Consider the following 288,358-nt stretch of genomic DNA (forward strand, 5'->3'; position numbering starts at 1 on the left):
TTACAAGCCTGTACCAGCTGCTAGAGCCTGGCTGAAGCGGCTGTTTGTAATGCACCTATCAATGTATTGCCTGTGCAGGTCGCTGAGGCCCATATAACTTGTTTTTGTTTATTATGTACTGTTTATCTTTTTTTTTAAATCAATGTATTGCCCCCCCCCCCCCCCCGCGTAAGTGGGGCCTTACAGGAGGGATTGACACGAAACTGCTGCCCCACTATTGACGATCGTTCAGTAAGCGCCCAAATATTTTTTGTTGTAACTTCCTTCGCTATGTCAAATCCCGCGTTGCAACTGGGACCAACAGTGGGGATTTGACACGATAGGTTTGCCCTATTATGGGGCAATTGACATTCGGCTGTGTCAAATCCCCATATATGCCCGAGGGGGGTAGTGGAGCAATACATTGATAGGTGCATAATCCGCATGGGCAGGTATGTTACAAGGCCAATTTTGGAAATTATTGGACAGCCTAAAAATTGCCAATTTTGGCTACTTCTTACAAACAAAAGTTACCACTTTTGGCAACTTTATAAAGCAGTGTAATGCAAAGCTATAGGACTGCTAAGAATTTGCCAGTTTTGGTAACTAAGTTTCTATCTAACTTTGGCAACTTTTGGAAACCATCAAAAAGTTGCCAAGCCTGAAACTGCTGATGGTTTCCAAATTTGGCAGTTTAAGATGGTGCTCAAAACTACCAATTCTGACAATAAAAAATGTACTCTTTTTTATGAAGACCAATGAATAAATCAATTGTGGGATCTAGTTTGCAAAAATGGCAAAATTTGATGCCCACTATTGGACTGTTCATGCATACTAAAATTACCACTTCTGGCAATTTCTTGCAAATAAAAGTTTCCACATTTGGCAACTTTAAAAGTTGCAAAACTATTGTATTGCTTACAAATTGCCAGTTTCGGCAATTTTCTGAGGTTTCTACTTTAGGCTACTTTTGGAAGCAAGCCAAAAGTTGCCCCAAAACTGAAAACTATAGTCCAAATTTGGTAGCTTGATCATCCACAAACTGTGCTTGTACCTATCCATTCTGCATTCCGGCAATACAACTCAATTTTAACTAAGATAATTGAGAACTTGGACTTAATTGGCAACTGGATTAGCAGATTTTGTGATCTAGTTCACCAAAAAGATGGTGAAAGGTTTGACTCAATATTGCCAAATTTGGCAGCAAAATATACATAACACAAATTTAGAATACCCTATTCTGCATTATAATTATTGTAGTTTATGCCTGCTAGCTCAATGTATATCTAAACCGTACGATATATATGGTGATTACTGCTGCAATGCACTGTTCTACAATTTACGTATCTTTAAGATTCAACAGAAATATTATTTACAACTACAGTTGATGTACATTTTCCAAACAGAATTATAATTAATGTTGTCCATATCTAATGTGTTTTTTAATGGTCCTCTTACATTTACGTTTGGCCAACGGTGTGAAAGCCTCTTGAGGAACTTCTTCTTGGGGATTTGTAGCTATATAGCATGATTTGTAGCAAGATATTCTTTTGACTTTGTCCATTTTATCGCATTTTGGTCAATTCACATTCAAATCATAAGTTTGCTACATAGCTATATTCCTACTGCTGCTTTTAAAGTGAATGTATAGCTAGCTACCTGGCATCCACTGATAATATTGCTAGTAATCATATTTAAATACTTTCAGGCATCATTATAACAGTTCCTCTAAAGTAGGCATAGTTAAGTTAGCAGCTTTGTGAACTTTAACACTGTAATGCTCACTTTCATGCTTAATACTGGTAAACTGTAAGTGTCAAAGTTTCCAAAACTGGCAACTTTTAGACTGTTGTTATAATTGCCAAAAACAGCAGCTACTGCACACGCTTTTATAAAATTGCCATTTTTGGCAATTCTAAGAATTTGTCACACAAAATTACCAATTGTGGATAACCGAATCCCACAATCAAATTCTCTATCATCTTTTATAAAAGAAAGTACATTTATTGCCAAGTTTGGATACTTTTAAGCGTCATTTGTGGTTACTCAAAGAAACACAAAAGTTGCCAATATTGGCAATTTTGGGTTGCCTGAAGTTGCCAATATAGTCAACTTTGGGCGGCCTGAAGTTGCCAATATTGGCAACTTTGGGTTGTCGAAGTTGGCAACTTTGGGTGGCCTGAAGTTGCCCAATTTTGGCAACTTTTAGGCTGTCCAATTGTTGCCATAAACAGCTTGTAACATACCTCGCATGGGGCGAGGCGGCTTTATGGGCAGTTCTATTCACTACCAAACAACGATGCGAACTGCAGGGGATATACCTTACGAGTAAAACAAATTTATACCACTACCATCGCTTTGTTTACAATTATCCCACTACAAGTTCGCCATTTCGTGGCGCGATGTAATAAAACGCAAAAATTATCAAGTCATGAACATATGTGAAATTAGCACTAGTATGGCTTGGCGTATACTGTCCCTAAGCACTGCGTAAAAGTTCGCAATTTGAAATGCCACAAAATTTTACATCACAAATGTATAGCTGATTCCACACTTTTTAAAGCAGTTATTTTCTGAGGTACATGATTATCACTCACATAAACTAAAATCTACTCTTTTGTTGAATAAAAAGTATCTATTACTGTGTAGATCTCACAGAATAAGCATAAAAGTACAGATAACTCGAGTAGCTATGTGGGAAAAGGAAAGCTATCATGCAGTTAAATCTCCTTTAATACAAGCACTGAATGAGTTACTCGGAGCACTTAATTTAGCTTCTTATTAGTGGTATTTAGTAAACTGTAGCTAATGGACTTTGCTCCTGAAAATTTGGACTTGTATACTAAAATTGTGGATAGGGACCCGTCGATTTCGCCGGCAAAATTTTTGGTATAATGGGTGGGTGAAAGCAATGAGCAAAATGCTGGCATAATAGGAGCAATTTTTGTGAAGTGGACATAAAAATTGCACAAAAGATCGAGATACTCAGACATGCTAAAATATCGACAATGCAACAATGCATAGCTAATTGTTACAGGAACAACAAGTGACAATCGAGATACCCTAATAAAACAGTCACACATGTTAAGCAATATTAGCTAGCTTCTTGCTTTACATGTTAGAAGTAATTGCTGATCGAGATACTCTAATAGAACCGTCACTTTAAGGCGAAACTGTAGCTTTGCACTTAGAAATATTCAATTAACAAAGATCACTGCTGAGCAAAATTTATAACTCTTGGGCAAAATATGGAGCATTATAGGTGAAAAATAAAAGAATTGCTGGAAAGAAAAATAGGTAGAAAAAAAAGCAAAATAGACTGGTCCCTAATTGTGGACCTTTTTTCCAAGAGGGCGGTTCTTTCAGAACCCCCCGTGCTACAGGCCTGATGGAGTAAATGAATCTGAAAGGAACATGTATATATTATTATATACACAAAAAATTTTAGTAGGACTGAATAGGATAAACCCGTTGTAAATTACCACTCTGGTGACTCCACCCAAATAGCATGCAGGTTATGTTTTAATGTCTGTTGGTCCAAACATTTGACTAATGATGAATGCAAGCATAATTATGCTTATATATAACATTCAGATGGAAGGGAGGACCAAGAGAATGTTGCACCCCTTATAACTGGAAGAATTATAAGTCGTGAGTACGAATGCTTTTTTTAAAATTATATTCTAAATTTGTGCATATCATGATCAGCAAACAACATGCAGGAACCAATAGTTGGTAATAAATCAATTCTAGCCAGCTAAATGGCCAGTTCCAAATATGGCTATATAGACATACATCTTTACAACAGGTTGATGAATATGCATGGTAATTAATTTGAAAATTTTGATTATTATTAATTGTGATTATATTTGTTACTGTACAGAAATCAAAAAGATTGTCGTGCACAGGTGTGATCATAATGAATGTTCGGGTTGGTACAAAACTCATCTAAGGTAGGGGAGTGAATTACAAAGGGGGTGTTCCAGAGTCTGATTGAAAAGGAAAATTTATAAGAGTCAATCAGTGTCAAGCTGTTTATAATATCCTTCCCTTGATGGACGATGATTAGGTATAAAATCATTTGTAGGCATATTTAGATTGCCATTGATTATTTTATACATTGCAGTTATCTTAGACTTGTTTCTTCTTTTTTCGAGGGTATAGGTAAATTTAATGATGACATCATTCTTGTTACACTACTAAATCTAGAAAATTGTTGTAGTAAAATCTGGCTGTTCTCCTTTGGATGAAGTCAAGTTGGTTTATGTTGGTGTGGGTGTGAGGGGCCCAGACAGAGGATGCATATTCAACAATGGGGTGGACCATCATCTTATAACAATTGTTCTTAACAGAAACAGGGCATTGGTGAAGATTACGACGCAAGAATCCATTAACCTGGTTTGCTTTGCTAGCGACTCTTTGTGATAGTTTCTGGTCAATGGTGACCCCAAGATATTTGTGTGAGGAACCTCAGAGACATAGGCGGCAGAAAGGGGGGGGGGGCTAGGGGGCTAAAGCCCCCCCCTCGGTCTGCTGAGGGGGGCTTAGCCCCCCTTCATGCCGAACTGAGTTATCCTTCTTGGAGTGGGGCTGAAAACTGCGATAAAGATCGAGATACTCTAATAGTAGACATTCCAGCCCAATTTTTTAATTTTGGAAAAATGGGCTTTTTATATGTTCAATGGATAGAGTATTGATTGCTGATCTCAGAAATATATAGTTTGTTGGGTTGGAATTAGCTACTTTGGCATGCACAGTGCTTAAAAATTGAAAAAAGGTACATTTTTTTCCAAGGCTCCCCATACATTTTAAAGGGAAAAATGGCACAATTGAATCAGGAAGCCATCTAGCAATCTGGACTATCTTGAAACTGCAGTTGCTTCTAGCTGTAAGTTTGTACATGTAATGAGAGTAACTTCAGAACTTATTGGATCTCAGCGATCTTTCTATGCTTTGTGGTGAGCAAATATGTTTCACCTACTGCACACTTCTCAATGCAATGGTGTATACCCTTAGGCAAGTGGCTAACTCAAGTAACTAAAAACATCAAGGTAACAACTTATAAAGGTAAACAACTAAAGTGAAGGTGCCACAATGATGCAACAATACCTAAAGTGGAGTTGTGGTTTCAATCATGGCATTGTTATGCCGACTTTGAAGTGGTTTATACTTCTGAGCTGATGACACAGCCATCAGAAAATTGCTCTGGAGCTGAAAATCGCTAACCCGAGCGAAGTAAATATGCACTTTAAAGTAAGCACCAGTGACTGCCTTCCACCCGACAGTACGTTTTTAAAAGTTTTAAAGTGTTCTACATAGATTGCATGGCTTGAAAAGATTACAAAACAACACAAAACTTACTTATATGTAACGCGCACGATAAAACTAAGATTTTCATGATGATCAGCGTGTGGACAAACCCCACAGTGATTTTCAACCTCATTGGAGCTCCGACGACGGAGCAATCCCAAGTTAAACATGACTTGTTAATTTGTGCCAGGATTCTATTGGGGAATATACGGAGAGTTTTTTTATTAAAAAATCTCGGATACTGGAATGCCTACTAATAGAGCAGTCACTCTAATAAAGCAGTCACAGTATTAGAGCAGTGTGTAGCGAGCTATGTAAGAATTTTTATGTAGTTTATCAGCTATTAATGCGTAGCTGGTGAGGTGGGCAGCTATTATCAGCTGGTTGCGACCTTTTTTTTTTTTTTTTGTCCCACCATACCAAACCAGAGACTAAGTCTGGGTCAGCCCAGCCCCCCTCATATTAACTACTTCCTCCGCCCCTGCTCAGAGATGATAGAATTCTCCAGATGATAGCTACGAATAATACTTATTTCCACTATATACAACAAACATATGTATAATCACATAAACACTGTTGATTTACACTTCTTACAGGTTTCTTGCAGAAAAAACGCATTGCTGGCTACACTCCACTCCACATTAGGACACTGTACCATCTTTCTATACCAACTTCATTGATGAAGCCAGTAGTACACTATTTTGTGGCACATTATAACTATGTGTATATTCTGAGTCACCGCAATCACTCACTTTAATACACCATCGAAAATTAGGATTTTCAATCATGGCATGTACATTCACCACCTGTGTAAAGAGATCATACGTTTCTTTGCTCAAGTGTGACTAAACCACTGAACATTTGTAGATACTCAATAGTTTCTGATGACATATCTGGCTCATCACACACTGGATAATTGAAATGGTTAATACTTTTCTCCCCGACCATTAAATTAAAATGACCACTAAAACAATCCTACACACAGCATGAACCATGTTGACCATCTAAACATTAGTAGCATAACAAGAACATTTTACTTAGATATTAACTTCATCTCATGTAAACTGTTCAAGACCAATAGGGTTAACAGCTCTGAGTCAGGACCCTTACAGCTATTTCAATATCATCATTAGTCATAGCCAGATCAAGACAAGCTCTCAGTGTTAGTTTACCACGGCTCGAAATAACGTTCGACAGTCAGCCAATTTCTGGTCAATATTGTGCAATGACTGGTTAATTTTATTGCTGTCTGGACATTGTGGCTAGATAATTCACTACTGGAGAGCAGCCTTACAAAGGCAGCAATATTTAATTAAGCTGTTTGTTTATGGCTTGTGGCCACAAGCTTTACTCAAGCCAAAAATGGTGATGTTTGAACACCAACCTACTTGTACTTCTCAGCTACACATGAATGTGCAAAATGTATTTAAAGCCATGTTATCCAGTGTTACCTTTGACTTGTGGGATGCATGAAGTTTCATTTAGGAGCTAAAAGACTGTTGTACTGGACTAGATACAGTGATTTATGACATGGTTACATTACTTTTGGCATGACTACATCTTTATTACTGAAAGCTTAACACTGGGTACCAGTACATTTTTATGTTTTGACAGGACAAAATCTGTGTTGTACTGGCAGTTGGACAGTACACTCAAAAAAATTACCGGGAGCCCTGTTTACACTCCCTCACCAGATGAACTAATACTTCACAATGATTAGTAGTAGGCAACTTGTATTCAGCCATTAGTAGTTGGTGAAGATACTGAATGAAACATAAAGATATAAAATCATACAATGAAAGGAATACACATGCAAATAGCACAAAATATTAGAAAAATTCCTATTCTCTGTTACAATTTCAGGTTTGCATTGTATACTATTAAATGTTTTAGGCTCATCAATGAAATGTCTTAAGTGTGACAAATATTTGTGTACACTAGATTTAAAAAAATGAAAAATTAGAAAGAATACATAAACTGAAGCACATTTTAAAATAATACTGTAACCTTACAAGCACAAAACAAGAAAGGATCGCTGGATTGGTAATGTAAACAACAATCCCTATTTTTGACACCATCTGAGCTATTCAATAAAAAGTAATCTTTAGTTTGCTAGGATACCAAGTTGTGTATACTTAAATCACACCTGCAATGTTTTTTGTTTTTTATTATTATTACTTTACAGCGACCAGCACTGAAGGTCTGACAGCAACATGTGCTGCAGCCTTAGGATTACCTAACCTAATTACGAGGACTTAGACTTCAATGACTTATAGCTAATAAGGTGTAACAGAAAAGGGGCCAAAGTAAGGAAAAAAATCCCTCCAACCCCAGGATTAGAACTGCAGGTCACCCAATGTCTAGTCGAGGCCACACTCAGTCTTCCTCCAGGAGGGATGGATATTCTTCCTTATACCCAAAGTATTTATTATTAACATTTTACAGTGACCAATTATTAACACTTTACAGTGACTGGTGAGATAATACCAGGTGGTGTGCAACTCTACAGAAAAATTGTTTCAATCATTTAAGAGATCACAGAGATACATTATATGTGAATATTGCATTTGTTTCTTCCTGTCAATATACTCACAGTGTGGCTGCAACAGCTCCTTGGGCCACACGACATCCTTCGGCTTAGCAGTGCCATCCTTTGCATTAGAGGCAGCAATTCTTCACTTGGAAGGCCAATGCATCAGGATAATGTCTCTAGATCTCTCTTGCCATAGCTAAAGGGGTGCTAGTAACAGCTGGACACTTTTTCAAAAAAATAATGTATCTTGTTATTATTAAAAATTAATAATAAACTTTGATAAAAAAAGGTTCAATCCAGTAGTCCAGTCCACAATTAGACACTATTGACAAAATGTCAAACTACAGATATTGTCAGTGTTTCAGCCTTTAGGCAAGGTTAGTTATATCATTGTAATGCTTGTTCAAAATTCAATGGTTAAGTGTGGGAAGATGTCTATCATACAGTATGCCCAATGTCAGTCTGGCTAAACAAGATCAGTTAGCAAAACAGTGTGTTAATATACCGCTCTGCTAAGGTGTGGAAATATCAAACCTATATTGCTTGTCTTCATTATACTTTCATGCACTCTATTGTTTTACTATTCCATTGTTTGGGTAGTAGCCTGAATCATCATCTGAAGGGATCATGTAACCGCCAACATAATAAGACCATTACAAATTATGATTGAAAATACAATGTCTCTACAGTTATACCTTAATTTAAGAACCTGTCTGTTTCTCCTATAAAGTTAATAATCTAATAAATAAATTTTCCTTTGTTTAATCGCTTTATTCTTTGTAGGGGAAGCTCTTCTTTGATTACCTGGAATGAGATGGTATAGTATGACAAACTGACACATCAAACTTTCATATTATATAATTTATAGTTATAACACACTTATGGGGGATATGACTAAAATATATGCACAATCTCCCAAGAACACACAGTGCTTCAGGGAGAGTGCATATATTGTGTTATAACTGTTATATTCTACACCCCATGCAGTCAGTAGATGAAATGATTACAGATAGCAATTTATAGTGAAACAGCACCTGTTGGAGAATGAAATCAGTAGAAATCCAGATGTTTCAGAGTCTATGATCAGTGCCACACCCATCTACTCTCGTGATTACTGAGTTATCCATGAAGGAGACAACAGTTCATCAAAATCCTTTTACTTATTCAGGTGAGTAATTGTTGACTGATTGAGGTACTTGTTATTAGAGGCTCGTTTACCATTTAGATAAGCATTTCATGAAATTACGCCATATCAAGTAAGCGTAGCCACAGAGCGTGATATATCACTTATATACTACAGTTTGCCATGGTATATCAGTTATATGCCAGTGTGATGCTTTTGATCTCCACCACAGGTGTAGTATATATATAACACTTTTAATCTCCACCACAGATGATAGTATATAGTATCACGACTCACGGTAGTGAGGCGCACAGCCAAGAAACTACGAAGCGCAGGCTCAGTTAAAATACATGCGGCCACTACTGTGAGTTATTTAGGCCATACCTATTTGAAAAGTTGTTGCTCAGATTTATTTTGCAACAAACTGGGTCGGTCAGTAGGCAAAAAAACAGCTGGCTAGCTATGTTTATCTTTTTAAAATATATACTTTCTAGTTACAAGCTATGTAGCTAGCTATTGTAAAGGAAAATGTAGCTAGTAGCTCAATGAGTCATAGACGGTACCAAAATAAATTTCTTAGCTAAGAAGTAGAGGTATATATAGCTAGCTACACTGGTCTTTAGTGATTAGGTTTAAGAAAACTATACCTATAAAGATAATGTTACCTTTTGAGAGTAAAATTTTACATACTGACTGTTCTATTAGAGTATCTTGATCATTTTGCACTAATTACAAATTAATTTCTAGGTGTCATGTGATCTTGATTTTTTTTCCTAATTAAAATGTGTAAAATTGGGTTGGTCGGGTCTGAGCAACAACTTTTCAATAGGTATGGCCTTACATGTAGGAACAGTTTCACACTGTTACACCTTTTCAGCTATAAGCCACTAAGTCTAAGTCCTTGCAATTAGGTTAGGTAATCCTAAGGCTGCAACACATGTTGCTGTCAGACCTTCAGTGCTGGTCACTGTAAAGTGCTAATAACAATAATATTAGCCCTGGATTATGCAACATCTCTCAATGGACTTGTATTGCGTTACATAATAAAAAAAATTTTAGTTGTCATAGTTTTCTTGCGGCCTCGCTAAAAAAACAAAAAAAAAAACAGCCGTATTCAATTTTAGACATATTTCACTTGTTTCTCTAGCTACCTTGTGTGTTACACTTACCGTCACGTTATACCAGTCAACATACCCGTGTTTGTACTAGCCATCTAGCACTGACATTATCTAATTCTGGTTTGCCCCTACACATATTTTTTGTTTAACCTAATCCAGACAATAACTTTTAAAGACAGGATGTGCCACACAAGCCCTAATGTCAAGGTGTGAAAGCATGAAAAACGTACAGAAGACACTAGGGAAAGTGTTTGAAATCGTTATTCAAGACTCCATTTAGTGCCATGCACCATGCAAGAAATATTTTGAAAGTTGTGTGGAATGACTAAAACTCATGTACACAAAGTCACAAACCTGAGCCACATTCCAGACAAAACTTTGTTGCCCTACAGTACATACATAATGAAAGCCACAATGCAAGCTCCACCTTAATTAATGCTTTGTGGAAGTGTGAAACTGCCGTGGAAGTGTGAAGCTGCAGTGACAGCTACAAACAAAACAAATGAGGCAATTCTAATTGCGGCTGCGAAATCCATGAAAGTTTCTTGCCTTAGGGTAAACATATAACAATCAGTGCTATTACAACATGTAACACAAATTTAATACACATCACATCAAATAGTTTAGCCGGCACTAAAAGTGATGATTTCTTGGATGTCTACATGATGACACAAGATTAAGTGAGCCCTATAAAAGAACAAGCAGGTGCTGAATTAAACATACAAAAATTTCATTATTGCTGTTATCAATTACATGCACACATATTTTGATGCTGAGAAGGCTGGCTATTATTTTACAGCACAGAAAATGTCACTTGCACTTCAGAAACAGTGGTAAAATGTAACCACTAGTTCTTGAGAGGCTTTAGCTAACCTTTATAGTAACAGACAGCTTGATTTGGAGTATTTTCTGTAATAATGAATAATGAAAAATGACCTCCCGCCCACATAGAAATGCAATTTTTGTGGATGAAAAACAAGTAATCAAGTTTGCCTGGCTAATTGGTACAATACAGCACGTGGCAGCACTTTTATCCTCTCATGCAAAGTACAATAAGTATAGTTATACCACAGGTACAAGTGCTTTGCCTGATATATACGCACGTGCCCAAGGGCCACAGACCCGAGGGCAAGTGCGTATATATCAGGCAAAGCACTCATGCCCGTGGTATAACTAATATGTTCTACTTTGGCATGCAGGCTTACCTAATTGGCAAAATTTCTAGTTGTTATACCCTTCTCTTATATTAGGCTTGAGCCTATTATGTTCAAAATATTACCTATTAACCCTATTCTTTCCAGAATTTCCCAAAATTTTCTCCTATTATTCTTTTTTTATTCTTGTATCTAGCCTATTACTCCAAACTAATTCTCATTTAGTTTCTGTAGCTAGTCATGATCTGACTGCTCTATTAGAGTATTTGAGCGTTCTATTAGAGTATATCGATCTTTTAAAGGCTTTCAGCTCCTTTTCAGCCAGCACTCATATAATTACGTCAGCTATATATCACTCTTAGTAGCTTAACTCTTTCTTCTAGCTAATCAAGAATAGACATGCCCTTTAATTCCACCGATTATTTCTGTGGACATCCAATAATTCTAAAATTATGCCTTTAATCATCCTATTATTCCGGAATTATTCTCACGAAATTGGTGACCTATTATTCTCAAAATTATGCTGGCATAATAGACACAAGCCTATCTTATATAGGGAACCAAGTAGGCTGTGATTGTGGGATTGAATTTTTCCAAACAAGCTGTGATTGTGGGATTCAATTTTAATACATCAAACAGTAGTTTGATTTTACTTTTGTTAACATGGTACTTTTAAAAGATTAACGTTGATTATGTTTCTTTAATTTTTACAAAAGTAAAAAAACAACAAACAAAAAAAAAGCTACAGTTGATATATTAAAATTGAATTCCATTATCACAGCTTGTTTGGAAAAATTCAATCCCACAATCACAGCTTGCTTGATTTCCTATGTAAGAGAAGAGAGTAACAGTATAACATCAAAGAAATCTAATGATTTGATCTCTGGATATAGTGTGCACTCCTATTAGGTATGCAATGTCTCGAGTTAATGAGATACATGCACTTTAGCAATGCGTATATCTTGTTAAGGCAATGTTTAACAAGATATATGTAGTGGTAGTAGTGCGTATATCTCATTAAGGCAGTGCATATATGTAGTGGTAGTAGTGCGTATATCTCATTAACATTTTGAGTCAATGCAATATGTGATATATATATACCACTTTAGCGTGGGCATTCAAAGGCACCTCTCAGTATTAAACTTGCATATTGCCCAGGCAATATCATGGGAAAGTGGTTTGCCAATAACTTTGATACCCAGCCAGTTCAAAGAATCGATGCACTTTGACTCGTTATATTGAGCAACATAGAGCTTTGTATTGTGGGACTCATTTTTGTAGTGGTTGCTAAGTTTAGTACATTTGCTAAGATAGACTAGTTGGTTGTTACTAAAGGATAATGAAGGCACAAAATAATTGTTTGGATGCGTATTTCTACCCACCGCATATCAGCCTTTGAACAGGCTAGGGATGCGGCGATTATGCTGGCATAATTTTGGGCATAATAGGTATGTGTGGGAGCCAGGAATTATGCTAGCATTTTGAGGTGATTATAAAGCATTAACGGTAGGAAAATCTGCAGATTGCACAATTCCATTAAAAAGATCGAGATACTCTAATAGAGCAGTCTTGCATATTATTTTACTCTAATAAAAGTCACATTGAAATGAAATACTCTAATACAGCAACCGGCTAAAGAATTCAAGACTATTTAAAGCCTAAACATCTATGAAAATGGCCTGATACAACAATAAACTGGAATTATTAGCCAATTATAGTGGCATAATTTTGGGAATAATGGGCAATTCTCAAAAGTATAATAGGTGATTTTTTGAGCACTGCTCAAAAGCACAATGCTCAATTTTTGGAGCATAATAGCCTCATGCCTAGAACAGACCACGGAACAGCAAAACTACTACTGCTACGTTGAAATAGGTTAGTAACTTACAGTCCTAAGTACTTAACTTAATATAATATAATAACTTACTTATTCTCTCAATAGCGAAGTTAGTTGGCTTAACTTAGTACAAAAATGATAGCAATATGAACTCCATCCTACAATTGCAAGTTTTCTAACATTGCATGTTGAAGCATAGTAATGTATTAATGACATTTTAATGTATGGACAATGTTTTGATGGCTTTTAGCCCACGCTACTAAAACCACAATCAATCTTCAGATGCTACTGTATAAAACAAACGGGATGAGTTCTCATTAGTTCTTTCACCTATTAGGTGAGTGCGCCCCAAGTGATATATATATATATATATATATATATCACTTACACCACAACTGCTTGGGATTTTGCTGACATATACACCCACAGCCCTTGGGCCTGCAGCCCTTAAGCTTTGGGTATATATATCAGCAAAATATGCACTGGCTTTCCTTTGATCTAAGGTGTGAAAGTAGTACATAAATATATATACTACACCTGTGGTGGGGATCAAAAGCGTTATGCTGTGGAATATCTACCGTATTTACTTGGTTAAATGCCGCGGCTACTATTAGCCCAAGCTCCAAAATTGATGCGGCTACTATTCAAGGGCGGCTACTATTCGAGGGCGGCGTTTATTGTACTTGAGCACTTATTATATGCGGCTACTATCAATCCAAGGCCAAATTCGAAGTACTTTGCCATGTGTTCAGCAAATTGTCTTCAGCGCCTACAGTGTGATTTATGGTAAGTTATGCCATACAGTGCAAATGTACTCGAGGGCGTGCACGAGGCGTGCATTAAAAGAATTTACGAAGGTGGAATGATGGGAGATGCTGTCACTTATGAATGTTTCATTGAATTTGTTGTTAGAGGACACCATGTTTATAAAACTATATGGAATCCTGTTATAGGTGAAGTGTTGGTATGTGAACAAGAGACTGACAATGACGAAGATTCATGTGCAGTAGCAGTCAAGCTGGACGATATTATTGTTGGACATGTCCCACGAGAGATTTCAAGAATATGTTGGTATTTTTTAGAAAGGCGTGGGGCAATACTGTGTGAAATTACTGGGCACAGACAATACTCTAGAGACTTAGTTCAAGGAGGTTTAGATGTACCATGTATTTTCCACTTTTGGCACCAAGAAAGTGGTACAATAGACAAATTGGAAATATTATTGCACAGAGCAATAGGGAAAATTGATTGAAATAATTGTAAATACAGAAATGATAAATTGTACAGTCATTCGTGTGAGTTAATATACAATGAAATCACTGTTAATGTACCAGCTAGTCTTCGTCAGATAACTCGCTATCAGTCTCACAATCAGTGTCACCTCCATCAATTACTGCTTCATTGTTTTCTAATTCCTCCTCATCTTCTACCGGTATGTCTATTTCATCAAATGGATCCTCTGTTTCTGTATTTGGTTCTAGAAGCTGCCTTGTACAGTCTTCAACCTGGGCTCCTGCAGCAGAGGCAACACCATCATCCTGCATGCAATGTATCTGACTATCCTGTGAGCCACCTATTGGGACGGATATTCCACAAGCAAGGAATGAATTCTTAATAAGATCTTCACTTAGGCTATCCCAGGCTTCCTTCACCCACTGCACACAAAGAAGTTTGCTTGGAGCTCTCATGTTGCCGGCTGGAGTAAATGACATTTCACCAGACAAAAGCCACTCCTCATATTTACTCCTGTATGCCTCCTTGAATGGTTTGTTCCAAGAAACATCGGCAGGTTGAAGATGCTTTGTTAAACCACCAGGCACAACAACCACATCTGATCTTGCTTGTTTCACCTTTGCTTCCACTGAGTCAGTGAGATGACATTTGTATGCATCCCACACCAGCATTCTTCTGTGAAATGACAGTGTTCCCCAAACTTTGTCTACCCAGATTTCTGTTAACTTCTCATTCATCCAGCCATTTTTACTGTACTCTACAACAACTCCTGGAAATCTGAGCAGTTGGGGATCCCTTCTGACCCCTTTGAACACAACGAAAGGCTTTAATTGATTGCCGTTTGCCATTCCTGTTAAACACACAGTAAACCTGGCTTTGTCATGACCAGTGGTGAAAATTGGAACTGATTGTGCTCCAGTTTGAGTTACGGTAGTGTTACCAGCCATGTCCATCCAGCATGGTGTCTCATCCATGTTACCAATGGCTAATAGTTCATAATTGTACTTAAAGCGGAGCTTTCTAGCCTTCATAATAAAACTTACTACCTTGTCAGTCAGCTGAGGTGGTAGCCTTTGTCCTACTGTTGTTCTTCTTCGCAATGAAAACCCGCAACGCTTCATGAAATTGCAGGTTTCGTGACCTCAAACCTTCAATGTATGAAGCCAGTGCTTCTTCAATATCTGGATACTTCGCCTTACGTCCTCCACCAACCAGCCTCCTCTTCTTCGAGTCGGTATCTTCAAGACGGTCCTTCTGCAATTTCCATTCTCGCACTCTCTTTTCGTCCACTCCAAATTTCCTGCTAGCTTCCCTATTGGTTGTGCCTTCTGCACTCTCAACAACCTGTAACTTAAATGCAACACTGTAATTTCTTTTCCTTTTGGCAGAGCTGCTTGCTGCCATTGCCAGACACGTGAAACTTGAATAATAGGCGTTTATTCAAGGGCGGCATCTATACTCAAAATTGATACATTCATTGCGGCCACTATTCAAATGCGACGACTATTTGAGGTGCGGCGTTTAATCAAGTTAATACGGTATATATAAAGCTGTCTGTCTGCATTCTTTCCTCATGACACCGCTAACTCGGCAACCAAAGCAAGTATCGACACAGGAATTTAACAAAAATAAGTACTCATCATCTGGCAACTCCAAGTCTGTTGTTACAAATTACTGTGCTTTCGTTCCCTCACTATGTCAGAGCATTGAAGACAGTGGTGTAGAGGAAAAATTGAGCTATATTCCTGTCAAAACCACAAAAAAAAACAGCCAAAGTGTTAGCACATAGAACTGTTACCCCAAAGGTCCGGGGTTTCAATTCCTGCCCATGACAACTTTTTTTCTTCTTAGTGTCACTTTTTGTGATATACTTTTTCAAATGTCAGCTATTGACAACACTTACTTGGCAATCTGTGCATGTATCAACATGATTCACATGCGAAATGAAAGACTCACCATCTGGCCATGTCGCAAAGTTTATTTCAAGCTTCTACATGCATTCCTTCATTTGCTACAGCACATCAAAGGCCACAATGTAGAAAAAACTTCAGCTAGATTTCATTGCTAACCGCACAATAAACAGCTCAGCTGGTAAATGAAGTTGTTGCAATTACTGCTGTGTAGGGTGAGGGCTCAAATCCCACCAGTGACAATACTTTTTATACACCTTTTGGTGCATACTTTTTCTAACTCAACTCTTCTTCTCATAGTAAATTTATAGCATCCTGGTATTGCTTCACAGCATATGGACTGTTGGAAAAGTATATAGTAGCATATTTGATAGGTATAGGGCAGGCATAGACAGACCAATTGGGTGCATGTTCATTTGTGTGTTTGTCCCATGTGTTCTATTAGAGTAAGTGCCTTCTCTGTGTAACTCCAATTCTTTACAATGTTAACTAATTATAAAAACATTTAGCCATGAAGAGTGCATCTGTGTGTTAAGTTGGTTTTGCTCAAACCTTTGTTTGCAGTATATAGCTATAACAAACAGTACTGTTTTAAACACTCTTTGTTGACTATGTAATTACAGTGCCTACATGATAATACAGCACTACATAATTTCTAAATTATTGGGTTAGCTTACATGCAATTCTGCTGTTTAGTTAACCTGCATGTTCACATCATTTAAACTATTATTAGGCTTGCATGATGGTGGAATAAATTCCATGCAAAAGCATGCTCCTTTAGGGCATGATCTTTAATGCCTCATTCCCAATGCACTGATTCATGTTATTGTGGTTAATGTGGAATGTGAAATGGTCCCACACGTAGGGCAGGTACCAATGCTAGTAACTGATATACCACAGCAAACCATGGTGTATAAGTGATGTACCATGCTTTGTGGCTTCACACATTCCGTGAAATCCTTATCTAAAAGGTAAACAAGTCTCTAATAACAAGTTCCTCAATCAATCAACAATTATTCGCCTGAGTACCATGGGTGGTGGAGAAGGGGGGGCAAGGGAACTATAACCCCTGTCTAAACGATTATGGAGGGGATTGGCCCCCTTAAAATTATGTATAGCTGTCATTGAACAATTGTGTTGATTGTATTACACCAAATAACTAACTATACAAATGCTTAGCTACCTGCAATTCCAGTGAATCAACTGGATTCTATATAAGTCAAGATTGATATACCCTAATAGAGCAGTCACCCTAATACAACAGTCAACAAAACAAATATTAATGGACTAATGAATGCTAAAATCACTTTCAGATTCAATTTTGAGAGTCTAAATCTCAAAACATTTTGTGTAGGAAGGACGGTATGTCACCAGATCCCTTTCTAGGTCCACTGGATACTAATATAAATGCCTCAAGATCGAGATACCCTAATAGAGCAGTCACCCTAAATACAACAGTCAATTAATAGTATTCTCATAAACTGCTAAAATTGTTCCCAGATTCAATCTCAGAGAGCCTAATTTTCAAAATTTCCTGGGGGTATGCCACCAGGCCCTTTGGATCAGCATGCTTCACATGCTTTGCACACTAAGACATGTCATCTCTAGCTACACTCCAGCCCCCCCCCCCCCCCCCCCAAGGTGTCTCCTCCTGCCTGAGTAAAGGTTTTTGATGAACTCTTGTCTCCTTTGTGGATAACTCAGTAATCATGAGTAGAAGGGCATGGCACTGCTAAAAACTCTGAAACATCTGATTGATCAAGATTTCTACTGGTTTCGATCTCCAACAGGTACAACACATTCCAAATTAAAAGAAATCAAAATTTTGGAGTAAAGTGCTGAAAGGAATTTTATACTTGTGTAGGAAGCACAGTTCCTACATGTGTAGAGCTTTATTGAGAATTTTTGCAGAATTTTGTAGGAAATAATTCCCACACAGTTGAATTTTGTAAGAACGATTCCTACACATGGCACAAAGTGTAAGACATCTTCTTGCAGAGTAGGAATCATTCCTACACATTATATCATGTGTAGAAATCTTTCTTACAAAATTCAACAGTGTGGGAATATTTCCTACAAAATTTCTTAATGTTGCCCTACACGTGTAGGAACCATGCTTCTTACACAAGGGTAAATATTGGTACATTACATAAAATTTGAGAAAAAACTTTCCACAACTTTAAAGTTTTGGCTTCTTATTTAGTTTGGAACATGTTGTACTGTTTCACTATAAATTGCTATGTATAATTGTTTCATCTACTGGGGTGTAGAATATAACAGTTATAACACGATTACTCGAGATATCACTAAACAATACACATTCTCCCTCAAGCTCTGCGTACTCTTGGTAGGTTGTGCATATATTTTAGCCATATCCCTTGTAAAATTATAAAATATACCTGTCTCAGTCGTTCACAGTATTGTTCTTCTGTTTCACCAGCTTGTTGGTCAGGAACCCTTTTCTCATCTCTCCTCAATAAGCGTTGTAATAGACCAGGTTCACGCCACAACGGTAGAGGATCAATATGGTTCTGATTGATCTTGTACACCAAATACTCCTTGTAGTGTTTCCTGATTAACAATCCATATAATTATGTATCTGTACACAGCTATAAATCTACTACTACTAGTGTAAAAATAATTTTTTTAAATGAGTAGCTAGATTGCTGAAAAACAAAAGAAACAAGAGTCAAAACAAGCCAGCACGTTAAACACATACAGATCTCTATTCAGACTCAATGCATGCATATAATAGAAACTAATTCAGGGACAGATGAACTCAAAGAGAGCTTCAATTTTTATTAATTTTGAGTCCAAATAAAGATCTGTGTATGTTTAACATGATGGTTTGTTTTAACTCCTGTCTCTAGTGTTTTCTTTAGCAATCTCTATTCCCATAATTATTATTTTTTTGTATGCATATACAGTGTACACATCACTGTGCCATTGCCACACCATTGATGTACCAGCACTTAGCTACTGGTGGCCTCTAGTTACGATGCCACTATCCCTTGTTTTTCTACTTTTCTTTTATATGATTAGGCCCTAATTGAACTTAAAATTCCTAATTTTTCCTTATACTTGTTGAACATAGCTGTACGACACCTTAACTTATCTTTCCCTTAGTTTGTTTACTTTTTATAAATCCATTTATGGATAGCTACCATGATAATAAGAGTTGCTTGACATTACATAGTACTATACATGTATATCAAGTTAGTCATCATAGCTGTTAAATAGTCAGCTAGTATTATCAGAGTCAACAAACACCAGTGTACTGTTTCTTTATACAACTGAATGTACTTTGATATGTCCAAGTGTATAGCATGTTGCAGCTAGCAATAATATAGGTTCATATGTACCATGAACCCACCCAACTTCTTTTTGGCAGAAATTTTCATGTTTGGGATGTGTTTTTAGAAAATAATGAATAATGAATAACCGCCTGCCCACATCAAATTTTCAAAAATCTGAGCGAGAAACTGGTAATCAAGTTTCATTGGCCTTATCATCTGACCAATTTCTTACTCTAAGTACATATTACAACCAAAACAAACTGCCATCCACTTGTCAGTTAGCCAATTCCCTGTCTCAAATATGATGCTGTCATTAAATAACTACATAAGTTACGATACTCTGCATGACTGCATCATAGGTGAACAACTACTCCGGGTCAAAATTTGAGGAGATATATAAAACAAGTTTCATGCAGCAGTGCAATAGGCTACCAGTAACAGTGCATGGAACTTGTACCACAAGCACATTCTGCACTTTGCTACCTTAAATTAAATGGTTGTATTCTTCATGCCAGGAAGGTGACACTTTTCCATATTGATACTTTCCTTGAAGGAGTGCATTTAGATGAAACAAAATTATTTGAGGCACTTAGCAGACTGTGGTATCCCTGGTAGTATCAGGTAGCAGCTACGTAATATAAAATGATTGCAATGGGCCATGCCCCCCCCCCCCCCCGGAAACAATCATAACACCCCACGACACCTCTTGCTAAGGCCACACTCCTCAATGACCTAGTTCTGTAGAAAACAAGGTATTGTTCCATGCCCCCAGCTTAATTTACTGCATAGCTGAGTAAAAAGATCAAGATACTCTAATACAGCAGTCACAGCAACAGTATGTATATTTACAGTGTATAGCTATGTTCCTACAAGAAAAGTTAACAAACTTGTGCAATGAAAATAATGAAGTACGGTTTCAGCAATAAAAATTAGTGAAACAAAAGATGATGGTAACTATGAGGGAAAATCCCTACTTGGCATTGTAGTAATGCCCTACTTTGGTATTTAAAAGATGGTATCAATTTAGCAGGAATTTTCCCACACAATGCCAAGTAGGGATCTCCCTCATAGTTACTATCTCTTGTTTCACTACTTTTTATCACTGGAACCTTACTTCATCATACAGTACTATCTTATCGTACTGTATAGTAGGGACCACAAAGGAGTAGGCGTGGCCCATGAAATAACATCACCAAAAACCAGCCTCAATTTTCCCTACTGCAAATTACTGAAAGTTCGCATGTTACTCACTCGCACAATCCAGCATGACCACTTTGTACTGGTTTACCACATTCCTCATCTATTAAAGCACCTGCACGATTTTCCCTGCATAACATCACACTGCACTCCAACTGAACTTCACCACCTGGATTTCATAGAAGTAACATAATCATACAGTATGATAGTAGAGACCACAAAGGTTTGGGCTTGGCACAAGAGAAACATCACCCAAAAACCAGTCTCACTTTTCCCTGCCAACGATGAGGCAGTACTGGTTAGGTAAAACTAAGCCCAAACAAGCCTTCAGATTGACCTGAAATGCTTTCAACAAGTTGCTACAGATTTTTTTTTTAATTATTAAATTGAATTTCTACTGATCGACTGACTGACTGAGTAACTGACTGACTGATGTCTTCAGAAAAGAGTAACTCAAGTAAAGCTAAGGCTATGGGCTGGATTTTTTTTTTTTTGTTTGTTTGACGTTGCTTCAGCTGGACACAGCATACCGCAGTACATGCAATGCATTCTTCATGGACTCACCAGTGTCCTCCTTTGTGTTCCATTCATTTTTGCTGACAGTGAAAGGTATCGATTTGGCGGTAGTGCATTTTGGCTTCCCTTTGTAATGGAAATTGTCCATATTTTTCATAGTGGCTTACTTTGATTGCAGAGGTGCTTTTCGAACAGTTCTTGGTTCATAATACTGTGTAACAGGTTGAACATAGCCGATAACGAAGCGTAATGGATACTTCACTTTTCAGACGATAATTGCTAGCTGGGGCAAGCAGCAACTTTTCTTCTTTCTTTCAATGCAGTATGTGTGGATTCACCAGTCATGACAGGAGCTCATCAAATCCTATCCATAGGATTTGATGCACTCCTGGTCATAATAATAATTTTATTTTATTTAACAAAAAAGTTAACGAACAAGTACACACAAAAAATGGAATTTTATACTAGAGTAGAGATCATAGCACATCGATAAAAAGTACTGAAACAAGCTGGAGTAGTGCACGATATTAAATCACAGTAAAACAATAAGAAGTGTTACATCCTTACTGTGCATTTCGATTATGGTATCTTGAGCACAGTAGGAATATAATACTTCTTATTATTTTACTGTGATTTAATATCGTGCACTAATCCAACTTGTTTCAGTACTTTTTATCGATGTGCTATGGTCCCTACTCTAGTTGAAAATTCCAATTTTTTGTGTATTTGTTATAATAGCTGCAATGTATTTAAGGATAACAAGCACAGATGTGATATGCTACATGTATCCTGAGACTTCCAATCTATACTGAACAGCTCATTTAGTTCAGACAAGTGAAGGTGTATAAATTCCATATAGCAGAATGCATTAACAAGAAATGGAGGTAGTATATCAAATAGCACAGTAAGTAGGGATTGCCCCAATAATGAACGGCACCTGCCAAAATATTGCCTCTAAAAGCCTCCGTAGAAACATCTTACAGGATAAACAGTACCTTTACAGTCTTAGTGTATCTATCTAAAGTCAAATAATTATGTGACCAGATTGCACAAAACCGATTCACAAAACCGATTCAAATTGCACATACGTAGGTAAAATCAAACTAACACCACCAGTAGATAGCTACGTACACTATCGTACTACTAGTTTTGACCCTCAGTACTACTCAAACTATCGAGGATGGTTTTAACTGACGTCTTTTCTGGGTAGTGTGGAGAGCTTGAATCGCGGTTTCTGGCCTTGTGAAGGGCCTGGCTTGGCAAGAAATAATGGTTTACTGGTGGATGGCCTGGCTAAATGTTTTTCTGTTGATTTTGCTGCACATCAGCCACTAAGAAGCCAACAAAGTTCTGTAATCTCGTGTCTGGACTTCAACCATGGTCTGCCTTCATTTTGAAGTCTATCTCTTGACCACCCCACCCTCCACTCCTTTTGTGAGTACTCGTGATACTACTTTGTTCATCCAACTACTTAGATTTTCTATTATATTTGGTGGAACACTCTACAAGTACTACAAGTGATCTGAAATGTAATGGATTGATACATCTCCTGTGTAAATTTCATGTGTGCTTGCTATCCTTAGCAAGTTATGCTGACTTGAATTCCATTAATCTCGACACTTCTAATCACCAGTGGCATGTGCCTTTTGGTGTTCCAACGAGTGCTTGCCCTCTGCACCTTGCATTTCCTTTTACTTTCAATCTGGTGGTCATCTTCTTTATGCTAGGAAACCATATCAAGGTGCTAATTTTCCATATCAACACTTATATAGACATCATAGATCATACAGTATGATAGTAACTGTATAGTAGGAACCACAAAGGAGTAGGCGTGGCCCACAAAATAACATCACCCAAAAACCAACCTATTTTCCCTGATGACGATGAGGCAGTATTGGTGAGGTAAAAGTAAGTCCAAACAAGCTTTCAGATCGACCCAAAACACTTGCAATAAGTTGCACCGGAATTTAAATTTTTTTTATTCGACAGAATTTTCTACTGACTGAGTAAGTAACTGACTGACTGATGCCTTTAGACAAGCATAACTCAATAACAGCTAAGGCTACGGGTTTGATTTTTTCACTGTTCAATGTTGCTTCGGCCCAACAGGTGCCTTTTGACATATCGCAGTACATACAATGCATTCTTCATGGACACTTACCAGTGTCAACCTTTGTGTCCCATTCATCTTTTGCTGACAGGGAAAGGTGTCGATTTGGCGCGAGCATGTGATGGCTTCCCTTCGAAACGGAAATCGTTCATATTTTTCAAAGTGGCTATTTTGATTTCAGAGGTGCTTGTCAAACAATTCTTGATTCGAATTACTGTGTAATGGATTGAACATAGCCGACAGTGAAGCATAATAGATACTTCACTTTTCAAATAACAATTAATAAAATTGGGGCGTGGCACCATTTCTTTTGCTATGCATAGATTGTAGAGGTGCTTCCGGAAAAGATCTTGATTCGAAATGCTGTGTAATGGGTTAAACATAGCTGACAACCAAACGTAATGGAGACTTCACTTTTCAGATGATAATTGATATAGCTGGGGCACGTGGCACTATTTCAGATGTGGTATGCATGGGTTCACCAGTCATAAAAAAATTATTTACAAAAAAAGGTAACAAACAAGTACACGAAAAAATTTGGAGTTTTTAACTAGAATAGGGACCATAGCACATCGATAAAAAGTACTGAAACAAGCTGGAGTAGTCCATGATATTAAAACAATAAGAAGTGTTATATCCCTACTGTGCATTTCTGTTATGGTATCTTGAGCACAGTAGGGATATAACACTTCTTATTGTTTTACTGTGATTTAATATCATGGACTACTCCAACTTGTTTCAGTACTTTTTTATCGATGTGCTATGGTCCCTACTCTAGTTGAAAATTCCAAAAGTTTTTGTGTACTTGTGTGTTAACTTTTTTTGTAAATAATTTTATTTATGACTGGTGAACCCACGCATACCGCATCTAAAATGGCGCCGCATGCCCCAGCTATATCAATTATCGTCTGAAAACTGAAGTATACATTACGCTTATGTTCAACCCGTTACACAGCAATACGAATCAAGAACTGTTTGAAAAGCACCTTTGCAATCAAAATAGCCACTATGAAAAATACGGACGATTTCCATTTCAAAGGGAAGCCATCACGTGCTCGCGCCAAATCGACACCTTTCCCTGTCAGCAAAGACGAATGGGACACAAAGGAGGACACCGGTAAGTCCATGAAGAATGCATTGTACATACTGCGGTATGCCAAAAGGCACATGTCGGGCCAAAGTGACATCAAACAGTGAAAAAATCAAGCCAGTAGCCTTAGCCATTATTGAGTTATGCTTGTCTGAAGGCATCAGTCAGTCAGTCAGTTACTTACTTACTTACTCAGTCAGTTAGTAGAGAATTCCGTCAAATTAAATTTTTTTTAAAAATTCTGTAGCAACTTGTTGAAAGCGTTTCGGGTCGATCTGAAAGCTTGTTTGGGTTTAGTTTTACCTCACCAATACTGCCTCATTGTCATCAGGGAAAATTGAGGCTGGTTTTTGGGTGATTTCATTTCGTGGGCTTTTGTCGTCCCTACTATACAGTTACTATCGTACTGTATGATATTTCCAGTAGACAGTAGAGCAAGCAGCTAAGCAACAAATTTTGATGAAATTAGTTTGTGATAAAAGCACCAAATTTTCTGTGTAATTTGAGTGAGATATACCAAATCATTCGAAATATGGTACCATGTCGTCAAAATCATTGTCTTAGGGAGTGTTTGGAAGCTTTAAACTAGCCATTTATAGCTTGTCAGGAAACCACACAAGCACATTCGAAATCTCCATTTTGTTTAAATAGCAAGAATGTATTTCAAATTTAATGGGAAGATGTTTCAAAATGTGGCAAAAGAAACTATTTTTAAACAATATTTCAGTACAAAAAGTACAGGCTCAATCCAATAGAAATAATATACTGCACATCTATAGCTTTGTATACCTTTATCCTCCATGTTTCTTAACACTATGATCTGGATGGACACCTCCCTTGAAAAACTTCTGGGCTTGCTTGTCTATACATATATGTACAATTTCAGTATAGTTACTATTGAGTACTTTTGTGGCTTCCCAATACATTATTCTATTGGTTTATTTGTCAGGTTATTTGAAGATTGGTAGGCACCGTATCTAATATGAAATAGTATGAATCAAGCAAATATTGTACCAAGTTTGGCGCTTTTGTTAAACCAGGCGTGTGCCTGGCTTACTGAAATTGTTTTTGTAAAAGTGTGTGTGTGTGTACCTATCTACCTATGTTTGTCCGTACACACCCACATGAGCAAAATCTTTAAATAATGGTAAAAGCAGCTTTTACGTAAGAAGTAAAAGTGAAATGAAGTCTGTATTAAACTTCTGCACAGGTGAACTTTGGTCTGAGGTGGTTTCTTTTCAGTGGACTGAAATACAGGTATGGCAACTTTCCTCAGACTACCTTCCCCTTGAGGTTTTCAGGCATTTAGCAACTGAAAAACAACGGTGCAGACGTTGTACACTACCAGGAATAGCTATCACTTCGAGTTGAAAGGAGGCGTATCCCTTACATACGCGAAGAAAAATGAAGAGCAGCTTTGAGGCTTTGTCAAGAGAATTCGTGGGAAAAAACACATTAGTCACACTATAAAACAGTTTAGAAGATACTTCTGTGCGTAATATGTTGGTAAAAGTAGTTTGTTTAACAAATGCTTCCTTAGCAGTGCATAGCAACATAACTGAACGAATTACGAAAATTTCATGAGTTACGAAATACAAAAATTAGCTAATAATATTATTGCACAATCCTAAACTACTCTATCGTAAAATAGTAATACATAGTTGGTTAATTCATAGTAGCATATACTGTCTATAGTTAATTCCAGATGAGTTAGCTAGCTGCATGGCGCCTGGTTTTTAGAAGTAGCACAACATCAACTTGTTTATAAAGCAAACAAATTTTTGCTTAGCTGCTCTCGACAGTAGGTAGACACTGTACCTGAACAATAGAACCCTTTACAAACTAATCTACCTTTTTACGATCTAGTACAGCTGGACAAATAATGATTGAGGGATACACCTCTTAATGATCTTAAGCAATTGACGACTACATGCACTCATTTTATTGGAAGAAGGGTGAAACACAAGGCATGTAATGACCACGCCCTTAAACACCATGTGTAGTTCAGTTAGCTGAGGATACTCTAATAAAGCAGTCACCCTAATACAACAGCCACGTTTGATATTCTAATAAAACAGTCACACGTGCATATTACAGCTATAACAACAAAAAAAACTAAACAATCTAGTATAATAATTTTAAAATGAAGTAGGTATCTAAGCAATAAAAACTAATGAGACAAGAGATGAATGATGGTGTTACAACATACACGTGTAGCTCTGTGCACTTTGTCATTGAACAAAATTGTTATAACTTGCCAATGTAGCACAAAACTATGTTGTAACACTATCACTCACTCTTGTGTCTCACTAGTTTTATCATTTAGATCCCTACATCAGCTTTAAATCAAGTATATATCTCTCTTAAATGGCAAATTTCTTTGATGAAACTGTGGTATCTCCACTGCTCTAATATAGTGACACATCACAGGATCGATTGTGGGTTACAGTTCTGTAAAGCCAAGCCAAAGTTAATGTGTAGGCTTGGGAAAAAAAGATAGTTTGTAGCTTTACTGAATGAAGGTCACAGGTTAGTGTTTTGATTGATTATAGACACCTGGCATGATGACACTTATAGCAATCAGTGTGGAACTTCACTGATTTGGCTATTAGAATTGTAACATATTTACTACTTTAGCTTTTTACATTTTTAGCTAGTAAAGTAAGTACTTTAGTGGACTTAAACCATCATTTATGGGCTAGCGGTTCAGCTTAGTTTCTGCATATCCACAATCAAAGCTATCTGCATGCTCGTGCCAATACACTTATGTTTAGTGTCTGGCTGTTGTTCTTAAGTATGTTATCCACAATCAAAATTCACATGGTCCCATATAAATACACATTCCTGAAGTTTCCCACACTTGCAGGCGAGTCACCCAAGTGGAATATAGTAGCTGTAACATGGGAATTATTTTGTGATTTGCCTGAAATATATGCACTTGCACACGGGTCTAGTGCCCATGTTACACCTATTACATTTGTATTTTGATTACTCTACATGGGTTGACCAAATGTTCAAAGATACGTACTTGTGTAAACATATAAAAGGTGTTTGAATAACTGAGGTTCCACTTTACATAACAGTCATTCAGGTTATAGTTGTAACACACCCATGAGCTTTGTATTTGATTTGTAAACATGACATCTGAGGTCCACAGGCCCAAGGGTGGAGTTGTTTACAAATCAGATACAAACCAAATGGGTGTGATATAACTGATTGTGATATGGGGCATGTGCAGATCAAAGGCATCCATTTGTAACACAGAAGAAGGCAAGGCTAATATTGGCTACCACTAAACGCTGTATACAAGGAACAATTTACTGTCTAGATGGTTAATCCATTCATTGTTAGCTACTTTATTAATTGGTAGCATATTTCCCATGTGCCTATCACTCCAGCCATTGTACCACTTCACATCATTTAGATAGGTGTACAAGTGCAGTTGAAGTGTCTGATATTCATTGTTGAGTGGTGCAGTACAATAAAAGAGACTTGGTTAGTTTAATTTATTGGTGAACGAGAGTGTGTAATAAATAGATACCAACTCAGCCCAGTGGTTGTACTGCTTCCCATTCTATTCATTCAGACACGTGCAGTGCTGTGTGTTTATTCATCCAGAGCAATTCATCTCCTTAATGTATTAGCCAAAATGCATTGCTTTGTATTGTGACTTCCGGCGTTTGGTTTCATTTGGTGTCTTTGAAATTATTGGCTTGTGTGACCAAAAGGAGAAAGTGATTTGTAACACTGGTGGCAGCCTTTGATCTGCCCATACACCATACTACAATATAAAATTGTGTCAAGATAACAATTTTCAAGGGATATAAATTTGTAGATTCCCTATTGCATTGTTGTCCACACAAATTTCATCCCCAAAAACTGGTACAGATATACTCTAAGCTAAATGATAGGCAAGCTGTGTGCAAAACAAGTGATTCATACCAGGGCCGCTCAGAGAAATTAAGGGGCCCAGGGCAAAGAGTTAAAGTGGGGCCCCAGAGGCAAGGAGGTTTCCATTCTAAATCACAACTTGGATTTGAAGACCAAAACAAAAAAAAGGTCACAACCTGCTGACAATGACAATAACTACCCATCACCAACCATATCTCCTTATCTATAAGCTTGCTACACTGCTGCTCTGAAGAATACTGTGACTGCTCTATTAGAGTATTTAGATCTGACTGCTCTATTAGAGTATATCAATCTTTTAAACAGGTATTTAAGGGGCCCTTCATGGGGCCTCCTGGGGCCCCTTTCAGGCTGGGGCCTGGGGAAAAATGCCCCAGTTGACCCCCCCAGTGGGTGGCCCTGATTCATACAAAAAATAAAAACATGAAAATCCTAATTTCTTAAAATTACATGTATACCTTGACATATTTTACATATACAGTAAGTCCTTAACTACTGTTTTGGCTCACTTGTTGAAGCCTGAGTAGTGTCCATTGCTTGTCCTTTGGGTGGTTCAGTGTCAAACTGTACATTATTATCATTGAGTAGTTTCTGAAGGTCATCAACACTTTCATCACAAAGGTAGAACAAGCAGTCACGAGGATGATGAGCATGAAGCCCTCTTGCACGACATGACTCGTATTTGACACAATCCTAGTGATCCATAAAATGTATCACAGTAATTTAATAAATTGAAATAGTTTGAGACTTCTTGGAAATAATAATAATAGCTATCCATTGTTAGATCTAGACATTTACAAAAGGGTTTCCATAGTAACTAGCTACAGCCTAAACCTTAGCTGGCTAGCTATGGTATGTGGTAGTAATTATAAAATTGAGCTTATAATCAGGACTTTTGCAGAAAATGTAAATTTGTAACCAGCAATTACAGTAACTCACCCATAAAACAACTTTATTATTGAATGCACAGTGTGTAGTAATGATTTGAGTGGGCTGGCCATTAAAAGTTATACAGTACGATAGTAACTGTATAGTAGGGACCACAAAGCAGTAGGCGTGGCCCACGAAATAAAATCACCCAAAAACCAGCCTCAATTTTCCCTGACGACGATGAGGCAGTATTGGTGAGGCCCAAACAAGCTTTCAGATCGACCCGAAATGCTTTCAACAAGTTGCCACGGAATTTTAAAATTTTTTTATTCGAAGGAATTTTCTACTGACTAAGTAAGTAAGTAACTGACTGATGCCTTCAGACAAGTGTAACTCGATAACGGCTAAAGCTACGGGCTTGATTTTTTTCACTGTTCAACATCGCTTCGGCCCGACAGGTGCCTTTTGGCATACCGCAGTACGTACAATGCATTCTTCATGGACTTACCACTGTCCTCCTTTGTGTCCCATTCATCTTTGCTGACAAGGAAAGGTGTCGATTTGGCACAAGCACGTGATGGCTTCCCTTCGAAACGGAAATCATCCGTATTCTTCATAGTGGCTATTTTGATTGCAAAGGCACTTTTCAAGCAGTTCTTGATTCGTATTGCTGTGTAACGGGTTGAACATAGCCGACAGCGAAGCGTAACGGATACTTCACTTTTCAGACAATAGTTAATAAAATTGGGGCGCGGCACCATTTATTTTGGTATGCGTAGATTGTAGAGGTTCTTCCGGAAAAGTTCTTGACTCGTATTGCTGTATAACGAGTTGAACATAGCTGACAACGAAGCATAATGGATACTTCACTTTTCAGACGATAATTGATATAGCTGGGGCGTGCGGCGCCCATTTCAGATGTGGTATGCGTGGGTTCACCAGTCATAATAAAATTATTTACAAAAAAAAGTTAACAAACAAGTACACGAAAAAATTTGGAATTTTCAACTAGAGTAGGGACCATAGCACATCGATAAAAAGTACTGAAACAAGTTGAAGTAGTCCATGATAGTAAAACAATAAAAAGTGTTATATCCCTACTGTGCTCAAGATACCATAACGGAAATGCACAGTAGGGATATAACACTTCTTATTGTTTTGCTGTGATTTAATATCATGGACTACTTCAACTTGTTTCAGTACTTTTTATCGATGTGCTATGGTCCCTACTCTAGTTGAAAATTCCAGATTTTTTCGTATACTTGTTTTAATTTTTTTACATCATACAGTAAGCATTCCCTTTAGTACATGATACACCACTCTGCATCACGAAAATATTGAACTAAAAGTGCTCAAGGAGAGGTTCTATGAAGCCCTTGTTCCTCCTTATCTTCCAGTAATCAAAAACACATGGTAGTGTATTGTGTAACCTAACAGTCAGTGTGAATACAGGGTAGGAAAAGCATATTATACTACCAATTCCCCAAAATTGACCAAGTTATCAGTATTGTTTACTCTGTTTTTTTGTTTTATTTTGCAACTTTTTGACGTGGTACACTTCTGACATAGCAGTACATGGAATTATATAGGGGAAAATAAAGTTTATAAGAATAGAGTGTTTACAAAACACGAACACCTTTCAACAGAAAAAATAAAATATGGGAAATTGCTGAAAAATAAAAGAATCAAGGGTCAAATAAGTCAGCACGCCAAACTATTCTAGAACTACAATGGGGTGTGTCAAAGCCAGCACCTGAAATTGTCACACACAGATCTCTCTACTCAGACCCAATGGATATGGTACATACCCTCTCTAATGGTGGGAAACATATATACCGCATGGACTCTTTTTATTAGGCCTTTGCTTATGCTTGATAAGGCCATTAATCATATGTATCTGGTTACCTTCCTGGTAGTTATTGTTATCTAATCCAAAACAGCCAAGCTGTAAAAAAAGTGTGCGGCCCTCAGAAAGGCTATGGTGAAAAAAGATGTGAAATCCAAGGTGGCGGCCAAGAAATGGCTGTGATGGTAGGTTAATGGTAAAAATTTTAATAATGACAATTCAGGTAAATTTTGTGAAGCGGCACAAAAATTCACCTGAATTGTCGTTATTAAAATTTTTACCATTAACCTACCATCACAGCCATTTCTTGGCCGCCACCTTGGATTTCACATCTTTTTTCACCATAGCCTTTCTGAGGGCCGCACACTTTTTTTACAGCTTGGCTGTTTTGGATTAGATTTCATTTCTTTTTGTATTTGTATACCCCAAAGCCGGCCTATGGCCAGCTTTGGGACTTTTTTAACCTATGTTTTTTTTCTTTACTACAGGAAGAAGAAAAGATGAAGTAGATGTACTTTAAATATTTTATCAGTAAATGTACAAATTATATATATAATACATATGTGACTGGATTTGTGAAAAGGGGCCTTCCACACACAATTTGCCAACTTTGACAATTGATAACTTCAGATTGGAAAGAGCTATTGCCTTGAAATTTGGGCAGTGGTGATTTCTTTGTAGCTGAACACTCTACATGATGGTTTCTTTGTAGCTGAACTCTCTACAAGGTAATTTCTTCTAGCTGATCTCTCTAAAGGGAGATTTGTTTGTAGTTGAACTATCTACAAGGTAACTTCTTCTAGCTGATCTCTCTACAGGGTGATTTGTTTGTAGCTGAACTATCTACAAGGTAACTTCTTCTAGCTGATCTCTCTACGGGTGATTTGTTTGCAGCTGAGTTCTTTACAGAATGGTTTCTTTGTAGCTGAACTCTCTAAAAGGTAACTTCTTCTAACTGATCTTTCTACAGGGCAATTTGTTTGTGGCAGAATTTTATACAGGGTGATTTCTTTGCAGCTGAACTCTCTACATGGTGGTTTCTTTGTAGCTGAACTCTCTACAAGGTATATAACTTGTTCTAGCTGATCTCTCTACAGGTTGATTTGTTTGTAGCTGAACTATCTACAAGGTAACTTCTTCTAGCTGATCTCTCTACAGGGTGATTTGTTTGTAGCTGAACGATCTACAAGGTAACTTCTTCTAGCTGATCTCTCTACAGGGTGGTTTCTTTGTAGCTGAACTCTCTAAAAGGTAACTTCTTCTAACTGATCTTTCTACAGGGTAATTTGTTTGTGGCTGCATTTTCTACAGGGTGATTTCTTTGCAGCTGAACTCTCTACAAAGTAATTTCTTCTAGCTGATCTCTCTACAGGGTGATTTGTTCGTAGCTGAATTCTGTACAGGTGATTTGTTTCTTTGTAGCTGAACTCTCTACAAGGTAACTTCTTCTAACTGATCTTTCTACAGGGCAATTTCTTTGTGGCAGAATTTTATACAGGGTGATTTCTTTGCAGCTGAACTCTCTACATGGTGGTTTCTTTGTAGCTGAACTCTCTACAAGGTAACTTCTTCTAGCTGATCTCTCTACAGGGTGATTTTGTTTGTAGCTGAATTCTGTACAGGTGATTTGTTTGCAGCTGAGCTCTTTACAGTATGGTTTCTTTGTAGCTGGCCTCTCAACAAGGTAATTTCTTCTAGCTGATCTCTCTACAGGGAGATCTGTTTGTAGCTGAACTATCTACAAGGTAACTTCTTCTAACTGATCTTTCTACAGGGCAATTTGTTTCTGGCAGAATTTTATACAGGGTGATTTCTTTGCAGCTGAACTCTCTACATGGTGGTTTCTTTGTAGCTGAACTCTCTACAAAGTAATTTCTTCTAGCTGATCTCTCTACAGGGTGATTTGTTTGTAGCTGAACGATCTACAAGGTAACTTCTTCTAGCTGATCTCTCTACAGGATGATTTGTTTGTAGCTGAACTCTCTGCAAGGTAACTTCTTCTAGCTGATCTCTCTACAGTGTGATTTGTTTGTAGCTGAACGATCTACAAGGTAGCCGATCTCTCTACAGGGTGATTTGTTTGTAGCTGAATTCTGTACAGGTGATTTGTTTGCAGCTAAGCTCTTTACAGAATGGTTTCTTTGTAGCTGAACTCTCTAAAAGGTAACTTCTTCTAACTGATCTTTCTACAGGGCAATTTGTTTGTGGCTGAATTTTCTACAGGGTGATTTCTTTGCAGCTGAACTCTCTACTTGGTGGTTTCTTTGTAGCTGAACTATGTACAAGGTAATTTCTTCTAGCTGATCTCTCTACAGGGTGACTTGTGTGTAGCTGATCTCTATACAGGTTTCTTATTTCTAGCTGATCTCTTGAATTCTCTTCAGGGTGACTGCTCTATTAGGATGACTGCTCTATTAGAGTATCTCGATCTCGCACTTGCTGCACCAAGTTGGATTTCGTGTTATAACTCCGTGGCTTTAACTCTGATTCTTCTGCACCATTGATGAGCCTTTCTAAGATGATTACTCCATCTGTACAATGATTTTCAAAGCATTACCCCAAGCGGTTTATCTGGTAGGCGTGGCAAGCAGTCGTTTTTTTATTAGCTAATCTCGATTGCGTAATTGTTACACACTGTTGGTTTTTTTGTTGTATCTTCCTGTTTTTTAGCTCGATTTCTTTCAAACCACAAAAGGTTTGAGGTTCAATAGTTAACCTATTCACCCACCGATTTTCAGCTTCTTCCCATACGCGGTTTACCCTGTAGGCGTGACAACATATTGGTGTTATTTTTCGTGAATAATCGCTCATAACTCTTTGCCTGTTTATCGTATTCCAGCCAAAGTTGGTACAGAGATGCGCCTTTATATCCCCCTTCTGTGTACCAATTTTCAAGGCAATCGGATATGGCGTTCGAGTTTTATAGCAGTTTTTGTAAGTGTGCGACAAGAAAAAGAAAAATAAGAAGAAGAAGAAGAAGAAGAAGAAAAAAAACGAAGAAACTGAGCCAATTTTTGAAGTCGCATATCTCGGGAACGCGCGAAGCGATTTCGCTCAAATTTGGAATGTGGAGTGCTGCAGTTGGGGGGCATGTCCACAGCAAAAATCGTCTTGTTTCATCAAGGAAGCACAGAGCTACGGAGGTGCGAAAATTGCGTTTTCTTTCTTCCTGTCAATATACTCACGGGTGTTACGCGCCAGCTTCTTGGGCCGCACGACACACTACCGTGTGTCTTGATTAACACTCTACAGTGACCAGCACTGAAGGTCTGACAGCAACATGTGCTGCAGCCTTAGGATTACTTAACCTAATTTCAAGGACTTAGACTTAGTGACTTATAGCTGAAAAGGTGTAACAGAAAAGGGGCCAAAGTAAGGAAAAAAAATCCCTTCAGCCCCAGGATTCGAACTGCAGGTCACCCAATGTCTAGTCGGGGCCACACTCAGTCTCTTCCAGGAGGGATGGATTTTCTCCCTTAAACCTAAAGTATTTATTGCTATTAGTGCTTTACAGTGACCAGCACTGAAGGTCTGACAGCAACATGTGCTGCAGCCTTAGGATTACCTAACCTAATTTCAAGGACTTAGACTTAGTGACTTATAGCTGAAAAGGTGTAACAGTTTTAATTATTATTTTTATTGCTACATTATGCATGCACAAAAATAATATGTAGACAAGAACAGCCCAACTGTCAAAAGTATATTCTTCAGAAAATGGTATGTGCTAATAATATTATTATTATAGAGGCCAAGGAAATGCTGCAAAAATGAAATAAAGGTTCAGTTGTGTCTTATTGACATTAATATCAGCCAATATTTTGCAACCAATTTTGGTATCACAACTTCTTCATAACACTTGCCATTTATTTGAAAGGTTACACAGTACACACTTTATATGTAGTTTCCCATATTTAGCTTTAGCCAATACCTGTTTAAATAATCCACCACAACCACTACAGAATTCAGCAGGACATTGAGTACACCTGAAATGCATACATCCTCCTTTAGCTAGAGCATACTTGAACTTACAAGATGGACACTCTGTTGTTGTAACGATAAATTAAAGATCAACAAAGCATAGTTCATGATAGCTGCTACTAACCAATTCCCTCCTCATTGAGATAAGCAGCCAGTCCCTGTGCTTGTAGTTCAGGATCATTGTCTATCTTCCACTGAGCAAATTGTTCACAAGACAAGCCATTGTGTGCTTGTTCCCACTGTGTACAACAAACATATGTATAATCACTTTGATGTGCACTTCTTACAGGTTTCTTGCAGTGAAAACACATCTGCTGGCCACATTCCACATTAGGACACTGTACTATCTTCCTACCATCTTCATTGATGAAGCCAGTACAACACTATTACGTAGCACATTATAACTATGTACACATCCTGAGTCATTGCAATCACTCACTTTAATACACCATCGGAAATTATCTTTCTTTGTCATGGCTTGTTCATTCACCTTCCGTGTGAACATATCATAAATTTCTATACTCAAGTGTGCCTGTACTAAGCCACTGAATAACTGCAGGTACAGGTCCATATCAATAGTCTCTGATGACATGTCTGGTTCTGCACACAACATGCAGTTGAAGTATTTGATACTCTTCTCTCCGATCATTATATTAAAATGGCCAATAAAACAATCCTTACACACAGCATGATCACAATGAACCATGCTGACCATCTAAACAATAGCAATAACAACAACATTTTACTTGTATCTACTAACTTCATTTCTTATATACTGTTCCCAGCAAATAGGACATTCCTGAGTGAGGAGCCTCTTGGCTGTTTCAATATCATCATTAGTCATGGCCACATCAAGACAAGCTTCCAGTGTTAGGTTACACTCCCTCACCAGATGAACTAATACTTCACAATGATTAGTAGTAGGTAACTTGTATTCAGCCATTAGTAGTTGATGAAGATACTGAATGAAATATGAAGATACAAAATCATACAATAAAAGAATACACATGAAAATAAATGTAAATAAGGCAAATTACCAATTCCTACTCTCTGTTACAATTTCAGGTTTGCATTTTATACTATTACAAATTGTAATTGTTTCAATGTTTTAGAAGCTCATCTTTACAGTGTTTTCAGTGTGACAAATATTTAAGCACAATAGATTTTTAAAAATAGAAAAAATAAAAGGAATATGATGTATTTTAAAATATAATACCACAAGCATAAAAGCCACAAAACAAGAAGGGATCACTGGGACGGTAATGTAAACAGCAAATCCCTATTTTTGACAAGGTCTGAACCATTCAATAAAGAGTAATCTTTAGTTTGCTAGGGTACCGTATACTTAAGTCATACCAGTAAACATTAATCTAAACCAAAACAGCCAAGCTGTAAAAAGGGTGTGGCCCCCAAAAAAGCCAAGGTGGAAAAAGTTCTGAAATTAAAAGTGGCAGCCAAAAAATAGCTGTGATGGTATATAGTTTCATAGCAAAAATTTTAATAACAACAATTCAGGTGTTGTCTCCTCCAAGAGATTTGGCCCAAAATTCACCTGTGATTAAATTTTCTGCCATTAACCCACCATCACAGCCATTTCTTAGCTGCCACTTCTGATTTCACAACTTTTTTCATCTTGGCCATATTGGAGGACTGCACCCTTTTACAGTTTGGCTGTTTGGTTTAGATGTCACTTCCTTTTGTATTGCAAGCCACAAATCCAGCCATTAGCTGGCTTTGGGGCTTCTTTTTAGCTTGATTATTTTTTAATTGTCAAGTAAGACATGTGTACAGTAGGACCTCCATTATCCGAACACCTGTGTGCCAGCTGAATCACAAAAGTGTTCAGATAAGTGAATTTGTTTGGATAAATGAAGCCCATTGATTTATATACAGAGCTCCGTTGAACTACTCTAATAGAACATACACCTGTGACAGAATACTCTAATGGAACACACACCACTACTGTTCAGATAATCGAGGGTTGGATAATCAAGGTCCTACTGTATTTGTGTGAATAGCCTTGTATCTAATTTAATATTTAAAACTTAATAAAATGACTATGATGTATGTAGATAATGAGCCTTACCCGAAATCACATCACAGACATAAAATGGCCGCTGTAGTGTCGGGATGTTCGTAAAATTTGTATGGGTGACTATAGGGAGAAAAATTTTGAACAGCAATATCTCAGCGAAGACAGAAGATATCGAGCTCTAACCAGCAGGTATGGTGATAAATAAGCTGAAAGAATAGGAATCTAGCGTTGTTTTGAAAATCAACCAAAACTCGCTTTTACGTACTTATTGTAATGTCTTATAGCTATAGAGTTCACTATCTTCCTTCTAGGCTGAGATACTGTAGTAAAATTTTCTTCCCATAGTCGCCCATACAAATTTTACAAGCGCCCCCCACACTATAGCAGCAATTTTTATGTCTGTGACGTAATTTCAGATAAAACTCATAAGGTGACTTCAACAGAACTGCACCTGAGCTCTCTTTGCTTATACGTAGCTGAACTCACTACAGGGTGACATGTATGTAACTGAACTTTTTACAGGGTGACCTTTTTCTAGCTGATCTCCCTACAGGGTGACTTGTTTCTAGTTGAACTACTCCCCACAGGGTGACTTGTAACATAACTGAACTCACTACACTCTATACAAGGTGAATAATATCAATTTTTGCAGTTGAACTCTCTACAGGATGCTATGTAACTGAATTACTACAAGGTGATTTATTTTTTCTACTCCACAAGGAGACTTCTTTGTAGCCAAACTCTCTACACGCCTAGCTGAACCCCCTACAGGATGACTTGCGACTTACCAAATGTTCTATAGGGTGACTGCCTTATTAGAGTATCTTGATCAAGCTTTTGTAACACTTAATTGGTTTCCACAATATGACTCAGTGTGTTTTATTGAGCTAAACCACTGAAAGGTATTCTATGATGATTGATCCACCTATACACCAATTTTCAACTCATTCCTATAAAAGGTTTACCTAGTAAGTGTGGCAATTAAATGTGTTTTATTAACAAATCTCGATTAATTGTTATACACACTGTTGGTTTTATGTTGTATCTTGGTGGTCGTAATCTTGATTTCTTTCAATCCAACAAAAAACACTCCTACAATGGTTACTCTAACTAAAGACCAATTTTAAACTAATTTCTTACCCTGTAGGAGTGACAGGAGTTTGATCTTATTTTACATGAATAATTGGTCATAACTAAGTACATGCTACTCGGATTCTCACTAAAACTGGTAGTGAAATTTGCTATAATAAATGCTATAAGTGTGCCAAATTAGTTTGGTTGGAGTATGTGCTTGTGTTTTATGGCAGATTTTGCAAAGTATGCAAATACAAGAAAATAAAACAAAACTTGGGCCATTCGTATCTCAGAATGACTGGGGTGATTCGAACTCCCCTACCTGATGGGCAAGTCCACAGTTTCAATCTGTTATGGGATCATGGAGCTACATATGTGTGAATATTGCATTTTCTTTTGTCCTGTCAATATACTCACAGTGTGGCCCATTGGCTTCTTTGGCCGCATGACATACCGTGTGTCTTGATACACATATGTTATGAGTAAAACTGCTCAGCCTATGGTTCAACATACAATTAACCCTTAAACCAATATCAAGACACACGGTAGTGTGTCATGCAGCCCAAGAAGCCGGCGCACAACACCCATGAGTATATTGACAGGAAGAAAGAAAACGCAGTTTTCGCACCTTCGTAGCTCTGTGCTGCCTTGATGAAACAAGACGATTTTTGCTGTGGACACTCCCTCCAACTTCAGTACTCCACATTCCAAATTTCAGCAAAATCGCTTCAGGCGTTCCCGAGATATGCGACTTCAAAAATTGGCTTAGTTTCTTTGGGTTTTTTTTCTTATTTTTCTTCCTCTTTTCGCACACTTACAAAAACTGTTATAAAATGCAAACACCTTATCCAATTGCCTTGAAATTTGGCACACAGAAGGGGGATATAAAGGCGCATCTCTGTACCAACTTTGGCTGGAATACCATAAACAGGCAAAGAATTATGAGCGATTATTCACGAAAAATAACACCAATATGTTGTCACGCCTACAGGGTAAACCACGTATGGGAAGAAGCTGAAAATCGGTGGGTGAATAGGTTAACTATTGAACCTCAAACCTTTTGTGGTTTGAAAGAAATCGAGCTAAAAACCAGGAAGATACAACGAAAAAACCAACAGTGTATAACAATTACGCAACCGAGATTAGCTAATAAAAAAATGACTACTTGCCACGCCTACCAGATAAACCGCTTGGGGTAATGCTTTGAAAATCGCTGTACAGATGGAGTAATCATCTTAGAAAGGCTCTTCAATGGTGTAGAAGAATCAGACTTAAAGCCACGGAGTTATAACAAGAAATCCAACTTGGTGTAGCAAGTGCGAGATCGAGATACTCTAATAGAGCAGTCATCCTAATAGAGCAGTCACCCTGAAGAGAATTCAAGAGATCAGCTAGAAACAAATAACCTGTATAGAGTTCAGCTACATGCAATCACCCTGTAGAGAGTTCAGCTAAAACAAATCACCCTGCAGAGAGTTCAGCTACAAACAATTCACCCTGTAGAGAGATCAGCTAGAAGAAGTTACTTTGTAGGGAGTTCAACTACGGAAAGAGATAGTTCAGCTAGAAGAAATCACCTTGTAGAGTTCAGCTACAAAGAAACCACCATGTAGAGAGTTCAGCTACAAACAATTTGCCCTGTAAAGAGATCAGCTAGAAGAAGTTACCTTGTAGAGAGTTTAGCTACAAAGAAACCATCGTGTAGAGAATTCAGCTGCAAACAAATCACTTGTAGAGAGTTCAGCTATAATCAAACCTCCCTGTAGAGAGATCAGCTACAAGAAGTTTCCTTGTAGAGAGTTCAGCTATAAACAAATCACCCTGTAGAAAGATCAGCTAGAAGAAATCACCTTGTAGAGAGTTCAGCTTCAAAGAAACAATCATGTGAGAGTTCAGCTGCAAACAAATTGCCCTGTAGAGAGATCAGCTAGAAGAAGTTACCTTGTAGAGAGTTCAGCTACAAAGAAACCATCATGTAGAGAGTTAAGCTACAAACAAATCACCCTGTAGAAAGATCAGCTATAGAAGAAATCACCTTGTAGAGAGTTCAGCTACAAAGAAACCATCATGTAGAGAGTTCAGCTGGAAACAAATCACCTGTAGAGAGTTCAGTTACAAACAAATCACCCTGTAGAAAGATCAGCTAGAAGAAGTTACCTTGTAGATAGTTCAGTTACAAAGAAACCACCATGTAGAGAATTCAGCTACAAACTAGTGACCCTGTAGATACATCAGCTAGAAGAAGTTACCTTGTAGAGAGTTCAGCTACAAAGAAACCATTCTGTAAAGAGCTCAGCTGCGAACAAATTACCTATACAGAATTCAGCTAAAAACAAATCACCCTGTAGAGAGATCAGCTAGAAGAAGTTACCTTGTAGATAGTTCAGCCACAAACAAATCATCCTGTAGAGAGATCAGCTAGAAGAAGTTACCTTGTAGATAGTTCAACTAAAAACAATTCACCCTGTACAGAGCTCAGTTAGAAGAGGTTTCCTTGTAGAGAGTTCAGCTACAAACAAATCACCCTAGAGAGATCAGCTACCTTGTAGAGCGTTCAGTTACAAAGAAATCACCATGGAGAGTTCTGTAATAAATATATGTATTACATACATAAAATGTACATTTACTGATAAAATCAGAAATATTTAAAGTATTCAACATTTGTTTCAACTTTTCTTCTTCCTGTGGTAAAGAAAAAAAGATAGGTTAAAAAACCTCAAAGCCGGCCATTGGCCGGCTTTGGGATATACAAATACAAAAAGAAGTGAAATCTAATCCAAAACAGCCAAACTGTAAAAAAAGAGTGCGGCCCCCAAAAAGGCTATGGTGAAAAAAGATGTGAAATCCAAGGTGGTGGCCAAGAAATGGCTGTGATGGTAGGTTAATGGTAAAAATTTTAATAACGACAATTCAGGTGAATTTTGTACCAAGACCAAGCGGCACCAAAATTCACCTGAGATGTATCTTGAGCACAGTAGGGATATAACACTTCTTATTGTTTTACTGTGATTTAATATCGTGCACTACTCCAGCTTGTTTCAGTACTTCTTATTGATGTGCTATGGTCCCTACTCTATAGTATGTTCACATTGAGCTGAACCCTGAAAAACAGCTAAAAATTAAAAGTGGATTTTTCTCAACAGAATTAACATTTCTGCCAACCAGATGATTATTGGTAACAGCAAAGGTGTCAACAACAGACATGATCGGTGTGACGCCATTACAAGTTCAGGAAAGGGCTCTAATGGACACTGTACTTATATGGCTTCTCCATAGGGAAATGTATTGTGAAAAATTTTGATTGGCCGTAAATATTATGTCAAACATTTGAACAACAAGATTTTGAAATAATTATAGCGGATCAAGCAGTACTACAAATGAGCCAAATTTCAAGATCGTGTGTAATTGCATCCATGAGTTATTAAATGTTTTTGAGGATTCAGCTCAATGCGAACATACTATAGTTGAAAATTCCAAATTTTTCTTTGTATAGGCTTATTTTAATTACACAGTTATCATATCTTGGCTTGAGACTAATGTATGTACTTTCAAGTACCATGATAATTAACTCTGAATCCTGTACATGATTATCAGTTGACCTAAAGCAAAGTGCTATAACTCTCACAATGTTTACCCTACAAATTGTGCTTGTGTATTTGTGATGTAATTTAATATATTAGATATGTAGGGGTTTACCCTATGGCAAACATATGGGGCCACACTTGCTGTGGAAACAAGGTATAAGCAGGTAAAGCAGCACACACAGACACTATGCATATGTTCAGTGATATTTCTTTCCCAGTTCATTGTTTTGAGCTGCATTTATCAAACAGTACAGTAGTACTGTTTAAGTAGGGATTGCCATGAAAATTTTGCGTGCCATCCAAAATTCTGCCTTTAAAAATCATCCTAGAGACATTTTACGTGACGAAAATCACCTTTATGGAACAGTACTAGTATATATGTAGTAGTTGTAACATGGGCACGAGTGATTTGCCTGAAATATACTCACAAGCACGAGGGCGCAGCCTGAGTGCAAGTGCATATATTTCAGGCAAATCACAAGTGCCCATGTTACAACTAATATATTTCACTTGAGTGACTCACCTGCAAGTGTGGGGAAACTGCAGGAATGCTTTGTGAGTGTATTTATATGGGACCATGTGAATTTCGATTGTGGATAACATCATAAGAGCAACAAGGCGCTGCTAAGAGGCCGAACGTAAGTGTATCGTCACAAGCATGCAGATTACTTTGATTGTGGGTACGCAATTAAACATAGGAAGCCCAAATACGAGCTGAACAACTCATAATGAAGCTTAAGTGACGCTATAAAGTACTTACTATACTAGCCATGAATAAACTTAAAACAGTGAATATGTTTACAGTGCTATAATGGCCTAGTCAATTAAGCGACACGTCCAGTCACTATGCATGTGTGACATTGCGCCAGATGACAAAACAGCAATACAGTAGACCCTTGGTTATCCGGCCCTCGCTTATCCGGAACCTCGATTATCCGGAATTGAAAATGACTGTTTTATTAGAGTATTTGAGTATAGGTGTGCATTCTATTAGAGTATTTCAACCTAGCTCTGTATATATGGGCTTCAATTATCTGAACTATTCACTTTTCCGAACACTTTTATCATTGCCTGAGAACAAAGGGGTTCGGATAACCGAGGGTCTACTGTATAAAGACAATTCAAGTGCACTAAATTACTAGCCACGAATAAACTAAAGTAGTGAATACTATTAACACTAATGGCCAAATCAATTAAGCACTATGCCCAGTGTCTGGACATGCCACGTAACTATTGAATGCAACATGATCAATATAAACTAACCTGTGACCTTCTTCATTCAGTAAAACAACGACCTATCTTCTTCCCCAAGTCCATGATCTATGCTTTGGCTCACTTTATAAAACTAAAACCCACTATCGATCCTGTGAAGTGCCACTATATTAATACAGAGGAGATCACACACTCTCATCAAAGAAATCAGATGATTTCTGAGAATGCTTGGAATGCATTAATGAGAATAGGAGGTAGTATATACAAGTTATATCCCTCCTAGGCATTCAATCAATCAAACATAAGTGTCAAGTGCAGGCAATCCTCCTGGGGCAGGACTAGCAACAGTTATATCGTGTCTCACACAGCACAGCACAGCACAGCACAGCACAGCACAGCACAGCACACACACACACAAATAATATACTTACAATATCCCCAAGTAACTTGTTTTTAATGATATGAGTGACTTTGTCATTCTTTTCCTGTCGATTTCTTCCAGTTACCCATTCTTGCTGTTGATTAAATCCTATTCCATACCTGAAAAAATGTACAGTGCATCAAAACCTCAGTTATCCAAGTTAAAGGTGGACCGATACCGATACCAATATCGGTATCAATGCCGATACCAGTGGTATCGGTATCGGATCGGTATCGGTAATACAAGGTACAGATACCACAGTAGACACTCACCACTTTTATTAAACCATCTCTAGCTAAGTTTCCAGTAGCTAAAAACTTAGTTGAGCTAACAAAGTAGTGAAACAAAGCCTTTGTTACCCTTTTCCAAGTATTGCTGCAATTGCTCCGTGTGTATTCTAATATATTAGAGCATGTGAATCGTTTGTAATTAAATGGTAATGCAGTTGTTCCTCAAGAAATAAGTTTATGACTACTTGGCTTGCTTTTTCATGAAAAGTTTTGTTTGAAACTATAACAAACATTGTACAATTATCAGCCACCCACGCAATTAATTGCCTTATCAAAAAGCATATAAGAAAACTACCTCAAATCAAGAAATTAGTGATCCACCATGATGTTTATCATGTTTAGCTGTTACACAATGAATATTTTAAAACTTGATTGAACTGAGATCAATCAATTTTAATAGCTAGCTATGCAACAATGAAATTTCTATAATAAACTTGTCTAGGCTTCAATGTATAGTATCGGTATTGGCAAATAATTTCAGTACAAATACTCATATCGGAAATATTGGTAAAAAGTGGTATCGGTCCATCTCTAATCCAAGTACCTGAAATATCTAAAGACCAGAAGTGACAGTTTTATTAGAGTATTTTGCACTGTTGTATACTGCTTAAGTAAATGTGTGTTCTATTAGAGTAATTGAATGAGCTCTGTATGAAATAAATCAATGGGCTTCAGTTATCTGTACAAATTCACTTATCTGAACACTTTTGTCTAACTCTCGCTAGGAACAAAGTTGTTCGTGTGACTTAGAATCAACTGTACATAAACAAAACACAATAGTTCATACTTGGATGGCATCACTGGCATGGCATTAAATTCTCTCTGTTCAACAGCTCTTTCCATCGGTGGCCTCACAGGTATGGCATAAAATTTTCTCTGTTCAACGGCTTTTTTCTGTGTTAAGCTGTTTTCTTTTGCAACTTGTTCAAACTAAACAACAATGACAGACATCCACATAATTATAAGAATCATGTTACGCTTCACTACAATGCTTTAAAATGAATCTACGGTATGCAGTGGAACTTGTATAGTAAGGACACCTTGGGACCAACCAAATGATTACCACGGTGTCCTGATTTCCAGGCATCAGTTTACATGCTTTAGGACCATTATCAAGTGTCCAAATTATTTCCTGGTTAACAGGTCCCATGCACTTGATATGTTTTTGTGAGGATGTCAATACTGAGTAAAAGAATTATCAGCTGCAGGATCTAAATGCAGCATTTTTAATATCCAGTACAAATACAATAGATTCATAATCACAATCTGAAGCCTTTGCAGTGAATTTAGACTAAAATATTCTAACTCACGGATGAATCTATGGAATTACAAAAGAACGTTTAATTGATTGAGCATAGAATCACAAGGAGAACATATAGGACTCCCCAGATACTTTAGCCTTGTTAATATTTTTGCAACATGTCAACCCAAACATCAATTTCCTACAGCTAAAGCTGAGAATAGTTACTAAGGAAATGATTTAAAACACTTTGTTTAGTATGGATCAGTACATGGAAAGGTATCATACAAAACGGCAGTACTATAGCACCACAAAGCAAAAAATTTTCATGGATTTCACGGACATCTAGCTTATCCTCGAAATTAAATATTTTCACAACTTGTATATATATATATGGAGATTGATGTCTCAACAATAAAAACTTGTTACACAAAAATTACTAATTTCACTACATTTTGGCAATCTACGAAACTTTAATACCAGCCCTATGGTCTATGATGCATGCTCCTCACTGTTTGATGTTGCTATGGCCCAACACATACCTTTGCAGCAGCTACAACTACAGCGCATGCATCATAGACTTTCCTTTGTCCTTCTTTGTGCCCCATTTCTTTCTCTACTACCACATAGGTGCAGATTTGTGGTATCATGTGTCACGGCTTCAGTACAGACTATATCATAAGTCATAATTCTATAATTTCCTCAGTGGCTGGACTGATTGCAGAGATGATTCTTGCACTATTCTACTGTATAACATAAAACACAAATTTTGGTGAGAAAAAAAGTTGATGATCCACACTTCACAAAATAAATTCATTATAAAGGCACTTGTCAAAGTTTGACAAAACAAATTTCTATAATTCATCAAAATATTCTTTAACAAAATTTCCAGTATGGGTTAAACGTAGCTGAAAACTAAGCCAAATTATAGCCACTTCGCTTTTCGGTGTAATTGATGGCCGAGGCACGCATTAATGTGCTGGTTCACCATACTGTAATTATGTTACAAGAAAGTAAGTACCACAAGTGTAAGGCAAATGAGTAAGAATGATAGAAAATGTATGAAACAAGTTATATTATCTGCAACTACATTTAATCCATACTTTAACCATGGCTATTATATTGATAGGCTATATATGACGTAAAGTAGATATCCATTAGTATATCTGCAAGTGCAGATAACATCTCTTGTTTCATGGCTTTTTATTTCTATTACCCCTACTTGAATGTATCTATTTTTCCTTACACTTACATATAGGACGTTCAGTACAGTGGTAAGATCAACAGGTAGCACAGATAGAGGCCAAGAAAGGGTTCAGTGGTGACGTGCTGGTCTTTTTCTTACATGTAGTTTACTAGATTAGTGAAATTCTTTGAATGTTCTATTAGAGTAATTGAAGAGTATTTTGATATCTACTCTCTCATTGTTTTATTTTGCTTCTAGGGTTTTTAGGTATAATTCAAATACCAAAATACTTGTAAAAGAATTTGGGCATTAGGATGGCTACATCACATGATCCATTATTTACAAACTCAAATGACATATTCATCACAAGGATTATAATATGGATACAAGAATATATATGCACTCCTGTATCCATAAAATAATACCTTCAAATACTGAAAAATTAGCGCCGTGTTATTTATTTGCTGTAATACCTGATCCATAGCTTGTGACATTTGGTCTTGTGCTGATAAAACCTTCTGTATGTAAAACTAATACTGCTCTCGGCCTTTTTTAAACTGATTGACGACTGCTTCATTGAATTTTTCAGCCATCGAAGCAAACGATTCTAGTTGTCGCTCATTTTCATAAATACGCTGTTGTAAAAAGTTGTTTTGTTGCTGTAGTTGGCTCCTTAACTGTGACAGTTGGGTTGTTTGCTGATGTTGTTGTTCCAATTGGTATTTTAATTGGTGTATTTGTCGCTCTGCATTACCAATATTTGACCTGATCTCTACTTGTAAACTATTAATCTCTAATTTTTGTTGTCATACAGCATCAAACAGTTCAATAGTGCTTGCCATGGCAAAAGGAACCTGCTTGTTAATAGAATCCTTGAACTTCTTCAGCTCCACACATACAGTAGAGACAGGAGGACGCCGATCTGGTTGATTGTGTAAACATATTTCCAATAATGGCTTTAAACCTGAAGGTGGAGCACACCAATGGAGATACTGTTCTCGTCTCTCTACTTCTGTGAGAGCATTCATTTTGTATGTTACTGGATCTTGTTCTGCCACATCTTTTGGCTCAGGCCACTGGTGAGACATCATATGCAGTGCAATACAAGCTAGTGAGAACACATCAACTGGCTTGCCATATCGTGGTCTGACTGAGAGAGCTTCAGGTGGCATGAAATGAAGTGTACCAGGTGTCTGTGTGTGTGTCTTCATCCGATTGTGTTCAATGACTTTAGCCACTCCAAGATCAGCAATTTTTGCTACAAAATGTTTTGTCAAAAGAACATTATTGGAGGAGAGGTCTCTGTGGACAATATCCTGACCATGAAGGAACTCCAGTCCTTGAGAAACATCAACCAGGATGGATAACTTGAAGTGAAGAGGCACCTTGTCTCTGGCATACTTTTCCAAGAATATTCTTAAGCTAGTTTCCATCATTTCCATCACAAGCCATGGTAGTTTAGCCTGACGGGTAGGATAGTAAACACCCAACACCTGCACCACGTTAGGATGAAGTATCCTACTAGCATTAACACATTCTGTGAGAAACGATTGCTTCGTCACTTCAAATTCTCTAGGCGTGACATGATCCACCAAAATGTTGTGAACTTCCTTAGCGGCACACAACGTTCCGTGTACGTATACTTCAATAACCCTCCCATATGCTCCTTTACCGATTACTTTACCCGTGGTTGTGACGTTTGTAAGTCTTAGTCGCTCCAGTAAAGACTCCTCGGAAAGACCAAAAGAAGCCATTTTTGTTCGCGAGCCAGGCCCAGCTTGCTCACGAGTATCAGGGTGCTTATCACGTGGTGCTTATGCGCATGCTCCACACGAGTGGATTGTGAAACGCGATGGAGGTGACGGAGAAGAGTTGTGAGGACAAAGACGTTATATTACCAGCTACTAAGAGGCAAAAACACTCCCTGGAGACTCGCCTAACTGATATATTATGCTGCGTCGTGTGCTTGGACCTCCCAGCTTCGTCCGTTATGCAGGTGTTAAAATTCTGATAACGTGTGTGTCATCCTCGCGTATTTCTTAGTGTCCCAATGGGCACCTGATGTGTTCTTCATGTCACGAACACGTATTGGCGGACGCGATGCTGAAGGACAGCACAGCATCCTGCCCTAGTTGTAGGGTCGACCTTAACCGCCACTCGTGTACGCGCAATTTGGCGGTAGAGAAAGCAGTGGCGGAACTACTAACGCTTTGCTCGGCCTGTAACCAGGAAATGGCAAGAAGTGATTTGATAGAACATCAAAAGAAAGATTGTGTTAAAAGGTATGCTGATATAATTGTAGTTGCCATGACAAGTAATTGTGACACAATTCATCACAACGTGTTAATAGAACATGCAAGTGTAGATGTGAACCAATTGGTTGTGACTGGCAAGGATGTTGGAGCAAGCTGCAACAACATGAAACAACCTGCGAGTTTCTCAACAAATCCCCTGATAACATAATACAATGTTTAGAAACAAGAAAAGCAGCCCAAGTACCAGATGACCTTGAACAAGCCAAACTACTTGACCTCTTGAATGCAGAAGTTGTCACCTACATGGGTAAAGTTAATTGTCAGATTTTAAGTAGTTTCACATACATTTTCTCTTCATAGATGTTCACTTACGAGCTTCATACACAGAAGATAGCCCTCCAAAATTGTTTTATGAAAGTGGACGGTTTAATACTCACTCCATCACATGGATATTGAAGTTGTTTACAAAGGAAGATAAGGAAAATGCTTCTAGGACCCTCTGCTACCAGCTAGTGTGCAAGCAAAGATTGCCCAATAATTTGCTGACAAAATTTGCAATCGTTTCTGGTCCCCTAAACAAATCCCTCATCAATATTAAAGTGAATACATTTGAATTCAAAACTAATGAACTCGAATCTTCTGAGTACATGTTGCCCTTGGCTGCGGCGTCCGACTGTAACCGATTTTTGACAAGCAAGATTATCAGCCTTAGATTGATCATGACTTCAAGAGAGAGCAACAAAACTTAACTGGATACTGCAAATTGGACTGTATATATGTCACAACACAAATTTTTAATTCTCCTGTAAAACAAGTTTTATCACTGTCTTGCTATTTAGTAGAGGAACAAAATTTTAATTTCAGTGAGAAACTATTATTCTTTATATAATATAGAGAAAGATGTACAATAATTCTATTGTTATAACAACACCTAATAAGGAAGTTTTTCAACTTGACGATTCTGTTTTATCCTTGTTCTTTCGGTTTCTGGGGCTCTTGTGAGAAGGACTTTTCTCTACAAAATAAGGAATTTTTAAGTGTAACAAGTCCATTACAATCTCTCTGTGTGTCATGTACTTACTTGGGGTTGACACAGTTCCTGGGGGTAGCCAATCGTAATCAACACCAGTCTTGTTTTGTGTTCCTGTTTCTATGGGCGCTCTCTTCGCTGGCTTCATCGGCTAAAATTTTGTAAAACAAAAGAAAACATACAGTACAAATTACAGTTATTGCTTAGCAACATAGAAACCCTTACCATGCCACCTAATTGTTTGCTACATAACAACTAATGGTAACCATGTTAAACTGGTTTGTCTAGTACAACGATAGACAGATGATGCAATAGTGACCTCCAAACCTTGTACTATAATACACAAAGATGATGTAATACTAGTTGCTATATTCAAACCTTAGTGTGAAATTTATTGAATATTACCAAAAAAGTCAAATATTAATGAATGGAGGTTGTTGCATCATAACTAATTGTGACCATCTCAGTGAAAACCCATCTAGTTCGAACAAGCATGCATTTTTTAAAAAACGAAATTTTTTAAAAAACGGTGAAATTATGGATGTTACAAAGAAAATTTACGCAAGATTTAATCAATCCATTACTCAGGAAAGGAAGTCTTACATCGATTAAACCTATACGCCATCTTATTTGCCTACTCATGGGGAGTTCAAAAATCTTTGTTTCATTTCTGTAGCCCCAATGGTTTGCGTGTCACGTGCATTTGTTTACAATGTGGCAGACGTAAACAAAATCGTTGCCGTTTCTTCAACAAAACTGCCTTCATACGCCTATGCACAAGTGACTGCAAGGCTAAAAAAACTTTACCTTGGTGCATGTTGCACATTTAAGCCAAATTCCAACTTTGTAGACTAATCCAAACGGAAGTTATGGCTGCAAATGTAAGCACCTGTAGTTTATTTTTAGTATAGTCACTGTACAAATCGATTTCCTTGTTCTTCCTACTTTCTAGCCCTGTAATTCCAAAACTACTCACCATAATCGACTGAAACTTTGAAAAACCATTCTTTGGACAATGCAGAGAATTTTTTTAAAAATTGGGAGGTTGTGCAAACTAGACTGGTTTTCGCTGAGATGGTCACAATTAATTTCGTAACACAGTTTCTCTCTGCTGATAAAGCACACAAAAGCAATAGCAATTAAGTCACTGATTTTGCAGATACCTGTGTGTTCATCAACACTGTATCACTTACAAGAGTACTAACTACATCCAAAATAAATTTATCCACACTATCATTTTGTAATGGTTTAAATCATTCCCATTAAATGACAAACATTTACAATAAGGTGCATGACTTTGATAGTTTGTTCAAGCAAACCATCAAGTGTTACAGCATAGAGTAGCAATATTACATCACACACACAAGGTATTACATCACACACACATGTGGTATCACACCACTTGACTACTCACCCTTCTCACTACAGTAGTATACACATAGTTGATGATGAACATTAAGAGGGATAGACCAGTGATCATGAAGACATACATGAAGAAACTATAGGGAGAACATAACAATGTAACAATGGCATCTTCCATCAGACACTTCTTGTCAACATTTATAAACCAACACAGTTCAAGCACAAACTCCCCAAAAATTGACAATTTTATTATACATTTTTTTTTTTTGCCATGTACACAAACACCTTTCAAAAACACCATCCCCTGTCAAGCAGGTCCTAGACAGGTGTACTTATCACCTTGTTAATAAGACTACTTGTTATATTCCCAAAGATGGCCCAACTAATAATGTTATTATACAATGTATCTTTTGGCTTGTACACTATTATCTGCAGGACAGTTACTTGATTGTCCTAATGACAAAACTGAGTGTTCTATTAGAGTATTTGTTACAGGTGTGCCTTCTATTAGAGTAAATGTGTAGAGTGAGGACTATGGACTTCATTTTATCTTATAGTGTTAGCCATATGCAGATAATATCCAGTGTGTACACACACAAGACTAACGTGTAGTGGTCAAACCCCTCATCAATTTCAACAATATTCACTGTATCATTGAATACAGCATCCATGTACTCGTTTCCTTCCTATAATAAGAAACAAAGGGATTATTTATGGTAAGACTGGTAGATGCATACCACATCCTTGTAGTAGATATTAAGGGTGAACCCAAACGCTCTTGAGTTGAACATCTCACTCGGCATAAAGGGGTAGACAAAAGACGCTTGTGCATCACCATCAATATACTGGTTGTAGTATTGTGCGGTAAACTAAAACATAACAAGAATGAATTAAACCATCTACTACAAATATCATTTCCATACTCTAAGCATAAGTAACAATGCGTGCATAGCATGAGTAATGAATGAAGAAAGGCTAGCAAGACATGTGTTCGCCCCTAAGATATTGTTGATAGTAACATGGGTCAAGTATACTGATGAACATGTTCTACTGCAGTATTTCTTATTTCAGGCTCCATGTATATACTGCACCAATTATTTGGTGCATACACTTTTAGGGGATATTTCCAGCCAACCTTCTAAAAACAGCATCATCTATGTCACTTTACAAGAGGGCTGGGGGGATTTAAAGAATTAGTCGCCATGGCAGGTTGTTGACAATCAATAGAATGCACTATTATGCTTTGAGGGGGGATTGCATAATACTAAACCTGTTATTATCCCTAGGTAACCCTTAAAATATTCACATTCTTAAAAAGGAAAGTGTTTGTGATAACAGAGGTGGCCTCATCATCGTGTTCATTTTCATCATATACGATGAGTCAGTATCAGGTAAAGCACATTTTTAAATCATTGACCACCTGTGAGTGGGTGCGTGCATGTGACATAGTACAGCTTCTACTAGCCCTACCCCAGGAGTGCACTGATTCTTAGCACCACAGGTGGTTCACTGGGTAGTAGCATGGTATCCAAAGCCTTTGCTTTGTGTGTGTGTGCGTGTGTGTGTGTATGTGTATGTGTGAGTGTGCACGCACACATGCATGTTGGTACCCACACATGCATTTCTCTCTAAAATGTATCCAGGTACACAGTGTGTTGTGTCCCTTAACATAAATACAACCATGCACTCACATTCTGCACATGATAAGTGTAGTCTTGAGGATATCTACATAGAAAGAACAACACCAAACACTAAATATCGTAACACACAACTGTAATTGTAAGTACATTCATCTCAAGTTGTACACAGCTCCATGTACAGTAATATACCAAGCACAAATCACATGCCAACATTGCATTGCACACAACACAACACAATAGACACTAAACATTGGTTTCTGACTCCCACACAAGACTCGCTTTATCCCACTCAACACAGACATGTACTGTACCTCAAAGAGCCTTCAATTTGTGTGATGATGAACTCTCCTTCACCTTTGTTTTGAAATCCAATCAGAGAATCAATAATCTCACCAGCCGGGAACCCTAACGTAATAGTAACAAATTGTAAACTTGTGCATCACTGAACAATACTAGTAACACGTTTATTAATACATGTGATAAACATGACGCAATTTATTACACAACACTAATGAGTTTAAACTTCAGGTAGTATCGTCCATACAGCCACAGAGTGAAACAGGACACCAAATCTCTCAACATATTTGTAAACAATCACCAATTGAATTCAGGATTCTAAATGTGTGTACACTAACACAAATGGGACCATGAATTGGTATTATCATTGCCTTTCTCCTTGAGGGAAACCTTAGCCTACCAGAATTCTCCCTCCCCCACAAACTGTGTGACACAACATTATACAGTTGCTGCTCACTGAGGTCTTCATGTGAGGTGAAGATGGCTGTGGTGGTCGCATTGGAGGATGGTTTTAATCCTTCATCTTCCTCCTCCTCATCCTCTTCATCCTAAAGTAGTAATAATTGAGTCTAAATATAGCAACACAGGTCCTCACATAGCAATAGTAAGCTCCTAATTAAGCAACAATCATACCAATATATATATGAGTGAAACAGTTTGAAGTCTTTGCCTTCATGGCCATCCTATTAGAATATCAACAACTACCATTAAAAATTCCTGACTGCTCTATTAGAGTATTTCAGTTCACTGGAGAAGATACACCCATAAACTTCTCAAATATCAGCAGACTTTCACTTTATGTACAGTACAAGCATAAACTTACAGCAGAATAATGTATACATTAAATTTAAAACTACATGACAGCCAAAAAAAAAAGGGTGGTCTTCTAGTTGTCAATTCAAGTGACTTTACAAGCATCAGTCCACTGGCTATTCACAAAAATCATTAAAAATTTCCCCTTAATACTATACCATACAGTATGTCATGTTAATAAAAAGACTATCACAGATTGTTGGTACCAGTGAATACAGTGTTGTTTGGCTTCTCCCTCTTATTTATTATTTTTTTGTTCTGACTTCAATTTTTGTGGTTTAAAAAAAACTTCATGCCTATATATATGGTACCTAAAAAATGGACACCATGCAATTCCATAGTTGTAAGATGGCAAGATCGGCATCAGATGGCAACATTTTTGAAATGTTGTCACCTAACATTCCTTCCTCCACTAACACCTACCTCATCAGTAGGAGTGACACTGCCATCAGGAGGTGCTTGAACTGTCTCCCCACTTTTCTCTTCCTCTTCATCCTCAACCTAACAAGAACAACAAATAGTAAAATTATTTCCCACACCAACCACCAATAACAAAAACAGTTCAACAAACCCTCCAAACTAGAGACACACAAAAAAAAACTTCCATTATAAAAACAATCCCAACAACTTTGGGTCCACACTATTTTTATCTCTGAAAGAGGAAGAAAACTAGTCTCGTCCCCAGTCGCCCACGTGTTTGATCACGCGAAGGTCGTCTGGTGACATTAGTCCAACTTCTTGGCCCAGGAAGTGCACATTAATACAGTATACACCTGAAAAACTAGCTTAGTAGCTGTCTAAAGGTCTTCTTCACCATTGATTATTGTTCTACGTCGAATGCTAAGAAAGTTTTTGCACATCAAATTTTAATCGGCATTTAATTATTCTATATAGTCACTCCAGCGATTTTTATAAAGTAATACACCGGAGCGGATGAACAGTCTATTCATTTGAATGCAAGCATGAATGATCACAAACAAGATTCCACTAAGGCCAACTAAGTGGACCAAAGTCACCAGATGACCTTCGCGTGATCAAGCACGTGGGCAGCTGGGGACGAGACTAGAAGAAAACCTTTCGACTCTTTTTATCTCAATGATAGCCTCAGGGGGTGGGCAATGAACAACCAAACAAACTTGATTAGTGCACTCTAAAATGTCATGTTATAATCCTCTGCTTGTGTTGAGCGAGATATGTAGTGTACGTGGTTTCTAGTGGGTGGATGAGTTAGAGAAACCAACACATAATTTTGAATTATTTACAACCATACAAACTCATAACACAACCAGCATACTCAACACGTCAGCCATACCACGTGCACTTATACGTCACGTCACATGATTTTTCTTCTCAAGTATTTAGTGTACACTTTCGGGACAGAATACAAAAATATTTATCTTACAAGTGAGCCATTGATAACCTAGTACCATAGTACTGAATAGTAGGGATTATCCCAATAATGAACAATGCTCACTAAAATGCTGCCTCTAAAAACCACCCCAGAAATGTCTTAAGTAGCAAAAAGTACCTGGATGGAATAGTCCCGGTTACATTACCTTAGAGCATTAAAGTCATTTACTTGGCTTAAATAACGTGTGTATACATGTAATTCCACAATGAAATTATTCCAAGTCATTGTAGCAGGCTATATGGAAGTGAGAATTGTTGTAACAAACACAATCGCTCAGTAATTACGTAAAACTGCATCAACTGGTGGAGCTACAGTCACTATAGTGGATAATGATGGACTGAACTGATCAAACAGACACGCATGGTTGCTATTGAATTGTCACACTTGTATAGTTTCAGTACTAGTATGGCTTGATGTACTCCTCATTCAAAAATTATCAAAACCCAATCTTTGGTCTGCCTGTCTTCCTGCCTGACCACAGCTGCAAGACTAGAGGCCACAACACTTAACACGTGGTGGCATGTGCCTTTTGGAGTTCCAATGAGTGTCTGCCCTCTGCTCTTTGTTTCCTTCAATCACGCTTCAATCTTCAATCACGCTGGTTGTCTTGCTCTTATGAAACGAAACAGGTGTTAATTTTCTGTATTGACATCTTCTGTATTAGACACCACAAAATTATTTAAGCGACGTTCACACTCTTTTAATAGGTATTACTGGTAGACAGTTAGTAGGCACTATAACTGTACAATAGCACTTTATACACATTTATGGTCTAGTTGGATCAATAACAATTGAGGGACACGCCCCCTGAAATGCAAATTATTGGCAACATGATGAAATGCATACTATGACCACGCCCCTTAAATATTGCGTATAGTCCAGTTAGCTGAGGCCCACTCAAGATACTCTAATAAAGCAGTCACCCTAATACAGCCGTTTTAGCACTTCTTGCACTTTTTTGTATGAAAGACGCACATGCATGTATGCAGTTGGATGTTTTCAAAGCCAAACAACCTGTGCTACAACCCTGCCAAAGGAAATTACTGTGTATACAGGGGTACCCACCAAAGTTATAGTGTCGCCTTTAAAAGTATCCATGTGTCTGCAGCCACTCACTCAAATTACAAGAAGTGCTGGAACCTCTGTACAACAGCCATGTTCGATATTTTAATAAAACAATCACATGAGCAAATCATAGCTGTAGCTATAACAGAATCGCTGTGTATATAGCAGTTTCAAACTAATTAATTCAAAAGGGATCCAAGTGACAAAACTAGTGAGACAAGATTATATGAATGATAGTACTACAACATAGCTCTGTGGGAAATCCCCACTTTGACATTGAACAATACACCAATGTAGGGATTTTCCAACAGAGCTATGTTGTAATACCATCATTCATTATAATCTTGTCTCACTAGCACTAGTTTTTATCGCTTAGATCCCTACTTAATTTTTTCTAAGCAGGGGCTTCCCTAAAGAGCAATAGAGCAGAGCAGTGCAGAACTGTTCTACTTTACTCAAAATTCTTTTGATGTGGTAAAAGGAATGTATGTAATTAACAAATTGATTTTGATAATCAAGACTCACAGTAGTGAGTCGCGCGGCCAGTAAAGCAGAAACGCGCGCCGCAGACAATAATTGAGTTTTACCACACTGCTGGGGAAGCTCTTGAAAGTTTTTGATCAATAACACACATATGTAGTCTTTTAAAACTGTTGTGATTGACAGCTAGAGCTAGTTAACATGTCTCTAGTAGTTACTACACAGTGGAGATATCCCCTACAGAAATTAAGAAGAGGTGGGCGACACCATTATAAAGCCAAATAGACATCGCGGGTCCAATAACCAAAGCAGATTACGAATTATGCATATTACAATCAGTTAGCTTACAAAATAATGCCACATATTATCACATATTCAAAAAATTCTAGACCACATGCTCATGATCAATAATTCATATTGTTACCATATATACATGTACCAACATTGATCACTACAATATAAACCAGTAATGGGAAATCCACAGACCCCATAGACATAATACCATTGATGTATCATACTACTAGCAGACGTAAGCCAATTGAAATGTTTGTAAACAATCTACAGCCAGCCAGTAAACACAGAAAAGCATAGACTAGTGCATATGATCTAAATGTCTGTGAAAATAAGCTGTAGTAGTATATAGTAGGTATCCTTACTGACAATACCTTTAGGGTGAGGTGAGAGAGTATTTAATGGTAATCCCCCCCCACCATCAGGGTACTCAAGTCTCCTCCTTGTATTGTCGATTAACAAGGGCAACCATTAGCTTTAGTTTGTTGTAATCTGCCATAATGTGCCTGAGGAGCCAGGGAAGTCTTATGCTTTCTCTGCAATTGGTGTTTTGATCACGGTTTATTCAGCTAGCACTTTTTACTGGGATGGTGGCAAGGGGTGCAGGAAATATATACATACAAAAAAAAAAGTAGGAGCTACTGAACAATCACGATGGTCTACAAACCATAACTTAATTACCATCACATCATCCTCCTCCTCTTCATCTTCCGTCATGTCCTCAGCAATTTCAACATCTTCTTTATCACCTGCTGCTGTACCAGTATCATCACCTAAAGTGAACAAGATATGCTTTCATTCTTTCCTTGTACACTTTACGTAAGGCCTCAGTAGTAGCTAGTTGAAATCATTCTCAGGGGAGCACTGTGTTGTGAGCACATGCGCGGTCTACGGTAACAAGAACTGTTACCAAATCGACGCACACATGCACACACAACGGCCACCCCTGACTGTCAGCCCAAATGCCAATCTACTCATCACAGGCCCGTAATACATTTCGATTGTGGATGTTACAAACACACAGGTACCAACACTAAACAATCTTGATATTTAAAACAGCATACACATTATTATAGACACGAGGTTCTTACCACCGTTTGCTCGAATTATCGGAGTCGCCAATAAAAGCAGCGTGCCAAGAAGAAACAAAGTCCGTAACAGCGTTCTCATTATTACGAATACAAAAGACTATTCTTTAACTACAAGTTACCGTAATCAGAATAGCAAAAATATTAAAATCTACTAGAGATTGACAATGATACAAAAAACCTATCACAAAACCACCATACCAAGTAAACAAAAGAAACTTTTATACCGATAGCCGACACAAATTTGTACGGGCCATCGATGGGTGTTGGAAACATGATAAAATGATCTCACACGAGCAATTGCAATGGCCAGGAAGGACCTCAAAGAATATTCTTGGGAAGAAATAGCTACTCATAATACGGAGTCGTCTTGTTGGATGGTTCTACACAATAAAGTGTTCGATATCACTTCGTTTATGACAAAGGTATGAATATTCTTGGGAAGAAATAGCTACTCATAATACGGCTGTACACCAACTGTTCACTGTCATAGACGAGGTCATAGAATAATCTACACTGAATATTAAGCTTGTATGATGGGGGAAAATGTAGAATAGATCGGCGAAAAACCGATTTTCCGCGGAGTTTCAGGATACTATATACTAAATTTGACATAATTTATGCAGATGGGAATGCAAGGGGGTGTCATGTCGGCGCATACTGTAGGTAGATCTGCGACCGTGGTCAAAGTCTTGACCGGAGAAAATTTCACCTTGACCCTTGACTTGCAGCGTTTATCGTCTTTGACCTGTGACTTGAGCGTTTCTTGTCGAACTTTTGACCTACACTTATTTCTCTATTTTCCTATACGCACCTGCACTTGTAACATTTTCTTAATGTGTGCTACCAGCAGCTGGGAGAGAAAAATCATTATAATTACGACGAAATGCCTGTTGAAGCTTTAAAACGTCTTCATAGAGATCCTTATTTCTTGTGAGTTACGTATAATCCCGTAAACTTGATAATAGCTACATATAGTTTTCGATTGTGGGTTTTGGACCTTCCATATCGTCTTGACCCACTGTAAGAGCTATTTAGTGGCCTTGACCGTTGACTTAGAGTTTGACCGGTCGCAGATCTACCTACAGCAAGAGCCTGAGTGACACCCCCTTGGAATGGCTAAATCGAGTTTGATAAATCAATTTTCACAAAGCGTATTTACAGTGTAAGGCCAATATATTGATGTCTTTCACCAATATTTAAAGTAGCAATAATGCAGATGGGTGAATTTTATATCTTTCGATGGTTGATCAAGGGGGTGTCATGTTGGCTCATGCTGTAGGTAGATCTGCGACCGCGGTCAAAGTCTTAACCGGGGAAAATTTCACCTTGACCCTTGACTTGCAGCGTTTATCGTCTTTGACCTGTGACTTGAGCGTTTCTTGTTGAACTTTTGACCTCCACTTATTTCTCTATTTTCCTATACACACCTATGCTTGTAATCTAGTATAATATTTTCTTAGTGCGTGCTACCATCAGCTGGGAGAGAAAAATTATAATTATGGCGAAATTCCTGTTGGAGCTTTAAACCATCTTGAAGATCCTTACTTCTTGTGAGTTACGTATAATTCCATAAACTTGATAATAGCTATTTATAGTTTTCGATTGTGGGTTTCAAACCTTCCATATCGTCTTGATCCACTGTAAGAGCTATTTTGTGGTCTTGACCATTGACTTAGAGTTTGACTGCGGTCGTAGATCGACCTACAGCAAGAGCCTGAGTGACACCCCCTTGTTGATGGCTACATAACATGGTTCAAAGTGTACTAAAGGTGTTGTTTTAAAGCTGTTTTCGGTAACCAATTGATATCAAAAGCCATTGATGTGACGAAAAATTGCAAGCAATTAGCAACTGAAGAGTTAGCAGAAGTTTGCCTATGGCTAAACACGACGCTCTGTACAGCATCAAATGACAATGTTTTTGTAGCAATGTAAATGATGTTATAACTAAAGCCATCTCTGGGATTTAGCCCATTTTCTTGGAAATGGGGTGGGGCTACTCCGGGCTAAACCCATTGGACCAAATCTTTGCCCTCAATATGGAGCTGTTGCGATTGTGAATGGGACGTTAAGGACAGCTTTAGAATTGTTTGGACAATGTGTGGCAAAACTGGACATGAATGACTATACAGCAAACAAACTAGCATGTAGGAAATCTCAACCATAACTCACTTTTCTCTTAGTAATTTTCTGCTGCCAGTTCCTATCACTTGTGATGGTGTACTACATATCTGACTTCTAGAAGCTGTCTTGTATGAATACAGTGCTATGAATTTGGTGTATTTGTGTTACATTGTTACTACTGTTGTTTTTACCATAGCATCCTGGTGGTAACAAAGTATTGCTAAATACTGCTGGTGAGTGAGAGTGTCTGTGTGTCACATGTGAATAAATTATTTGTCTATGTATTAATGCTAGATAACAGTTCTTTAATGATGCTGAGGTGATATATGTAAAAAACTTCATTGCATACTGTGTACTATCCATTTTATATACTCTGCTATCTATAAAAATCAACTAGGAATTATCCTTAATATAATTGTTATAGCCGCTTATTTTTGCAGAGATACAAGTTAAATTTATTCAATAGATAAATAAGAAAATAGTTTTTATGGAAAATATTTGGGACACTGCACATGTGCACATGTCTGTTAATCATGAAAAACTACTTCAGCGAAAAAACAGCCAGCTTGAAATGTATTGAAAAGCTCCATGAAAATAGTGTGAAGTTGTAACATTCTGATACTCTGCTTCAGTCTGTCATGCCCAAGGTATAAATCGTTGCCTTCTACAAATCCATGCCAGTTAAATTTTTCAAATTTTGAAAGACTGTTTCTTAGACCAAGTCACATATATTGTCTTGTGTTGTACATTAAACAAGTACACAGGATTTTCAACCAGCATAGCACATCGATAAAAAGTACTGAAACAAGCTGGAGTAGTACACAATATTAAATCACAGTAAAATGATAAGAAGTGTTATATCCCTTCTGTGCTCAAGGTACCATAATGGAAATGCACAGTAGGGATATAACACTTCTTATTGCTTTACTGTGATTTAATAGCGTGTACTTGTCTGAGTACTTTTTATCGATGTGCTATAGTCCCTACTCTAGTTGAAATTTCCAATTTTTTGTGTTCTTGTTTAACTTTTTTGTACAATAAAATCATGGCTGGTGATATGATGCCGCATGCCCAGCTATCAATTGTTATCTGAAAAGTGAAGTATCCATTACACTTCGTTGTCAGCTATGTTCAACCTGTTATTCAGCATTATGAATCAAGAACTGTTTAAAAAACAGCTCTGCAATCAAAGTAGCCACTATGAAAACTATGGACAATTCTGTTATGAAGAGAAGCCATCACATGCTACCACTAAATCGACACCTTTCACTGATGTTTCTCACTACTGAATTTGTACATGTGGTAGAATCTGTTTATGTGAACATTCAAATATGAGGACACCAGTATCCCCCTTGCTTTCAACACTCTCGACTATCACATATTCCATCTTGAGAAGTCTCTTCCCTATGGTACTGTATACTGTTCTTTGGGAGTGGCCGAGAATGAGGGCTGTATTATTGTTTTCACCTTCAATATAAGCAACGTTTTATAAAGGCCCAAACTATAGACCTATATAGAAAAACTAGGGTGCTTTCATTTTTTCCCAAGGTGTCGGTTCCACTGTATGATCATGGATCATTTTATTTTTCCTTCAGGTAAAGATGGCACTGAAGGATTTGAGCGTGCCTTTCACTCACCAAAGGCACGGGCCATGCTACAAGACTACCTTATTGGCAGATTGTCCGCCAGCAAATCTGCCAGCTTAATGGTGATGCCAGGCATGGGACGAAATTTCCAAAAAACAGGTTACCCTCGTTTACAATAACAACATTCCTGGCGGTCACCGAAATTACAACAAACCAGTCATGGACTATGTAAACCCATTGTATTAATTTATTGTATTATTTATTTATGGAAATTCTATCAATGATTGTTTATTTTTCTAACTTGATGGATGTTATAAATATTTTATGGTTTCTTGACCACAATTTGTGTAGTATTAAGTATCAGGTTCATGAGTGTAGCCACTTGCTGTTCCTGATCTTCCTTCGACTGCCTTGCTGACCGGTGTTTTACCGAGCTGCTGTTCCAGGCCCTGCCAGCTACGGAACTGCAAGTACTCAGCTGCAAAGAAAGGGGTGTGGCTGTATTTAGTGCAGCTACAGTTCTGTCTACTTTCTAACCTGCAGTACTATATGATGTCAGCTGTAGCTGTTCAGATCTTTTAACAATCTGTCCTTCCACGGTGCTTTCAACTAGTTGTAAAGAAACTGATTCAAGTGTGGTCATTCACACAATACAAGCATGCATGGATGATGTATACATGTGTAGGGCTTTCTTTTTATCTAGGAAAGCCACAATTTTTGGGGTGGCTAAAAGCAGGTTTGAAGATTCTGGAACACATGTGGTATTGGTATACTATTCACGCATTGGGAATTACTACATATACAGTTTTTCTTTGAGATCATAAGGTGTCTGAATGTATATGACCAAACTTATTCACTAATATTTCATAGCCTTACTTGTTGCTGCATTGCTAGATTGCATATGGCCTGTTATGAAAGAAAATTCTGGTATGTCATTATCCTAAAACAGTCGCAATGTCATTTCACAGCAACTTTTCTTCACATGTCCTGACCTGTTTGGTTATGTCCTTCAGTAGCTCATGTGATGCACCACCTGTTGCCATGACAACAACTCATGTTAGACAAGCTAACAGGTTACCTGGCAACAGTTCTTGATAATCAGTGAAGTAGCAGGCACCCCATTCCGTGGACCTGTAAATTCAGTTGTCATTTTGATGGTCCATTTTTTGTACGTGCAAAAAGGACCCCTTGGACTGTCCCTTACACATTTAGACATCTGAAATAAGGACACCTCAACAATAAAGGATGTCCCTTGACAATAAGGTCATTTGCCATTTGTACCCCAGAAAACAGGACACCTCTCTAAATAAGAACATGAGCATATCAGAGCATTTGGGCACTTACTTAGAACAAGCAAGTTCCATTTCATATGGAGTGACAACAGGCTTGTAGAACTCCTGCAGAAATAGCAACCAAAAAGCATAAGAGGTTTCAGTACTGTAGCACACAAGTCTTCAGAATTAAAATCCTTTCATTGTCTCACACTGAAACAACTTCCATTTGCATATAAGGCAATCACTCTATATCTACTGCAGCATGTAAACTGAGTTACCTGATTATCAATAAGGCTGCTTTCAGGACAAGCCACAAGAACATATACGTCCATTTCCATAAAGTTTGCCAGTTTGGCAACATTCAGCTTACCCACCACTATCACATAATACTACAGAATTGAAAAGGAAACATTAGCATATTGCAGGACAAACACTATACACAATTTAAATACTTTTTTCCCTACTGAAGAAAGAAGCGATTTCAGCCGATCAATTATCTCTCTGTACCCAGCTAATAACAAGGGGCACGTCATAATTTTAACAATGTCATTTCTTTGTCACCTGTTGCTAAGGTTCCAGCAAGTATCCCAACTGTCCTAGCAGCCCTGGCTTTTTGCATTAAATAATATCTGTAGGAAAAAGTTACATAGCAAGCAAAGGTTTGAAATACAAGAAACAGGAATTCAGTAGCTACATATTTGAACCAGTTAATACAGAATTCTTACAAGTGTAGAATTCTCACAAGTGTTATGGCACAAAGATCTAATCTCATGACTAACCTCCTTCCTAATGTCTTGTTGATAAATGTAGACTCCTTCCTGTACATGTTAGTAGATGGGTTATAGGAACAGCACTGAATGAGGAAACATGTAATAATTGTGATGTCATTAAAGTAGGTCATGTGTTTGTAGTATCGTGTGTAGTGTGCATGTCTGCATGTGTATGGGTGCAGCATGGTGTATGCATGCGTACGTGGCATGTGTGTGTGTGTGTGTGTGTGTGTGTGTGTGTGTGTGTGTGTGTGTGTGTGTGTACATGAGCGACTCTGTGTTGTACACACACACGAGTGAGTTATATAGTGTTCATGCATGTGTAAATGTGCAGTGAGATTCCTTACCTTACAAGTGTGGTAGTTAATAATGATATTACTCAGTGCTCTGCCTTCACTTCCAATATAAAATATACTATACTCCTCAATAGGAGCAGACAGTGTATAACATCTTCCTAATTTACACTGTTCTTTACTATCCATGCTTTGACCACACTGACAAGAAGGAGTGATGGAATCTTTTCCATGTGAGGTATCATTTTCTTGCATGTCAGAAGACACACAATCACCACAGTCCTCTGTACAGCTTCTACCAGTCTGATGGCAGCCACAACAAAGTGTGGGAATATTTAGTGAAGTCACTGTCAAGTTTGTGTAGTCATTCCTCAGAGCTTCACACAAAGACTCTAAAAATATTTTGTCAATTGTACCAACTAGCTAACCCACTAACATAACTCACATATGCATAATTACTACAGCTTACACACAATTAATTAAATGTTTTGGTAATCACACTAACTACAAATAATTAGCCTCACTGAATAAGATATAATCCATATAATTACACATATAACTACCCACACTATCAATATACACACAGGACTTCCTCAAATAAAATATCCCACACGTAGCACTGTGTTATGTGTATATGAATGTCACTTGTTGTAATGATGTAATATTACATCACAATTAACTACTGGACCCTGGCTGTATGTAATGAGCTTTTTATATCTTTTGTATACTGATAGCAATTTTTCGAGGAGGAAAAATATTGCGGATTGGCATGAAAATTTTGCCCCTTGAAATTCAGAACTTGATTAAAATGGCATTGTTGAAGTATTAACAAGACCATTTGGACGGTGTTGTCGAAAGTAAACGGTACGTTGATCCGTAGATCTTCAGTAATTGTAATTTGCAGCACACCAGACAGGTGTAAATAGAGTGGTGAAAGTGATGAAATTACAAACCGTTGTAAAATGTGTATACTACCATAGATAATATATACTATGATACTACATCTCATTGAGCAAAACAAAAAAATTTCCAAAGCTAACAAGAGTCAATATTGAATTTCATTTAATATGACAATACAGGAAATAAATACAAACCAAAAAAACAGGACTATGAAATGTGTTCCCTTGAAAGGTCTGCCATATCTACTAACGTAAATTATCAAAGTTTGGAGTGAATAAAGTTTGGTGAATTTGAGGAAACGAGGAAATTCGCCAACCAATCAGCTATTCAGTATATAGTTCCATATTAGCTACATGGTAAATTCACCAAACTTTTGTCCGCCAACCTACTTCACATGCTGATTTGCCAAACTTTAGTTACTTACAGTCTGCTATATGAATAGTATAGTGGTTTCTGAAAGCACTGCATCTATGAGCACAGTACCCTCAACTAATAAATAATATGGTTACACAATGATCAGAATATGAAAAAGAATTTGTAAATGTCATTGTGTATGTGAGGACGTAAACTAAGCAGATATATCCCTACCCACGTATGTTAAACCCATTTTACTAGTATTGATATGGTACATCTCCTAAGAAGAAAAGTTGGAGCATGTGGTTAAGTTATTTTACAGTTTAACAAAGTCCACAATCACATATAGCTACAAAATAGTTATAATTTAGCAAATAGCAATAGTTCTAAGAAACTATTTTATTTACTAAAATACACAAATACAATAATTATTGACCTCACCAATTACATGAGAATATCTGACATCATACATCACAAGGATATGACTGAGCTGGTCAGAGAACAACTCCTTAAAAGCTGATATGCATTTCTCAGGGTCAATAACTTCCCTGCCAAATATGTAGAGAACTGGAATCCTCTTAGTGCTAAATGTAATAAAGAGAACTGTGTCTGATGACCATGACTAAAGGATAATTATAATACACAAATAAACAGTAACATGTGTAGGGTCTTCCTTTCTTAGCATCAGTGTATGTACATTGAGGTTAAACTTTTAGCTCCAAGATGTTTAGAAGATATCACTGAAACCAAGAGTTCATAATATATAGAAGAGTTCCTTGACTTCTTTCTATATATTATGAACTCTTGTTGTACTTACGCAGTTAGACAGGCATGCCCAAAGTGAATTATACCATCTGCACCAATGTGTTCTGCAGCAACCTCGTCCACACAACAGCTGTAGTGGATAACAACCAGAATTCATAATCAAGGATTTCAAGACAATACCTTCCATATGAGGTGTCTCCCAATACATAGATTTTACACTGGTTGTTTTGCTGGCTCAAAGTGGTGGCAATTTGCACCGAATGTGTTAATAAATGGTCCGGAAATTGGAGTGCAACCTGTTAAAAATATATGCGTGATGGGATGGAACAGACGTGCGCGTGTAATTAAACACATGCCATACCGCAATATAAGCTCAGATATGGTATTAGCGCCCACCTTTGTAAAACGCCCTAGTTTAATCCATTCACTACATCTAGACAGCTCGTAATAAGATGAAATATCTTCCGCAAAGCTTCCTCTCTCTGCCTCCAACTCAACCTCTCTATCAAGTGCAGCGGCAGCATCACTACTAAATTGGCTCACCATTGTGACGTCACTACACAGCTTCACGTGCAACCGCAACAGTCATAACTTGACATTTTTGTGGTGACGTTCCATGCATTTTAAGAATTGTGCGGGTTGTGTTTATTTATGTAACCATAGAGGATTGTGATTAAAGACATTAAACGTAGCGAAGTCAGGCAGTCAGATCTATACAGGCTGTCAACCTAATTCAGTATTGTAGTAGAAATGTCGGACAAAGGAAACAGTATATCTCTACCAGTACAATTTGTGGACGATGTAGACCCGTTCAACGTTCTAGCCAATATTAAACATGCCGAGCCAACAAAGCCGAAGAATTTTCCCTTCATAAGAAACATCCCGCTAGCCGATCAGATGCAAGACTTGAAAAAGTTGCTAAGGGCACCACACAAGGTAAGAACTCTTTACTGTACTTAAAGAGACCACATTTACGCACCTACCCGAGGTGGTATATTGTCACCTTTCGTCCTCAAAGAGACGTGTGGAGGGTCCACACAACTTAGCTTCGTATTTTTTTTTAGGATAATGTGTTAGAGTTGTGTTAATGTTGTTTTCGTAGCTTGTCTCGGTATGAAAATTTATGACCAGTCGAGACGGCTGTTTAACATGCAATGTGAACAGCTTACAATGTGTTTGCACACTATTAAAGGTCTTCCCGTGTTGGCTAATCGCGTTAACCACGCTTTGAGTCTAGTGGCATTTCTCAAACGGCAGTGGGCATTTAGCAGATGTCGCTGAAATTAACACAAAAATGTGTGTATCACCTAGTAGCAATCTCTCACACCCAAGCTCTCCATTTGTTGTTGGAATGCATTATAAATTTGTGTCTACTTTAATTTTAATCCCACTCAAAGGGAGCTACTTTTATGGCAAAATATCTAGTCACCGTTTTGATTGTATTAGCTACCTTTTGGCTTCACTCATGCAAAGATTGTTTTACCTGCGTTACTTGTAAAGTTTACAGCCATCTCCAATACTCCATGAAGACTTCAACAAAATTTCTGCTGTTTGTTTCAGTCAGTTGTCATGTACAGAATTAATTTTGTTGAGGGTGTGAGTAGCTGTTTGGATAATATGAAATAGCAGCCAGCCAATGGTGCATTAGTACTATAACAAATATGAATATCTTTTATGGTTGTACACATCCTCTTCTGTTTGTAGAGGAGGCTATAGCAGAGGCTGTGAATAACAAACCAGACCATGGACAGTTGCCATTTCTCCATTGAATCACTGATGCTTGTAGAACTGTGTGATTTTCATTTATAGATGTGTCAGAAATTTGGTTTGTGTGCAACTCATGAAATGTGTTGTGTTTGGGAGTCTTTTTGTAAGAAATATTATTTTGTGTGGAGGTGTTCATGTGTGTGCCGACCTCCTCGTGGTGAGCCTGGTAACGTATCACTTTTTGTAGTGTGGCTAATGGCTTGTCTGTACTGTGTAGTTGTGTAGTGACTAAGTATAAAATACCAAGACAACAACCGAAAAGGTAGGGCAGCTTTCTCACTGCTTGACCGCATCACTTGTCTATTGCTATGGACTATTTTATTGTTTTGTAACACTTTGTACCTTTGACATTATATGTGCTAACAGAACTAATGTGTACACTGTATATTCTTTCTTAGATTGACGAGGCCACATTGTTTATCAACAAACAAGGAGCAAAGACTTCAGTTCAGTATTACCTGGATTTGGATAGCACTGTTACTGAAGCATTCCAGGATTGTGGAGTCGAGATGGATGGGTGAGTATGATAAATACAATGAGTGATTGTTGTAATAAGTGATTGTAGTTTTGTGATTAATGTGCTATGACATTAATTGAATTTTTTATCATAGACAAAAATTTGTAGTTTGTGGTTGAAAGATATCCTAAATTTATTTTAGGAGGACATGGGGGACAGTTATATGGATGGTGTTTCATTAGTTTGTGTGTACATTAATGTGCATCAAAAAATGTACAGGTGTAGCATGTGCATGCATAGCGCATGTAGTATGTGTGTGCGTGCGTGCGTGCGTGCGTGTGTGTGTGTGTGTGTGTGCACCCAAGTGCAGCGTGTGTCTGTTAGTGTAGTGTATATGTGTGTGTATAGCATACATGTGTAAGCATATTGTGTGTGTGTGTGTGCATATGTGTTGTGCACACATGCATGTGTGCACGTCTCTCTATATATATACACAACTCTTACTGTATGTTTAACACTGTCTGTGTGTCCTCCATTACCTGTAGGTCAGCAATTGTCATCATGAGGACAAAGCTATCCATCCGAGTACACACAATAATTGGTAAGCATATTAATATTATAATACTCCACCATTGTGCAACATTCTTGGCAACAACAACACATACTTGTTACCACCACAACTGAATGGTTTGTGTACCCAGGTGTGGGTAGGTTGGTATCTGATTACACCTTGTGGTCAATCGTCCTCTTTGCTATCATAGCCATTAGGCATGCTCAGTTTTAAGTCATCCCTTAATCCCATTCATAGACAACATATGATACTTACTGTTATAAAATTCATGACATTACTTTGTTGAACTGTGTCTGGCTATAAACAAATTTTTTTAATGTAAAAAAAATATTCCAGTGGTTTAAATGGTTTGTTTTTTTTGTGTTCTGTACAGAGACTTTACTAAACGCACAGGATAGAAAGCTCCGGAACAGTCTTTTCTCTCTAAAGCGAACACTACATGTAAGTTGTACTGATGGCAATATGTGTTGCTAATAGTTTTTAAATTGGAACCCGGACACTGTGCCTGAAACTTATTATTTTGGGGACCTAAATAATTATAAAATGGCTGATAACTTAGATGTCTATTTTTTTGAAGGTGTCCTTTCTAAGGGTTCCACTAGTTTTTGTTGTCAAGATTTTGTTTTGTTGTTTTGTTGCCACACACCTTGTATTGTACACAGCCCACTAGATAGTGGGAAGCTTGTAGTGTGGCTTGTTATGTGATTTGTTGTGCTCATTGAGGCAGGGAAATAACTTGCTAACATTTACAAGCATAGTGTGTTCTTTGCTGTTAGTTGGAACTATGTGATGTATGTCAAATATTTTATGGTATATGTATTTTGTAAGTGTGTTAACACTTACAAACATTCTGTTATTGAATAAGGCTGTGTGTGTATGCATGTACATAGTGTTCGTGCGTGCGTGTGTTTCCATTGCGGATGTGGTTTAGTTTTGTGGGGTACTAGTCCTGAGGACTTATCATTCAACAACTGACATGCATGACCATGTTTGCTTTGTGAATGTACACGTGTGTGGACATATAACTGGTACTGTGTGGACATATAACTGGTACGTATGAGCAGCCATGCACATAAAAGCATAAACATGACCTCCAGTCCCTACTTATATGAACATTTCTCACAATTGAACAGAGAAAGAAATTGATCATTTTTGATTAAATTTCTCTCACAAGTCCACCTAATATTGTACTCTCTTAATATATAGCTAATCTTCTCTTTCATATTGTAGTTCCTTTTTTCTTTTGTTTCATTATGCAACGCACACGCTCACACACATGTGAGGCTACTCAGCACACTTGTCCTCAGCTAGTCAGTTGTTGAATCATTTGTTGGCTCAACCCAACCCAGTGAAATTGGCGGTGTGTATCCTGTTGTCTTCATACTGCTTCTTCCATGACATGAGACACTCTCACTACACCAACACACACTGCTAACTCTGTTATGCATCAATGACTGCACTGTATGGCTCTCTAATAATATGATTGAGTTGCCAGACTAATACTACTGAATGGTATGCACTCACTGCTTGAGGTACGTGTACGTGGATATGCAAGTTATCATTCTATTCTTGGTGAAAATCGATGTGTTTAGTTATAATTTTACTACCACAAATAACTACACCACTTATTAATACATAGGTGTGTGTTTGTGTGTTTGTGTCTTGCAACTGACCGAGTGAAAAAAAAGTCAGCTTGTTTGCATAAACACTGAAATACATTGGGTAAAAACTGCCTACTGCATGTTACAAAAAATAATTCTCTTTTATGAAATTGAGGCAAAAGTAGAACAAGTAAATGAGAATATAACCATCGATTGGATCAGTTATTGGTATATATTACTCTTTCAATATCACAAGATCTCTTACTAACTAGAGATGTGCTATGTACAGCTTGTAAAGAGATGATCTTTTACTATCTTAACAGGGGGATGAAGATCTTGTGTCGGAGTTTGTAGCCAACGAAGGGTTGGGATGTCTACTGGACATTGGACAGAAATGTGATCAATCCTGCCAGCAGTACATCTTGAAAGGTAACTGCATATTATACTAGCATTTCTGGAGTTCTGTAGTAGAGACCAGCTCGTTTTCACTGTTGCATAGGTTGTTCTCTTTCAATGTATTGACTCCCATTATAATGACAGGAACCTGTAATGACAGTAACCTGTAAGTACCACAATTTGTGCTTTACGGCACTTGCGGGCTTCTGATAATAATATGGGGGTATTTATGCCATTATATGGGGCCATTTTGTGTGGCAGGTTTCTTGTTGCATCCATGATTCAGAGAGTCACAAATTATTTGCACACTATATATACAATTTATTTAGCAGCAGTTTTAACTTGACAAGCAAATATATACACCATACATGAATGTATAGTGGATCTGTGTGCTAAACTAACCGTGATATGGATTGTAGTAATACCATGACAGCATTCTGTTTACAATTCTCTATAAGAGCTCTCAGTGGTATATTGTTACTGGCATCCTTTGATTCTGTAATTTGGTTAAGTTACTTGTATGTCTAGAAGGGAAGTTGTCAACAGGTTGAGCTTCTTTAACATGATTCAGTGGTTGTGACTAGTTGTGTTGTTTGTTTGGCAGCTCTTGGTGAGATCCTGGTGTATGTGGATGGTATGAATGCTGTACTGGCCTACAATGATGTGATACAATGGCTTTATACATTGCTAGAGTCTAAGGTGTGTGTGTGTGTTTGCTTGCTGTGTACGTGCATGCGTGTGTGTGTGTTTGTTGTGTACGTGCATGTGTGTGTGTGTGTGTGTGTGTTTGTTGTGTACGTGCATGTGTGTGTGTGTGTTTGTTGTGTACGTGTGTGTGTGTGTTTGTTGTGTACGTGCATGCGTGTGTGTGTTTGTGTTTGTTGTGTACGTGCATGCGTGTGTGTGTTTGTTGTGTACGTGCATGCGTGTATGTGTGTGTGAGGGGGGGTGTGCTTGAGTGCTTGGCTGTGTAGAGTATATTATACATAAAATATACTCACAGATCAAGGGAGTATACTTATCAGTGTAATGCGTGTGCGTCTGGCACCTTTATGCTTCAAAGTGTGATATGGATAATGAACTAGTCACAATCATACACACATGTTATGATGTTCCCATGCATCACCAATGTCACAAATGATGATCAATACTAAACTAACTGGTGTTGGGATATCACATTATGACATCTCCCACATTATAAAGTAATGGTCTCCATGTGTATGTGTCTGTGTGAAGTATAATACATGTACTCAAGCCTTGTGCTGGCAAATCCCCACTAGTAACCCTGTCCATATCTCAACTACATGCTCACACAAGTCACAACTACAGGTTGCGCCCAATGCTTTTAACTGTATACACTATCCATTAATCAATAAGCTTTGAGCAATGCCAACAGGCACGGTTCTAAGCTGGTTTCACTGGTTTCCAGAAACCAATCAGCTTTTTGAGATTAAAAAAAAATTAACACTCAACAAACTTTAAGCCTAAAATAACACATTTAACTACTAAAATAGTTTATTAAGGGATTACTCTCTCCACCACAAAATGATCTGAAATGCTTCTTTTGCACCTTCAAGAGCATTAAGCTCCTCTAAAAATAATTATCGGTCTTGATTTCAAAACTTCTGAAACTGCTGGAAAAGGTATTAAATCTAGGCTTAGAATGAGCAGATTCTACATTTTAGGGTGATCTTCACTTGTAGTTAACTAGATAAACTATATGGTAGGTTCTAATTGTTTGTATCTCTAGATCAGACATGACTAAAAACACGGAACAGACTGGGAAAACGGACTCATAAACGGACTGGAAGGAACTTTCCTGAAAACGTTTTTTTGCCATAGAAACTCACTAAATCGCTGCTACAAAGAATAACATGTAACAACAACAGCCTTAAACAAACCTCTAAACGTGTGCTTGAGCCACCATTAAATCCTTGAATAATTTACAAAGCGCCAGTCTGCCAGTCTGCCAGTGTGAGCACCTGTGACAGCGAAGTTGTCGGTTAGCTACAGTTTAAACAAACAAAATAACAGACTGTATTTGTAGTAGCCAGTGCCTTGCCAGCTGATTAAATACAAGCATACCTGTCACGAGCTGTCACCTGTAAAACTGAAGATCAGCCATCAAACTAATTGCAGTAATTAACCAGATCACGAATTCTAAAAGGCTTAAAGCTGGTGTCTTGTCTTGTTTACACGTGCGAACAGAAAGTGCGCTTTTAATTAAGCACATAATGAATTTAATTTCAGACTATCTTTAACTTAATTAACCCTTTCATGGCTGTAACCGAATTTATCCAGCACGATGGTATGAAATTTAAACATGCGCTGAGTGCAATTGCAACACGCTAGCGCTTCTATTGTGCGTTTCATAGTACGATGCACTAACCCTGAAGTGAGCACGCCCACAGAGGTCCCGTTTCTGGGATAACCTGATATTTCGCGCACTATTGCGGGTTTATTACATAACCCGGTAAAACTTTTCTCTTGAAAATAGGGCTATTTCGTTTATATTTGAGTTGATAGTAATGTTTAGAACAAAAGTACATCGTTATAGATAGGCTAAGACAACCGGCAAGTAGCTGTGGATGGTTTTTCAGACGTGTGGCATGATTCAATCGTGTGTGTATACACATGCGTGACACTGGATTTTGATAAAACTCGAAGAAACCAGCCATGAAGATGATGATTCAGTAAGGAAACAATATAAAATAGTTTCTTACACTGTAACACTTATTTGTAGATAGTTTATCAGTGGCCGCCTGTTTCTCAAGGCTGCTTTTAGCGTATTTTGTAGTTTTGTTGTCTTATAATTACTTTGTGGTTTTATTTACGTAAATAAAAACAACCCAGTCGAGATTGTTAGTCCACAGCGTTTATGTAGAGGTATAGTAGCCAAGTGGTTTAGTGTACAGTGAGGCTTATACAGCATGATTCGGTGTGCCTTGTAAAGTGTGCCGGGAAATTCAGCCATGAAAAGGGTTAAGCACAGGACTTAATATCGGCTTGAGCACACTTCAACATCATGTTCAGAGCAGTTCAGAGGTTTGTTTCAGGTTGTTGTTGCATGTTATATTCTTTCTAGCAGCTATACAATGAATTTCTGTGGCCAAAAAACATTTTCAGGAAAGTTTTTCCCAGTCCGTTCCGTGTTTTAGTCATGTCCCTCTAGATCTGATACACTAACAGGGAATTGGCATTCAGGGGCGGTTCTAGAAAAACTGCTGACTGGTTTCCAACTTTAGGGTAGGGGCGGGGTCCATAACTGTTTGATTGGTGATGATGGTAAATTATTAATGACAATGTTTAACCCGTTACTGGCAGCAAGCAAGCCAAAACCTACTGTAGATATATAGGGAATTATCGTTCACTTATAAAGGTGAATGAAACTCTCTAATAGAACATTCGCTTATATTACCAGCACTGCACAACAATCTTAGGCTTAATTGTCATGACTACAGATGGCCAATGTTTACCAGAGTCTGCCTGATACAGTATTGTGACCGTCTCAACAAAAACCTGACTAGTTTTCTCACAAGCATACATTTTGAGAAAAACAAAATTTAAAAATACTGGTGAAATTACACATGCTAAATTTTAATAAGGCCATTACTCAGGGAAGCCAGTCTCAAATCAATTAAACCTATACACCATTTTATTCACCTGCTTATGGGGAGTTCAAAAATCTTTGTCTCGTTTCTGTCTTGATCCCAATGGTATGTGTGTGTCACGTGCATTTGTTTACGATGTGGTAGACGTAAACAAGATCATCATCATCATTGCTTCAATAAAACCACTTTCATAGTTTCATACATGTTTGCGCAAGTGACTACAGGGCTAAAAGTTGACTTACCAATCCGTGGTGAACATTTTAACCTTTTAATGGCCAAAGTCCAATATATCGGACGCAAACATGTAGGCCTGTATAAACTCCCACAGTAGAAAGATTTCACTAACACCTCGATACTCGCCATGAAATTTCTGATGAAGTCATACCAAGCATTGCTTCGTTCGAAGAAAATCTCTGCTGCTAGGCCATCAAAAAAAAGTAGCTCTTCCATTATCATCTGCCATTATCTGGTACTTCATCCCAGCCCATTAAACTAAATGCCATTAGACTCAGCACGTGATGGCGATTTGATGGTATACAAAAGATCACGTGACTACCTCATGAATTCACGATAAAGAAGAAACGAAGAGAACGCTTAGTGGAAACGATATTGCCCGTTCATCGATTCATATCACAAGTACTGTTTTATGTAGAACAAAACTGTTAACTGTTTTGATGTTATTGTAGTGTATGAAATTGCCATTAAGTTTATGCCAAACATTAATCCATCTTCGCTTCACAGAAGACCACTGCTTTCCTTATAACACAAAGTTACTCATTCCGCCATACTTGAAAATTAATTTGGTCCTTGAAGGGATTATTAAGCCAAATATAAATGCTGTAGACTAATGCAAACAGAAGTTATGGCTGCAAATGTACACACCTGTGGTTTACTGTAAGTATAGTCATGTACAAATTGATTTCCTTGCTCTTCCTACTGTCTAGTACTATCATTCCAAAACTACTCACCACAATAAGGTGATCCATTCCTTGGACACTGTAGACCATTCCTTGGACACTGTAGATAATGCTGAGAAAGTAAAAGGAAATTCAGGAAAGTAATTTAAACTAGCCAGGTTTTTGCTGAGATGGTCATGTATTACTGGTCTGTGTATCAAAAAAAAAATTGATGAGTACCATAATATAAATTATCCTTGCCTATGTTTACTGTTTATAATATTGATGACATCATAACATGTTATGATGTAATTAAATCAGTCCTGTGTTACATTTATCAGCCTTGAGCTATAAATTTTTTTTTTTTTTTGCTAAACTATTTTGTGGCTTTGCACAACTAATGTATAGCTACATTGGTTTTTGACTGGCTGAGCCAAAAACCTGCCATTTTTATATTTGCTCCTCTAGCTGTTATCTAGAGGAGTGAACTGCTTTTTATGATGAATAGTCTTAAAGTTACAGCGTTAAACAGTTGGAATAGCAAGAAATTTGATTTGTACAGCAACAATACCCAATTAAATTACAGGTACTTTGTTAATCGATCATAACTCACAATTGAAACGAGCTATGAAGACAGGAGTTGGCTCAATCTGTTCACTATGAACAGACTTATCATCAAGGAATAGTGTTTTTTCTGCACGTGCACAAAGAAATGACAATGGTAAACTTTGTTTCTTCTACATTGTAAATAAGTGCCCAAAGCTCATGTGCCCTTTACTGTGTGATCACAAAACAGAAGATTTTCTTACTTTCCACAAACAGGCAAATCTGATATTGGATAAGTTTTATTGATTTGACCCTCGTTTTACTGTGTTTAAAATATGCATAAAACCTTAAATTGGCTTTCTATTTCTGTAAATGTTCTACTCCAGAACTGAGGCTGTCCTGATATGTGATGGGATGTAGTTTGTGCAGTTTTTTTTGTCATAAAGTGTGTTTTGGTGAAGACAGCTAAATTCAGCTGTGCACACTGTATTGTACTTTTCTTGCCCATTCACATAGATGTAATGAGACACATACACACCTGTACATATCGACAAGCTGGCATGAAATTCCTGTAAGCAATGTCAGGACACCTATATATAATAGAGAAGTATCCTACAATCAGATCACATGATCTTTAGTACTAATAGGGTAGGGATACTATGCAATCTTGTTTTGTTTTGTTTTTTAACCATCTTGCATAGCTTTGGGGGGTTGGAAGGATGGGGTAGGATTAGACACTACTTACTGTAGAGTGTTCGTCTGATTGGAGGTGTTTTGTGTTGTGTTCTTTAGCTATTCCCTTCATGACAATCCACTGCTGACGCCAGTAGAATAATTAACTATGAGGCTGTAATAAATAAGTGTGCGTGCGCGCGCGCACACACACACACACACACACACACACACACACACACACACACACACACACACACACACACACACACAAACCATACATAACTACGTATGAGTGTGCGAATGATGAAGGTATGGATTTTTTGTCTTTGTGTATTGTCTCTGTATACTTGTGTGTGATGTCCCAACACACATGACATGAACATCAAGTACGATACACAACTGATAACACTTCTCATCCTCTTTTAACAGTACCATACAATAGTGAAGGGAGCTCTGGACCTTCTAATAGTGTTTGTGAGTTATTCAGAGATGGCAGACTACCCCACCCCTCGATCCAGCCCTCGAGCTACCCCAGACCACACCCTCGATGGACAGATGTCCACAGCCAAGACCTTCAAAAATGCTGTAGAAACTGTAGCCAGCAAAGAAGGTATGGAATATTACACACACCAAGTTTCAGACTACACGTGTACCCTACTGTAAACTGACGACTGAATTATGTGTACCAATTTTGGCTGATGTTTTTTTTCTTGGCAAAATATTGACATAGGGCACGCTATCAAACATACTGTTAAATTACAACCATAGATTTCGTAATTACGATTAGTTTGTGAATCACCTTCTTTCTTTGTGAAACAAAAATTTTTTGTGAAGTTTTTGCCGTTTTCTTTTTCAGACGTACAGTTAAAAGCCAAGCCTAGCTGTTCTCTAGTGTTCTTGTAAGGGTCATTTATTAACAAGTATATTATTTTACTACTCTAATAGAGCAGTCATGTGAACTACTCTAATAAAACATACAAATGATCCTATCTTCTGTTTTAGTTGGTTTGATAGTTTCTGGGTGGTATAAATGTGCTGTCTAAACAGTGTTAGTAATAGTATGTGATTTGCATGTAGTGAGTTCACACCAAGATGGCGTCCAATGGTGTTGGTTGAAGCCACTTCGTAGAATCTCCTTACTAAATTTCTTAGAATTTCACCGTCGCAAGCATTGACTAGTTCACTTCAAGCTATTGTGTATGGTAGCGTTATGATACTCATTGAAAAGCTTTGTTTGATTTTTCTAAGAGTCCACACTAATGATAAAACACTCTAATAGAGCAGTCACTTTGATTTTCAGTAATATGACATTCTTAGTTGTGACCATTACAAGCACCACACAAGCTTTGCTAAATTTCTACTCTAGCTCCATACATATACACCTGTAGGTATACAGTGCTCACAATGGGATTACTACTGTGTTGTGTGTGTGCTGTATTAGGTAAGAAGCCATGGGGTCTACTGTTAGACATGCTCGGAGAACAGTCATTATCTGATACAGCTATACAGGTGGAGGCTATGAGTCTTGTCAATAGGGTGAGCATTATATGGAGTGTGGATTGTGTGAGCTCTATGTGATGTCACTGGTATAGACACTGGCAAATTTCTCTGATCTTGATGATTATTATGATGTGGTAGATTGTCTGGAGGATCAAGGAATGGAACGAATCATGAATGTATGTTTGTATGTGTGTATTTAAAACCTTTTTGTGTGTACTGTGTGTGCATGGGTGTTTAAAATGGCTGCACTGTATACATGCAGTTTGATTCTTATGTAGTTTCATCAAGGCAAAGAAGGAAAAGCTGCTAAGAAAGATTTAGTCAAAGAGTTCAAGACTTATGAGGTACATTCCATTCCTTTTACTTGCATTTAGATTTAGGTCTCCCTCAGAATTCAGTGGCAAGAGAGTATGACATGGATTACATTGGAGAACCCGGCAGTGGGTATGTGCAGTAGTTGTAGACAAGCAGTACATGTCTAGTTGTGTGTGCATGAGGAGAGGAGAGGAGTGATAATTTGCAGTGTTTTCCCCCATTTTCCAAATGTTCCTAATAAAAATGCTGTGTCAACAGTATACTTTTCTGCCACATATCCAAGAACATTTGTGTAAATGCCTTACATTTTCTGTGACCTGCAACAGAATATATATCATATGTGTTCGCTGAGCAACAACCCAACTAGTTTACATTTTTCTCGAAATTCATTTATGACTTCTTTGTTGTCTAGAGGGAAAAGCTAATGGGCTGTTAAAGTTTCAGCCATACTTTTGGAGTTATAGCGATAGACAGGAAGAAGAGCAAAGCAATAGAAAACAAATTACAGGTGCTCATTTAATCGATCATAAGTCAAGAGTGCAACAAGCTACCGAGTTCATAGAGAGGCAAATCAGTGGTGCATTAGATTTTTCAATTCAAGTCTTCTTTCACTGTTTACTGAAGTGATTAAATGTGCATGCGTTTTTACCCAATGTATTTCAATAGCATGTATCTTGAAAATAGAATTATGCAGGTTTCGCTCAGTGGGGATCACACATGTGAATACAATGGAACCTCTCCATAGTGGTCGCTATTACCCAGAATTTAGGCCTATATTTGCTGTAATACAGAGATTTTCCTCCTTCAGAGATAAAATATATGGAGGTACCAACTCTTTGCCCTTATTATGTATGGAGGCTTTTCTATTGTGTCCTTAATTCAGGGAATTTGTTAAGAGAAGCTCCTTTGTGGTTACCACTGAAATTTGGCTGCAAAAAATGTGAACGTTTATTTCATGATATCCTTCAGATCACACAATTTAAGTTGCACGAATGCTTCTTATTTTTATGGTATGAAAGTGGACACACAGCTTACTGATGTATGTTATAAAAGAGTACCTTTAGTACGAATGAATGAATAGCTACTGTCTTAGTTGTCATTGTTTTATAGACAAACAAATTATTATTGTTGTAGGTCAAAGTTAAGAATACGTCGACTCACCAGTCCTTACCCAAGGCCTCTCAGTCCTCAAGGACACAGGTAAGAAATTTGGCGACTCTTCTATTAGAGTATATTCTTAACTGTACAAGTTGAAGCTTTTATTCAGTCACTTGTAACTGTATTAGTCCAACTTCATGAGCTAAACAGAATCCACGATAAAATACTTCTGAAATTTCATCTCAAATCAAGTGTTTATAGAAAGCCTGACAAAGAATTACAACTGTAAAATGAAAACCAACTGGCTTTGAATTCACAAACCAGATAAGCAGGAAGCCATAATTTCAAGCATGACAGCTTTACGTACATTCTTCTAAGAAATGAATCGTCAATTGCAAAACACGCAAGCTGCTGAATAAATATATGTTTTAGTTAAAGCTACTTTATATTTTATAATTTAAAGTGTTATCTCTTTTTTATCCTAGCCCCAAGAGAAGTGCCTCAGTTATAGCTTCTAATAGTCCAATGCTTACTGTGCCTAATGGTGATGGTGAAATTAAGCCGAGCAAATTGAGCAGAAAATCATTCAGTGTAGCTAATTCTTCTAAGGACAAATACAGTACTCCTGATGAAAGTGCTCGTGTACCAAATGGTAAGATTTGACTGTGTTATATAATTTAATTTAAGTCTAAGAATAGAAGAACAGAAACTTATAAAATGTTTTGTGAATTTTTAAATATCAAGTTATCTGGTACTTACTACACATACACACAGGCTGCATTGAAACATCTCTAATGAGTACTTTAAAGCTAACTTGTAGACTGCATATACACACTTGTACAGCAGTACATACCAATACACATTTCTTTGTAATGAAGACATTCCCCTCATGTATGAAACATCTGTTGCCTTTTTCATTTGATTCCTTAATCAGAAATTCCACAGTATGCACAACGTTAATTTTTTTTATTTTAATTGCTGCTTTAATGCAGTGCCTGCATGTTCATTACAACTGATTGCTTTATTAGGAAGTGTTTGTAGGCTATAGTTCTTATTTTGTATTACCGTGCGTTGTTTACAATCACCAGATGCACAGTATTAAATGTTCTTTGATGTTTCATAGGGTTTACGTCACCAGAAGATGTACAAGTTTCTAATTCTGCTAGTGGCAGCACACCGTATAGACGTCGCAGTGCTGATACGGGTTCTAACTTACGCAGAAAACTCTCTGTCGAGAAGGGACCCAAAGACTCCCTAAGCTCTATCAATGAACTGAACACAAAAAACAAGAAAAGTGACATTGACACAACCAGCAACAGTAGCAGAACAGGTGACACCAGTAGCAGTAGTAGTAGTATTAGTAATAAAAATGATACAGAAAACAGCACATATTCTAAAAAAGATGTAGAAAAGATTAAGAATGATACAGAAAAAAGCACGTCTAAAAAGGATATGATAGAAAAGACAACTTTATCTAAAAATGATACTCCGCAAGTTGAGATTACTACACCAACTAAGAAATACACATTGGACACAAAAGTTAGCACAAAATCACCCACAGTGTCAACAACAGCAGCACAAGATAAAGTCTCCACCAAGAACCCCAGCCTGGGAAGGCAAGAAGGAAGTAGTAACATCGCAGGAATCAAAAAATCATTGGTTAATGGTGACGTAAAGGTAACTATTAAAGAAGAAGCTAAACCAGTCACTGCTAAAACTACTACACCATCTAACAAGTTCTCACAGCAAACAGTAACTAAAGAGCCGGTAGTCACTTCTAAGCCACCAACTGCACAACAGACCAGGGACATAAACAGAGACAAGTCAAACAGTTTAAAGAAGAGTTCTGACAACAAAGAAGAGAAGGTTACAGCGGTGTCTGCCGTCAAGGAAGCTTCCAAAGAGCAGTCATTACCTAGTCCAGCCAGCAGAAGGATTAGCCAGTACAGACTAAGTGGGTCTGAGGCACTTCACATTTTCCATCCAACACGACGCAGCACTACCCCAAAGAGTGGTGACTACAGTGACACAAGTTCTGAGATAAAAGAGGATGAAGATAGACCGAGATCACCAAACCTCCCTAAGTCTCCTGTTCCTGACAAGAGAGGGTCTAGTTTGAAACGAGCAAGCAATCTCATGATAAGTACATCAGATGATACTAGCCAGCAGCAACCTTCACCTACTCCCCCAAGGTCCCCCAAATCACCAGTACCAACATCAGTTACCGGTACAAGACGTCCGGGAGTTGTTGAGAGTAAGACAAAGAAGATGCTTGCTCTAATGGGGAAAGAAGCATCAGTGGATTTGGATCGGCCAGCAGACATTCCTCGCAGTACACCAGTAAGTTGATATCACTATCACCAATAGATTCATTGCATGTGAAGCCTCACATTTTTGGCTGGTAACATTCTTGATGTGTTACTGGTGGGCAGACAGCCACATGCATCCGGTGGTGGCTGATAAGTGATCTATCTATCGGATGACTGTTGCATCTACACATGTGGGCACACACAATGTGCACCCTAAATGGGTTTTACTAGTGTTTGTGTATACATATATTATATGTTACACAAGTCAATGGGACCATGTATTCCATAGGCTCCTCCGAAAGTGGAAGAAATAGAGATGCCTCCTCCAGAGCCTGAAGTTGTCGAAGAGATTGATGAATCACTTGGTTGGGCTATACCACCTGCTGATATACGTCAGTTACCATTGACTGTCAACAATCTTGACTTCACCGATCTGACATTGCGGGACGATGTTGATGTTCTAGCACCTGTCACTGATGTCACAGATTCAGCAGGGCCTCCTCCACCACCACCACTCCCTGGTATGGCACCGCCACCACCCCCTCCCCCACCTGGTGGAGGCCCTCCCCCTCCTCCACCACCCCCAGGGGGAGTCCCTCCACCGCCTCCACCTCCAGGGGGAGCCCCTCCCCCACCCCCACCACTTGGGGGTACCCCTAGTATGAAACGTGTGCAACTAAAACATCTTCACTGGAAGAAGAAAATGTTGAACTCAGGCAGAGTAGAAAAATTTGGTAGCATATGGAAAGAACTAGAAAATGTTGAAGTACCAAAAGAGAAATTTGAGTCACTGTTTGCAATGAAGACAGTTGAAGTAAAGCCAGAGGTGAGCACTGTTAAAGTGTAATATAACTGCATACATTGCCCATGCAGAGTCCTGATATGAAAAAGAAGAAAAAAGAATTGACTGTTCTTGATCAACGAAGAGCTAACAATGTTTTGATTGAGATCAAAAGATTACCAGCACCTCGACATCTGAAGGCTGCCCTTCTCAACATGGACGACACTCACTTTAACAAAGAAATGGTTGAGGTAAGAAGTTCCGGTTTGAAGTGTGTCTGTGTGTGTGCGTGCATGCATGTGTCTAGTGTGTGTGTTTATATGTATGCGTTTTGTTTAGTGATGCGTAATTATTTTGCTATAGAAAATACTGTCAAATCTAATGCCAACTGAAGATGAAACACAAGCAATCATTGAAGCTCGCAAGAGTGAACCAGACATCCCACTGGGAGCGGCCGAAGAATTTTTATACATCATGTCCAGCGTACCGCAACTTGAGTCACGTCTCAAACTATGGAAATTCAATTACTCTTTCAAAGTATTCGAAGAGGTAAGAGAGACATACATCTCATTGGGAGGGACTATGGTTAACGTAAGGACATGAATGGTTTGTGCGCTTGTGAATGAAGCACTAAAAATTGCTTTGTTGAAATACTTATGTCACATGTCTAAACCAGTATAACAAATTATATTATAATCTTGATGATTTAATTCACATTAACACCAAGCTGTAGTCAGCAATTACTTGTACTATTCACCATAACCAATCTGTTTCCCTTAACTACTAATTGATGTTGTTACTCGTGTTCTCTCTCACGCAGGAGTTTGCTGATGCCATGATGGAGGTGAAGAGAGCTGTGGATGAAGTAAAAGATTCCTTGACATTGAAGAGAATACTCGGCTGTCTGTTGGCTACTGGAAACTTCTTAAATGGAAAAACAGTAAGCAATGTGGTTGTGTGTATGCTTGTACATCTGTCTGTCTGTCTGTATGTATGTATATATGAACGTATGTATGTATATCATATATGTGTACAGCTGTGTGTGCATGTGTGTTACCAAATGTATGATGTAAGTTGTTCATGTGTAAACGTTACTGTTTGACTAGATGTGTAAGTGACAGTACAAAGTACACTACACCATAAAACAGTTATATGCATACACACAGCAGCAGTCTCAGTTCAGTCAAGTCACACTACATTGTCTCCCAGTGGGATACCTGGCCTGTGGTACTACTCAAATTCTGGGAACTTAGTGGCTTCTTGAGCAGCAGAACTAGCAGAAAAGACTGTAACAAGTCTACGGCTTACTTTGGACGTCATACCTGCTCTACCCAAGACAAGGATGGATATGTACTACACTCCATACACTAACCCTTGAAACTGATTTATATTTACCGTACAGTACTGTATGTTAGGGATCATGGAGATTTGGGTTTTCCTAGCCAATAAAAAATCACCCAAAAAACCAAAATTTCTATAGCTGCACATGTGGGACACATAATTTGTCACACTTCAGGGTTGATATCAGATATAATCCAACCAACTATAATAGATGCCAACTGAGTGCCTACATTAAACTGCTGATATAAAAGTTATGGTTGCTTATTAATTTAAACTAATGTATTGTTTAATAACTGGTAAATCATGATATGTTGAGTGACTATGATTTAACATGAAACTGTCGATTTTGTGTCTCTAGTGTGAAGCATTTGATATTCAATATCTCCCACAATTGACTGAGGTAAAGGACAACGTCACTAAGTTGACTCTTTTGGAGCATCTTATTGGAATAATGATGGAGAGGTACTCAGATGGGACTGATCTTCATGGTGAATTGAATGGAGTACACCGAGTAGCAAAGGTGTGTTTGTTTGTGTGTGTGTTTGTGTGTGTCTGTGTCTGTGTGTGTACATGTGTGTTTGTTTGTTTGTGTGTATAATGTGTGTGCACACATGTTAGTTTGCATGCGTACATATGTGCGCACCCATGTGTCCGTGCATGGCTCTGTGTGTACAGTACAATAACAAATCTGCAAGACCTTGACTGTGGGCAAGTGAAGAATTCGAATTATCACAACATACAAATCCCGCTTGTAACATCACAATGAACCTTAATCGTTAACTACTAATTGAGAGCATGTTGCAACCCCCCACACACTACAATACTCCATACAGGAAGTGACTTCATGTATGTACTTAATTGTGCCCACATGTCAGGTCTACCTTTGTTAGCACAGCAACTTGAAAAGTGTGTGTGAGTTTACACACCAACTAACTTGCTATAAATCACATCAAATTCACATCAGCTATGTATATAAAATTTATTTGTGGTATTGATATTCATGATATCCTGTTCTGGTCTATCACTTTGTGTTGTGGTCATTGGTTAGGTTGATTTGTCAGAGTTGTCCGAAGGCCTTGAAAAGACCACCAAGGAGCTTGCCGACAGCTGGAAACACTTGAGAGCCATTGCTAAACATGAAACATCCACAAATACAGTCAGCATGGAAGTTAAGATGAAGTGAGTCACTCTGGAGTCCTAGCTGACCTTGCACAAAAGATTTCCTAAACCACCAAATTAATGGGACACAATAGAATTAGTATGGACAAATTGGTGACCCATTGTTCAGTGATGTTTGATTTGTAACTGTAGAATAGCATCAAAAAAAATAGCTACTCCTTGACAGAGTATCCAATATATTCCACTGTACTTGTAGTTAGTTCTTCTACTAATTTAACTGAGCTAATATAGTGAGGTGTTGTAGTGAGGTGTTTAAGCTGAAAGTCACACTTTGTTGCATGTGTCTGCTGCTAACTCAATAGCTGTGTACTCAACATGACTAACTACACTGTTTTGTCGGGCTGCTACAAATTCTCTGTATGATCTTTTAACAACATTTTGAATATTCCATACAGACAGTATATGCATCAATAGATAGAGTAATAAGTGTTGTAACACACACTACACATTGTTATCTTTACAGGTCTGCCCAGTTCTTGACCGAAGCAACCGAACGCCTTAGGGTGCTACAAATTGTTCATCGAAGAGTTGTGAACAGGTAAGGAGAGAAGACAAGATACTCATTGTGGGGGTATTCACTTTCATCGAGTTCGGAATCACACCTAGTTCTTGTGGTCTGGTGTAGTCCCAACAATGAATTAGTATTATTCTATTTCTCCTGAATGACATGTGTATGTTACTGGGTTTTGGGCCTATCGGATGACCAATAGTGAAAATTCATAATCCTATTAGTACACCACATCTGTATGATATAGTAATTGTCAGGGATATGGTCTAGAGTGTCTGTCTCTGTGCTCTCAGCAACAAATTATATTAGCAATTGTATGGATGCTGCAGTTGACCTTGTATGGTATCATCTTACCTTCCTACTCCATAGGTTTAACAAGTTGTTTCTCTACCTCGGGTTTATGCCTTCAGATGTTCCCAATATAAAGGTATGGAATACTTATAATAATTTATATATGTCTCTATGTTTGGCAATTGTTTTATTTTGTTGTAGATTCATTCGTTCTGTAAGATGTTGAGTGACTTTTCGCTGGAGTATCGTACGCTTTACTCCAAGATGCTACAAAGAAATGAGAAGCGTAAACGAAAGACTGGTGTGCTAATACCAACTGTAAGTTGCATCACACATTAATATACCACCTAACCACAAGATACATGTAAGAATTCAGTCATTAACTCCACAAAGAATTAGGCTGATCGAATTATTCCCAATATATTTTGATGCTATTCCATGCACAAAGAAATTCTCTACTTGATTACAATCTCTATTCATGTTGTGTAGAGAATTATGGTAGAGCTATAGCCCACATTAGGATCATATTTCCTAGCTGAAGTTAATACCAAATAAAGCTACCAGTTCCCATTGAGAACTAGCACCTATTGACACCTGAAATATGTTTTTGGTTTTAGATTTGTTTATTAACACGATTCCTGTTAATACTTTTGTGCTTCACAGCAGTAGGAAGAGTGTTTTATGTGTTCCAATGTGATGGCGTTGTGAGGGCATGATATCATGTACAACACAGATTTCATCAACATTACTATCTTGTTAATCTACAAATTGTGTTTGATGTAATTACAATGAAGCTCAGTGGTAGCTAACAAAAATGGTACCATGACATTTCTTTGCTTCCTACTGACTTTTTGTTTTGTATTATTTTAATGTGTGCCAAGCTAGTTGTTGGTATTGATTTCAGTGTTGGATTTGTCACTATGTTCTGTAGGCCAGAAGACTTTCGATCACTGACATTCCTGACTTGAATGGTGTCAAGGATGATGGTAAAGACGCTGGCAGTAAAACACCACCAAAGAAGAAAGACAAGCCAGTTAGATCAAAGAAAGGTGGTAAAGAAGAAGACAAATCTGAGGAAGAAAACGAAGATAGTTTGCTTCAAGCAGTCGTCAATCAACAACTTGGATCAGGAGTGAGATATAGGAAGAAAGCAGCAGCTAAGAAACACGCGGCTAAAAGAAAATCAAGTAAGTACATCAACGGCACTCAACAATTTAACGAAAGCTGGCCAACTAATATGTAGGGATATTTTATGATTCCTGCTCAGAACAAAGAAAATAAAATTAAGACTAGCTTCTTTAGGAATTTGATTATCAGTATAACCATCTGTTAATGTTGTCACAATCTCCTGGCCAAGTTATTCATTATTGTAGGGCATTGTACTATCACCAATTAATTGTCATAACATGGTTAAATGTGGCGATTGTACATTTCACCACTGAGGCTTTTTACTGTTATGTCTCCATTTTACAGTTCGACGGACGCTTGGGAAGAAGTCAGATTTTGATGAAGTAACTGAAGCACTGAAAGCCAACGAGAACAAGGAGAGCGATGTATAATAATAACAGATTATATCTATAGCAAAACAACAACAATATTTCATAGAAATATTTCTGTATAATTTTTAAACTTGTATAAACTCTATTCTACCTGTTGTATATTGTGATGTTTGTACCTGGCAGCATTCTCTGTTGTATGGAAGATGTACACATTCTCTTAACCATTAAATATTTCTGTAAACTCCACACAGATCATCCACAATAGTTATATAGCTATATAACACACACAGATCGGAAGCATACATGTGGATTTATTCATGAGAGATCTCAAAGTTCTCTAGAGTAGCATTGAGATTTTTCTGCTTAAGAGTTAAGCAGTATTACTTCTAGTCTAAGAATGCAATACGGGTTACTACAACTATTTAACCATGCTTGTGGATTTAAAAAAAGGCAAACCTGAGGGATTTTATACATACCACTCTTCTAAGGCTAGCTAGATAGGTAACAAAACTTAACATGTGAAATTTTCTGATGTCATAACTTGACCATGCCATTGTTCAAGAAAGATGCACACTAAAATGTATTAGAGTATTACAGAAATTCACAAGCGTGTGCAAACTTGTGGTCTACACCACTTCCTACTTATCACATTAATGGTTACATAATAATCACCATCACCCACTAATTCTCAACCACAGTTCACACAATGAATTATATTTTTATCAGCTCTTGTTTACACAGCTACATGACATACAGGGTACACTCATATAGATTATATTATTGTACAAAGTACAGAAAACAAAAGCTCTCTTTGAATAAGAAAATAATATAATTTATTAGTATAATTTTATAAATTTCTCATAGTATTTGCTAGGGCTAGATTAAATGATAGAGTGAGTCATTTAGTCTGCAATGTCTTCCTCTGTTCCTGACATGTTGCAATCGTCGAATACTGATAATTCTAGGTCAACATCTTTGTCTTGGATACTTGGGAGGCTGACGGAATCTTCTATATCATCTCGTAGACTTCCCTGTGATTCAAGAGCTGTACTTGTGCTACAGTGTGTTGGTCTCCAAGTGTTCAACTCATCTACAAGTTCTCTGAAAGTTGGTCTCCGATGTGGTTCCATCTGCCAGCAGCTGCGCATTATTTCATAGATGGTACTTGGACAATCGTCAGGGTGTGACAGCGTGTGGCCTCGCCGTACTTCGTTCATCACTTGGTCATTCATCTTGCCATAGTAGGGCTGCATTGCAAATGAAAAAACTTCCCACATTACTACTCCAAATGACCACACGTCTCCTTCAGATGAAAATCGGCCATAAATGAATGCTTCCGGTGCCATCCATCTTACAGGCAAAGCTTGCTCCCCTCTCTGCTTATAGTAATCAGAATGGTATAAGGTCTGGCTCATACCGAAATCCCCAATTTTTACAACAAGCCCGGTAGCAACTAGACAATTCCTGGTAGCTAGATCACGATGGACATGATTCAGTGACGCAAAGTACTCCATCCCCAGAGCAATTTGATGACAGATGCTTACTAGTTGTTGAACGTTCAACCGAGGAGGATTATTAGATAGACTGGACTCAGTTCTAGATCGTGATGTGCTATCTAGCGGGTTCATGATGTGTCGTTGTGTACTACTAGCACTTCCTCGAAGGTACTCGTTTAGATCACCCAAGTCCATGTACTCAAACACTAAACAGTAGAAGCCCTCAGACATACAGATCCCATGTAGCTTGATAATATTGTCATGGTCAAACTGGCAGGCTAGTTTTGCTTCGTGAAGGAAATTCTTCATACCCTCTGCAGAGCTACCTTCCCGGAGAGTCTTGATAGCAGCCATTGTGAATTCCTCTCCTTCAATAATCTTCTCCACTTTGCCCTGGTAGACTAGGCCAAAATTACCGGATCCTAGGTCACGAATGTAGTGTATTTGTGTCTTTGAGATTGGACGCAAACTCTTGTCAGCAAAAGCACTGGTGCTCTCGAATGAACTCTTGGAATAATCTGGGTTACTGACATACTTGAATTTCATTGTAGCAAAGACTGGGTTCTCCAGAGGATTAGGGATTGGTTTGATAAGTGCATTGCGATTTGGCTCAACACCACAGTAGCAACAGCAACAATAGCCAATAATTATTCCAGCAATTGTGAGGACACTGACCAGACAAACGGCAGCCGCAACAAAAATGGATAGAGCCAAATGAACTTGCTTGTCATCACCATCTACAACAAAAAGAGACACAAGTTAAGACATGCATAAAAAACAATGAGACAAGCCTGGGAGACATGGGGGCTGCTATCCTATGGTATCTCAATATACACAAAATTGTGCTGGAATAACCTGTACAAGTTGCCAACAATGTGACCAGAAACCATTATGTGTTAACCCCAAATCACAAAACAAGCCACAAAGTACCACAAAACTGCAGTAAAGCCTTACAATGTGTGTGACTTACTGTCTGTTGTCACAAGTTCTCCATCAGTAGTTGAAGGTAATATGAGTTCTACAGGAGAAAGAAGGAGTTAAAAGAGATGCAATATTCTAACACACGCACGCACGCGCGCGCGCACACACACACACACACACTACTCCACACACCCAGACAAACACACACACACTATATACATCACATACCTGCTGTAATACAATTTTCCTTTGGTAGGCCAGAGCAGTTTTCTGGTAGCTGATGAACAAGCGAGGACATATCACAATCATGTGGCATGGGACAAGATCCCTCATCATTGGTAACTTTTTTTATCCTCTCACAGTAAGCTTTACACAATGGACGAGCAGAGTGCATCTGATTAATTGATGTGCTTTCAACACAGTTAGGAAATGCAAGGTGACAGGCAATGTTCTTCCAGATATCATAGCAAGCGGTGGTAGTGCTGTCTGGGGTACAATCATCTAATGCATCACTTTGTTGTTGCCGTCCATTATTCCCAATAAAGACACTGGTAGATCTGCTATAACCTTGTACATTTCTACACTCATCTGGCACTGGTTCACATGATGCTAGAAACAAGATGGAACTTGGTAAAAGGTAACAGTTAAAAAAGAAAACATCAACAATGCAAACTGTGGGCCAACATAGTAACAGATGAAGCCCAACCAGCCTATATTACTGTGTTGTATTAGCTGATACCTTATCATATCAAGAGGAATTTCAGACCATTCACCACATGAAGGAATTGAATACTACTAGTGTAAAATTATCCTAACATTATTTAGACTTTCACTAATCTAATATCTATTCACTATTCCACAAGTGGGATTACTAAAACACTTTCTATTGAACACTTAGTCATAGCTCTGATGGCATAAAGGCACATTTGTGATAGCAACACCATTCTGTTTATCTGTAAGTGGAATTACTTCAAAGAGATTTAGTTTATAGCATACTTACGACATTGTGGTATATCGCAGTATTCCCATCTGACTGGAGCATTGTCGGTAAGGTTGACGTAACACCATGGTCTCTTGCCAGCTCCGCCAGGATTGCGGCATGATGCTGTAGCATTCCATAACTCCGGGAATATAAAAGGGTGATAAAAATCTTGTTGGCTCCAAGATCTACAAGAACGTCCTGATGCCGTAACATTGATGGGACCAGTGTAGTTTTGTCCTTTCCCAACCAAACAGGAGCCTAAAATGAACATACAATGTAACTCCAGTCTGGATTAACACTTGTGATCTAACATATCACCAAGGTTACAATTCCTGCTAATGGATATGATATTATCAATTATCACAAGTAGCCAGCTAGGCTGTCAAAAACCACAGGATGGAACAGTTGGGTGGAACAGCTATTTACTAATGATTTTGTGGATTAATAAACAACACCACACTCTAACTAATGCTTCTTGTTCTCTTACCATCTGTAAAATTTTCTCCATCTTTTTGGGATGTTAAGAGAATGCATTCTGGTGCATCACCAGCTTCTGTATCAACCAGGTTGAAACAATTTCCAGAAGCATCAGAGCCTGGTGGTAGTTGGCTCTGTATATTTTGGAACGTCCTGCCTCCACATTGCATGGCCTCCATACAACTCTGACGACAAATACTTCTTCGCATGCCCTCTGAAGGACAATGTGGAAATAAGGAGTGACAAACGAATTCCCTCATTAAGCTTTGGCAGTTGTCATTGCTATCTACTATTTCAGCAAACATAACTGATGCTTCCTCTTCAAGATCACTAATGTTTGAAGTAATATTAACAAAAATGTCCCGTGGAATGTACTGACTGCAGACCCCATGAAGTAGTGAAGATGGTTCACATCTAGAGCGCAAATAAAAATAATCAATGATAATACAATTGTTGTTTGTGACAACATACACAGTCTCACAAACCTTGACTCTGGCATTGGTGGGTTAGAAATAACTTCAGGCTCTTCAACTACAAAAAACACACACAATTTACAAACTTCCATTTTGGAAACACAAAGCAACTTACCACGGTAGCTTACAAACACAGAAGGACGAACGGCCATATGTGGCGCATTCACATGTACACTTGAAGCAATGCAGGTGAATGCTGAATGATCATCTATTCCCCGTAAAACTTGTAGCAATGGCTCTGGTTCACCAGTAACTACACAAGGGCTATCACCAGCTGGTATAACCTGTCCTTCACGAGGATAAGATATGCTCGGTAAACCTGTACAATGAACATAACACAATAATTCTTCCACGTCTACACAATAAATTTTAACTAACTTTTGCTGCCAAAGTAGTGGAGATATGATCCATAGAAATCTGTGCCCAAGACAGTCTCAGTCTCCTTCTTCACAGTTTTGTTTACTTTTATTTGAAACTTGTAGAACACACTGTTGGACACATTAATGTTCAAGAAGGTTCTGTTCTTGTAACAATCAGCAGTCGGTATTTCAAAGGTGCTTTGCACTTTGGTAGCATCATCAACAAAAGATTGATTCCAGATGTGACTATAATCTTTGTGCAATTCACTGTCGTGTTTCCATGTCAAAACTTGTACACCCCATTTGTATTTGCCTCTACAGAAATCCCGCTCTTCATTTCGTTGTGTCCTTTCCCAGCTAATCAAAACACTATTATTGACCAACTCGACAGAAATGTTAAGCATAAGACGGAAATCAAGTTTTAGTGTATATGGACCTGGAGGAGGTTCAGACGGTCTAGGGTCAGGAGGCGGTACTAAAGAATTACATTATAATACTACATCAGATACACGCGTATCGCTTACCGTGTGTCAACTCCACCTCCCTTTGGTCAAAGGCTGAATAGTCCCCGTTGATCAGCATACAAAAGTACAGCCCCTCATAGAACTTGCTAAATCTATCAATGGTAAGTGACGACTCTACTCGACCTTCTTCACCAACGTTTGATTGGATTATGTAATGATAATCAAAGGACCAATACTCGTGAATAGGCGCTGGCTTTAGACAACCGGATTCGTTCTTATAACGATACCAGATTATCTTTCCGTGAGGAAAGGCGTAACCACTGCAATTTAACAAGAGGCTAAGTCCATCCAGCTTCTCTATCTCAGTCTTATTCGAGTCAACTTTCAGGTTAACAAATCCTAGGCAAAGAATAGTTGCCTTTAACGCAATACTTGGTGGTACGTTGTCAATACTCACCAGTTTCTGATTTCGGTTTGGCTGCCGGACTGGTCTGCAAGCAGGTATCCAAGGCTATCACAGAGCTGAAACACCATAGTATCGGTAGTAACGCCGTCAGCATCAAGTGTACACGGTTCATTTCACACTTGTGATTGATACTTGCCTATAATGATAAACACAACTCGAAGTGTCACATTTAATACTCGCTAACCGTACCTACGTAACCGGTGGGATTACTATGGCTGCGCGCTGTAATATCACGTGACGCATGCATTAACGGCATTAATTGATTTCATCGTGTTATCATTGGCTTCTAAACATTGTTCTGTTGCAATGTCATCTATTTCATCTTCCTGGGGCTTTGTAATGTCTTCAGTGTCCTCGCCATGCCCGCTAATTGTGGCCAGAGATTGTTCATCGTCCACATCCATCCCTATTAATAAACAACACAAGATAATGGTAGCGGTCAAGACCACAAATAGCCGGCACGATTGCGGCCGCCAGCCAAGCTGACAAGGATATTGGATGTTGTAATATTCCAGGCCTGAGGTAGAGAATTGGCATGAGTGTTCCCTATTTTTTTAAAATGCTTACATTGTCTCTTCTGATTGACTGGTGCTATGTATGAAAAAGATTGATTTTGTGGGTGCGTGTGTGTTTCACATATTATCACCTAGGCCACTTGCGAAGTCATTGAGCAGTTGTGACAAGCTGGTTAGAAGTGAGTTTGGCTCCTGTAACAGTGTCTTAACATCACTGGCTGATATGCTTACTAATCGCCGTGATAAAAATGGAAGCACAGTTGCAGTACCCTACATGACAGAAAACAAGCACAACTCACAATAATGATCCAAACAACAATCACCTCCTGTGAAAATCTGAATGGACAAGCAACGACTGAGAGTTCTAATCCCATGCAGTGTTTATTATCTGGAAGGGAAAGTAATGAACTGACAAGTACACAGAATGAACACACGCCCGCGCACGCATGCAACCTTGTGGCAGATTGCTCTGTATACAAAATTACATATTCAGGTTTTGATAACGTAACGCCTTGTGACATAAATACTCATGATGCTACCATATATACTTGAGTAAATCAGATAAGTAGGTGCAGTAAGATGGTTACTTTTGGGCCAAAATTTCTTGGCTCAATAAGCAGTCACACACCTTTACACTGCTACCATTTCTAACAACTAATTCTTGAGATGTCAGGTATACATTTCTCTCCTTTCCAGATTCAGTTCTAGTGAGAAGCTGTCCAACTGGAACATCCTTCTGAAAGCCATAGTATTCCCTATTGGATATAGCACCATTAAATCGTACAACAACTCTAATTGACTTCTCACATAATCAATTTCCGATCAGGGGACAGAAAGACATACGGATCTTCTTTAAAACAGCCACGCTGCCTTCGCTTGTGGTACCTGTAACCAACATGTTAAAATTGTGGCTTGAATATTATGTTAATAACATTACTACATACAAGCACAGACAGAGTTACACCAGCTAAACATGTGTCCCTGACTTCAATGGTTGACTTAGCAAACTACACACTACAAACTAGTACTAACCACAACACATAACATCTTGTAGTACAAGTACAAGTTTATTAAACATCACTGACTTACAGGTTGTATGCAGCTGGTGGCTTAACCACCAAGCCAATACTGCTGCTGGCCTTTTCAGGATCAGTTCCTTCAGGTAACTCAGTTGGGCTGCTATGTCCTTGTAAAGTTGGCAAGGTCATTTGTAATTGCTCTTCTTGTGTTCCTGTCTCTGTCTGTTGTTCTTGTAGCTGTATTTGTTCATGAGCTTGTAACTCTTGTGCTTGCAGTTGCTCCTCTTTCATTTGTGTCAAGTCCTCTTGTATCTGTGTCTGTTGTGTTTGTTCTACCATAGATCTATTATCTATGGTTCTACTGTTTGCTGCTCTTGTAACTGTGTTTGTTCATAACTCTGTTCCTCTTTTATCTCCTTCCTTTGTTTCTATTTGTTCTTCAGAATTTTGCCTTGCCAGTTCTTCCTTCATCTGCTGTTGTTGTCCCATCACTTGATGTGGGTTGGTCAGTTTGAGTGTCCATTGTTGGCTTCACTGATGGATTAGTTTGTGAAACTTTCTTGTCCTACCATGGCAAAATGTCACTCTTTTCTAATACTGCTACAAAATAATCCTCCAGTGTCTTGATGGTGTGGTAATATTCTGATACTACATGGTATGAAATTAACTCTGTGTGTGCGTGCGTGTGTGTGAGTGAGTGAGTGTGTGAATAATTGTGAATGTGTGTTGTGTCTGTACGTGTGGATGTGGATGCAATGCATGGTGCCATGTACACACCAAGTTTCTAATCCCATCAATTGTGCTTCTTCTACAACAAGTGGAAACATTGTCTCCACCAGAGGACGAGGCAACAACGAATCCGTACCATCACTCCAATCCACCCATTCGCCACCTTTATCCAGAACCTTATCAAATCAAACCAGGCACAATGCCACGATAATCAGATAATACACACCAATTATCTCCCACATATTTTAACCTACTCACTTTCCATGTGTTCATGCCAGGGATATGCCTGAGGCCATTCAGCCAACCAGAAACTTCAACTAAGTGTACAGCACCTGAAAAATAAAAGAAAGAAAAATTCAAACATGTGATGTTGTGTAAAGATGAAAGTATGTGTAAGGATGGCTGCAGGTTCGAGGCTACCTAGGTCCAGTCATCTCCTTTCTCCAACTTTTCAAACACACCTTATGTAGCTAAAGTCTTTGAGCAGGCTGTAGGACCAGGTGTCCTACAGACCTTCAGCACTTGTGCTGTAAAGCATTAATAAATAAATAAATAAATATGTATTACAGCAAAACAAATTAAGTCACCTAGCGCCTCTTAAACAAGACCATCTCATTTAACCAATTCCAAACAATGCTAAGTTGTGTACATCATTCTGCAATTTATTTTTGATCCCAAAGGTAGCCTCCCATTTGAAGAGTTCTACTGACTGACCCTTGCATTGTTTCAACACAGCTGCGACTATCGCTTCATTTTGAATGAGCATGTCGAGTATACCAGTCTGCCATTGACAGCCAACAACTCCAAACCTCTGGTGAGAATCCTCAGTTGAAGCCTGTAGGGGTAAATAAGAGAACCACTAATAAAATTAAGTCACCAGTTGTGCAAACTAACACTCTATAAATCTCTTTGTTATACCAGTAACTAAATTTGCGGCTGGAGGTTTGTAACCATGTGTGTGTTGTGTGTTGTGCAATCTCTACACTATACCCCCTCTTCTTTACCCTAGTAACACAGAAGAATGGGACACAAAAGTTTTTCATCCAAGGATATATTCTGCCTTAACAAATGTTTCTCCCTCTAAATTACAGCAGTTTTCTTGCATTCAGTGTGTTCCATTTGCTCTCAAGCAGGATTTTAAAACCACTAAAACTGAATTGTCAGGCTGCTCCATTCTGTGGTTCAACACACCCAATATATACTATGTACTGATACACTCCTGTGACCAAAGGACCATTCCAAGAAGAAGCACTTACAAATATATCAGGCAATGGAGCATATCAACACATAGTATACAACATTGGTTTTTAATACATGCTAAGATATTATGAGGTTGGAAATATTTGTGATTGGTTGGGCTTAATCAGCTTTGCTGTCTGCCCTTTTCCCCCAAATAATTATACAACCAAGTACTAAGAATAATACGAAACGCGGTTAAAATTACGTCATAAATAAATAAATAATTAAATAATTAATAATTAATGTTTGAGAAAACTACGAGGCCTAGAGACATGAACTAACCGGGGATAGATTCGCCTGTGAATGAAGGCACAAACGTATAATCATCGCTCCTGTTTGTGCTGATGACTTGACCATACGTGTAATTCTATATAACGCCCAGTACCACACCCTTGGTTAATTACTTACATATTGCGCGAAGAAGATTAGTGATGCCCGTGCAGGAGAGCCAGAAGCCACTTGTGTAAACAAGAAGATTACAAGTAAGTTTTTATGTTTGTAACATCTCAAGTCTCCATGCCAGCTGCCAGTGGATTCATTCACGTAAGGCCACACCAAGTCAAACCTTAGTTTCTGGTCACCCGCCCGCATGGAAAACTGGAACCCCAGTTTATGAGGACTATTATTAATATTACAGGCGCTTAAGTGTACGTGACCAAGGACAGTGATTTTTAAACACTGCAAAAGATCGAGATACTCTAATAGAGCAGTCACACTACCCTTAACTTTAATACTAGAATAGACAGATACTACTATAATGTTTTTGACTTGTCCTTGATTAGCCATATAACTATTAGTAATGCTTCTGTTGCCAGTAAGTAACTTCAGTACAGTATGTATGTAGCATTGATCACTAGCCTAATGATCAGATATACCATAGCTTAAACTTTCCTAACAATTCAGATGTGGTCCTCTAATGATTAATCTAGTAACTCTTCTAGTGGATCTAAACTTGGACTTCCTTATCACTGATCACTGATATACTGACTAGAAATCCGGTAACATTTGGTGAGCTCAAACTTCAACTTTTCCATGATTAAATAATTGCAAGTATGGTCCTAAATTAACAAGTGCATGGCATCCCTTAGTTAAAACATTAACTTAGCTTTCCCACATGATCACTGAAAAACACTAGCCTGGAGCACTCAACAACTCAACTCAAAACTTTGACAGCTACTTTACTGAAGGTTTACTGTGTAGAAGGCTGGAAACACATGCATATATAGTTGACTAAGACTTCACATTTGAAAGAGTTTCTGGTGTGTTAATATAGTTTTGGATTATTATTAGCTAGCTAATAAATAATAATTTCCTGACATAGCTAATGAAACATTTCATTTGTAAAGCAAAAGTAGCTACATGAGCAGACCCTTCCTTAGTGTTAGCTACACATTGTTGTGCTCAGCAGTGTAGCTAGCCATCAACAATTTTCCTGGTGCACTTTGCAGAAGCATAATTAACTACTTATGCTATAAGAATGTTGGTTAAGCTTGGTTGTAAACTCAATATGAAATGGGTAAATTGAGCAAAATTAATAACATTACAGTATTACTGGTGTATATGTAAGAGTCTATGATAGTCCTGAAGTCCTGATCATCCGCCCGCCCGCATCCTTTTGTTGGCTAGGGAGTGACCAGAAACTAAGGTATGACTTGGAGTGGCCTAAATAAACAATACAAGAAAACATTAAACTGACATATGCCACGCTCTTTTCAATAAGCTTACAGTTACATATAAAATACAAGTAAACAATTTTGTCTTGTGCAGCTGGCATGGCAAACTTTCTTTGTGTTGGTGTCAGGCAATTCAATACATGCTTAATCTTTTTTGCCTTCACCTGGCGTAGCATATCAAAACTAGTGTCAAATTTTATAAGTTACGGATTCTTGTCAGTGCAGCTGCCCATACATTTTACACGGAAAATGGCATTTTTAAAGGTTCAAACGTCCACACTCTTCGCCTCGTGAAAATTTCCCAAATAAAACGCCTTAAAAACGCTAAAGCAGAACCTACTCTACACAATCATACCAATCTTACAGTAAAAACGTACCGAATAGTTGATGCTCTGTCCCGAAATGCATCTGCCTGTCAAATACTTTCTAGTACATTGCGTATTGGAGAATTATTGTTATTACAAATACCCACGTGTTTTAATCAGTAAGGAAGGGGATTTCCCAAAAAAACGGGCGGAATTAAATAGAGCATTCCAGCTGCTATCGTTTGATGTGTGTTTCGTGGAAATTGGAGTACGGGAACCCACTGCTCTGATGTCTCAAAGTTATATGATTAATAAGTAAGTTTCAGAAGCATGAAATGTGTACTTAGTGTCTTGGATAAAATGGTTACAGTTATAAAGTGCTACTTTTATTTGTAGTTTTTATTTGTGGAGTATATCACACCCTGGAAAGAATGGTATGCCAACATTTGACTTAGCAAATGATGAACAGTGTTCTACTATTGATTCAACATGCTTCACTCCTCTTCAGCTAAGATATGAAAGGGTTATTGTGAAAACTTTTTTGCACTATTCTATTCCATTGGATATAACAGATGCTATCAGACAGGTTTTTAAATCAAAGTTGAAAAGAATGGGAATACAACTTAAAGGATGTGGTAGTAAGAGTCGTATGAATAAGCTGAGTAAATGGAAAGATGGAACAGAATCAACATGGTATTTCACTTTTGACAAATCTAGATCTATAGTAAACCAACAACTGTTAAAGCAAAAGCTAGAAGTAGAAGCCAAGCTGAATGAGGAAATTGTCAAAAGGAAAAGATGTGAAGAAGAGATTCTTAAACTAGAGAAAAGAAATGAACAGCAGTTGGCTAAAAAACACCATGTTCGAAAACCTCTTGCTGAAGTCAGCAGGCAACAGCAATACAATAGAAAAAAAAAGGTAGTCAGTTCAGTCCAAAATTCTTTAAAGTGTAGTGAAATGGAAGACTTTCAACCTTGTTTGCTTGAGCTGAAGGAAAATTATAGTGGCGATAGCGTGATCGTAGATGTTCATACTGGGACCTTTACTCCCAAACTTGATAAAGTTGATACTACCATTGCAAGCAGAACTCATTCTACATTGTATGTAAAGGACAAATATGCAATTTCGAATGATGCATACCATGAATTGAGTGTGATCTCTGATTTGCCAACTTTCCATGAAATCAGAAAGTTGAGCACCTCGTTGAATTCAAAATGCGAAATTAGAACCTGCCCTAATGGTGTATGTGGTGTTCAACAAAGCATTAAAAAAAGACTTGTACAATGTCTCACAACGTTTGTACAAATTGCAAATCAAGAGGGTATTCTTGTTCCGTCAACACTGAGAATTAAGCTAACAGGTGACGGTACAAGAATAGCTAGATGTTACAACATTGTAAACATTGCATTCACAATCCTTGATGAGGGGAATAAGGCATATTCTGTATTGGGAAACTACACTGTTGCTATTTTAAGAACATCAGAAGAGTATGATAAACTAGTACTGGGACTAGAAGACATCTGTAACGAAGCCAAGGACATTGAAATGCTCACAATTGAAGGCACTGTTTACAGAATTTTGTTCTTCTTAGGTGGAGATATGAAATTTTTAGCCACCGTTTGTGGCATTGAACAAGCAAACGCAAAATATTCCTGCATTTGGTGCAAATGTCCAACTGAAAAGAGATCAGACATGTCGTTGGAGTGGTCGATAACTGACCCAGAAAAGGGGGCAAGAACCATTGAAGAAATTCAGACAAAATCTAAACTGGGTAAGCGAAACAAAGACAGATTCAGTTGCTGTCAAAGTCCCATTTTCCCATTTATCCCTATTGAACGAGTTGTGATTGATTCATTGCACTTATTCTTGAGAATAGGAGATGTTTTGATTAATCTGTTGATAAGGGATCTTAATATTAGAGATGGAATCACCAAAGCAACAATAGAAATACCAATCAACAGTTATACAAAGCTATATGAAATTTTTTTATATGATAAATGTAACATTCGGTTTAGGTGGAACATCGGCCGAGAGTCCAAGCAAATTAAATACAGAGACTTAACAGGTCCAGAAAAAGTAAGGCTTTTTACCAACATGAATATTGCTGAAGTATTTCCAACACTAAAGAAGGCCAAAGAGACTGGAGAATTATGGAAAAAAATTTTTTCATTGGTGTCAGATATCAACAAAGAGAAATGCAATGCAGATGAACTGCATATAAATATCACACTTTGGGTCGAACTGTTTCTTCGGGTCTATCAAACCAAGGATACTACTCCTTACATACATGCTTTCTCAAAACACGTACCACAATTCATTCAACTTCATGGCAACCTGATTTCGTTTACACAACAGGGCTTAGAGAAGCTCAATGACGTCAGTACCAAAGAGTTCCAGAGAGCATCTAACCACCGTAGTATCGAAGCTTTAAGACAGATGTTAGAAAAAAGGAACCGACTAGAAACTTTGGAAGATGAAGGTCATGCACGAATTAAAAATTCACAGAAATGTAGCAAATGTAAAAAGAGCGGACACAACAAAAGGTCATGCAAGGATGAATTTGATTGTCAGTGTTAGACTTCCATGTTTCATTAACAGTTAAGAGACGCTAATTGTTTAACAATGCTTGTGTACAGTAACAAAAGTTATTTGTAAAATATTGTTTCATCTTTACCAAATGTGGCTAATGTGCCATAATCGTACACAAAAGAAAATGTTAAGGAGTACCCTGTATCTAATGGTTTAGCCATTAGGATGTTGTCCTCATCGTACATATATTCAACAATTCGCCTGCTCCTCCGTATGTAGAACATTACCGTTTCTAACACAGCATAGCCATAATCAGCATTAGCATTGATTGCCCGGAAATGCCAATTGTCTCCCAACAAGTGGTTGAGGTCTTTGTAATTCTGGATTTTGTACTGTTGGGTTCCTCCAACTACCTTTCCAGGAGTTCCAGCAGCCTTTAGCCCACCATTGAACAACAGAAGATCAAAAGGCATTGTAATTTTTATGCATGGTGATCCTTTCCTATTGCAGGTAAGACTTCTCTTGATACGATAACTTAAATCCTTATACAGGGAATAAGGCTCAACCACCTCGGGCTTGGGATTCTTCGCAACTGGGGGGAGGACTGTTCTTCATCTAACTCTTCTAATTCTTCTTCGTCTTTCCATTCATCATAGGACTCCTCATATCCAACATAGTGAATCTTCACACGTCCGCTTTTCCTCTCCACGATTTCTACTGGGTAAAGTTCCTCTCTCTTTCTCTTAATGAAACTCTGACGGCTACGACAATCTACTTTGCAGTGCGAGTTCACAAGCTCTTTATAGTTTGCTGCATCCCACTTCAAATGTCTTGTACGGCGAGTCTCCATCACAACAGCCTGTATAAATTTAAAAAAACGTATACGGAAGAATGCGTAATCGCACTTGAAAGGATTCATTTGACACTTTGTACAGACTAGTTTTGATATGGCTACTAGGCTCTAGTGGCTTGGCTGTCTTCCTTTATCTGGTTCATCTGGCTTGCATACGCCTACAGCATTGTGTAGCTATCTCCTGAAAGTTGTGTATGCATAACTATAGTGTGTCACCCATCACTGTGCCATTGCTACATCACTGATGAACCTTACTTAGCTCTAGTTGATGTTGATATGCATTGCTGTATATTGGCTAATAATTTTTATCTGCATGGTGATGTTGCCTATAATGTATTGCTGCATACAATACTGCAATAATGTATAATTCTCTCCTGTATGTTTTGTATACATATACTTTGTACACATCACTGTGCCATTACCACACCAATGATTTACTGGCACTTAGCTACTGGTGGCCTTTAGTTACGATGCCACTATTGTGTTATATCTGTCACTACTGTGACATATTGAGTTGATTTGGAGATAATGCATTCACCACCTAATAGCCTCACGGGGGGGCCTGTCACGTTGGTGTATGTACTTGGTTGTATGTGACGCGGTCCTAGTAATAATAATAATAATAATAATATTTACAGTCAGTGGGGAGGGGACCTCTCATGAGTACATACATGTACTAATATTAGTATGCAATTAAAGGAACAATAACAAAAATATATAACTACTAGAGCTGAAACAATGATGGTTTTTAGTATTCGAGTACTCCTAGAGTTAACATCAAGTACTAGTTGCATGTACATGTAGTCATACCCATTTGATATGTTTTGTACCAAATTTAAACATCATGTGAGCTGGGTCATGTGATCCTAATGAGTACATGAGTACCAATTTTACTATCCAATCCTTGACGAGTACTTGTTGAGTATTAGTATTTGTTTCAGCCCTAATAATCACTTATTCAAACTGTACAGTACCGTTGCTATACCATCGGAATATCTCAAGCTCACTGCATATATACATCGGAATAACTCAAACAACAGACATACAAATTTTCAAGGTTTTCACAGATTGACATACGTATTTCAGGATTTCTGCGGCTTTATTTTCAAGGATCACTTGTATTTTACTGAGGCTACCTATTAGAAAGCATAGAGACAATCATTAACTTTTGAGGATGAAAATTTCACAGAAGCCAAGCAACTGCAAAATCCATGAAAATTACGTCCTTCGAAATGCATACATATATGGTAAACCTCCTCAATTATAAAAGATATATTGGCTGCATGAATGGTCTTGATTCTTTACCAAAAGAGGAAAACATTAATGGAGAATTTTTGCTTCCTAGAAAAGACCAGGGATCACAACAAGGTCACCCCTCAAAAGCAGCCAACTTTGTACACCTGCTTAGATTGTAATACAGGCAACTATTGTCTAAATTCAGGTCAGGTTTACAGTACCTGTCTAGTGCAGCCACCTACTTATTAAGGACAAGAACCCTAGTTTAAGAGATGGCTACAGCTTTTGCTATACCATCAAGAGTTCATAATCTGGTGTACTTACTTGTGCGGACCAGTGCTGAGGTTGGAGCTCAATGTTTTCCAGATCATGGGATTCTTCTGCATAGTGCCATCACCACTATATAACTACACACTTTGTCATGTACACACTACAGACCACACCTGCAGGGAACGTCACAGAGTATCCGATAATACGAGAGTGCAACACGAGTTCCACAATCCTAAATAAGTTAAAATCAGTGTAAAACATATCATATCACCACACTCTGTGTGTGTACACAAGAAAATAATGCAAACCAGTCAGTCAGTCAGTCATATTGTGTGTGCATTTGCTGGTTGTGTGACACACAAGAACGAGTACCTGGGTGATGCACAGGTATAGTCTGCCAAACAGCAATAGCCTTTGCTCTGTGTATGTTGGTACGCATATAACATTATGTATGTATGTGTGTAGTGTAGTGTACCACGCATTGTATGACAATACTACAAGACGTGTTAAGTTAGTGTAGTGTTTATTAACTCACAACTAATTATTGTGCACACACAATTCATTTACAATGTAACCTGAAGCCACAAACCTGCAGGCAATATCCATAAACTATTATTTCAGGCTATCAACAATTTACAACTTTATGGGCACAAAATTTCAGTTTTCTTTGTTCTTTCACCGGTGGACAGCAGCACCCACCTCAAAATAGAAGTAATCTGCAACTCTCATTTATATTCAATAGTTAATGTACTAGCTTGTAAATTTAGATTGTACATTTAATGTAATATTAAATAGCACTTCTATAACGGCACTCCTATTCTCTCCAAACTCACTAACAAATTTGGGCCCAAAAGATAAGCACTCATACAACCTTACTGTGTAGACCAACAAAGAACCTATCATATGAGTAACAGCACTTCACTACAGGAACAGTGCTCCATCTTTAAAGCCTGGCTTCAGATCATCACATCACCTGGCTAACACACACAAACAGGCTGGCTAGACAAAGCACAGCAAATGATCCTGACAACATAACAAGTTGCTTATGGCTATCCTTTTACCATCAGTTAGTAGTACTGTGAAGCCCTTTAAATACCAGAACTGTTTACGAGGCTTTAAAATATCACCATACATTTTTAGTACAGACAATTGACACACAAACATGTTTACACCACATGAGAACATAGCTACTTGTTCCAGTACAAAACTATTGGGACTGGACACAAGTTTAGTGTTTTTGGTGAAGGCTCAGGTGAACGTGATCCAGTATTTTAAAAAATAATTATACTACATACATTTTTGGCAATACTACTATTAAGCGCAAATATTTAGAATCAAGCATTTTGACAAGAAAAAATTTTTTCACCACTGTGTTGAAGAATACACTAAAGGCAAAAGTTTGACGAATTACAATGGAAATTATCAAAGTTACCAATTCCTATTAATTTTTGTGCTATACAGTACCTTATGGCAATATTACAGAGCGGTGCCCTAAGTACATCCATGAAGAAAAAAAACAAAATGTTGTGAATATTTCTGCTAACAATTACTCCCCCACAAATCTTCTCCAAAATAGCACTTAGTTTATAGCACGGGGCTTATTGAATCTACCTATGTAGGTATGCTGTGTGTTATATTAGAAAAAAGTCATAAACAGTTGCAAGGTATATAGCTACTGTGACTATATGTATTATTATCATAATCAGAAAAAAATACCACAATGTGAGCCTTATTTAGAAGTCTGGATTAATTAGAATATTGTTATACTAAACTAGCTGATTATCCCATTAACTGAATGGAATGAAATTCCATTACAGTACCTAAAAATAATTCCAATACAATACCTAAAAATAACCAGTTTATGTAGTATAAATGTACAGGTTACACTAAAATAATAATAGGTAAGTACTTGGTGACCTGATCAACGTGATGTCACCTTGAGAGTTGAATGAAAGCATTAGAGGTTGATTAGCCAGTTACACTTACTAAACAACTATCAGGGGCAGATCCAGACTTTTAAAAAGGGGGGTTCCACTTTGGAATTGCAACTTCAGCCTAGCTGTATAAATTGAAGACCAAAAAAAAAAGGTCATCACCTGCTGACAACAGCTGCCACCTCACCGACTATATTTCCTTCCTTATTTATAACTAGATATATAGCTTGCTACACTGCTCCTCAAAGACCACTGTGACTGCTCTATTAGAGTATCTCAAGTGAGAAGGCTTTTCAAAGGGGGGTTCCATGGAACCCTTGGAACCCCCCCTGGATCTGCCCCTGACTATGTTAACTGGATAACAGTCTACCCTCCAGCTGCTTATTACAGTTTAATCATTTACTGTTTATTTTATCATCTCAACTGATAGGAGCCTATCAGATAACAAAATAATTTTTAGATGGTGATTACCATGGAAACAAGACTGTATTTCAAATAATTCTAAGAATTTCTGTAAAGCAAAGAACTGTATGTTGTCTACCTCATCCATTGTGATATTTGATTTGAATTTTCAGTTATTTTTGATGTTCAAATTCATCTTCTAAGAGGTGTAGCTGTTCAACTACTTACGATAAGTGATCTGGTAGAAACATTACTGTAGGGAGTTCATCTTGGACTAAACAATAAGTAATGAATTGATATTAATATTCACCAGTCTTGGTAAAACTTTATCTATTGCATTACTAGTAATTTAAATGACTCCACCAATAAATAACCACGAAAAAGTTTTACATTACAAGAGGCAATATACAAGAAAGATGCTTTGTTATATAAATCCCTAAATACATGATCACAGATCGTGCCAGGAGATTTGTTTTTGGTTTTCAACAGACTTTAGTTCTGTTACCCTTATAAAGACAAAACTCACTTCTTAATGTTCTACAAGATGCCATTGTACAACACATGGACTAGCTTCCCTAATAGTACAATCATGCACTTCTTCATATGCATGAGCTAAAATGGCGATCGATTAAAGCACTCCATGATACAGCCTCACTTGAAGGACCCTCCAAATAACACACTGAACACACTTAACCTCTCTGTACACTTTATAGTTGTAACATGTCTGCCTGATGTGTCCACCATCAGCCCTCGTGCTTCAGATGGACATATCAGACAGATGTGTGTATATCAGGAAGACCACGAGTGCCCGTGTTACAACTATTATGTAACACTTCTATTGCAAGCTAATAGCCTGCCAGGTGAATAATCAATCACCCATGCCAATACAAGTGAAACCACTGGATTCATTTTATATACATGCCTGAATGATTTGATTGTAGCTAGGCAACAGGTAACATTGCAGCTACATTTGTTATAATAAATGGACAAGTCCTAAAGATATCATGGAAAAGTTGAGCTTTTGCAAATCGCGGGGAATTTACAAGTGTTTTAATGCTATCAAGTTGTTTAAAGACTAATTACAACATAGAGTTAACTAATACTAAAGATCTAAAGGGGTAAGCTTCATTGTACAACTCATGTTATTTGTAATGTAGGTATGGTCCCTATTCAAAAATATGCCGAAATGTTTGTGTATGCATAATAAGATTACTTCTCATCTTCAAGTACTGTTTCCCTACTTCTAGCTATAGATGACAAGGATACTGAAATGCCTCCATCTGAGTGCTTCTTGTGGCCAAACTTGAACTCATGATAATAGTCATGTGAGCATTAATGTATTCCCATAATCTATTTCAGTCTGAGCTTTTATAAAACAAATTGGGCAGTATCGTTGCCTCGTGAGTAAGAGGGCAACCACAGGGTAATATCAGATACGTATACGCAAAAATTCCTTTGATCTGCCCACGCAGTGTTACATTTTCTGATGTAAATTGCAGTACACACCTCTACTAGTACAATGTCACCTTTGAGGCAACCTTCTCAAAATCAGCTTGCCACACACTTTTTTCCACTACAGTAACGTTTACCATCACCCATTAATTGTCAACCACAGTTCACACAATGAATTATATATTTTTATCAGCTCTTGTTTACACAGCTACATGACATACAGGGTACACTCATATAGATTATATTATTGTACAAAGTACAGAAAACAAAAGCTCTCTTTGTATAAGAAAATAATATAATTTATTATTAATTTTAAGTTTCTCATAGTATTTGCTAGGGCTAGATTAAATGATAGAGTGAGTCATTTAGTCTGCAATGTCTTCCTCTGTTCCTGACATGTTGCATTCGTCGAATACTGATAATTCTAGGTCAACATCTTTGTCTTGGATACTTGGGAGGCTGACGGAATCTTCTATATCATCTCGTAGACTTCCCTGTGATTCAAGAGCTGTACTTGTGCTACAGTGTGTTGGTCTCCAAGTGTTCAACTCATCTACAAGTTCACTGAAAGTTGGTCTCTGATGTGATTCCATCTGCCAGCAGCTGCGCATTATTTCATAGATGGTACTTGGACAATCGTCAGGTTGTGACAGTGTGTGGCCTCGCCGTACTTTGTTCATCACTTGGTCATTCATCTTGCCATAGTAGGGCTGCATTGCAAATGAAAAAACTTCCCACATTACTACTCCAAATGACCACACATCTCCTTCAGATGAAAATCGGCCATAAATGAATGCTTCTGGTGCCATCCATCTTACAGGTAAAGCTTGTTCCCCTCTCTGCTTATAGTAATCAGAATGGTATAAGGTCTGGCTCATACCGAAATCCCCAATCTTTATAACAAGCCCAGTAGCAACTAGACAATTCCTGGTAGCTAGATCACGATGGACATGATTCAGTGACGCAAAGTACTCCATCCCCAGAGCAATTTGATGACAGATGCTTACTAGTTGTTGAACGTTCAACCGAGGAGGATTATTAGATAGACTGGACTCAGTTCTAGATCGTGATGTGCTATCCAGCGGGTTCATGATGCGTCGTTGTGTACTACTAGCACTGCCTCGAAGGTACTCGTTTAGATCACCCAAGTCCATGTACTCAAACACTAAACAGTAGAAGCCCTCAGACATACAGATCCCATATAACTTGATAATATTGTCATGGTCAAACTGGCAGGCTAGTTTTGCTTCATGAAGGAAATTCTTCATACCCTCTGCAGAGCTACCTTCCCGGAGAGTCTTGATAGCAGCCATTGTGAATTCCTCTCCTTCAATAATATTCTCCACTTTACCCTGGTAGACGAGACCAAAATTACCGGATCCTAGGTCACGGATGTAGTGTATTTGTGTCTTTGAGATTGGACGCAAACTCTTGTCAGCAAAAGCACTGGTGCTCTCGAATGAACTCTTGGAATAATCTGGGTTACTGACATACTTGAATTTCATTGTAGCAAAGACTGGGTTCTCCAGAGGATTAGGGATTGGTTTGATAAGTGCACTGCGATTTGGCTCAGCACCACAGTAGCAACAGCAACAGTAGCCAATAATTATTCCAGCAATTGTGAGGACACCGACCAGACAAATGGCAGCCGCAACAAAAATGGATAGAGCCAAATGAACTTGCTTGTCATCACCATCTACAACAAAAAGAGACACAAGTTAAGACATGCATAAAAAACAATGAGATAAGCCTGGGAGACATGGGGGCTGCTATTCTATGGTATCTCAATATACACAAAATTGTGCTGGAATAACCTGTACAAGTTGCCAACAATGTGACCAGAAACCATTACGTGTTAACCCCAAACCACAAAACAAGCCACAAAGTACCACAAAACTGCAGTAAAGCCTTACAATGTGTGTGTGTGTGTGTGTGTGTGTGTGTGTGTGTGTGTGTGTGTGTGTGTGTGTGTGTGTGTGTGTGTGTGTGTGTGTGTGTGTGTGTGTGTGTGTGTGTGTGTGTGTGTGTGTGTGTGTGTGTGTGTGTGTGTGTGTGTGTGTGTGTGTGTGTGTGTGTGTGTGTGTGTGTGTGTGTGTGTGTGTGTGTGTGTGTGTGTGTGTGTGTGTGTGTGTGTGTGACTTACTGTCTGTTGTCACAAGTTCTCCATCAGTAGTTGAAGGGAGTTCTACAGGAGAAAGAAGGAGTTAAAAGAGATGCAACATTCTAACACACACACACACACACACACACACACACACACACACACACACACACACACACACACACACACACACACACACACACACACACACACACACACACACACACACACACTACTCCACACACCCAGACAAACACACACACACTATATACATCACATACCTGCTGTAATACAATTTTCCTCTGGTAGGCCAGAGCAGTTTTCTGGTAGCTGATGAACAAGCGAGGACATATCACAATCATGTGGCATGGGACAAGATCCCTCATCATTGGTAACTTCTTTTATCCTCTCACAGTAAGCTTTACACAATGGACGAGCAGAGTGCATCTGATTTATTGACGTGCTTTCAACACAGTTAGGAAATGCAAGGTGGCAGGCAATGTTCTTCCAGATATCATAGCAAGCGGTGGTAGTGCTGTCTGGGGTACATTCATCTAATGCATCCAATTGTTGTTGCCATCCATTATTTCCAATAAAGACACTGGTAGATCTGCTATAACCTTGTACATTTCTACACTCATCTGGCACTGGTTCACATGATGCTAGAAACAAGATGGAACTTGGTAAAAGGTAACAGTTAAAAAAGAAAACATCAACAATGCAAACTGTGGGCCAACATAGTAACAGATGAAGCCCAACCAGCCTATATTACAGTGTTGTATTTGCTGATACCTTATCATATCAAGAGGAATTTCAGACCATTCACCACATGAAGGAATTGGATACTGCTTAGTGTAAAATTATCCTAACATTATTTAGACTTTCACTAATCTAATATCTATTCACTATTCCACAAGTGGGATTACTAAAACACTTTCTATTGAACACTTAGTCATAGCTCTGATGGCATAAAGGCACATTTGTGATAGCAACACCATTCTGTTTATCTGTAGGTGGAATTACTTCAAAGGGATTTAGTTTATAGCAAACTTACGACATTTTGGTATATCACAGTATTCCCATCTGACTGGAGCATTGTCGGTAAGGTTAACGTAACACCATGGTCTCTTGCCAGCTCTGCCAGGATTGCGGCATGATGCTCCAGCCTTATGTAACTCCGGGAACCTAGAAGAGTAGTAAATATCTTGTTGATTCCAAAATCTACAAGGACGTCCTGATGCCGTCACGCTGATGGGACCAGTGTAGTTTTGTCCTTTCCCAACCAAACAAGAACCTAAAATGACCAAACAATGTAACTCCAGTAGGGATTAACACTTGTGATTTAACATGTCACAAAGGTTACAATTCCTGCTAATGGATATGATATTATCAATTATCACAAGTAGCCAGCTAGGCTGTCAAAAACCACAGGATGGAACAGTTGGGTGGAACAACTATTTACTAATGGTTTTGTGGATTAATAAACAACACCACATTCCTAACTAATGCTTCTTGTTCTCTCACCATCTGTAAAATTTTCTTCATCTTTCTGGGATGTTAAGAGAATGCATTCTGGTCCATCACCAGCTTCTGTATCAACCAGGTTGAAACAATTTCCAGAAGCATCAGATCCTGATGGTAGTTGGCTCTGTATAGTTTGCAATGTCTTGCCTCCGCATTGCATGGCCTCCATACAACTCTGATGACAAATACTTCTTCGCATGCCCTCTGAAGGACAATGTGGAAATAAAGAGTGACAAATGAATTCCCTCATTAAGCTTTGGCAGCTTTCATTGCTATCTACTATTTCAGCAAAAATAACTGATGCTCGTTCCTCAAGATCACTAATGTTTGAAGTAATATTAACAAAAATGCCCCATGGAATGTATGGACTGCAGACCCCATTAAATTCTGTATATGGCTCACATCTAGAGTACAAATAATAATAATAAATGATAATACAATTAATCAATCACTGTTTGTGACAACATAAATAGTAACTACTCTCTCACAAACCTTGACTCTGGTATTGGTGGATCAGAAATAACTTCAGGCTCTTCAACTACAAAAAAACAATAACAAAAAACAATGATTTTGAAATTTCCATTTTGGAAACACAAAGCAACTTACCACGGTAGCTTACAAATGCAGAATGACGGCTGGCTCTGTGTGGAGCATTCACATGTACACTTGAAGCAATGCAGGTGAATGCTAAAGGATCGTCTAGTCTCCGTAACACTTGAACTAATGGCTCTGGTTCACCGGTAGCTACACAATGGTTATCACCAGCTGGTACAACCTGTCTTTCACGAGGATAAGATATGCCTGGTAAACCTACAATGAAGAACGTAACACAATAATTCTGTCATGTCTACACAATAAATTTAACTAACTTTTGCTGCTAAAGTAGTGGAGATATGATCCATAGTAGTCTGTGCCAAAGACAGTCTTAATCTTATTCTCAACAGTTTGGTCTACTTTTATTTGAAACTTGTAGAACACACTGTTGGACACATTAATGTTCAAGAAGGTTCTGTCCTTGTAACAATCAGCAGTCGGTATTAGAAAGGTGCTTTGCACTTTGGTAGCATCATCAACAAAAGATTGATTCCAGATGTGACTATAATCTTTGTGTAATTCAATGTCGTGTTTCCATGTCAAAACTTGTACACCCCATTTGTATCTGCCTTTACAGAAATCCTTCCCTTTATTTCGTTGTGTCCTTTCCCAGCTAATCAAAACACTATTATTGACCAACTCGACAGAAATGTTAAGCATAAGACGGAAATCACGTTTTGGTGTATCTGGAGCTTCAGACGGTCTAGGGTCAGGAGGCGGTACTAAAGAATTACATTATAATACTACATCACATACACGCGTATCACTTACCGTGTGTCAACTTCATCTCCCGTTGGTCAAAGGCTGAATAGTCCCCGTTGATCAGCACACAAGAGTACAGCCCCTCATAGAACTTGCTAAATCTATCGATGGTAAGTGATGACTCTACTCGCCCTCCGTCAACAACGTTTGATCGGACTATGTAATGATAATCAAAGGACCAATACTCGTGAATAGGCACTGGCTTTAGACATCCAGATTCGTTCTTATAACGATACCAGATTATCTTTCCGTGAGGAAAGGCGTAACCACTGCAATACAACAACAGGCTACCTCCTTCCAGCGCTTTTATCTCAGTCTTATTCGAGGTCCCATTATAACCTCTCAGCTCAACAAATCCTAGGCAAAGAATAGTTGCCTTTAATGCAATACTTGGTGGTACGCTGTCAATACTCACCAGTTTCTGATTTCGGTTTGCTGGTCTGCAAGCAGGTATCCGAGGCTATCACAGAGCTGAAATACCATAGTATCGGTAGTAACGCCGTCAACATCAAGTGAACACGGCTCATTTCACACTTGTGATTGATACTTGCCTATAATGATAAACACAACTCGAAGTGTCACATTTAATACTCGTTAACCGCACCTACGTAACCGGTGGGATTACTATGGCTGCGCACTGTAATATCACGTGACGCATGCATTAGTGGCATAATTAATCGATTTCATCATTGCATCAAGAAACTCATGTGTTATCATGGCTTCTAAACATTGTTCTGTTGCAATGTCATCTATTTCATCTTCCTGAAACTTCATTTTGTCTTCAGTGTCTTTGCCATGCCCACTGATTGTGGTGAGAGATTGTTCATCGTCCACATCCATCCCCACGATCCCTAGTAACACAAGATAATGGTAGCGATCAGGACGTCCCACAAATAGCTGGCATGATTTGGCTGCCAGCCAAGCTGACAAGATTATTGGATGTTATAATATTCCAGCCCTGAGGTAGAGAATTGGCATGAGTGTTCCCTTAGTTTTTGTAAAAAAAAATATGCTTACATTGTCTCTTCTGATTGGCTGGTGCTGGGATAGTACCCCAAAATAACTGGTCCCACACCTATGTATGAAAAAGATTGATTTTGTGTGCGTGTGTGTGTTTCACATGTTTTTTAACTAGGCCACTTCCGGAGTCGAGTCATTGAGCAGTTGTGACAAGCTGGTTAGAAGTGAGTTTGGCTCCTGTAACGATATGCTTACTAGCTAATTGCCGTGACAAAAATGGATGCACAGTCGTAGTACCTACATGACAGAAGACAAGCACAACTCACGAAGTGACCCCAAACAATAATCACCTCCTAGCTGTGAAAATCTGAATGGACAAGATGCTTTATTGAGTGGACAACGACTGAGAGCTCTAATCCCAGTGTTTATTATCTGGAAGGGAAAGTAATGAACTGACAAGTACACAGAATGAACACACACGTGCACGTATGCACACAGTCACCAGTGTTGGGAGTAACGCGCTACTTATGTAACGCGTTATGTAATATTATTACTTTTGTGGTAACAAAGTAATATAACGAAATACGCTATAAAAACAGGTAATATAACTCAAGTTACTTTACTTGCAAATGTAACGCGTTACCTAAGTAATATAGTTACTGTAACGAATCTAATATTACGTAATATTATTACTAAAAGTAACGAAGTTACTAAACTCGTTAGTAACCCACTGAGTAACACCTAGCCACAACGAAGTAATGAAGCCTACTAAGTGAGGCTTATTCACCAACTACTTACTTATATCAAGACTTGCACATTGTCCAACAACGCAATCGTGTCACGTGATAAGGTGGTAGTTTCACACGTGACAGCTTAAGGCTATGGACACAAAGTAATATAATATGTAATATTATTACAGTTACTTTATTTTATGGGTAATATGTAACTGTAACTAAATAGTTCAGCTGCAAGTAATATGTAATATGTAACTAGTTACTTTTAAAAAGTAACTTGCCCAACACTGACAGTCACACACCTTTACACTGCTACTGTTCTATACCATATGCGTATTTTGTACCATACGCGTATGGTACATACCATATGCGTATACGCGTACGGTACAACCATACGCGTTAGTCTCGCGCAGCCAGACCACTATTTCTCCCCACGGCGCTTATCGATTAGAGATTATAAGTGCCTGCTCGAAATTAGTCTCGTGCCCAGCCGGGCTCGCGCTAATGCGCATTAGCGCGAGCCCGGCTGGGCACGAGACTAGCTCGAAATAGGGTGAATTCGCATTGCATGCTGGTTCTTTTTTATTTAAATTTTAAGGGTGCATTATCAACACCTATAAATTTTATTTATTTATTTTTATTTTAATACTTTTTAATGCAGTTCAGGACTGCATTCAGCATTAAAGGTCCTGAACTGCATTAAACACTGGGATTAGAGCTCTCAGTCGTTGTCCACTCAATAAAGCATCTTGTCCATTCAGATTTTCGAGGTGCTGTGCTTTTTAATCGAGGTGCTGTCACAACTGGCCTATTGGAAGCGTACCAGACCCTATTTCGAGCAGGCGCTTATAATCTCTAATCGATAAGCGCCATGGGGAGAAATAGTGGTCTGGCTGCGCGAGACTACATACGCGTATGGTACGGGAAATCGTACCATCTGAGTATAGCTAACATAATATCAAGCAGAAGGTTTTGCACTGCCGTACCTATTGACTACGCCTGATGGCACTCTACTTTCATTTCTGTTGGGGAGGGGGGAGGAGCTAGTCTTTCTGTTCAGTGAAGATCGAGATACTCTAATAGAGCAATCATATATTTTATTATTATTATAATTGCAAGACCTCGCACAGCGAGTATAAATACAATATAAATCAAAATAATATCAAGACACACGATAGTGTGTTGTGCGGCCCAAGAAGCCGGCGCGCCACACCGTGAGTATATTGACAGGAAGAAAGAAAACGTCATTTTTACACATTTGTATCTCAGTGATACCTCATCCGGTTGGAACCAAATTTGCTGCAGAGTTGCCCGCCAGCTAGGGGGGTCTACATTCCAAATTTGAAGGACATCACTCAAGCCATTTCCGAGATACGAGTGGCCAAAGTTTCCTTTTTTTTCTTCGTTTTTTTTTTCTTCGTCTTTTCGCACACTTGCAAAAATTGTTATAAAACGCAAACGCGTACTCCGATCACCTTGAAATTTGGCACACAGAAGGGGAGTACAAAGGCGAATCCTAGCATCACATTTGGTGCAAATCCGGTGAATGATTCAGGAGTTATGACCGATTATTCGCGTAAAACAAGATCGATTTGTTGTCACGCCTACAGGGTAAACCGCTACATGGAATGAGTTGAAAATTGCTATGTAGATGGAGTAACCATCGTAGGAGTGCCTTTTGGTGGTTTGAAAGGAATCGAGATAAAGACCACGGAGATATGACACAAAACCCAACCTGTGTCACAATTACGCGATCGATTTTTAGGAATAAAAAAGTATTAGTTTTCACGCCTACTAGGCAAACCGCTTAGAGCAATGAGCTGAAAATCGGTGTATAGCTGGAATAATCTTCATTGAAAGTCCTTGCAGTAGTATAGAAGAATTGGATTACAAACCACTGAGTTATGATTCGAAAGCCAACTCCGTGTAGCAAATGCGAGATCGAGATACTCTAATAGAACAGTCACCCTAATAGAGCATTCAGCTAATTTATTTACTCCATTATAGAATTCTATTACATTACAGGTTATTCTGTAGGGAGTTCAGCTGCAAACAGTTAATCTTATGGACAGTTCAGCAAGAAGCAAGTCACCCTATAGTGAGTTCAGCTACAAATATATCGCTGTAGTGATTCATAACATTACAAGTCACACTGAAGATAGTTCAGCTATAAACAAGTCATGCACCCTGTAGAGAGTTCGGCTACACTCTCTAGAGAATTCAGCTACAAACAAGTCACTGTGGAGAGAGTTCAGCTACAAAGAAACTATCCTGTAAAGAGTTCATCTATACAAACAAGTTACCCTATAGAGATCACCTGCAAACAAGTAACCCTGAAGAGAGTTCAGCTACAGACAAGTCACTTTATAGTTTATACAGTGTTCAGCTACAAGTAAGTCACTCTGTAGAGAATTCAGCTACAAATAAGTCACTCTGTAGAGAATTCAGCTACCACCAAGTCACTCTGAAAAGAATTTTGTTACAAACAAGTCACCGTGTAGAGAGTTCAGCAACAAAAATACTACTCTGTAAAGAGTTCAGCTATACAAACAAGTTACTTTGTAGAGAGATCAGCTAGAAACAAGAGAGAGTTCAGCTAGAAGAAGTCACCCTGTAGAGAACTCAGCTGCAAAGAAACCCTGTAGAGAGATCAACTACAAACAAATCACCCTGCAGAGCATTCAGCTATAAACAAATCGCCCTGTAGAAAGTTCAGGTACAAACAAATTACCCTATATACAGTTCAGCTACAAAAAAATCACTCTGTAGAGAGTTCAGCTACAAAGAAGTTATGCTACAGTGAGATCAGTTTGAAACAAGAGATTTCAGCTACAAACAAATTAACCTGTAGAGAGTTCAACTATGAACAGATCATCCTGTAGATAGTTCAGCTAGATACTAGGGATGAGCGATACTACGGTTTTAGCGATATATCGCGATATTTTGTTATTAACTATCGTGATACCATGCCTGTACATTACTGTCATTAAAAACCATTTGTTATGCAGTACTAGGCTAAGAATCCTTATAAATGATAAAGTCCACCCATCTGGTTTCCCCTGCAGAGAGGTGTGAATACCATAACAACCTCAAAGCATGTGTTACAATCACTGTTACACAGCTTCTAATAGTTCTTGCGTGACAACAAAAACAAGCGAAATCACGTGCATAGGATTTCGACCAATAAAATCGATTCATTTTTGAACTTCAAACTATAATTACCACACGTGACTTCCGCTTTAAATTTGTCGACGCGCAAGAACTATTAGAACCTGTGTACTGTAAACAAGGATGATAATGGCTAGTTTGCTATCACCTATAAGGACTTCCTTCAGGAATGCTGAGCAATACACTATGTAGCACCAGCTATGATTGACTTATTTGTAAGTATCGTGAACTATTCAGTATCGTGAATAGTGGCTTTAGTATCGATCGTGATACTAAAATGGTAGTATCGCTCAGCCCTACTAGATACAAGTCACCCTATAGAGAGATCAGCTAGAGGAAGTCACCTTGTAGAGAGATAAGCTAGAAAAAGTTGCCTTGTAGAAAGTTCAGTAACAAAAAAACCATCCTGTAGAGAGTTCAGCTACAAACAAATCACTCTGTAGAGAGTTCAGCTGCAAACAAATCACCCTGTAGAGAGTTCAGCTACAAATAAATCAACCTGTAGAGAGATCAGCTCGAGGAAGTCACCTTGTAGAGGGATCAGCTAGAAACAAGTCACCTTGTAGAGTTCAGGTACAAAGAAACCACCATGTACACAGTTCAGCTGCAAACATATCGCCTTGTTACGACGCCAAAATATGCGTGTTGGAGAGGACACGAGGCACCGACCGAATCCTTATTATAGCACACTATAGATCTGATTATTACTAACACGCATGCGCACATAAGTACAACACTTAGTAACACACCCCTCCTACAAAAAGAAAGTCAGTTATGGCTTTCTGCAAATCAATGTATGTACAAAAATCATAGGGGTGACCAAAAATCAATAATACAACAAATGTCAGTCATACTAGTTCAAAGAAAGGAATCATCCAGTTCTTGACAAGGCATCTGCAATTATATTGTCTCGGCCCCGTATGTGCTGTATATCTAAGCAGTACTGCTGTAAAAGAAGACTCCACCGCATAAGCCGTTGATTCTTATTCTTGACTTTGTGTAGAAACGTCAGCGGATTGTGGTCAGTGAAAATAACAATGGGCCCTTTAGCTGCAGTGATATATATTTCAAAATATTGCAGAGCCAAAATTAAAGCGAGAAGTTCCTTCTCAGTTGTGCAATATCTCTTCTGGGTGTCTGTAAGCTTCTTGGAAAAATAACATAATGGATGCTCAATCCCTCTATCATCTTCTTGAAATAGAACTGCTCCTGCTCCCACATCACTAGCATCTACAGCTAGCTTGAATTCCTTAGTGAAATTAGGTGCTGCTAGGACTGGACAGTGAGTAAGGACACCTTTAACTTTCTCAAACGCAGCTTGGCACTCTTCAGACCATGTGAACTCTCTTCGTTTGTGCAGTAGGTTAGTCAGTGGTTCAACAATAACAGAGAAGTTCTTGCAAAAACGGCGATAATAGCCAGCCATCCCTAAATATCGCATTAGCTCTTTCTTATTCCTTGGAATGGGAAACTGTGATATGGCTTTAACCTTGGCGTCTATTGGCTTCACTTCTCCTTGCCCCACAATGTGGCCTAAATAACTGACTTGTGCACAACCGAATTCACTCTTCGCAAGGTTAACAGTCAACTTTGCTTCCTTGAGTTTGTTGAAGAAGGTCCTCAGTTGTTTAACATGGTCACTCCAATTGTCACTGTAAATAATTACATCGTCAATATAGGCTTCACACCCCTCTACCTCAGCTGTCACTTGATTAATGAAACGTTGAAATGTCGCAGGTGCATTTCTCATGCCAAATGGCATCACCTTATATTGGAATAGTCCATCAGGTGTTACGAATGCTGATATCTCCTTTGCTCTTCCGCTCAGTGGTACCTGCCAATAGCCTTTCAGCATATTGAATTTGCTGACATACTTTGAGTAACCAATTCGATCAATACAATCCTCGACGCGAGGAAGGGGATATGAATCTGGTTTAGTCAGTGCGTTGACTTTACGGAAGTCAGTGCAGAATCTAAATGTCTTGTCCGTCTTCGGTACCAAAATACATGGAGAACTCCAAGCACTGTAACTCCGTTCAATTAAATCGTTCTTCAGCATGTACTCTACCTCCTGTCTAAGTAATCTGCGTTTCTCAGGGTTTACTCTATAAGGATGCTGTTTAATAGGGTCCGCATTTCCCACATCTACGTAATGACACACAACATCTGTCCATGAAGGGACATCGGGGAACAGCACAAGGCTTCTTTGTATCAGGGTCTCCAGTTCAGCAGCCTGTGAATGACTGAGATGGCCCAACTTGGACTTGAGATTGGAAATAATCTGGGAGTTGTTCAGTCTAATCCCAAAGTCGTCAAACAGGTTTTCCTCATCCTCCTTCAAACTTGCACTCTTATCAGTTGATAACAAAGCGACTGGGGCTACTGACTTGCTAGCAGAACTATCGTCTTTCGTATGATATTCCTTGAGCATATTAATGTGACACAGCTGTCTCTCTTTCCTTCTATCAGGAGTGCTCACCACATAGTCCACATCATTAACACGACGCTCAACCGTGTATGGACCATGATATCTAGCTTGCAAGGGGTTACCAACAATGGGCAGCAAAACCAGTACCTTGTCACCAACATCAAATACACACTCTCTAGCCTTTCGATCATACCAAACTTTCATCCGCATTTGTACCCTGCTCAGGTTCTTCTTAGCCAACTCGCCTGCTTCGAATAGACGAGTTTTGAAAGTGGTTACATACTCTAAAAGATTCACGGGGTCACCGTCTACCGCTAACCAACTCTCTTTCAGAATCTTCAGTGGTCCTCGGACCACATGTCCAAAGACTAGTTCAAATGGGCTGAAGCCTAACGTCTCTTGAACAGACTCTCTAGCTGCAAACACTAGGAGGTGAATGCCCTCATCCCAATCCTTCTGGTTATCAAAACAGTAGCTATGCATCATGGTTTTGAGTGTTTGATGAAAACGTTCGATGGCACCTTGGGATTGGGGGTGGTAAGCTGAAGACCTGTGCTGAGTGATATTCAGTTGGTGCATTACCTGTTGAAATACTGTCGACATAAAATTAGACCCTTGGTCGGATTGAATGTGTTTAGGCAGACCCACAAGTGTGAAAAATCTTATAAGAGCTTTGATTATCGTATGGGCTTTAATATTCCGAAGGGGAATAGCCTCAGGAAATCTGGTGGTAACACACATAATCGTAAGCAGATAGCTGTTTCCTGATTTGGTCTTCGGTAATGGTCCAACACAATCGACCAGCACTCTACTAAACGGTTCCTCTACCGTTGGAATTGGTCTCAAAGGAGCTACAGGGGGTTTTTGGTTGGGTTTTCCAACCACTTGACAGGTGTGGCAAGACCTGCAGAATTTTACCACATCCTTATGAAGACCCGGCCAGTAAAAATTTGACAAAACTTTCTGATACGTTTTGTTAATGCCCAAGTGTCCTGCCAAGGGCGACTCGTGTGCTAGACTCAAAATATCTTCACGATAACAATTAGGTACAACAATTTGATGACTCACTAGCCACTCTGCATCAGCCGCAGCTGTGGGTGGTCTCCACTTACGCATCAACACACCAGACCTTATATAAAAACAAACAGGTACCTTAGCGGCTTCCGATTCGCACAATGCATCTTGCACCAGTGGGATCAGTTCGGGATCTGACTGCTGACGCTCTATTAATTGGTTGGTAGGAACAGGACAATTCATGTTCGCATCATCTTCGGGGTCATCAGTAGAACAGTTATCGTATAAATCATTGTCATTAGCAAGAAAAGTATCAGATAAGTCAACAATCTGGCTTTTGACTGGATCATTTGCCAACAATGAAGACTTTTTATCAGCCTGTTTGGCCATTGCACGAGTAACCGCGCAAGCAGGGAATAAGCCAGGGATTTCCCATGAAGTTTCATTAGTGCTATCAGACACAAAAGGAAGACTACATAAACATGGATCAACCATAACTTTGGCACCAGCTAAATCATTACCCAGGAGCAAGCTCACTCCTTCCACAGGCAATGTTGATTGAACACCAACAATAATAGGGCCAGACACAAGATCAGACTTTAAGAATACTCTGTGGAGAGGGACACAAGCAAAGCCTAGTTCAACTCCATGGATTAGAACAGTTTCTCCCGTAGCGGATTGTTCAGAGAGTGCAAGAACTCCTTCAGCTAGCAACGATTGAGATGCTCCTGTATCACGAAGGATCTGTATCGACTTCCCTACACCATTCTCCTCAATAGAGACAGACCCTTGTGATAGAAATGGCTTAAATGTATCAGGGGTCTTAGCTGCAACCTTTCTGGAGGAATGGCCACTAGTAGTCACCAAGGCGTTGCCTTTCTTCTTATCCTTCCTCTCCAAAGCCCAACATTCAGACAACAGGTGTCCTCGGCGCTTACAATACGCACAAAGAAGACCAGACCGCAATGTCATACCTCTGTTATGCCCTGACTGGTCTTGATCTCGGGGGTGATGATTCCTATCCCCAGTTCTCGGAGGAACAGCTGTAGTGCCCTTAAACTTAGGGGTAGTATCACTCTTGTGTTCAAGTGCTGAACTTGTACTCTGATGGGTGAGTTTGTAGTCATCCGCTAAGGTTGCTGCCCTTTGTAATTCTTCCACTTTTTGCTCTTCTAGGTAGGTCTTAACTTTAACAGGAACACAACCTTTAAACTCTTCTAAAAGGACTAACTGTTTGAGCTTGTCAAAACTATTTCCTACTTGTTGAGAAGTACACCATCTGTTAAAAAATGCCTCTTTCTGTCAAGCAAATTCCATGTAGGTTTGGCCCTCATTACACTTCAAGTCACGAAACTGTTGGCGATAAGCCTCTGGTACTAACTCGTATGTCTTCAAAATTTCCCTCTTCACTATCTCATAATCTGCACTCTGTTCCACGGAAAGTGCAGAGTATACTTCACGCGCTTTACCAACCAGAACGCTCTGCAATAACATTGTGCGTGATTCAGATGGCCAGTGGAGGCTGGTAGCGACTTTCTCGAAATGGAGGAAAAACTTATCCACTTCTTGTTCTTGAAACTGTGGGACCAATCGCACTTGTCGGCTGACATCAAAGGATGGAGTGGTACTGGCAGTAGTAGGTACAGATTCTGATGTACTAGGTTTCTTAAGCTCTAACTCTTTCAACTTTATCTGTAACTGTATTTCCCTATCCTTTATCTATAGTTCCTTCTCTCTTAGTTCTAGCTCTTTTAGCTTAAGGCGACATTCCTGTTCCAACTTTTGTTCATGTGCTTTATGTTCTAGTTCAAGTCGCTTGATTTCCAGTTCATTGCTGCTTGTTGACGGATGCTCTTCAGGAATGAGGTCTTCCTCAATAAAATAGTCCAGCAAAGCCCGTCGCAACTCAGCTTTCTTGGCATTTGTGTCACATTCTATACCAACCTTATCTACAACCTGTTTTAGTTGAGGTTTAGTTAGACTACACAAAACCGTCCTTGACGGGTCAGCAACAAATGTGTCAACATCAAACGACATTGTATAGCTCACTAAAGTCCCGAAGAGGTAGCTAGCGATAAATTCCAAATGGTGCTCAGCATTAGCCTTCAGCAGACATACCAAGTCTCACGCAATAGGCGTGAGTCTCACACATTTGGACATGATCTCACGTTCACACGCATGCAGCAGAGAATCTCACTCATATGAAAACAATCAGTAACATCATCCACCAGTCCTTACTCCGACCACATAGCTCACAGTATAACTAGAAGCTAAAGTATGATCAGATCAAGGATCGCATCCACTGATCCAACTTGGAAAAATAATTCTTGACACGTTTATAACTTGGGGACAAAAATAGTACCATTGGGCGCCCCAAATATGATTAAATTTCAATGGCTTTCATAGGCTATTTTATCGTGCGGGAGCCTACCAATTGCGCGGGAATATCGCAGCGTGTTGTGGATTGTTCGTTGTGTAGCAGTATAAATACAGCCACGAATCTTGCCATGGAGGATGGTGCGGACCAGAATGATTCAGATTGTGTGATTCAAAGTGACGCAGAGAGTGATTCTGATAGTGAAGACCGTGAGTTTGGAACTCCCCCCAAGGAAAAGAGACCCAGAGCAATGTGTGGTGCAGCTGTTTACGGAACTAAGTACAACTGTGACTGGGAATCCAATTTCCCATTTATATCACGTGGGAAGCATGATAAAACTTATAGTTTTTATTGCAAAGTATGCCACAAGGATGTAAGCTGTAGACACCAGGGTATTTCTGATGTCAAGAGGCACGAGAAGAGCAGTAATCATGTTACTAGTGTGAAATCACTGGAAGGAAGTAGTAGGTTGGACAGTATGGGATTTGTTCCACTGCGTTCTGCAATAAGCACACAGGTGCGCTGTACCTATAGCTATTGCATTATTATAACACTTGTCTTTACAGATAAAGCGAGCAGAAGTGAAAACAGCTGTTTTCATAGCTCATCATAATATTCCTCTGAGTGCAATGGATCATCTTTCTCCACTTTTTCGAGATATATTTCCGGACTCTGATATTGCTAAAGGATTCTCCTCGGCTAGAACAAAAACGATGTGCATTCTCAACAAAGCCTTACAGCCACACTTTGAAAGCTTATTGGTGGCGCAGATGAAGAATGAGCCATTTTCATTGGCAGTAGATGGATCGAATGACACTGGGTTGCACAAGATGAATCCGGTCACTGTGCGGACATATGATTCTATCACCGGCTTTGTGACTACCAGGCTACTGGATATGTGTTTAACATCAGGAACCAGCTCTGGAACTGCAGCCAACATTTTTAGTGCAATGGACTCAGCACTTGTTTCACGTGGAATCGTTTGGTCCAATTGTATTTGCGTGTCTGTTGACAATACATCAGTGAATATGGGAAGGCACAACAGTATTAGTACAAGGGCGACTGCAAAATATCCTAAGGTGTATATGATGGGCTGTCCATGTCACATTATTCACAATACAGCACAAAAGGCTAGCCAAATATTTGCGGAGGTATGATTATACATTGGTAATGCAAAAATAATATAATATGTATAGGGTGTTGGATTTAATGTTGATGATTTTTTGGTTGATCTGTTTTACTACTTTGACCACAGTACAAAGAGGAAGGCTGAACTTGCAGGTATTTATAATTATATCCTACTAATTTGTGCAAAATTGTATTGATTTATCAACCTGTGTATATATAGATTTTGTGGAGTTTTGCAATGTGGCATACAGGAAAGCTATTAAACACATTAGTGTGAGATGGCTTAGTTTACAGACAGCTGTGGAAAGAGCGCTTCTACAATATTCTGCATTGAAGTCTTATTTTCTTTCCAAAGGTACGTACAATGAACATGCAATTTTGACTTTAATCAAATAATATTTTATAGATGAGAGTTCTGCACGGTTTAAACGGCTGCAAAAAGCATTTAGTGATGAAATGACTGAAGTTTACCTATTCTTTTACAACCACGTACTGGAATATTTTGGAAGATTAAACCGTCTACTTCAACGTGATGATCCAATTATTGTGATTGCACACGATAAGGTAGAAATGATTCCTTTTAGTATTGTTGCGAGTGGTGTTTTTAGATGAAAGAGTTTGTTCTGCTGCTAATGTCAAAATTTGTGAAAGTGCTGGCTTTAAAGGATAAAAGGCTGAATGAAGTAAACTTTACAAATTTCACTAATCAACTAGAAGGTGTGAATTTTATTTGTCTACAATATGTGTGGCCAACCAAATGTGGCTTTCGCTTTTTGTATAGATTCCGACTTACAGATTGGGTATGTGACTCACCGGAAAGTTAAGCAGCTCATTGATAATGGATCCATCCCTGAGACAACTCGTAGAAAATTCTACACAGCAGTAAGGCAGTTTTTCAAAAGAGCAGTAGCTTATAGTCTTGAACATCTTCCACTTGATGATGAATTACTTAAGAGTGCTTCATTTGTAAATTTTGAGAAAAGGCTCGAATCCAATCCAATTCAAGCTGAATATTTTGTGACTAGGTATGACATATATTGACATAGCAGAATGTTTTAATACTGGAAAATTTTAGGTATGATAACCTTTTACCATTTTCAACACCCACACAAATATCAAGGCTTGGGGAAGAATTTGTACAGTACCAGCTGTTGAATCCAGAAGACATCCCACAGATAGTTTGGCAGAAAGCACTGATAGTAAACGATGATGAAGAAGAGCACAGGCATTACCGTATGGATGTAATATGGCATCATATTGCTACAATTAAATCTGCAGATGGTCACTTGAAATTCAACATGCTATCCAAAATTGCCAAACTGGTATTGTGTATTGCACATTCAAATGCTGGAGAGGAAAGGGTGTTTTCAATGATAAGGAAAAACAAGACACCTTTTCGACCAAACCTTGCTCTAGACAAAACATTACCAAGCTTGCTTTCTGTAAAGTTGGCAACAGATGAGCCTTGTCACAGGTATAATCCTCCAGCTTCTGTTGTTCAAAGAGCAGGAAAGGTGACGTGGGAGTATAACAAAGAGCATACCAGACCTAAGTGACAAATTTAGCTTGGATTCAGTGTTAACGACATACAATTAGCTCACAACAGGAAGTAGCTAATATTGATTTATTTTCAGTGTATTTGAGTAATGTATAAAATGCACACATCGTACAGGGTTGATACAGATCCCACCTATTTATAATGTGTGGACTTGTGTATCACTGTCACTGTCGCTAATGCATGATTGCAGCAGCACTGAGGTATATACATCTATGTAGATACTAGTAGATACCCAGTGATTGTCTCACTCCTAGGCTTCATCAAACCTTGGCATCTCTGCTTCAGGGTGGTGAAAAAAAAGAGCTACAAGAGGATAAACAGCACGGAGAACAACAGCGAGATATTAGTCACGAGCGTCACCTTTACGGGTGCCTCTAACCGGCACCAGGGAACCAGTTCGGTCTTCTCTTTAGTATTGGCGGCGTTGCGTGGCTCGCACACGCCCTTTGTATCCTCTTCGAATCAGTCTTCTTTTCGTCTCTCTCCCGGACAAGCCCCCAGTTTCTGTTACGACGCTGAAATATGCGTGTTGGAGAGGACACGAGGCATCGACCGAATCCTTATTATAGCACACTATAGATCTGATTATTACTAACACGCATGCGCACATAAGTACAACACTTAGTAACAGCCTGTAGAGAGTTCACACAGCTAGAAACAAATCACCCTGTGGAGAGATCAGCTAGAAGAGGTCACCTTGTAGAGAGTTCAGCTACAAAGAAACCATCATGTAGAGAGTTCAGCTGCAAACAAATCACCCTGTAGAGAGTTCAGCTACAAAAAGATCACCCTGTAGAGAGATCAGCTAGAAGAGGTCACCTTGTAGAGAGTTCAGCTACAAAGAAACCATCATGTAGAGAGTTCAGCTACAAAGAAATCACCTTGTAGAGAGTTCAGCTAGAAGAAGTCACCTTGTAAAGAGTTCAGCTACAAAGAAACCACTATGTAGAGAGTTTAACTGCAACAAATCACCAATAGAGAGTTCAGCTAGAAACACATCACCCTGGAGAGAGATCAGCTAGAAGAGGTCATCTTGTAGTGAGTTCAGCTACAAAGAAACCACCACATAAAGAGGTCAGCTGCAAATAAATCACTTGTTGAGAGTTCAGCTACAAACAAATCCCCCTGTAGAGGGATCAGCTAGAAGAAGTCACCTTGTAGAGAGTTCAGCTACAAAGAAACCATCATATAGAGAGTTCAGCTACAAAGAAATCACCCTGTAGAGAGTTCAGCTAGAAGAAGTCACCTTGTAGAGAGTTCAGCTACAAAGAAACCATCATGTAAAGAGTTCAGCTGCAAACAAATCACCCTGTAGAGAGTTCAGCTACAAAAATATCACCCTGTAGAGAGTTCAGCTAGAAGAAGTCACCTTGTAGAGAGTTCAGCTACAAAGAAACCATCATATAGAGAGTTCAGCTACAAAGAAATCACCCTGTAGAAAGATCAGCTAGAAGAAGTCACCTTGTAGAGAGTTCAGCTACAAAGAAACTATCATGTAGACTCTGAGAGTTAAGCTGTAAACAAATCACTCTGTAGAGAGTTCAGCTAGAAGAAGTCACCTTGTAGAGAGTTCAGCTACAAAGAAACCATCGTGTCAGTAGAGAGTTCAGCTACAAAGAAACCACCATGTAGACAGTTTAGCTGCAAACAAATCACCTGTAGAGAGTTCATCTAGAAACAAATCACCCTGTAGAGAGATCAGCTAGAAGAGGTCACCTTATAGATAGTTCAGCTACATTTCAAGTCACCCAGTAGAGAGATCAGCTGCAAAATAATATCCTGTGGGGAATAATGGGCATGTAATAAATATATGTATATAATTTGTATAATTACTAATAAAATCAAAAATAATTGAAGTATTAAAAAAATCTTCTTTAAGTTCTTTTCTTCTTCCTGTGGTAAAGTAAAAAGCACATGGGTTAAAAAAAACCCAAAGCCAGCCAATGGCCGACTTTGCAGTATACAAATACAAAAAGAAGTGATATCTAATCAAAAACAGCCAAGCTGTAAAAAAAAGGTGCGGCCCCCAAAAAGGCCATGGTGAAAAAAGATATGAAATCCAAGGTGGCGGCCAAGAAATGGCTGTGATGGTAGGTTAATGGTAAAATTTTAATAACAACAATTCAGGTGAATTTTGTGCCGCTTGGTCTTGGCACAAAATTCACCTGAATTGTCGTTATTAAAATTTTTACCATTAACCTACCATCACAGCCATTTCTTGGCTGCCACCTTGGATTTCACATCTTTTTTCACCATGGCCTTTTTGGGGGCCGCACCTTTTTTTACAGCTTAGCTGTTTTTGATTAGATATATATATAGCTACAGCTAACTAATTACAATTTTACAGTTCATTCAAAGAAGAGAGCTATAATGATGTATAAAATTATTAATGATCTTATTGATATCCCCAAAGAGTACTTTACCCCTAATGATTCGCGATTAAGAAAAGGATACTACAGGCAACTGATGACAAACATTGACTCGTATAAATTTTCCTTTTCCCCCCTGCAATTAAACTTTGGAACCCCCTTCCCCCTATATAATTAATTCCCCTTCCCTGGATAATTTTTGTAACAACTTAAGTAATTATATCTGTGCGTTATAATCATTTGTGATTTCTGCACAGTAAAAACAAATAATAATAATAATAGGTTGTTAAACACGGTGATAGATGAAGTTTCAACAGTCTCTGGTTGCAAGTTGTTCCATATAGCAGTGGAAGGAAAGAAGCTGAATTTATATGTATCAATTCTAATGAATTGCAGGGTAAGTTGATCTGATTATAGCTATTCTATTCTCTAGAGCTAAGATCAATTTAGCTTTACTGCGATTAAGATATAATTAGCTTTACTGCGATTAAGATATAATTTGCTTTACTGCATGATGCAAACCTATTTAAAATAAAGCATTCCTTAAAATAAAAGAATATAGCATGATATCTCGCATGACTATATATATAAGTGATGAAACTGACATCTTGATGTAGGACAATATATGATAAAAACAATCATGAATTCATCACACTGTTGGCAGATCCAGTCTTGAATTGTGTTAAGTCCTGCTGATCTGGTAGGATCTGATGGAATTCTACATTGTCAAAACTAATAAATATAATAATTATGTCTTGATTTATACATAGTCATTGGTGTATAATCTATAACAATGTATCTCGTTGTCTGTTTAACGTTAACATTTCATTTCATCAAAGCATCTGACAGTTCCACAAAATACATGCAATAGAGCCATCACCCATATAATTATGATGGCTTATGTAAGCACCTGTGAATTATTTTCTTGATGTCTTCTGACTTTTATACAAATTGATTTATTGCCTCGTCCTGCTTTCTACTGCCTTATTTGTCATGGATTTCCATCTTGCATTTTTATAATAAATGACTTCATTTCTCCACAGTGTAATTGATTTGAAAGTACACAAGCTGGTGTACTGTATACGTTCTTTAGAATGTAGTTGAGTTAAAATGACCAGATTTGTGAAAAGGTACCTTTTCCACACATTTTACATACCAGCAACAAAATGGTGTAACACCTGACTCCTTACACTGATAAACTTGCTCTTAGTATCAAAATGCAGATAGATACTAGTAGCTACTGTACACTCATGGATAATTGCATGCAGGGAATTATAAGGTATATGTTCAAAAACTTATGAAACCCCGAAGTTCAAAATATGCATGGGTCAAATTTTGTCTGTGAAAAAGGTACCTTTTTGCAAATCCGGTCACAAATTATCTAGCTGTTGCATAGCAACTGCACACACTGACAACGTATGGCAAATTTTAATTTTTGTTTCTTCTTCCACACAGTACATTGTGGCTGCAATTGCTACACATATGTTCCTTCTTATTGGATTCATGATCCATTGTTTAATTGATACAATGAAAATTCAAAAACTAGGCCATTATTATAGCTACATAATGCTACTCCTCCTTCATATCTATAATAGAGTTAATGATGTAATGTAATGATGTGACATGATGTAATTTATGCATACCTGTAACATTAATATTGTGTACTGTAGTTGTAAGAGTTAGTTGTTATTGTGTACTTTCAGTTATTGATTAATAATATTATACACAGTAGTCTGTTTTGCCTATAAATGATCTGCCTACACTTCCCTACAATTAGAACAATACCCACACATAATATTTATGTGTTTACAAATACTCGTGAAGATAGTCAAAGATTAGTACAATAATTAAAAGTTATATAGAGCGATATTACCCAAAACTCTACTAGGGGTTTCATACTTGTATAAATGAACTTTGTAAAAATGTGTTTGGGTTTAAAGGTGCCCAATTATCCCTTCAACATAAAACAAGAGCAGTATGCTCCTTGTCTTACTCAGAAACTGAAATTTGAAGTTTGATCTTCTAAAGCATTATTTAGGACAAAAGACATTGATTTCTTTCAGGCTGTAGAATTGTGCCAGCATATTGATATTCACGATTTTTCAATGAATATAACTGGAATGCATAGTGATATAAATGCTAAGCCAGTAGAGGTAGCATTGTAGCTAAATATATATATTTTTTCATTAAATATTTTATTCTATTGTTGCTACATATAATCTATTGTTTACCTTTAATTTGTTAGTACATTATAGCTTCCACTTAATGGATATTTATGCCTGGTGGCACTAAAGGTGTGTTGAGCAGACAATTTTAATCAGATGAGCTTGAGAAGTACAATGTAATGATTGCTCTAACAGAGGAAGACCTGGAGAATGCTGATACAATAACATTGAGGGAGGTATAGCAAAGAGATATAACTGTAGAGAAAGTAATGTTTTTAGTTTGCAAATTAATGTAAATCTGCATGGCTGTAGCTTATAGCAATATTAGACATGCTATACTCTAAGACTGATGTGCATAGTAATTAATTGTACAATAAATTTTTTTTAACTGTAGTTCGCTGAATCTTTGCTATTGAATGAGGCATGTGCATTGCCTGCTGAGATGAAGTAGGAAAACATAACATGGCAGAGATTTATGGTGAGTTTATGAGTTCTAATGTATAGTTCAGTAATGAATGTATATTACGTAGCATTGTTTAATTGTTAAGTGTGTTGTATAGCTACTCGCTACTTACTGTCATACTTGTGGATGGGAAGACAATGTGTTTAGCTACTCTTATCTGAATGTACTCTTTAAAGTTAACAACATCCACATTAATTTGTGCTGTAGGTCCAGTGTGATGAATATACTATTTACAGTATGTACGTATAAACAAGAAAAGTACGTAAACAAGAAATTGGATCCTCAAAAGAAGAAGAGTGTACATAGTATATAAAAATACAAATACAGTGAGGAGCCATGTTGCACAACTGATGACACTTATAATTACGAAGTTCATTTTTCCAGTTATTCATAACTTTGCACAAGCAGTATATGTATAATTCAGTTAGAACTTACTAGCTACCATGCATGTTGTAATTGTTCTCCTTGCTTATTTACCCAATTCTGTTGTAAATTGTCAGTTATCCACACTTATAATTGAGTATATAAGACCATCTGCATGCTTCTGATAGCTATAAAGTAGCATACATGCACAGTACCATTTATGTGAAGTTCTGCAGACAAAGTGAGATCATGTATATAAGATTTAGGTACATCAGTATAGGACTATAGTGGGAAATGCATGGGCATGGCAAGGATAAAATGCATGTGTGTGCTGATGAATAAATTTATAGTTACAGCTCAGTAGTAAGCAGATTATTGTGTTGTGTTCTAAGTTAGCTCAGCTAGAAATGCTTGTAAAGACAGCCTATTGTAGCTAGGTGATGGCAAGGCTAGAAGACACTGCATAATACGCATATGGTACGTACCATACGCGTATGTCTATACCGTACGCGTATGGTATGGAATGGACATGTATGGTACGCGTATAGTATGTACCATACACGTATGGTACATACCATACGCATACGGTACAAAATACGCATATGGTATAGAACACTACCACTTCTAACAACTAACTCTTTGACCAATGGAGACGTCAGGTAGACATGTCTCTTCTTTCCAAATCCAGTTCTAGTAAGAAGCTATCCAACTGGAAATCTTTTTGAAAGCCATAGTACTCCCTATTGGATATAGCACCATTAAATCGTACAACAACTCTAATTGACTTCTCACATAATCAATTTCCAATCAGGGGACAGAAAGACATACGGATCTTCTTTAAAACAGCCACGCTGCCTTCGCTTGTGGTATCTGTAACCAACATGTTAAAATTGTGACTTGAATATTATGTTAATAACTACCAGTGTTGGCAAGTTACTTTGTAAAAGTAACTAGTTACATATTACATATTACTTGCAACTGAACTATTTAGTTACAGTTACATATTACTCATAAAACAAAAATAACTATAATAACATTACATCATACAGTACGATAGTACTGTATCAGGGGCGGATCCAGGGGGGGTTCCAAGGGTTCCATGGAACCCCTCTTTTGAAAAGCCTCTCTCACTCGAGATACTCTAATAGAGCAGTCAAATCGAGATACTCTAATAGAGCAGTCACAGTAGTCTTTTGAGGAGCAGTGTAGCAAGCTATATATCTAGTCATAAAATATAGTTGGTGAGGTGGTAGCTATTGTCAGCAGGTGATGACTTTTTTTTTTTTTTTTTGGTCTTCAACTTATACAGCTAGGCTGAAGTTGCAATTTCAAAGTGGAACCCCCCTTTTTAAAAGTCTGGATCCGCCCCTGTGTATGGTAGGGACGACGAAGATGTGGGCGTGGTCTACGAAGATAAATCAAGCCAAAATTATCTTTGCAAACCCTTCACGGTCACTTGACAGTATTGGTCAGGTATAACCAAGCCCAAACATGCCTTCAGAACGACCAGAAGCATTTTCGATTAGGTGCTACGAAATTTAAAAATATATATTTTTTCGCGAATTTTCTACTGCCTTACTGCCTGCCCGCCCGCCCGCCTGCCTGCCTGCCTGCCTGATGCGTTCAGTCAAGCGTAGCGGAAAATTGGCTACAGCTACAGCCTTACTTCTTTGGCGGAAATGCTTCAAATTTGAAACTTTTAGTATTTTAAATATCCTACAATGTATGCGCTATTGCTTACTGATTTTCCTTTGATCCTTCTTTATCGTGGCCATTTCTCATCAGTAGGGCTTCCATAATCATTGTGAATACACGTGTTATCGCACCAAACTTTTAGAATACGTTTGTGATTGGACGTTTGGTTTATACAGGACCTATCGTACGTCGTCGACAAGATACATGCGTAAAGACATCTTGTTTAGTATTAGTGTGTTTGTTGTTTAGCAGCTAGGTTTAACTGCTTGCGTTTCTAAACGCATTTCTTTGCGACTAGCTAACACATTCTTCGCTATTACAGTATTAACACTTCTTTATGTATCCTTGCATGTGCTTACTATTGTCTACACAAGTCAGCAAAACCATATACATACATGATTGGAATAGTCAAATAACTATCTAAAGCTGTTAACACTATTAAGTGTAAAATGCATATACAAAGCTTCTAATTCAATGCATGAATAATGTATTAAGTGCATGACCTCCTGCATATTATGTTTTGTCACAATTCCTTGTCAGTTGTCAGTCGCTCCAGCAGCATCATCCTTATGTGCAACAATTACTTATTGTGTTCCACCATATTCCCACTACAATGATCAATGTGTACTGTATAGCTAACCTATGACAGGTACAAAGAAGGCATAGCTTATTTGGTAACATCATTGTTAACAAAGTTATAGCTAACGAATGTGTAAAAGGTAGAGTAGGGCTTATCATACAGTACGATAGTAACTGTATAGTAGGGACCACAAAGGAGTAGGCGTGGCCCACTAAATAATATCACCCAAACATCAGCCTCAATTTTCCCTTACAACGATGAGGCAGTATTGGTGAGGTAAAACTAAACCCAAACAAGTTTTCAGATCGACCCGAAATGCTTTCAACAAGTTCTTGATTAAAATGCTGTGTAACAGGTTGAACATAGCTGACAATGAAGTGTAATGGTAACTTCACTTTTCACACGATAATTGATATAGCTGGGGCACGCGGTGCCTTTTCAGATGCAGTATGAGTGGGATCACCAGCTATAATAAAATTATTTACAAAAAAAGTTAACAAACAAGTACACAAAAAAATTTGGAATTTTTAACTAGAGTAGGGACGACAGTACATTGATAAAAAGTACTGAAACAAGTGCATAGGGGTAGTGAACAATACTAAAATACAGTTAAATAATAAGACGTGTTATATCCCTACTGTGCATTTCCATTATGGCATCTTAAGCACAGTAGGGATATAACACGTCTTATTATTTAACTGTATTTTAGTATTGCTCACTACCCCATGCACTTGTCTTTTTATCAATGTACTGTCATCCCTACTCTAGTTGAAAATTCCAAAATTTTTCGTGTACTTGTATTATATTACTTTGTGTCCACAGCCTTAAGCAGTCACGTGTGAAACTACCACCTTATCAAGTGACAGGATTGTGTTGTTGGGCAATGTGCAAATCTTGGTTATAAGTAAGAAGCTGATGAATAAGCTTCATTCAGTAGGCTTCGTTACTTCGTTGTGGCTAGGCGTTACTCAGAGGATAACTAACGAGATTAGTAACTTCATTATTTGTAGTAATAAAATTACATAATATTAGACTCGTTACAGTAACTAGACTCGTTACAGTAACTATATTACTTAGGTAACACTTTATATTTGTAAGTAAGTAACTTGAGTTATATTACCTGTTTTTATAGCGTATTTCGTTATATTACTTAGTTACCACAAAAATAATAATATTACGTAACGCGTTTGCGTTACTCCCAACACTGATAACTACATACAAGCACAGATAGAATTACATCAGCTAAACATGTGTCCCTGACATCAATGGTTGACTTAGCAAACTACACACTACAAACTAGTACTAACCACAACACATAACATCTTGTAGTACAAGTACAAGTTTATTAAACATCACTGACTTACAGGTTGTATGCAGCTGGTGGCTTAACCACCAAGCCAATACTGCTGCTGGCCTTTTCAGGATCAGTTCCTTCAGGTAACTCAGTTGGGCTGCTATATCCTTGTAGAGTTGGCAAGGTCATTTGTACTGTGTTCCTGTCTCTGTCTGTTGTTCTTGTAGTTGTATTTGTTCATGGGCTTGTAACTCTTGTGCTTGCAGTTGCTCCTCTTTCATTTGTGTCAAGTCCTCTTGTATCTGTGTCTGTTGTGTTTGTTCTACTGTTTGCTGCTCTTGTAACTGTGTTTGTTCATAACTCTGTTCCTCTTTTATCTCCATCTGTCCTTTCTTTGTTTCTATTTGTTCTTCAGAATTGTGTTTTGCTACTCCTTCATCTGGTGTTGTTGTCCCATCACTTGGTGTGGGTTGGTCAGTTTGAGTATTTGTTGTTGACTTCACTGGTGGATTAGTTTGTGAAACTTTCTTGCTCTGCCATGGTAAAATGTCACTCTTTTCTAATACTGCTACAAAAAATCCTCCAGTGTCTTGATGGTGTGGTAATATTCTGATACTACATGGTAAGAATATCACTGTGATTGTGTGGATTGCGTCTGTGCGTGCGTGTGCGTGTGTGTGTGTGTGTGTGTGTGTGTGTGTGTGTGTGTGTGTGTGCATGTGCGTGCATGTGTGTAGGGTATGTACTCCATATGTGTGCACCTGGGTGCATGCGTGTGCGTGAGTGTGGATGCAGTGCATGGTGCCATGTACACACTATTTTCTAATCCCATCAATTGTGCTTCTTCCACAACAGGTGGAAACATTGTCTCCACCAGAGGACGAGGTAACAATGAATCCATACCATCACTCCAATCCACCCATTCACCACCTTTACCCAGAACCTTATCAAATCAAACCAGGCACAATCCCACGATAATCAGATAATACACACCAATTATCTCCCACATGTTTTAACCCACTCACTTTCCATGTGTTCATGCCAGGGATACACTTGAGGCCATTCAGCCAACCAGAAACATCAACTAAGTGTACAGCACCTGAAAAATAATAGAAAGAAAAATTCAAACATGTAATGTTGTGTAAAAGTGAAGGTACGTATTGCAACAAAACATTAAGTCACCTAGCACCTCTTAAACAAGACCACCTCATTTAACCAATTTCAAACATAGCTAAGTTGTAATTATGGTGTACATCCTTTCGCAATTTATTTTTCTGGTCCCAAAGGTAGCCCCCTATTAAAGAGTTCTACTGACTCTTGCATTGTTTCAATGCAGCTGTGACTATCGCTTCATTTTCAACGGGATTGAATGAGCATGTCGAGTACACTAGTCTTCTATTGACAGCCAACAACTCCAAACCTCAAAATCCTCAGTTGAAGCCTGTAGGGAGAAATATAGAATTAACACAATTAAGGTACACAATAAGAGAACCACTAATAAAGTTAAGTCACCAGTTGTGCAAACCAACACTCTATAAAAATCTCTTTGCTATACCAGTAACTAAATTTGCGGCTGGAGGTTTGTAACCATGTGTGTGTTGTGTGTTGTGCAATCTCTACACTGCACCCCCTCTTCTTTACCCTAGTAACACAGAAAAATAGTTTTTCATCCGTGGATATAGATGAGGTTTTCGTACTTTCTGCCTTGAGGAATCATTTTCCCTTGTCATACAGCAGTTTTCTTGTATTCAGAGAGTGTTCTATCTGCTCATTCTCAAGCAGGATTTTAAAACCACTAAAGCCGAATGTTCCAATCTGTGGTTCAACACACCCAACATACACTATGTACTGATACACTCCTGTGACCAAGGGACCATTCCAAGAAGAAGCACTGACAAAAATCAGGCAATGGAGCATTTCAACAGAACATCGGTTTTTATAACACATATGAGGTTGGACTGTACAGTCTGTAATGCAGACACTGTTACAGCTGCATGAGTATATACATGTATTGCTGTAGCATTGTAATAGAATATGAAATATCATAAACTAGGTATAATACTGTATATGTACAAAATTTTGAGGTACGTAATTTTCGCGGATTGACAAATTTCTGAAGTTTTATTTTCGAGGATCACTTGTGTTTCACTGAGGTTACCTATTAGAAAGCATAGAGCTAACCCTAATAATAGTTCAATTTTCGAGGATAAAAATTTCACAGAAAGCTAAGCAACCGCAAAATTCACGAAAATTAGTTCCCTTGAAAATGTGCACATATATGGTAAATCTCCTATATTGGCTGCATAAATTGTCTTGATTCTTTACCAAAAGAGGAAAAAATTATGGAGAATGAGCTAAATTTTTGGTTCCTAGAAAAGACCAGGAACTACAACAAGGTCACCTGCATAAAGAGGAAGTGGTTGATCAACTGTAAATTCCTCAAGTCAGATAAATTTTTGTAGTAATTAGCCTAGCGCAGCCACTTGGTTATTTAGGACAAGAACCTTTGATCTGATGCTAATATTTGGTTAAGAGATGATTGCACCTTTTCCTGTACCATCAAGAGTTCATAGTCTGACGTACTTGTGCAAACCAGTGCTGAGGTTGGAGCTCCACGTTTTCCAGATCATAGGATTCTTCCATGTACGCATATAGTCCCATCACCGCTACATAACACATGACACTATGTCATGTACACACCACAGACCACACCTGCAGGGAACGTCAGAGTATCCGATCATGAGAGTGCAACGCAAGTTCCACAATCGTAAATTAGTGGAAATATGTAATCTTAATATCAACACGCTGTACACAAGAGAAGTGTAAAGCAATGTAAGTCAGTAAGTCGGTCAGTCAGTGTGTGCATTTGCTTGCAGTGTGGCACAGTCCTCCTGCACAAGAAAGAGTATCTGAGTGGTGCACAGGTACTAGTGGTACCAGTCCACTAAACAGCAATAGCCCTAGGCCTTGTTCTGTGTATGTTGGTACACCTATAAAATTATGTATGTATGTGTGTGTAGTGTACCACACAGTGTATGACAATACTACAATACATGTTAGTGTAGTGTTTACTAACTCACAACTTATTATTGTGCACACACAAATTAATTAATGTTACAATGTAACCTGAAGTCACAAACCTGCAGGCAATATTCATATACCATTATTTCAGGCTATCAATTAACAAATTTATGTGCACAAATTTTTTTTTTGTTCTTTCACTGGTGAACAGCAGCACCCATCTCAAAATAGAAGTAATATGCAACTCTCATTTATATTCAATAGTTAATGTACTAGCTTGTAAATTTAGAATTTAATATTTAATAACACAGCTCTAATGGCACTCCCATCCTCTCCACAACTCACTAACAAATTAATTAAGGTCCAAAAGATAAGCTCACATACAAACCTACTGTGTAGACCCACAAAGAACCTATTATATGAGTAACGGCACTTCACTACAGGAACAGTGCTCCATCTTTAAAAGTTAAAACCCAGCTTCAGATCATTACACTAGACACATCACCTGGCTAACACACACATCAGGCTGGCTAGACAAAGCACAGCAAATGATCCTGACAACATAACAAGTAGCCTATGGCTCTATTTTTACCATCAGTTAGTAGCACTGTGAAGCCTTTTAAATGCCAGAACTGTTTATGAGGCTTTAAAATATTGCCCTACATTTTTAGTACAGACGATTAACACACAGACGTGTTTAATAGATGAAAACATACTTGTTCCAGTACAAAACTATTGGGACTGGACACAAGTTTAGTGTTTTTGGTGAGGGCTCAGGTGAACGTGATCCAGTATTTTAATTATACTGCATACATTTTAGGCAATACTGCTGTTAAGCACAAATAGTTTGACGAATCGGCTGATCAAGCATTTTGACAAGAAAAAAATTTGATGATTTTTTCATCACTGTATTGAAGAATACACAAAAGGCAAAAGTTATTACAATGGAAATCATCAATGTTGTCAATTCCCATTGAACTTTTGTACTATACAGTACCTTAACAGAGCGGTGCCCTAAGTTCATCCATGAAGAAAAAAACAAAATGTTGTGAATGTTTCTGCTAACAATTACTCCCCCACAAATCTTCTCCAAAATAGCACTTAGTTTATAGCACAGGGCTTATAGAATCTACCTATGTAGGCTCTGGTAGGTATGCTGTGTGTTATATTAGAAAAAAAGTCATATAAACAGTTTAGGCATGAGGCTATTATGCTCCAAAAATTGAGCATTATGTTTTCTAACAGTGCTCAAAAACTTACCTATTATGCTTTTGAGAATTGCCACTATAATTGGCCAGTTTATTGCTGTATCAGACCATTTTCATAGATGTTTAAGCTTTAAATAGTCTTGAATTCTTTAGCTGGTTGCTGTTTTAGAGTATAATTTCGCCGGTTTCAATATGACTGCTTTATTAGAGTAATAATATTCGGTGACTGTTCTATTAGAGTATCCGGCTCGATCTTTTTAAACAGAATTGTACAATTTGCTGATTTTCCTACTGTTAAAGCTTTGTAATCACCCCAAAATGCTAGCATAATTCCTGATTCCCACACATACCTATTATTCCCAAAATTATGCTGGCATAATCACCGCATCCCTAAAACAGTTGAAAAGGTATAGAGCTATACATATGTATTATTAATACATGATCACAGATCATGCCAGGAGATTTGTTTTTGGCTTTCAACAGACTTTAGTTCTGTTACCCTTATAAAGACAAAACTCACTTCTTAATGTTCTACAAGATGCCATTGTACAACACATGGACTAGCTTCCCTAATAGTACAATCATGCACTTCTTTATATGCATGAGCTAAAATGGCGATCGATTAAAGCACTCCATGATACAGCCTCACTTGAAGGACCCTCCAAATAACACACTGAACACACTTAACCTCTCTGTACACTTTATAGTTGTAACATGTCTGCCTGATGTGTCCACCATCAGCCCTCCTGCTTCAGATGGATGTATCAGACAGATGTGTGTATATCAGGAAGACCACGAGTGCCCGTGTTACAACTATTATGTAACACTTCTATTGCAAGCTAATAGCCTGCCAGGTGAATAATCAATCACCCATGCCAATACAAGTGAAACCACTTGATTCATTTTATATACATGCCTGAATGATTTGATTGTAGCTAGGCAACAGGTAACATTGCAGCTACATTTGTTATAATAAATGGACAAGTCCTAAAGATATCATGGAAAAGTTGAGCTTTTGCAAATCGCGGGGAATTTACAAGTGTTTTAATGCTATCAAGTTGTTTAAAGACTAATTACAACATAGAGTTAACTAATACTAAAGACCTAAAGGGGTAAGCTTCATTGTACAACTCATGTTATCTGTAATGTAGGTATGGTCCCTATTCAAAAATATGCCGAAAAGTTTGTGTATGCATAATAAGACTACTTCTCATCTTCAAGTACTGTTTCCCTACTTCTAGCTATAGATGACAAGGATACTGAAATGCCTCCATCTGAGTGCTTCTTGTGGCCAAACTTGAACTCATGATAATAGTCATGTGAGCATTAATGTATTCCCATAATCTATTTCAGTCTGAGCTTTTATAAAACAAATTGGGCAGTATCGCTGCCTCGTGAGTAAGAGGGCAACCACAGGGTAATATCAGATATGTATACGCAAAAATTCCTTTGATCTGCCCACGCAGTGTTACATTTTCTGATGTAAATTGCAGTACACACCTCTACTAGTACAATGTCACCTCTGAGGCAACCTTCTCAAAATCAGTTTGCCTCACACTATATCCACTACAGACACGTTCACCATCACCCATTAATTGTCAACCACAGTTCACACAATGAATTATTATATTTCTATCAGCTCTTGTTTACACAGCGACCATGTCATACACAGTACACTCATATAGATTATATTATTGTACAAAGTACAGAAAACAAAAGCTCTCTTTGTATAAGAAAATAATATAATTTATTAGCATTTATAAGTTTCTCATAGTATTTGATAGAGCTAGATTGAACGATAAAGTGAGTCATTTAGTCTGCAATGTCTTCCTCTGTTCCTGACATGTTACATTCGTCGAATACTGATAATTCTAGGTCAACATCTTTGTCTTGGATACTTGGGAGGCTGACGGAATCTTCTATATCATCTCGTAGACTTCCCTGTGATTCAAGAGCTGTACTTGTGCTACAGTGTGTCGGTCTCCAAGTGTTCAACTCATCTACAAGTTCGCTGAAAGTTGGTCTCTGATGTGATTCCATCTGCCAGCAGCTGCGCATTATTTCATAGATGGTACTTGGACAATCGTCAGGTTGTGACAGCGTGTGGCCTCGCCGTACTTCGTTCATCACTTGGTCATTCATCTTGCCATAGTAGGGCTGCATTGCAAATGAAAAAACTTCCCACATTACTACTCCAAATGACCACACGTCTCCTTCAGATGAAAATCGGCCATAAATGAATGCTTCCGGTGCCATCCATCTTACAGGTAAAGCTTGTTCCCCTCTCTGCTTATAGTAATCAGAATGGTATAAGGTCTGGCTCATACCAAAATCCCCAATCTTTACAACATGTCCGGTAGCAACTAGACAATTCCTGGTAGCTAGATCACGATGGACATGATTCAGTGACGCAAAGTACTCCATCCCCAGAGCAATTTGATGACAGATGCTTACTAGTTGTTGAACGTTCAACCGAGGAGGATTATTAGATAGACTGGACTCAGTTCTAGATCGTGATGTGCTATCCAGCGGGTTCATGATGCGTTGCTGTGTACTACTAGCACTGCCTCGAAGGTACTCGTTTAGATCACCCAAGTCCATGTACTCAAACACTAAACAGTAGAAGCCCTCAGACATACAGATCCCATGTAGCTTGATAATATTGTTGTGGTCAAACTGGCAGGCTAGTTTTGCTTCGTGAAGGAAATTCTTCATACCCTCTGCAGAGCTACCTTCCCGGAGAGTCTTGATAGCAGCCATTGTGAATTCCTCTCCTTCAATAATCTTCTCCACTTTGCCCTGGTAGACGAGGCCAAAATTACCGGATCCTAGGTCACGGATGTAGTGTATTTGTGTCTTTGAGATTGGACGCAAACTCTTGTCAGCAAAAGCACTGGTGCTCTCGAATGAACTCTTGGAATAATCTGGGTTACTGACATACTTGAATTTCATTGTAGCAAAGACTGGGTTCTCCAGAGGATTAGGGATTGGTTTGATTAGTGAAGTGCGATTTGGCTCAGCACCACAGTAGCAACAGCAACAATAGCCAATAATTATTCCAGCAATTGTGAGGACACTGACCAGACAGACGGCAGCCGCAACAAAAATGGATAGAGCCAAAGGAGCTTGCTTGTCATCACCACCTAGAGACACCAGTCAAGACATGTATAAAAACAATGAGAGACACGGCAGCTGCTATCCTGTGGTATCTCAATTTACCGTATAGACGTATAGAGGGAAATTTTTGAGGGATGAAACTTTCGTGAAACGGTACAAAATACAATTTTCATGTTTTTAAATTCATGAAAGTCTAGAAAGCAGGTAACAGCTATGTGTATAAACTGAAACATTTTACGATTATATTTTCATGAAGCTATCATCACTCGCAAAATCTGCAAAAGTATTGTCCCTGAAAATTTCTGGCTTTACGGTACACAAAAATAACCTGTACAAGTTGCCAACAATGTGACTAGAAACCATTACATGTTAACCCCAAACCACAAAACAAGCCACAAGGTACCAAAAAAACTGCAGTAAAACCTTACAATGTGTGTGTGTGTGTGTGTGTGTGTGTGTGTGTGTGTGTGTGTGTGTGTGTGTGTGTGTGTGTGTGTGTGTGTGTGTGTGTGTGTGTGTGTGTGTGTGTGTGTGTGTGTGTGTGTGTGTGTGTGTGTGTGACTTACTGTTTGTTGCCTCTGGTTCTACATTATTTGTTGGAAGTATGAGTTCTACAGAGGAAAGAAGTGGGTCAAAAGAGATGACACACTCAAACAAATACGCACTACAATATACACCACATACCTGCTGTAATACAATTTTCCTCTGGTAGGCCAGAGCAGTTTTTTGGTAGCTGATGAACAAGCGAGGACATATCACAATCATGTGGCATGGGACAAGATCCCTCATCATTGGTAACTTCTTTTATCCTCTCACAGTAAGCTTTACACAATGGACGAGCAGAGTGCATCTGATTTATTGACGTGCTTTCAACACAGTTAGGAAATGCAAGGTGACAGGCAATGTTCTTCCAGATATCATAGCAAGCGGTGGTAGTGCTGTCTGGGGTACATTCATCTAATGCATCCAATTGTTGTTGCCGTCCATTATTCCCAATAAAGACACTGGTAGATCTGCTATAACCTTGTACATTTCTACACTCATCTGGCACTGGTTCACATGATGCTAGAAACAAGATGGAACTTGGTAAAAGGTAACAGTTAAAAAAGAAAACATCAACAATGCAAATTGTGGGCCAACATAGTAACAGATGAAGCCCAACCAGCCTATATTACAGTGTTGTATTTGCTGATACCTTATCATATCAAGAGGAATTTCAGATCATTCACCACATGAAGGAATTGGATACTACTAGTGTAAAATTATCCTAACATTATTTAGACTTTCACTAATCTAATATCTATTCACTATTCCACAAGTGGGGTTACTAAAACACTTTCTATTGAACACTTATAGTATGTTCACGTTGAGCTGAATCCTGAAAAACAGCTAAAAGTTACAAGTGGATTTTTTCTCAACAGAGTTAACATTTCAGCCAACCAGATGATTATTGGTAACAGCAAAGGTGTCAACAACAGACACGTACAGTTTGGCTCCATTACAAGTTCAGGAAAGGACTGTAATGGACACTATACTTGTATGGTTTCCCCATAGGAAATGTATTCTGAAATTTTTGATTGGCCGTAAATATTATGTCAAACATTTGAACAAAAACATTTTGAAATATTTTTAGTGGGTCAAGCAGTACTACAAATAAGCCAAATTTCAAGATCGTGTGTAATAGCATTCATGAGTTATTAAATGTTTTTGAGGATTCAGCTCAACGTGAACATACTATAGTCATAACTCTGATGGCATAAAGGCACATTTGTGATAGCAACACCATTCTGTTTATCTGTAAGTGGAATTACTTCAAAGGGATTTAGTTTATAGCATACTTACGACATTGTGGTATATCGCAGTATTCCCATCTGACTGGAGCATTGTCGGTAAGGTTAACGTAACACCATGGTCTCTTGCCAGCTCCGCCAGGATTGCGACATGATGCTGTAGCATTCCATAACTCTGGGAATATAAAAAGGTGATAAAAATCTTGTTGGCTCCAAGATCTACAAGGACGTCCTGATGCCGTAACACTGATGGGACCAGTGTAGTTTTGTCCTTTCCCAACCAAACATGAACCTAAAATGAACAAACAATGTATCTCCAGTGTGGGGATTAACACTTGTGATTTAACATGTCACCAAGGTTACAGTTACTGCTAATGGACATCAATTATCACAAATAGCCACCTAAGTTGTCAAAAAATCACAGGATGGAAAACAACTATTTACTAACGGTTTTGTGGATTAATAAACAATGCTACAGTCTAGCTAATGCTTGTGCTCTCACCATCTGTAAAATTTTCTTCATCTTTCTGGGATGTTAAGAGAATGCATTCTGGTCCATCACCAGCTTCTGTATCAACCAGGTTGAAACAATTTCCAGAAGCATCAGAGCCTGGTGGTAGTTGGCTCTGTATAGTTTGCAATGTCCTGCCTCCACATTGCATGGCCTCCATACAACTCTGACGACAAATACTTCTTCGCATGCCCTCTGAAGGACAATGTGGAAATAAAGAGTGACAAATGAATTCCCTCATTAAGCTTTGGCAGCTTTCATTGCTATCTACTATTTCAGCAAAAATAACTGATGCTCGTTCCTCAAGATCACTAATGTTTGAAGTAATATTAACAAAAATGCCCCGTGGAATGTATGGACTGCAGACCCCATTAAATTCTGTATATGGCTCACATCTAGAGTACAAATAATAATAATAAATGATAATACAATTAATCAATCACTGTTTGTGACAACATAAATAGTAACTACTCTCTCACAAACCTTGACTCTGGTATTGGTGGATCAGAAATAACTTCAGGCTCTTCAACTACAAAAAAACAATAACAAAAAACAATGATTTTGAAATTTCCATTTTGGAAACACAAAGCAACTTACCACGGTAGCTTACAAATGCAGAATGACGACTGGCTCTATGTGGAGCATTCACATGTACACTTGAAGCAATGCAGGTGAATGCTAAAGGATCGTCTAGACTCCGTAACACTTGAACTAATGGCTCTGGTTCACCGGTAGCTACACAATGGTTATCACCAGCTGGTACAACCTGTCCATTATGAGGATAAGATATGCTCAGCATACCTACAATGAAACATAACACAATGGTTCTGTCGTGTCTACACAATAAATTTTAACTGACTTTTGCTGCCAAAGTAGTGGAGATATGATCCATAGAAGTCTGTGCCCAAGACAGTCTCAGTCTTATTCTCAACAGTTTTGTTTACTTTTATTTGATACTTGTAGAACACACTGTTGGACACATTAATGTTCAAGAAGGTTCTGTTCTTGTAACAATCAGCAGTCGGTATTTCAAAGGTGCTTTGCACTTTGGTAGCATTATCAACAAAAGATTGATTCCAGATGTGACTATAATCTTTGTGTAATTCACTGTCGTGTTTCCACGTCAAAACTTGTAGATCCCATTTGTATCTGTCTCTACAGAAATCCCGCTCTTCATTTCGTTGTGTCCTTTCCCAGCTAATCAAAACACTATCATTGACCAACTCAACAGAAATGTTTAGCATAAGACGGAAATCACGTTTTGGTGTATTTGGACCAGCCTTTGGAGGGGGGTCAGACGGTCTGGTGCCACTGGAAATTTTTGCTATAGTATACAATAGTATACAATAGGTATACTTTATAATAAATACCACAACAGATACATGTGTATCACTTACGTTGAAACAACCTCATCTTCCTCTGATCAAAAGCTGATTGATCTCCATTGACTAGTACACAAGAGTACAGCCCCTCATAGAATTTGCTAAATCTATCAATGGTAAGTGATGACTCTACTCGCCCTTCTTCACCAATGTTTGATTGGATTATGTAATGATAATCGAAGGACCAATACTCGTGAATAGGCGCTGGCTTTAGACAACCGGATTCGTTCTTATAACGATACCAGATTATCTTTCCGTGAGGAAAGGCGTAACCACTGCAATATAACAACACGCTACGTCCTTCCACTGCCTCTATTTCAGTCCCATTCTTACTTGAAGTCCCATTATAAACTTTCAACTCAACAAATCCATCTAGTCAAAGAACAGTTAGTTGCCTTTAACACAATTCTTAGATAGTCTCGCATAGCCAGACCACTACTTTTTCTTGTTTATGATGGGAAAAGTAGGGAAAGAAGGTGCCTAGCCTTTCAGTGTAAAGTACTGATAGTCCTCAAGTGGGTAATGATTCTATAGAACATGTTATTGTAAACAGCTTGCATCGCTTGTTAACAGGCATATGAAGTTAGGACTTCACCAATCAACACTCACTGAAAATTGGTGAAAGTCTGAACAGGGTTTCTATTGTCATTGTATCAGACTCTACTTTTTCCCATCCACACAAAAATAAGCAGTATAAATAGTACTGGAAACCAGTTACTAGTGGAGTACCTCAAGGGTCCGTTCTGGGACTATTTCCAATCCAACTGACATCCAACTTTTACAAAAAGATATCAATTCACTCTATTATTGGTCTACAAAATGGTTACTGAATTTTGGTATATCTAAATGCATGTACGCAGGTGCCATTTGGACAATTACTCTTACTTTGTGAATAACCAACCTAGCTTTACCCGTTTATCATGAGAAAGATTAGGAATGCTAGTGGATGGTGAGTTGAAGTTTCACCAACATACTGTGTTTGTTGTAGCCAAGGCAAATCGTCTACTGGCTATTGTTAATAAGTCATTTGTTAATTTAGATACTGTCATGCTTCCAGATCCCTTACTATACAAGTTCCTGGTCCGACCAGTACTGGAGTATGCCAAGTTATGTTAGAAAAGGTACAAAGATGTGCCATTCACATGGTCTCAAGTTTAAGGAATTTACCTTATAAGGAGTGGTTAAGGGCTCTTGGTTTGCCATCTCTTTGCTATCGTTGTAAGAGACGTGATTTAGTTTATCAATTTTTTATGGTTTAATTTGTCAACCCCTCAATTTTTCTCTCACCTGCATTAACTGATATCACCCGGGGTCACAACTATAAGATTTTCAAGCCTCACACCGGCTGTAGTTCAAGATCACGTTTCTTCAGCAATCGAGTCATTGATGACTGGAACAATTTACCATATACTGTTATTAATGCTCCAACAATCAGATGAACATTGGAAACAATTGATTTATATACTATTGATTTATAATTTGTAGCAAATTGATTATTTTTTTCACTGTAATTTTTTTTGTATGTGATCAGGTTTCATGGGCTGTGCCTTTAACCTGTAATTACTAATACTAACGGTCTGGCTACGCGAGACTAAATTCTTAGCGGTACGTTGTCAATACTTACCAGATACTAATTTTGGTTTGGCTTCCGGACTGGTCTGCAAGCAGGTATCCAAGGCTATCACAGAACTGAAACACCATAGTATCGGTAGTAACGCTGTCAGCATCAAGTGTACACGATTCATTTCACACTTGTGATTGATACTTGCCTATGATGATAAACACAACTCGAGGTGTCACATTTAATACCGGTACTCGCTAACCACACCTACGTAACCTTACCATAGCCGCGCTCTGTATTATATCACGTGACGTATCATTGTACATTTAATGGCATAATTAATTGATTTCATCATTACAACAAGAAACTCATGTGTTATCATTGGCTTCTAAACATTGCTCTGTTGCAATGTCATCTATTTCATCTTCCTGGAACTTTGTTTTGTCTTCAGTGTCTTCGCCATGCCTGCTAATTGTGGTGAGAGATTGTTCATTGTCCACATCCATCCCTAGTAACACAAGATAGTGGTAGCGATCAGGACGTCCCACAAATAGCCGGCACGATTTGGCCGCTAGCCAAGCTGACAAGAATATTGGATGTTGTAATATTCTAGCCCTGAGGTAGAGAATTGGCATGAGTGTTCCCTATTTTTAAATGCTTACATTGTCTCTTCTGATTGGCTGGTGCTGGGATAGTACCTCAAAATAACTGGTCCCACACCTATGTATAAAAAAGATTGATTTTGTGTGTGTGTGTTTCGCGTCTTTTCACCTAGGCCACTTGCGGAGTCATTGAGCAGTTGTGACAAGCTGGTTAGAAGTGGGTTTGGCTCCTGTAACAATGTCTTAACATCACTGGCTGATATGCTTACTAATCGCCGTGATAAAAATGGAAGCACAGTCGTAGTACCCTACATGACAGAAAACAAGCACAACTCACAATAATAATCCAAACAATAATCACCTCCTGTGAAAATCTGAATGGACAAGATGCTTTATTGAGTGGACAACGACTGAGAGCTCTAATCCCAGTGTTTATTATCTGGAAGGGAAAGTAATGAACTGACAAGTACACAGAATGAACACACACATGCGCACGCACACACACGCACGCACGCACGCCCATGCACACACACACACCTTTACACTGCTGCCATTTCTAACAACTAATTCTCTGACCAATGGAGACGTCAGGTAGACATTTCTCTTCTTTCCAGATTCAGTTCTAGTGAGAAGCTGTCCAACTGGAAAATCATTCTGAAAGCCATAGTACTCCCTATTGGATATAGCACCATTAAATCATACGACAACTCCAATTGACTTCTCACATAATCAATTTCCAGTCAGGGTCTGCAGGGGACAGAAAGACATACGGATCTTCTTTAAAACAGCCATGCTGCCTTCGCTTGTGGTACCTGTAACCAACATGTTAAAATTGTGGCTTGAATATTATGTTAATGACATTACTACATACAAGCACAGACAGAATTACATCAGCTTAACATATGTCCCTGACTTCAATGGTTGACTTAGCAAACTACACACTACAAACTAGTACTAACCACAACACATAACATCTTGTAGTACAAGTACAAGTTTATTAAACATCACTGACTTACAGGTTGTATGCAGCTGGTGGCTTAACCACCAAGCCAATACAGCTGCTGGTCTTTTCAGGATCAGTTCCTTCAGGTAACTCAGTTGGGCTGCTATGTCCTTGTAAAGTTGGCAAGGTCATTTGTAATTGCTCTTCTTGTGTTCCTGTCTCTGTCTGTTGTTCTTGTAGCTGTATTTGTTCATGAGCTTGTAACTCTTGTGCTTGCAGTTGCTCCTCTTTCATTTGTGTCAAGTCCTCTTGTATCTGTGTCTGTTGTGTTTGTTCTGCTGTTTGCTGCTCTTGTAACTGTGTTTGTTCATAACTCTGTTCCTCTTTTATTTGTCCTTTCTTTGTTTCTACTTGTTCTTCAGAATTTTGTTTTGCTACTCCTTCATCTGGTGTTGTTGTCCCATCACTTGGTGTGGGTTGGTCAGTTTGAGTGTCTGTTGTTGGCTTCACTGGTGGATTAGTTTGTGAAACTTTCTTGCTCTGCCATGGTAAAATGTCACTCTTTTCTAATACTGCTACAAAAAATCCTCCAGTGTCTTGATGGTGTGGTAATATTCTGACACTACATGGTGAGAATATCACTGTGACTCTGTGTGTGTTGTGTCTGTCCATGTGTGCGTGTAGGGTATGTACTCCATATGTGTGCACGTGGGTGCATGCGTGTGCGTGAGTGTGGATGCAGTGTATGGTGCCATGTACACACCATTTTTCTAATCCCATCAATTGTGCTTCTTCTACAACAGGGGGAAACATTGTCTCCACCAAAGGACGAGGCAACAATGAATCCGTACCATCGCTCCAATCCACCCATTCACCACCTTTACCCAGAACCTTATGAAATCAAACCAGGCACAATGCCACGATAATCAGATAATACACACCAATTATCTCCCACATGTTTTAACCCACTCACTTTCCATGTGTTCATGCCAGGGATACGCTTGAGGCCATTCAGCCAACCAGAAACATCAACTAAGTGTACAGCACCTGAAAAATAAAAGAAAATTCAAACATGTAATGTTGTGTAAAAGTGAAGGTACGTATTGCAACAAAACATTAAGTCACCTAGCCTCTTAAACAAGACCACCTCATTTAACCAATTCCAAACATAGCTAAGTTGTAATAATGGTGTACATCCGGTCCCAAAGGTAGCCCCCTATTAAAGAGTTCTACTGACCCTTGCATTGTTTCAACACAGCTGCGACTATTGCTTCATTTTCAACAGGATTGAATGAGCATGTCGAGTATACTAGTCTTCCATTGACAGCCAACAACTCCAAACCTCTGGTGAGAATCCTCAGTTGAAGCCTGTAGGGGGAAATATAGAATTAACACAAGGTACACAATAAGAGAACCACTAATAACATTAAGTCACCAGTTGTGCAAACTAACACTCTATAAATATCTTTGTTATACCAGTAACTAAATTTGCAGCTGGAGGTTTGTAACCATGTGTGTGTTGTGTGTTGTGTGTTGTGCAATCTCTACACCACACCCCCTATTCTTTACCCTAGAAACACAGAAGAATGGGACACAAAAGTTTTTCATCCAAGGATATAGAGGAGGTTTTCTGCCTTAACAAATCGTTTCTCCATTGTTATAAAATTACAGCAGTTTTCTTGTATTCAGAGACTACTCATGATTTTTAAAACCACTAAAACTGAATACCCCATTCTGTGGTTCAACACACCCAACATACAGCATGTGCTGATACACTCCTGTGACCAAGGGACCATTCCAAGAAGAACTTTAGCATTTACAAAATATCAGGCAATGGAGCATTTCAATACATAGTACACAACATTGGTTTCTAATACTAAGTTAACACATATGAGGTTGGAAACATTTACTGTACAGTCTGCAATGCAGACACTGTTACAGCTGCATGAGTATATACGTGTATTACTGTAACATTGTAATAGAATCTCAAATATCATGAACTTGGTATGCGTACAAACTTTCGAGGTACGTAATTTTCGCGGATTAACAAATTTCTGTAGTTAAATTTTTGAGGATCACTTGTATTTCACTGAGGTTACCTAATAGAAAGCATAGAGTTAACCCTAATAATTGTTTAACGGTCGAGGATGAAAATTTCACGGAAAGCCAAGCAACCACAAAATCCACAAAAATTAGTTCCCTAGAAAATGTGCACATATATGGTAAATCTCCTATATTGGTTGCATAAATGGTCTTGATTCTTTACCAAAAGAGGGAAAAATTAATGGAGAATGGACTAAATTTTTGGTTCCTAGAAAAGACCAGGAACTACAACAAGGTCACCTGTATAAAACAACCAACTACTGCCTGCTTAGATTAAAGTACTGTATTAGAGGAAGTGGTTGATCAACTTTAAATTCCTCAAGTCGGATAAATTTTTGTAGTAATTTGTCTAGAGCAGCCACTTGCTTATTAAGGACAAGAACCTTTGATCTGATGCTAATATTTGGTTAAGAGATGATTACAGCTTTTCCTATACCATCAAGAGTTCATAATCTGACGTACTTGTGCAAACCAGTGCTGAGGTTGGAGCTCCACGTTTTCCAGATCATGGGATTCTTCCGCATAGTCCCATCACCGCTACATAACACATGACATACCACACACTATGTCATGTACACACCACACACCACACCTGCAGGGAACATCACAGAGTATACGATCGTAAGAGAGTGCAACACGAGTTCCACAATCCTAAACAAGTTAAAATCAGATAACATTATGTATGTATTTATGTGTGTGTAGTGTACCACGCAGTGTATGACAATACTACAAGACATGTTAGTGTAGTGTTTACTAACCCACAACTTATTATTGTGCACACACAACTTTATTTACAATGTAACCAGAAGCCACAAAACTACAGGAAATATTCATATACTATCATTTCAGGCTATCAACAATTTACAATTTTATGGGCACAAAATTTCAGTTTTTTGTTCTTTCACCGGTGGACAGCAGCACCCACCTCAAAATAGTAAGTAATATGCAACTCTCATTTATATTCAATAGTTAATGTACTAGCTTGTAAATTTAGATTGTACATTTAATTTAATATTAAATAACACAGCTATAACGGCACTCCCATCTTCTCCACAACTCACTAAAAAAATTTGGGCCCAAAAGATTAGTACACATACAAACCCTGTGTAGACCTACACAGAACCTATTATATGAGTAACAGCACTTCACTACAGGAACAGTGCTCCATCTTTAAAGCCCAGCTTCAGATCATCACACTACACACATCACCTGGCTAACACACACAAACAGGCTGGCTACACAAAGCACAGCAAATGATCCTGACAACATAACAAGTTGTTTATGGCCATCAATTCTAGCACTATGAAGCCATGCCAGAACTGTTTATGAAATGTCCCATAGATTTTTAGTACAGACAATTGACACACAAACATGTTTACACCACATGAGAACATAGCTACTTGTACAGTACAAAACTATTGGGACTGGACACAAGTTTAGTGATTTTGGTGAGGGCTCAGGCGAACGTGATCCAGTATTTTAAAAATAATTATACTACATACATTTTTGGTAATACTGTTATTAAACGCAAATAGTTTGACGAATCGGACAATCAAACATTTTGACAATAAATGAAACATTTCACCACTGTATTGAAGAATACACTAAAGGTAAAATTTTGAAGAATTACAATGGAAATCATCAAAGTTACCAATTCCCATTAATTTTTGTGCTATACAATACCTTAAGGCAATATTACAGAGTGGTGCCCTAAGTACATCCATGAAGAAAAAAACAACAAAATTTTGTGAATATTTCTGCTAACAAGTACTCCCCCACAAATCTTCTCCAAAATAGCACTTAGTTTATAGCACGGGGCTTATTGAATCTACCTATGTAGGTATGCTGTGTGTTATATTAGAAAAAAGTTCATAAACAGTTACAAGGTATAGAGCTACTGTGACTATATGTATTATTATCATAATCAGAAATATACCACAATGTGAGGTCATACTAGCCTTATTTAGAAGTGTGCATTAATTAGAATATTGTGATAAATACTAAACTAGCTGATTATCCTGTTAACTGAACAGAATGAAATTCTAATACAATACCAAAATAACCAGTTTACGTAGTATAAATGTACAGGTTACACTACCCTAGGCTCACTGTGGCTAAAATAATAACAGGTAAGTAATTGGTGACTTGATCAATGTGATGTCACCTTGATAGTTGAATGAAAGCATTAGAGGTTGATTAGCCAGTTATGCTTACTAAACAACTATGTTAACTGGATAACAGTCTACCCTCCAGCTGCTTATTACAGTTTAATTTACTGTTTATTTTATCATCTCAACTGATAGGAGCCTATCAGATAACAAAATAATTGTTAAGATGGTGATTACATACATGTTGTTAATTAATCACCCAGATTATGTGATAATTACCACGGAAACAAGGCACTCCATACTGTATTTCAAATAATTCTAAGAATTTCTGTAAAGCAAAGAACTGTATGTTGTTCCATTGTGATATTCGATTCGAATTTTTACTTATTTTTGGTGTTCAAATTCATCTTCTAAGAGGTGTAGCTGTTCAACTACTTACGATAAGTGATCTGGCAGAAACATTACTGTAGGGAGTTCATCTTGGACTAAACAATAAGTGCTGAATAGCTAGTGATATTCACCAGTCTTGGTAAAACTTATCCATTACATTTAATATAAATGATTCCACCAACTATTTTATCACGCAAAAGTTTTACATTACAAGGTGAAATCAAGTAAATACACATGAAAGATGAATTGTTATAAATCCCAAAATACACGATCACAGATCATTCCAAAAGATTCATTTTTGGCTTTCAACACAGTTTAGTTCTGTCATCCTCAAAAGGACAACACTCACTTTTTAATGTTCTAGAAGATGCCATTGTACAACACATGGACTAGCTTCCCTAATAGTACAATCACTTCTTCACATGCATGAGCTAAAAGATTGATTAAAGCAACAAGATCTTTACACTCCATGATACAGCCTCACTTGAAGGACCCTCCAAATAAGACAACACTTATCTTCTCTACATTTTCTGACGTACTCCTCTACTGATACGATGTCACCTGTAAGACAACCTTCCTAATCCCTACTGCTATAGCAAAACATCGTCAAAATCAGCTTGTCTCAAACTATATCCACCACAGAAATGTTCCACTGTGTGTAACACACAATAAGACAACACAATAAGACAACACTGTTGATTAGCAAGTAAACTGAATGAATGACGTGTACAACTTATTTCATTTTAGTGACCTAAGTTGTTTACTTGTTCACATACCCCAGTGTGTAGGAGTATCAGTGGGCTAGTCATCTTGAGGTATTTAATTTTAAATCAGTATTACATATTTTTGGCACATGACCTCACCAACCAGATTATAATAGCAAAGACCATCAAATAAACAGACACGACTACACATAATCGCTGGAACAGTAACACAACAAAGACGCCAGAGACACAGATTTGATTGACAATTTTTATAGCAAATAACACTGTTGATGTACTAGCTTTGTATTCTTTTGGGCTGGTCCCCTGGATGCATCAGACACAGTCTGTTTTATGATTACACAACCACCCACTGACTTGCCATCTAGTTTAAGGTAAATTCCAATAGTTTTGGTAACGGGTGAATCCCACAATACATTACGCATTGGGCAAAATGACGAACCAGGGTCAGAAACTGTGCACATTAAAAAAGCATACCTAAAAGCTTGATACTGTATCTTAGTCAACATTCTGTATCCTTACTCTCCTCACAGTCTCATGTGCCAGGTATGAGTACATAATATGCTATGCTACAAGTGGCAGAGTGGAAACTGGGTTGTTGTGCGCATGCTTACAAGAGTACTTAAACTACTGTACAACAGTCGGATCAGAGAGACAGAGAGACACAGAGATGCTTACATTAGCTGCAAACCCTCATAGGATTTGGTAAAAACTCTTTTCTCCCTAAACATCAAATAATGACAAATATGTGATCATTCTTTCACTCCAGTTCAGTTAATACTCTCCAATAGTTGAAAATATTCCTAAGCATAATATAAAATTTTCACTCAATTTTTTTCCACTGACATAATTATATAATTACTGGTTCCTGGTAAAATCCTAAAAAACACTTCTGGTTTGCTATATTGTTAGTTTTAGCCTTGTATTGTCTGAATTGCTCACCATTGTTACAAGCTCCTTAGACAGAATTGATCCCCATTCATTGGTGAACTTCTTCAAAGACTGTCACCCTCCTCCAAAGACCTGAGTGCTGCCAGCAGCCTTGGAACTTTCCGCCATGACAATTTTACACACTTGTGGAAAAGCATTCATAACTTTGCAGCAGATGGGGTTATTAAAAAAAAAAACTAGCTGCCATCTTGCTGGGCACGACATGGCGAATCTGAATTTTATTTCAAGTCCATGCGTTAAAGTGTGCAGAACAGATGGGTGTCAGAAGAAGTATCCCCTCGATATCAACGGCCTTTACTACTTTCCCATTTACCCAATTGTTAAAACTTATTTATCATTCAAAAACTTATTCATCAAGAATTCCATTAAATGTTACCCAATCTCTGTAAATCGAAGTATGTGGATGTTACAGAGGTTTCTACACAACTGTTTACTTAGAGCCACTATAGTGGCATTTGGGGTTAAAGGGTTAATTAACCCTTTGGCCCTGGGAAATTCTAAAAAACAAAACCAGGAAATATGGTACTTTCTGAAAAGCTGTCTGTCTGCGCTCCAACTATGGTAGTGTGCACAAAAAACTTTGCAGCATGGACGAAATATTTCATGAACATTCATGAAGGCTTACTTGCCATGAACAGCTGGTGAATTTACCAACTGTTCATCAAGTAAACTAGCGTGTTCCCACTCTATGTTCATGAACTATATAGTGACTGCTGTTACCAGTCCTACCAAAGTAAAGGTTGACAGAAGCAGCTAGGTTAGGTGAAATTTAAGGACGATTCATTAACTTACGACTCTATGAATTTCAGAAAAGAAGCAAAAGAACTCTAAACAGCTGTGTGGATATATGCCACTTTAGTCAATTAACCAGTTCGTGAATGCTCATGACAAGATCGTGAAGCATATTACATGAATGGTTCATGACATACTCTTGGAGCAGTGTTCATGAAAATTCAAAGTTTTTTTGTGCATAACTCACCAACCACTGTACAAATTAACTCCAGACTTGCTGCACTTTATCCGTCATACATACGACCAATCATACGTACGTGTGACATGTGCAAATTTACCTTTTCAAAATTCCTTCTACATTCATTTCATGGTATGCAGAAAAAATATGATTTATTTGTATCCACAAACGCAAAGGAGATTTTATGGCACTGTTATGGTCAAATGTCTATCTGTTTGTTTCATGTCAATGGTCAGTACAATAGAAAGTAACACCTGCTAGTATATAGTTATAAGTATCAACCACCACAATACTAAGCCAGAATGGCATTTGAGTTAATTAGAAGTTGAGTAAAAATTTCCACTGGTATATACTGACTGCTATATTTTTTTACGTATCTCACACTTTTTAGAGGTTTTACATGCTACACCATAGACACACATACTACACACAGGCAGACGGACCTTATGATAGTACAGCTGAGGAAACACCGAAGCATCATGGTTGGTCACCATAAAACAAGGAGAGTTTAATCTCTTAGCTTGATGGACCAACATGTAGCAACGCTTGGCATCAGCATCATTAGCGATAACCACACCATCTGAAGTAGTGACAATGATAGCAGAACTAACTAGTTAAGCTAGCCTTACCTGGGATAGGATTATCAAGGGTGTCTGCAGTGTGCAGGAATTCTATTAACTGAGCAGTCTTAGACCCTGGAGCAGCACACATGTCCAATACCTGCAATATGTATACTGATAATAAATGAGGACATATAATGCTTCATATATACAGTGTCCATTGACATCATTTTAAGTTAGTAACGGTTACTAGATGCGATACTTTTGAAGCAAAAGTCAATGGCTCACATGCAAGAATATAAAACATCTTGTGTTTGTGCATAACTAAAGAGAGACTGGTGAATATATACTGCGATAGGGTGTATGTTGAGTGAGTTACTTTTATTAATAGCCAATTCAAGAGCAGGAATAACAGCAGACTGCAGTACAAACCAACAAGCAGCTGGCCCTGTTTCTTCCAGCTGCCAAGCGATATTACTAAGCAACAAAATAACAAAGCAACTATGCCACAGTTTCCTTTTTAATTTTTTGCCAGCTTTCTTCAGCTCATATTGTCTCATGCGTTCATGAAGATAACCTGTGTTTATACGGAAAATATTTATGTGATGTCAAATGGATACCCTCTATAGCTGCTGTTTTCTATGGCATTTAAATTTATATTTTTATGTATGACCAATTCTCACATACACCACAAAGCCCCTATACATCATTGGTGCCAAAAAATTGCTTCAAATGTTACATTTTTGATTGAGGTACAGTGTGTTACTTATTGGCATAGCAAATAGTGTTGCACCGATTATCAGATCGGTTATCGGAAAACCCATATATCAGCTGTATTTTTTGTATATCGCTATCGGATTGGCATCATGACAATAAAAGGAGCAGATTCAGATATATGTATTTATATAGAAATGTATGCTCACATGCACCAAATGATACTTATAAATGCATCGAACTGCATTCTGTAGCATTGCAATGCTGTTATTACTGCTTAAATGTCCTGTCAGCTATATTAATAGAAAATTTATTCAATATTGGTTATCAGAATATCGGCAAAAAATCTCATATCGGTGCAACGCTAATAGCAAACAGAAAAGAGGGTGCACACAAGATAACATGACACAGACAGGCTATAAAACAGTTTAGAAGATAGTTACTTCTATGCATTTCTTTTAGGTGAGTTTGATTTTGATTATGATTAAAGTACCGGTAAAGGCACAGCCTGTATACCGGATCTGTACACAATAGTACAATTAACCATTACACAAAAGTAAATCTTGAATCAAATAAGTGATTATCTAATAAGGATTTAAAATTATTTATAGAATTTACGTTAACTACAACTGCAGGCAAAGCGTTCCAATCATTAATTAACCTATTTAAAAAATATTTTGATCGACAGTTTAATCTTGAGTGACATTTGAAAAGCTTAAACTGATGTCCCCTTGTAATAGTGGTATCAGAGTAGGTATATAGAGTGGAAAAATCTGAATTGAAGTATTATTGATAATCTTGTAAAGTAGTATCATATCACCTCTATGACGCCTGTAAGCCAGGGATGGTAGCTGTAGCGCTGCTAGTCTCTCTTCGTACGGTTTATCTCTTAATGATGGCAATAAACGTGTAGCCCCACGTTGGACTTTCTTCACTTTCCTTTGATCAAGTACAAAGAAAGGCCCCCATACTGCGTTACTATACTCAAGTGTTGGACGTACGAAAGCTGTAAATAATTTAGTCAACATATCAGAATCTAAATAATCAAAAGATTTCTTAATTAATCCTAGTAATCGATTAGCTTTTGCAGCAACCTCTGTGGTATGCAGGTGGAACTTAAGTTGGTGGTCCAAGATAATGCCCAAGTCTTGGTAAGAATCAATATTGTCAATAACTGGTCCATCCAAATAATATGGCCCATAGTGATGCACCGGTCCAAGGTGCATATGCTTGCACTTCAAAATATTGAACTTAAGTTGCCAACGAATTGACCATTCATAAAATAAGTTCAAATCCAGTTGTAGTACTGAATAATCCTCACTAGTTCATACAACACGGAAAATCTTAGTGTCCAGGGGCGTAGGAGAATTTTTTTAAGTGGTAAGGCAAATCCAAGTCTCTGAAGACCCCGTGCAATTGTATAGCTTAAATTAGGTAAATTATGTACTATAAGAGTTGCTATTCTAGGGGGTCTGGGGGAATGCCCCCCCAGAAAAATTTTGAATTTTAGCTAATCTGAGAGTGCATTTTGGACCATTTCTGGGCATATTTCCCTGCTACTGATTTAGAATAATAGCTGTATGATTATACCTAACTGCATGCATTGATACATGCTTATAGTATTATACTAGTAGGACATGTTAGTTAAGAAGCTAACTAGGTTATAAAACAGTATAGTTAACTAGCATTATGTATTCAATGTTAGCTGTGCATATAGGTAGCATGAATACTTTTACTATAGTTCAGGCTGCATACACATTTATATCATATTTTATATACAGAATAATGATGTGCTGCTTAGTGTGCATTTGAATAGTCAACTAATAATAGCTTTGGGAATCCCTCCCGGGTAATCACGTTACGTGTTATAATCAAAAACCATTTGCGTGACCCTCGTGCGTGACTGTAAAGGTTAAGGCTTTCTTGACTCAAACGATTACTTATATTGCCTAACAGTCCTTGAGTTTTGAATCCTACCGATTGTTCTTACCGATGTGTATTCTAGCATGAATCAAAAGTATGCGTATGCTATGCTCTGCAACACTAGCAATACGATCTCCGGATATTTCTAAAAATTGGATCAAAATGTGGTGAGGCTCTTGCCTTACTTGTCGCACCACTTCCTACGCCCTTGGTGTCATCAGCAAACATATACACGGGACTTGATACAACCGAAGGTAAGTCATTGACAAACATCGTGAATAAGATGGGACCCAACACTGAACCCTGTGGGACTCCACTTGTAACAGGAATGGAATTAGATTTCTTTCCATTAGAGTTCTGCTTTCTCAGCAGATTACCAATGCAGTTAACAAAATACAAAATTAATTATGAGAATACATTAAAATTTAATATAACCAAAAACTAATTAGTTAGCTAAATAAACAACAGCATTCTATCCAGGGTTGATTAATTGCCAACACTGTATATGGAGTCTGGTTTTCAGACATCATCTGTAAAGTTTGAAAATCGATTGGGGAATTTAAAAGCTTGAACAAAAATGGTTTCTAAGGGATAATTCTATTAAAATAAGAAGGATAGTTCTGAAAATGTGTGCATGCATGTTGAAATATCTCTACCTGTACACCACATCTACAGTACCTTATGGTTGGGTAGCACATCCAGTAGTAATGGAGGGATCATACTGACTGCCTCTTGACGACTGATGTTACCCTGTAAGAGAATGTGTTAATGGATTAGTGTGTGAGTGGAAGTTCGTTTACACCTTGTGTGTGTGTGTGTGTGTATGTGTGTGTGGTGTGTGTGTGTGTAGTGTATTACCCTGTAAGAGAATATGTAACTTTGTATGTGTAGGTAGCTACTGATCCTCATTCATGCTATCCCAGGTGACTATCAGTGAGGAATATCAAGCTTGAGTCAGCCATTGTTCACATGACTGTTCAATACGCGAGCCAGGGATTGTGCACGTCAAATAATCATAAGCGCACAATGTATAACAAGTAACTTGTACTAAAATAGTACATTGAGTAAGCTACATGTACAATGTTAAAGTGACTGAAAATGTATTCCCAACCAGTTGCTACTCCTTTGGTTGGGAGAATGTCAATGCATTGATGAAGAAAAATGGTTAGGAGTCTACTGGAAACATGGTACATCACAGATACATTACACAACGTGTAGAAATTGCTGTGTACCCAACCAAAGCAAATTACAATCCACACCGAGTGTCTCAGAATGTGTTCATGTAGTAGCCATAGGCAGTGGGGATAGGGAGCTGAAAACTGTTTGATTTCTCTAATTTAATATAACATTTAGATACCCTCTAATAGAGCAATCAAGATGCAAAAAGTGTGTTCCTAATTATAGCAGCCTTACCAAAATTCTGCTGTATGTAGCATACATGCACAAGTGTAGCAGGTGGTGGAACTGAAATAATGATTTTTGGGGACCAAATATAAGTGTCCTAATTATAAAGGTGAATTATTTTCTTATGACCAAATGCTACTTTGGCAACTCAACTAATTATAAGTCTCTAGGCTGCTTCCAAGTAGTGGACACTATCAGATTGATGTTGATTACAGTTCTATTAGAGCATTTGTTTGTATCAATTAACAGTACAATATCTTAAACCACCAAAATTGTTAGGGGGTTAATTTACATTGTGTGGACAGATTAAATTTGCATATAAGCAGATAGGTCACTATCGATTCCCTGGGACTATCTTGATATTGGATGGATTATGATTCCAGCTACCAGTGGTGTGTGTCTTAAATGTATTTTAACAGCTATCAGCAACTCTCTAAAGAACTGTTGAGCTATTTACAAATTCTTCACTCCCAGACCTCAATCACGGTGTGTACATGTTGGCCAGATCAAGGACCCAACCTTGTCCATTAAGTCAATTAAGAGAGCAAGCATTCTACCACACTCAGCAATGTTGAACGGTACACATACCAAACTTCTACAGAGCTCTCTATTTCCCTTACGTACATATAAACTTTCAGGTAGTACGTACCCCAGTCAACAATGAAGAGGTTCACTCATGAGATTTGTCCTGACAAAGTACATTAACTACAGTACATGATAGCTCTATCACATGGGTTGACAAAATGTCTGTACTAAGTCAACATCTAGAGCTCATTGATGACTCAGTGAGCTCCTGTGTGCTGTTCAAAAACAGATTGTACACATTTTACCTGCTCGTTTTCTTTTACTAGGAAATTATGGAATTGCTTCACAAGTGGACTCTTGCGGATGAATTTCTTGCTCAGTGACACATGCCATGCTAGATTGTCTGGGTACCTATGAAGGAGTGTCACAATGTACACATACACACGCACGCACGCACACACTCTACTACACATACCATGGTATAGGCTGGGGCAGTGGAATATTCTCTCCATCCACTTCAATCTTATGCAGCTCAGTAAAAAACCTCTCTTGTAAACACTGCCTCAAACAGTGAGCATCACTACATATACAAATAGCAAGATACATAGAGACAACAATTATATACCTATTGGTTGTTCCAGTAATACGAAAAGTAGATGGAAGCTCCTGTCTTAAAATACTCATAAACTGATCCCATTCTGCATCAAGCACTAGCCTCTGCTCCTAAAGCAACATGTATTATATGCACACCCACTACATCACAGAATTGTGCAATACAACCTTGTAATACTTCTCAAATAATGGGTTCTCTTTAATTATTTCTTTGTAGTTAGGCCTGTCTGTATTTTTTTGAGCATCCCTTCGCCTACTCTTCTGGATAACAGAGTATGCATGTGATTCGAGTACGTGGTGTGCATTAATAAGAGTGCACCTTGGACTTTTTAACTGCTTTCGTTGCCGAATCGTCTTGTTTCCTTTTCTGTTGGCTGGACATAGCTCCCCGACCTATCAGTGCACGTAGAACAACAATAACACTACAGCGCGAAATATAAGAGTCATTTACAGTACGTACCTCGGCTCGTAGTCGTTAATGATGGCTCGAATGATGAACCAACAGCATTTGGTGGAACTTAGAGTGGACCCACCAGTGGTAGAAGTAAAACATGAAGAAGAAGAAGATGGCCATGAGATTACAAATTTTATATTGAAAGTTTGGGGAATGGTGGAAAATCCCGATTACAATCATTTGATTTCCTGGACTTCAGTGAGTTGTAACGCCTCAAAGATATAGCTGTTTCTTCGTGTATAATTACATTCATGTTTTAACGGGAATTGTTTTGTGCTGCAGGATGGTAAAAGCTTTACAATTCACAACCACCATGCTTTTTCACAACAAGTTCTGCCAAAATTCTTCAAACACAACAAATTCAACAGCTTTGTGAGACAACTGAACCTGTGTAAGGTTTATGGTAATATTATTATACCCTCTACCCTTTGCTGCTTATTGCACAGACGGCTTTCGTAAAATGACAAGATTGCTTCAAGGAACGTTGTCTAAAGCTTTCCAGGTGGAACCAATTGAATTTTGGCACGCAAATTTCAGACGTGGCCACCCAGAGTTGTTACACTTGCTCCAACGAAAGGTTGGTGATATTAATTTTGATCTAATCTTTGAGTATTTAATGTGTGCATTATAGTCACCACAGCATAAAGATTTTACAAAGTCTGAAGATCTCTCCCAAGTATTGAGTAGTGTCCATGAGTTAAGAGGACGTCATGAAGGGATAATTACTGATATCACTTCCTTAAAACAGTATGTTAACTGATAGTGGTTGTGATTGTGGGTTTAAGTTCTAAACATCCACAGCGAGAATGATATGTTACAAAAAGAAGTAGTTCAACTTCGACGGAAAAGTCGCCAGCAAGAACATGTGTTGAATAAAGTAAAAAAAAGAGTACAATTTATTAGTCTTTTCTAATTATTCCCCACCGTCAGGTGATCCATTTCATAGCTCATATGATTTATCAAGGAAGGCTTCCAGGAGCAATGAAACGGAAAAGGTAGGCATGTCACACATTTGTAAGCCGCTATAATTCTATTTAATGCATCTTGGTGATGTGTTATTTCTTTCTGTCTGTACAAGCTGCTTGTCATTTAGTGTTTGGTCTTATGTATATCATTATGCATGGCTTTTGGGGGTACAAACTGTCACTATGTATTTAAAATGTTCTGGATGTGTGTATTATTGCAGGCAAGCATTGTCTATTATGCCGGCTGATGAAGGGCCAGCACAAAAGATACAGCGACAGTCTGCTACTTCACCTGCCACCATTGGAGATATTGTGGACTTTACTGGCGTACGTATGTTAGATCAGGATGGTGATAATGACCAACAGTTATTTGAGTCTCAGCTATCTGTAAGTATTGTGTGCGTGTGTGTGTGCGTGCATGTGTGTGTGTGTGTGTGTGTGTGCATGTGCGTGTGTGTGCATGTGTGCCATTATAGTACTATTAATATTTTTCTTATAGCCTACTAGTGTTCTCAGTGGAGACTATTCCCTCCCATCAGCCTCTGTTGCTTCTTCACTACCTACAGAATATACATGTGAGTCACTCTAACCAGTACGTTGTATTTAGCCTTTACCTTCACACCTATTATTTTATTTTATTTTTTCATAAAAGCACTTCAATATGAGTCAAAACAAATTAATGAAATCTGTAATTTTTAAGCCAATCTGTGGCCAGCAATTGAAAACCATTTTAGAAAATACATGCAAACATTTCTAGTGTTATTGATTTGCAGGATAGATGTAAATCAACTAGACACTGTAGTTATTATAGAATACAGGGTGGTGTGAAATATATTCACTTGATCCAATCACAGCTCTAGAAGACTTGTCTTCCGTGGCCAGTGGCAGTCAACGTGACCTCGGCATGCAGAACACTCTGGAGCTATTAGAGCCACTATCCTCTGGCTTGTCCCCCACTGGTACCCTTGATGGTAACAGTTACAAAATGCCAGATATCGGAGTTGGAAATGATGTACATGAAATAACTCACGATAGGTATGAGCTGAATAAATGTGCTTGTGTAGTGTGTTGCATATTATGTGTGTGTACATTTTCAAGAATATTTGTAGTTCCCTTTAAATCAAAATTTTCTGTATGATAAAAACCAACCCAAACCTTTTGTATCACATTTCTTTATTAATTTTACTGAAAACAATCTTGTCTGAGAATCAAGTTAGTGAGCAGTTTGGCTGTTGTAAAAGGCTCGTTTGTGTGTGGCCTAATATGGCTACATATTTAATGTGGTATTTGACTTAAATATTTTTTTATACTAAGAGTGTGTGATTTTGAAGATACACATAGATTTATTCTGGTAATGCCGTGGTCAGTGTATCGATCAGCTTGATACAATATCATATATCAGTAAATCTCTAGATTTAATGACTTATGTAAATTGATAATCCCACTTAAATTTTTGTGTGCGATATGTAGGACGTTGGTGTTGTGTCATTGGTAGCTCAAGCTGACATGTTGGTTATACAAGGCTTATTATGAAATACTCAGTAAGATTAAAATGAATATGGCTCACATAATACTCACTAGTTAGTGTTAACAGCACAACAAAAGTGCTAGTTTTTGATTAGAATTATTATACTTGCTATTTTTTGCAATATCGTCAAGGCTGTGCTTTTCTAACATGATGAAATAATTGTTGACACACACAACCAACCTCCTCTTAATGTTGCGATGCATTACTTATAGTAAGCAACCACTTTTCAGCCATATTGGTATACTGGACAAGATGAATAATCATCAGAGTGATATTGATGCCTTACATGGCCAGATGACCAGCCAACTAAACATCGATCCTGAACTGTTGTCCGGCGTAAGTTATGTTGTAATTGCTGCTATATAAGTTTGCATGGTGGTGGTATGGACTGCTGGTACAGGTATGGTATTTACGGGCTATTGCATGGTCTCCTGACTCAGTGGAACTTATCCCTGAAATGTAAAAGTTTGGTCAACAAAAAAAGGCACTTTTGATTCATTATATTGCAGCAAAAATAATGGAGTCAAAAGGTAGCATCATTTTTAGGAACCAACTAGGATTTCATGGCCTTAGCAAATAGTTACTAGGTTCCTTGTACTAAAGATTGAGTACAGTAAGCATTGTGACTAAACATAACTTCTGGACCCTTTATAGAAGAAGAATACAAGAAGGAGGGTTTGGAGCATGCACACACACACACATATATATAAATTTTATTCAGATACAGATAACATCTTGTGTGTGTCTGTTGGTCTAGTTCATCTCTTGTAAGAATACTGTATGTCCCAACTACGATTGTGACGATACCTCGGTGAGTAGTGTGTCAATGTCACCCTCTGTTTGTGTCACCATTACTTACTATTCATCACTTGCTAATGTAAGTACAGTGGAACCTGTTGATGTGGACGCTGGAATATTTGGACACCTGCAATCCTGCATATATCTGGACTCTTAGTAGCAGTCCTGAAGTATGCCTTAAATTGGCATGTAAGAACACTAGTTGGCCCCAGGTGTCCGTAATGGACAGTTCCCACTGTATGTGTCATCATCACATATAATTATGTCACCTCTTATGTATTGCCTACTATAGCGTCTGCTTGAGCTAATTAGTAGTGTTGATGTTGGAAACAGCCAGGACAGCATGGCCCTAGTACAAGCTGGACACTCCTCCCCTTGTGAGTGTGTGTGCGTGTGTGCATCCATCCATCTGTTTGTGTGTATGTGTACTGTATGTGCATGCACAGGAGAGAGTGCAATGTGTGATGTGTGGTGCACTTGTGATGTGTGGTGCTATGTGTGTTGTGTGATGCAATAATGTGACTGCACATGTGCATAAGGTGTGATGCATGTGTACTGTCCACTTGACTTGTTTATTTTCCATTCTTTCTCCTCACCAACAGTTGATATTGAGGAGTTACTGAAGAGGGATGATGACGAAGACACCCAACAAGATGATGTGTGACTCTATTAAGTACACAAACCACCTGTAGTTGTAGTTGACCCTCACTTTATTGTAATCACTTGTATCATGTCTATATATGTGTGTAGATTTTTTTTTTCTTTTAACAATCTGTAATTTTATTGTCAAGAAACTTATATACGGACAAAATTGGTACAAATCTGGACTGTTATAGAAATGACTAGTTGTTTTGTACTCCTTAGTCTGACCATACTATGGTCTGGCTTCACAGGTCACCCTGCTTTCAGGTAGGAAATTGCGTGTGTAATCTGTACAACAAGAGTCCAGACTGAAGGATACATAAAATAAAGCAACCAGGATATCTTTTGTAAATTTCCGCGCATTTACGGATGTCTTAGGGTAATGTCAGGGTTCACTCGTTGTGTAAGAAATTAACTATGCTAAGCTTCAGACGTTGGGCACGTTCAGTCTGCTGTCGCTGTAGGAGTCGTAGGTCATGTCAATTCGTTTTGATAGTATGGTGCTTTGGCGTGTTCTTCTTCGCATGCCTCTGTTATGAGCTACTGGAGGAGAGAATATCGCAAACGATCAGGGCAATAAAATGCAGCAACGAAGAGAGCGAAAATTTCCTACAGCAACTTGTAAGTGCAAGACGTCTTTCGTATTTTCCCGTATACTAACCCGTAATTCTACCCTGCAGTGTGTCAACTATACACGAGGCCTGGCCAGTGGTTCTCTGTGTTATCCGTTATGTACGGATGAGATCCGTTATACTGAGTGCTTAGGACATGGTGTTAAGCCTCATGTGCTGAAGGCAAGCTGGAAAGGAAAGGACATCATTTTGAAGGTAAAACGAATGCTACACGAGAAGAGAGTTATGAAGCACCTCACTGAAAACTCACCACCTTTTGAAGTCTTTGACAGAAACTATTTTGATGTCAACGTCAATTTATCATACATCAACTTCATCCTTAATGCCCACACGATAGTTGACAAGAAGGTGTTTGACTATTTGTATAATGAGTGTGCTGGAGGAGATGGTATTTTAACTTACCATGAAATGTGGTATTGTTTTACTCTTCTTGAGTCTGATGAATTCCTTCTGTCTGTGCTACTACAGGACACTCATAGTATTCCCAACTTATATGGGACGTGTGGAAGTGTTTTTGGAGTTGAGCACGTACCAGGTGAGTTGTTAGAAACTTTGTCAAGATTGTTACGTGATGAAAGGTCATGGACTACAAAAGCCAAATTAGGTTTGGCATTGTTGGATATGATAGAAAGGCTTGATAAGACTCCGTATGGGACTCTGTACTTGTGCGATGTGCAGTTCGCTAATTTTGGGGTGCACGAGTTGGACTCTGGTTATTTAGTAAAGCCGATTGATGTGGATATTGCTTGGCTGACGGCACAGATGAAGCAAGTGATGGTGGATGGATCAAGAGTGAAATGTAAATCAGATGATGACTGTCACTTCATCTCATGTCTCTCCAAATGTAATGCAGAAACTCATTATTGTGAGCCTCATTTCTACTCCAACAATTTGATTGTAAGTTCTGTATGCTTGTTCGGGTAGTCTATCATGTATGGGGAACTTCTTTGCAGGATATCTTCTTTGTACAATTGCAATTCTATTGCCAACAGTCCTAAGTCCTTTCATCTCTCCTGGCTCATCTTATAAACCTGATTTCAGTGCCTTTCAGTCAACTTTTTTTGTCATTTACAGGAGATCAAAACACTCTAATAGAACAGCCAGGTAATGTAGTTTATTGTGTAAAGTTGAGTACTTGAATTCTACAGTGTTTTGTAAAGTATCTATTATTGTAATAATACAGTATAGTAGTACTGTATACAGTAATCCCTCAATTATCCAAACATTCCATTATCTGAACTATGGAAATGACTGTTCTATTAGAGTATTTTGACGAAGGTATGCATTTTATTAGAGTATTTGAATGGAGTTCTCAACAAATGGGCTTCTATTATCCAAACTTTTAACTCACCTAGGTCACAATGTGTTCAGATAATGGAGGGAGCACTGTAGTAGGGATCCCCCCCCCCAAAAAAAAGACACATGATTCACAAAATTCCCCACTCTTATAATGGCAAAATGTATCTTAGCAAATTAGTCTTAGCATCTTAACATCAAAATAATAGAGTTAAAGTATGCATGCCTACCTGCTGCCTCACAAGGCTAGAGGCTAAATAATACATCATACGACCACCATTTTTAGTCACAATAAAAGCTCACCAGTGGCATATACCTTTTGGGGTTCCAACGAGTGCTTACCCTCTGTACCTTGTCTTATCTTCTGGTTGTCTTCTTCATGCCTAGGAAACCATATCAAGGTGTGAATTTTACATATCAGCGCTTTCAATATTTAGAAATCACTAATTTATTTAAAGCGCTTGTGCTACTTAAAGAGATATTACTAGTAGACACTGTACCTGCACAATAGGACTTTTACAAATTGTAATTGAGTAACACACCCTGATGATCTATCTGGACCAATAATGATTGAGAGATGAACATATTGTGTAGTCCAGTTGGCTGAGTCGTGCTTGAGATACTCTGATAAAGCAGCAGCCACTCTAATGCAACAGGTCACCTGTGAGTGGTCCCCCATCTCTCTCTACACGCACACACACACACACACACACACACACATGGTGTACACTATTCAGTGTCCACCATTGGACATACGTTCCACGAATCCACATGCTAGGTGTTAAAACAGCTGTTTTTACTCTTTGTGCTCAATTTGGTAGATGGTAACCCTTAGAGGCTTGCAACACCTCACCAGGGGTACGAGCATCGTCCTGGGCTTGACACAGAAACTCAAACTCGCAAGCTTAAGTCAGTTTAGCCAGTAAAAACAGTGTTGCCCGGGGTTCACCATGCAGAGGCACTGACTGTGAACGCACACACACACACACACACACACACACACACACACACACACACACACACACACACACACACACACATACACACACAAACACACACACACACACGGTGTACACTATGGTTCCCGGTCTTACAGTACCTTGAGGTGTTAGTTGTGTTTTCAGGGAATTTACCACCTCGCTGTCCATAGCACAATACGTTGTCACTTGTGTTTCAATTGGGGGTGGAGGGACCACATGCTACCATGTGTGGTCTAGGAGGATCATCTGTGACACTAAAAGTCTGGGGACTATTTGCAGTAACCTTTACAAATTTTGACAGTCAATTGTAGCATAACAATATAATATTAAATTCTTTCCAGGCCCTGTTTAAAGCAATATGTATTCTTTTTTTATGCAGAATATTTGCAGACTTATCTTTACTACGGATATAACACATTTCAAGTTTGGACTTTTCAGTGGATTCCCACCTGAGATCGAGCCACGTCTCTCAGTGCTGCTGCAAAAGTGCTCCATGCCTTCAAGCAGACCGTGGCCTCATACCTCACTTGTTACCATAGAACAGTTGAGAAACCTTCTACATGAAACCATCAACTTAAGTAATTAGGTATCATTATTTTCAATTATTTAATTTTGTATTTCAAATATCACATCAGTACCGTCGAAATCACATCGGTACCATCAAAAGTAACAATAGTAATATGTTTTGATACCCCATTTCTCCAGTACAATGACATCCTCACTGTAACAGACATTTCCTACCCAGAGTTTTGGAGTTGCTTTGGCCTACATTTTGTTTTCATGGAGAGCCATATCAATTTTTTGTGCTACTAGACATGGTGTTAGCTGTGGGTCTGCATTCCACGTGTGTTACTTGTGAATTAAAATAGTTAGCATAATGACCTCCAGCTACACAGGGCATATGTAAATAAGTTAATTTTATGTAGAATCACTATCTACCATTGTGATGGGTATATAGGCAGTAGAAACAGGAGATCATTCCTCCCTTCCCCTCGCTTTCATTTGCCAAAACTTGTAACAAAAAATCAAGATACTCTAATAGAGCAGTCAGTTGTTCTATATAAGAGAATTATTGACCGTTAAAAACTAAGTATCTATTTATTTACAAAAAATACACATTACTACGTAGTTAAATTTGGATTCTTGCATGCTAACCTCAGTGTTGTTCTATATATGATTGCAATTTGAATCAGAGTGACATAGTAACTTTTCACATGGAATTTACCAACAAGTATAGCATCTTCAAAAGCATGGTTGACTGGGTGATCATCTTCATTCAGTGATGAAGCATGTAAGTTGACAGTAAAATACTTTTGTGTAATGCGTGTCTGTAGCTTAACCTTCCCATGAAGATGTAGCTATGGTAACCAGCCATTGAAAACACCAGATTGTGAGTTGCTTGGACCATATTTTTTTTAAGAATTACAGTATGTAGTAAGAGATGATTTGTTACCACCACACACATTCTAGTACATAAGTAGTTTATATAGCTAGATGCTTGTTGATAAAATATTTTGGAGTTTTCTCTATTTATTTTACGTGATCACACCATATAAGGTGGTAGCTAAAATCTTTTACCTATAAAAGTTGTTGATCTCGTTATTATTAGTCATTGTACAATTCACTGTACAGTTAATACAAAATAGTTAATGCAGATAATGGTTGTGAACGTTGTGATTTGCTGTTGCTCTGATCTGATGGCTAGAGTTCACCAGCTCTGTGTCTTAAAATTAATGGTAACATTGGTACCTGCCTTGTATATGTGCAGGACCATTTTTATACTTATCAGTTTCTTGGAGTTTCCAGATTAACCCTATGCATTCACAACATGCAGCGCTGGTTGCCAAGTGATTAGAGAGACAAAACTGTTCAATAGCAGGCAATAAAATGAATGTCTTGTACACATGTCTTGTCATCTTGTGGCTTCATAATTGGTTGGTAGTTACCACTGACAACGATTCCTGATCATGAATAAGAGAGTCTCACCTGTAGAAGGAATGGTTGTGGGACAGAATGGCTCCAGTTTAACATTACCATCAGAACAGCAAAATATTTCCCCAGAGAAATTCAACACATTCTAGACTAATGTAGCTTATGCACCTATTATTAACTTGTGTGGTTGTTTCAGCCCCTGGAATTAGTAATAAGCAGCTGCTGGTATTCTGCTGTTATTTCTGTTGTCTTACTCTACTGGATCAGAACATGCTTGTCATCTCGCAACCTTTAGTCTTAGTCTTGTCAAGCCAGACAGATGACAGCTGTGCTGTTCTTCTGATGGGCAACTACCTCCCATCTCTTCATGGTATCTTCACTTAGTCTGTATGCTACCAGCATGTATTTCATGTACTATGATGAAATATACCTCTAGCTACTTTACAAGATACTGTTACTAATGAAATCTGACAGTATAGTCCACATACTGTAGTATGTTTATCATAATCTGTGCACTTACTGTCTGCTATTGTTATTACTAGTATTACTCCCACCACCTAAGTGACTTGTCACTTATCACTTAATTCCAGGAAAAGTTGTCAAAAAGTAATGCATGATAAACCAGCAATTCATAACTAACATCAAAGTATTCATTCCTTAATCACATCAAAACAGTGTTTATTTTTATTATTACTGGGCAGATAGGAATTACTGAGTGTATGTTTAACTGTTGGAAAGAGCAAAATAATGATGTAGATATTATGTGGTAATAGCAACAAAAACTACATAGAGAAATGATAGGCAAATAAGCAGTAACTACACCAGTACACACCAACCCTACCTGTATTGCTGCCAATATGTAAACCCATTCAAAGTACATGGCATGTTGTGTGTTTATCATCTTCAATCATCACAAACCACTTAATGTGTGTATAGGTGATCTAACAGGTGGTACGATGGTGGGCCATGTAGCCATCCACACAATATAATGTAACTTTTCACAACTTGCTCAGAGTCATTCTATGTCAGTTGGTACACTATACATTGAACACATCTCTCAATATCCAAATTGTTTATCTCATTGTTATACCCTTGATTTCTGTACATGATGAGACTGTAATGATTATCAGGCTTAAACACTCCTGTACATTTCACACCCTGAACTATGTACCCAGGTACACTGAACATAACATGGCTCCAAAAATACTTGTAAGCAACCTACTGTAAATCAGGAAAAATTGTGTGTCAAAATTTTTTCATCGCTGGCTGTATTGATGAAAGTTAAAATGACGAACTATTTTTAACTATACAAACAATTTGTGCATACAAATATTTATGCCGCCAATATTTTTTTTGTTAATTATGCCAGTGAAAAAATACGTTGCGTAGCTAATACACAAAAAACTTCTATGCCAAAATTTTGGTAGTTTTCTGGAAAGTATGATGATGTAACAATAACACTGCTAAAACCTGGCTCCAATGTTAAACCTGGGGAGGATAACAAGAATGATGTCATGTCACTGTTTTGACAGGACAAGTGATACAGTCAGAGTAGGGAAAACTGCTTGTCACTTACTTTTAGTTACTATAATCAAGTATCCATGATACACAGTATATTGTGTGAGATTACAAACAATATGTATACCGCCATCATTAATGCTGAAGTAATCAGACAGCACCAAATATCCTTGAAAACTTCAATTGACCAATGCTACAAGAATGTCACATATGGGAAAGATAAGTCTTACTCTATAAAATACTACAGGTGTGTTACTTATAATACCCAGTTGTTACCTTCCCATATCTGTGTTGAGGACTTAGTAGTTACACCTTAACCTAGAACCCTACCAGTCAAGATGTCAGTACCCCTGGAGGGTCCTGATGATTAAAATAAAACATGAAGTGTGCATTCATTGTAATACAATCGAACATGGCTGCAGTGACCTTATACTACATGTAGCTGCACTTAACATTTACATGGTCAATTACACACATACACCATATTTCTTTTCATGTAAAACATATCTACGTACCTTACAAGAATTTATAATTTCAAACATAATCAATATTATTATGTAGAAAAGAAAATTACATGTGCACCAAAATTAGCAAAAAAGATAATCACTCTATAATGTACTATTATAGCAATTGAAGAATCTAAGGCATGGTTGGATGGATGGGGATCACAAGTTGTTAGAATGAATACTAGCACGAAGAACTGCTCTTAATTCCTTCATCAACTCAGGAGAGGTTCGAGGCCAGGGGGTCACTGAAGGGAGCGAGCATTTCTTCAGCAATATTGTTAGACGTGATTGGAAGTTGACCGGCAAGTCTTTATCAAATATTCCATACTTCAATACTTTAGCATTTGTTGTGAAAATCATCCTACAAATGCTCTAGATAGTAATAAACATAATTATGTGAATTATCAGATACTTCTAAATACAATTACAGTTTCTAGAGCACTAATTACGTAGAAGCTGTTTGATAAGGAGTCGGACATGTTGGGACAATGAAAAATATGTCCTGCTTGTAATTTCCCAGGTCAACTTAACTTAGTGTGTGGATTGCTCAATGTCCTTGCATAAACAGGTCCCCTTGCAATACATGCAGAACTTACCACTAAATTATTGGAGTAAGTATCAGGCTCACAATAGCCAGTCTTGTAGTTACATCTTGACAGACAAGCTTGATAGTGACAATGTTCATCAGTATGACATGTCTTGTTTGATACTCCAATCATCACTTGTTTCATTTGAGCTGGTAACCATGTGAAATCCAAGTCAATAGGCTTAACAACATAATCAGAACCAACTTTAACTGCCCCAAAGTTAGGAAACCTAATGTCACATAGATACAATGTGCCGTATGGAGTGTTATCAAGTTTTTCAATCATATCTAACAATCCTAGGCCTAGTCTAGCTCTGGTTGACCAAGATCTGCCATCAATAAGTGATCCTTCTAATTTTTCATCAGGAGTGTTCTCAACTGCAAATACGTTCCCACACGTGCCGTAGATTTTAGGAAGACTGTTAGTGTCCTTTAATAAAATAGATAAAAGAAATTCACGACCTAGTAAAGATTGACAATACCACATTTTCTGGTATGGCAATATGCCATCTTGATTGGCACACTCTGAGTAAACATAGTCAAACACTTTTTTATTAACTTTCGTCTTATCGTCAAGGATGAATTTGCTGTATTGCAATTTTGCACTCTTCTCAAAATACTCTCGGTTAAATCTCAAAGAATGTGCTGGATTTAATTCAAGTTGCTTTTCCATTATTATCTTCACTTTTAAAATGATCTCCTCTCCTTGAAAATTTGCTTTCAATACATGTGGGGTAACACCATGTCCTAAGCACTCCCTGTAGACTATCTTGCCAGTACACAATGGTTCACACAATGAGCCACTAGCCACTCCCACAGTATAGTTATGACACTGTAGATATAAGGACCGCAACATCATAATAATTATACAGATTAGTTCTAGCTATATACTTGTATAAAAGCGGTTAACAATAATATTTGGTGATTTGTTGGGTCACATATTTGTATATCTACTTTGAGTACACATTGCAATGCAATGTACAACTCCATATACTGGGGGTTTAAGGGGAAAATTTTCATGAATTGGTAGCTATCCACAGAAATTATTTCCTGTTGAAATTTGTAGCTTGAATGAAATAACATATTTAGCAATGTAAATACATAACAGATCCTGAAGAAGTGACAACACCCATCTGAACTTTTGGATGGTGGCAATGTGTGAAAATTTTCCCTCAAAAACATTCCTCTATACTATAGTAGATTTGTTATGTGGTTATTATGCACATTATCCCAGCTTGCCATGCTATTCCATATGTGACCTGGTCTGCAAGAAGGGGTCTTATAGCCTTTTCAATTGCATGCACTTGGCAACCTGTAATTTGACTTGTGAATGTGGTATCACTCTGAAATTTTAGTCCTCTTATATCCCTACCATAGCACTATGGCTTGGTGTAAAATGAAGCTGATAAGTTGAAAACATGAGGAGTTATGATTAGTCAAACTTGACAAATTGGAACCCCTTGTCGCAGACCGGGTCACATACTAATATCATGGTTGCCAACCGGTTGTTAGAATGGGTAGCTAAGAGCAATCACCCACAATACTTCCCTCCCCTAGCAATGCTAGACAACCACCAATGTGGTTACTTTAGCAACTATTGTCATACAGACAGTTTCTAAGGTGCCACTCTCGTCACATTAAAATGGAAATTTCAAATTTCATGGCTTATCCCAAATTTCAAAGCTACCTAGTACTTATCAGGACCGAGCACTTAAACTTCTACACTTAAACTTCTAATGTCAGGACACTGGTGGTATGTGGGATGAAGTTATAATATATTTCTTAGGCTTCTGTCTGGAGGCTTGGTCACTTTTATGGTCTACCAAATTGAAAATTAAATTTCACACAATGCCAAAGTATGAAGCCCTACTTGATAAAATTGTCTGGGAAAGTTTTTACACCTTGATTAAACAATATGGCACTTGATTATGACTTCAAAGGTGGTGTTTATATATGGTGTAACACATGTAGAATACCAGGTAGCACTTGTTTTTACTAAAATGTTGATCATGTTGTCTCTAGTGGCAGCATGTTGTAGCCATGATGAAAGAATGCGACTTATAATTCACAACCTGCACATCTACTAACAATAAGGGTAGGTTTTATCCCAATAATGTTTTTATCTCTAACAATAGGTAAACAATCATAGCAAGTACATATGCATACAACCGTTCCCATAGTAACTTGAAAATCTTACAAAACATAGTGAAGATGGGTACACTGTGACATGTGGGATGTGCGGTTAGCACTTTTGTTTCATCAACTACAAAATATTGTGATAGTGTAGTGTGAAATATGATCCATATACTGCTGTCTGTCATATGAAACTCAGCCAATCCAGTAAATTATGTTCAACAGGTATTAAATGAATGTCAGTAGACTCTTGGTAATACTATAGTATAATGATATCCTCCCACCTATAAGTGTGGTTTGTCACTTGTACTCAAACTAAAGTAATGTATGACTTATAGAACTGATTGTTCAAAAGGTGTGTATGTGGTAATAGCAGCAAAAAGAAAATAGAGAACTAAGCAATAACAACACTGGTATACGTACACACAATTTCACAAAGTCAACTGCCATCTATGATAGCCAATGTGTAAATTATTCACGGTAGCATAGTACATGTCATTGTCATCACGTAAACAACTCATCTCATTGTTTGGTTAATACTGAACTTTCTGTATGACATCAAAACTTAGAACACCCTCACAATCAAGTTATATCATTACATAGGGAAGCATCAATAGCAGAATGTGTGTCAGTGTGAGTCTGATGTGCAGTGACATAGCCAGCCAGCCACATACACATGTGACCATCTGCATAAAACCCAACATATATAATGGAGCATTCTTCATATTCTTCATACTTATAATTTACTACGCCAAGTGTATGCTCTGGCCAAGTTTCAGCCTTGTATGCCAAAAACTTTTGGTTATAGCCCTAAAAAGTAGCAACAACAGAAATAACGATTTGCACAGCAAATATTGGGAAAATAAATTACAGCGCTTACAAACACGACTGTAACTTACGAACACAAGCAGTACAAAGTTTGCAACTTGCACCATCATATTCGCCATGAATAGGGGAGTCCATTACTGGGTACATTTTCCCTTCTACTTCATGCAGAGACAAAACCAGTGAAGAAGATCGATTACGTACCATTGATTTGACGTGATATACACAAATGCCCATAACTCACATATCCATTAGTCTACTGCAACAAAACAAAGATTATCGAACTCCTCTTGAGTAGGAGAATAAGATGATGTCCAGGTTTTACAAAGCATTAAAAAATTTTACAATTTTTTTCTCAATTATGCGCACAGAAGTATTATACAAACTAAAAAATTTTTAAAGTATTTTACAAACTTAAAAAATTCTTCGTTTTTCCTTATAATTATTTGTTTACTTTTTTGATAACATTATTATGACTGAAGAACACAAGCATACTGCATTACAACGGACAGGCTTATTGTTTCATCTGAACGTGTGCCCCAATTATCAATTGCTAAAAAAGCAAAGTGGCCATTATGCTTCATTTCCAGCTATGTTCAGCCTGTTACAAACGAAGAACACTAGGAGAAGGACCTCTGCAATACGATGGAAACTTGGATGATTCTCGTCAAACATAGGGAAGGCACCGTGCAGCGCTACCGCAAATCAACACCTTGTGTTGTCAGTAAAGATAAATGGGAGGACACAGGTAAGTCAAAAATGCATTTTACATACTATTCAGGTCGTACTGAAGGCACTTTTGGGCTTGATTATACCTAACCAATACTGCCAAGGCACCATGAAGGTATTGTGAGGTTGGATTTAGGGTGGTATTTTTGGCCAGAAAAGCCCAAACCTTCATGATCCCTAATATACAGCACTATTGTACTGTACGATTAGATAAACACCCAATATCATATGGAAAGTTCAAAGCAAACATTAATATTCTTTTAGTTAACCAAGCCAATTATGCATGATATCACTCTTCAGTTATTGTCCACATCATTCACCTCTTCACAACATAAACTTGTGATTTAATCAACCACAGACTTACACATTAAGTAAGTACAAGAAACTACATCCTTTTTGCCACCTGCTAACACGTTGTTACAGTACAAAACCACTGAGACAGAACATACCACAGCACTTATTTAATGGAATATAATATCTGTTGAGTTAGAACAATACGTGTAATAATGTAAATTATGTAATGTATGTCAAGGACTGGACTTTGGACTAGCTCACGGACCAGACACTATCTAGCTCTTACAAAGCTAGAGACACCGATATTGAGCTACAACCATTGATACTCCTCTTACAAATCACGTATGCATTAGACTATATACAAACGCACACATACTCTATTGTAGCTTTATTCTTTTGTTGCTCCAGTACTTAGCACTAGTGTTTAGGCAGAAAGTGCTCTTAGCCATGTAGTACGTCTCGTGCTGCCCACCTACTCAATATTGAATAGTAAATTTATACCCATCTACAGGTTATACTAGAACTGTTTGAGTACTAACAATGTTTCCTGCCTGTCTACTGGGTTCAGTGGCGGATACAGGGGGGTTGCAATGGTTTCAGCTGAAACCCCCTCTGAAAATAGCGTGCACCTCAAATTAATTGACGAGTCGTCGTGTGGGTGATATCGCCACGAGTTATACATAGTGTGCTATGGAAGGACTTTCTACTGGCGAAACTTCATACTTTTGCCTTTGAAATCACAATTACGGTGTTGAACAGCAAGTTGTGACTTTTTTTTTTTTTTTTTCTTCTTTTTTTTGGTCTTCAACTTACGGCTAGGCTGAAGTTGAGTGGAATCTGAAACCCCCTCTGAAAATTTCTAGATCCGCCACTGGAGTTAGTACGACAGACTGTTGTGGAGAATGGTGGTACTGCCACAAGTGAATACACCTGGAGTTGGCATTCAGGATGTATCACTTCCTTAGTTACACAATTACTTGACTACTGTATGGTTAAGGTTGTACAAATGTTTTCGCAAAGATATAATACAGCTAGTACATTATCATGTCAGTAAAACAAAACATTGTAACAACATTTCTGTCCAATGAAAATCCATACCTACATATGAGGGGAAGCCTGGAGAAATAATGTGACAACCAGTTATTTTCACAATTTTAGAAATATGAAAAATAACATGGCTACATAAAAAATATTTATGCACATTTTAACCTCTTCGTATGCACTGACACTAAGCTCACATCAATAAACCTATACATCATAAATTCATGTATTAAGCACCTTGCCGTATTGTCGCTGTACAAATCGAATTATTGTTGTTCCAAATTAGCACTATAATCCCAATACTATTCATCATAAAAGACTACAAGTTTGGCTGTCCACTCCTTTCTTACTATAGACAGCGGCGAAGCAAAAAAAAAAAAATGATGTGTGAAAACAGCCAGTTTTGCTTAGCCAGTCACACAATAAGATCAGTCACATTCTTGTAATTAACATGACTCTTGGACTAATCATATCTAATTCAAAGAATTGTTAGCCACAAGAATCCTTTAAGCATAACTTGTGCACTATAGTAAGATGACTACATGGCTTTCAGTAGAGAGGGTTAAAATTTAAAAGATCATATTAGTTACTAAACCACCTGCGGTTTGCGGCTGATGAAACAAAAGTGCCTTCAAAATGAGATAATGGGTAGCGGACTATACATCCCACATACACACTCAAAACACAATGTGTTTACTACAAATGGTGGTCTCTCTACATCATACGGAAAGTCCATACTAACTGTACTCATTTGCAGTATAGACATCTCTTGTTATTATAGTAACACTCTAGCCATTTTGTGGTATGTGTGTGTGTGTTTGAGTTCTCCAAGTATCCTGATAGTTTATCTTTCACCAATATGCTGCTAAAAGTAATGATGAGGTTTGGAATGTTGAAAGATGTCCTACACAAAACCACCAATCATTGGACACATAAAGGTAACACATTAATGCATGGCCTCAAAAACCACTTCAAATATCAACAATACCAGGAAAACTGTCAGGTAATAATTCAAGGTCACTTATATTTCACAGTGACCCAGGTCTGTGCTATAGGTCTTGATGCTGGACAATGAAACAAATCAACTACCATAATATGTGACTGAATCAGGCTTCCACACAATCCAGTTCTTTGACCAACTGTAATGTGGCCTGCGAGTACGCTATTGACCTGAAATTTTCACACAATGTTTCAAAACTGCAGGTGAAAATTTGAAGTTGATGACATATGCCTGCTTTGAGTTAAGATCTCTCAAAGTCATAAAACTGTATGTGCGTGGAAGCCTAGTTGTGTCAAATTTAGTCACATATAGACAAGTATATAGTGAAACCAGAGATCCTCTCGACAAAGGTCACTGTACATTTTTTTCATCTCCGAATTAAAGGTCAGTTCTTGAGGCTTCAATAAATATATGTAATATATAGTACGTAGAAAAGCCCCATAGTGATTTCAGGTGTGCCAGCCACATCTCCATGTAAAAAGGCCCTTAACTTCCTGAAGCATGTAATATAATAGCCTCTCATTCTTTGCACACGATTGCCTGTTGTATAGATTTGGGAAGACATGTACATACTTAGACACTTAAATGGTTTTCACAATTTCAATATAAAGGGCAGTATCTTAAAAATATCAAAGTATCCGGTTCAAAAGAAAATTTATGTCCTCTATAGACCTGTAAAAGCATACTGTATTTATCTGTATACATACCAGGGCATTTATAGACATAACCCATTCGTGCACCAGCTGAAATACCATTTTTAGCTGCTGTTGACATTCTTGCAACCAGTTTCAATTAGTAAGCCCTGTTCTACAAATTAAGCCCCATTGTGACCTCACATAAGGTAGCACCTTAATACAATACACCATTCAATACAAACACATACACTATTAAAAATAAAGTTTTATGATGGCACCTAAAAATGCTATGGTAGCACCTAAGTTTTGACTGCTCCAGTCAAAAAATAGCACCTCTAGGTGCTAACATGGCACTTCATTTTTAACAGTGTAGTTATGACCAAAGAAAGGAGTAGTTATAGAACATGTATAAACAAAGCAAAAGGATCACCATGTCAGTAAATATGATGGGGTTGGCTTTTTCTAGGTATTTGTCCCGTTTCACTTTAGGATATTTAGCTCAAAGATTTTTGCTTAGGCTCCTAGGCTATGGGTAAACACCTCGAACAGGCTCTGCCTTCTGTGTACACCCTAACTGGTAAATTAGATAATAACAAATATGTGACCCTATTTTGGAAAACCATACATCTGGGTACATGCAAAATTTGTGGGAATTCTCAATTGAAAATTTCAGTGATTTTTTAAAATTAATTTTTTTACATATTCTGATAAAGCAACTATTAAGCCTTCTTGCTGTGAAATTTCATACCCATAGCTTCTTTTATCTAGGAGATATACTGAACTATATCAGACCATGTAGTAGTTTCACAATGCGTGGGACAAAAATTAACTTACAAATTGGGTGATTCATTCCCAAAACCAAACATTTTCTTGTCTTTACACAATATTACAAGTGATTTAATTGAGAAAAAGCACAAAGAACACATGATCAAACTCTCAAGAATCTCTTTTCATTAATTTTAGATTGTAAGAATGGAGATCTTTGTCAACAAAGTGATTTGTCATCAATTTGTCACATCTGATCACTATTCAGTTCTATAAACCAAGAGTTAATAATAGTGGAGGGAGAGTGTCTAACACTGCATAGGCCTGTAAAAAATGATCCTGAGAAATTCAAAGGGATTCCTTCAGATGTGTAAAATGTTCACACAGGCAGAACAAGGTAATGTGATGATTGCACACTGAGAGAACAAAGAAATGTGATGATTGAAACAATCTTCACCTATGGAGAATACTACAAATTACAGAGTTTTACAGAAAGAATCCCTTTGAATTTCTCAGGATCATTTTTTTACAGGCCTATGCAGTGTTAGACACTCTCCCTCCACTATTATTAACTCTTGTATAAACTGATAATGAAAAGTCAGTTTGTAATGTATTAGACAGTAAATTGGCCATATCTTTGGAATGCTTCAACGTATCATCACAAACTTTTCACACAAGGTAGATAACCACTCAGTGCTTCATTGTAGCTATAAAAAAACAAAATTGGCCAATGTGCTCAGATGTATGGTTTTCCAAAATGGGTCACATATTTGTGACACGTGCTAAGAGCCTCTAAAAATAATTGTTGTGATACACATTGATAGCATTTTTAAGACTTCACACCATCTTCAAACGTCAAAATGGCAACATCAACAGAAAGCACTACTATGAGGTGATTACTTGCCGCTAAAATATATAACAAGAGAATTTGTACCACCTACAACTAAGCCTGTTCTGCCAGCTCCTGGATCCAAGGTCAGTTTGTACCAAATTAAATGATCATGTAATCCTCAAAAAGCTTGTTAGCAAATAAGAATTTATGACACTTTAATATCAACTCATAGTCCAGTCTGTACGTAAAACAGATACATAGCTATAGCATTACAACTGAGTTGTGATGATACCAGCCCAACATTCAAGGTGTTTATAGCTACAGAAATAGTATGACGATGCATGCATGGTTCTCACCAGATATATTTCAAATGTGCTAGCTTGGGTAGTTGGAAAAGGCAGATACGATCAGATGCGGACACAGACATTTTCAAAAAGCACTTTTACATTTATATAACAGTTATTTTTCATACCTAACGTTGTTTTTACAGCAGTCTTTGCTTCCAGACCCGGGTGTCAATCTTTTCATAGCGCTTATCCATTTATAAGCGCAAGTGCGAAGAACTAAACTACATGCAAAGGACAAGACCAGCACTCCATAGAATGCCAAAGACTATACAGTGTTGTACACATGCTCTAAAGTCTAATACAGAGTTATAGAATTGTAGAGATTAGCTCGCATGCCCCATGCAACTTAGCTTAACAGGCCAAATCCATAATCTTACACCTTTTAGTATAAGGCGCAGGCGTTGAGGGTTTCAAGGACCTGGCCTACGAGATTAGGTTGGGACATGCCAGCTTAATCTCTATGACACTGAATTAGATTTCTAGAGCAAGTGTACAACACTATATGGTCTTTAGAGTGCTAGTCTATCCTTCACACATGTGCTAATATATGGACAAGTGCTATAACAAGATCGACACCAGGGTCTGGAAGCAAACGCTGCTGTAAAAACGTTAGGTATGAAAAATAACTGTTTTGTAAATGTAAAAGTGTATTTTAAAAATATCCGTGTCTGCGTCCAACTGTATCCACCTTTTCCAACTACCCAATGTGCTTTGTTTTCTGTTATGTTGACAAGACCATTGCAAAGAATAATTGATTGTCTGTAGGCGTGCCCTCACAGTCCATTACAAGTAAGGCTTCCGGTCAGCACGTGGTGTCTCACCTTTATTAATATACCCCAAACTTCAATACCATAAGAGGCTAAAGGGACGGCGCAGCTATACAGCCTGTTTCTATGTGCACGCCATCTGGCTACTTTTATATGATGAAGGGCTAGCTTATCAGGTGATATATAGTACTGTAAGCGATCATGCACTAACCGGCAGTCACCACTGCTATCTATCACTCAAACAGTTATAGCTACCGACGTACCCTTCCAATTTAACACATGTACAATGGCTTACCAGTTCATCCAGAAAAGCTTGGCTAGCTTCGTTGCTACAAATGATTTTCCTCGGTATTTTACTTCTGATAAATCCGCCAACAATCACGAGAAACAGCAGTACACCACACACCCATAATATTGTAGCTAGTCTAGATGACTTACAACACTTACAACATTGACTGGTCGGACCGCGTAGATATTTCAACATTCTCTCTCTCTCGCAATCTCTGAACTGGTCTGTGGGAATACGGAGGACTGCAGAATCTTTGCAATACAGGAAGTCACTAGAAACGTGACCTATATATATGTGACGCATTTCAAAGTTGATTGATCATGCTTTTCCGTTGGCGCTCTTTACGGTTTTGTTGGCAAACATTCCGCAAACCTCTGTACATACAAATGCTACTGCTCGTGATAAATTACGTCACACTGTGCAAGTGAAGGGATCAACATCAGACCAAGAGAATCCTCCTCTATTATTTGACATGTAGCTAGTGAGCTGAGGCTCGTTATAAGAAAAGGGACATGTACGGGGCATTCAGTCAACCACTCTATAATAGCTATAGAGCAGTTTTTTTTACTTTGTATTAAGCTATCACTGAAAATTTAAGTCAATGGCTGAAAATTTTCCCCGTCCATGCATGTCTGTTTCTACCTTGCCTACTCCCACATTCTTTGGTATATACTTCACTGTAGTCTCGTGTAGTCAGACCGCTTTTTTTCCTTTTGTGTTTGGGTGGGGAAAAAAGGGTACAATAGAAATCCTGTTCAGACTTTCACCAGTTTTCAGTGAGCGTTGATTGGCGAAGCCTTAAACTTCATACGCCTGTTAACGAGCAATGCGCGCGCCGTTATTAATTGCGGTGCTCCGTAGCGATCTGAAAGCTTTAAAGAAGACGACTAGCCTTTCAGTGTAAAGTACTGTTAGTCCTGAAGTGGATAATGATTCTATAGAGCGAGACATTTCGTCTTGTAAAGTTGTTATTGTACCGCAATTAATAACGGCGCGCGCATTGGCGTATGAAGTTTTTACAAATCAAATAGTTTTTACAAGAAACAACAAATTGAACGTACAAAAAAGGAGGGAAAAAATGCAATAAGAGCTTCGCCAATCAACGCTCACTGAAAACTGGTGAAAGTCTGAACAGGATTTCTATTGTCATTGTACCAGACCGTGACCCTTTTTCCCCGGCACTCAAACATAAAGGAAAAAAAGCGGTCTGGCTACGCGAGACTAACTTCATTGCTCATGTCATGAACGAGATTGCACCTGCGAAAAACAAAATTATAGGCCCTATACCACTGACTGGCCCATAGCCCTGCCACACCACATTGTCCTCATTTGCCACATAGCTAGATTTGCAAGTCCCCAGGATATATCAGTAAACTATTGGCTACACTAGTAGCTATATGAATTTTCTACACAAAGTTATGGCACTTTGTCCTTTGTGTGTGGGTGAATGTAGTACAAAAATGTTTACTTTGATCCTGATTTCATCTTAACCACCCAGTCTAGAAGGGCAACATGATTATCACCAATTAACAGGTAGCCATCATATAGGAGACTGCACCACTTCCCATTGTTGTGGTAACAATGCATACCAGTGTTACCAGGTATTACTTAACAACAAAGCACCAGCAAAGTACAGTTTGAGCTATGATATCACCAAATGAGAAAATGTATCATGTGTGACTTCCTAAAGGTGAAATAATTATTGTTCATTCCTTCTGGGTGTATTGCTTGATGTCACAACAGATACATTGCTCACAAAATTTATACAATTGCTTTAAAAATATGAAATATGCATTTTTATTGATGGCTAATTTACAGATCATGTATTATCAAGAGTCCATAATAGTCTTGGTATTAGGTTAAGTTTATACTGTCATGGAGAATTTGTCTTAGGTCTCTTATCATAGAGGATGAAGTGGGCGGGGACGGTTCACTAGATGGAGTAGAGCAATCCTGCAGTAGTAGTGATAGGCGTACTTGAATATTACGAGGTACGCCTTGATCAAACAATCCAAATTTAAAAATTCTTGCATTTGTAGTAAAGATCAGTCTGCATATGTTCTGTATGGAGAGAAGAAATCACACACAGCTAAAATTAAGTTCATACTTTAATACTGTTTCAAATGTAAGCTTAAGTAATGATTTAAGTGTACAAAACCCATTGACATGCACATAAGTAGCCTTGCACCCATGGTCATACAGCCATCATAAATATGTACGACACCCTGCAAACAGATAAATAAATAACAGATCTATAGTCACTTGAAACTAACAACACTTTGTAATCAATGGGTTTTATTAGACAGATTTTAGCTATTTACACATTATATCAATAAACAGCTGGGTATATAATTGGTGAAAATTGACCACACTTACTATTAGATTGTTTGTGTAGAAATCAGGGTCACAATGGCGTGTCCAATGATCACACTTTGATCGACATGCCTTAAACCCACACTCAGAGTCTTTAGTGCACCATTTTTCTGATTCCTTGACCATTACTTGTTTCATTTGCGACGATAGCCAGGAAAAATCCAAGTCTATTGGTTTTATTAGATAACCCGAGTCTGTTGTAAGAACCCCGAAATTTTCAGACTTGATATCACACATGTACAGTGTCCCATATGGAGTGTTATCCAATCTCTCCACCATATCCAACAAGGCTAGGGCCAGCTTTACTTTAGTAGTCCATGGTCTTTTATCTAAAAACTTTCCTTCTAACATTTCATCTGGTACATCCTCCACTGCAAACACATGTCCACACGTGCCATAGAGTTTAGGGACATTTTGAGAGTCTTTCAGGAGAATAGATAAGAGGAATTCTCCGGCTAAAAGAGCTTGACAGTACCACATTTTTTGGTAAGATAAAATTCCATCATCATGTCCAGCACATTCACTATACATGTAGTCTAAAATCTCCATATTAATTCCTTTTTCATCGAGAATGTATTGGACGTAAGATTGATTGGTATTGACATTAAAATAGTTTCTATCAAACTGGTTTGATTCTGTTAAACTTGCATTTAATGTCAAATTCTTATCTAACACTTTCTTCACTTTCAAAATGATGTCATTACCCTTCCAACTTGCCTTCAGTACATGAGGTGTTATGCCGTGACCTAAACACTGTTTGTAAATGACCTGGCCACTACATAGTGGGTGACAAAAGGAGCCACTGGCAAGTCCCTTTGTGTAGTTGTCACACTACAGGAAAATAAAAGTACATTAGATAAAAACTGTATTTACATTATAGATTAATAAAAAAAGTCAGTACCAAAATTAACAGAAACAGTTTTACAATTCTGGACGATGGCACATTTAACAAACTGCTTACTATTGTGTGTTAGTTATATTATGCTAAGATAGAGCCATTTGTAAACTTAGCCCAGTTGTCCAGGGTTGCACTTGCCAGTACTCCAATAAAAAGTTTTATGCCACTACCTTAGCATAATGTTTCATGTTGAGGTATGTCAACTATTTTATAATTCATGCACACATTATTGCATCATCCTTTGTACTTTAGACTGTAATATTACACAACACTGCATACAGACATTATGACTGGCCTTGTATGTAAGCCTTTGGCCAGTACAAATATTTTAAAATTCAATTGTAATTATCTGAGTTAACTTACTATTTACAAGTTGCTATTTGAGGGGTAACCTGCTACTACAATAAATCCATGGTACAACCAAGGGTAATAATAGTAACCAAGGGTAATAATAGTAACCAAGGGTAATAATAGTAACCAAGAGTAGTAATAGCAACCAAGAGTAGTAATAGTAACCAAGGGTAATAATAGTAACCAAGAGCACTGAACCGCAAATTATCAGTACTGATTACATGTATAGAATATATTTCATTTATTGCCTGTTCACTTGAAATGGTAATTTGAAATGTCTATATATGTGCCAATGGGTCTTTGCTCACCCGTTTTCCGGGTTATTCAACAGTTGTGTTGTACAAGGGACGTGTAGTATAAGGACTCAAGATAACTCCAGTGACAGAAACAAGCACGTTGCCACATCTTCAGAGATCTGCTTGGACTTAGCATTGGTTTGGTGGCTAAATGCAATCATCCTGCTTCAGGCAACTGCAGCTAAAATGGTTGCAGTCTATTGACAATGAGTTTTATCCACAATGATGTTTTATGACATCACGAGAATAAAAATGGCCACGATAGTTGGGGGACTGTTATACAGGCGCCTATGGAGATAAATTTTCGATCACTCATATTTCAGCTAGGTATGGAGATATCGACCATTACCCAACAGGTATGGTTATAAAGTAACAAAAGCTAATGTAAACGTATACTATTTCAAAAAAAATTTAAAACGCGACAAAACTCGTTTATCCTAATGTCTTATATAAAACTTGACTGTACCTGTTGTTTATCTTCTTTCCTGGCTGAAATATGAGCAATTAAATTTTTTTCTCCATAGGTACTTATGTAACAGTCCCCCAACTATCGCGGCAATTTTTATTCTTGTGATGTAATAAAACATCATTGTGCATGGATAAGGCTCATAATGAAGTTTGGGTTACAAGGAGGTAGTCCAAAGGTTGCTGTTTACATGTTAGGTGGCTTGTTTATTCTACTAAAAATAAACTACCACTTAATTGGTTGCTAGGTGATAATATTTACAGGGGCGTGACCATGAATGCTTTGTAGTGGATTCCTCCTCTGCCAACTATATACTACTAAACTGCATAACACTAACTGATTACTTTAGCATATTAGAGTTATTGACTCTTGATGTTAGTATGCATTTCTTATAGTTACAAACATTTCTGAGATATGGACAGTAGTAAGTACCAGACTGCCCAGATGAGAGACGTTCCACTGTACAGCAATACGCCATTTGATACACTGGATTACATACTCTTGGTATCACACATTGCAATTAATACTAGAGTACACAAGTATATCGTATAAGTGATTCTCATCTTACTGTAACTACCAGCAGATAGTATTGTATTCAGCATCATCATAATTATAGAATTGGCTATACATTTTAGTGTTAGAACCATGGTGAAAGTGCCTAGGAACACATGCTCATGTACAACTAGAATACAACAGGCATGATCCATACTTCCAGTGACTGATGTTGTATAGATTTCAGTTAAAAAGTTGAAGTGCACATTCTGTCCTAGCTGGTGACTGGTGTCTTTTGGTGTGGCCATAAACAAGCTCCATGCCTATACACTTCATATTGTTATGTACTGTTCTTGGCATGTCTTGACTGAAAAAATATTAGCTACTTCAATTGAGTTATAAATCGTATTGCCACAGTAAAGGATCTATGCCACAGTGGACTAATATAGACATGGTCATTACTACGCACCTGTACACATGTGCGTATAGCATGTGCCTATATAATTATGTCACTACTGGTTACACTCACCAATTCCTGCAAAAACAATTGGCTGGCACTATCGCTACATCTGATTACTCTTCTAGGCACTTTTCGTTTCACCGTATCGTAGCTGAAGAAGGTGAACATAATGGCGAAAGTACACAGGAGTAAAAGTTTCAACCGCGAAGACATTAACCATTTATACAAACCAGTCGGGTTGCGCGGATATAACATTCCTCCAGAGACAACGCTGTATAGGCGTTCTAATCCGCCTTCTGGTGTTTTGATCACCATTCGCCTTCGCATGGGTTCGACAAATTTTAATTTTTAATGTGACGCAAATAAATAGTACGACAAACCTTACAACTGATGTCATTAATTATTTACGCAATATCCTATACTGCATCCGGTGTGGTTGGGTAGGTTAGAGTGCTAAGGTCACGGGTGGGTACAGTACTCGGAATTATTCAGGGGCGGATCCAAGAGCCAGCAAGGGGAGGGGCACAAACAGGCTAAGTTGTTGGTGGTTGGGGGAGGTTCAGATTCTCTTGCTAGTTGCTGCATTTTTGAAGCAGCAAATAATCACCTCTTAGTACTATCTCACTGATGATTTTTGCCATTATGGCCTTTGAAGATGGTTACGAAGTCTTAAAAACTGTTTAAAGGCTCCAAACGTCTTAAACAGAAACACGATAATTAATTTTAGAGGCGCTTAGTACGCACGAAAGTGCTGGATAACCATTTAACAGTTAGTTTGACATTGGTTTGCTTCGGTTTCAGGTGAACTTGTAATAAGTGCTAGTAAGATGTGTATATTTTCATGAGGTGTATAGCTAAACTGATCTTGGCCTGACATAACGGTTAGTATTTTAATCACAAGTATGGCTGGCCGGCTCTTCCACAAGGTGAGGGGGGGGGGGGGCATTTGCCCCAAATGCCCCATCCTGGATCCGCCATTGTTATTGATAAGATCTTTTGCATGAAGCCAATGATAGGGTCCGCAACGTGAAAAATGAAGTTGTAAGAAACAAATCCCCGACTATCATAGTATGTTACCCTTAGTGGCAGAGATGCCAACCTCTGAACAATTTTAGGAGTGAGACCTCAAACACTACCAGCAATGTGGACCAGATTCAATTAGCTCCAGGATTTTTGGTAGTGAAGACCAAAAAAAAAAAAAAAAAAAAAAAAAAAAAGGTCGCATGTTCTAAGTACAAAAATAAGCACAAGTCTGCCCAATTTTAAGCACAGGGCTAATTACGAAGCAGATCAGGCGTGAGAAATGCGTGAGAACTAAGCTGAAAGAGTGAGAAACAGAGGGTTAGGCGTGAGAGCGTGAGATTACTAGCCAAAGAGTGAGACTCACGCCTAATGCGTGAGAGTTGGCATGTCTGTAGTGGCCCTATCACTAATACCACCCTTGGTTTGGAACTGACAGGCCTGCCAACTCTCACGGATTTACCGTGAGTCTCACGGTTTTACTACCCTGCTCAAGGGCAGCAGATCGAATCTCACGGTTTTTGAGAAAAGTCGAGACCTTTATTTTTTTTTTTTTTTTGGTCTCAGCATAGCATCTACCAGTTTTTTTTTACTACACACTGCAATACTACAATAAAGGTACAGAAATCTCAAGATTTTTTTACTTTCCAGGTTGGCAGGCCTGAACTGAGTTCCCTTGTTGGAGCAACACGCGGATTTTAATATCTCACGTGATAGATCTTTATTCCAAAGAAGACGTCCAGAGCTCCCAGATTCTGAGTGTGATATTAAGTGTTGTTGGTCTACCAAACCATGTATAGAAGTGAGTAAAACTTTGCCTGTGTTTTCCACAAAGGCTGATTTTCTGCTGATGGGTTGAGAAATTTTTTCGTTCGAGGTGCTCTACCAGCCAAGAGAAGAGAAGCCAATCCTATCACATAAGTTGGTAATAAAGTTGGATGTATAAGTATTCTACACACCAAATTTGAAAGAGCTACGACCTTTCTAACCATCTGGCTGGAAGAGATGAAATTTTCAGTGCAATGATCTTTAATGATTTTGGTGGGTTGCTTCCTTCCTTAGGCTTCCTACTTTTACAAACTGTCTTCCTAGGAGCTTTAAATCAGAGGAAGATCCAGAAGAACATCTGAGGTTTCTAAGAAGTGGTGAAATCCTTGACTTTTAAAGTTTAAAGGTCATTGGAAGCTACCACTTTAATAGAACATTCAGTATTCTATTAGAACAACCATGTATAGTCACTATACATTAGCCATCTACTATTGGTTGTGTCAATTGAACAGATTGCTCGGAAAGTGTAGATTTAATGGACATTTAAATCTTGATAATTGTTTTAAGATGCAAGCAATGCAGATGCTGGAGAGTTTAATAGTATTTGAAATCCATTCGTTGCTATAAAGTAGCTAATCATTTTGTATCAGCTAGAGCACTCTATTGTAGGACTAGCTCAGGTAATATCACATTTTACATACCTGGTTTTCTATACAAAAATTAACAATAATAATTATGTATCTTGTGCAACTGCCTAAACAAATAACAACTCAGTAATGTAGGTATAGCCATAATACCCTAATGTTGTTGTGTATATGGCCTATGAGCCTGTGAAATTACTGATTCATGACTAAGGTAGAAGTAACGCTTCACAGTTTTATCTGTCAATGTGATCATTCTCTTAGAGTAGTTTATTACTTTATAGGTGTATAGTAGACCAATAGATTACACACGTTTTTCCTTTTTATTATGTTTTGTACAGGTAGTGAAAATAGGGCAGGGAACCACAAGGCCATGGTCCCCCAGTTTTGGTGGTCAATTCTTGAAGCAAAAGATCAAAGTGCTCTTAATCATTCTAATAGAGCAATCACAACTGTTAGTAGCTGCTTAATTATTAAAGTGAAAATGGCCACCTAAAGTACTGTCTCGGAGCCCTAAGACATGCATCTAGATGGAATCTGTGTTTGTATGGGCTAATCAAAGCAGAACTTTTTAACATTCAATTGCAAGTACTTGATAATTGAATGTAAGGAGATTTGTGTGGTTGAATAATTCCTTGAACACATTGGTGCATTTTATTGTCCAAAGAATACATTTAACCTGTTATATTGATTTCTGCTTGTCACAGGTCCATATGCATTGAACTGCTCTATAACAATACCCGTTCAAAACAACAAACCTATCTTGAAAATGCTCATCAATCTGCAATGTAATAAAGCCAAATTTCTGTTCATCTACACTGTTAAAATGAAGAGTAACCATAACTCTCAAGGAGTTCCCAGTGTAGGGAGGATTTAACACACCTGGAGATCGAGTAACCATTGCTCTAAAGGAGTAACTGGGGAGTAACACATGCTCTGAAGGTGGTGTCACTTACTCTTCAGAGTAATGGTTATTGTTAAATCTTCCCTACACCGGGAACTCTTCAGAGTGGTGGTTACTCTTTATTTTTAACAGTGTAGATCTATTAATTTGCATCCCTACCTATGTCATTGTTTCCTTAACCATATCAATGACTGTTTGTTCCATTGATTGTTTAGTGCAGCTGTAAGAAGCTGTCATCGAAGTTAATAAATGCATGGCTAGAGCAGACTAAAAAGCATTAAAAATCATTGGGGTATCAATTCAGCTAACTAGTTTGTAAAGAAATAATTTGCTATAAGCTTGTGCAATATTTTGAGTATTGATGGATGAGAAACTGATGATTGAGATTATGTGACCTATTTTATTTAAGTGTGTGGTCATGCACATGTATGATTTGTTTACTGTCTGCCATGGATATTGCACCCGCATGCTAGGTCACTTCAAGAACAAATTGTGTGATTAGTCTATTACATTACGCACATGTAGTTTATGGTAGGTTGTATATGGTAGACCTCACTACATAGCTTAATAGGATGTGTAAAATGGATGCAGGAGCTGGAATCAGAAAGGAAAGACCTGGCAGTTTGTCTACTTCCTGAGCACAATGCAACTAATGAATATAGATAGAGTTAATTATGAAGGAGTCATTGCATTGATAAACATGCTTACTTATGCTCATGATTATAAAATTAGTATGTGCTTATTGTGCTACGCTTGAAACTTGTTAACACAACTTTATGGTAAAACAGTCTATTCAGCGGAGAAGGTTGGGGGGGGGGGGGGGGGGGGGGGGGGGAAGGGGGCTGTAGCCCCTGTGAAAAAAAATTATGGGGGCTTAGCTCCCCTAAAATTATCTGTAGCTGTGATGGAATAATAGCATCAATAATAATTTGAGATACTATAATAGTCAAGATTGAAATACTCTAATAGAGCAGTCACAGTATTCTTAGAGGAGCAGCGTAGCAAGCTACGTATGTAGTTATAAATAAGGATTTTTTGCTCTTCAACTTACAGCTAGACCATGACATCATCAATCTAGAACCCAACCCCCCCTTTAATAAAGGTGTCTCGTCTGCCCTTGCTATTCCTGCATTAAAACCATACTGCCAATCATTTCATGAACTATCATTAGATTGACAGTTATTATGGACAATTCAGTTTTGGTGACTGTTTTCCAAAGTAATGTGAGTGATCGGAGATGATGAGTGTGCAACATAGAACACAGGGAAGTGTAACACTTAGAGTGTGCTGGTCCTAGCATGAGATCAACTACATGGCAGGGTCTGGGGTTCCATCCTAGAAGACTTTTGTGTTTTAACACCTTGATTGAGAGTACTAATGACATAAATTAACACTGTGCAACTTTTAAAGTATATACCACATTGTTTCAATGAAACTATAGCTAGATGCACACCTACAATTATAACTATAAGTGTGTTTGGATAAAAATGTAACTACATTATTTTAAGTCAACAATTAGTGAAAACTAGCAGCAATTCTATATCATGTACATTGCAGGATAATGGAAGACTACTTTACTTGTACATAAATCACCCAACCACACTGCATGAGGATGCCAAAGTGCTCAATATGTACCTCAAACATTGCAGATTATACATAGTTGTGTTCTTCAGTGTGATTTAAAGCTATATCCTTTGCCCCATGCAAACATTGAAGAAGTTGTTAGGTAGCTATATAGTAGAGCGCCTCGAACGAAATTTTTTCTCTACCCATCAGCAGAAAATCAGCCTTTGTGGAAAACACAGGCAAAGTTTTACTCACTTCTATGCATGGTTTGGTAGACCAACAACACTTGAAATCACACTCAGAATTTGGGAGCTCTAGACCAGAGATGCCAACCTCTGAACAATTTTAGGAGTGAGACCTCAAATACTACCAGCAATGTGGACCAGACTCCAGTGCAGCTCCAGGATTTTTGGTAGTGAAGACCAAAAAAAAAAAAAAAAAAGGTCGCTCCATGCTCAAAGTACAAAAATAAGTACAGGGCTGTCCAATTTTAAGGACAGGGCTAATGATGAATCAGATCAGGCGTGACAAATGCGTGAGAACTAAGCTAAAAGAGTGAGAAACAGAGGGTTAGGCGTGAGAGCGTGAGATTACTAACCAAAGAGTGAGACTCACGCCTAATGCGTGAGAGTTGGCATGTCTGCTCTAGACGTCTTCTTTGGAGCGCGCGAAACTAAGATCAATCACACGAAATATTAAAATCAGCGTGTCTATCCAACAAGGGAACACAGTTCCAAATCAAAGGGTGCTATTAGTGATGGGGCACTAAGGGTAACATACTATGATAGTCGGGGATTTGTTTCTTGCAATTTCATTTTTCACGTTGCGGACCCTACCAATGACTTGGTCTGCATGGCTCAATCGGTCTGCACTGATGGCTCAATGGGCATACTTGCAGGGGGGGGGGGGGGGGGGTTCTGAAGAACCGCCCTCTTGGAAAAAAGGTACACAATTTCAGTAAAAAGGTACACAAATTCAATTTCAGTAAAAAGGTACACAATTTTAGCAAAAATGTTCACAATTTTAGTATATAAGTCCGAATTTTAAGGAGCAAAAGTCCATGCATTAGCTACAGTTTACTATAGATACCACTAATTATTAAGTGCTCCGAGCCGGTAACTCATGCAGTGCTAATTGTATTAAATGCAATGCAAGATCGAAATACTCTATAATAGAGCAGTCAATCACTCTAATAGAACAATCACTCTAATAGAACAGTCACAATTACATTTTCTTTTAAAATTTACATGTAGATTGTCTAAACCGCGAGCTTTCATTAAAATATAAGATTTTGGTGGACAAGCCCTTCCATGTAGAGCCCATGAATAGCATTCATGCATGCTTCAACTCCATGCAATGTGTAAATTTCATTGTTTAAGACACCCTTTGTTCTGCTCCACTGCCCCTGTTGATCATGGCAGAGTGCTCAATCTTTCCCATTCTTATTAACTGTGACATTCCAATATATTATATTTAGACACATACGGCATGTGCAGATGGTATAATTACAGTAGCAGTAGAGATATTTTCCCAGATATCGTCCATACAGCTAGTCTTCAGCTTGCCTAAAAAATTGTTATTTTTATTGACTGAAATGCCACTAAATTCAACCTTTTAGTCTATTTTCAAAAAATTTTCTGGGGGGGCATGCCCCCAGACCTCCCTAGTTTCAACATGCTTTGCATGCTGAGTGCGCACACCATAATATAATCTGAATCATATCATATAAAAAGGTCCACTTTTCTTCTAAGGAACCTACCCAGATAAAAGTCTGGCTACGGCCCTGTGCTTGGATGTTTGCATGACAAAGAATCTGATGCTGCATGGCACCTAGCTTCATTAAAATTTTGCACCTCATCATGCACATGTATAGTTATTTGATTATGCATGTGACTGCATGTATACAGATACATAGTTGGTTGCTTAAAGCCAAATTTAATGTGGACACAAGTGACAAAAGCACCAAACTTTCTTCATCCACATAGCTATATGTGACCTTAACTTTTAATATGCAAGAGAACATTGCCAGGGTAATCACATCAAACTATATAAGACATGATGAACAGTAATATTACAAGCTTTATTCAATGCAGACAAGTGATTTTTTCATTCATATAATTTACGGTGCATCATACAGTTTGTATGATCCACAAACTGTATAGAGGAATTAGTTAATTGCTCACTATGGAAATGAATATAGTTAATTATTACACTGCAATGTCATCGATTTGCAGTTATTATAGTTTGTGATAATAATGAACATATCTCTTACATATTATACTGTAGTCATTCAGATGTCACAGGATACATCTTACAGAATTCATTTTGTGCTATGTTTACAAAGTATGTAGCTATATAGCTTGATAACTTACCAGCTGTTATACACCATGCAGCTCTTGTTATTTATAGTAAGTATGTTTTATTGTTGCGTGCATGCAGACCGCACGGCTAAACTGAAATCACATACATGGCCACAACAGTAAGGTTCTTCATACCATTAATCCAGCAGTATAGCTGTATATACTGCATCCATGTAAGTCAAGATTCCTTTAATCAAGTCTCAAGCTGAATTAATGCTAAAAATGTGTATTTGCAGTGGTGGATATAGGGTTCTAAATTCTTATTGATAGAAAAGTGTGGTTTAAGTACAGTATAACCATGGGATGCAGTACTAGCTTTTCCGTATTTACACAACAAAAAATAAGTAGTGAATACTGTGAATGTCACTGGACATTTTAGTGACCGTCACTAAGAATTTCCAGTGACGTTCACAATTTGCCACAATATATGTTCTTCAGTACTTCATGTGTATGATTAAATTTCTGAGGGGTTAAACGCTCCTAGATCTGGGTCCTATATAGGCTGGAAATTGTACATGCACTTCAGGGCAAGCTAATCTAAAGCTTCCATCTGTCAAAATATGTACATGCTGCCTTGAGGAGAGTACATGTATTATGGATTTCTCTGTGGGGCACCGTGACAACACAGCCTATATGGATACTTGTGGTGAGCTATTATAGTGATTGTGGTTCAAGTGCATGTAAAAAACAGAGTGGATATGCACTTCTTTGTGTTACAGGAGGCAACAGTACTGTCCAACTGCTCTAACAGAGTAATTGTGAATAAAACACAAAAATGTAGACATAATAAATATTTAAATTTAATGACATAATAAGTAATTTAATGTTTAATGTCTTGAAATACCCTAGATTATTCTAAAGTTTCAAATTACTATTTAATTGCAAAAGGCATAATTCCAAGCCTTGAATGGCTTCCAAACAGGCTTGCTTGGGTGGATCCTATCAAAAATTTTAATCTTATACGTGGTAAGGAATTCGCAGAAAAAAATTGTGCTTTCAGTTGTCAGTTGTGTCCAGGTTTTTTTTTTGCTATAAGCCACCTAACTATCAATGGCATACATGCAGTCAGTACTGAAGGATTGACAAAGTACATGACTATACTATATAGCTATCCATCATAAAATAATGAATTAAAAAAATTGTTAATTTAGAAATGGAAGTAGGGATCAAGCCATAAAAACTACTGAAACAAGTGATTTGAATGATGGCAACTATTACAACATAGCTTTGTGGGGAAATCCTTACATTGGCATCTCACCACCTCACCATATATGTTCAATGCCAAAGTAGGAATTTCCCCACAAAGCTATGTTGTAATAGTTGCCATCATTCAAATCACTTGTTTCAGTAGTTTTTATCGCTTGATCCCTACTTCCATTTCTAAATTAACATTTTTTTAAATTCACTAGTTTGTTAACTTTTTTTGGTATAGGTATATAGCTATTATTGATCTTTGGCACTGACTACTCTATTAGAGTATCTCGATCTTGCTGCTTGCTTTATGCAAGCTGCTCAATTACTAAATTGAAAGGCATGCAGGGTTTCTATCTCCTGTTTTCTACAATTAGTTACAGCTGGACCATTAATAATGGGTGTGGTCCACTGATCGTTAAATACGAGCGCGCGCTCTGATTGATAAGGGCGTGGCAGTGTGTTATTATTGCGCTTACTTCGCTAGGCTGTTTGATCGCTTTGCAAGTGTTGCTATACAGGCATCTACTTGCCCTTACAGTACGGAATCCGTTATTAGTTTTGTGGCGTCCGAATACGGCTGCTCTAAGGAAAGTGTCGATACGAATTATTAACGCCTCCGTGACTGGAAAAGAAGAAGACGATCCGTAATTGAAGATAAAAGGATAGGCAAAGCGCAGAAGGCAGACACTCGTCGGAACCCGAAAAGGCACATCCCAGCAGCGAGTTAAATATTGTGGCAAAGAATGGTGATCCTTCGCTGCTTCGTTTGGCCTGTAGCCTTGCGAATGTGGTCAGGCAGGCAGGCAGGCAGACGAAAATTTCTGTTTTAGCGATTTTTTAGAAATAAAATTCCAGCACTTTTCTAGTCGTTTCCTGATATATAACGCTAGAAATAAAGTTAGAAACTTGAAGACTCTTTAGTAAAAGGTTTATTTGCTGCGTGAGATATTTCTAGGATGATTTTTGAGGGATTGAAATTTGAGGCGCGCGCCAAATCCACCCGGATCCCTACTTAAACAGTACTATCGTACTGTTTGATACTATCGTACTGTTTGATAACTGGGAATTCTAAGTCAATGCTGCATGGAAAAGGACAAATGCTGCACCTTTAATAGTAGCTGCACTTAAATGGTGCTCGTGTTTGAACATTAAGTGGTGGTCAGATTCAAATAGTCAGTAAACTATCACTCATGCTAGTTGTTGGAGTTGTTAAATTCATCATGAGGATATAGCTATGTGTGGCCATATTTTGGAAAATCAGCCTTAATGTCACATTTTACAATCAAATATTTATGATCACAATGAGGCATTCTATGTACACTACCAATCAACTTTACAATCATTATAGTCAGACTCAGTACCTTGAATTACAACAAATTTTGTGAAATATTTTAACAGGTGCACAGGGGTGGATCTAGAAATTTTCAGAGGGGGTTTCTGGTTCTCTGGAATTGCAACTTCAGCCTATCTGCAAGTTGAAAACCAAAAAAAAAAGGTCACTACATGCTTTTTAATGCTGTAAAGATGATTTCAAAGGTAAAAGTATGAAATTTTGCCAATAGAAAGAGCCATAAAATGTATAACTCTTTGTAATTTTTATCACCCAGATGAATCATAGGGGCATGTGCTAGTTCAGAGGGGGTTTCTGGAAACCCCAGAAACCCCCCTAAAACCGCCCCTGGTGCACAAGTGCTTTAATAGTGACACAGCAAATTATTTTCACATGTGACATTAAGACTGCTTTTCCAGAATCCAGTCACATAGTTGTAACATGAGCATGAGTAATTTGCCTGAAATATACTCACTTGCACTTGGGCTGCGCCCTCGTGTTCGTGTGTATATTTCAGGCAAATCACTTGTGCCCATGTTACAACTACTACATAATATGTTCTTGTGCAGAATTTTCTCTCTCTAGACTTTGTATATATACATTATTTATACAAGTTTTACATGACATTCTTGCTGACTTCAATGCACCCATGTGCTCTACACCATTGAAATCATCAATTAGCTAGCTAACTACTCTTTTCAGTATAGTTGTGATGTCGTTCAGTTTGCATTGGCCCATGCAGCTTATAGTTAATCCGTGTTGTGGTTCTCCCTTCTTGTGTCATTTGTTTTATGAATCTGCTGCATGATATTTATATAATTGTCATTCTGTGAATGCTATCCCACTAGGGGCCTGTAGAGTCAGAAACATGTAACTAAAATGTGAAGAATGCAGAAACAATTCCAGACCCAGTGGTGCCAGCAACATGCAGTCTAGGCATGCACTAAAAGAGCTACAACAGCTGCTGTACATGTAGTCTGGTATTTTCCTTTGCGAAAAGTAAGTGGCAGGTGGCACCAGACTAAACAACTGGGTCATAGTACTTAATCCTTAGTTTGATGCTGTTCACAGTTTTTACTGCTGGTGTACGTACCTATAGCTAGAACAATAGATATACTAACCCCAGGTACCTGAGGTTAGTATATCTATGCTAGAGCAATATAAACTGGCATGTTCAGGGGCGGATCTAGGGGGTGGGCTTTGGGGGCTGAAGCCCCCCCCCCCTCCCCCTTCACTTTTAGGTTTTATGTGATCAATATGCTGAGGATTATAATGAAATTTTGTCTTAGCATAATTATATGATCACTAATAATACAAATACTCATAAACACACCTTATAAACATCTTTCCAAGGCATTATTGGTGGATTTATGCTAAAGGTTATGCAACAAGGACCCGGATCAGTATTGGAGGTGTACAAAATCAAGATACTCTAATAGAACAGTCACCTAACTACTCTAATAGAACATTCAGTGTAAACTTGGTTCTGTTATGGAATTTTTCCAAATCTGCCTGCGTCTATACATATACAATGAAGTGCATTGGTCTGTTTAAAAGGCTTGTTTATCTACTTGTGTAGTTATTACCGGTACTGGTATACGTAATTCAGGTACACAATTTCCTCTCAGATTCAATTTTGTATCATTCAAAGTTCAAAATTTTCCAGTTTCAACATTATTATTCTATCATGCACACAATTGTTAGAGGGTGCATCATGTACTTGGTTGTCTGAGCCTACCCAAACCTTTCCATTAGCAAATGCTGCAGAGAGCCATATATCTAAAGGCAGTATATAAAATATCTACAAGCAGAAATATGCATTTTATGTGGAAATGTCTCCAAATTGCAGTATTTTAGCATCTATATTTCAAAAACTTCCTGGGGGGGACATACCCCCAGACCCCTTAGTTCGCATGCTGGGAGGTGTGCAAAGCACACCACCACCCAAGAGATTAGTACCTTGAGTTAGCCCCCCCCCCCCTTTATAAATCCTAGATCAGCCCCTGATTATGCCGGCATGCTTTGTCTGTGAGGTTCTTTAATATGCATAATATTATAGACTGTACAAATTTCAGAGCTAGGAGGTATACAATCTGATTGATTGATTTGATAAATTGTTTTCCTCTAGGTAATTGGCATAATCCGTTCTTCCTTATTTGTGTTTATTTTTGTATTAAAATCTGGGTACATGAACGGGTATACATATAGAGCTATATACCTTCTTGTGTATGTGGTGTCAAGCATTTTGGCAAACCCTTATACCTTGTGAATGACTTAGAGATAAAGATGAAACTAAATTAATTGATTCCTTAGTAATCCCACTGACATGCATGTTTACATACAGCTGCATGTCCTTGCACATTGAAAGTGTGTATCATCGCTAAATCACTGTAGTACATGTGATCAGTCCATCAAATGAACAAGAAAACAGGAAGTTATATGGCATCAAAACATAGGCACCAGAAAAGGGTGGGGGACATAGTCTTGTAGTTTTTAAATATAATTGTAACAAAGTACTATACGTTTATGAAAAGGTCAACCACTTCAATAGAGCAGTCATGCATATTTTAAAATTTGAATTAGATAGTAAAATAGCTACCATCCCATGCATAAATCTTCTAAAATGTCTTGATAGCTTTTAGTGTTTTAGTTTTATCTTTGAATTTGCTAGTTTTGAACATGAATGCATATGTGTGCACTTTGCAAGTTTCAGTGCCAAAATTAGTCCCCACTTTTAGGCTGTACTACTGCTGCTGATCGAACTGAGTATTCCTCCCACCATTAAACTGGCTACCCATTCATTAAGTTATCAGCCAGGTGATAGTGCCAAGGGGAACACAGTCAGCCTTGTGATCACAGTAATATGCTTCTCATGACTGTTGTCATGTTTCTGATAAATGGAAGACATGTGGGGGGTATGCAGCATGTCAGTATAGCTATATACATACATATACATCTGGGAATTTATCCATGTACATAGCCAGACACAAACTATTGAAAATACCGCTTCTCAAATTCATGCATCCAAGCAGAGGCAGGCTGCCCCAACCTCCCATTTTAGTCACGAATTTTACACTATAAGATATATAGTAAATGATTCTCAGGTACTCTATATAAATGATGACCTCCCAACGTTCTGCATGACATATTAGTTTCTGTAGCTACAACTAGCTTATGTGAACACAAATGAAGGAGTCACGTATATGCAGCATATACAGTCAAACAGCTAACAATGAGACATTTCTTCACATGATAAGCATATACCATATTATGATAGTAATAGTAGGTCCTTATGGTAGCCATCTGGAAATTTGTAACATTGGACTCACCTGTATCATGCTATTCCATTAGGGACACGCAAGGCCTATACAGTAAGGAGACACTGAAAATTTATTGAATGCATAAAAAATCATATATGCATACTCCATTTAAAAAGGATGGGACACTACGAATGAGCAACCTATTTGATTGGTATGGTCATTTCTTTACTGCAGAAAAATGAACACTATATGCAATAATCTTGTGATGCCATCAATTAGTTCCCACCTTTAATTTCTCCCTGGCATAGCCTGTGTGTGCTGGGACAACCTTCTGAACTGTCCCATAACTGATGCACTTTACTAATACTTTGAGTAGGTCTGAGCCTATTATATGCTTTCAAATTTGCCTATTATTCTTTCCAGAATTTCTTAAAATTATTACCCATTATTCCCAATCAACAGACCTATTATTCTTATTCTTGCTTTTTATATGTATTTATTTATGTACAGTATGTGATATCAGCTAAAGATGGGATGTTTAACTGTCATGAAGAAATGAATCCATCAATCAAAAACAGCTACGTAGCTGTAAACATACATACATATACTGAGTTTCATATGAATCAGTTTCATCAGAATTTGTACCTCTTGAGTCCTAAAGGATATCTGCAACCAGGTTGGCCAATTATTCTTGTAATATGCCCGATTATTCGATTATTCTAGCAAAACTAACCACTTCAAATTATGCCGGCATAATAGGCTCAGGCCTAATTTTGAGTGACCAGAAATTGAACTTTGATCATACAGTACTTAAAATAACAAGCATCAAAAATTTAAGTCTTCTAACTGCAATCTTTCATAGCTGCACAGAGATAAAGCTACTAGGACTAGAAGTTTGTAAATTATGGGGTTTACCCATATATACCTTGTAAACTCCTCTTCAGACTAAGTTGGTATGTGAACAATATTGGACACTTGGGTCCAGGCAACCAAAGGTTCAAGTATACAAATGTATTGTAATATTAAAAAGACATTATCACGCTATGCTGGCATACACTGATGGTTGTCACTCATTAATGCAAAATACACATCATACAGCGTTCTTTTATGGCTTCAACATGCATGTATTGCAGGGGTAGATACAAGGGGGTTACAGGGGTAGATACAGGGGGTTGTATTGCAGGGGTAGATACAGGGGGTTGTATTGCAGGGGTAGATACAGGGGGTTGTATTGCAGGGGTAGATACAGGGAGGTTATTTTTGGAGGGGGATACCCCCTACAAAAATTTTTAGTATACAAAGATCAAGATACTCTAATAGAGCAGTCACACTAATAAAGCAGTCACAGTATTAGAGTAGTGGGTTTAAGGATTTTAATGTACTTTATCAGTGCTAAATGCGTAGTTGGTGGGGTGGGAAGCTATTGTCAGCTGGTTGTACATGCGATCTCTTTTTTTTGTTGTTCTCACCTTACCAAACCAGAGACAATGTAGTGTCTCAGTTCATTTTGACCCCCTCCCCTTTCCATAAGTATGGATCCACCCCTGGTACTCTAGTGAGATCCAATATATGTCTGAATGAAAACCATACAGGCAGCTAGTAACTGACTTAACTAAAACTTTTGACTGCTCTATTAGAGTATTTCAGCTGGAGGAATAAGACTGCTCTATTAGGGTACCTCAATACTTCAAGGTATACTAATGATCACTAATACTTTTGTATAAATATGCTTGAGATTATGAGACTTATGTGCATTCCATTTTTCCATTAATCATTTACTTCATTTTCATTTTCTGAGTGTTCCCCCTAGAAAACTGTATGAGGCTTGCAAATTGAGATACCATTTCTCTTGTACCCATTTCTAGAGGAGGATCTAGGGGCTGCTCTTTGCAGGTGTATTATGACTAGTGTCATAGGCATCAAATGCTAACTTTATGATCCAATGTACTTTTTGTGTAAAGATGAAGACAGACTACACATATGTAGCAGTTATAGAAAACCTTCTCACTCCATAGACAGAATTTTTAACCAACATCACTAGAAAATTTAAGTACTCTTTCCACAAATCCAAAACTTTGTAAAAGTCTTGATCTGCTAATTGCTTTACATGGGTTTTGCATGAATGCTCTACTAGAGTACCTGGTAAATTTAGTTCACTAAAATGGATCATTTTGCAGCCCCAGCTCTATCAGGTTAAAAGATTCTTAGCGGTGTTCAGAGTTCACTGCACAATATTGCAATATTTGAGACTAAGTCTCACAAAAGCTAAATAGGCTGTTGCTTTGTCCTTCTCAGTACAGTCATGCACCTGACCCTTCACAATTAGATTGAGTCATATGGTGTACATGATATGCCGACAATGATCAACCATGTCAAGTTTTAAGGAATAAGCACGCCTTCTTTTCTACACCAAACAATCAGACAGAATTGCCTGCACAAGTAAATGAAAACGTTTGTTGGTAAATACAAAGATCAAGTACACATATTCAATCATCTTTACACATTAACACCATCTTGATATATGGGAGGATCAAATCATCAACAAGGAAGATGATTTTGACATCATCAATGTAGCTATACAGTAACAAAGTAAATAGCACTGGTCAGTTCTAATATATATAAGGATCTATTTTATCACCGCACATTAATAGCTATTAGTAAGGTGAGCTAAGAGTTGAATCACATGCGTTGGTCTCCAAATGTTTTAGCTTAATATTTGTAATATAAGTTTTTTTTTTTTCCCAGTGGTCAGACACATGATATATTTTGTGCATAAAATAAAGGACGCATATTTACAAGCACATGAAACAAATATAAAGTTAGTCAGGTGAAGCTGAGTCCAGCCTGCCTTCTGCATAAGCAAGGTCAATGACAGCTGTCTCGCCCGATCCACAGCGGTGGTAAGAGGACCTTGAACCTCTTAAACATTGAACAGCTGAACGGAGCAATGAAAATCCCAGCCTACATCGTAACCAGTACAATGTTTTGCTATATGATTGTCCATGCTTCTCAGCGAGTAGTGTGGCAATTCGTTTGTAAACAACGGTGGCCAAAGGTCCCATACCTCCAGTACATGAAAAAATCAATGGCGAAAATGACCCATGCTCAACTTCCCGGATTCTCTCCTCATATTTTCTCTTCTTCTCTAGCTCCGCACGCCTGTAGCACTGTGATAAAGAAATTTGTAATATAAGTCCAGTCATGAAAACTTTTGTACAGAATCCGTGAGGATGCATGCAATATTGAGTGGATATTCTTCCCCATACACTCAAACTAATACAATTCCACAGTATTAAATTTAACTTTTGACACAGTGTTAGTTAAGTAGTAAATTAATAATCATCACCTTAAATATATTTGTCAGCTAGGACTTAATTATAAGGTGCATAATTTTAATAACACCATTTGCATCTGTGTATATATAGCACATGCATTTGACAACTGCTATAGTTATATAGCCCCCTGCATAAAAGGTAAGCTTGAAAAGTGGCTGCTAAAGTAGGGCTATAGCCATAATAGTTGTACAATGCAAATGGTGATGAGATAGTGATATAAAGTCAACACATACTATAATATTCTATTGTGAAAGTTATGCACATTCAGATATTTGAAAGTGCAGATTCAAGTCAGTTATTTAAAGTAGTTTCTTTAGTAGTCCACTGTTACACAATCCAATTCCTTTTTGTTCTGTTATTCAAGAAGAGAGGACCCCCAGACCCCATATAGGCACATGTTGAGTGTGCTTCAGACACTGGTATTTGTAACATCTTTAATTTCATTCTCCCATTCTTTAACTGAAACTAGCTAGTTATTCAATGGTGATTTCCAGATTTGGTATAGCGAGTCACAGTTGCAGTAGCCTAACAGATTTTGAACATTATAATGGTTTGCAAGATCTGCATGCTAATGATTCCAAGGATGATACAAATTAAACTGTTGTCAATGTTTGCATGGTCAACATCCTGGTTCCTTCAAGTCTGTTACAGCTAGCTTATTATTATTATTATTTAAAAATGGACAATTAAAATACAAAATTGATTAATAGGCCAAAGGCCTTTGACAATGTCCATGTCCAGTTTTTCTCCAATATTGGTCTAGTGAGTGTTTGAAAGAAGATATTGTTTTTGCCAGAACTACTTCGTCAGATAAGTCATTCCATTGTTGGATTATTCTAAAGTTGAAAAAGTGTTGACCAATGCTTCTGCTAATTCTTTGTTTAAAAAGTTTCATTTGATGGCCCCTGGTAACACTGTCTTGTTGTAATGTAAAGATATCCTTTGGGTCAATTTGATAGTATGAGTTTAGTACCTTAAACACTTCAATTAGGTCTCCTCTTTGTCGTCTACAAAAAAGTGAGTGCAAATCTAGTTCTTGAAGTCTAGCTTCATAAGATAGTGTAGAGATAGCTAGATGGTATCAGCTTAGTAGCCCTTCTTTGAACCTTTTCTAGTACGTCAATGTCCTTTGCTAAATGAGGGCTCCAGATTGGGGCACAATACTCTAGATGCGGTCGAACTAAAGTTTTGTACAGTAGTGTAAATGATGGTGCTGATCTATTTTTGAAACTACGCTTCAGTCTTCCCAATACTTGGTTAGCATTACTTGCAATTTTGTGACAATGAAGACTTGAGCCAATGTCTGGTGTGATCCATACACCTAAATCTCTTTGTTCTGTTGTGACTATGAGCTCCTGAGGCCTGATCATACAGGGTGTAGGTGTTGTGGTCTCCTCTACCTAAGTGTATCACAGTGCACTTTAAAGTATTAAACTTCAGTAACCAAAGTCTTGACCAGTTCGAGATAAAATTAAGGTCTTCCTGTAAAATTTTGACATCTTGGGGCGTTTGGATAATTCTGTAAAGTTTAGAGTCATCAGCAAACATCTCTAGTGTACTTTGGAGTCCATCAGTTATGTCATTAACATACAGGATAAATAAAAGTGGGCCGAGCACTGACCCTTGTGGTACTCCACTTGTAACATTCACCCATCTAGAACTGCTACCATTAAGAACCACACATTGTTGTCTACCAATCAAAAAGTTCTTTATCCATGTGAGAAGGTTGCCATTGATACCATAAGATTGTAGTTTACTTATAAGTCGTAAATGTGGGAAAGGCTTTGGAGTAGTCTAAATAGATAACGTCAACACCAAACCCAGAATCAAGAGCAGCAGACCATTTGCTGTGACATTCTAGTAAGTTAGTAAAGCATGATTTATGTTTCACAAAGCCGTGCTGGTTTGGGTTGAGTGCCCTGTGTAGGTCAAGGAAGTCCCACAGTTGTTCCCTTATTATTGATTCAATAAGCTTAACTACTTGTGACGTAAGACTTATCGGTCTGTAATTAGATGGTTGCAACCTACTGCCTTTTTTAAGAATAGGTGTAACATGAGCCTTCTTCCAAAGGTCTGGTAGTGTGCCAGAGTTCAATGATTGCTGTGTTAGTAAAAACAAAGGCTTAGCTAAGGAGGCAGCACATGATTTAAGAAAATGAGGATGTAAAGCATCAGGGCCAGGGGCCTTGTTTCCATTCAAGGAAAGTAGTTTGTAAAATATTAATTCTTCTGATATGTTAATGTCTGACAGTGTTTCAGAAATTCGGATTAAAATGGCTGGAATATGACTTGACTCTTCTAAAGTAAACGTGGACTTGAAAAAGCTATTTAACTCTTCAGTGGCTTCTGCATCAGATAAAGTCATTGTACTATCAGATTTTTGCAAATGAGTGATGTCTGATCGATTTTTTTGTTTGCTGTTTATGTAGCGATATAGTACTTTAGGATGAGTCTGTGAAAGTTGAATCAGTTTTGATTCATAACTATATTGGGAAGATCGTATCATTCATTTGACTGTGTTTCTTTGTTGAGCATAGGTCTGATAGTCACTACTAGTCTTGGTGGTTTTTTTTTTTATATCAGAAAGTATACAATTGACCAATAGAGGTTTGTCAAATGCAGTCGCCAATCAGGTTGGCTGTGTGGCCGAATGGATAAGACATCTCACTTTGGATCAGAAGACTGAGGGTTTGAGTCCATTCACAGTCAATCTGGTTTTTTTTGTTTTTACTTTATTGCAATTTGAATGTGTCTACTGTTTAATGCATTTGTGCTATTTCTGCTCCTTCCAGCCCTGCATGTTTCATCGCAAGATCAACTTATGTATAATATACTCTGAAGGGTTCTGAATCATTCTTTTATAGCCTTACACTCTTCTTGCCCTAAGCACTAGTTGACTCTATTATTAAATAGACTTTCTATAAGAGCACAATTGATTGCTCTATTCAGAGAGTATACTTCGACCTTTATGAAGATTTTCCATTAGTCTTATTTTCTTGAATGTTTTCTGTGTATGATATGCTGCACTATTCTTGTACCTTTGTGCTGCTAAACAGTAATAGTTTGGTGTTCCTGCTGCAAGCCAACAAATTCCAGAGTAGATTTCTGCACCCCCAGTACCGTGGTTTTCCAGTTCGCTGTCATAAACGGAAATAAGACCTGCACATGTGCAGTAAAAATTCAAATCTTTTTGTGAATATTTAGCGGATAAAAGTACCAGAAAATCAACACAATCAGTTGATTAAAGATAGTGAACCATTCACCTTTTGATTATAAGCGTCTGCTACGATGTTTTGAACATATTTACATCATGTGCAACGTTGCTGATGAGCATGCATGGAGTTTATTTTTGACAACGAACCCGAAAATTACAGTAAGCCTATGTCCCTGGTCACTATGGCTAAAATCTAATAAATTACAGTATTAATTTAATTGTTATATCTACCTATAATAGACTATACACATGCTGCTACAAAATGCTATGCAAATATATATATATTACTGTATTACTGATCAGTAACAGTCAGAACCTGACACTGTACTACAAGGGTAGCAGTCAATGAGGACTCTGATATGCCACCAATAAACATGATTTTAGAAGGGGCCAAATTGATAGATCTCCGTAAGTAATAATTGAAAGGAATTTGATCTACCACTTCCCATTGCTTTGTCTGTGAATGATAAAGGTACATGGATGGAATGGCATTCCAAACACTGGCATTGTTGTTTATACGCTGAAGGTAGTCACCACCAAATGATCTTTATAAGAAGTTAACGATTCAGTAGTGCATGGGAGATTCCACACATTAGGAATAGTGGAGTTATTGCACCTGACAAGACTTGGTATTGATGTAGATGGCATGTATGATACAGCTGTGTCTCTCCAGCAACATACAGTCTGTCATTAATGATAACTGTCATTGGGTGATAGGCCCCATAAGATATTGACTGAACTGTGTTCCAATGAGACTCATTCATATTTTCAGTATTCAAGGTGAGAACTTTTACAGATTGTGTTGTAAAGCCTTTTCTATCAATAAGGCCTCCAATGACAATAACTGACAACTGATATTCTAATGCAGAAGCACCATATGTACCTTGTAACTGCCAGTTATTGATGATGATACCATTGCATCAGCATGTCCTATTGCATCCCATAATAATGCTTGATTACTGGCATGAGTATACTTCCTCCAATAGCTAATAACTACATCATTAATAGGATTATTTAGGACAATTTTCAGAATTACGTACACTGACATGATGACTGTTCTATTAGAGTATTTCGTGTGTCTTGTAAGAAAAATTACCTGGTACTGGTTTTGGGGATGTAGTCTCGTGCCCAGACAAAAAGGAAAAAGTGGTCTGGATATGAGACTAGGGGAAGGGTGCATGAGGTGCAGGGATGTGCCTAGGGTTTTTCAAAGGGGATTTCCACTGGAAAGTAGATCCAGGATGTAGGGTCTGGGGGTGCAAGCTCTCAGAAGATTTAATTTTGCAGATTGTCAAATGCCCGCAGTAGCTTGAGTGCAAAACACAGTTAAAACAAACTATATAGTGAAGGCCACTAGTGAGGTTCTGAAATACCTAGCAAGCTAAGTGTACCTGCTGCAGATGCAAGTTTTTACACTAAGCAACTGTAGAATGTGGTGACTTTTTATTAGAGTATTTCACTGACTGCTCTATTAGAGTATCTCAATTTTTATAAACATTATTTTGGGGGTGAGTTGCTTGGAGAGGGAGCCCCACAGATCATCTCGGAGTGTGCAAAACTGAGCAGTTGTGGTTTGTTAGTTATCTTTCAGATCGTTATCAACATGTTAAGTATGAAAACTGTTATTCACAGTGGGGCTTAGTGAGAGGAGGCATTCCCCAAGGCAGCACTTTAGGTCCCTTATTGTTCTTGATGTATGTGAATGAAATGTCAGCACAAACTACGTATGGCAAGCTCCTTTAGTTTGCTGATGATGCAGCTTTAACTTTCTCAAGAATTACTCAAGCTGTTCCCCAGCAGAATATGTCAAGTGATTTATCTCAACTTGCACTCTGGATTAAAGAAAGTAAAATGTAGCTTAATGTTTTGAAATGTAGTGTGATGTGCATGATTTCAGTCCAGATCCACGTTGCCTTCTTTGCCACCAGATATTTGTATTGATGGTACCCACTTGCAGATGATGTACAGCCAGAAATATCTTGGAGTGATCTTTGACAATACACTTCAATGGTCAGAATATGTTTCTGCTGTCTGCAGAAAAATGTCTATTTTGGATAAACTCTTCTTGGCATTCCCTTCCAACTGAAGTCATCAAAACTGTGAACTAAATTTGTATGCTGATGATATGGAGATGCACTGTAGCAATATTAATCTATCTTGTGTGGAACATGACCTACAAGAAGATCTTAATCTTGTGTATTCTTGGCTTTGTGTAAACCTCTTGAGCCATAGTGTCAAGAAATCCAATGTAATGTTGGTTGGCTCACATCAAAAACTTCAAAATCATGACTTAAATACTTACTATTGATGGCAGGCCACTATCTTGTGTGACCTCGTTTAAGTACCTTGGGCTCTACATTGATGAGAATTTAACTTGGCATGAACATACTACAAGTGTACTGCAGAGAGTTTTATCCAGGATACATTGCCTTTATTGTTTGAATCCCATACCCAATGACCTTCTTCGTAGGCTATATCATGTGTTTGTGTTGCCAATATTAGACTACTGGACACCTTCCTCTACCATGCACTTCAAGCGACTTGAAAGACTTCACTCAAAATTTACCTATTTACCATCCAGTTCCTGCAGTTCTATGAGTATTACTCTGACAGAGTGATGACGTTATCATGTAGCCATACAAGCTTATAGAACTTTACATAAGATTTCATCATCATATCTACATGATACTTTTCATTATACTTTTCACATCACTTCTCGTGTTGCTCGTAATGCTCATCGTTTCTTTGCACCAAGAGTTAGAACTACATTAGCAAAGAACAGTTTTTATTTTTGTGGTACACAAATTTGGAACTCGCACACTGTATGAAGCAAGGAAACTGGCGGATTTTAATCTTTATATAAGTCATTTTTATGTATGTAATTAATGTGTACTTAATAGCTGTATGTTTGTCAGGGCACTGCTGAAAAGCAGTATTTTTACACTGAGCAGTCTTCCCTTAAAAACGTTAATTGACTCTCTAGTCCTGTCACACTTAATCTATGCTCGGCCTGTTTGGGGTACAATGTTAACTTTAGCACATCAGCAACGATTACAATGGCTGCATAACTGGGGTGTGCATATTGCTGCCTCCTTACAAAAGTTTGACCATGTGTCTCATCGACCTAACTTTAACTGGTTATCAATCCCGTCCCTGGTCAAATATCACTCGTGTACTATGCAACAGATATACCACTTGGAACATGACACTTCTCTGATAGTATTTGGCTCTAATCATCATTATCATACCAGGCTGTCAAGTAGACACATACGATCAGAACATTGTAGACTGTCGGCCACTCAGAAACCTTTTCGGCACACTGCACATTGGTGGAATGACTTGACAGTTGACATTGTTACTGCTTCCTCCTTCTGTGGTGTTTTTTTATGTAATGATGTTTAATGTATTTGTAGTTAGTGTATTTTGCTGTGCTGTATATTGCATGTCCTTGTGTGTATGTGTTGGCATTGTGATTGTATGTACTTGTATGTATGCTCCTGCACCGAAGGCAATTAAGAGCCTGAATAAAATCAATCAATCAACTGATCACTGTAATGATATAGATTGATGTAATCATGCTGATATCAGGGGCGGATCCAGACTTTTAGAAAAGGGGAATCAAAGTGAAGTGGCACTACGTTGTCTGGTTTGATAAGGTGAGACCAAAAAAAAGGTCACAGCCTGCTGACAATAGCTGCCCACCCCACTATTGACATAAAAGTCCTTACATAGCTCGCTACACACTGCTCCAATACTGTGACTGCTTTATTAAAGTGACTGCTCTATTAGAGTATCTCGATCTTGGTATACTAAAACTTTTTGGATGGAGAGCCCCCCTCCCCTTCCCTGTATCTGCCCCTGGCTGATATTGCGTTTGCCAATAAATTAAATTAAAACCTTTGCTTGCTATTGACAAGTTTCCTGAACCTTCCCTTGTGGTATGCTTGTGTGTACAGAAGATTACGGAACCTATATGCAAACACGTGCGAGGCCCCCGAACATCTGTACAAGAAAGAGTGCAGCTGTGCAGTGTATCTGATCATCATCTGATAGACTCTCGGATAGACTGATATCAAAGAACGTGTGTGGCTTGAATGTTGGTTACGTGTTTTCAACGCTCCGGCTCTTTCTCCAGATTAAAATGGCCAAGCCTCAGGTTAAGCGGCGTAAAAAACAAGATCAGTTTGAGGAGTTAAATGAGCTGAAAATCGACAATGTTGTACTTGGAGAAGTGATCGGGAGAGGAGCTGGCGGGAAAATACTTCGCGGAAGCTGGGAAGGTGCGTCATGTGCAGTGAAAGAGATTTTTCAAGAGATAGCAAGTGAGGAAGAATTTACGTGGTTCCTAGTTGCTTTTATTGAAGAATGTCGTAGAAGTATTCGACTCCGCCACCCCAATATCGTTCAAGTTTTTGGCGTGTATTTCCCTCCGTCAGAAAGTTTCCCGCGTGTTGTCACGGAACTTCTCCACGGCAATCTGACCAGTTTCCTTGAAACTAACCCCAAACTTTCGCACAGAATTAAACTGTCAATTTTACACGACATTTCGTTAGGTCTAAGGTTCCTCCACACTAGTTCCCCACCCATCATTCATCGAGATTTAACCTCCAACAATGTGCTTATATCTAGAGGCTATGTGGCTAAGATTGGAGATTTTGGAACAGCTCGATTTTTAAATCCTCACAATCAGATCCATTTGTTGAAAATGTCACAGCTAGCCAAAGCACCTGGTACTGTAGACTTTATGCCACCAGAAATAATGTTTGATAATCCTCAGTATTCCGGTACCCCTCTTGATGTGTTCTCGTTTGCTTGTGTTTCTTTGCATATAATAACACAGAAGTGGCCAAGTCTTGTGGCACCATTGCAGCTTCTTTCGGAGGCTGAAAGACGTGCAAGATTTTTGGATATGTTTTATGAAGAAGCTTTGTCTTTGAAACCAATGCTGCTACAGTGCCTTGACAACAACTCCAATATTAGACCTAGCATTGTAGATATATGTGCAAAATTGGAAATCCTTAAGGGTCCAAATGACCAGCTTCCACTACCGTATTTATTAGGATTTCGATTTCAAACAAGTGGTGACATAAATTCTCAGCCACAACGAGGTCCTGATGCAAACCCACAATTTGCAGTTAAATACTGGGAGCATTTGGAAAAGGTTTGGGAAAGTTGTGCAGATCTTCCTAGTACAGAGCAAGTTGACAATGTCACCCTAATAGACGGAAATGTTTATGTTGAGGGTAATAACGATGTATTTTGTTACAATTCAAACAATGATTCTTGGACTATTCTACCTCCTCTGCCTGTACACAGTTATAGTTTAGCATGCGTGGTTCCTCTTGGACAGTTGTTAGCCATTGGTGGTTACAGTCAATGTGGGATTACTAATCAAGTGTTGTTATGGGATGCTGCTGAGAAATGTTGGCATGATGATATAATTACCAGTAGGATGGTGATTGCAAGGTCTGATGCTACTGCAGTTGGTTATCACTCATCGGTTATTGTTATTGGGGGCGTGGTTGACAACAAACAGTCTACTACTCAAAGTGTGGAAGTTCTGGAGATCGATCTTGACAATTTGAATGCATTTCATTGGTATACTGTCCGGTCCATTCCTTTTGGTGCTTGTAATTCAATGACTGCTATCATTGATGACAGATTGTATGTTGCTGGAGGGTATATGAATGACACAGGTGTATCGCATATGACATCTGCCTCCATATCAAGTCTTCTTAGTAGCAAGAGTAGTACACTCGGTGTGTGGAGTGAAGTTTCCCATCTCCCGTACACTACTGAGTCATTCACTTCTTATAAAGATCATTTGTTAATATTTGGTGGTGACTACCTTCAGCGTATAAGCAACAATGATAATATTTGGAAAGCTGTTCCATCCATTTACCTATATCATGTTCAGAGGAAGCAATGGGAGGTGGTTGATAAAATTCCTTGCAATTATTACTTTGGAAGATGTGCCCATTTGAGTCCTTCAAAAATCATGTTCATTGGTGGTCAAATGCATCTTTCAATTTCATCTCCTATTAGACAGTGTCGGATGCTGACTCTAACTGAACATACATGAACTTTCAACCCACAGACAAAGGGATATGTAACCGTAATATAGTTGCAACAGTAATTTATTGTATATTAGTTAATACGATACAACTATACCTGCATCTGAAGAAGTGTACTGTACATGGCATGTATATTATCATAAAACTATGGAATGATTTTCTATGTACAAAAGAAAGAGTTGCTTACTTAGAGCTGATAGAGTTGTTGAGCTCAGAGTATAAAAATCATGACCATTATTAGTTTCACCACTAAATGGCAGTGGATAAATTACAGTATGGTATGTCGAACCACGAATTTGACAATGTCTGTATCTCTGGTGATCGTTGCAGGCTATATAGTTTGGACACAGTATACGTGTGTTGGCAGCTAGAGTATAATACGCTTGTATAGTGTATGTATATCATATTTAGTACATTATTTTAACAAGAGCCCATAATATTTGTATACAAATAATTATTATGAACTCAAATTGTTATTATTAAGGAAATGTTGAGGACAGTGCATGTACTTTGGAAATATAAATTTTTATTAAAATGGTAATTATATAAGGCACATGCAATATCTGATGATATAGTAGAAAGTTACAAGAACTGGATGTAAGTAAGTCAGGGCCTGATGGATGACATCAACGACTTTTTAAAGAATTAGCTGAGCAACTAACTGTTCCCTTACGTGTTGTATTCAGGAAATTCCTAGACAGTGGGTTTATCCCTAAAGAATGGAAAATAGCTCATGTTAGCTACCCCTGTTTTTTAAAAAAGGAAACTGTCAACAATGAAGCAATTATTGACCCATAAGTTTAACATCTGCTCTTTGTAAAGTATTTGAATCAATTTTAAAAGATGGAATTACTGAGTTTCTTACAACCAACCACCTCCGATCTTGTGCAATTAGCTAACTCAATTACTATTAACTTTGCGATGGACAATTGGACTGATGCACTTCAACAAGGAATATCCATTGATGTAGTCTACCTTGATTTTAGTAAGGCTTTTGACTCTGTGCCCCACCAAAGATTATTAGTTAAGCGTAAAGCATATTGTATTCATGGGAAACTATTAAATTGGATCAAGGCTTTTTTAACTTATAGGCAACAGCGTGTAGTTATCAATAATGCGTAGTCTGATTTCTGTGATGTTGTTAGTGGGGTACCACAGGGATCTGTGTTGGGGCCTCTCCTTTTCCTAATTTACATCAATGACTTTCCCAACATCATTTACTCACTATCACTGCTGTTTTGCTGATGATACTAAGATATTTCGTCGAATTACAAATCACCAAGATTATATTCAACTCCAGCAAGATATCTTAGCTCTTGAAAAATGGTTGAAGCTTTGGCAATTGAATTTAACTGCTCTAAAACATTTTGTTGGGTAAAAACAATACAGGTTATACTTACAGTATGAGTGGTAAGCAACTTGAAACTATAAAAGAACATAAAGATCTCGGTGTTCTGGTAGACTTGGAGTTAAAATTTCATCATCATTTATGCAATGTTTATACTAGCAAAGCCAGTCAAGTATTAGGAAATCGTACACCTTTTGGACAGTTATACGTTTCCCTTATTGTACAAATCTTTGGTACGCCCACACTTAGAATATGCCAATGTTATCTGGGCAGGGGCGGATCTAGGGGGTGGGCTTTGGGGGCTGAAGCCCCCCCCCCCCCCCCTTCACTAATAGGCTTTACTTGATCAATATGCTGAGGATTGTAATGAAATTTTGTCTTAGCATATTATATGATTACTAATAATACAAATACTCATAAACCCACCTTATAAACATCTTTCCAAGGTATTATTAGTGGATTTATGCTAAAGGTTATATGTAACAAGGACCCGGATCAGCATTGGAGGTGTACAAGATCGAGATACTCTAATAGAACAGTCACCTAACTACTCTAATAGAACATTCAGTGTAAACATAAAAGTTGATTCTGTTATGGAATTTTTCCAAATCTGCCTGCGCCTATAGTGCATTGGTCTGTTTAAAAGGCTTGTTCATCTACTTGTGTAGTTATTACTGGTACTAATTCAGGTACAAAATTTCCATTGAAAATACTCTCAGATTCATTCTCGTATCATTCAAATTTCAAAATTTTCCACTTTCAACACTATTACTCTATCATGCATGCAATTGTGAGAGGGTGCATAATGTGCTTGGTTGTCTGAACCTACCCAAACCTTTCCATTAGCAAATGCTGCAGATAGCCATATATATCTAAAGGCAGTATATAAAATATCTACAGGTAGAAATGCATATTTTATGTGGAAATTTCTCCAAATTGCAGTATTTTAGCATCTGTTTTTCAAAAATTTCCTTGGGGGGGGGGGCATGCTCTAAGACCCTCCTAGTTCCAGAGCATACCTCCACCCAAGAGATTCGTACCTTGAGTTAGCCCCCCCCCCCCTTTATAAATCCTAGATCTGCCCCTACTGAGGTCCTAATTATGTAACTGACTGTAACAATGTGGAATCTGTGCAAAGGGAAGCAACTAGATAGATTCCAGAACTAGCTATCTAGTTTACCATACCATACAAGGTTTCAGCATTTGAATCTTCCAGCATTAGCATACTGTATACACCAAGCAGACATGATCATGACTTATAACATCCTGCACCATAACCTTGACACAAATCCCAGCAATTTATTCCAACTTCGTACATCTACTTCTATACGTGGACACAGCTATAAAACCTTATGCTGCTAAGAACATCAGAAATCACCTTTTTGCCTGCAGAGTTATAAATCACTGGAACAATCTACCCTGGGCTGCTGTCAACTCACCTTCTGTTATCAATTTCAAGAGGAACATAGATAATCACTACCCCCAATCACTTGTCAATGACTACAATTTGTTTATTTAGTATTGTATGATTTTGATTTTGTAATCAATACTAATTAGTTATGTAATTTGTGTAAAGAGCAGGACTCACAGGCATTTGCCTTTTTCACCAGTATGATTATTATTATTGTTACAAAGTGAGAGAAAGTCAAGGGTGGCATGCAAAAGCAAGTTAAGCTATGGATCCAGAGTAAGAGAAAAAGGAAATGAGTGAGCAGTTGCCAAAATACTTCTCCAGTTTACACCATTTCCAGGGGCGGATCCAGGGGGGGGGGGGGGGGGGGTGGCTTTGGGGGCTGAAGCCCCCCCCCCCCCCCCCCCCCCCTTCATATTTAGGCTTTACTTGATCAATATGCTGAGTATTATAATGAAATTTTGTCTTAGCATAATTATATGATCACTAATAATACAAATACTCATATAACCACCTTATAAACGTCTTTCCAACGTATTATCAGTGGATTTATGCTAAAATTTATGCAACAAGGACCCGGATCAGCATTGGAGGTTTACAAGATCGAGATACTCTAATAGAGCAGTCAGCTAACTACTCTAATAGAACATTCACTGGAAACATATGCATGTGGTTGGTTCTGTTATGGAATTTTTCCAAATCTGCCTGCACCTATACATGCAATGAAGTGAATTGGTCTGTTTAAAGGGCTTCATTCATCTACTTGTGTAGTTAATATGTATGGCAATACTTAATTCAGATAGCTACACAATTACCATTGAAAATGCTCTCAGATTCAATCTTGTATTGTTCAAATTTCAAAATTTTCCACTTTCAACATTATTATTCTAACATGCACCTATTCAGTGTTGTGCAGTTGTGAGAGGGGTGCATCATGTACTTGGTTGTCTGTACCTACCCAAACTTTTCCATTAGCAAAATGCTTCAGAGAGCCATACCTATAATCTAACAGCAGTATATAAAATATCTACAGGCAGAAACATTATGAATTTTATGTGGAAATGTCTCCAAATTGCAGTGTTTTAGCATCTATTTTTCAAAATTTTCCTGGGGGGGCATGCCCCCAGACCCCCCTAGTTCCAGCATGCTTCGCATGCTGGGAAGTGTGCTTCACTACCTCTACCCAAGAGATTAGTACCTTGAGTTAGCCCCCCCCCCTTTTATAAATCCTAGATCCGCCCCTGATTTCACTATAATAACAGTCAGCAATGCTAAAAAATGAAGTGTAAAATCAATTGAAATTCTATAAACAAGACCTAGCTTAATTAGGTCATGTGGCAGATCGTGCACGTGCATGCCTTATTAGTATAGCAGCACAACCAAAAAATTGTGCACTTTTCATAAAACCATGAAACTTTTCACATAAATAGTACTCCTCAATACATTTATTTTTAGATATAGTGCCATCACTGATTTGACCTTTGGTGACCTTTACTGCCATTTTTTGTACAGAAAATTGATCATTTTTGTCTTTAACTCCCGAGGCAGTAATTAACTTGTTAAAACATGGTACCAAACAAAAGATCTTGCTGATAGAAACAACTTGGTTTTTATTTGAAGTCAATAGGAGATTTCATTCTTAAGTTACGAGTATTTTTATTAGCTGCAAAATTTGATAAATTTATGCATAACTATCTGCCCACAGGTAATTCACACCTCGAGGGCAGGTAAATTTATCAAACTTTGCAACTAGTAAAAATGATCATAACTTTGTAAGACATCAAATAAAAACCAAGTTGTTTCTATAGGCAAAATTTTGTTTGGTACCATGTTTTAACAAGTTAATTACTGCCTCAGGGAGTTAAAGACAAAAATGATCAATTTTCTGTACAAAAATGGCCATAAAGGTCACCAAAGGTCAACTCAGCAATGGCACTATATCTAAAATTACATGTCATGAGGGGTACTATTTATGTGGAAAGTTTCATGGTTTTATGAAAAAGTGCACAATATTGCCAATTTTGGGGGCTACACCGCTATGCTATATCAGTCCAGCTCCATTGTGTCTCATGATCTAGCTACTTTTAGAATCTCCCCCCTCCCCCCACTTAAGGAACTGACTCGTTTTGTTGTCACTATAGTGAATTAAATTAAAGTTTCTTTGCAGTCTTTGCTCAGATTTGTGGCAGCCAATTGCAAGTTCAGAGGCTATTGCACATGTATTGCAATGCTTGTCACATCATGGTAAGGATACAATGCAAAGTTAGGGTAAGCCAGACCAATGATATAGTTGTGGCAATAGTTTACTAAGCTGGATCAATCAATCAACAAGATTATGACCATGTCTGTATATATATCCATTTTAACTATAGCTTTACCACATTAATAGCAACACTGAACTTCAGGGGGGGATCTAGAGGGGGGTGCTAAGCTAGGGGCATCTATAGTATCAACTAGTAGTGCAGTGGTGAGAAGCACACGTAGCATGAGGAGCATGCTTTATCTAGGGGGTCTAGGGATATGCCTTCACAGGAAATTTAAATTTTGCAAATTTAGCTTTCTGAAATCAAATTCGGTATTAATATTGACTGAACTTTATTGAATAAGCACTGTGAGAACTAATAGTATAGCATCGTAGCCCCCAAATTAACCAAATTATGCACTTTTTCATAAAAAGCATGAAACTTTCCACATAAATAGTATTCCTCATGACATGTATTTTTTGATATAGTGCCATCACAGATTTGACCTTTGGTGACCTTTGTGGCCAGTTTTGCACAGAAATTTGACCATTTCTGTCTTTATCTCCCTGAGGCATTAAATGACATATTAAAACATGGTACCAAAGTAAAGGTATTGTTGAATGAAACAACTTGGTTTGAGGTAATTCCATTTTGAACTTTTATTAGCTGCAAATTTCTTTGATTTTACCTGCCTTAGGGTGTATGTAAATTACCCAGGGGGAGGTAATTTATCTCAAAATTCATAGGTAATATAAGTGATCATAACTTCGGAATGAAATCACCTACTAACTTCAAATAAAAACTAAGTTGTTTTATTCAACAACTTATTTATTTTGGTATCATGTTTTTACAAGTTAATTAATGCCTCAGGGAGATAAAGACTGAAATGATTAAATTTCTGGGCGAAAATGGCTATAAAGGTCACCAAAGGCCAAATCTGTGATGGCACTATATCAAGAAAATTATGTCACGAGGAGTACTATTTATGTGGAAGGTTTCATGCTTTTATGAAAAAGTGAACGATCTTTGCATTGTTATAAGTATTCTCTAGAACACAGCATAAATGCTGTAGAACCCAGCATAAATGCTGCAATATGGTTTGAGTTTGAAGTTGAGGAGTTGGTCTTTGTTCTTGACTGTTCTATTAGAGTATTTTGATGTTTAGCAGTGTTGATTCCTAGAAGAGATTAACTCTTCTCTTCTCACTCTTTCCATGTTTTCATTGCCCATGTATGCTTTTGGAGCTGTACTGTAGCTTCTACTATATTTCTAGCAAAAAAATTTGGAGAAGAAGGGGGTGCTTCACTCGGGGGCCCCATGCATCATGCCATAGCTGCTGTGCGCTACAGAACTTCTGATAAAATCTCTGCATGTCTAATTGTGTTGACACTCCACATCTCCAGCCCTGCTACAGCTCATGACTGGCAGCTGAGAAATTTCAGACCATTAGTTTTATTGATATATACTGCTACCTGCATGCAGCTGTTGCTTTGGTTACTCAGATCAAAACTCTTTGAAGTTCATACCAGCCTATACATTCAAAGAGCTCCCCTATACCGGATGCATTTCTGTGGTGACCTTGCACTTGTATGGCTATCTCTCCTGCATGTGTACACAAAGAATCAAGGGTTACACAAATCTTATGTACATTGATATCAGCTTCAAATATTTTGGTACTGTGCTCACTCTCTGTAACATACCTTATAAGTGACTCACAAAAAATAACATTATCATTAGGCTGGGCCATTACACTTTAAAAATGGCCTGTTATGGTTCAAAAACCATGCTTGAGACAACGCTTTCAAAATATATGCACTCAAGGGCTGACTGTTTTATTAGAGTGTATTAGTGTACTAGTATATTATGAGCTGTAGTTTTTAGTTTTCATGATGTCTCAAAGTTCACCAGAATTAATTATTTCAACCAGGCCACTTGAGAAAGTTGTTTCGGTAAATTTTTAGATTAAAAGGCTGTTTCACAAAGTTTTTAGTGCTACTGCAGGGTTAATAAGTACACTATAAGCAGCTTCTGAAAACATGGAAACACTTGGTGCAGTAGTAAAATACCAACTCTAAAGTTAGAGGTCAGTGGTTCATTTCTTACTTGGATACAGCAAAAAAAATCCTTTTTTGACTATTTTTAGGGAGACATTTTAAATGAAACCTATTGACTGCTCTATTAGGGTATTTGAGTGTTATTAAATTGTGCTGGACCTCCCCCCCCCCCCCCCCTCCCAGAATAATTGTCTCACCAAAATTATCCTTCTTGCAGCATTTATGCTGTGTTCTAGAGAATACTTATAGTATAGTGGCACAACGCAAAAATCGTTCACTTTCTCATGAAAAAGCATGAAACCTTCCACATAAATAGTACTCCTCGTGACATAATTTTCTTGATCAGTATTAGTTAGAGTGCTAAGACCTTTTTTGTGTGCACTTTTGGATAAAAGCATGAAACTTGCCACATAATTTGTATGTATCGTAAACGTTATTTTTTGATAGGGAGCCACCTCAGATTTGACCTTTGGTGACCTTTAAATCCAATTTAATGCTTAAAAATGGTCAGTTTTTCATCTGTCTCGCTTATAAATGGTTCAAAATTCACAAACTTGGTGTCAAATTAATGCTCTTGCTCTGAAGAGTATATGCTAACATTTAAAGAAAAGTTGGTCTAATCTGTCCATAATAGCAAGCAGTGGTTTCTGCTCTATAGCCAGTGACGAGGGAAGATATTGTGTATGTATGTGTGTGCATGTGTAATGTGTGTATGTGTGTAGTGCGTGTGTGTGTGTGTGTGTGTGATTACCTCTTACACCATTCCACTTGGAGAAATCTCGATGGAGTGGTGTAAGAGGTACTCATGGAGCTGGTAAGGAGGTACATCCTTATTGGCATTTTGTGCTCTACTTTTTTTAATGGACTCGCTGTAATGAACCATCTTGTTTGAGAAAAATGACATGTACAAGTATACCTGGCAACACCCTGATACTAAGAAATGGTATTGGTATCATACATACATACTCAAAGGAAATTTTGCCATGATGTTTCTGTTATTTGTAAAGTGGATTGTTGGTCTGACCATAAATTGTTAAGGGCTAAAATTGTGTTGCAAATAACTAATTCAAGCAATTGAGGTTTGGGTAGGTATCGTTTTGTTGCCAGTAAGTACATGATGCTAGTGTATGTTCTGCCTATAACAGCTAGGAGAGAGTTACTTCCCAAGGACATGTCTGTTGTGGGCAAGTGAAATGTTTTGCGTGATGGATTAGTGGATACTGGAAAGGAACTACTTGGTAGAGATTGTCGCTGTTAACCATACTGGTGCTAACATTCTAAAACCATTGATAACATCTTGTCATGTTCTGTTTGCTCAGTGGCTTCAGTCTGGGTGTCACAGGGATAGGCAGAGATATGTTAATACAGTGAAACCTGTCTATTCTGGTCATCATAGGGACAAAATTTTCTGACCTCATTAAGGAGGTGGCTGCATTAAGCAGGTCACTTTGTACACATTAGCACATGGGGGGATTTTTATAATGGCCAGTTTAGACAGGTGACCTCTTTATGCAGTGACCTGATTAGACGGGTTTCACAGTATGAGGAAGACTGTGACTGCAGCAGTGAAGAAGGCCATGGCCAAGAATGATTGGTTTTCAGTAGAAGGCTAAGGATATTGAAGATAATCAGAATGGTGTAGTTGGTGATGCTTGGAAGTACATACAAAGAGGAAAAGCTGGCTTACAGCCAACAAAGCCAAAAGCTAGTAGGAATCTTAATGGTGACCTGTGCTCCATTTCATCAGAGAGCTTGCAGAGATGGCAACAACAGTTTTGAACACTGATGGTGTTTTCTCTTTGGATCTATATATAGTGGATTCTTTTCCATCTTCTGCAGTTCATAGTGATCTGGGCCATCTGGCTGATGTTCTTTCCTTTGATGAGATCAGGAATGCATTGTCTTTAGTTGCAGGAAACAAGGTTAGTGGCAACAATGGCATTCTACCAGAAATTGTGAAGGTTTGTTCTGACAAGTTGTTGAAGTACCTGCATGCTTGATCTGTTTGCTTTAGTGTTTGGGATGTTGTGAGGGTTCCCAAGGAATGGAGAGATGCCTCATTAGTGCCTGTGCCCTAAGAAGGAGATTTGCCTCTATTTAGCAATCGGCATGGGATTAGTCTACGTTATGTAGTAGGTAAGGTGTTTGGTAAAGCTATCCAACAGCATTTACAAAAAAAATGTGTAGCTGATTCATAGTGTGGCTTTTGATGTAACCGTGGTTGTAGAGAAGGCTATATTGAAGGTGATACCAAAGCATTTCTCTTGTTTGTGGATCTAAGGAAATCTTATGATTCAGTGCCCAGAGAAGCCATGTGGTTGATTGTAAAGTAACAAGTTATTTAAGTCCTTCCATGATAAAATGCAATATTAATGATAATGTTGCTCCAATGGACTAAGACAAGGTGCATGTGATTTTGCCCCTACTTCGTATGGTGATCCAGTGCTGCCTTGATTGCTGTCAACAGCTTGGTGTTAAATTATTGTATCTGTATAATATAAGTGTGGAGGTAAACTTGTTGGTGACAGAACTAGAGTACCCTAATTGTCATCTTGGATGACAGAATTGCGTTTTGCAGATGATGCTGTAATTGTGGCAGCTATGAAGGACAGCATTGTTGAGGCCACTATTGGATAGCGTGGTGCAAGCTTGTGGAATAACTATCAGTATCCCTATAAGACCAAATTTCTAGTTGCTGTGACTCAGAGTGATCTAGACCCTATTCATAATTGTGGCAGTGCTATTGAATCTGTGTCATCCTTTCAATTAATACCAAGGGTCTGTGACTCTGTGATGGAGTGCCATGGTGGTGTGAATGCAGAAGTTACTGCCAGAGTGTCCCGTGCTACAACAATTTTCAGAGCTTTACGAAATTCTGCTTTTCTGAGAAGTTGTTGTATTGGGTGTCCTACTGTATGCTGTAGAAACATGGCCTATTAAACAGAGAAATATACATAAATTTTCCACCATAGATATTTGAGGAACATTTTAGACATATCCAGAATGCCTGGCACATTAGCAATGAAGAGGTTTGGTGTCGGGCAGGTTTACCTACTCCCTTATCAGACTTGATTTCTAGTGGCTGTAGGCTTTGTTGGTTGGGTCATGTAGCTAGAATGTGTGATCATTGTCTTCCCAAACAGATGTTGTTTGGGTGGTTGCCTCAGCCTTGTCTACCACATGGACCTATACTTCATTGGCAAGGTAGGGTTAGGAAGGATTTTAAACTTTTGCATTGATGAGTTTGACTGGTATTTAATAGCACAAAACAGAGATTAGTGGAGAAAATTGTGTATAGAATCCCCTTTGATAACAACAGAACCTGTGCAGCAGCAGAGATTGTTTTGTGATATAGATGTAATAGATTCTTTAGAAGGGCTCAAGGTATGGCTAGACACATGCAAGTGTGATAGAATTGGATTCTGATACACAGCAGGGAGCAGCAAAAGTGTCTTAATGCGACCCAATTTGCCATCGAGCGTTTAGACATCACCAGGATTTGTCTAGGCACAAGTGTATGCAAGTTTGTGGCATTGATGATTGATTCAGTCTGCTACATAGCAGAAAGACATCATCATGAGATGGTGGTCTTCATCCAAGTCAAGTGTGTGTGTGTGTGCGTGTGTGTGCATGTGTGTGCGTGTGTGTGTGTGCATGTGCGTGCATAAGTACATGTGCTTGTAACTGCTTGATTGGCTAGCATATGTACATTTAAAAATTTCACTCACTGGCTGGTCATTCTGTGCATGCTGTTTTGCATTTATGACTGAGCTTAGATTTTGCATGCATTTATGTGTAAATACACAATTAATTAAGCACTACAGGTATATGGTTATAATGAGCATCAGAAGAAACATTAGAATGCCTAGAATTTAAGAACGGTTATTATGAAGGATGCCTAGAATTTTTGCATTCTTGCAATGGGCCAGAACACATTGCTGATTCTGTGAAATATTTTTTACCTTAATTCCATGTGTGGACAACTCTCTGAAACCATCTCTAAACTATGCATGCTGTAAAACTTTGATTAAGCTGATTAAGTGATCTGAAATGAATATAATATATTTGCTCTGTGTGATCATGTAGCATTTTTTATACTACAGTACATGTATAGTGAAGGTCACAACTATAATGTCTGCCACAATGCTCACTATTTTTGTGTATAATAACGTTCATGCACTATACTGTTGTAGTGACCCTCACTCCCAATTAGTATATGTTGTTGCCCCACACTTCTCACAGAGTATACTATACATTTTACATGGCATGCATATGGATGATCTTTTTTTGGAAATATCCAATCTTAAAACAGTTGTTTGTCAAAAATTTACTGACCGCAGACCAGCCTAGCTCCTAAGAATTCCTTCCCCTTATTCACTTTACTGAAATGTTTGGACAATCCTCCACCTAGCTAGCTGCAGGTCGCTAATATTCCCTACTCAATAGTGACTAGCCCAACTTCTATTAAATCACACTGTTCTCATTGTTAGGAGTGACCAGTGATCCTTATGCACTTCCTAGTGGAGACACTATCTGGTGATTGGCTGTGTCACAGTTATCCGGCATATAGCTAATAACTTTTAATATGTAGATTACTTCAAAATAGAACCACAGACTATATTGATGTGTAACACTATATTAATGTGTAATACAACAGCCCCTTCCCCTTTTCATATGGATCATACACTAGCAAGTGCATAGGTCAATGTACTGAAGGCGGAAATTTCAAGATTTTCAAGTAAAGAATTATCTAATCCAAAACAGCCAAGCTGTAAAAAAACAGTGCAGCCCTCAAAAAGGCTATGGTCAAAAAAGATGTGAAATCCAAGGTGGCGGCCAAGAAATGGCTGTGATGGTAGGTTAATGGTAAAATTTTTAATAACGGTAATTTAGGTGAATTTTTCGCCAAGACCAAGCGGCACAAAAATTCACCTGAATTGTCGTTATTAAAATTTTTACCATTAACCTACCATCACAGCCATTTCTTGGCCGCCACCTTGGATTTCACATCTTTTTTCACCATAGCCTTTTTGAGGGCCACACACTTTTTTTACAGCTTGGCTGTTTTGGATTAGATTTCATTTCTTTTTGTATTTGCATACCCCAAAGCCGGCCTATGGCCGGCTTTGGGACTTTTTTAACCTATCTTTTTTTCTTTACCACAGGAAGAAGAAAAGATGAAGTAGATGTACTTTAAATATTTTATCAGTAAATGTACAAATTATATATATATATATATATAATACATAATTGATTACAGAAATCTCCATGATGGTTTCTTTGTAACTGAACACTCTACAAGGTGACTTCTTCTAGATGCTCTCTCTACAGGGTGAATTGTTTGTAGCTGAACGATCTACAAGGTAACTTCTTCTAGCTGATCTCTCTACGGGGTGATTTGTTTGTAGCTGAATTCTGTACAGGTGATTTGTTTGCAGCTGAGCTCTTTACAGAATGGTTTCTTTGTAGCTGAACTCTCTAAAAGGTAACTTCTTCTAACTGATCTTTCTACAGGGCAATTTGTTTGTGGCTGAATTTTCTACAGGGTGATTTCTTTGCAGCTGAACTCTGTACATGGTGGTTTCTTTGTAGCTGAACTCTCTGCAAGGTGAATTAATCTAGCTGATCTCTCTACAGGGAGATTTGTTTGTAACTGAACTATCTACAAGGTAACTTCTTCTAGCTGATCTCTCTACAGGGTGATTTGTTTGTAGCTGAATTCTGTACAGGTGCAGCTGAGCTCTTAACAGAATGGTTTCTTTGTAGCTGAACTCTCTACAAGGTAACTTCTTCTAACTGATCTTTCTACAGGGTGATTTGTTTGTAGCTGAACTATCTACAAGGTAATTTCTTCTAGCTGATCTCTCTACAGGGTGATATGTTTGTAGCTGAATTCTGCACAGGTGATTTGTTTGCAGCTGAACTCTTTACAGAATGGTTTCTTATGTAGCTGAACTCTCTACAAGGTAACTTCTTCTAGCTGATGTCTCTACAGGGTCACTAGTTTGTAGCTGAATTCTCTACATGGTGGTTTCTTTGTAATTGAACTCTCTACAAGGTAACTTCTTCTAGCTTATCTTTCTACAGGGTGATTTGTTTGTAGCTGAATTCTGTACAGGTGATTTGTTTGCAGCTGAGCTCTTTAAAGAATGGTTTCTTTATAGCTGAACTCTCTACAAGGTAACTTCTTCTAGCTGATGTCTCTACAAGGTCACTAGTTTGTAGCTGAACTCTCTCACTAGTTTGTAGCTGAATTCTCTACATGGTGGTTTCTTTGTAATTGAACTCTCTACAAGGTAACTTCTTCTAGCTTATCTTTCTACAGGGTGATTTGTTTGTAGCTGAGCTCTTTAAAGAATGGTTTCTTTATAGCTGAACTCTCTACAAGGTAACTTCTTCTAGCTGATGTCTCTACAAGATCACTAGTTTGTAGCTGAGCTCTCTACATGGTGGTTTCTTTGTAACTGAACTGTCTACAAGGTGACTTCTTCTAGCTGATATTTCTACAATGTGATTTGTTTGAAGCTGAACTCTCTACAAGGACACTTCTTCTAGCTGAGCTCTCTACAGGGAGATTTGTTTGTAACTGAACTCTCTACAGGTGACTTGTTTGCAACTGAACTCTCTACATGATGGTTTCTTTGTAGCTGAACTCTCTACAAGGTAAATTCTTCTAGCTGATTTCTCTACAGGGAGATTTGTTTGTAGCTGAACTCTCTACATGATGGTTTCTTTGTAGCTGAACTCTCTGCAAGGTAACTTCTTCTACTGATCTCTCTACAGGTCGATTTGTTTGTAGCTGAACTCTCTACGTGGTGGTTTCTTTGTAGCTGAATTCTACAAGGTGATTTCTTCTAGCTGAACTATCTCTTTCCATAGTTGCATGAACTCCCTACAAGGTAACTTCTTCTAGCTGATCTCTCTACAGGGTGACTTGTGTGTAGCTGATCTCTAAACAGGTTTCTTGTTTCTATATAGCTGATCTCTTGAATTCTCTTCAGGGTGACTGCTCTATTAGGATGACTGCTCTATTAGAGTATCTCGATCTCGCACTTGCTGCACCAAGTTGGATTTCGTGTTATAACTCCGTGGCTTTAAGTCTGATTCTTCTACACCATTGATGAGCCTTTCTAAGATAATTACTCCATCTGTACAACGATTTTCAAAGCATTACCCCAAGCGGTTTATCTGGTAGGCGTGGCAAGCAGTCGTTTTTTTATTAGCTAATCTCGATTGCATAATTGTTACACATTGTTGGTTTTTTCGTTGTATCTTCCTGGTTTTTAGCTCGATTTCTTTCAAACCACAAAAGGGTTGAGGTTCAATAGTTAACCTATTAACCCACTGATTTTCAGCTTCTTCCCATACGCGGTTTACCCTGTAGGCGTGACAACATATTGGTGTTATTTTTCGTGAATAATCGCTCATAACTCTTTGCCTGTTTATCGTATTCCAGCCAAAGTTTTTTTTTTTAAATTAATTTTTTTTTTAAAATTTTTTTTATTTCCAGCCAAAGTTGGTACAGAGATGCGCCTTTATACCCCCCTTCTGTGTGCCAAATTCCAAGGAAATCGGATATGACGTTCGCGTTTTATAGCAGCTTTTGTAAGTGTGCGACAAGAGGAAGAAAAATAAGGAGAAAAAAAACGAAGAAACTAAGCCAATTTTTGAAGTCGCATATCTCGGGAACGCGTGAAGCGATTTCGCTCAAATTTGGAAAGTGGAGTGCTGAAGTTGGAGGGCATGTCCACAGCAAAAATCGTCTTGTTTCATCAAGGAAGCACAGAGCTACGAAGGTGCGAAAATTGCGTTTTCTTTCTTCCTGTCAATATACTCACCGGTGTAGGTGTTACGCGCGGGCTTCTTGGGCCGCACGACACACTACCGTGTGTCTTGATTTCACTTGGTTTTCACTGTTTCACAGTTTTAAAAATATAATTAGCTATTATAGACAGACTGTATTTTTTGTCAGTCATTTGGTCGGGAAAAAAAAGACAAAAATACAATCTGTGTTTACGAAACTAGTCACATATATGAATGTGACTGTTCTATAGAGGATTTGCAGCGTGACGTAAATCATCGTAATTGCTAAGCAACCGTAGCTGTCGGCCATGTTTCGGGACTAGCAACAGTTGCTTCACGCGTGCAAGTCCTCTATTAGAGTGGTTGACTGTGTTGATCCAATCTCGTGAGCTCACTGAGTTAACGAGCTGCAAGAAAAAATCTCGCGAAAAATGGCTTCTCAGTTTGGTGATGTTGCTGAATTTTCCAAGGAATCTTCATTGGAGCGACTAAGACTTACAAACGTTACAACCACGGGTAAAGTAATCGGAAAAGGGGCATATGGGAGGGTTATTGAAGTGTACGTACACGGAACGTTGTGTGCCGCGAAGGAAGTTCACCCCATATTACTGGATCATGTCACGCCTAGAGTATTTGAAGTGACGAAACAATCGTTTCTCACAGAATGTGTCAATACTAGTAGAATACTTCATCCTAACGTGGTGCAAGTGTTGGGTGTTTACTATTCTACCCGTCAGGCTAAACTACCATGGCTTGTGATGGAAATGATGGAAACTAGCTTGAAAATATTCTTGGAAAAATACGAAGAAGACAAAGTTCCATTTCACTTCAAGTTATCCATCCTGGTTGGCATTTCTCAAGGACTGGAGTTCCTTCATGGTCAGGATATTATCCACAGAGACCTCTCCTCAAATAATGTTCTTCTGACGAAACATTTTGTAGCAAAAATTGCTGATCTTGGAGTGGCTAAAGTTATAGAACACAATCGGATGAAAACCCAGACACAGACACCTGGTACACTACATTTCATGCCACCTGAAGCTCTCTCTGTCAGACCACGATATGGCAAGCCAGTTGATGTGTTCTCACTAGCTTGTATTGCACTACACATGGTGTCTCACCAGTGGCCTGAGCCAAAAGATAGAGTACAAGAAGATCCAGTGACATATGAAATGAGAGCTCTAAAAGAGGTAGAAAGACGTGAACATTACCTTCAGTGGTCTACTCCAGAATCTTTGAAACGGTTGGTGAAAAGTTGTTTGAATAATCAACCAGACTGTCGCCCAGCTATCTCTTGTGTAAGAGAGGAGCTCAAGAAATTGAAAAATTCTGTAGATAAACAAATTCCTTTTGCAATTGCTGATCCCGTTCAAATGTTTGATGTGGTTCAACAAGGACAGTTACAAATTAAAAAATTACATAATGAAATAGATACTATGAACCACACAAACAACTCCTTACAACGTGAATTACAAGAAGTTAAATTTCAAATGCAAAACCTAGAGCAAATTGCAATTGAAAAAGATAAGAAGATTAAGGAGCTTATTGCTAAAACTGAACAGCAGAGTATGACAGCAGTTAATCAATCTGAGAAAGTGTTTAAGCAATACCAGGAGTTACTGTCAGTACAAAACCACTTTTCTCAGGCAATGAATCAGGTATTCATGGCTGTATACGTATGCTAATTTATTTGGTGTAATATACTGATCCCACACTGTTAAAATTTAGGTACTACCATGACACCTATGATTTTCTAAAAATCAAGGGGGTGTTGTTGCAACCAGCGTTGAAACCGGGTCGGGTCAACCGGGTCACATTTTCTCCGGGTCATCCGGGTCTGACCCAGTTTATAAATTATCCGGGTCTGACCCGGATTGGATCACGTGAGAAACGAAATTGATCGTTTGACGACGTGGAACCTATAAACGCTAGTCGCGTAGCTCTTTCGTGAGCCACGCCCAATTATCGCGTTACAAACATACGCTCAGCCACGCCCATTTATTAGTAAGTACAGTCTGTAGCATGAAACTGTGTCCGTTTCTGTCTGCAAGCTTACTTGGGGCCACGCCCACTAATCGATTAATGTATGAGTTGTATATAGTCTAGGTCTAGTCTTGCAGCAGGATAAGTACTTTTGTGAGCCACACCCATTTTAATATATTGGGAAATTGCAATACTAAGTATGTACGAAGCCACACCCAATTGCTGTCTGTAAACTCACAGTAGCTACGTGGAACCAAACCCACTGACTGATTTTAAATTATAAACTTACCGGCTTAGTTATCACATAACTACTCGTTTACTCAACACGAATCGAACGCTCAAAACGTAGTCTCGCCGCCTGAGTCGCTCGAGAATACCCGAAACATAGCTCTTATCGCGTGCCTCGGCTTAATTTAATCCGGGTCAATCCGGGTCACATCTGGGTCAGTGGGTCATCCGGGTCAGCAGTAGTGATCCGGTTTCAATGCTGGTTGCAACACCCTTGAAAATAATTACCACCATAAGAGGTTTATAATCACACTTGTTGGGTGTTACCATTTTGTAATCACCCTTAATTGTTCATTGGAAACCCTAAACAGAGGTCTAACACCTCATGATAGGGTGTAATGTACATGTAATCGCATACAGTTACTAACACTGTTAGAAGTGTGGCAGAAACACTTGACTGCAATTTATTTATGGGCCAAGTGATTTATCGACCCCCATGACAACAGCACCTGCCCTGAATTATCCTGCAAGATGAACACCTGCAGTTTCAAGTGAAATATAATAGTAGCTATTAATAGTATCAGATTTTACAAAACTGATACAAATTGCACATCAGACAAAATCAAATACCAGAGTATAGCCATATTACCATACTAGTTCATGGTTTTAAGCTCAAACTACTTGACGCTGGCTTTAATGGTGCAGGTGGTGTGAAAAGTTTAATGGAAATTTCTGGCCTTGGTAAGGTTGACTGTCTTGGGTTGACAGGAATTGGTGGATGGCCTATTTTAGTTGCCCAACATATTATTCTGTGTTAATAATTGATTTTGCTGCATATATACCAGGCACTTAGGAGCCAGCACAGTTCTGTAACCTCATGCATGTCTGGATTTCAATTGCAGTCTTTATTTCCCACTCCTCTACAGCCCACCTTCCACTCCTTTGTGAGCAGCTGTGATTCTACCTCCACTACAAAAAAAAGTGTCATGTGTATGCGATATGCTCCAAACATGTTGTACATAGCGTGAACTCCTGTGGTGTATGTGATGTGTAGGAGATGATAGTTCAAATTTGCCTCATTAAATAGCAAATGTGAACTATTGTCTCCTACATATTACTTACCCCACCTAAGCACATTTCATACATATCACATTTAGTCACTGACTGCACTTGTGGACTGTGCTGTAAACAGCCCCTGAACACCAATCAAGACATTATCTAATTCATCACATACTGTATGCACAAATATGCATTTTACTGTAGTGAGCTAGCTAGCTCACTCATTAAAGTTGTCTGATTTTCTTTCTTATTTGGCAGGAATACTATATACAAGTATCTGAAAGGTAATAAATTGATGTATCTCTGGTGTAATTTCCTATGTGTGCCTTGGCAATTTTAAATCTAAACCATTTATCTCAAAACTTCTAAAATAAATATGTGACCGGATTTGACAAAACAAGGCTTCCACACACATCCATATTTCTGACTTTAACCAGCTGTAACTTGACTACTCAGCAATCTATTGGTCTAACATTTGCACAAAGTCCTTCCATAGCATAGTAAAATACCAGTTCAAAATTGGAAACTAATGGCATACTCCTACATAATGAATGAGTTATGGTACTTCAAAGTCATAAAGTGGATGTGCGTGTAAGCCTTATTTTGTCAAATTCGGTCATTAATATGGATTGATTTTCCAAACAATAGCTGCATAAATGCTTTTACATTGTGCTAAAGGAAATTTGTTTACTATGCATGAAGTGCTGCACTTCTGTATAATTATGATAATCAATACAACTATATTTCATTGATGAGGTGTAATGGGAACACCCTTTGCACCTACAAGGGTGTTTCTGTGAATGAAATCCCACAATTAAAAGTTTCTTTGGTAGTTACGTTATAAGTACAAATTGCAACTTACATATGAAGTGTAGAAAGACAAGCAAGTAAGTGTACTTGTAATCATGTTGAATTACTGTATTTCACAGGTCATAATATGTGTTTCCTAAATATGTCATCAATGAAAATGAAAATGAAGGTATAGGAGGAGATCCACCACCACGAAAGTGTTGGAAATTAACAGTGCACCCCACCACACACCCTGGATTTACACCTCTTGTAGCACTTTTACATTCTGGTGTTATATTTCTTGCAGCACCTTAGCACTCTTCTTTCACACCCTCTAAGTGTCACCACAGCACCCTTTCCTAAAACCTGAAGGGAGTTGTTTTTTAAACATGCAACTGGACACCCCCAAAGGTGCTTTTGGTACACCTGAATATTAACAGTGCAGGGATGTGCATACCTAGGGATTTTGAGAACCACTTTGGGTGTTTATTAGAGGTGTATTGATGGGTGTTTGCAATATCTTATGTTAATGGATTTTATCCACAGTGACGTCATGAGCACAAGATGGCTGCATTATTTGGGGGACTAATGTACAGGTGCCTATGGAGAAATTGTTTTGATCGATCATATTCACTCATGAAGCAAGATACTGACCAGTAGCCATTAGGTATGGGTATAATGTAACAAAAACCATTGCATACAAGCGTTATCTTGAAAATTTTCCAACATTATCTTGAAAAATTTCCAGCATGTGATACAAATTGTTTATTGTGTTGTCTTGTAACCATACCTGTTGCTTAGAGCTCGATATCTCCTTCTCTGGTTGAATTATGATCAATCAAAACAATTTCTCCATAGGTGCACATTAGTCCCCCTAAATAATGCGACTATATTGTGCTCGTGACGTCATTATGGATAAAGTCCATCGCCAAGAGAAACTGATAACGTATGATACTGGCACCCCATGCCCAACCATATTTACTGCCAATTGGCTGGTATCACATGCCTGCACAGAAATTTTAGAAAAGATTCTTCTATTAGAGTTTATATTGCCTGACTGCTTTATTAGAATATCTCTGTCTTTCACTCCACTAATCCTGTGAAAACCACTAATAAGGTAAAGATTTACTGTGTGTCCTATTTCATAATGGATTCCTATTTTGGAAACTAGTGGTTCGTATTGCTCCAAGTAGTACATATAAACTAGAGGTGTACTGAGTATTGTATTGGCTAAACTATCAGCCACTGATATGGGAATTTTTACCCATATCGGTATCAATACAGGACGGTACGAGAACCAATATTGCTACCATTGTTTATAGAGTAGCAATAGTGTATTCATCAATGGACTATGTACGGTTTTTTCTACTTTATCTGTGGGGCTTTTAGTACCAGTGACTTATTGTTCGCCCTATAGCAAGTGCTACAATACATGAAGCCATATAAATACAATTTATTGTTGAAAAGTTTATTTCAGTCTTTAGAAATGACAATATAGGGGTAGATACATACACTTTAATTTGTTATATTGGATCTAGAAGCAATGGCTGATCTAGATGGGTTTTGTATTTAGTTTGGCTGAAGCACCTTCTTATGTACGACATTATTTATGATTGAGTTTTGTACATTAATCATAATATATTTAAAAACTATCTACTGCGTTTATAAATTGCAATTATTGGTGTGTGAAGTTTTCTCAGTGTGGTCCATATTTGGTCCAAATTTTATCGTACAGGATGGGATTATGAAGGTTTGACCAAAAATATTACCCTAAAACCAGTCTCATTTTCCCTTCATTGTAGCTTGGCAGTATTTGTTAGATAATAAAGCCCAAAATGCCTGCGGAGTGATCAACAAGTTTCTGTGGATTTAAAAAAAAAACAACTGAATTTCTGTTGACTGACTGATTATCGGACTAACTGAGGCCTCCAGCCAGTTTAATGTTGCTTTTACCCAAGACTTGCTTTTTTGCCTATTGCTGCAACTGCAACACATGCATCATGTGCTTACCTTTTTTCCTTGATTGTATCGCATTTCTTTCTCAATACAGCTGGCTATCGCAACGATCATCTTTAATTTCCATAGTGACTGAGTTACAGAGTTGCTGTTGCTGTATAACGAGTGGAAAATAGCTGCAAATGAAGCAGAATGCTCACATTGCTGATAGTCGGGGCACGTGTTAAACCACTTGATTGATTTTATAATATGTCTGGCCAGAGCCATTCATTCCTTTAATGTGGTATCTGTTGATTCACCAGTTGTAAATTATATTATAAAAAGTAAACAAACAAGTGTTAGGAAAATTTGCGAAGGAGTCATTATTGCATGGAGCAACTTTTATTTAGACTGCTTTGGAAGGTTTTGTGTTAAGTATTTTTCACTTTGGGCCTAGACTATACTGTAGCACCTGTCATTAAGTACAATTTGTGTCTAGCTTGAAAGAAAACAGAAGGAAGACCAAGGGAGACAAGCTAAAGGGAACCAAGCTGTCGTGGTGGCCATTGTTGAAAAGAACCTACTTCCTAATGAACAAGAATTTGAATGTGGAATTTGTTTTACACCTATTGAGGTTGGAGAAGGAGTGAAACTTAGGGACTGTTCACACAACATTTGCAAGTACGTATTTAGGCTGCTCCAAATGAGACTGTAGTTTCCCGTCTGGATGTTTTTAAGATTCATGAGGCTTATTATTCATTATTAATTTATGTGACTGCTCTATTAGAGTATCTCGATCCTGGGAGAATTTCAAGGACAGGAAACTATAGTTCTCATGTGGAGTGGCCTTATCTGTTATACCTGTTCTCTATTAGCCTATAAGGATATAGTGCAGTTAGTGACACACTTTTTAACTTTCTTGTGTATGAACTTTATACTATTCCAAAGATATAATATCATTAATGGTTACAAAACATTTTCAAAGTTGTGTTATTCTTAAAGTTTTGTCTATACAATGTATGAGATATATATCTTGTTAATTTGAGCAGTAGAGGGTTAAATGTTATGCCTTACATGGTGTTTTTTCCCACCCAGCTTCTTCCTGAAGTGCTTAAAAATTCTGCTTAGCTATTATACACCTAATATTCATGCCCTAGCTTCTCTATATCTTCCGAGTATGTAATATACATAATAAATTACAAATATGTCTCTGCAATACTTTCTTCAGAACCTCTCAGTCTAATGTCTAATGGAGTAGATGCCCATGTGTTAGTGATGACACCTTCTTCTAATATACCCCTGTAGATCCAAAGAATTGAATTGAATTAATGAGGATATCAATAAATGATCATCACTTAAATGTCTTAAGCAATAAGATTGTGTCATTGGGGCAGTGGCAAAAGTCGGACAAAACAACTGATCCTCAGCCTCTAAAATCAAGTAATTTACAAAGCAAATCAACAGCACTGGTGGCCTCACGGCGAGAATGCAGTGAGGAAATGTGCATTCATTCAGTTTCTCCACCATCTTTTGTATTATATCAAAAGATGGCGGAGATTTCCCCTCCTAATTATGTAAACAACTGTATTTTAATAATATCACTCATGAAATATAGTTATTTTAACATCAAGCCATGTGCTTGACCACTCTATGACAGTTGCTGTTATATTTGAGCATGTTTTGATTTCTATACATTTTCTTAGCATGATGCAGTATGCCTATTGTGGTATGCCTATTGTGCTAGTATTAATCTTGATGCTTCACGTACCTATTACAGGGTTGAGACCAGGTTGGGTTGTCTGGGGATCTGACTCAGATTGGATTTACATGTGAAGTAAATTAGTTAGTTTGATGATGAGGAAGCTTATCAATGCATCATAGTCTAAATCTGCCGCAGCCCAGCTTTTGTGAGCCATGCACACTTATACTATCTATTTTCATACAGAATGGAACCATGCCCATTTTCAGAAGGTGTGTTGCAGTCTGTATAGGTATACACTAAGCCATGTACAGTGCTGTCTGCTGACTTATGTGCAATACATGGAGCTATGCATCAAGCATGGTCTAGTCTTGTAGCAGGCAAGCATTTTTTTAGCTATGCCCACTTATTGGCAATGTGTGATACTGTCTGTAGATGTCACACTACTTCATCTGTAAGGTGTGAGGTTTGTAGGTATGTATTAAGTAGGGATGGGTCAAAGCTTTGGAATCTTTGGAACCTTTAAAGGTTTTGTAACCTTTGAAGATGGTTTTATCCATCCAAAGCTTCACAGACATGGATATTATCATGTCTAATTGGGAAAAAAGCCATGTGCTCCCTGGAAGCATGCAATGACCTACTAGAGCCTGGATACAGCTGTAACAAAGCGTGAGTCCATGTATGGGTGTACACCCATCAGTTATGATCATTAATTATTAACATGACATAATCAACAAGGAAACGTGTTGCTACCTGAGCCAGCTCATTAACTGATTGTTAATTACCTGTTTTGTCATCATAGAACTACACATTTTATGCCCACAATGTAGCTATTGGTATACACCTATGTTTCAGTGAACTGGGTAACATCCTGGATTGCTATTTGGGTCAGTTGGCCATCTGGCTCAGCATTAGTGATGGTGACCTATTATATGAAAGATTACAGGTGTATGACAGAACATTGGTGGTGCACAATTGAGATGCAGTTAGCTAAAAGCATACAGCTATTAGTATGTGGCTATGCAATGGCAGTACTGTGTGGTATGTATGTATTGTATACTACAGGGAGTGTCTACATGATTGGATTATGATGGCTGATGATGCTAATGTACAATGTCCATGTAATGAAGAATTCGAGTGTAAAGGAATGATAACTGAATTGGAAATGAAATCAGTATGTTTGTGTTTAGTTCTTGTATATCCACTTGGATCTACATATGCATCTTTTTTTGTGGATCTAGTCACATGTATGTAGCTGTTACTTATGTTGGGAATTTTTCAAACCAGGCGCATGCCCACAGCCGGCCAGCTGTGGGCGTGTGCCTGGTTTACTGAAATTGTTTTCATAAAAGTGTGTGTGTGTGTATGTGTTTACCTACCTATCTATGTTTATCCGTATGCACCCACGTGAGCAAAATCGTTAAATGGTAAAAGCTGCTTGCACGTAAGAAGTAAAAGCAAAACTGAAGTCTGTATTAAACTTCCGCACGAGTAAACTTTGCTTTGAGGTGGTTTCTTTTTGGCGGTCTGAAATACGGGTGTGGACAACTCTCCTCAGATTTTGTGAATTACCTTCCCTTCGGGTTTTATAGGCGTTTAACAACTAAAAACTACAGTGCAGGCCGGCTACTAGGAATAGCCTACCCCTTCCAAGTTGTTGAAAGTGGGCATGTCCCATATGTACACGAATGAAAATGAAGAGCAGCTTTGAGGTTTTGTCAAGAGAATTTGTTAGAAAACTATGATAGCTAAACTATAAAACAGTTTAGAAGATACTTCTGTGCATAACATGTTATTAAAAGCGGTTTGTTAACAAACACTTCCTTAGCAATGCATAGCAACGTAACTGAAGAATTCTGAAAATTTCATGAATTACGAAATCTGAAATTACATGAATTTAATTAATTGATGTATTATAGCTACATAGTTATACATAGTTAATTCCAGATGAGTTAGCTATCTACATGGCTCCTAGTTTTAGAAGTAGCACAACATCAACTTGTTTTCTTTTCATTATTACAGATACTCAGTGATGAAGAATTTGCCAAACTATTCTCAAGAGAATCACACCCAGCTGAAAATTATAGCTACCACTGCAAAACACCAAACTGTAGAGGATGGTGTGTCTATGAAGATGAGGTGCATATGACCTACACCAGGGGCGTACCCAGGGGGGTTTCAGGAAACCCCTTTGAATTTTGTATACTGTTCGAAACATTAAGAAATTGAAACTTCTTGTTTCCAGAATCTTAATTCTATCATGGAATAGGACACATTTAAACTTTTATTATAATTTCTCACATGATAGCAACACTTGCCACATTGTTCTGAATTATGATTTTGGGGAAAAGATCAAGATACTCTAATAGAGCAGTCAGGTAATGTAAACTTTCTCTAATATAACAGTCACTTAGCTGTAATGGAAACCCCTTTTCAAAATTCCTGTGTATGCCCCTGTACATAACACATTTGTACTATTTAGTATCACTCTGTTGTGTAGTTGAATGTGTTCTCATGTATGGTGTGTGGTCGAGAAAATTGCATCCTCTGTAAGGCTATCCACACTCCGATGACTTGCAAGGAATATCAGGTAGATTTGATGATTAAGGCAACTAATGACGAGGCTGCACAAGAAACTAAGCAGATGTTGAAGGTAAAGTTCATGATCAACATGAGTAGAGTAGTTCAGTTCATGGTCAATTGTAGTTTTAATTGTTTTATGTAGACTACGCTTAGAAACAGAAAAAAAAATTTGAGTGGCATACAGCATACAATGAAATTTATATAACTATATATATTTTTTGAATATATTTTAAGATATACAGTATCTGTGTGGAATAGAACACTTGACAAATGTTTAATGGATGTTTTTACCATTGGGGTATGGGCAGGAGCCCACAAGGTTGCATGTGTTTTGTCGCACTAGTGGGTTATGCTGGAATGGGCATTGATACAAGATCAGCAATAGTTTTGCAGAAATAATTTTATGAGAATTGACAATATTTATTTCCATTGAAATTATTTAGAACACTATCAAACATGGTAGTACTGTTTAAGTAGGGATTGCCCCAAAGTGATGCACGCTGCCAATATTGCCGCTTTTAAAAATCATCCCAGAGAAATAGTACGCGACAAAAATCACCTTTGTGTAATAATACTACTATTTTAAAATTGTTAATATAATATCATCATTCATCTCTTGTTTCACTACTTTTTATTGCATAGCTAGATCCCTACTTCATTTTTAAATTAACAATTTAAAAAAATCCCAGTTTGTTTAGTTTTTTGTTGTAGTACAGCTAGTTACAGTGCAACTTGTGAGCTAGTTATTAAGTTCCTGTACAGCTTATTAAAGTACATACTGTGCCAAAATTGGAAGCACATAGGCCTGTAGTAGCGTGCATAGCTTACCTTTGATCGTAGTAGCAGTGGCTCTCAGATCTATGACCTGTCTCAGTATGATGGTCCGTGTTCTATTCACCGGGCTGGAAGTTGTTTGAATCGAGGGGTAGGTAATGAGCCAAAATCGTCTACAAAATTTCAAAATTTGAAATATGGGTGGCCATATTTCATCTTTCAAAGAACATTTCAATTCATATTTCTCTGTGAAGTTTAGTAATTCCAAAATTAAAAATCTGTAAAATTCAGTAATTTAAATTTACAACAATACATTATTTTAAATTTCTGTAAAATTCTGTAACTTCCCGTTACATCTGCTCGATTGTCATTCAAATGTACAAAATTTCAGCCATTACTTACCCCTAGGTTGTTACCTACCCCTCAGTTCGAACGAACAGGTCCTTTCAGTTGTCTGGAGCTTAGTCTCAACTAACAGGATGAATTAATACAATTCACTGATGTCAGTTGATGTATGTAAGAGACAACAGATCGACTGACATCAATGAATTTACCATCTCTTTTGTACAGGCACAGACGTGGTGACTTAATATTTCTTTTCACAGCTGTTGAATGGTTACTTCAATCTAGATCACTCCAACTTTTTCACTCTTTCCCACAATACACAAACTAGAGGTCATGCATATAAATTACTTAAGCCCCGTGCCCACCATTCATGTTGGGTCAACTATTTTGGTAACTAGAGTAATTAATGACTGGAACAATCTTACTAGTGATATTGTAGGAAATTCTTCATTAAATAATTTTAAGTCAGCTATAGATAATTACTTTTATGACTTTAGATTTATGTTAATGTAATAATTATGTTCATAGTTAATTTTTGTTTATTGCATCTAATTTATGTATATGTATGTAATTGAATGGGTGTACAGGCTTCTAAGCCTCAACCCAAATCACATCATAATCATAATTTCCACTCGAGTACTGTCCAATCACTCGCTGATCTCGCTGTCCGGCTGCAAGACTGAGTCGCTGAGTCAGTGTGTTCAGAGGAACAAGCCGTCGAGTATCAGTCCATCTATTAAGTTGCAGTCCAGGCATTGGCAAAAGTCGAAGTACAACTCAGCAGCCTTAATGTTTCACGTGCAACACTTGAAATTATAATCGCCTGATCTTTCAGCAGCATAAGCACTTTCTGAAATAATTTTGTGGTGTCTACAGAAAAGTGTTGATACGGAAAATTTATGTCTTAGTATGGTTTTGATGCTTGAAGAAGAAGACAGCCAACCTGATTGAAGGTAAAAGGAAAGACAAGGTGCACAGTGCGTACACTCGTTGGAATCCCAAAAGGCACATACCGGGTGAGTTTGTTGTTGTGGCATAAAACGGTGACTGTGTGCTGCTTTGTTTGGGCTCTAGGCTTGCGACTGTGGCCAGTGAGTAGGTGAGTGAATGGAGTGAGTGAGTGGAGTGAGTGGAGTGAGTGAGTGAGACGAAATTTCAAGTTTTGGAGATTTAAAAAAATTCTATATCCGGCCACCGGTAAGTGTTTTCTTGTTTTTAATGCTGTATTTCATGTTAGATGGACTAATATTATTCCGTAAAGGTGATTTTTGTGGCGTAAGATGTCTCTATGATGATTTTTAAAGGTGGCATTTTAGGCGGCGCTCATTTTTGGAGGGATTCCTACTTAAACAGTACTACAGTACTGTTTGATAAAAGGTAGTGAAACAAGAGATGGTATTACAGCATACCTTGGTGGGAAAGTCCCTACTTTGACATTGAGCAAAATTATAGCTAATGTGCCAAAGTAGGGACTTCCCCATTGAGCTATGCTGTAATACCATCTCTTGTTTCACTACTTTTTATTGCATAGATCCCTACTTCACTTTAAAATTAACAATTTAAAAAAATACTAGTTTGTTTAGTTTTTTATTGTACCGAGCTAGCACAGCTAGTTACAGTGTAACTTGTAAACTAGCTATTAAGTTCCTGTACAACTTATTAAAGTATGTACTGTGCCAAAATTAGAAGCACAAAGGCCTGCAGTAACGTGCATAGCTTACCTCGTAGTAGCAGTGGCGCTGCTCAGATCTATGACCTGTCTCAGTACGATGGTTTGCGTTCTATACACCCGGGCCAGAAGTTGTTCAAGTGAACAGGCCCTTTCAGTTGTCTGGAGCTTAGTCTTGACTAACAGGATGAAGTAACACAATTTCCACTCGAGTACTATCCAATCACTTGCTGATCTCACCATCCGGCACTGAGTGGCTGAGTCAGTGTGTTCAGAGGAACAAGCCATCGAGTGTCAGTTCGTCTATTAAGTAACAAATCTCTTTGTCCATTGCAGTTCAGGCGTTGGCAAAAGTCGAAGTGACAACTCAGCAGCCTTAATGTTTCACGTGCAATGCTTGAAATTATTAGTGCCCCGCTCTCTCAGCAGCATGAGCGTTTTCTGAAGTAATTTTGTGGAGTCTTCAGAGAAGTGTTGATACAAAAATTAATGTCTTGGTATGGTTTCGATGCTTGAAGAAGGCAACCAACCTGATTGAAGATAAAAGGAAAGACAAGGTGCACAGGGTGTACACTCGTCGGGATCCCAAAAGGCACATCCCACTGGTGAGTTTGTTGTTGTGGCATAAAATGGTGACTGTGTGCTGCTTTGTTTGGGCTCTAGGCTTGTGACTGGTCAGTGAGTGAGGCAGTGAGTGAGACGAAATTTCAAGTTTTGGAGACTTTTTAAAATTCTATATCCGGTCACCGGTAAGTGTTTTCCTGTTTTTAATGCTGTATTTCATGTTAGATGGACTAATATTATTCTGTAAAGGGATTTTCATGGCGTAAGATATCTCTAGGATGATTTTTAAAGGCGGAATTTATGGCGGTGCGCGTCACTTTTGGGGATCCCTAGTTAAACAGTACTACCGTACAGTTTGATTAGTCCATCTAACATGAAATACAGCATTGAAAACAACACTTACTAGTGACCGGATAAAGATTTTTTAAAACTCGAAATGTAGTCTGCCTCACTCCTGCCACACTTCCTAACCACATTCGCAAGCCTAGAGGCCAAACGAAGCAGTGCACAGCCACCATTTTATACCACAATAACAAACGGATGTGCCTTTTGGGGTTCTGACGAGTGTAGACCCTCTGCACCTTACCCTTTCTTTTATCTTCATCAGGTTGGTTGTCTTCTTCTTTAAGCATCAAAACCATATCGAGGTGTTAATTGTCTGTATCAACACTTTTCCCAGCATATTTAGATGCCACAAAATTATTTCAGAAAGCGCTTATGCTACTGAAAGAGTGGGGTGCTTCCAGTCAACGTAGTCTAGTCTCGTGCCCAGACCCCACGAACTGCATTGTTGAGTAATGGGTGGGGTCTGTGCATGAGACTAACATAGTCTAGTGTTGCGTGTGATGCTTTAAAGCTGCTGATACAGATCAGCTAGGTTGTCACTTTGACTTTTGTCAATGCCTGGACCGCAATTGACAAAGTGATTTGTTACTTATAATAGACGGACTGATACTCGACGGCTTGTTCCTCTGAACACACTTTCCGCCGAACAAGATCGATCAGCGAGTGATTGGATAGTCTACTGAATACTCGAGTGGATAGTTTCTCTGACGAGAAGATTTTATTACTTTATCCTGTTACATGAAACAACTGAAAGGGCCTGTTCGTTTAAACTAGTTCGTGATTGGGATCCTGTTTGCAATAGGTTCGCAACCACACCCATCAATTAAAGATCTAGGTGAACTAATAACAATAGAGTACAGAGACTACATCCTTAACAATCTAGCTGTTTACTTAACAGTAAACAAGATGACCTCACCCCTTGTTGGTCGAGCTAGCTGCACACCCTTTGGCTGACTTGAGATATACTCTAATACAACAGTCATGTGTGATATTCTAATAGAACAGTCATAGGTTAGCTGTGTGCTGCTACAACAAAACACTAAACAAACTAGTATTTGAAGTAGGGATCTATGCAATAGAAGTAGTGAAACAAGAGATGAATGATGGTATTACAGCATAGCTCAGTGGGAAAGTCCCTACTGTGGCATTGAGCTTTTAAATTAACAATTTTTAAAAAGACTAGTACATTACTGTGTCTATCATACTTCAAATTGTGTTATGTGTAGGAGTTGGTGAAGAATGGAAAGGCCATGTATTGTCCCAACAAGAAATGTGGCATTATCATACAGGAAAGACCACCGTGTGACTGGATCAGGTGTAGCTGTCAGATTGAGATCTGTTGGGTGACAAAAGGACCTCGCTGGGGACCTAAGGTGAGAATGGACAAATAAACGTTTTCATAGTAAATCATTTTATGCAGTTGGCAAAACTGGCCTATTTTTAAATTTTACCCTAATTACACATTACAGTGCTCAAGTAAAAGTGAATATTTGGCCTTAACTCATAAAAAATAAACAAAAACAAAAAAAAACAACAAAAAAAACAAAACAAACAAAAAGTAAGGATAAACGATAAAATTTACAAGTTAGTAGGGATTTTTACTATAATAAGTGCTTAAACAAGGAGTTACTGAAGTGCAGTTAATTCCTACTATTACTATAGTCCAATGGCATAAGTAAGCATTGAATAGACCACAGGACTAAAGTAGAGGTTAAATTTTGCACTTCAGGGGATGATCTCTCTTTTTATTGTACTGATCCCTGTCATTGGAAGAATGGCACCAAACATACAGTGTGAGGTTGTAATTATTTGTATGATAAAACATGCACCCCTGTATTAATTACTAATAAATTATGTAACTGTTTTACTTAATTTTTGACTATGTTCTTTCCATTATGGAGAACAATATTCTAGAACCCATCTGTTTGCTTTTATTGTTGGAGGCATTGTGCGATAAGTATGGATGATTTTTACTTTATACAATATACAAAGTTATGACATGCTACTGTGAAGTGATACTTTTACAATGTGAGCTGAAGGCTCACTCAGTCACAATAGTTAGTTGCAATCAATCAGTCAGCTAGTAGAAAATTTCAACAAATTTGTAGCAACTTTTGGAAGTGTTTCTAGTTGCACTGAAGGCACTTTTGAGCTTGATTGTAACTGTTGAGGTATTGTAAGTCAAATAGTTTTTTTTTGTGGCCATACAGTACTACTGTACTGTACAGTTCTTTGATAGCATTCTTGAAAAACCATTCCAAAACATCTACTTGTGTGGATGAATAGTGAATGCCCTACAAACCTGGAGTTTAGTAAGAAATAGAGCTGAGAAATTATATCAATTTTGCGATTAATTATGCATGATTGCCATAGAGCAATCATGATTTGATGTGCATTGTTAATCGCAATGTCATGAAATCTCACGCGTATTGGTAGTTTACAAATGGCGATGCATACTGTGTCTGAAGAAGATTTAGCGACTTTGTTACTGCTGGAAAAGTCGACCAGTGTTGTGTGTAAGCATTTTGACTTCCCTAGTAGAGACAGGAGAATGATAGAGCCTGATAAGAAAAACGAAAACATGTTGTTTCCCTAAGGTTTACTGAAATTGTTTTCGTAAAAGTGTGTGTGTGTGTGTGTGTGTGTGTGTGTGTGTGTGTCTGTGTCTGTGTCTGTGTCTGTGTGTGTGTACCTATCTACATATCTACCTATGTTTGTCGGTACGCACCCACGTGAACAAATCGTTAAATGGTAAAAGCAGCTTTCACGTAAGAAGTAAAGGCAGCTTTCACGTAACAAGTAAAAGCAAAATGAAGTCTGTATTAAACTTCCGCACAGGTAAACTTTGCACTGAGGTGGTTTCTTTTTGGCAGTCTGAAATATGGGTGTAGCGACTCTCCTCAGACTTTGTGAATTATCTTCCCTTCGGGTTTTACAGGTGTTTATTTAACAACTGAAAAACAACCGTGCAGGCCTTGTAGACTACCAGGAATAACCTAACCCTTCAAGTTGGAAAGGGGGCGTAGCTATCCCCTACATTCACAAACAAAAATGAAGAGCCACTTTGAGGCTTTGTCGAGAGAATTTGGGGGAAACAACATGGTAGTTAGACTATAAAACAGTTTAGGAGATATTTCTGTGCGTAATATGTTGCTAAAAGCAGTTTGTTTAACAAGCGCTTTCTTAGCAAAGTAATTGAAAAATTACGAAAATGTCATGAATTACAAAATCCAAGAATTACAATGAATTAATTATGTATTATTGCACAACCAAAAACCTATTGGTTAAATTAATTAAATAAGCATATAGTTGGTTAATTGCAGATGAGTTAGCTAACTGCATGGCGCCTGGTTTTTAGAAGTAGCGCAACATCAACTTGTTTGTAAACTGTGCAATCGGGACTACTCTTACGTTGGGAATACAACAAATTGGTGGCAACACTTGGAAGAATGTCATGTAGAAACATTTGGGAAGCAAAATAAGAGCCAAACAAGCCAGTGAGAAGGAGTCATAGAGTAGTAGTAGTAGTACTAATGCTTCATGGACCATGACCAGTCACAACCAACCGATGATATGTTTAGTGTTTGCTCAAAAGCAGCCTTACCTTCAAAATTCAGCAAGATTTAAGGTTTTGAACGATGCAGTCTGTTATTTTGTATTGAGAGACATGCATCCTTATCAGACTGTGAATGATGCTGGATTTCAAGCCATGTTGGCTGCCTTCGATCCATGATATACTCCTATGGACCATAAACCACTGGCCACTAATTATATTTCCAGGCTTTATGACAAAGAAAGGGAACAAGTTTGTGGTGAGTTGTGTGGTACTGATATAAGTAATTATGCACTTACCACTGATATTTGGACTTCGTGTCACAAGGAAGCTCATACTGGTGTACCAGTTCATTTTGTAAATAGATTTTACCAGTTAAAGGCTTACATACTAGAAACCATTGAATTTCCAGGGGCTCACACAGGTGTTAATATTGCTGTGGAGTTACAGCAGGTACTTGATAACTGGAAACTTCCAATTTGTCTGCTGTTACAACAGATAATGGCAGCAATATTGTGGCTGCTTCTGACATCAAAGGATGGATGAGGATGCCTTGCTTCAGTCTTACCTTGCAAATTGCTGTGGAAGTTGTGCCCAAGCTTCCAGCGGTATTCCGAGCTTTAGCTAGATGTAGAAATCTAGTTTCTCACTTCAACCGTTTTTCAAAATCAACCTACTTGTTAAAGCAAAAACAGATTAGCATTCAGCATGAACAATTAAATTTGGTTCAGGATGTTGCTACCTGATGGAATTCAGCTTATTTTATTTCATGGCAAAACACCTGATATCCCAACAACAGCCACTTTGTGCTACCCTGATAGAGTTACATAGAGGCGACCCGATGCCACCTGATGCAGACTTTGAGCTGTTTGTGAAGGTAATTAAACCTGTTGTTGAAGTAACAGAATCAATAGGTGCACAGAAGTGGGTAACCATCTCTGCAGTACGACCAATGTTGTATAAGCTTCTTGAAACCAAAATTAGTGAAAATATCACACAGCTAGAGAAGACAATAAAGACAGACATGCATGCTAACCTAGCAGATTGTTGCAAAGGTTCTTGTTGAAGTTGCTAAACACAGCTGCATTTTTGGACCCGAGATTTAAGGCATTGTCTTTTCTTCCAAATGATGACAGATTAGATGTGATTACATCTGTTGAAGCAGAGACAGTTATGTTGGCACAAAACATATCACAAGAAGCTGAGTCATCATCTGCTGAGTGTGTGAAGAGTCAGACTTGAGTTACCTCTTTCAAAGAGATGCAAAGTTAGCAAGGCTGAAAAATACCTTCTTTTGTTTGTTGATGATATAACTAAGTCTAAACATCAGGGTACAAGTCCTGCTGAATAAGCAAAGGCTACATAGATGAAGAACCGGAAACTGAACCACCATTGGTTTGGTGGAAGATGAACTATGCAAGGTATCTGTGTTGCCAGAAAGTATCTGGCTATTCCTGCAACCTCAGTACCAGCTGAGAGGGCATTTAGTCTAGCAGGCCATGTCGTAAACCAAAAGACTTGTTATCTAAAAACAACAATAAACTTGCGTTTCTGGCAGAAAACTTGTCATATTTATGTTGATTTATTTCATACCAGCTAAGAGTTAAGCTGATACAGTGATTATACTGAACTACTGTGTATAAAATGTTGTACACAAACTTTTCTTTTAGTAATACATGATGAAAGTAAGCGTAAGTACATACAATGCATGTAAAGTTATAACGTGTGATGTAAATCATAATCGTGATAGGTTGGATCTTACAATCATGAAAGTAGTAAATTTTCACAATTGCTCAGCTCTACTAAGAAAGTTTAACATTTTCAAATACTAACAAATTAAGTTAAGTATCTAGGAAGCTGCATCCCCAGACTGGCACTCCCTCTCTGCAGAGAAGCACATAAAACTGCATGTGTTTCCTCGAGCAATAGCTTGACAAAGTGTGTGCTAGAATGCTAGTTCCAACCCTGCCATGGTGGCAGTATTTATATGTATTCAACAGTCAGTGCCAGAGAATCTTCAGTGACAAGGGAAAGATTGTAATTTCATCTGAAAGAAACATGTGAATCTGAAAATTTCTTCATTTATTCATCTAAGTTGGAGGTCACATCTGACAAATTTTCAAGTAAATAGCCTTTTCAAGTTTCTAGTTACATATGATTGATCAAAGTTAGCAAATGTAGTCCCGAATTTCTACCACACAAGTATGAGGCAGTCCTATAGTAAACTTCCTTCATATTTGGGAGATACGTGGGTTTAAATAAGTGCTGTCTTTCAATACCAAAACTAACCACTTTTGTATAGAATTACTTGTGCTAATATTCCTGTGCTTACATGTACTGGTAGCTGATGCATGTGTATACACATTAGTTGCATAGAGTTTAACATTTTAAGAGCTGTATAGGAGGAGTATCCATACAATTATACAAGTGCATTTGTTTAGTGTAGGAATATCAGTTTGTACTGTACATGTTGTATTTTGTGGGTACCATGCATGAGTGTATATCTAATGGTTTGTTTGTTTCTTCACAGGGTAGAGGGGACACCTCTGGAGGATGCAGGTGTAGGGTGGGTGGTAAGAAGTGTCACCCTAACTGTAGAAACTGCCACTGATAAATCTTTTGTTGTCATTTATGCACTATGATTATATGATGTACTTTGAATGCAAAATTGAAAGTGTCAAACCAAGGATCAACAAGCAAGCACATGAAGGTCTACAGTGTGAGGCTGTGAGCAATTTATAAATTCTGTCAGAGGAGGATCTAGTATTTCACAAGGGGTGCTGTAACTGTACTTACATGTACTGGGGTTCTGTAACTGTACTTACATGTACTGGGGTTAAGGTAAATGGTTGATATATCTATTAGTGGTACAGTGTATGAGGCACGCTCAGCATGCACTGCATGTTCTATTGACCTATTTTAACAGGGTCATCCACACTTGAATCGTTGTGACAGGAAATTCTTTGGAGATAAAAATCTTTCACTCCATATGCTGACAGTGTATGTAAGAAAAATTGGAAATTTTACATTTGAGTAAGGAAATGAGAGGTCATCTACACCTGCAGCTATACTAGTTGACCTTCATCATCCTGTCAAAAGTATATGTATGTCAACTAGTGTAGCTGCAGGTATAGATGGCCTCCCTTGTTTCATTGTTTTTTTTATATCTGTGATCCCTACTCAAATGTAAATTTTCTGATTATTCCTTACACTTGTAGCATGATTATTATTTACTACTGAGCCATTGAGGTGTAGTGGATATTCTTCATTATGCCTAACCAATATAGCCAAGCTGCATGTTGTAAAGGAAAATTGAAGACAGGTTTTTGGGTGACATTTTTGGACAAGAAAGCCCAAACTTCCATGATGCCTATGTGACGTAAATATGGTTAACCCTTGTAAATATGCTTTATAGTATAGCCCAGGCTCTATACTAGTGCTAATTATGTTTTAACAGTTTCCATGGTATTGCAATTTACAATTACGCTTGAAAAGTTCCCATAATTCTTGTGTGCACTATTCTATGAAATGCAATTAAATACTTTGGTGTTTTATTAAATGTTTTCTTAGAAACATAATTTGGTATCCCTCCTATTCTGTAACATGAATTTTGTGCTGTTCATGGCTGTACTTCTGCACTATGTATAGAGCACACACACACACTTTCAACTCAACTGCACAAACAATCACTAGAGTAGATGCTGGTATTATGGGTCAGGGAGTATTGTGGGACACATAGCTTAAAATTTAATAGGTTGAATCATGCAGATTTAAGATGAAAGGGATGCTACCACTTTAGATCAACATAAAACATGATCATAAGCTAACCACAAATCCAATTAAGAGGTAACACAGGACTTTAAACTATGTCACTATAGAAATACCATTCCAGATTAGCTACCTGTATCCCTTACAATGTAGTAAGCAGGACACAGCTATGAAGTGCACGTAATAAGTTTACTAAGGTGTCTTGACAATCTTGAGTTCCTGCAAATGTTTCCATAACATTTACCATAATTTGACATGAAATGATGACCTTATGAACATAGTGACTCATAATGCCCCCATATGACTTGTAACACCAACACTTACATGGCTTCAGTGAAAAGATAAAACGCCCAATACAAGGTAAGTAATTTTTCAAAATTTTAAGATAATGCAGCATATGGTTACATCTTTCCCTACAAGCTAGTAGTGTGAAATATCGGGGTCACTGCATTAGGTAATAGCGGTGCTTTTAACTTAAATTACCACAGCCACTCTACACAATGCAAATATATTTGACCAGTATCAATGGTTCCGCCAATACACACACGTAACACTAAACAACCATTAAAACATGAATATAATACTTACTGGCTGTTAATTACACAAATTCGTTAATTTGTTAATGTCATCAACAGCCAGCAGTGGCATACTGAGGGGGGTTTCCGAGGGTTTCAACAAACCCCTTTGGATTTTACACACTATATTTGAAACATTAACTGAGAAATTGAAACTTCAGGTTTTCAGAATCTGGAATCTATCACAGAACAGGACACATTGCAAACTTCTGTCTTAGTTAAGTAATAGTTTCTCACACGATAGCAACACTTATAACTTATGATTTGGGTGAAAAGATCGAGATACTCTAATAACGCAATATGGAATACTCTAATATAACAGTCACTTAGCTATAGTGGAAGCCCCTTTTCAAATTCCTGCGTACGCCCCTGGCCAGCTAGGTCAAAGGTAGTGTAATACAGTTAGGCTATAATAGTTTTAAATTGAAAATAACGGTAGTATAAACTACAGCAATCCATATTAAGTGTAGTATTCAGCTACAAAATGATGGAAGTTGCTACCACAGTGTAGCTTTGTAAGTACTACAAAAATGATGTGTCATCCTAGCCATTTGTCAATAATTTTAGTTTTACACTGTAGTTATAGTAATCTTTCTTATTGATTTAGTTATGGTTATAATTATTCTCTTAGTTTTAGTTGAAAATGTGAAAATCTTTTAAAATTTATAAAATCCTTTTAATTATAGTTTTAGTTGTACATAAGGAAATTTTTTGGTTTTAGTTATAGTTTTAGTAATCTTTTTTAGTTTTAGATTTAGTTTTGGTAATTCTGTTGTTTCTTAGTTATAGATTTACTTTTAGCTATAGTGTGGATTCGGTTTTAGTTAACTAATATCTATTTGTCTTACTAAAAGTACTTTTAGTTTTAGTTTAGTTAACTAAGCCACCATTTAGTCACAAACTATATTATACATTGATATTTGGATGTTACGTACAGCAATAGAATGTCATTCTGCATTTCATTCCACCTGTAGAATGTATGTTAACTTATATGTACAGTGGTCTGAGCAACTGAACAATACCATAATATGTAAACTGTGTTTGTATGCATAATACCATGTACTTAAAACAATTTTTTGTGGCTCCTATATATAGGTGTATGAAGTGGTATCATAGGCAGCTACAACTTTTGATAACTGCATGGTTTCCAATATACAGACCTTTTGCGTGTGTTGTGGATCTAAATAGCATTACTGTAGACACCCCTTATTGAGAAGTGTACTAGCATACAGTGTCTACTCTATTTTGATTTTGTCAATGAGTAGTTTCTGTTGCCCCCTCTCCTTCCTGGGTGTCATTAGCCTCAGGGATCTTCAGGCTCCATCCACACAGACTGCCCCTTACAAGGTATAGAAAATAATGCACAGAAGTTATCTTATCGACCACATCTCACTGTTTTACTTGTGAATGATAAAGGTAGATGGATTGAATGGCTTTCCAAACTTGTTTACTTTCCCTGTACATTGAAAGTAGTTACCACTAAACACCAAGAAATGATCCTTACAAGAATTGGATGGTACTGTGGTAGCTACTTAGGAGGGATACGTCACTCCATACATTGATGTTGCTGTTATTGCTGCTATAAAGACCTTGTATGGATGCAGATTCCTCTACCATATACCTTCCAGCAACAACATTATTATTGACAATAACAGCAGTCGTTGGGTAAATTGCTATAGAAATTGACTGGACTCAGTGGACTGCATACCAATGGGACTTGTTTAAATCTTAAGGACCAATCAGTAGAACTTCCACAGATTGTGTTGTAGACTCTCCTCTATCAAACTGGCCTCCTGTGATGACAATAACCAATAGCAACTGCACTACACCTAGCAGCATTCAGCTACTGGCAGTGATATCATTATGCCAGCATTTCTTATCAGTATCACAGTGTCATAGCCAAGGCCAGACCTCTCACTGTTTAATTGAATTGTGCACTCATACATACATTATGTTGTCCTTAAAAGCAAAACAAGTGCTTTAATTTTGTTCAATTTCTCACAATCACTGGCTTTAACCATCAATATTCAAAGTTTAGGCCTAAAGAAATTAAATGATGTAATTGGGACTAATCAGTTGGCTGGCGGATGGCTTAAACGGTCTACTAGTCATAATCAGCTATACTTGTGAATGTGGTTTCTGTGGTGATAGTGAATTGCATTATTCTTCTATTCTATTAAAGGTGACTAGTACAAATATAGATCAAATCCAAAACAGCCAAGCTGTAAAAAAAGGTGCGGCCCCCAAAAAGGCCATGATGAAAAAAGATGTGAAATCCAAGGTGGCGGCCAAGAAATGGCTGTGATGGTAGGTTAATGGTAAAAATTTTAATAACGACAATTCAGGTGAATTTGGTGCCAAAACCAAGCGGCACAAAATTCACCTGAATTGTTGGTATTAAAATTTTTACCATTAACCTACCATCACAGCCATTTCTTGGCCGCCACCTTGGATTTCACATCTTTTTTCACCATAGCCTTTCTCAGGGCCGCACTCTTTTTTTACAGCTTGGCTGTTTTGGATTAGATTTCACTTCTTTTTGTATTTGTATACCCCAAAGCCGGCCTATGGCTGGCTTTAGGGCTTTTTAACCTATCATTTTTTTTCTTTACTACAGGAAGAAGAAAAGATGAAGCAGGGTGATTTCTTTGTAGCTGACCTCTCTGCAAGGTGATCATTCTAGCTGATCTCTCTACCAGATGACTTGTTTGTAGCTGAACTCTCTACAGGGTGATTTGTTTGTAGCTGAACTCTCTACAAGGTAACTTCTTCTAGCTGATCTTTCTACAGGGTGATTTGTTTGTAGCTGAATTCTCTACAGGGCATTTTGTTTGCAGCTGAACTCTCTACATGGTAGTTTCTTTGTAGCTGAACTCTCTACAATGTAACTTCTTCTAGCTGAACTCTCTACAGGTGATTTGCTTGCAGCTGAACTCTCTTATATGGTGGTTTCTTTGTAGCTGAACTCTCTACAAGGTGACTTCTTCTATCTACAGGATGACTTGTTTCTGACTGAACTCTCTACAGTGTGATCTGTTCATAGCGGAACTTTCTACTGGGTGATTTGTTTGCAGCTAAACTCTTTGCATGATTGTTTCTTTATAACTGAACTCTCTACAAGGTGACTTCTTCTAGCTGATCTCTCTACAGGATGACTTGTTTCTAACTGAACTCTCTACAGTGTGATCTGTTCATAGCGGAACTTTTTACTGGGTGATTTGTTTGCAGCTAAGCTCTTTGCATGATTGTTTCTTTGCAACTGAACTCTCTACAAGGTAACTTCTTCCAGCTGATCTCTCTACAGGGCAATTTGTTTGTAGCTGAATTCTCTACTGGGTGATTTCTTTGAGGTGAACTCTCTACATGATGGCTTCTTTGTAGCTGAACTCTCTATTAGGTACCTTTTTCTAGCTAATCTGACTACAGGGTGACTTGTTTGTAGCTGAATTCCCTACAGAATAGCTTGCAATGTAATATAACTGAGTAAATTATAAATGCATCTGAATGCTTTATTAGGGTGACTGTTCTATTAGAGTATCTTGATCTCGCATTTGCTGCACGTAGTTGCCTTTCGAATCATAACTCAGTGATTTGTACTCCGATTCTTCTGTACTACTGCAAGGACTTTCTATGATGATTATTCCAGCTACATACTGATTTTCAGCTCTTTGCTCTAAGCGGTTTGCCCGGTAGACACGAAAACTAATAGTTTTTTTATTCATAAAAATCGATCGCGTAATAATAATAATAAAAAAAATATATATATCAAGACACACGATAGTGTGTCATGCGGCCCAAGAAGCCGGCGCGCCACACCGTGAGTATATTAACAGGAAGAAAGAAAACGCAATTTTCACACCTATGTAGCTCTGTGATCCCTTATCCGATTGGAACCAAATTTGCTAGAGACGTGCCGCCCAGTTAGGGGAGTCTACATACCAAATTTGAAGAAAATCGCTCCAGCCATTTCCGCGATACGAGCGAACAAAATTTCGTTTTAATTTCTTTGTTTTCTTCTTCTTCTTCTTCTTAGAGAGATAACCATCATTAACAATTGTGATGAAAAGATGTACAACAAAACAAATAGGCATGTGAAACCTCGGACAGCATGCGAACACAAAAAGTAGAGGACTACACTGTGGGCATGGCAAGGAAAAAACAACAACAAAAAAGACTAATTACTGTAATTACAAAAATAAAACTGTCTAATTTGTGCACTACTTCTTCTTCATTTCCATTTCGCACACTTCGCAAAATTCGCCATAAAACACGAATTCGTGTTCGGATTGGGCTGAAATTTGGCACACTTAAAGGGCTCATTAAGGTGGATCTCTGTACCAACTTTGGTAGGAATCCGATGAACATTCACGGAGTTATGACCGATTATTTGCGTAAAATAAGGTCGAAGGTCTGTCACGCCTACAGGGTAAACCCCTTGGAGGAATCAGTTGAAAATTGATATGTAGATGGAGCAACTATCGTAGGAGTGCCTTTTTGTGGTTTGAAAGGAATCGGAATAAAGACCATGGAGATATGACACAAAACCCAACCTGTGTCAAAATTACGCGATCGATTTTTATGAATAAAAAAACTATTAGTTTTCGTGTCTACCAGGCAAACCGCTTAGAGCAGCGAGCTGAAAATCAGTACGTAGCTGGAATAATCATCATGGAAAGTTCTTGCAGTAGTACAGAAGAATCGGATTACAAATCACTGAGTTATGATTCGAAAGGCAACTATGTGCAGCAAATGCGAGATCGAGATACTCTAATAGAACAGTCACCCTAATAAAGCATTCAGCTGCATGTACAATTTACTCAGTTATATTACATTGCAAGTTATTCTGTAGGGAATTCAGCTACAAACAAGTCACCCTGTAGTCAGATCAGCTAGAAGAAGTTACCTTGTAGAGAGTTCAGTTACAAAGAAACAATCATGCAAAGAGTTTAGATGCAAACAAATCACCCAGTACTCAGAAAGTTCCGCTATGAACAGATCACACTATAGAGAGTTCAGTTAGAAACAAGTCAACTTGTAGAGAGATCAGCTAGAGGAAGTCACATTGTAGAGAGTTCAGTTACAAAGAAACAATCATGCAAAGAGTTTAGCTGCAAACAAATCACCCAGTAAAAAGTTCCGCTATGAACAGATCACACTGTAGAGAGTTCAGTTAGAAACAAGTCATCCTGTAGAGAGTTCAGCTACAAACAAATCACCCTGTAGATAGTTCAGCTAGAAACAAGTCACCCTGTAGAGAGATCAGCTAGAAACAAGTCACCCGTAGAGAGTTCAGCTAGAAGAAGTTACATTGTAGAGAGTTCAGCTACAAAGAAACTACCATGTAGAGAGTTCAGCAGCAAACAAATCGCCCTGTAGAGAATTCAGCTACAAACAAATCACCCTGTAGAGAGTTCAGTTAGAAACAAGTCAACCTGTAGAGAGTTCAGCTAGAAGAAATTACGTTGTAGAGAGTTCAGCTACAAAGAAACTACCATGTAGAGAGTTCAGCTGCAAACAAATTGCCCTGTAGAGACATACAAATCATCCTGTAGAAAGATCAGCTAGAAGAAGTTACCTTGTAGAGAGTTCAGCTACAAACAAATCACGCTGTAGAGGGTTCAACTACAAACAAGTCACCCTGTAGAGAGTTCAGCTAGAAGAAGTTACATTGTAGAGAGTTCAGCTACAAACAAATCACCCTGTAGAGAGATCAGCTAGAAACAAGTCACCCTCTAGAGAGTTCAGCTAGAAGAAGTTACATTGTAGAGAGTTCAGCTACAAAGAAACTACCATGTAGAGAGTTCAGCTGCAAACAAATTGCCCTGTAGAGACAAACAAATCATCCTGTAGAAAGATCAGCTAGAAGAAGTTACCTTGTAGATAGTTCAGCTACAAACAAATCACCCTGTAGAGGGTTCAACTACAAACAAGTCACCCTGTAGAGAGTTCAGCTAGAAGAAGTTACATTGTAGAGAGTTCAGCTACAAACAAATCACCCTGTAGATAGTTCAGCTAGAAACAAGTCACCCTGTAGATAGTTCAGCTAGAAACAAGTCACCCTGTAGAGAGATCAGCTAGAAACAAGTCACCCTCTAGAGAGTTCAGCTAGAAGAAGTTACCTTGTAGAGAGTTTAGCTGCAAACAAATCACCCAGTAAAAAGTTCCGCTATGAACAGATCACACTGTAGAGAGTTCAGTTAGAAACAAGTCATCTTGTAGAGAGATCAGCTAGAAGAAGTTACCTTGTAGAGAGTTCAGTTACAAAGAAACAATCATGCAAAGAGTTTAGCTGCAAACAAATCACCCAGTAAAAAGTTCCGCTATGAACAGATCACACTGTAGAGAGTTCAGTTAGAAACAAGTCATCCTGTAGATAGATCAGCTAGAAGAAGTCACTTTGTAGAGAGTTCAGCTACAAAGAAACCACCATGTAAGAGAGTTCAGCTGCAAACAAATCACCTGTAGAGAGTTCAGCTAGGAACAAGTCACCCTGTACAGAGACCAGCTAGAAACAAGTCATCCTGTAGAGAGTTCAGCTAGAAGAAGTTACATTGTAGAGAGTTCAGCTACAAACAAATCACCCTGTAGATAGTTCAGCTAGAAACAAGTCACCCTGTAGAGAGATCAGCTAGAAGAAGTTACATTGTAGAGAGTTCGGCTACAAAGAAACTACCATGTAGAGAGTTCAGCAGCAAACAAATCGCCCTGTAGAGAATTCAGCTACAAACAAATCACCCTGTAGAAAGATCAGCTAGAAGAAGTTACCTTGTAGAGAGTTCAGCTAGAAACAAATCACCCTGTAGAGGGTTCAGCTACAAACAAGTCACCCTGTAGAGAGTTCAGCTAGAAGAAGTTACATTGTAGAGAGTTCAGCTACAAGAAACTACCATGTAGAGAGTTCAGCAGCAAACAAATTTCCCTGTAGATAATTCAGCTACAGACAAATCACCTTGTAGAAAGATCAGCTAGAAGAAGTTACCTTGTAGAGAGTTCAGCTACAAACAAATCACCCTGTAGAGAGTTCAGCTAGAAACAAGTCACCCTGTAGAAAGATCAGCTAGAAACAAGTCACCCTGTAGAGAGTTCAGCTAGAAGAAGTTACATTGTAGAGAGTTCAGCTACAAAGAAACTACCATGTAGAGAGTTCAGCTGCAAACAAATTGCCCTGTAGAGAATTCAGCTACAAACAAATCACCCTGTAGAAAGATCAGCTAGAAGAAGTTACCTTGTAGAGAGTTCAGCTACAAACAAATCACCCTGTAGAGAGTTCAGTTAGAAACAAGTCACCCTGTAGAGAGTTCAGCTAGAAGAAATTATGTTGTAGAGAGTTCAGCTACAAAGAAACTACCATGTAGAGAGTTCAGCTGCAAACAAATTGCCCTGTAGAGACAAACAAATCATCCTGTAGAAAGATCAGCTAGAAGAAGTTACTTTATAGAGAGTTCAGCTACAAACAAATCACCCTGTAGAGGGTTCAACTACAAACAAGTCACCCTGTAGAGAGTTCAGCTAGAAGAAGTTACGTTGTAGAGAGTTCAGCTACAAAGAAACTACCATATACAGAGTTCAGCTGCAAACAAATTTCCCTGTAGAGAATTCAGCTACAAACAAATCACCCTGTAGAAAGATCAGCTAGAAGAAGTTACCTTGTAGAGAGTTCAGCTAGAAACAAATCACCCTGTAGAGGGTTCAGCTAGAAGAAGTTACATTGTAGAGAGTTCAGCTACAAGAAACTACCATGTAGAGAGTTCAGCAGCAAACAAATTTCCCTGTAGAGAATTCAGCTACAGACAAATCACCTTGTAGAGAGTTCAGCTAGAAGAAGTTACGTTGTAGAGAGTTCAGCTACAAAGAAACTACCATATACAGAGTTCAGCTGCAAACAAATTGCCCTGTAGAGAGTTCAGCTAGAAACAAATCACCCTGTAGAGGGTTCAGCTAGAAGAAGTTACATTGTAGAGAGTTCAGCTACAAGAAACTACCATGTAGAGAGTTCAGCAGCAAACAAATTTCCCTGTAGAGAATTCAGCTACAGACAAATCACCTAGTAGAAAGATCAGCTAGAAGAAGTTACCTTGTAGATAGTTCAGCTACAAACAAATCATCCTGTAGAGAGATCAGCTAGAAGAAGTTACCTTGTAGATAGTTCAGCTACAAACAATTCACCCTGTACAGAGCTCAGTTAAAAGAGGTTTCCTTGTAAAAAGTTCAGCTACAAACAAATCACCCTGTAGAGAAATAAGTAAGAAGAAGTTACCTTGTAGATCGTTCTGCTACAAACAATTCACCCTGTAAAGAGATCAGCTAGAAGAAGTTACCTTGTAGAGAGTTCAGCTACAAAGAAACCATCATGTAGAGAATTCAGCCGCAAACAAATCATGTATAGAGAGTTCAGCTACAAACAAATCTCCCTGTAGAGAGATCAGCTAGAAGAAGTTTCCTTGTAGAGAGTTCTGCTACAAACAAATCACCCTGTAGAAAGATCAGCTAGAAGAAATCACCTCGTAGAGAGTTCAGCTTCAAAGAAACAATCATGTGAGAGTTCAGGTACAAACAAATTGTCCTGTAGAGAGATCAGCTAGAAGAAGTTACCTTGTAGAGAGTTCAGCTACAAAGAAACCATCATGTAGATAGTTCAGGTACAAACAAATCACCCTGTAGAAAGATCAGCTATAGAAGAAATCACCTTGTAGAGAGTTCAGCTACAAAGAATCTATCGTGTAGAGAGTTTAACTACAAACAAATCACCCTGTAGAAAGATCAGCTATAGAAGAAATCACCTTGTAGAGAGTTCAGCTACAAAGAAACCATCATGTAGAGAGTTCAGCTACAAACAAATCGGCCTGTAGAGAGATCAGCTAGAAGAAATTACCTTGTAGAGAGTTCAGCTACAAAGAAACAATCATGTAGAGAGTTCAGCTGCAAACAAATCACCTGTAGAGAGTTCAGCTAGAAACAAGTCACCCTGTAGAGAGATCAGCTAGAAACAAGTCACCTTGTAGAGAGTTCAGCTAGAAGAAGTAACATTGTAGAGCTACAAAGAAGCTACCATGTAGAGTTCAGCTGCAAACAAATCACCCTGTAGAGAACTCAGCTACAAACAAATCGCCCTGTAGAAAGATTAGCTAGAAGAAGTTACCTTATAGGGAGTTCAGCTATGAACAGATCACCCTGTAGAGAGTTCAGCTACAAACAAATCACCCTGTAGAGAGTTAAGTTACAAAGAAACCACCATGTAGAGAGTTCAGCTGCAAAAAAAATCAATCACTCTGTAGAGAGTTCAGCTAGAAGAAGTCGCCTTGTAGAGAGTTAAGCTGCAAATAAATCACCGTGTAGAGAATTCAGCTACAAACAAATCACCATGTAGAAAGATCAGCTAGAAGAAGTTACCTTGTAGAGAGTTCAGCTACAAAGAAACCACCATGTAGAGAGTTCAGCTGCAAACAAATCACCTGTAGAGAGTTCAGCTAGAAACAAGTCACCCTGTAGAGAGATCAGCTAAAAACAAGTCACCCTGTAGAGAGTTCAGCTAGAAGAAGTCACATTGTAGAGAGTTCAGCTACAAAGAAACTACCACGTAGAGAATCCAGCTGCAAACAAATCATCCTGTAGAGAGTTCAGCTAGAAGAAGTCACCTTTTAGAGAGTTCAGCTACAAAGCAACCACCATGTAAAGAGTTCAGCTGCAAAAAACTCAATCACCTTGTAGAAAGATCGGCTAGAAGAAGTTACCTTGTAGAGAGTTCAGCTACAAAGAAACCACCATGTAGAGAGTTCAGCTGCAAACAAATCACCTGTAGAGAGTTCAGCTAGAAACAAGTCACCCTGTAGAGAGTTCAGCTAGAAGAAGTCACATTGTAGAGAGTTCAGCTACAATGAAACTCCCATGTAGAGAGTTCAGCTGCAAACAAATCACCCTGTAGAGAACTCAGCTACAAACAAATATGCAGTGAAAAAGATCAGCTAGAAGAAGTTACCTTGTAGAGAGTTCAGCTACAACGAAACCACCATGTAGAGAGTTCAGCTACAAACAAATCACCTGTAGAGAGTTCAGCTAGAAACAAGTCACCCTGTAGAGAGATCAGCTAGAAACAAGTCACCTTGTAGAGAGTTCAGCTAGAAGAAGTCACATTGTAGAGAGTTCAGCTACAAAGAAACCACCATTTAGAGAGTTCAGCTGCAAACAAATCACCCAGTAGAAAGTTCAGCTATGAACAGATCACCCTGTTGAGAGTTCAGTTAGAAACAAGGAATCCTGTAGAGAGATCACCTAGAAGTATCACCTTGTAGAGTTCAGCTACAAACAAATCACCTGTAGAGAGTTCAGCTACAAACAAATCACCCTGTAGAGAGATCAGCTAGAAGAAGTTACCTTGTAGGGATTTCAGCTACAAACAAATCACCCTGTAGAGAGTTCAGCTACAAAGAAACTATTCTGTAAAGAGCTCAGCTGCAAACAAATCACTTGTACAGAATTCAGCTACAAACAAATCGCCCTGTAGAGAGATCAGCTAGAAGAAATTACCTTGTAGATAGTTCAGCTACAAACAAATCACCCTGTAGAAAGATCAGTTAGAAGAAGTTACCTTGGAGAAAGTTCAGCTACAAAGAAACCATTTTGTAAAGAGCTCAGCTACAAACAAATCACCTGTACAGAATTCAACTACGAACAAATCACCCTGTAGAGATCAGCTATAAGAAGTTACCTTGTAGATAGTTCAGCTACAAACAAATCTCCCTGTAGAGAGATCAGCTAGAAGAAATTACCTTGTAGAGAGTTCAGCTACAAAGAAACCACCATGTAGAGAGTTCAGCTGCAAAGAACTCACCCTGTAGAAAATTCTGCCAGAAACAAATTGCCCTGTAGAAAGATCAGTTAGAAGAAGTTACCTTTTAGAGAGTTCAGCTACAAAGAAACCATTCTGTAAAGAGCTCAGCTGCAAACAAATCACCTATACAGAATTCAGCTACAAACACATCACCCTGTAGAGAAATCAGCTAGAAGAAGTTACCTTGTAGATCGTTCAGCTACAAACAATTCACCCTGTAGAGAGAGCAATTAGAAGAAGTCACCTTGTAGAGTGTTCAGTTACAAAGAAACCACCATGGAGATTTCTGTAATCAATATATGTGACCGGATTTGCGAAAAGGGGTCTTCCACACACATCCAATTCCGTAAATGTTGGAGACCATAACTCAGTGTTCAAGTAACATATTAACCTGAACATTTCACCATGTATTCAGCTATAGTGGTGCTCACCACTGCCCAAATATCAAGGCAATAGCTCTTTCCAATCTGAAGTTATCAATTGTCAAAGTTGGCAAATTGGACCCCTTTTCGCAAATCCGGTCACATATGTATTATACAGTATATATAATTTGTACATTTACTGATAAAATATTTAAAGTACATCTACTTCATCTTTTCTTCTTCCTGTAGTAAAGAAAAAAACATAGGTTAAAAAAGTCCCAAAGCTGGCCATAGGCCGGCTTTGGGGTATACAAATACAAAAAGAAATGAAATCTAATCCAAAACAGCCAAGCTGTAAAAAAAGTGTGCGGCCCTCAGAAAGGCTATGGTGAAAAAAGATGTGAAATCCAAGGTGGCGGCCAAGAAATGGCTGTGATGGTAGGTTAGTGGTAAAAATTTTAATAACGACAATTCAGGTGAATTTTTGTGAAGCGGCACAAAATTTCACCTGAATTGTCATTATTAAAATTTTTACCACTAACCTACCATCACAGCCATTTCTTGGCCGCCACCTTGGATTTCACATCTTTTTTCACCATAGCCTTTCTGAGGGCCGCACACTTTTTTTACAGCTTGGCTGTTTTGGATTAGATATATGTATCAAGACACATGTCGTGCGGCCCAAGAAGCCGGCGTGCCACCCGTGAGTATATTAACAGGAAGAAAGAAAACGCAATTTTCACACCTATGTAGCTCTGTGATCTCTTATCCGATTGGAACCAAATTTGCTAGAGAGGTGCCGGCCAGTAAGGGGAGTCTACACACCAAATTTGAAGAAAATCGCTCCAGCCATTTCCGAGATACGAGCGAACAATTTAATTTCTTCTTTTTTTCTTCTTCTACTTCTTCTTCATTTCGCACACTTCGCAAAATCCGCCATAAAACACGAATGCGTGCTCGGATCGGGCTGAAATTTGGCACACTTAAAGGGCTCATTAAAGGCGGATCTCCGTACCAACTTTGGTAGGAATCTGATGAACATTCACGGAGTTATGACCGATTATTTGCGTAAAATAAGGTCGAAGGTCTGTCACGCCTACAGGGTAAACTCCTTTGAGGAATCAGTTGAAAATTGCTATGTAGATGGAGCAACCATCGTAAGAGTGCCTTTTTGTGGTTTGAAAGGAATCGGGATAAAGACCACGGAGATATGACACAAAACCCGACCTGTGTCAAAATTACGCGATCGATTTTTATGAATAAAAAACTGTTAGTTTTCGTGTCTATCAGGCAAACCGCTTAGAGCAATGAGCTGAAAATCAGTATGTAGCTGGAATACTTATCATAGAAAGTCCTTGCAGTAGTACAGAAGAATTGGATTACAAACCACTGAGTTATGATTCGAAAGGCAACTACGTGTAGCAAATGCGAGATCGAGATACTCTAATAGAACAGTCACCCTAATAAAGCATTCAACTGCATTTATAATTTACTCAATTATATTACATTGCAAATTATTCTGTAGGGAATTCAGTTACAAACAAGTCACCCTGTAGTCAGATCAGCCAGAAGAAGGTACCTAATAGAGAGTTCAGCTACAAAGAAACCATCATGTAGAGAGTTCAGCTCAAACAAATTGCCCTGTAGAGAGATCAGCTAGAAGAAGTTACCTTGTAGAGAGTTCAGTTACAAAGAAACAATCATGCAAAGTGTTCAGCTACAAACAAATCACCCAGTAGAAAGTTCTGCTATGAACAGATCACACTGTAGAGAGTTCAGATAGAAACAAGTCATGTTGTAGAGAGATCAAGTAACCTTGTAGAGAGTTCAGCTACAAAGAAACCACCATGTAAGAGAGTTCAGCTGCAAACAAATCACCTGTAGAGAGTTCAGCAGGAACAAGTCACCCTGTACAGAGATCAGCTAGAAACAAGTCACCCTGTAGAGAATTCAGCTACAAACAAATCACCCTGTAGAAAGATCAGGTAGAAGAAGTTACCTTGTAGAGAGTTCAGCTGCAAACAAATCCCCTGTAGAGAGTTCAGCTAGAAACAAGTCACCCTGTAGAGAGATCAGCTAGAAACAAGTCACTCTGTAAAGAGTTCAGCTAGAAGAAGTCACATTGTAGAGAGTTCAGCTACAAAGAAACTACCATGTAGAGAGTTCAGCTGCAAACAAATCACCCTGTAGAGAACTCAGCTACAAACAAATCGCCCTGTAGAAAGATCAGCTAGAAGAAGTTACCTTGTAGGGAGTTCAGCTACGAACAGATCACCCTGTAGAGAGTTCAGCTACAAACAAATCACACCGTAGAGAGTTCAGTTACACAAAGAAACCACAATGTAGAGAGTTCAGCTGCAAAAAAATCAATCACTCTGTAGAGAGTTCAGCTAGAAAAAGTCACCTTGTAGAGAGTTCAGCTGCAAATAAATCACCCTGTAGAGAATTCAGCTACAAACAAATCACCCTGTAGAAAGATCAGCTAGAAGAAGTTACCTTGTAGAGAGTTCAGCTACAAAGAAACCAGAGTTCAGCTGCAAACAAATCACCTGTAGAGAGTTCAGCTAGAAACAAGTCACCCTGTAGAGAGATCAGCTAGAAACAAGTCACCCTGTAGAGAGTTCAGCTAGAAGAAGTCACATTGTAGAGAGTTCAGTTACAATGAAACTCCCATGTAGAGAGTTCAGCTGCAAACAAATCACCCTGTAGAGAACTCAGCTACAAACAGATATGCCCTGTAAAAAGATCAGCTAGAAGAAGTTACCTTGTAGAGAGTTCAGCTACAACAAAACCATCATGTAGAGAGTTCAGCTACAAACAAATCACCTGTAGAGAGTTCAGCTAGAAACAAGTCACCCTGTAGAGAGATCAGCTAGAAAACAAGTCACCTTGTAGAGAGTTCAGCTAGAAGAAGTCACATTGTAGAGAATTCAGCTACAAAGAAACTACCATGTAGAGAGTTCAGCTGCAAACAAATCACCCTGTAGAAAGTTCAGCTATGAACAGATCACCCTGCAGAGATATCAGCTAGAAACAAGTCACCCTGTAGAGAGTTCAGCTAGAAGAAATTACCTAGTAGAGAGTTCAGCTACAAAGAAACCACCATGTAGAAAGTTCAGCTGCAAACAAATCACCCAGTAGAAAGTTCAGCTATGAACAGATCACCCTGTTGAGAGTTCAGTTAGAAACAAGTCATCCTGTAGAGAGATCACCTAGAAGTATCACCTTGTAGAGAGTTCAGCTACAAACAAATCACCTGTAGAGAGTTCAGCTACAAACAAATCACCCTGTAGAGAGATCAGCTAGAAGAAGTCACCTTGTAGAGAGTTCAGCTATAAAGAAACCACCATGTAGAGAATTCATCTACAAACAAACACCCTGTAGAGAACTCAGCTAGAAGAAGTTACCTTGTAGAGAGTTCAGCTACAAAGAAACCACCATGTAGAGAGTTCAGCTGCAAACAAATCACCCTGTAGAGAGTTCCGCTAGAAACAAGTCACCCTGTAGAGAGATCAGCTAGAAGAAGTCACCTTGTAGAGAGTTCAGCTAGAAGAAGTCACATTGTAGAGAGTTCAGCTGCAAAAGAATCACCCTGTAGAGAACTCAGCTACAAACACATATGCCCTGTAAAAATATCAGCTAGAAGAAGTTACCTTGTAGAGAGTTCAGCTAGAAGAAATCACATTGTAGAGAGTTCAGCTACAATGAAACTCTCATGTAGAGAGTTCAGCTGCAAACAAATCACCCTGTAGAGAACTCAGCTATGTACAAACAAATATGCCCTGTAAAAATATCAGCTAGAAGAAGTTACCTTGTAGAGAGTTCAGCTACAAAGAAACCACCATGTAGAGAGTTCAGCTGCAAACAAATCACCCTGTAGAGAGTTCAGCTATGAACAGATCACCCTGCAGAGAGATCAGCTAGAAACAAATCATCCTGTAGAGAGTTCAATTAGAAGAAGTCACATTGTAGAGAGTTCAGCTACAAAGAAACCACCATGTAGAGAGTTCAGCTGCAAACAAATCACCCAGTAGAAAGTTCAGCTATGAACAGATCACCCTGTTGAGAGTTCAGTTAGAAACAAGTCATCCTGTAGAGAGATCACCTAGAAGTATCACCTTGTAGAGAGTTCAGCTACAAACAAGTCATCCTGTAGAGAGAACAATGCAGCTAGAAGAAGTTACCTTGTAGAGATTTCAGCTACAAAGAAACCACCATGTAGAGAGTTCAGCTGCAAACAAATCACCCAGTAGAAAGTTCAGCTATGGACAGATCACCCTGTTGAGAGTTCAGTTAGAAACAAGTCATCCTGTAGAGAGATTGCCTAGAAGTATCACCTTGTAGAGAGTTCAGCTACAAACAAATCACCTGTAGGGATTTCAGCTACAAACAAATCACCCTGTAGAGAGTTCAGCTACAAAGAAATCATCATGTAGAGAGTTCAGCTGCAAACAAATCATCCTGTAGAGAGTTCAGCTATGAAAAGATCACCCTGTAGAGAGTTAAGCTATAAGAAGTCACCTTTTAGAGAGTTCAGCTACAAATTAAAGCAACCACCATGTAGAGAGTTCAGCTGCAAACAAATCACCCTGTTGAGAATTCAGCTACAAACAAATCTCCCTGTAGAGAGACCAGCTAGAAACAAGTCACCCTGTAGACAGATCAGCTAGAAGAAGTTACCTTGTAGAGAGTTCAGCTGCAAACAAATCACCCTGTAGAGAATTCAACTACAAACAGATAGCCCTGCAGAGAGTTCAGCTAGAGTCAAGTCACCCTGTAGAGAGAATCCTGTAAAGAGCTCATCTACATACAAGCAGATCACCCTGTAGAGAGATCAGCTACATTTCAAGTCACCCAGTAGAGAGATCGGCTGCAAATTATCCTGTGGGGATTAATTGACATGTAATAAATATCTAATCAAAAACAGCCAAGCTGTAAAAAAAGGTGCGGCCCCCAAAAAGGCCATGGTGAAAAAAGATGTGAAATCCAAGGTGGCGGCCAAGAAATGGCTGTGATGGTAGGTTAATGGTTACATTTTAATAACGACAATTCAGGTGAATTTGGTGCCAAGACCAAGCGGCACAAAATTCACCTGAATTGTCGTTATTAAAATGTAACCATTAACCTACCATCACAGCCATTTCTTGGCCGCCACCTTGGATTTCACATCTTTTTTCACCATGGCCTTTTTGGAGGCCACACCTTTTTTTACAGCTTGGCTGTTTTTGATTAGATATCACTTCTTTTTGTATTTGTATACTGCAAAGCCGGCCTATGGCTGGCTTTGGGGCTTTTTTAACCCATGTGTTTTTTTCTTTACTACAGGAAGAAGAAAAGAATTTAAAGAAGAATTTTAGTACTTCAATTATTTTTGATTTTATTAGTAATTATACAAATTATATACATATATTTATTACATGCCCATTGTGCCCCACAGGATATTTTTTTGCAGCTGATCTCTCTACTGGGTGACTTGAAATGTAGCTGAACTATATACAGGATGGTTTCTTTGTAGCTGAACTCTCTACAAGGTAACCTCTTCTAGCTGGTCTCTCTACAGGGTATTTTGTTTCTAGCTGAACTCTCTACAGGTGATTTGTTTGCAGCTAAACTCTCTACATGGTGGTGTCTTTGTAGCCGAACTCTCTACATGATGGTTTCTTTGTAGCTGAACTCTCTATAAGGTGACTTCGTCTAGCTGAACTCTCTACAGGGTGATTTTTTTGTAGCTGAACTCTCTACAAGGTGACTTCGTCCAGCTGATCTCTCTACGGGGTGATTTGTTTCTAGCTGAACTCTCTACAGGTGATTTGTTTGCAGCTAAACTCTCTACATGGTGGTTTCTTTGTAGCTGAACTCCCTACATGATGGTTTCTTTGTAGCTGAACTCTCTACAAGGTAACTTCTTCTCTACAGGGTGGTTTGTTGTAGTTGAATTCTCTACAAGGTGGTTTGTATGAGGCTGAACTCTCTACATGGAGGTTTCTTTGTAGCTGAACTCTCTACAGAGTGATTTGTTTGCAGCTGAACTCTCTACATGATGGTTTCTTTGTAACTGAACACTCTACAAGGTGACTTCTTCTAGCTGATCTTTCTACAGGGTGAATTGTTGTAGCTGAACTATCTACAAGGTAACTTCTTCTAGCTGATCTCTATACAGGGTGATTTGTTTGTAGTTGAATTCTGTAAAGGTGGTTTCTTTGTAGCTGAACTCTGTACATGATGGTTTCTTTGTAGCTGAACTCTTTACAAGGTGACTTCTTCGAGCTGAACTCTCTACGGGGTAATTTCTTTGTAGCTGAACTCTCTATATGATGGTTTCTTTGTAACTGAACTCTCTACAAGGTAACTTCTTCTAGCTGATCATTCTACTGGGTGATTTGTTTGCAGCTGAACTCTCTACATGGTGGTTTCTTTGTAGCTGAACTCTCTACAAGGTGAATTCTTCTACCTGATCTCTCTACAGGGTAATTTGTTTGTAACTGAACTCTGTACAAGTGCGTTTTTGTGGGTGATCTCACTGCAGGTTGATTTGTTTGTAGCTGAACTCACTAAAGGGTGATTTTGCTTGTAGCTGAACTCCTTGCATTGTATCTAGTTTCTAGCTGATCTCTCTACAGGGTGATTTGTTTGTAGCTGATCTCTCTACAAGTTGATTTGTGTGTAGCTGATCTCTCTGCAGGTTGATTAATTTGCAGCCAATCTCTCTACAAGGTAATTTGTTTGTAGCTGAACTGTCTATAAAGTGATTTATTTGTAGCTGATCTCTCTGCAGGTTGATTTGTTTTAGCTGAACTCTCTACAGGGTGATTTACTTGTAGCTGAACTCCTTACATTGTGTCTAGTTTCTAGCTGATCTCTCTACAGGGTGATTTGTTTGTAGCTGATCTCTCTACAGGTTGATTTGTGTGTAGCTGATCTTTCTACAGGTTGATTTGTTTGTAGCTGATCTCTCTACAGGGTAATTTGTTTGTAGCTGAACTCTGTACAAGGTGCTTTTTTGTAGGTGATCTCACTGCAGGTTGATTTGTTTGTAGCTGAACTCACTAAAGGGTGATTTGCTTGTAGCTGAACTCCTTACATTGTGTCTAGTTTCTAGCTGATCTCTCTACAGGGTGATTTGTTTGTAGCTGAACTCTCTATAAGGTGATTTGTTTGCAGCTGAACTCTCTACATGGTGGTTTCTTTGTTGCTGAACTCTCTACAGGGTGTTTTGCTTGTAGCTGAACTCTCTACAGGGTGATTTGTTTCTAGCTTATATCTCTACAGGTTGATTTGTGTGTAACTGATCTCTCTACAAGCTGATTTGTTTGTAGCTGAATTCTCTGCAAAGTGTTTTGTTTGTAGCTGACCTCTCTTCAGGGTGATTTGTTTCTAGCTGATCTCTCTACAGGGTGATTTTTTTGTAGCTGACCTCTCTTCAGGGTGATTTGTTTCTAGCTGATCTCTCTACAGGGTGATTTTTTGTAGCTGACCTCTCTTCAGGGTGATTTGTTTCTAGCTGATCGCTCTACAGGTTAATTTGTTTGTAACTGAAATCTCAACAGGGTGTATTGCTTGTAGCTGAACTCCTTACATTGTGTCTAGTTCCTAGATGATCTCTCTACAGGGTGATTTGTTTGTAGTTGATCTCTCTGCACATTGATTTGTTTGTAGCTGAACTCTCTACAGGGTGATTTGTTTCTAGCTGATCTCTCTACAAGTTGATTTGTGTGTAGCTGATCTCTCTGCAAGTTGATTTGTTTGTAGTCGATCTCTCTACAGGGTAATTTGTTTGTAGCTGAACTGTCTATAAGGTGATATGTTTGTAGCTGATCTCTTTGCAGGTTGATTTGTTTTAGCTGAACTCTCTACAGGGTGATTTGTTTCTAGCTTATCTCTCTACAGGTTGATTTGTGTGTAACTGATCTCTCTACAAGCTGATTTGTTTCTAGCTGATCTCTCTGCAGGTTGATTTGTTTCTAGCTGATCTCTCTACAAGTTGATTTGTTTGTTGCTGATCACTCTAAATATTGATTTGTTTGTAGCTGAACTCTCTGCAAAGTGTTTTGTTTTTAGCTGATCTCTCTACAGGATAATTTGTTTGTAGCTGAACTCTCTGCACAGTGATTTGTGTGTAGCTGAATTCTCTAGAGAGTGATTTAATTGTAGGTGAACTCTCTACAGGGTGCATGACTTGTTTATAGCTGAACTCTCTACAAGTTGATTTGTCTGTTGCTGATCACTCTAAAGATTGATTTGTTTGTAGCTGAACTCTCTGCAAAGTGTTTTGTTTGTAGCTGATCTCTCTACAGGATAATTTGTTTGTAGCTGAACTCTCTGCACAGTGATTTGTGTGTAGCTGAATTCTCTAGAGAGTGATTTAATTGTAGGTGAACTCTCTACAGGGTGCATGACTTGTTTATAGCTGAACTCTCTTCAGTGTGACTTGTAATGTTCTGAATCTCTACAGTGATATAATTGTAGCTTAATTCTCCACAGGGTGACTTGCTTCTTGCTGAACTGTCTATAAGATTAACTGTTTGCAGCTGAAGTCACTACAGAATAACTTGTAATGTAATAGAATTCTATAATGGAGTAAATAAATTAGCTGAATCGAGGGGTCCGCCACGACCTTAAAATCCTGTACGAGATTCCGAATCCCACGAAATTTCAGGCAAGATTCCGGATTCCAAGAAATATTTAAATTACTGAAATCCAATTAACAAAATTAAAATCCTGTACTCAAACAAAATTAATGACACGCTAGCCCTACAGCAATGCGTGGAAAGGTAACAGCTACCTCGAGCTACTCTCTTGGATAGACGATCAGTGCCTCGGACACTTTCCTCGAATGCCGGCGAGCTCAGACAATGCTGCTCAACTTCATGTTCAACTCGCACCTAACTCGGCACCTAAACTTCATTAGCTACTCATTGTAGACTTCGCTGTACCTGGGATAGGCTCTGGATTCGCATTGTGGTTCGCTGTTAATCGGAGACACAACTACAGACTCGGCAAAACTCGAGACTCGACTATTCAGCACTTCGACTCTACACTCGTGCTCTGTTGGGTCCTACATATATTTACTTTAAAACGTAATGAATTCCTTGATATATACGGGGAAACTTTAAGTAAGGTACTCCATATCTATTACGGGATACTTTAAGTAAGCAACGCCAATTAGCTATATTACGGGGAAATTTTAAGTAAGCAACTCCATACCTTATACGGGGAACTTTTAAGTACTTTTCACAAGATCACGTGATCCATTAACCTTAGTGTAGACGTGCAAGACAAAATTATTATTATTATTATTGGGGGTACAGGTAAGGAAATGGCGAATAGTCAGCTGTAGCATGGTGCCTTTGCGGCATCCGGAATAGCTGAGAATTGGTATCACAGTAATTCCTGACATCCAGTTGTGGTAAGCTAGTAATTATACACCTATAATTTGTATCACCTAGTACCCAGGGGTGATTTTTTGAAAGGGGGGCTAAGCTGGACTAGTCTCGCGTGGCCAGACCGCTTTTTTCCGTATATTGGGTGGGGAAAAAAGGGTCTGGTGCAACTCCAATAGCTGTTTACTTCTGAGCCGTCCCCACATTCCGGGGTATCACTCTTTTCACCCTATTTCATAACCCTACAGAACTTAGACAAAAAAAGGTGAACCAAAAAGGCGGAAAAGAAAGTGCAATATTGAAGGGGGATCGAACCCAGGTTCCCAGTGTGATGGTCCAGTGTGCTACCGATTATACTACCGCTGCTAGCTCCCTTGATTCCCTTCTTTTGTATCTTATAAATGTGACTTACGAAATAAACTGTATATAGTAAGAAGAACCTAACCCTAAAGGTGAAGAAGAAACCAAAGCTGAACTCTAACCCTAACCCTAACCCTAACACTACGAGACGCTTCCCCTAAAGTCTACTACTCGTGGCAACTACTGGACGCTTCCCCTAAAGTCTACTACTCGCGGAAACTACTGGACGCATCCCCTAAAGTCGACTACTCGCGGCAACTACTAGATGCGTGCCCTAAAGTCGAAGAGAGAGAGCAACAACTACAGTAGGAAGTCTGGATGCTTTTGAGCTTAATATTACGTAAGGGTTATGAAAGGTGGTGAAAAGAGTAAAACCCCACATTCCGGGGACGCTAATTAAATAATATTGGTCACAAAGGAGGTGCCATGACGTCAGTAAGTTAACTAGGGATCTGTTTATCCTTTAAACGAATCTTAATTTGCTCCGATGTCTCTTTTATAGCGTCTTGAAAGTTAATCCTCATCGTGTAGCAAGACTCACAACCAGAGCAGGAGTGTAGGAATACTTCATAGTTTTACTGACGTCATGGCACCTCCTTTGTGACCAGTGTTATTCAATTAGCGTCCCCGGAATGTGGGGACGGCTCAGAAGTAAACAGCTATTGGAGTTGCACCAGACCCTTTTTCCCCACACAATATACGGAAAAAAGCGGTCTGGCCACGCGAGACTAAAGCTGGACAGGGACATAGGTAATTAGCCAGACATCAGAAGATACCAAACCTTCTCACAAGGCCCTAGTTGTAAGATTCATGTAGTGTCCATGATAAAATTAGCTATTTGGAATCAAGGGCGGATACGGGGGGGTGGTCAAAGGGCATACCAAGATCGAGATACTCTAATAGAGCAATCACTCTAATAAAGCAGTCACAGTATTAGAACAGTGTGTAGTGAGCTATTTAAGGATTTTTATGTACTTTACCAGCTATAAATGCGTGGTTGGTGAGGTGGGCAGCTATTGTCAGCTAGTTGTGACCTTTTTTTTTGGTCTCACCTTATCAAACCAGAAACAATGTAGTGCCTCAGCTAAATTTTAACCCCCACTTTCCATAAGTCTGGATCTGCCCCTGTTTGGAATAATGACTACATTAGTGTGCAAACCAACCTAGGGGGTCTGGGGGCATTCTCCCCAGGAAATGTTTGAAAATTAGGCCCTCTAAAGGTGAATCTGAGAGTATTTTAGCAGTTTTTCAGTGGAAAATAATGGAAGTTTATTATTTTATCATTCAAATTTTACCTTTCCGTTAAATCAAGACTGTTTGCAATATGCATTGAGTATAGCTATCATGCATTCCTTTTTACTTGTAGCTACCAAGCTTTTAGATATAGCTAGCTATATGCCATAATGCATCAGCTCCTCTTAGCCATGCCTAAATCTGTGAAGCAGAAACATGTATAGCTAAGTAGTAGTGGTGTTGAACGTCACAACTATGATGCATGCTCCTTAGCCTATTTGTTAGCCATAAAACCAATGAAGTGTACTGAAAATGGAATGCAATGAAGGGTACTAGTAGCTATTAGCTAGTCCACTGGCAATCCTTAGCAAAGTGCAACTATATTTGCTTTTATGGACTTTCTGAATTTATTGTTGCGATAGTCAATTTATTAGATCTGCCAGGTTATGAAGACTGAACTATAGGCTAGTTACAAATGCCAGCATCATAACCCACAGCATGGGGTCATATCAGAAGGTAACTGATACATATTTTATATTTAAAGCAAAGTGGGTGAATATGCTATAGCTGCCTTATGAGACTGCAAATTTCCAAAGACTACAGTTTGCTAAATGGCTGAATTGGTAGCTACATATTATACTGAAGCTGATAAATCTAACCAATTAAACCAACTAACACTTTTTGAATCATATAATTTATTTTAAATATAAAAACCACACTAATCACCTCTCATAGCCACACTGCTAATCATTTGAATAAAACAAAACCCACAATTACAACTTTTGTAACTGGAGATGCAACCTACAATCGAAACTTGTTTTTGAAGAACTTATAGGAAAAGGAAGCTATATTCTACTGGAACAATAGGTATAGTTACATAGACATTATTTGTGTTGGTAGTGATGTATATAGTTCCTGAAATAATGATACACACAGAAGATATAGGGTTTTATTAGCTAAGTACTAAGGAAGGGGGGCTACAGCCACCTTAGCCCACCCACTCCCTAAGTCCGCCCCTGGTACCCACAGTACAGGGGGAATTAGCTATATGGAGATTCACTATTTATAATGGCCTTTGGCATTAGTTTTCTTGGCTTCGTGTTGGTTCTTTGGAATTACTTTATTTATTTATTTATTTATTTTAATACTTTTTAATGCAGTTCAAGACTGCATTAAAGGTCAGTGGGTAATAGATACCCACTGCCAAAGAAACATACATACAATACAGTGCAATAACTAATTAATTACAACTGTTAGTTACTTATAATTACAATAGATAACTAGAGTTTGTTAAAATTGGTAGAAATTGGTGCTCTAGAGCAGTGGTGGCAAGGGCACAAAAGGTGAAATGTACAAGCTCTCTCAGGGTTGAAGTTATTAGTAAAATGCGACCATAAATAGTTAGTTAAACGATATTTAATTGTGTTGGTAGATAGTGAAAGATCAATGACTGGTAAGTAATTGTATAGTCTGGCTATCCTGTTAAAGTAAAAATGATGTTGTGTTACTGATGATGTCCTTGGATGTTTCAGTTTTTGGTTAATCCCAGATCTGGTGTTGCCTCTTGCAAAAGTGATGTAGTTGTAGATGTTAAAATTATCTAATCCAAAACAGCCAAGCTGTAAAAAAAGTGTGCGGCCCTCAGAAAGGCTATGGTGAAAAAAGATGTGAAATCCAAGGTGGCGGCCAAGAAATGGCTGTGATGGTAGGTTAATGGTAAAAATTTTAATAACGACAATTCAGGTGAATTTTTGTGCCGCTTCACAAAATTTACCTAAATTGTCATTATTAAAATTTTTACCATTAACCTACCATCACAGCCATTTCTTGGCCGCCACCTTGGATTTCACATCTTTTTTCACCATAGCCTTTCTGAGGGCCGCACACTTTTTTTACAGCTTGGCTGTTTTGGATTAGATTTCATTTCTTTTTGTATTTGTATACCCCAAAGCCGGCCTATGGCCAGCTTTGGGACCTTTTTAACCTATGTTTTTTTCTTTACTACAGGAAGAAGAAAAGATGAAGTAGATGTACTTTAAATATTTTATCAGTAAATGTACAAATTATATATACTGTATAATACATATGTGACCGGATTTGCGAAAAGGGGTCCAATTTGCCAACTTTGACAATTGATAACTTCAGATTGGAAAGAGCTATTGCCTTGATATTTGGGCAGTGGTGAGCACCACTATAGCTGAATACATGGTGAAATGTTCAGGTTAATATGTTACTTGAACACTGAGTTATGGTCTCCAACGGTTACGGAATTGGATGCGTGTGGAAGACCCCTTTTCGCAAATCCGGTCACATAATATTATATTGATTACAGAAATCTCCATGGTGGTTTCTTTGTAACTGAACACTCTACAAGGTGACTTCTTCTAATTGCTCTCTCTACAGGGTGAATTGTTTGTAGCTGAACGATCTACAAGGTAACTTCTTCTAGCTGATTTCTCTACAGGGTGATGTGTTTGTAGCTGAATTCTGTATAGGTGATTTGTTTGCAGCTGAGCTCTTTACAGAATGGTTTCTTTGTAGCTGAACTCTCTAAAAGGTAACTTCTTCTAACTGATCTTTCTACAGGGCAATTTGTTTCTGGCAGAATTTTCTACAGGGTGATTTCTTTGCAGCTGAACTCTCTACAAGGTAATTTCTTCTAGCTGATCTCTCTACAGGGAGATTTGTTTGTAGCTGAACTATCTACAAGGTTACTTCTTATAGCTGATCTCTCTACAGGGTGAATTGCTTGTAGCTGAACGATCTACAAGGTAACTTCTTATAGCTGATCTCTACAGGGTGATTTGTTCGTAGTTGAATTCTGTACAGGTGATTTGTTTGCAGCTGAGCTCTTTACAAAATGGTTTCTTTGTAGCTGAACTTTCTCCAAGGTAACTTCTTCTAACTGATCTTTCTACAGGGTGATTTGTTTGTAGCTGAACTATCTACAAGGTAATTTCTTCTAGCTGATCTCTCTACAGGGTGATTTGTTTGTAGCTGAATTCTGTACAAGTGATTTGTTTGCAGCTGAGCTCTTTACAGAATGGTTTCTTTGTAGCTGAACTCTCTACAGGGTGATTTGTTTGTAGCTGAAATCCCTACAAGGTAACTTCTTCTAGCTGATCTTTCTACAGGGCGATTTGTTTGTAGCTGAGTTCTTTACAGGGTGTTTGAATTCTCTACATGGTGGTTTCTTTATAGCTGAACTCTCTACAAGGTGACTTCTTCTAGCTGATCTCTCTACAGGGTGATTTGTTTGTAGCTGAACTCTCTACAGGTGATTTGTTTGTAGCTGAACTCTCTACAAGGCGATACTTCTAGGTGATCTCTCTACAGGATTCCTTGTTTCTAACTGAACTCTCAACAGGGTGATCTGTTCATAGCTGAACTTTCTACTGGGTGATTTGTTTGCAGCCGAACTCTCTAAATGGTGGTTTCTTTGTAGCTGAACTCTCTACAACGTGACTTCTTCTAGCTGAACTCTCTACAAGGTGACTTGTTTCTAGCTGATCTCTCTACAGGGTGACTTGTTTCTAGCTGAACTCTCTACAGGTGATTTGTTTGTAGCTGAACTCTCTACATGGTGGTTTTGTTGTAGCTGAACTCTCTACAAGGTAACTTCTTCTAGCTGATCTTTTTACACTGCATATTTGTTTGTAGCTGAGTTCTCTACAGGGTGATTTGTTTGCAGCTGAACTCTCTACATGGGAGTTTCATTGTAGCTGAACTCTCTACAATGTGACTTCTTCTAGCTGAACTCTCTACAGGGTGACTTGTTTCTAGCTGAACTCTCTATAGGTGATTTGTTTGCAACTGAACTCTCTACATGGTGGTTTCTTTGTAGCTGAACTCTCTACAAGGTAACTTCTTCTAGCCGATCTTTCTACAAGGTGATTGAGTTTTTTGCAGCTGAACTCTTTACATGGTGGTTGCTTTGTAGCTGAACTCTCTAAAAGGTGACTTCTTCTAGCTGAACTCTCTACAGGATGATTTGTTTGCAGCTGAACTCTCTACGTGGTAGTTTCTTTGTAGCTGAACTCTCTACAATGTGACTTCTTCTAGCTGAACTCTCTACAGGGTGACTTGTTTTTAGCTGATCTCTCTACAGGGTGACTTGTTTCTAGCTGAACTCTCTACAGGTGATTTGTTTGCAGCTGAACTCTCTACATGGTGGTTTCTTTGTAGCTGAACTCTCTACAAGGTAACTTCTTCTAGCTGATCTTTCTACAGGGTGATTTGTTTGTAGCTGAATTCTCTACACGGTGATTTATTTGCAGCTTAACTCTCTACAAGGTGACTTCTTCTAGCTGAACTCTCAACAGAGTGATAGATTTTTTTTGCAGCTGAACTCTCTACATGGTGGTGTCTTTGTAACTGAACTCTCTACAGGGTGATTTGTTTGTAGCTGAACTCTCTACAGGGTGATTTGTTTGTAGCTGAACTCTCTACAGGGTGATCTGTTCATAGCTGAACTCCCTATAAGGTAACTTCTTCTAGCTAATCTTTCTACAGGGCGATTTGTTTGTAGCTGAGTTCTCTACAGGGTGATTTGTTTGCAGCTGAACTCTACATGGTAGTTTCTTTGTAGCTCTACAATGTGACTTCTTCTAGCTGAACTCTCTACAAGGTGACTTGTTTCTAGCTGATCTCTCTACAGGGTGACTTGTTTCTAGCTGAACTCTCTACAGGTGATTTGTTTGCAGCTGAACTCTCTACATGGTTTATTTCTTTGTAACTGAACTCCCTGCAAGGTGACTTCTTCTAGCTGATCTCTCTACAGGGAGATTTGTTTGTAGCTTAACTCTCTACAGGTGGTTTGTTTGCAGCTGAACTCTCTACATGATGGTTTCTTTGTAGCTGAACTCTCTACAAGGTAATTTCTTCTAGCTGATCTCTCTACAGGCCGATTTGTTTGTAGCTGAACTCTCTACATGATGGTTTCTTTGTAGCTGAACTCTCTACAAGGTGATTTCTTCTATAGCTGATCTTTCTACAGGGTGATTTGTTTGTAGTTGAACTCTCTACATGATAGTTTCTTTGTAGCTGAACTCTCTACAAGGTGATTTCTTCTATAGCTGATCTTTCTACAGGGTAATTTGTTTGTACCTGAACTATCTACATGATGGTTTCTTTGTAGCTGAACTCTCTACAAGGTAACTTCTTCTAGCTGATCTCTCTACAGGACAATTTGTTTGTACCTGAACTCTCACATGATTGCTTCTTTGAAGCTGAACTATCTACAAGGTGATTTCTTCTAGCTGATCTTTCTACAGGGTGATTTGTTTGTAGCAGAACTCTCTACAAGGAAACTTCTTCTAGCTGATCTCTCTACAGGGAGATTTGTTTGTAGCTGAACTCTCTATACATGATTTGTTTGCGGCTGAATTCTCTACATGATGGTTTCTTTGTAGCTGAACTCTCTACAAGGTAACTTCTTCTAGCTGATCTCTTTACAGGGTGAATTGTTTGTAGCTGAACGATCTACAAGGTAACTTCTTCTAACTGATCTCTCTACAGAGTGATTTGTCTGTAGCTGAACTCTCTACAAGGAAACCTCTTTTAACTGAGCTCTGTACAGGGTGAATTGTTTGTAGCTGAACTATCTACAAGGTAACTTCTTCTAGCTGATCTCTCTACAGGATGATTTATTTGTAGCTGAACTATCTACAAGGTAACTTCTTCTAGCTGATCTCTCTACAGGATGATTTATTTGTAGCTGAACTATCTACAAGGTAACTTCTTCTAGCTGATCTCTCTACAGGGTGATTTGTTTATAGCTGAATTGTGTATAGGTGATTTGTTTGCAGCTGAGCTCTTTACAGAATGGTTTCTTTGTAGCTGAACTCTCTACAAGGTAACTTCTTCTAGCTGATGTATCTACAGGGTCACTAGTTTGTAGCTGAATTCTCTACATGGTGGTTTCTTTGTAACTGAACTATCTATAAGGTGACATCTTCTAGCTGATCTTCCAACAGGGTGATTTGTTTGTAACTGAACTCTCTACAAGAAAACTTCTTCTAACTGATGTCTGAACAGGGTGAATTGTTTGTAGCTGAACTCATCTACAGGGTGATTTGTTTGTAGCTGATCTCTATACAGGTTACTTATTTCTAACTGATCTCTTGAATTCTGTTCAGGGTGACTGCTCTATTAGGATGACTGCTCTATTAGAGTATCTCGATTTCGCACTTGCTACACCAAGTTGGATTTCGTGTTATAACTCCGTGGCTTTAAGTCTGATTTTTCTACACCATTGAAGAGCCTTTCTAAGATGATAACTCCATCTGTACAGCGATTTTCAAAGCATTACCCCAAGTGGTTTATCTGGTAGGCGTGGCAAGCATAATAATAATAATAATAATAATAAAAATTTGCTAATCTCGATTGCGTAATTGTTACACACTGTTGATTTTTCGCTGTATCTTCCTGGTTTTTAGCTCGATTTCTTTCAAACCACAAAAGGTTTGAGGTTCAATAGTTAACCTATTCACTCACCGATTTTGAGCTTCTACTCATACGCGGTTTACCCTGTAGGCGTGACAACATATTGGTGTTATTTTTCATGCATAATCGCTCATAACTCTTTGCCTGTTTATGGTATTCCAGCCAAAGTTGGTACAGAGATGCGCCTTTATACCCCCCTTCTGTGTGCCAAATTTCAAGGCAATCGGATAACGCGTTCGCGTTTTATAGCAGTTTTTGTAAGTGTGCGAAAAGAGGAAGAAAAATAAGAAGAAGAAGAAAAAACGAAGAAACTAAGCCAATTTTTGAAGTCGCATATCTCAGGAATGCCTGAAGCGATTTCGCTCAAATTTGGAATGTGGAGTACTGAAGTTGGAGGGAATGTATACAGCAAAATTTGTCTTGTTTCATCAAGGCAGCACAGAGCTACGGAGGTGCGAAAATTGCGTTTTCTTTCTTCCTGTCAATATACTCACGGGGTTGCGCGCCGACTTCTTGGGCCGCACGACACACTACCGTGTGTCTTGATCAGTGGGTGACTTTAATGATTTTATTAGAAACAGTATATCTTGGAGTTCGTAGTGATACATGAGAGGCAGGAGGTGCAGTTGTTCCAGTCTGAGTTTGTATGAGGATGTGTAATCGTTAAGGATATATTTAGTGGCTCTTCGTTGAATGCGTTCTAGTGCAGTAATGTCTCTTATTAGTTGAGGCCTCAATAGTTGTGAACAATATAATAGTTGTGATCTGACTAGTGCTAGGTATAGACGTTTCTTTGCCTCAGCACTGTTAACCTGGAATGTTCTTCTGATAAGTCCTAAGGTTTGGTAAGCTTTCGTACATATATGTTGTTATAATGTGCTGACCAGCTGAAGTCAGATGTGAATGTTACTTCAAAGTTGGGAAGGGAAACGGTGGGGCATTTTCCACTTCGATTTGTGAATCCCCACTCATTCCTCACCCTGCCCATACTGTGTTAGGGGGATAGGCATTATGGGAATAAAATTAATGTAGTTGTACATTTGATAATCATAATGGCCAATTCAAACCACGAGAAACCAATTAGTTGTAGCAAGCTTGTTTAGTCCTGTATACCCTTAAATGCATTTATCAATGTAATTTCCAAATACTACAAGTATGGGCTGAGGGTATGAACCTTATACACAATGATATTACAACATAAAAATGGTGGCAATAGTGGGGAACTTGCAATTGTACAGAGGGGTATTGGGAGATGTGGTGATAATGCATGCACTGCAGCAAGTGGGAAGGTGAGGCATATACATCTACTTACAAGACAAATTCTAATAGTTTGTATCCACATCACAACTTTGGTCTGGTTTTGCTTAGTCACATCACTTGATCATACATGCTACCTTATCTAATGGTTCCATGTCGTAAAAGCCACAAGTGAAATTCCTTTTGGCTACTACAGTTGAAAACGTAGTGAAGACCCCACTAACATGGCTATTTTGTCAATTATGATGTCATTGTGGATAGAGGTTTACCGATATGGGTTTTTGCCATTTTCCGATATCCGATACTGATGTCACCTAAAGAAATTAAACCAATAACAGATGGTCGATCTGATATTTGCAAGGCACAGTTTTCAACAAATGTATATAGCCAGCCATAGATAATACTACACCTATCTATGATCTACTGTAGCTCTTTTATGCTAAATGCAATCTATGGTCTATGTTTGTGGTGTCGCTTCCATTGTGCAACCCAGAAGCACCACAAATAATTATTTTATGCATGCTCCCATCAAGGCTTAAATGGATTACTTTGCATTACTTCACATTTTAATGGCTGGTAGAGAAGACAGATTCTGCCTTCCTTAGTTCTCCTGTGGCTTTTTCATCATCTCTAAAGTACTGGCTTTTGCTATTCCATTTTAAACAATGGATAAGCACTTCAACAAGGAAACAATCGCCTGTGTTTGTATGGCTTCTAGCTTTGTTCAGCACAGCCTCAATAAACAAGGAGCAGTGACACTAAAAGTGCCACTGATTAAGTAAGAAACCGATGTAATCCCACTGTGTGAATATTGCTAGCAATATTGATTCTTGTAGCACCTTTACCAATTACAGATATGGGCTAAAATTCCCATATTGGTGGCCAATCTGATTATCAGTACACCTCTAATTGTGGATATGGTCCATTAAGGGAAGGTGGAGGTTGTATTGTAAAAATTTAAGGGTGCCCAAGAGCAATACCAATGCAAGATTTGAAACATTCTTTGGATGCCAGCCACTACACTTGTATTACTAAAGCCTGGCTCAAAGTCAGAATATAGATCACATATACATGCAACTGTGTATATCCCCTCCTAGCCATGAACCTCAAGTTTTGCTACATGGGGGTTTATATTGTCGATATGTCTCAGTACATGTAGGCATGAAATTGTAATTTTATGTCAATATCACAATTACAAATTTCCTGCTTAAAGCTTGTCATATTGCATTTTAACGTCTGTCTGGAAAAAATCACATAATTGGTATAATCATTATCTTTAAAGTAAATTGTCCACTGATCAATGTCTTTATTGTAGGAAACCAGTTCTCCTGTAAACCACTCTCAGTCATATTTTGCCTTTACTTTTCCTCCTATCTTGGGTTTATTGTTAGGACTGGCACCCTTCTTTTTCTTGCCTGCTTTAAGTCATCTTCATCATTCAAAAAGTGTTGCTGCTTGTCTGGAGGACCATAGATAGCTGCAGTATCTCTTGGCTTCTTTTGCTTTGTAATCGTTTCTTTTTAGCATCCTCTGATCTACCAATAGCATATAACATTAATCATTAAGCCATTAACTAGTATATATCAACAGTATTGTAATGTTGCACACACAGAACAGTCAGTAGGGGTCCACAGGTGCTGGCAATCCCCCTTGTTTCCTGACCTTTCTCCATGAATCCAAAGCTTATTAATATTTTTCTTTCTACCTTTTTTGTTATAACAGAATTTAATAACTTGTTTATCAGCACATGTTACATACAAGACTCTAATTACAGTGATAATTGTGTTGCAAATAAGTAAACAAATGTAATCGTATTTCTTGTACTTGTATGGTGTGCTTAGATAAGAATCAGTGTGCTGGTAATCCTGTGCATAGCTCATTTGGCATAGCTAACACAGACATTATTGTCCGAATGTGTGTCCCTCCTATTTATTTGTAAAAGTTTGTTAGCCGTATCATTATCATTACAGCTATGTCCCCGTTACACAGCATTTAAACAACACTTAGTAGAAAAGCCATTCTGTATTCAATCCAGTCATTATGGAGAAATGGACAATTCACTGGGAAACCATAAATGCCACTGTGTGGCCAGAGCTACAGGATCAACACCTTGCACTGTAAGAAATTGGACAAAAAGGAGGACAAATGAAAGCATGTGAATGGCATGATGTCTGTGTGCATTGTATATACTACAGTATGCCAAAAGGCAACGGTCAGCATCTAACAGCGAGCTTGTATCCTTAGCCGTTCTGACTGAAGGCAGTCCGTCATTCGAAAATTCTGTTTTTAAAAATTCTGTATCAATCTATCCGAAACATTTATTGGCTGTTCTGAAGATACTGTTAGGTTTGTTACTACCATAAACAACGAAAGTTTAGTGTGGCTTAAGCAAACTTGACAAACAAAGGAAATTTGCCAAACTTTATTTGCCTATTAGTTATTTTTATACTGTTCAGTACTGACCATATACAGTATGTTTACCAAACATTTCCTGCTTTGCATGCTGATTCGCCAAAATTAAGTCACCATCATTTATGGTACCTAACTAGTGCTGCCCATAGTTGCTACATACCTACAATATTTTGCTAGGGTATATTAACACTTGCAAATATTTTACTGACCCTGTTGATAGTGCATTAATAAGCATAGAGGCTATTCTTCCAGCCAACTTAACCAGTCTATTTATTTAATTCTTCATATGTTACCACTAATATTTATCAACAGACTTCAGTATTATCAAACACACTAGTATAAATTTTGGTTAGGGTCTGCTCAGTTATTCACTTCAACCCATGCTCACCTTGAGCTCAGAAAAAATTACCTTCGTACGGACAGTGAAAGTCATCATTTTGCTAAACAGGCAATACTAAAGTTATGGTTAAGGTTGACACAGATTAACATATTGCTATATAAAGACTTTTCATATTTCCAGTAGATTGGATAATGATTGTGTTCTTCATATCCAGTACAGCATCAATGATGGACTTCTGATACGGATAAAAGGAGAGAAGCAAAAAAGATTCAACCAAAGTTAAAACTTTACTGGCCTCGGCACCATCCATAGAATCATTACTGTGATGGGAGCTCTGAGAACTAAGTGTTGGTGCTGGGCAGTCAGGTGCTGGGACTCTCTTCTACAGGCACCTATGCACACAACACAGTATTATTTAATTTTGTATGAAGATTCATGAGGTATAAGACTCACCAGTGAATGTCCAGTTCTTTTGGGGTTACGTTGTAATAATTCTGAGCAACTACTGCAAAGAGGCCTTCCTTCAGGACTGCAGTCATAGCATAGAAAATCTGCAGCCTCATTACAGCACACTTCATAATCCATGTGGTTGAACCGCCAAAGTCACGTGATCAAAATCAAGTGGTTAAGGGCCGCTAAAATCACGTGATACTGGCTAAGGCAGCGAGTGATCATAGAGGGTGTGCGCAATGGTACCACAATTGATTTGGAGCAGCCCAGTAATAAGCTAATAAATACGGTACTGTAGTAGTGAATTCATGGGACGGATTGCGTGACAGTGGGAGGCAGACACGTCACAACTACAGATAACTAAGATCACGTGACGCAATGACTTAAAATTCTCCCGTAAAGATGACGGAGATGATTACTTAAAGTTTCCCCGTAATGAAGACGGAACACATAACTTAAAGTTACTCCGTAAGTATGATGGCGCTGGTTACCAGGGCCGCCCACAGGGGGGGGGGCAACTGGGGTATTTTGCCCCGGGCCCCAGCCTGAAAGGGGCCCCAGGTCAGGAGGCCAATGAAGGGCCCCTTGAATACCTGTTTAAAAGATTGATATACTCTAATAGAGCAGTCAGATCTAAATACTCTTAATAGAGCAGTCAGATCTAAATACTATTAATAGAGCAGTCACAGTATTCTTTAGAGGAGCAGTGTAGTAAGCTTATAGATAAGGAGATATGGTTCTGAGAGGTAGCTATTGTCATAGTTAGCAGGTCATGACATTTTTTTTTTTTGGTCTTCAACTTACAGCTTGGGTAAAGTTGTGATTCAGAATGGAAACCTCCTTGCCTCTGGGGCCCCACTTTAACTCTTTGCCCTGGGCCCCTTAATTTCTCTGGGCAGCCCTGCTGGTTACTTAAAATTTTCCCGTAAAGGGTATGGTAATTTTTGCGTTTTAAGTAAATTTCTGCAAGACCGCTCTGTTGAATCCATAAAAGCTCTTAAACACCTATATAGACACAGTAAGTTTAAAGCGAAGTGAAATTAACAGCTCAAGGCAAGTTATAACAGGCCAACACGCTTATAGCTGCATCTCGAGCTGCATACCACGAGTTGCACGCTATTAGAATATCCGGAATTATTCGGAAATTCACGGACTTTAATCAACCAAAAGATTCCAGATTCCAAGGCAAGATTCCAGATTTTGTGCGAGATTCCGAGGGATTCCAAATGACTTGTACGGGATTCCAGCCCGTGACGGACCCCTCGAGCTGAATGCTCTATTAGGGTGACTGTTCTATTAGAGTATCTCGATCTCGCATTTGCTACACAGAGTTGACTTTCGAATCATAACTCAGTGGTTTGTAATCCAATTCTTCTATACTACTGCAAGGACTTTCTATGAAGATTATTCCAGCTATACACCGATTTTCAGCTCATTGCTCTTAGCGGTTTGCCTAGTAGGCGTGAAAACTAATACTTTTTTATTACTAAAAATCGATCGCGTAATTGTGACACAGGTTGGGTTTTGTGTCATATCTCCGTGGTCTTAATCTCGATTCCTTTCAAACCACCAAAGGGCACTCCTACGATGGTTACTCCATCTACATAGCAATTTTCAGCTCATTCCATGAAGAGGTTTACCCTGTAGGCGTGACAACAAATCGATCTTGTTTTACGCGAATAATCGGTCATAACGCCTGAACCATTCATAGGCATTCCAGCCCGGTTTTTAAATTTTGGGAAAATGGGCTTTTGATATTCTCAATAGATAGAGTATCGATTGCCGATCTCAGAAATATATAGTTTGTTTGGTTGGAATTAGCTACTTTGGCATGCACAGTGCTTAAAAACCGAAAAAAGGTACATTTTTTCTCCAGGGCTTCCCATACATTTTCAAAGGGAAAAATGGCACAATTGAATCAGGAAGCCATCTAGCAATCAGGACTATCTTGAAACTGCAGTTGCTTTTAGCTGCAAGTTTGTACATGTAATGAGAGTAACTTCAGATCATATCAGATCCCAGCGATCTTTGTATGCTTTGTGGTGAGCAAACATGTTTCACCCACTGCACACTTTCTCAATACAATGGTGCATACTCATAAGCAAGTGGCTATCTCAAGTAAGTAAAAACATCAAGTTAACAACTTATAAAGGTAAACAACTACAGTGGAGGTACCACAGTGATGCAACAATACCTAAGGTGGAGTTGTGGTTTCAATTATGCAATGTTATGCTGACTTTGAAGTGGTATATGCTTTTGAGCTGATGACACAGCCATCAGAAAATTGCTCTGGAGCTGAAAATCGATAACCAGAGCGAAGTACCTACGCACTTTAAAGTAAGCACCAGTGACTACCTTCCACCCAACAGTACGTTTTAAAAAGTTTTTAAGTATTCTACATACATTACAAGGCTTGAAAAGATTACAAAACAACACAAAACTTACTTATATGTAACGCGCACGATAAAACTAAGATTTTCATGATGATCAACGTGTGGACAAACCCCACAGCGATTTTCATCCTCATTGGAGCTCGGACGATGGAGCGATCCCAAGTTAAACACGAGTTGTTATTTTGTGCCAGGGTTCAATTAGGAAATATACGGAGAATTTTTTAATTAAAAAATCTCGGATACTGGAACGCCTACCATTCATCAGATTTGTACCAAATTTGATGCTAGGATGCGCCTTTGGACTCCCTTTCTGTGTGCCACATTTCAAGGCGATAGGAGCCAGAGGCGTAGCCAAGGGGGGCAAGGGGAGGCATCTGCCCCCCCATTACCGTAGTGGTTTTTTTTTAACCTCCGTCACAAGCTTACTAGTATTAAACTGACACGCAAATGACTAAATTATGTGCGTTACTACGCGGTATCACCAGAGGTTGCTAGTGAACGCGCACACACAACATTCAACTCGCTCGTGAATCCACCGAACGAAAATATTAGAGACACACTTCTAGATTACTCACGTAATAGAACATTTTCGAATCTGAAGAGTGACCCGTTCTAAGGACCTCGCCGCGGCAGGAGTCGCAACTCACAAGTGACAAGGAGACCAGATGACGCTACGAACCTACTGCCTACGAGGTGATAAAGTGTTAAATGTACCAAGTTTATTTTCTCGAGTCGATCACACTAGATCGATCTTTGTATGGCAGTGTAGTCAACTTTTTTACTTTATCAGTCAGTCAGGCGGATCAGTCACAAGCTTACAAGTTCTGCTAGCAAGAAAGACAGGTGGGATCAGTTTCATGCAATACGTGGCATTTGATTTCGCCGAGTGAAGTGAGTGAACGTGTCATCCTGTCAGCAGTGTACTAGGACTGCAGCAAAAGCTGTGGCTAACGTAAAGTAATTTGTATTAACACTAAAATATTAACAATATAGCTCTACCGGACTGTGGATGAATTTGTTGGAGTACAGCTGTGGCACGTGCGATGATGCTCGACGAATTATACATCCATTGAATCATTGATACGTGATAAGCAATCAGTACTGAAATAGTTACGTAGCTAGTTGTGTAAGCTGTAATAATACAACACCGTATGTTGGCTAGCCCACCATTGGGTCATTAGCCCTTTTTGCAATCATGAATAATTTTCAACGTTTCGTGGGGGCATGCCTGCCCCTCCATCATGTTCTGGCTAGCTACGCCCCTGATAGGAGCACGAGTTTGCGTTTTATAGCAATTTTTGCAAGTGTGCGAAAAGACGAAGAAGAAGAAAAAAAAACGAAGAAAAACGAAACTTTGGCCGCTCATATCTCAGAAATGGCTTGAGTGATTTCCTTACAATTTGGAATGTAGACTCCCCTAGCTGGCGGGCAACTCTGCAGCAAATTTGGTTTCAATCGGATAAGCTATCACCGAGATACAAAAGTGTGAAAATTACGTTTTCTTTTTTCCTGTCAATATACTCACGGTGTGGCGCGCCGGCTTCTTGGGCCGCACGACACACCATCGTGTGCCTTGATATAATTTTGCTTGGCTTAAGTCCTGTATTGATACAAATTTTGGATGCTGGAGTATAGCTGATATGACAAAGAAACAAAGTAGTCTTTTAGCTACATATGTGACCCAGTCTGACAAAACCGGGCTTATCGCCTATTTAATAGTATCGAGAAATTCCGGTTTTAAGTATTTGTAGCTCGCCAATAGTTGGAGCTATGTGTACCAGATTTTCACACGTTTTACACCAATCCCTTACCTTCCAGAGCATCCACTGTGCAAGTAGCCAACAACTAAGTTTCCCTCCATTTTAGATAGTTTTTAAACCGAGGTTGACTGTATCAAGCGAGCTGCAAATTAGGTGGGAGGCGGGGGCCCTGGAAGGCGGGAAAGATGGTGTTCAAAAATTGAAAAGGAAGGACAAGGGATGAATTAGGCCAAGTTTTGAGCTATTGAGGTCTCAAAACTGGCTAAAATGAAAAGAAATTCACAGCAGAGGCACTTGTTCAACACCACAGAGCTGTACAGCCACATACAGTCATTCCCAGGCTGACCAGAGCTCCATTAAGTCCCCACACCACACGTACGGATCGCCACTGGGCTTGGGAAAAGCAGCCAGCAAAAGCAGACCACTCAAGTCTAGCTGATTTTACATGTGGAATTAGATAGTTTATTCATGTAGCTATGTGTCCTGGGTAAAAAATCTAATCTGCTGACATGGGCGATAAGACCGGTTTTCTCAGA

At 38.2% G+C, this 288,358-nt stretch overlaps 20 protein-coding genes and 1 long non-coding RNA gene across 31 annotated transcripts; 10 read left to right on the plus strand and 11 right to left on the minus strand.

Annotated features, from left to right (window-relative positions):
* Window positions 1-8,419: 8,419 nt before the first annotated feature.
* LOC136264368 (E3 ubiquitin-protein ligase RNF31-like) lies at window positions 8,420-46,665 on the minus strand. 2 transcript variants are annotated; one of them, XR_010705089.1, is made up of 13 exons: window positions 46,525-46,665; window positions 44,413-44,555; window positions 43,346-43,454; window positions 35,770-35,970; window positions 35,449-35,724; window positions 35,297-35,392; window positions 35,134-35,248; window positions 34,960-35,072; window positions 28,825-29,008; window positions 20,745-20,859; window positions 18,597-18,768; window positions 8,857-10,750; window positions 8,420-8,626 (listed from the first exon to the last, which is right to left on the minus strand). XR_010705089.1 is itself a non-coding variant. In XM_066059099.1 (12 exons), the coding sequence occupies exons 1-12, from the start codon at window positions 46,543-46,545 to the stop codon at window positions 8,561-8,563; spliced, it is 1,611 nt and encodes a 536-aa protein (XP_065915171.1). In that variant the 5' UTR covers window positions 46,546-46,665; the 3' UTR covers window positions 8,420-8,560. The 2 variants fall into 2 exon arrangements, 1 of the variants encoding a protein (XP_065915171.1); XM_066059099.1 differs by lacking the exon at window positions 8,857-10,750.
* A 192-nt stretch (window positions 46,666-46,857) lies between these two features.
* LOC136264721 (uncharacterized) lies at window positions 46,858-47,805 on the minus strand. The gene has a single exon (XM_066059498.1). It carries the CDS (start codon window positions 47,803-47,805, stop codon window positions 46,858-46,860), a length of 948 nt encoding a protein of 315 aa, XP_065915570.1.
* A 43-nt stretch (window positions 47,806-47,848) lies between these two features.
* On the plus strand, window positions 47,849-49,262 carry LOC136264374 (zinc finger TRAF-type-containing protein 1-B-like). The gene is made up of 4 exons (XM_066059105.1): window positions 47,849-48,047; window positions 48,095-48,333; window positions 48,402-48,613; window positions 48,667-49,262. The coding sequence occupies exons 1-4, from the start codon at window positions 47,904-47,906 to the stop codon at window positions 49,053-49,055; spliced, it is 984 nt and encodes a 327-aa protein (XP_065915177.1). The 5' UTR covers window positions 47,849-47,903; the 3' UTR covers window positions 49,056-49,262.
* On the minus strand, window positions 49,159-58,003 carry LOC136264375 (translocon-associated protein subunit alpha-like). The gene is made up of 11 exons (XM_066059107.1): window positions 57,787-58,003; window positions 57,377-57,468; window positions 53,872-53,949; window positions 53,093-53,183; window positions 52,650-52,743; window positions 52,390-52,423; window positions 51,436-51,567; window positions 51,305-51,384; window positions 50,751-50,835; window positions 49,388-49,487; window positions 49,159-49,321 (listed from the first exon to the last, which is right to left on the minus strand). The coding sequence occupies exons 1-11, from the start codon at window positions 57,863-57,865 to the stop codon at window positions 49,254-49,256; spliced, it is 933 nt and encodes a 310-aa protein (XP_065915179.1). The 5' UTR covers window positions 57,866-58,003; the 3' UTR covers window positions 49,159-49,253.
* A 20-nt stretch (window positions 58,004-58,023) lies between these two features.
* Window positions 58,024-61,835, plus strand: LOC136264376 (cytochrome b5-like). Its single transcript, XM_066059108.1, has 3 exons — window positions 58,024-58,208; window positions 60,104-60,140; window positions 61,503-61,835. Exons 1-3 carry the CDS (start codon window positions 58,089-58,091, stop codon window positions 61,670-61,672), a joined length of 327 nt encoding a protein of 108 aa, XP_065915180.1. The 5' UTR covers window positions 58,024-58,088; the 3' UTR covers window positions 61,673-61,835.
* LOC136264369 (2-(3-amino-3-carboxypropyl)histidine synthase subunit 2-like) lies at window positions 61,778-66,444 on the minus strand. The gene is made up of 15 exons (XM_066059100.1): window positions 66,246-66,444; window positions 66,030-66,145; window positions 65,902-65,979; window positions 65,526-65,668; window positions 63,885-64,222; window positions 63,547-63,620; window positions 63,329-63,396; window positions 63,220-63,278; window positions 63,046-63,156; window positions 62,838-62,890; window positions 62,572-62,624; window positions 62,486-62,526; window positions 62,370-62,433; window positions 62,031-62,102; window positions 61,778-61,971 (listed from the first exon to the last, which is right to left on the minus strand). Exons 1-15 carry the CDS (start codon window positions 66,393-66,395, stop codon window positions 61,847-61,849), a joined length of 1,545 nt encoding a protein of 514 aa, XP_065915172.1. The 5' UTR covers window positions 66,396-66,444; the 3' UTR covers window positions 61,778-61,846.
* A 42-nt stretch (window positions 66,445-66,486) lies between these two features.
* Window positions 66,487-87,436, plus strand: LOC136264350 (FH1/FH2 domain-containing protein 3-like). Its single transcript, XM_066059066.1, has 25 exons — window positions 66,487-66,785; window positions 68,015-68,133; window positions 68,619-68,674; window positions 69,018-69,085; window positions 70,569-70,674; window positions 71,246-71,340; window positions 76,799-76,979; window positions 77,811-77,905; window positions 77,962-78,045; window positions 78,148-78,213; window positions 78,261-78,313; window positions 79,319-79,384; window positions 79,768-79,934; window positions 80,406-81,622; window positions 81,881-82,417; window positions 82,465-82,623; window positions 82,736-82,921; window positions 83,193-83,312; window positions 84,072-84,233; window positions 84,762-84,892; window positions 85,356-85,430; window positions 85,770-85,827; window positions 85,893-86,009; window positions 86,623-86,878; window positions 87,165-87,436. The coding sequence occupies exons 1-25, from the start codon at window positions 66,600-66,602 to the stop codon at window positions 87,248-87,250; spliced, it is 4,446 nt and encodes a 1,481-aa protein (XP_065915138.1). The 5' UTR covers window positions 66,487-66,599; the 3' UTR covers window positions 87,251-87,436.
* A 452-nt stretch (window positions 87,437-87,888) lies between these two features.
* Window positions 87,889-114,087, minus strand: LOC136262756 (tyrosine-protein kinase transmembrane receptor Ror2-like). 4 transcript variants are annotated; one of them, XM_066057153.1, is made up of 11 exons: window positions 113,963-114,087; window positions 112,382-112,517; window positions 111,976-112,323; window positions 111,480-111,926; window positions 111,217-111,420; window positions 111,103-111,148; window positions 110,611-111,014; window positions 110,141-110,380; window positions 109,368-109,748; window positions 89,657-89,704; window positions 87,889-89,423 (listed from the first exon to the last, which is right to left on the minus strand). In XM_066057153.1, the coding sequence occupies exons 2-11, from the start codon at window positions 112,491-112,493 to the stop codon at window positions 88,093-88,095; spliced, it is 3,561 nt and encodes a 1,186-aa protein (XP_065913225.1). In that variant the 5' UTR covers window positions 112,494-112,517; window positions 113,963-114,087; the 3' UTR covers window positions 87,889-88,092. The 4 variants fall into 4 exon arrangements, with proteins under 4 accessions (XP_065913225.1, XP_065913223.1, XP_065913224.1 ...); XM_066057151.1 differs by lacking the exon at window positions 113,963-114,087 and adding an exon at window positions 112,571-112,589; XM_066057152.1 differs by lacking the exon at window positions 113,963-114,087 and having other exon boundaries at window positions 112,382-112,561.
* On the minus strand, window positions 93,071-94,956 carry LOC136262766 (RNA cytosine C(5)-methyltransferase NSUN2-like). Of its 2 annotated transcripts, XR_010704302.1 has the most exons (6): window positions 94,433-94,940; window positions 94,151-94,228; window positions 93,972-94,098; window positions 93,667-93,731; window positions 93,475-93,613; window positions 93,098-93,234 (listed from the first exon to the last, which is right to left on the minus strand). XR_010704302.1 is itself a non-coding variant. In XM_066057168.1 (4 exons), exons 1-4 carry the CDS (start codon window positions 94,699-94,701, stop codon window positions 93,142-93,144), a joined length of 567 nt encoding a protein of 188 aa, XP_065913240.1. In that variant the 5' UTR covers window positions 94,702-94,956; the 3' UTR covers window positions 93,071-93,141. The 2 variants fall into 2 exon arrangements, 1 of the variants encoding a protein (XP_065913240.1); XM_066057168.1 differs by lacking the exons at window positions 93,475-93,613; window positions 93,667-93,731 and having other exon boundaries at window positions 93,071-93,234; window positions 94,433-94,956.
* LOC136262758 (uncharacterized) lies at window positions 96,520-101,064 on the plus strand. Its single transcript, XM_066057158.1, has 2 exons — window positions 96,520-96,812; window positions 98,705-101,064. The coding sequence occupies exon 2, from the start codon at window positions 98,745-98,747 to the stop codon at window positions 100,884-100,886; it is 2,142 nt and encodes a 713-aa protein (XP_065913230.1). The 5' UTR covers window positions 96,520-96,812; window positions 98,705-98,744; the 3' UTR covers window positions 100,887-101,064.
* Window positions 114,088-116,917: 2,830 nt separating the features above from the next.
* Window positions 116,918-121,764, minus strand: LOC136264722 (uncharacterized). Its single transcript, XM_066059499.1, has 2 exons — window positions 121,648-121,764; window positions 116,918-121,569 (listed from the first exon to the last, which is right to left on the minus strand). Exons 1-2 carry the CDS (start codon window positions 121,762-121,764, stop codon window positions 117,700-117,702), a joined length of 3,987 nt encoding a protein of 1,328 aa, XP_065915571.1. The 3' UTR covers window positions 116,918-117,699.
* A 1,971-nt stretch (window positions 121,765-123,735) lies between these two features.
* On the plus strand, window positions 123,736-125,331 carry LOC136264723 (uncharacterized). The gene is made up of 7 exons (XM_066059500.1): window positions 123,736-123,798; window positions 123,844-123,928; window positions 123,996-124,130; window positions 124,182-124,339; window positions 124,384-124,492; window positions 124,557-124,800; window positions 124,851-125,331. Exons 1-7 carry the CDS (start codon window positions 123,736-123,738, stop codon window positions 125,329-125,331), a joined length of 1,275 nt encoding a protein of 424 aa, XP_065915572.1.
* Window positions 125,332-130,045: 4,714 nt separating this feature from the next.
* LOC136262770 (uncharacterized) lies at window positions 130,046-130,890 on the plus strand. The gene is made up of 3 exons (XR_010704321.1): window positions 130,046-130,103; window positions 130,262-130,345; window positions 130,538-130,890. It is a non-coding gene; the product is annotated as an uncharacterized lncRNA (long non-coding RNA).
* Window positions 130,891-140,099: 9,209 nt separating this feature from the next.
* On the minus strand, window positions 140,100-147,131 carry LOC136262755 (tyrosine-protein kinase transmembrane receptor Ror2-like). The gene is made up of 10 exons (XM_066057149.1): window positions 146,916-147,131; window positions 145,307-145,663; window positions 144,769-145,233; window positions 144,507-144,710; window positions 144,393-144,438; window positions 143,901-144,304; window positions 143,451-143,690; window positions 142,293-142,673; window positions 142,175-142,219; window positions 140,100-141,634 (listed from the first exon to the last, which is right to left on the minus strand). The coding sequence occupies exons 1-10, from the start codon at window positions 147,034-147,036 to the stop codon at window positions 140,304-140,306; spliced, it is 3,594 nt and encodes a 1,197-aa protein (XP_065913221.1). The 5' UTR covers window positions 147,037-147,131; the 3' UTR covers window positions 140,100-140,303.
* Window positions 147,132-147,144: 13 nt separating this feature from the next.
* On the minus strand, window positions 147,145-161,970 carry LOC136262757 (RNA cytosine-C(5)-methyltransferase NSUN2-like). Of its 3 annotated transcripts, XM_066057156.1 has the most exons (21): window positions 161,840-161,970; window positions 161,699-161,772; window positions 161,548-161,640; window positions 161,393-161,490; window positions 161,243-161,347; window positions 161,073-161,178; window positions 159,517-159,588; window positions 156,271-156,361; window positions 156,085-156,221; window positions 151,093-151,151; window positions 150,963-151,037; window positions 149,635-149,765; window positions 149,371-149,444; window positions 149,161-149,288; window positions 148,471-149,019; window positions 148,180-148,266; window positions 147,992-148,127; window positions 147,816-147,893; window positions 147,624-147,762; window positions 147,515-147,572; window positions 147,145-147,467 (listed from the first exon to the last, which is right to left on the minus strand). In XM_066057156.1, the coding sequence occupies exons 2-21, from the start codon at window positions 161,759-161,761 to the stop codon at window positions 147,221-147,223; spliced, it is 2,526 nt and encodes an 841-aa protein (XP_065913228.1). In that variant the 5' UTR covers window positions 161,762-161,772; window positions 161,840-161,970; the 3' UTR covers window positions 147,145-147,220. The 3 variants fall into 3 exon arrangements, with proteins under 3 accessions (XP_065913228.1, XP_065913227.1, XP_065913229.1); XM_066057155.1 differs by having other exon boundaries at window positions 161,699-161,857; XM_066057157.1 differs by lacking the exons at window positions 147,145-147,467; window positions 147,515-147,572; window positions 147,624-147,762 and having other exon boundaries at window positions 147,816-147,913; window positions 161,699-161,858.
* On the plus strand, window positions 161,670-165,922 carry LOC136262762 (heat shock factor protein 4-like). Of its 2 annotated transcripts, none has more exons than XM_066057164.1 (13): window positions 161,670-162,031; window positions 162,116-162,224; window positions 162,280-162,410; window positions 162,465-162,580; window positions 162,635-162,710; window positions 162,764-162,828; window positions 163,020-163,185; window positions 163,298-163,373; window positions 163,653-163,833; window positions 164,557-164,662; window positions 165,084-165,137; window positions 165,417-165,501; window positions 165,727-165,922. In XM_066057164.1, exons 1-13 carry the CDS (start codon window positions 161,858-161,860, stop codon window positions 165,786-165,788), a joined length of 1,401 nt encoding a protein of 466 aa, XP_065913236.1. In that variant the 5' UTR covers window positions 161,670-161,857; the 3' UTR covers window positions 165,789-165,922. The 2 variants fall into 2 exon arrangements, with proteins under 2 accessions (XP_065913236.1, XP_065913235.1); XM_066057163.1 differs by having other exon boundaries at window positions 161,671-162,031; window positions 164,539-164,662.
* A 189-nt stretch (window positions 165,923-166,111) lies between these two features.
* LOC136262764 (divergent protein kinase domain 1C-like) lies at window positions 166,112-169,303 on the plus strand. Its single transcript, XM_066057166.1, has 3 exons — window positions 166,112-166,387; window positions 166,447-167,295; window positions 169,054-169,303. Exons 1-3 carry the CDS (start codon window positions 166,184-166,186, stop codon window positions 169,258-169,260), a joined length of 1,260 nt encoding a protein of 419 aa, XP_065913238.1. The 5' UTR covers window positions 166,112-166,183; the 3' UTR covers window positions 169,261-169,303.
* Window positions 169,304-172,563: 3,260 nt separating this feature from the next.
* Window positions 172,564-183,167, minus strand: LOC136263141 (divergent protein kinase domain 1C-like). Of its 3 annotated transcripts, none has more exons than XM_066057638.1 (3): window positions 183,032-183,167; window positions 173,227-174,048; window positions 172,564-173,002 (listed from the first exon to the last, which is right to left on the minus strand). In XM_066057638.1, exons 2-3 carry the CDS (start codon window positions 173,887-173,889, stop codon window positions 172,790-172,792), a joined length of 876 nt encoding a protein of 291 aa, XP_065913710.1. In that variant the 5' UTR covers window positions 173,890-174,048; window positions 183,032-183,167; the 3' UTR covers window positions 172,564-172,789. The 3 variants fall into 3 exon arrangements, with proteins under 3 accessions (XP_065913710.1, XP_065913709.1, XP_065913711.1); XM_066057637.1 differs by having other exon boundaries at window positions 182,880-183,138; XM_066057639.1 differs by having other exon boundaries at window positions 183,023-183,124.
* Window positions 183,168-184,504: 1,337 nt separating this feature from the next.
* Window positions 184,505-188,559, minus strand: LOC136263169 (divergent protein kinase domain 1C-like). The gene is made up of 3 exons (XM_066057679.1): window positions 188,279-188,559; window positions 185,250-186,077; window positions 184,505-184,934 (listed from the first exon to the last, which is right to left on the minus strand). Exons 1-3 carry the CDS (start codon window positions 188,534-188,536, stop codon window positions 184,728-184,730), a joined length of 1,293 nt encoding a protein of 430 aa, XP_065913751.1. The 5' UTR covers window positions 188,537-188,559; the 3' UTR covers window positions 184,505-184,727.
* A 23,237-nt stretch (window positions 188,560-211,796) lies between these two features.
* On the plus strand, window positions 211,797-214,301 carry LOC136262760 (probable serine/threonine-protein kinase kinX). The gene has a single exon (XM_066057160.1). It carries the CDS (start codon window positions 211,943-211,945, stop codon window positions 213,881-213,883), a length of 1,941 nt encoding a protein of 646 aa, XP_065913232.1. The 5' UTR covers window positions 211,797-211,942; the 3' UTR covers window positions 213,884-214,301.
* A 14,858-nt stretch (window positions 214,302-229,159) lies between these two features.
* LOC136262759 (probable serine/threonine-protein kinase kinX) lies at window positions 229,160-248,941 on the plus strand. Its single transcript, XM_066057159.1, has 7 exons — window positions 229,160-230,392; window positions 235,228-235,409; window positions 237,493-237,601; window positions 238,450-238,566; window positions 238,928-239,080; window positions 243,934-244,080; window positions 248,791-248,941. Exons 1-7 carry the CDS (start codon window positions 229,166-229,168, stop codon window positions 248,869-248,871), a joined length of 2,016 nt encoding a protein of 671 aa, XP_065913231.1. The 5' UTR covers window positions 229,160-229,165; the 3' UTR covers window positions 248,872-248,941.
* The last annotated feature ends 39,417 nt before the right edge of the window (window positions 248,942-288,358 follow it).

The sequence above is a fragment of the Dysidea avara genome, chromosome 8, assembly GCF_963678975.1.
Source record: "Dysidea avara chromosome 8, odDysAvar1.4, whole genome shotgun sequence".
Classification (NCBI taxonomy): domain Eukaryota; kingdom Metazoa; phylum Porifera; class Demospongiae; order Dictyoceratida; family Dysideidae; genus Dysidea; species Dysidea avara.

Excerpts from the sequence above, each read along its gene's own strand:
- LOC136263169 (XM_066057679.1), bottom strand. The coding sequence starts at position 188,536 with ATGCGAAGGCGAATGGTGATCAAAACACCAGAAGGCGGATTAGAACGC. Across the intron at positions 186,078-188,278 it reads AATTGTTTTTGCAGGAATTG|TGTGACAACTACACAAAGGG; the intron begins GTGAGTGTAACC and ends ATTTTCCTGTAG. Across the intron at positions 184,935-185,249 it reads TCTACACAAACAATCTAATA|AACATATGCAGACTGATCTT; the intron begins GTAAGTGTGGTC and ends CTCTCCATACAG.
- LOC136262755 (XM_066057149.1), bottom strand. The coding sequence starts at position 147,036 with ATGAATCGTGTACACTTGATGCTGACAGCGTTACTACCGATACTATGG. Across the intron at positions 144,711-144,768 it reads CCACTACTTTGGCAGCAAAA|GTATGCTGAGCATATCTTAT; the intron begins GTCAGTTAAAAT and ends GTTTCATTGTAG. Across the intron at positions 141,635-142,174 it reads AGAACCAGAGGCAACAAACA|GTGGTGATGACAAGCAAGCT; the intron begins GTAAGTCACACA and ends TGGTGTCTCTAG.
- LOC136262762 (XM_066057163.1), top strand. The coding sequence starts at position 161,858 with ATGATGGCTCGAATGATGAACCAACAGCATTTGGTGGAACTTAGAGTG. Across the intron at positions 163,186-163,297 it reads TATTTGAGTCTCAGCTATCT|CCTACTAGTGTTCTCAGTGG; the intron begins GTAAGTATTGTG and ends TTTTTCTTATAG. Across the intron at positions 163,374-163,652 it reads ACTACCTACAGAATATACAT|CTCTAGAAGACTTGTCTTCC; the intron begins GTGAGTCACTCT and ends ATCCAATCACAG.
- LOC136264374 (XM_066059105.1), top strand. The coding sequence starts at position 47,904 with ATGGAGGTGACGGAGAAGAGTTGTGAGGACAAAGACGTTATATTACCA. Across the intron at positions 48,048-48,094 it reads CAGCTTCGTCCGTTATGCAG|TGTCCCAATGGGCACCTGAT; the intron begins GTGTTAAAATTC and ends CGTATTTCTTAG. Across the intron at positions 48,334-48,401 it reads AAGAAAGATTGTGTTAAAAG|AACATGCAAGTGTAGATGTG; the intron begins GTATGCTGATAT and ends ACGTGTTAATAG.
- LOC136262757 (XM_066057156.1), bottom strand. The coding sequence starts at position 161,761 with ATGTCCAGCCAACAGAAAAGGAAACAAGACGATTCGGCAACGAAAGCA. Across the intron at positions 156,222-156,270 it reads CCTTGATAATCCTATCCCAG|ATGGTGTGGTTATCGCTAAT; the intron begins GTAAGGCTAGCT and ends TCACTACTTCAG. Across the intron at positions 151,038-151,092 it reads CTCTGTGATGTTCCCTGCAG|CGGTGATGGGACTATGCGGA; the intron begins GTGTGGTGTGTG and ends TGTGTTATGTAG.
- LOC136264350 (XM_066059066.1), top strand. The coding sequence starts at position 66,600 with ATGTCGGACAAAGGAAACAGTATATCTCTACCAGTACAATTTGTGGAC. Across the intron at positions 79,385-79,767 it reads CTCAGTCCTCAAGGACACAG|CCCCAAGAGAAGTGCCTCAG; the intron begins GTAAGAAATTTG and ends TTTTTATCCTAG. Across the intron at positions 85,828-85,892 it reads CAGATGTTCCCAATATAAAG|ATTCATTCGTTCTGTAAGAT; the intron begins GTATGGAATACT and ends ATTTTGTTGTAG.
- LOC136264376 (XM_066059108.1), top strand. The coding sequence starts at position 58,089 with ATGGCCAGGAAGGACCTCAAAGAATATTCTTGGGAAGAAATAGCTACT. Across the intron at positions 58,209-60,103 it reads TCACTTCGTTTATGACAAAG|CATCCTGGTGGTAACAAAGT; the intron begins GTATGAATATTC and ends TTTTTACCATAG. Across the intron at positions 60,141-61,502 it reads AGTATTGCTAAATACTGCTG|GTAAAGATGGCACTGAAGGA; the intron begins GTGAGTGAGAGT and ends TTTTTCCTTCAG.
- LOC136264375 (XM_066059107.1), bottom strand. The coding sequence starts at position 57,865 with ATGAGAACGCTGTTACGGACTTTGTTTCTTCTTGGCACGCTGCTTTTA. Across the intron at positions 57,469-57,786 it reads GATAATTCGAGCAAACGGTG|GTGATGATACTGGTACAGCA; the intron begins GTAAGAACCTCG and ends TGTTCACTTTAG. Across the intron at positions 52,424-52,649 it reads CAAATTGAAGGCTCTTTGAG|ATATCCTCAAGACTACACTT; the intron begins GTACAGTACATG and ends CTTTCTATGTAG.
- LOC136264721 (XM_066059498.1), bottom strand. The coding sequence starts at position 47,805 with ATGGCTTCTTTTGGTCTTTCCGAGGAGTCTTTACTGGAGCGACTAAGA.
- LOC136262764 (XM_066057166.1), top strand. The coding sequence starts at position 166,184 with ATGCTAAGCTTCAGACGTTGGGCACGTTCAGTCTGCTGTCGCTGTAGG. Across the intron at positions 166,388-166,446 it reads AAAATTTCCTACAGCAACTT|TGTGTCAACTATACACGAGG; the intron begins GTAAGTGCAAGA and ends TCTACCCTGCAG. Across the intron at positions 167,296-169,053 it reads TCTACTCCAACAATTTGATT|AATATTTGCAGACTTATCTT; the intron begins GTAAGTTCTGTA and ends TTTTTTATGCAG.
- LOC136262760 (XM_066057160.1), top strand. The coding sequence starts at position 211,943 with ATGGCCAAGCCTCAGGTTAAGCGGCGTAAAAAACAAGATCAGTTTGAG.
- LOC136262759 (XM_066057159.1), top strand. The coding sequence starts at position 229,166 with ATGGCTTCTCAGTTTGGTGATGTTGCTGAATTTTCCAAGGAATCTTCA. Across the intron at positions 235,410-237,492 it reads TGTTCACACAACATTTGCAA|GGAGTGTCTACATGATTGGA; the intron begins GTACGTATTTAG and ends TGTATACTACAG. Across the intron at positions 244,081-248,790 it reads GACCTCGCTGGGGACCTAAG|GGTAGAGGGGACACCTCTGG; the intron begins GTGAGAATGGAC and ends GTTTCTTCACAG.
- LOC136263141 (XM_066057637.1), bottom strand. The coding sequence starts at position 183,068 with ATGTTGAAATATCTACGCGGTCCGACCAGTCAATGTTGTAAGTGTTGT. Across the intron at positions 174,049-182,879 it reads AAGCTTTTCTGGATGAACTG|TGTCATAACTATACTGTGGG; the intron begins GTAAGCCATTGT and ends TTATATCTACAG. Across the intron at positions 173,003-173,226 it reads CTTACTCCAATAATTTAGTG|AGCATTTGTAGGATGATTTT; the intron begins GTAAGTTCTGCA and ends ATTACTATCTAG.
- LOC136264722 (XM_066059499.1), bottom strand. The coding sequence starts at position 121,764 with ATGTTATTGCAGAGCGTTCTGGTTGGTAAAGCGCGTGAAGTATACTCT. Across the intron at positions 121,570-121,647 it reads TTTTGAAGACATACGAGTTA|AAAGAGGCATTTTTTAACAG; the intron begins GTACCAGAGGCT and ends TTTGCTTGACAG.
- LOC136262758 (XM_066057158.1), top strand. The coding sequence starts at position 98,745 with ATGCCAACATTTGACTTAGCAAATGATGAACAGTGTTCTACTATTGAT.
- LOC136264368 (XM_066059099.1), bottom strand. The coding sequence starts at position 46,545 with ATGTCACAAGCTATGGATCAG. Across the intron at positions 29,009-34,959 it reads GTGGTGGATTATTTAAACAG|GATTGTGTCAAATACGAGTC; the intron begins GTATTGGCTAAA and ends ATGGATCACTAG. Across the intron at positions 8,627-18,596 it reads ACTGTGAACGACTGAGACAG|GTAATCAAAGAAGAGCTTCC; the intron begins GTATATTTTATA and ends ATCTCATTCCAG.
- LOC136262756 (XM_066057150.1), bottom strand. The coding sequence starts at position 92,940 with ATGAACCGTGTACACTTGATGCTGACGGCGTTACTACCGATACTATGG. Across the intron at positions 92,374-92,422 it reads GGAGGTGGAGTTGACACACG|TACCGCCTCCTGACCCTAGA; the intron begins GTAAGCGATACG and ends GTAATTCTTTAG. Across the intron at positions 89,424-89,656 it reads AGAACTTGTGACAACAGACA|ATGGTGATGACAAGCAAGTT; the intron begins GTAAGTCACACA and ends TTTTTGTTGTAG.
- LOC136264723 (XM_066059500.1), top strand. The coding sequence starts at position 123,736 with ATGGGCTGTCCATGTCACATTATTCACAATACAGCACAAAAGGCTAGC. Across the intron at positions 123,799-123,843 it reads CTAGCCAAATATTTGCGGAG|GGTGTTGGATTTAATGTTGA; the intron begins GTATGATTATAC and ends TAATATGTATAG. Across the intron at positions 124,340-124,383 it reads TTGTGATTGCACACGATAAG|ATGAAAGAGTTTGTTCTGCT; the intron begins GTAGAAATGATT and ends TGGTGTTTTTAG.
- LOC136264369 (XM_066059100.1), bottom strand. The coding sequence starts at position 66,395 with ATGGTGAGCCAATTTAGTAGTGATGCTGCCGCTGCACTTGATAGAGAG. Across the intron at positions 63,621-63,884 it reads TTAACTACCACACTTGTAAG|TGCTGTTCCTATAACCCATC; the intron begins GTAAGGAATCTC and ends TTCCTCATTCAG. Across the intron at positions 62,103-62,369 it reads ATCTAGCAATGCAGCAACAA|TTGAAAGCACCGTGGAAGGA; the intron begins GTAAGGCTATGA and ends CTTTACAACTAG.
- LOC136262766 (XM_066057168.1), bottom strand. The coding sequence starts at position 94,701 with ATGGTAGAACAAACACAACAGACACAGATACAAGAGGACTTGACACAA. Across the intron at positions 94,229-94,432 it reads CCACCAGCTGCATACAACCT|GTACCACAAGCGAAGGCAGC; the intron begins GTAAGTCAGTGA and ends TGTTGGTTACAG. Across the intron at positions 94,099-94,150 it reads CCTGATCGGAAATTGATTAT|GGAATACTATGGCTTTCAGA; the intron begins GTGAGAAGTCAA and ends TATATCCAATAG.